At 36.6% G+C, this 240,524-nt stretch overlaps 3 protein-coding genes across 3 annotated transcripts in view; 2 read left to right on the top strand and 1 right to left on the bottom strand.

Annotated features, from left to right (window-relative positions):
• chrna8 (cholinergic receptor, nicotinic, alpha 8) overlaps window positions 1–26,035 on the top strand; it is a 68,499-nt gene extending 42,464 nt beyond the window's left edge. Inside the window, exons 5-10 of the mRNA XM_041218926.1 lie at window positions 9,579–9,658; window positions 12,089–12,256; window positions 14,777–14,971; window positions 15,997–16,083; window positions 22,149–22,258; window positions 23,999–26,035. Coding sequence (XP_041074860.1) covers window positions 9,579–9,658; window positions 12,089–12,256; window positions 14,777–14,971; window positions 15,997–16,083; window positions 22,149–22,258; window positions 23,999–24,526 — 1,168 coding nt within the window. The 3' untranslated portion in view covers window positions 24,527–26,035. The remainder of the gene's footprint in view (window positions 1–9,578; window positions 9,659–12,088; window positions 12,257–14,776; window positions 14,972–15,996; window positions 16,084–22,148; window positions 22,259–23,998) is intronic.
• A 20,225-nt stretch (window positions 26,036–46,260) lies between these two features.
• dnah6 (dynein, axonemal, heavy chain 6) lies at window positions 46,261–192,439 on the bottom strand. Its single transcript, XM_041218913.1, is given in 77 exon segments — window positions 46,261–47,121; window positions 48,208–48,430; window positions 48,993–49,144; window positions 49,242–49,314; window positions 50,518–50,703; window positions 52,430–52,557; window positions 52,804–52,933; window positions 54,740–54,861; window positions 57,729–57,848; window positions 61,548–61,686; window positions 62,082–62,228; window positions 63,276–63,364; window positions 64,133–64,293; window positions 67,758–67,948; window positions 70,616–70,782; window positions 70,962–71,097; window positions 71,931–72,164; window positions 76,355–76,534; window positions 77,625–77,805; window positions 79,262–79,329; window positions 81,428–81,592; window positions 81,820–81,945; window positions 91,843–92,046; window positions 95,191–95,387; window positions 98,852–98,975; window positions 100,118–100,379; window positions 102,003–102,238; window positions 105,425–105,592; window positions 107,968–108,210; window positions 111,525–111,665; window positions 111,824–111,976; window positions 112,711–112,942; window positions 116,784–116,938; window positions 119,288–119,361; window positions 119,718–119,864; window positions 120,242–120,413; window positions 121,114–121,245; window positions 127,542–127,699; window positions 129,789–129,936; window positions 130,129–130,350; window positions 131,296–131,469; window positions 133,894–134,082; window positions 134,590–134,712; window positions 136,573–137,128; window positions 138,700–138,807; window positions 139,298–139,446; window positions 139,558–139,725; window positions 140,050–140,187; window positions 140,316–140,477; window positions 142,624–142,779; window positions 143,149–143,274; window positions 143,407–143,520; window positions 143,687–143,851; window positions 144,415–144,637; window positions 145,228–145,327; window positions 145,476–145,656; window positions 149,870–149,989; window positions 152,357–152,449; window positions 154,965–155,171; window positions 160,063–160,206; window positions 166,541–166,654; window positions 167,402–167,530; window positions 169,499–169,750; window positions 170,323–170,475; window positions 176,074–176,225; window positions 177,808–177,928; window positions 178,291–178,491; window positions 178,602–178,709; window positions 178,833–179,007; window positions 180,828–180,954; window positions 181,555–181,678; window positions 182,315–182,449; window positions 183,128–183,395; window positions 183,860–184,113; window positions 184,431–184,622; window positions 190,823–191,080; window positions 192,080–192,439. Coding segments are annotated over 76 exon segments (12,534 nt in total). The 5' UTR covers window positions 191,066–191,080; window positions 192,080–192,439; the 3' UTR covers window positions 46,261–47,017.
• A 3,414-nt stretch (window positions 192,440–195,853) lies between these two features.
• On the top strand, window positions 195,854–233,081 carry LOC121294802 (tyrosine-protein phosphatase non-receptor type 9-like). Its single transcript, XM_041218900.1, has 13 exons — window positions 195,854–195,943; window positions 199,062–199,202; window positions 199,717–199,806; window positions 200,622–200,746; window positions 205,740–205,845; window positions 218,262–218,372; window positions 218,720–219,372; window positions 225,261–225,354; window positions 225,887–225,956; window positions 228,166–228,244; window positions 228,354–228,504; window positions 229,080–229,287; window positions 231,275–233,081. The coding sequence occupies exons 1-13, from the start codon at window positions 195,911–195,913 to the stop codon at window positions 231,496–231,498; spliced, it is 2,085 nt and encodes a 694-aa protein (XP_041074834.1). The 5' UTR covers window positions 195,854–195,910; the 3' UTR covers window positions 231,499–233,081.
• The last annotated feature ends 7,443 nt before the right edge of the window (window positions 233,082–240,524 follow it).

Raw genomic sequence — 240,524 nt, 5'->3', positions numbered from 1 at the left:
AAACTTGGAGTATAGGTTAATGTAACAAATAGTCTCAGATAGACACAGTGTTTTATTTATCCAGGAAAAGCAGGTGGGCGTTTTTAACAGTTTGACAAATCTGTGCTACACAGAAACAACACCTAAAGCTCTGTCACTCACAGGAGACTAGAAACTTAAGTCAAGTAATTAAACCAAGCAACATGTAACCTTGGGGGTGTATTTTTGGGAATTATTTTCCAATCACATATTTGCATATTTTTTTAATCATTAAGTGTTGAGCCATATGTTTACAACAAAGGTAGCAAGCTATGATGTAGTCCCATTTAAGGTCCGTTTGACGGGACTACACCAGCTGTCCAAAGACAGCTGGAAAAAAATTCAAATTAGCACCTTGCTAAAAAAGACGAACCATAACTAATTTTAACGAATAAAACGGAAAAAAGGACTGCAAATTAAATTAGCAAAACCAAAGGGGAGATGGTACAGAGCACGCCTCCAAGAGCCCACTGGTCAACAAAGGTGGATGATGTAGTGATACTATTCTTTTTAAAAAAATCGATTTATTGTGACATGCTTGCTAAAGGGATTTTGGTGTTTCTCACCTCTCACCTTTGGTGAAATCTCACCTCAAGACTGTGGAGGTTTGAAATACATCAGAATGTTTTTTTGACAGTGCAGCCTTTTATACAGTAGCTCTTATGTCTCATTTAACCAAAAAGGTCACTCTTCTCTAATCCAAAATAAACAAACAAACAAATAAATAAATAAATAAATGAAGAGCCCTAGTTAAGACAGTGCATACCCCTTAATTTTAGTGTCTTAATAAATTAAGACTAGAACATTTTGAATGGCTTACACAATTAATCAAATAAATGTATAAATGAAAATGAGTTTAACGAACTGCTATAAATTATAGAAACATAAAGTTAAATGTAAAACTAAAATAAGAATACCATGCTAAAATAGAATATAATAATGAATATACTAATTCATCTGTAAACAATGCATTCACACAACCTATCAAAACAGACTTACAAAATATATTAGGCTGAAGCCGTGTTAATATATCAGATATATCTTAGTATTTTGTAAACCAGTGGAATTTATACTTTGGGGGGGGGGGGGGGGGGTTAGTTGTTGTTGCCAGAGCATAATTTCCATAGCAACCACTAGCTGTGCTGCCTTGTCTGACTTAACTCTCATAGGGCGCATGTTATCAAACTTGTATTAAAATAAAATGATTAAAAAAAGGCTTTACCGTGGGGATGCAGCTCCCCAAGGCAGAGACAGACCACTTTCAGCACTTGTATCACACCTTGTGTGTCCAGCCTCTCCTCATAAATTTGTGCATTTCAGTGATTGCCAGTTGAGGGGCTCTAAACATCAGTTACCCCTGAATGACAATAATGACATAAAAAAATGATATGGAGATTCGGAGTATTTAATAAAAATAAAAATCTAAGTTTAGATGTTACTTTAGATATAAAAACTTTGTTAAAGGTCCTTTCACACCATTGTAACATTCTTTTTTTTTTTTTTTAGAATACTGTACGATACAGGCTGTTACACCGGCCGTGTAGCGAACAGACGGTGTCTGAAAAACTGTGTTCCTATTTCTCCTATTGTGTGTCTGGCATAAATGTAAATGTACATATTATATATATATATATATATACACACACACACACACACACACAAAATTAGCATGTGAAATTATTATTTTTATTACCGTGTTCAAAATAAAACTATTTTTTTTTTCAATAATAAGAACGAGAAATTTAAAATGGAAGCAGGACAAAGGCCAAGATGGACAGAAATCTCAGCAGCAACAACAATAACAGCGAGGCCTATTTCACCCTAGCCAAGTATGATGGTATGGCTGACTAGCAAGCTTTTCTTACGCAGTTTGAACTGATTGCAGAGCTGGAGGGGTGGACTGAGCTGCCAGCCTGATAGGAGAAGCTTTGCCTTGCCTCAGAACAATGTCCGGACTATGGGGTGTTAAAGGGATTGTTGAAGGGATCATATTGCTTTGATCATGTGAGACAGATAGCTAAGCTCTGAGATGAGCCCCGCTGCGGCAGTGGGAGAGAAGGGGGTCCGTTTATGGTACCACTAACAATTGGGGGAGCCTGTGAGTCGAGTACTGTGATAGCACTATCACCCAGCATCAAAACAAACAACTTTGACAGGTGGGGCAACTGGGAGGCCTTTTAGGCCGCCTTCGACTCATTTGCCTTCGACAGGCCGAGAAGGGGTGACACCTGATCGCTGTGCTGGATGATGAGGCCCAGAATTGCATTCTTACACTATCACCAGGACAGAGAATGGATTATACAACCCCGGCTAGGGCACTAGAACAGCAATTCGGGCAAGCTGCCTCCAGCTTTACTCATGTAACGCGACTGAAGAAGTGGTGGAGACAATCCGGTGAGTCCCTGGGGGTATGACATCACCGCCCTGATCCAGCTTGCATACCCCGAACTGGTGGCCAAGGTTAAAGACAAAGTGGGGTGTGATACGTTCATCAGGGCAGTGACGGCAAGTGACTTACACCCCCTGTTACAAGAACCTAAGACCCTACGGAACGCTGTTAACAAGGCACGCCTCCTGCAGCAGATACTGACACCGACCTGGGACACTCCCCTCACCTACTAGTGGCTCACAAGAACGAGATGGAAGAAGGAAAGGTCAAAGCCAGTCAATCCACCCCCACCTGGCTCCTAGAACTAGTCGCCTAGCTCCAGGACACATCAACGCAGGACCCCTAGTCGGCCCGGCCCTATACCCACCTATGTTGGGGCTCCTGCAACGCCAGAAGACTGTCAGATGCAGCTAGCATTTTTACTGTCTACTCCCTCTCTGCTAAGTGTCTTTCCTTGTACCCTCAGATATACAGTATGCATGGAAAACATTGCTTAAAGTGAAGAGTTATGATGCTGGGGAGCCTTAGTTTATTAAAACAAAAAAAAAAGCAATTAACTTTTCATTACTATGAAACAGTTGGGCTTGTCAAGACTGCTATCATACAACCATGTATACAGCCATTATGAATAAATAATGTTGTGTAGCACTTATTATACATACAGTGCCGGGAAAAAGTTTGTGAACCCCTTAGGATTTTCACTTATTTCAAACCTAAAATGTTATTAGATCTTAATCTAAGTCCTAATTAGATAAAGATAACCTGATTAAACAAATGACACAAAAACATGACACTTTTTCAATGTTTATTTATCCACAAATGATTCAACATTCAATATCCATGTGTGAAAAACTATGTGAACCTTTAGATTCAGTAACTGGTGGCACCCCCATGAGCAACAATGACTTCAACTAAGCATTTCCTGTAACTGTTGGTCAGTCTCTCATATCGGTTTTGAGGATTTTTGGCCCATTCATGGTTGTGTCAATGATGGCAAGCTGTCCAGGTCCTGAGGCAGCAAAGCAGCCCCAAACCAACACACACAAACCACCATGCTTGTTGGTTGGAATGAGGTTCTTCTGTTCGAATGCAGTGTTTGGTTTTCGCCAACCATGTTTCTCATTGAGGCCAAAAAATTCTACCTTTGACTCGTCTGTCCAGAGAACATTGTTCTAGAAGTCTTGTAGATCATCTATGTGATCTTTGGCGAACTTCAGATGGGCAGCAATGTTCTTTTTAGAGAGCAGTGGTTTCCTCCTGGCTATCCTTCCATGAATACCATTCTTTTTCTGATAGTTGAGTCATGAAAACTCACATTAGCCAAGGCGAGAGTGGCCAACAGATCCTTGGATGTTACTCTGGGTTCTTTGTGACTTCCTTGATGATTTTCCGGTTTGTTCTTGGAGAGATTTTGGTTGGATGACCGCTCTTGGATAGAGTGACTGTGGTCTTGAACTTTCTCAATCAGTATGACAGTGGATTGGTTGAGCCCAGAATCCTTAGAAATGGTTTTGTAACCCTTTCTAGACTGATGAGCATCAATGACTTTTTCTGAGGTCCTCAGATATTTCTTTCCACACACCTGTATGGTGAAGACCAAATTCAAAGTTTCTGATCTTTATATAGGGTGGGGCCTCCCAAACTCACCTCTGAAGATCTATCTAATTAAACACCTATCCCCTTAATTGAGCTGATAAAACCAGGGATTCACTTACATTTTCACATACCATGAATCTTAATTACACAGTTTGTCTAATTCATACATCATTTTGTTTCAAAAGACATGGAATTGAGATCTTCTCTCATCCTCAATAGCCAGCTCGCAGTGCGTTTCTTAACATGCTGATCCAGCATGTGTATGTTTGTTAATATGTTGATCCAGTGTGAGTGTTTGTTAATATGCTGATCCAGTGTGAGTGTTTGTTAATATGTTGATCCAGTGTGAGTGTTTATTAACATGTTGATCCAGCATGTGTGTGTTTATTAACATGCTGATCCAGCATGTGTGTGTTTATTAACATGCTGATCCAGCGTGTGTGTGTTTAACATGCTGATCCCCAGTGTGTCTATGTGTGTGTGTGTTTAACATGCTGATGCAATGTGTGTGTGTGTGTGTTTAACATGCTGATCCAGTCTTTGTGCTTGTTAACATGCTGATCCAGTGTGTGTGTGTGTTTTTTAACATGCTGATGTAGTGTGTGTGCGTGTGTTTAACATGCAGATGCAGTGTGTGTGTTTGTTAACATGCTGATCCAGCGTGTGTGTGTGTTTTTTAACATGCTGACGTAGTGTGTGTGCGTGTGTTTAACATGCTGACGCAGTGTGCGTGTGTTTAACATGCTGACGCAGTGTGCGTGTGTTTAACATGCTGACGCAGTGTGCGTGTGTGTGTGTGTGTGTGTGTGTGTGTGTGTGTGTGTTTGTTAATGCTAGAAGCCCCACGGCAGTCATTTTGGTGGTTTATGGTTTTAAAATGTCATTTTCTCCAGTCGTGTAACACATGGGGCTGCATGTTCATGTGCCTGTCCGTATGTATTAAATATTCTCACAAAGCATGAAACGCGGGAGTGCAGAAATAAATATATTAGATATATTACAGATATAGAGATATGTTACATTATGCCTAAAAGCCCCGGGAGCAGTCACATTGACGGCCACACAGAAAACAATTGTATTGTGATTATACAGAATGGCATTCTACTTTATTATTTTTATTTACTAGTGTAAATATTTTTATTGTTTTTCAATCAGACTTTTCGAAGGCTGGCATCTGACACTAGTGAAAATAAATACCAGAGACCGCGAAGTTTTACAACACAATAAAATATGGAGTTGATGTGTTGGATCAGATGGCTTGGAAGTATTCTGTGAAAGCTAGCTCCTGACGGTGGTCTGTTCAGGTGTTTTACAATGTATTGGACCTAGCAGCCATCAACTCCTGGGTACGTTACACAGAATGCACGGAGAAGAATTTACCAAGGAGAGAATATATTTTACAGTTAGCACAGGAACTTCGCAAGAAGCATTTGGAACAGAGGGAGTCTGTCAAGCGTGTACCCACAGCTGAAGCTGGCAACCTGGTTGAGAGCCGCAAGAGACACCAATGCCAGGCTGGCAAGTGCAATAAAAATAAAACTTCGGGCAGCTGTGCCCTGTGCAGAAAGGCGGTGTGGAGAAGAGCATTATCCGTATTGATTGTGCATTCAGGGTAAAGGAATACCATTTTGTCAAAAAAAAAAGAAAAATAAATTAGACTTTTCTTTAAAACTTCTTGTGCTGTGCACTTCTGTAAAATGTTTATTTATCTACATTGTTCGGTTGCTTTTGCGCATCTGATTGCTGTTGAAAAGTCAAAAATATATTGCTATCATTTCAGTTTAATAAAAATGTATGTTGTAAACCAATGTCTGTTCAGATGTTTATTCATTTACATTTTCTTGTTTTGATTTGTAAAATAAATGTTTGTATATATATATATATATATATGTGCGCTTCGGTTTTTCAGATGTTTATGTAACATACTCAAAAAAAAACAAATCACACCTGACTGTTTCTCCTTTCGTGTTACTGTTTACAGTGTTTTGAATACAGCCGTCAGAAAGACTGCTGCAGGGCTTCTAGGTATGAGTATATCTCTGGTCCTTCTAGTGTTAACATGCTGATCCAGCCTGTGTGTGTTTAATGTGCTGATCCAGTGTGCATGTGTTTGTTAACATGCTGATCCAGTGTGCATGTGTTTTTTTTTATTTTATTTGTTTAACATTTTATATTGATCACGAAAATGAGTTGGAGCAGCCCAGCTGTGCTCTCGTAACCTTTGGTGTGCTGGATCCTTCTGAATGTGCATAAACTAACCATGTTAACACAATAAGACCTTTAGCTAGCCGTCTGGAGGAAGGATGGTCCATCTAGATTCCCAGAGGTTTCAATTCCCCTACGAACCCTGGTTAGGGTTTTTTTGTTTTTTCTCTTCCGAGTTATAACGTACCATGCTGGCACCAGAGCGAGCGAGCATGGGTGGGCCAAATGGCCTTTCCTCGTTCTGCATGATTTTCTCCTTGTAGACTCCCTGATGCAGCCCTAGCCAAGGCCATCTCAACACTCAAAGCAACCTTCTCTTCATTAGAGGTTCCACTATCAGGTAGGTTAAAAAATATTTGATGTTGATGTTCCATCGGCCTTGGTTGACCACTGACTGACGTCAGAAGTCGCACCTCTTCGAGCGTGGCTCCTTCCAGACCAGTATGTGAGCTTGTAACAGGGCTGGGGCCATGCACATAGAGAGGAGACCTTTTTTGATTGTTTAATGTAAATTTTTATGTTGGGGGTTGATTTAATTCATTGATGGATTATTAGTGATAGTTAATTGTTATTAAATTGTATCAGTAATTGTAGTTTACTGTTAAATAATGGTGTAATGAAGGGTGTTTTCGATTGGTCCCTGAAGGGTCCATTCTGAAGAGGAGGATATGTGGCAGGGGATCCCTGCACGTGAAAATGTGTTTAATTAAATAATCGTTTGCTAGCGGGCACTCGGTTGGGACTTGCTGTGCTTGGTTGAGGGGAAGGGCAGCAAATGATTGGCTGTGCTGGTCTTCAATCAGCAGGTGAGCGGGTCTTGACTGAGTGTCAATCAGTTTAAACATATGCGGCCTAGATTGGTCAAGGATGCTGCAAGGCCATGTCAGTCAGCTCTACGGAGGTCTGGAATCCGACTGGAGAGCACTGGAGACTGCTGACTACTGCATGGGTTAACCAGGGTCAGGGTTCAAGCATTCATGCAAGAAGAAACTGCAGCCGCCGGCGGGCATGTGTGTACCAGGGCGGAGTCAGAACGGAGCTTCAGGCAACAAAAGCCTGCAGTATAGAGAGCAGTGTATTCCAGTGGGACCTCCTGTTTAGGGGAGTAGCGCTAACTGTTTTTATGGCACCTTTTATTTGTAGTTTTTCGTACTGTGTTTTATTTTTCCTTTGTACAGCTTGCTGTATGTGTCCTCTGTGCGTTACCATCGCTGTTAACATCACGTGGCCTGTTTTGTTTACTTTCATTTTCTTTTGTATTAATAAATCCTGCGCGCCTGTGGGGCGTGACAAACACATTAATCCTGTGTGTCTCTCCACTCACTCATAGGCATACCCACGCAAATGACAGATACCCTGTCACAGATCTCCTGAGGTAATAAATAAATAAAGGCCCAGAACGACACCTCAGTATCATTGTGTTTACATGATCAAGTCCTTAGGTAATTATATAAATCAAACTTACATTTGTGAAAGGTTGTATTTTCTGCAGCCTTGTGTCCCTGTAAGGGTATCATTCTGCTGTGTCATTGCCAATGTCAGAGCCAGCTAGTTGCCATATTCATTACTATTTAGTCCAACTGAAATAAAGGAGACCGTAACATTTTTTAAATGGCATGTTTATAATTTGAATTACCAAAGGGTACTTTTTTCCCCAGAACGTCAGTTTGCTGAAAGGGCTACGATTTGTTTTATTCTAGTGTACAGCAGAGTAAAACAAATTGCCTTACTTATTTTGTTTGATGTTGTAAATGTTTTGGGTAAAATCTGTTGCAGCATTTTATTTCATTTTCAGTCAACTGAGACTAGCACAAGCACTTCCATATCTGATGATTGTTGGGATGCAGACAAACTACCGCATGATCGATCAAGCATCGCATCTAGAATAGTGACATTGGCACACTCAATCAAACCTCTCAGTGGTACAGATTCTCTTGAATAAAAAACAGATGTCATCGACAAACAAAACTAAGAATATGCAGTAAAGCAGTACATTTTTTTACAATGAAAAGTGCACTTACTAGCTTTGGAATATATATTTTGCCGTTGTCTGTATTGTAAGAAAACATTACATAATATTTTCTTAATATCTATTGAAACCTGAGAGTAAAATTACCAGACACAACAAACAATTTCAAATCACATTAATCAGGTTTTATTGTTAACATACAGGTAAAATTATATAGAGACATTAACAAGAGTTTATGAACCAGCTCTTATACAGAGTAATAGGTCAAATAGAATACTTAGTGTGGAAAGGATGGCTTGTGGTGATGTCATACCAGGAAATACAGAGCACAATATTGAGAGTGAACTGCGCTGATGTGCAGATTTATTAAATAAACAAATAAAAGGTCTGAACAAACACAACACTGATACAAAACAGCACAGTGGCCAAAACAAACAGACAATAAAGCAAACAAGTATTATGCTGATCCAAATCCAGCACAAGTAGCAATTGTTTTATCTTGTTGTTTCTGTTGCACTCACGTCTCTCTCGTTCTCCACTCTGAGCACACCAACCTCGCTCAGCCAAAGCTGCGGGTTTTTATACATGTGACCCTCTCCAGATTAGCAATAAATGAATCAATCTGGAGATGGTCACATTCTGCACGGGTTTAGTGTGGATGAGGAATTTTAACCCCATCCATGCTGTAAAACAATAACAAAACATTGTGTACTTAAACACTAAACAATACATTTAAATAATAATAATAATGCAAAACACACACAGGGGTGGGGGATGTATCTTATCTATTAGACAGACACACAAAAAATAAAAAATAAGACTCCCATTGCATAACACTTCCACCCATTCCTAGCAACCATTACATGTATTGAACTAATTCAGTTATCAGCAAGAAATAGTTTAGTCAATGAAATTATTATTAAAAGTATATTACGATAGTAAAATTGTTGAAAGTATGTTACACTATACATGTGCCACACTTACATATTTAGATACGTTCTTGCGGGTATCAGATTCAAATTCTAGCTTGATATTGGTTGGGCTAATGAAGGCTGTATCTTTGGATATGACTGACATCTCTAACTCTTAAATTTACTTTTATTTTCAATTAAATGTGTAACATACTTAAAAAGCTGCACATGTTTACCATGGTGAATAATAAAAAGAAAATGTAAAATAAGCTGTGCGACTAGCTGGTAAAATTCCAAATGTTGAATTTTTACATCTATTACAGTAGAAAGGAGCCCTGTTTCGCGATCAAACATTGAACTGGAACCCACTGTAGTGGTCCTGATACTATGCCATGTTTTCATATAAAGTATAAACATTTTACTGTATCAAAGAATCAATCGTATTTACATGCCCTTTAGAACTAACCACAATCCGTCTTTATAATTCCAGTGCAGATGAACGATTTGATGCAACCTTCCACACAAATGTCCTTGTAAATTCATCTGGAGCATGTCAGTACATCCCACCAGGTAAGTCACTCTTGGGTCTCTAAGTGGGTAGACCCAGTGAGCTGGAATTCATTTATTGTGGAGGAGCTCTTATGGATAGTTTTGCACTAGCAATCTATAACCATATCTGGGGAATACTCCCCAGAGAGAAAATTGCCATTTAAGATGTTAAACCGTAATTGAATGCATTTTTAAAACAAATTCAGGTGGAATACATTTGTTTATTTCTATATACCGAGTACATACAGGACGCCCCAGTCATCACTACCTTTACAAGAAGTATGAAACATTCCGAGCCCAGACTTTACCAATGGGAAAGAATATGAATAGTAGCACATTAAAACATAACATATCAAATGCATGGGAACAAGAGGAGGCAATTCAGCCCACCAAGACTTCCTTTAGAGGACAGATTTCAAACCACAGTACACGGACATTTTGGAAAGAGCTTTGAAACAGACTTTAAAAGTTATAAGTATAAAAAAGTTGTCAGGATTTTAAAATGAAAAGAAATGTACAGCTTGTACCTTTCCATAGTCAAGCCAACCTGACAGCACTCAAGTGCTCTCGGGTTAGCCTGAATTTTGCAAAACTCGAGCTGAGGCGCAACGCAAGTTGGCCAAAAAAGTAGCGTTTCCAGGGTTTTCTGAGTTTTTCGAGTTATTACGTGAACTGGACAAGTCTCACTCATGTTATCGCGAGAGGTGGCCAGATAGTAACCAGGTAACCAGATTACTGTGTCATCATTATTGACATTGTAACATTGTTATCAGCAAACACGGCAATGGATAATTCACCGCAGACTGTCTTGTGATATCGGACTGTGTCCTAAAATCGCATCTAATCTGTCATAATAGCGGAATATTTTGAGATCGTTTCCACTTTTCTTATTGTGGGCCTTGATTTTTTCCCTACATTGGAGTGCATTCTTACTCACACCCATGGAAAGTAGAACTTGACTTATTTCTTGAAACACTTTTTTTATTTCGAAAAGATCCGTTGAAGCTGACTTTGAATGACCCGATCTCCCCAAACAGTAATCAATGATAACGTTTCATCATGATTCCACATTGCATAGTGTACTGTCAAGTTAAATCATTTTTTTTGTTTTGTTACGGAGTTAAATTACATGTAAGCTATTTTGTTTTTTTCGAATCATAATTTGCAACTGACACTGGCTTTAGAGATTGTTGCCAAGACCCAGGATTCCACGATTAGTGACGTATTTTCTGCTTGGCCCAAATTAATTTGGACCAGCCTGCATAGTGAAATGATACTAAAGAACTCGGGTACATGCCCGAATTGGAGGCCAATTCAAGTTTTACAAAAACAAGGACATGCAGCATTGAGGGGGGGCAAAACCAAAAAAAAAAAAAAAGACAGAGAGCAAACTCAAGACTTGGGGTTTAAATGGGGGATTAGCAGATGTTATTGGTAGGAAGGAAGTAGGGGAGAAGCTCTTGTTCATGCCCCTGAATTACACACAAGTTTACAATAAAATGAGGCTGTTCAGTGCAGGTACTTAGGACGTGAAGTCTAAAGCAAGCTTCAAATCATGTAAAAGGAGATTTAGAGAATAGTGATAATATTCCAATAATGGAGCAACAGAGCATACAACCACTCAGAATGATAGTAAATACTCAGGGAACTGTAATGGGATATATTCAAATATTATTTGAAGTTAATTGCTCTTTAATATTGTAACTAATTTAATAGTTCTTCTGCTTTTATAATATACTGTATAGCTTTTTGTTTTGCATCTGTGGCACTATTTTGTGTAAACTGAATGACACTGCATTTTGTAAGTTATCAATAATGTTATCTGGTTTGGTATTTAATCTGTTTCTGGTTTTAAAAATAAAGGATCACTGGAGAGCAAAACAAAATACCATAGGAAGACTTTGCATAAAACTTCTAGCAAACAAAACCAAGTCCTTCATTAGCAACACTCTGTCCCTAGTGGATGTAAGAAATAGGGAACAACAAGAAAACATTAGCTGTCAGTGATTGCAGACTTCTGAAGTTAAACCATCACACATCACAAAGAAACCCCATTCCTGACATCAACCATACCATATTTCTACTGTTTATTATTTCTTGAATTAAAAACCATCATGTGTCTCTGCCACTTAATGGCATTCCTGCTTTTCAATGAAAACAACAATGAACTACATAGAAAACAATACTTTTCACCGGTGTATTAAGATTAAAGCAGTTCACTTCTGCTCATTTTGATATTCCTTCAGACACTTATGTTCGGCATCATTGTAACCCAATATTCAGATGACTCTGATATTAATGCCCATACTAAGTTACACTTTAAACTTGAAAACATCATTTAAAAAAAAAAAAATACAAAACAAGCTGCATTTTCTCTACAGTCTTTATATAATATGTTAATTTTGTTTTATAGTTAAATGTCAAGCTTTTTTGTATGTTTCTAAAATCCAGGCATTCTGAAGAGTACCTGCTATATTGATGTCCGCTGGTTTCCCTTTGATGTACAAAAGTGTGATCTGAAATTTGGTTCCTGGACACATAATGGTTGGCTTCTTGATCTGCAGATGCTGGAAGTGGACATTTCATCATACATTCCAAATGGAGAATGGGATTTAGTAGGTAAGGTGTTTCATAAGAGTAAGGAAATTGCCATAACTTGGGTAATTCCTGGACAAACAAAACTATTACCAAAAATGGGACTGGAATTGTGCACCATTGGAAGTAACAGTCAAAGGTAACATGTAGACCGCTGTATTGGATATGCCATTGACAGAATGGGACCACAGTGGTATGAAAGTTTCATGTTGACATGCCTATGATTCCTTAAGTGAAAATACAAAAGTGTAATCACTGTGCCACATTCTCCTAATGGTTTAAACTATTGCACTAAACTAAACCCTCTTGCGGCCATATAACCTTTTTTATATACCAATTTCATTTAATTGTCATGAAAGCACTTCATTGGGAATGAATTACCTTTTGCAAGATACTGTGTATTTTCAATTTTAAATAAAAAATGATTGTGTCGATTATTTTTTTTTACCATCCTCATACCTCTTTGTGATGATTATTATTCTAATGTGGTTTGTATTGCAATCACTCAAATATTATGTTTAGTTGAATTTTTGATGCACTCTGTGTTAAAGTGCTTTGCCCTGATTTCAGTATCAGGTATTGTTTACTTGCACAATGAAATTTGATTCTTTAAATACTGCTAGCTCTTAAACCTAAACAGACACATTGTTGATCAACCTGTGGTACAACCCTATAGTGAAAGACAATCTGACAACTTCAACTCAGAAGCTACTTCTTAACTCATAACAAGATCACACCACATTTGAGTAATTGCAATAACAACCAGTCAGTGACTGGAAGCATCATAAAGAGGACAGTATAAAACTAAATATATGGTATTGGAAGACATTTTCTCTTTAAAGCATCAATTGGGGAAATGTAATCTGGGCCAAAAATCTGAAGCCGAAAAAGAATAACCCCAAAGTGGTAACAATGCAAACATATGAAGCAATTTTATTTAAAATAGCAGCATTGTCCCAAGCAAAATACATGTAAAATAAAATGGTATTTCCTGTTGTCAGGGGGCTCTAATCACCAATATATGAAAATCATGTTATAGCTTTTACTGTGAAATTACTTTGGGAGTAACAGAAGGGATATGAATTCAAATTGGACTACTGAGTGGAGTGCCTGTGTTCATTGGCTTTTCTGCTATCCTTAATCACTGTTGAACATGGTTTTAGAACTGCCTTGGGAAAGACTGATGTGATATTATTCTAGAAAGTTGTGACAGCATATGCCTTTCCCTTATTACAAACTAGCATAATGCAAGGTCATTACTGCCTCCAAGACACAATGACATTGTTCTTCGTGTTGCTCAGTTCGTTTCATTGCTTATGTTTAGTTGTTTTTGTTGCTTCTACTTTAAAAAGACACAGTTTGAGACCAACCGACAGGCTGTTTTGTGTTTTATGTTTACTTACATTCTCTAAGTGGGTGAAAGATCATATGCTATTATTTCCCTTTTTAAAGTCTAATAAAATATAGTGAAAGCATGGTAAAACATAGGAAAGCATTGTAAAGCATATACATAAAAAAACAACAACATGACAAACCAAAGTAAACTTTCGTAAATATGTAGTATAACCATAGGAAAACTGCAACACTACTGTGCAAATTTACTGGGGTAAACTTTTATAAGGGTTTATTTGGCAATATTAATTTAAACCTAGCACATGCAATGTATGTTTTAGATAAGAGCTGATTGAATGCATATACAGGGATAAGTCTTCCAATGTCTAGAATATCGAACGGGACCAAAGAACAAGAAAGTAACACTTGTCATAAACTAGTCCTTTATTTATTTAATACAATCTATATCTGGTGGGGTTTTTTCCAGCTCTTTTCTTATCTCATCACAGACCCACCTGCGCTGCTTGCTTGGCATTTTATACCCACAGGCCAACACTTAGACACATTTTGTGAGCAGAAAGGGAATCTTTTCAAACACACCCTGTGTGTTGAGACTCAGTATCCTTCACAAAAGAAATACCTTTAATTTGAATGTTGACAGTTAGCATTTGTACCACTAAAACATGTGGCCTTATCTAGGTGTTCTTGCAATACACTGACATTATTTGTCTCCAGTCATTCAGAAAATAGGGAAAGAAGACAGGAGTTCTGGATCACAATATGTTTTCACATAATCTCTTGAGTTTCTTCTTAATGCTAACCAGATTGTAACTTTTTTTTATCCCCAAAGGATAATTAGCACATTTATTGGTTGTTATAAAATCAATTACCATTTTTTAAAACAAACACAAAATAACTTACCAAGCCCTATTTGAAATTCTGTGCTGTTTATTTCTGTTTGTTGGTTTGGTACCTTTATTGTTAATCTGTTTTTTTTTTTTTTTTTTTTTTTTTACCTTTATTATCAATTTTGTATTTTGGCATCATCTTATTATTCCTCCAAGTGATACATATGCTTTAAAAAGAATATCCAGCCCTTTAATTTGGCTTGACATTTTACTTTTTTTTTAAAAAAAAAAAAAAAAAAAAAGCACTTCTGGACTGTTGTGACATCTGAATTAATGTGGTGTAATGTTCCCTACCTGTATGCAGGGGTCCCAGCAAAGAGGAATGAGCTGTATTATGAGTGTTGCAAGGAGCCCTATCCTGATGTGACTTTCACAGTAACAATGCGCAGGCGCACTCTTTACTACGGCCTGAATCTTCTTATCCCCTGTGTCCTCATCTCAGGCCTGGCGTTACTAGTGTTTCTGTTGCCCGCTGACTCTGGAGAGAAGATATCACTAGGTATGACTAGTATTTTCTATGACAGGGTTGCATTTACAGAAACTAATGTCTAAGCCATATGACTACTTTCTTTCTGAACTCATATCTCTAAGTAACTCATATATAAGTATCTCATATAACTAAGTAAAAACAATTCTGATGGTACAGTATTGGGGATGTTTTTGTTTGCAATATAATTCGAGTAGACTAGGTAGCATGTGCTGCAAAAGACTCTTGCTAGCCCAAATCACAATATCATATTGGAAATGTAATGCAAACTTCAGTATCATAAGTATAAAACATTTCAAGCCGTATCTTTTTTTTCTTAAAGTACAATAGTAGTATATTTCCATTTCCTATATAGGTCATTGATAGATGAAGTGGTAGCCATATTCTAATGCAAAGAAAAAGCAACCCCGATTTTTTTCTTTGCATTAGAATTGTAGAGATTCAAAAATTGTTCTTTTTGGTAAAGTTCTGATGCAGTCTTTGAATGCAAACACCAATCTCTCTTTCCTGCTTTCTCTCACCTGAAGAAGAGACCTTTGAGGTCTTGACAGCTTGTGATTAATTATTGTTTAGTTAGTCCAATAAAAGGTATTGCATCTCATTCTTTGTCTATGTAGGTCAGAAATCATTCTGTCATTACTAACAGAAAAAAAAAGGTGTGGAAATGAACAAGGAAGTGCAAGATAATCTGAGCCTGCAAATAGAGATTTCTTTAACCTAGTGTTATAGTAGATATGTCTTAAAATCACAATTTGAAACCTATGTCGTGAATGGATGTGCATGGAAGGAAAATTATTTATGTATTTATTTATTGTTGCTACATTCACTTTAGGGCGTATCAATGATTGTTTGATGAAATGCATCAAAAACATAAAACAGCTAGGCAAGGTATTTTTACTCAGTCTGATCTGAACATGGTGTAGCCTCAACTGATTTGGGTTAGTGAGAGTCTAAAACAGTATTATTAAATCGTCCTATACTTATGTTGGTTATAAATTATGAACACTGATACTATGTTGTACTTTTTTTTTATTCAGGGATCACTGTGCTACTGTCTTTAACAGTGTTTATGCTTCTGGTAGCTGAGATTATGCCAGCAACATCTGACTCTGTTCCACTAATAGGTAGGTTTTCCTAATATTAACAGTATTGTGGATGCCATAACGGGGCTTAAGTAGACTGTGTTGCCCCTTGTAGACTATCAGAAAATGTTTTGTTTCGTATTGAATGGTAGTTTAAACTTTTCAGTGTTTCAGCGAGGGATGGGCAGGTGTAAGCGTTTATTCAAATAATCGATTAGAAAGTTGTTAACCGTTTAGAAAATTACTAATCATATAATCTATCTTGTATTGCAACAAATATAAAAATGGTCTGAACAGACCCATGCCAAGCCTGCCCTGCAGGGCAGTGCATTACTATAAGATTAGTGCCCCTGTACTGTATTTTAGTGCTCACACATTAGTGCCTCTTCCATGAATGATTAAAGGGAGTGACCAGTGCAAAAAACACACATTATCCTTACAGACAAAAATGGAAGAGTTGAAAGTGGTTGATAACACGGCACCTTACAATAAAAAAAAATAAATAAAATGTTGCTGCAAGTTGTCTGCATTTCTTCGATTTACCTTGCTTTTGTGGTTTAAAAATGCCTGTGATCAGATTTCAAGTGCAGTTCATTTGCAACATATTCTTTAAAAGTGCAGACATATTTTCAATAAAATGCACTGTACTTTTAAATTTGTAATACTTGTCATTGTACTGTAATTGAAATTTGATTTCAATGTTGTAACGGCTGGCTATCTGGGGTGCCAGGCAAATGAATAATCTACCATTTTTAATTGTCACCAAACCGCTACTAGGATACAGTAATTCACTTTTCTATATGTGACAGCACTACATCCTATATATGCCCAGGGAATAATAACTCTGTAATTAAGATATATAAACAGGACAGAGGAGGGAAAAAACAGTTAAAGAAGAAGCACTAATGAACCATTCAGTCCTCAAGTTTATTACACTCAAAGTAACAAGCAGGCTTCTTGGTTACTGACCCAGGGATCTAACAAATGAAAATACTAGTCAATTACCTCAATCTACCAATCACACTATTAGTTAACTAAACTGAGCCCAACAAATTATATTGCACTTAGATATTGAACCAGTTACATATGAATATGTTTTTACACACTTAATAAGCTTGTTATATTACACATAAGTAGCTAATATATTGCACATAACATTTCTTAAAACAGTGAGCATGATAGATTAACCATCAATTAAACAAAACAAATCTAATGATTGTCTCAAACCACCGAATTACAAGCACAAGCAACATTTCAATTTCAAAATCTCAAATGATCAATCATCATGATTTAAGACCATTCATTATGCTATATTGTTTCTAATTGTTGTCTTACCCAACACTATTCTTAACTTGCAATATTCAATAAAACTAAAGTCAATGGCTTACCTATACTATGCAAATATAAATAATAAAGCTATATAGCATAACTAATAAGGTTGCAATGCATTGCAATACATTAAACAAATTACACTTTCATAACATGTAACCCAGCACAGAATATATTCATTAAATGTTGCGCAAGAGTTCCAGCACATTTATCCAAAGCAGCAGGAGAGATGAAAGAAGAAGAAATAAAATGCATCTGTGCGTAAAAACGAGTCAAAGTAAATTTCCATTAGCTTTAAAACAATTAAGCTGGTAGTATGTTCTCCTTTTCCACCATAATCAAATCAGCATGAAAGTTAAGATAGTTCAATGAAAAAACAACTGTCCCCGATTAGGAAACACTAATAGTAGAAAAGTTTATTTTCTCAAACCCGATGTAGATTCGGCAGCAACACGTCTCCACAGGTTCCACCGCAACACAGCTCACTCGAATAATTAGTTATTTCTTCCTTCACTATATTCTGTAAAACATCCAACAGCTATGCTTGAAGAAATAAACAAAAGCACAGCTAAACTTGTTATCTTCAATAACGTGCCGCCGTTTTTTCAAAACTGCTTTCTCAATCTCTCTCTCTCTTGCTCAGCTCATATCTCCCGCAACACCCTTCCTCCCGTCATGCAACAGTGCTAGCTTTATATCCCTGTCCTGCAATCCCAGCGTTACGTAATTATTATTTTTTTTCTTAAAAGACAGCAAGTAAAATATAGCTAGACCAACCGACACATTTACCTATCGTCACAACGTTACTGTAACTTCAATAAAAAACTGACAGTATGCATTTGGCTTAGACTCCTGATAATAAGAATTACTGATAAGACACATTTTCTGCTGGTCCCTTGAAATTTGTATTAATGACAGTTGACAGTATCTACAGTATTACCTGATCCATTCAAAACAAGTTTCAAGATATAATACATGATTTGTACCAGCAGCAGACTGCTGTTTGCACATATTATAGTTCCTGAGTTAATGGATCATATAACATCTACATTAAACAGGAATCATCTTAGGTCACAATATAGCTTCTTATCAGTGTACTAGATTTTCCCCCACGTTTTAGAAGAGAGCTACCTTGACCCTAAAGCTGGTTGAAACTATCTGTAACATCTTAAGCAGTTCTTTTAATACCGTAGTGTCACTGTTGTTAGTCCATGTAAATAAAGGTCTGTTTATAGGGAAGCAGCAAACCGAGCTGACAACATGTATAAAGCCCTGAATTAAAGAGTAACTAGCTGGGTTCCGATAAATATAGTGTTACACGTCCCCACATGTTGCTACAACTGTTTAAATAATGTATGTGTAATCTTTCTTTTCATTGTTAACAACCTGACAACTTTTTACACTTCTAACTTTTTTAAGTCTGTTTCAAAGCTCTTTTCAAGAGCACTGGGGTTTGAGATCTGTCCTCTAAATCACTGCAGGAAGAGCGATTTATTTAAAAAAAAAAAAAAAAAAAAAAAAAACCCTAACAAGTGCTCTGGCTTTTCTGTTCCTTACCACATCATGGATTGTTACCTAAACACTGCTGTGTTATTTGTTTGACAATGTGGGCAATAATCGTCATCCTTGAATGTCTTCTGCTAGCTGTCTTGATGTCGTTGTACTTTTGTTTGCCTTACATAGCCAGCTCAGTCTCCAGCTCTCAATTCAATCAAACCTCTGTGGGATAAGCTGGAGCTTCGAATTTGTTAGCGCCCGTAGGCACCATCTATCAGAGACAGTTTGAGAGCAGAGACAGCTGAGTCAGTGTTGGGAATTCAGACAGATAGATGTGATTATCATTATTAATGACATGGAATCCCACCCCATGTCGACAAATAATATGACCTCTAAATATGAAAATAGCAGGAGAGGCTTCATTTGCTAATAAATCATGACTGCCCCTAGCAGGCAAAAGGTGATTTTTTAGATAATGATAAACTTTTTTATAAACTGTAAAAGCCAACAAGAGAAGATTTGCAATCAGTCGCAAGGTAACACTAGAAGATTCAATTAAACTAACCCAACTGGTAATATGTATGCCTGTGTTGCATGTTTTTCACAAGCTGGCTGATTTTTAACTTAAACAAAAACAGTAGAACCAATATATCTATCGAAGGGTTATAGCGCTAAAATCTCACTGATTTTGCACGGCAATCTTTTCCTGGTGAGTTTCTTGCTTAATTGTGTTATTTAGAACAATAAAACTCTACTTAACATATTTTTACTTTTTTAACAATAATTCTTAGTGATAAAATGTTGAAGAATTTTGTAATACCGTATTACTGAATTATCGCTGCTGCGTTTATTTTAAATTGCTTAAAACAGCTGTGGCACTCATTCAAGGACTCATGTCATGCGTGAGTTGTCCTAAAGTCGGGTGAGTTTACACTGCCTTTCCGACTGACCGAAGCTGGCGCTTAGCCACGTCTTTAGTTGGCCTTTTTTAGGACAGCTGAGAATCGTCCGTGTGCGTTTACACTGCAGAAAAAAGACCTAAGACGTCCCAAAGCCATCCTAAAAACGGCCAGTGTAAATTCACCATAAAAGCACTAGCACACACATTTATATACAAACAGGTACAAAAAAACAAGCTTAAGGGCATTGAATGCCAAAATAAAAAATTAACAACAAAACCAAAACAAGGACTTTGATACAATTCAACAAACTTAGAAAATGTCAGTCTGAGTATTCACTGGCTCTATTTCTTACACCACCAAAGGGTTTTTTCACCAGTTGTATGCATGTGGCCATTTTCCAATTAGCACTCCGTTACCTCAGTTACGGATTTAACCGCATCCCCGCCATACACAATTCACACACAACACTATTACATTCAGGGCTTTCGCCTTGCCACTGGATCAATTTGTTAAACTCCACTATCATAATGCATTTAAAAAAATCCCCACCCCCATCCCCACTCGATACAGCCATATAAGACACTATGTCATTAAATCTGATTAGAAAAAAAGTTGTCAAATATAAACAGATTTAAATTAAAACAGTTCCCGCCACACAGCGTCTTGTATTACTTCCCACGACTCACATTTTGCCTTTAATTGCTGTTTTGGAAATTCTGTTGGGCTTTATGCATACTGTACTTGCATTGCAGTTCCTGTTAATAAAAAAAAAACTGCTTATTAAAACATTGTCAAATAGTACTGTGATTGTTATTTATTTATTTATTTATTTTATGTATTACTTCAATTTTGGTACTATGTATTATTTTAATGGCAGTGGCACATTGTTGCGAAGTATAATAGTTTAATAGTTTAGTAATTACATGCATACAATTCTTAAAATAGACAGAAAGCCCATCCTTTTAGTTGTTGTTTCGTAGTTTATTCATTTGCGAGGGCTGTGCCGCTAAAGGCAGATTGGGTCTTCTACAAAAGATGCGAGGCTCAATACTTATAAAACAGCCTGTGACAGGTTTAAAGATGAAACTCATGTTGCTACAAACAAAAAGCTGTATTTTTTGTTCACAAGAGGTTTAAGTTACTACTAATAGCATAACTAGTCAATACAATTATTAAAATGTTCTAGACGTGTAGAACATGTCAGTGATTAAGTATAAGGAAACTGAATCAATGGTGAAATAATCCAAAGTGTGAAAAAAGAAATTGATGAATTGGTTAATGAGTTGGTTATTGTGGATTGGTTTGTTGTGGGTTTTTCTAATGAATTGAGGAATTAACTATTTCAACAAATGTATACAGATCTACTCCATTTAAAAGTGCAGAAAGATAGCACTGCTGTAAAACAGCAGACCAGTAAACCAATATTGTGCATATGATTATTTCTCTACCATTAGAAACTAGAACCATTTATGTAGGGTTATCTTTCTGTAAAGTTAGGTAGAATGCCAAAGAGTTTAATCAATTTGAATAGCAAGCATCATATAAATGTTTTAAGAACTCTTATGTAAAGCTATTAGAGCTTATGATTAGATTGTCCTCCACTCATGACTCATTCTTCCCCACTGCTGAAAACTGACCTACTTCAACAGCTTCCAAAAAGTGCTTAAGGTGCTACATGCTCTGCTTGAAGGGAAAAAAACACAGTTTCATCTTTTGAATAGCACCCAATGTTCCTGCAGTTACAAATATAGGTATATAATAACAGGCAAAACAGATCTTCCCTAGCTATAACATTGCATAGAATGGCACACAATCAATAGACTTAAAGATTGCTATTCTCCAACGATCCCCATCCAACTTGACAGAGTTTGAACAATTTTGCCAAGAAGAATGGGCGAATATTGCATGATCCAGATTTGCAAACCTGGTAGAGTCTTACCCCAAAAGACTCACAGCTGTAATTGCTGCCAAAGGTGATTCTACCAAGTAATGACTCAGGGGGGTGAATACTTATATTTTTTTTTTTTTTTTTTTTCATTAACTGTTGTTTCACAATAAAAATTCTCTTGCCTCTTCAGTGTTGAGTAGGTTGTGAAAATCAAAGGAAAAAAAAATCCAATTTAAATGCATCAAGATTTCAGGTTGTAACACAACAAACTGAAAATGTCCAAGGGGAGTGAATACTTACTATAGGTACTATAGACAAAATAATAGCTACTATAGAGGAAAAAAAGCAATATCTACCATTCAACAATATGCTGGTGTTTTAATATTTTGTGAAATTTGAAATTTATGTTTCACCATACCTGAGAAAATCCTTAACAAGCAAGAAAAAATATGTATAAGTCCCTATAATGTATTACTGTTTTCTCATTTCAGCTCAGTACTTTGCAAGCACCATGGTGATTGTAGGCCTTTCTGTAGTCGTTACAGTGCTGGTGCTACAGTTCCATCACCATGACCCCCATGGAGGAAAGATGCCCAAGTGGGTAAGTGAAGTAGAAACATGATTAATGAGCATCCTCCTTACTGAACTTCTCACCTCCGTTGGGATTCAGCAACATACCTCTACGAAAACAGTGATGAATCCCAACTGGAGAAAATAAATGCATAGTTTGAATTACCTTGCTAATGAGTAAATTAAAGCATATTAAGTAGTTGAAAGGTGAACTAGTGACAACAAGGGTAATAAGCTAAAGGTTAAGAGATACGTGCCAGTTTCCTCCGTGAGATGCATTTCTTGAAAACCGAATGCTTAGGCTTTCATCTTTTGATAGATGCACATTTTTGTATTTGTGCTTTAGTTACACAGTATGTTGGTATTAAATCATTCCCGCTTTTGAATGGCTTTGTCCCGCTTTGTGAACAGAGTGATTTTGTGCTAGTAATTGCATCTACAATTGTATTATAATTACTGGGGCTTGAAGCAAAAAGCAATTCCCAGGAGTTCATGCTTTTACTGTAAATCCAGTTCGTGTTTGAGAACCAGTGGAGAACTGCATGGTCAGTTATGCGATTCATTAAAGTCAGATGGCCTTTTTCTTTGAGAGCCTTCCCCTATACTGCGATCCACTGTAAGAGCCCAGTATGTGGTTAAGAACTCCAGCAACTGGCTCCAGAAAGCCATGAAACTTGTTAGCTAGATGCCCCCAATGACAGACAGCAACATTCTAAGACGACCACAATGGGTAATAAATGGCACTGTAGCTGATCACTGTCAATGTTATTGCATTAACTGCACAGTACAGACATCCTTGGTCTTGAGGAAGGGCCCTTCATTAAGAGAACATTTCAAATAAAAGTATTCCACATGTTTCACTTTTCAATAGGGGTACAGGGAAACCCACTGTATATCCATGCTGCTCAAGGTCAACAAACAGACATCCTTTTAATTAATGTGGCTAATGCACAGAACAAGCCATAAGGAATACAATGTTACAATTAAAAAAAAAAAAAAAGATGCGCAGCAGAAGCCCATGTGTGCACGTGGTTTATTAACTATAATCAGCTTTAACGCTGTTTGTTTGAGATCACAGTGTATTCATTCACTACTGAATCTCTTGTGATGTTAACTCTGATGTGGACTTTAGCAGCACCCCCTATGAGTAGCTTTTTTTTTTTTTTTTTTTTAGCACTCTGAATCGGTTAGATAAGCCACAGCATGTGTGGATATATACCCACTACCTACTTTATGCCAACCCAGATTAGACAAATGATTTATTATAAAAGGACTTTTACTAGCAAATGCAAAAAAGCAGTTATACACAACTACATACTGTATAACAGCAAAAATCATCACAAGCTATATGCGGACAGCTTTGCCAGAATTCAGTAGCTGTAACAAAGTTAATAGGTTTAATGTACTGAAGATCATTTATATATCTTTTATTAATAACCAATGGAAAAAAAAAACAATAATGAAAACATTGTTACAGCCTTGGGAACATTTCACCACTTTACCAAAGCATTTTCTCACTACTGAATTTTTTCTTTCTTTCTATCTTTATTTTATTTTTAAGAATTCAAGTGGAATGTTCACTTCTTGAAAACAATGGCTACCAAGGATGGTGGTCAAAAGCAGCTCCTCAAAGTATAAATGACAAACATACCGGAGCTAAACACAACAGAGCACACTGAACTCTACACTTACTGTTTGTATTTTTACTGAAGATCTTATGACTGAGAGTTCAGAGTTCTTGAATAAATATGTGCCATTCCTGTTTTTGCAGATACAAGTTGTGCTTCTGAACTGGTGTGCTTGGTTTTTACGGATGAAGAAGCCTGGAGAAGATAGAAAGCACCTCACGTACAAATACAATCCCCATGCGCACCATTCCAGTGCCAGCAGTATTGAGATGAATGCCATACCTGGACAGCAATCGACCAACGGGAACATGAATTTGTATTGTGGCTACCATGCTATGGACAGCCCTTGCTGCCCCCCCAGCACTGATTCCGGGGTGATGTGTGGAAGGACAACCAGCTCGCCCGCAGAGGACCATCAAACCAATCCCCCCAGGACTCTCTCAGAAAACATCCCAGAAATTGCCAAAATCCTGGAGGAAGTACAATACATTGCTAGTCGCTTCAGAGATCAGGATGAAGGAGAAGCAATCTCCAGTGAATGGAAGTTTGCAGCCGCTGTTGTTGACAGATTGTGTCTTGTAGCATTTTCACTCTTCTCCATTATCTGCACTTTTACAATATTAATGTCAGCCCCTAATTTTATAGAAGCTGTTTCCAAGGATTTTGCATAGTACATGCAAACAAAAGAAAAGTTGTCAATCATAAGAACTAAAGAAAATGAAATAATTGTAAATATACACATCATCATAAAATATTAATCGTGCTAACAATGAAATACTGCAGCTTCTAAAAATTACGGGAGTTTGCAAATTATCTGTCAACATTTGAATCTTTCACTGTACAAATCAATTCAAATTACAAATGCCATATTTGTTTCCTGTCTGTATTAAAAGGGAAGCTTCAGAACGCTATAATGCATTCAAGACCTATTTATATCTCTTGGTAAATTCGCTTGATCAAAAACATAGTTTTTGCTTCAGATTCGCTTTACTCCTCTTTAAAGCCTCCATGTTTCCCACTTCACAAGCTTTCATTTGGTTGTTACAGCACTGCTGATATTGTTTTACATTGCTATGCATGAGATGCTGGTTCCTTGCTATATAAAGCCTTTTACAGCCTAATTCAAGCAAAGCTGATTATTGTAATGTAATCATTTCTCCATGAACCAGTATACTAGAACGAATAAATCAATATTAGTCAGCATTATAGCTGCTGAAAACAGTGATAACTAATAAATGCACTAGGCTTGTTTTAGGGGGACAAGAATTATGTTGTGTGGAAATTATTACTGTCTCACGTTGTAGCTGGGAGGTGGAAAGGAAATTTAAAGGACATAGAGACACGGACAAAATTAAATGAGACAGTTAAAATATAATATATAGGGTCTGAGCATTTCTTTATGACAGGGAATGATTGGAAGATTAAGTTATCAGGAAGTTTCCCTTTAATACTAAAAGTGTAAATGTAAAACCCTGAAATCAAAATCTTTATTCTTTATTTTATGAACTTTGAGGGTGTTCAACATTATAAAAAGATTTTACTTTGTGTGTATCAATAGCACAGTAATTCACAGTTTCAGGCTAATAGCACAGGCACAATATTCCAGGTGCAAGGTGAACTTTTTGTTGTTGAGAATTCTCAAATTCCAAGATTAAAATGGTTGTAGCTAACAAATTAATTCCATAAATCTTGCCATGCACTTCCATTTTCCATACACATCAAAATTGTGAATGAATGAATGAGGCACATGTTTTACTAAAGATGTTTTTTATTTTAAAACAAGTTATTTGGTACTGTATTACTAGGTTAAAGAAACCACGTTCTGCAATAACTGATCTCAAGTAGTCCTGCACCAGTTTACCTACCTACTACCATGCTTTGCAGCCAGAAACGTGCTTTGACACTGCTGAGGTGAAATCTACCTAGGGAGTTAAAATGGCAACACAAGAATCTAAACATTTTTAAATGGGGAAAAAAGAGTCTGTTTTAACATGTGTGTATTTCAAAACTTCACTTTCAGATCTATGTAGCTTGTAGCAACATCGTAACTCAGTTTAAACAGGTTGTGTGTCAGTGGGAACTAAGTAACAGTTTTGTTTTATGACAAAATTACACAGTATTGTACACCCTCAAGTACAATGTGAAAGTATTATTACGGCTTTTTATATGCACTGGTAAACAAGGATACGGTATGCAAAACGTTGGAAAATTAACAAGTAGAAGTAAACACATTTTATTTAAAAACTGAATTAGATCTACCACTGTTAATAATAATAATAATAATAATAATAATAATAATAATAATAATAATAATAATAATAATAATAATAATAAATAATAATAAATAGTTAAATCCACTAAAAGATACACCTGTAGATATCAGAACGCAGGTGGATAGGCTATGCTTATAGCATAATAATAATCATCATAATAATAATAATAATAATAATAATAATAATAATAATACAGACTTCTAAAATGTTTTTAAAAATGAACAATAAAAGTAATAAGTATCATCAAAAATAATGTATTGTTAATCTCAAACTTGTACATTGTTAATACAGCAAAACACATTTATCTAGCCTACTTTGCATGCTTAAAATTATATAAAATTATACCTTTAATAACGTAATAACTGCATTAAACAAATATGCATCACATGTAGGCCTACCTTAAATTATGTTTTCTATTATTGTTATTTATTAATCCTGACAGTCACTTTCATCGCTGTCACTTACTAGCAGTTCATTACGCTCAAGCTTCTCCTCATCTTCTTCAGCTTCAATGGCAATGACAGAGACCTGGCGTTTAATAGATGCCCACCGTTTATGTACAATATTTGCCAGCAGACTCGACGCAAATTGGAGACAGGCGATTATTTGAGATCTGGCAATTATTTTAAGTTTTATAGAATAGTCTTCATTATGCCAGAAAAAAGCATATTATTTAATATACATGTATATATATATATATATATATATATATAGATATATATGATATATATATATATATATATAATATATATATATATATATATATACTATAATTTAACTATTTAACCAAAACCTTCTGATTACAGTGAAATCTTACTTAGCAGCCACCTAATCTGGGCCGTCCCTGAATTAGACCACACTTTTTTTAGCCCGGATTTCCTTCTATTGACTTGAAAGTAAATAGAACTTCACACTACAATTACATATTACAGCCACAACCTACCATACCAAACAAATCAAACTTTACATTACCTCACTAATATGACTAACATGAGTGGGCTGCCAACTGTAGTTTAAAAAAAAAAAACTTTGATGCAGACTGATTTTGGTTAACTTGTTTCAGTGTACAATAAAAGCAAAATATACTCCTAATTCCATCCTTTTCTAATTGTTTGATGCACTATTATATAATAGTAACATTGATCAGGTTGTTATTACAACTGTGAGCAGTGACAGACTTTTTTTTTTTAATAAACTAATATCTATAATAGAATAAAATAATATTGTTCTTTCAGTTATGGAGCTTGGGCTCACGTATAAAGCTAATTTTGTAGTACTTAAGTTTTATTGCAAAGCGGTTTCTGGATTGTCCCAGGGGTTTCTTCTTTGTGTTCTTGTTACATGAAGTGAAGTTAATTAAGCATTTGGAAAAGTCCAAAGTAAAAGTTAAAGAATCACAGTTTGCAACACTGTGGGAGTGTTCCAGTTCCAGACTGTTCCCTTGTAAAAAGAACATTTGCAAATTTGAATGGAAAAACTGAGCGTTGCTTTATCATTTAGCATGGAACTGAGACATATAACACTCTCTGAATAAAGGACAATGTGTGGGTGGTCATCTAAGGCACGAGTACTTGCAAACCATTTGAATTTTTGTAGTGATATTGGATGTGTCTGTTTACTTTGGTGTCTTTTATAAAATAGTCACACAGAAAATAAAGTATATGTCAGATAATAACCCGAATATATCTATCCTGTTTATAATAGATGGCAAATACATATTTAATTGAATGTAGGTTTCACATGCATTTCTGTATGATCTGTATGAAATATTAATATTTCTGTTGATGTTTCTAATATAACTTCAGCTACTGTACTTGAGTGTTTCTGTGTTTGCTTATAGTGTCTCACAATGATTTGCTGTGACCGTGAAAAGCATATTGTTTTGACCTACTGACTGTTGAGAAGTGTACTGCCTTGATTTATTGCTGTGCTAAACATGTATAGGTCCATGTTTTCAATATTCCTATTGCTATCTGTCCATTATTGCATTTTACATCTGACAGATGTGATAAAACTCCTTAATGATATAGTCTCAGGTTAGTTTACATCACAACATATAAGTCCCTCATTTTTATTTCACGTATCTGTATGTAACTGTTGTTCAGTGTTTTATTAAAGAATATAAGCACATCTCTACTGTGGTTTATGGTTATTAGTCTTTTCTTTCAGCTCGATTTAAAGTCAGATTCTTTAAACAGCAAATTAATGTTATACTTCAGCAGAGGCAACACAGTGTGTGTTACAGTATTCCAGTACTTGTTGATGCGTGTTGCATACAGGGTAGGTCACTGAACACATACTAATGTTCAGGACCACTTTTACCTCATACCTAATAAATTGGCTTTGGCAAAAACCTTTCTATCAATGTTAAATTTGCACCACAGTGCTCTAGATGCTGTATACAGTACATGCATCTTCTGCACAGAGTCAATGTTTCTAACCGCTAACTTATCTGCAACCCACTGCTTGCACAAAACATATGGGCTCTTTGGCTATTAAGCTGGTTAGCTTCTGCAAATGCATATGGGTTTGTTGTGTGAACATAACCATCAGTGTGTGACAAGGTGCTAGGTGGAGAAGAAATATAGAAGATATACAGTACAGCTGCTAAAAAAATGCAAAATACTAGCAATTGTATTATTATTATTATTATTATTATTATTATTATTATTATTATTATTATTATTATTATTAAATAAGTGGATAGAACATTATTTTGGTGTATGTTGGGCAACTTGCAAATAAGCTCCTTTAATGAGGTTTATTTATCCAAGTTCTCAGATGATTGATTTTTCTTTTCTGTGCAGTTACTTTATGCCAAAACAAAAAGTGCCACCATCTCAGGGAGAAAAATACCTACCTGCTGCCTTCAGTCAACAACAAAGATTACATTATGAACCATTAAAGGACCTGTACAATTGCACGGGAGCAATTGAAAGCCAAAGATAAAACAATAAAAATAAATGAGAGATTAAAATCATCCGAAAATGAGTTAAACAGATAACACATCTAAGAAAAATCATGATAAAAAACAATGTTTTCAAGCGAGACTTGATTGTGCACAGCAAGAAAATCTATCATGCAAATGTGGTCTCCTTTTGATGTATTTTAGATTGTATTTATAAAAATTATAATAGCATAATTTTGAATGACTTAACATGTACACAATATTAGTACAGTAGGAAGGGCATGTTCCTACCCCCATGACGCAGAATACAATAAGGTGTCTGACACATCTGGTAGCAATTGCGAATTTTCTGAAAACCTAATTCATTCATCATTCCCACTACCAAGTGGCAAAAGACAATGAAATAACTTCCCTTTGTTGTAACTTTTAGCAATAGCTGAATAATATTTAAAGTAGATATTTAGTAATGTTTATTCCGCAGACACTTTTCAGAACCATAAGGTGTGTGTGTGTGTGTGTGTGTACATCAGTTGTTTATTTGTTCTCCTTTATTCATACCCTGCTAAAGGCACTGATCAAATATTTGTGTTTGTGAAACTGCTTTACAAGGGTTGTGGAGTTCCTTAAATAAACGCATCTTTAAATCCAGCTAGTAATCTCAGACATTAAAAGCGGATATTTAAAATATTTATTTGGGACACAGTTTTCAAGAAGCCATTGTGATTTTGTATACTTCATAACGCTAACATTAAACAGTTTGAACTACAAATGCCATTGGCTTACAGACTACAGCAGGTTCAATCAAAATTATAGCAGCACCAAAGCCAGTATAAAGTATAGCAAGAGTGCCACCATAATTCAGAATTCAGATTTCTTAAAGTAATTTTTATAGAATTTATTTTGACTTTCAATCAGGTTTCCTGTGTGGCAATTGCACACATAAATCATAAAAATGCTAAAACAGAAAACAGAAGCCAGTTAAAAGGTCTTTTAAATTACCAAATGATTTTCTCACTTCCAGAGCCATATTGACAAAACATTTAACTATTTAAAGGTTTTGTTTGTGATAAAAATATTCAACATATAAATCAGTTTGTTCATTTAAGAGCATTTACATGCAGTGTTTTCCTTTTACAAAAAAAAAAAATGGTGCAAACTTATGCTAAGTCAGAAAAAAACAGTAACGTACTGCATTTGAAAATGGTTTTGCTGCAGTCTGACAGGTCTAAAACTTAAGAATGGAAAACATATTTATACTTACATAAGTAAGTGACATTTCTTTGAGAAATGTGAATGAAACAGTTAGGCAGGGAATTCCTCATTGTACATTTAGTCTGCAAGACGCTGATTGATATTATTGTAGGTGTATATGTGAGTTATGAACATATCTTGAATCGGTGCACAAAAGGGGGGGAATACAGTACAGTTTGGTTGTGATTGGACTTGTAAACCAACATGGGTAGCAATTGCTTTCTGCTTTCTCATGACTCATGTCTCGTTCTGCCTCTGAACACACTTCTTCTTCTTCTTCTTCTTCTTCTTCTTAGCGTGTGCTGTTCTTGCGTAGCCAAGCAACTGCTGAATCAACAGCTGTGTGTAAAGCAGTCCTCCACAACGTGAAGCATTGTCTGTTTCTGCCCACATGAGCAGAGTGGGCTGTCTACGAGGCCCCAGTCATAAAGACACGCTGCACACCGACCGTGACCAGTACGATAGCGATTGAGTAAAGTCCAATCTTGGCCTGGCAAGTCAAAGCCGGGCGGGCGGTCTGTTGGGTTGGCAATGAGGAATTGGTTGCGAGTGTCGCTCTGGAACCACTCCTATTGCCACTGGGTTGCTGATGACCAATCAGGGTCAGGAAGTGACAGCCAGACTGGGCGTCTAGATTCCAGACGCACCTTTGGTGGATGGAGGATAAAGTCATGCAAGGGTAGTGCCAGGTTATCCTGGATCTTGTTGACGATTTTGACCACTGCATCCTTGCGCCGAATGTGTGGAGGTGTGATGTTGCTCAGCACCGGTAGCCACTGGACCGGAGTTGAGCGAAAAGTGCCGGAGATGGTCCGCATTGCAGAGTTCAGCTGACTGTCAATTTTCTTTGCATGCAAACTGCGACACCAGACTGGGGCACAGTACTCAGCTGTTGAGTAGCAGAGAGCAAGGGCTGTGGACCGGAGGACCGGTGTTCGTGCTCCCCATGATATGCCGGCCAACATACTCAACAAGTTGTTTCGTGCGTGGACTTTCGCGGCTGTCTTTATCAGGTGGTTGTGGAATGTCAGTGAACAATCCGGGGTAACACAGAGGTAAATTGGGCTGTGATCGCACTTAAGCCGTTTACCATCTAGGACTACATTCAGTTCCCGTGAAGCACTTGCATTGTGCAGATGAAAAACTGCCGATACAGTTTTTGTGATACTTGGTTGGAGTCGCCACTTTTTGCAGTAGTCGAATAAGATTGCCATATCGATGTTGAGACGCTCTTCCAGTTCTTCGAAAGCTTGGGCTTGAGTGGCACAGCAGATGTGGTCCGCATACATGAACTTGCTAGATCTTGTACGAGGAAGGTCCGAGACATACACATTGAAGAGAGTGGGTGAGTGGGAGACCGTTCTGCTGAATCCGCCACTCACTTCCTCACCCATGTGTACTCGTATCCTCCGTTCTCGCAGCAGGAACTCCAAGACATCTGGAACCCAAGCTGGCAAGGATTTTGTCAGCTTTAACAAGACGCCTGTGCGCCAGACAGTGTCATACACTGCAGTTCAATCCAAGAAAACTGACGCCGGTTTTAAACTTCCGCTGGAAGCCGTTTTCGATGAAGGTAGCTAGAGCCAGGACTTGATCACATGTACACACTCAACTCATGTCACCCGTGATCACATTATTTATACACCTGTTTAATTAATCATTTAATCTCTTACTCAATTCACAGCTCCAGCTTACTAAAAACCGAGAAATACTAGTGTAAATTACTTTAATTACTGAAATTCACAAATATAACACACACACACAAAAAATCACTTTCTTTCACTGAATGATTTTAACTTTCACTACGAGCAAAAGTTTGAAGAGAATCATAACAATTGTAATGCTTTTAAAGACACAATATATGTTACACTGCTACAGTATTTTTAAGATCTATCCTTTGCTCAAAACAACATGCTGCTTCGGTATGTTAGAAAAATTGTAACGTAAAAAACATTTTTAAAAAGTACATGTTTGTGTCCTAGCAGGGCAGAGTCGCTGGTCTTTGCTGGGAATTCCGAAGGGAGCGTCGCATTGGCTCTGGTGGGCACTGCTTCACCTTATTGACTACAGTGAACCCAGCTGGCCAGATGCCCAGTGAGCTCAGAGAGGACACCTGCAGGGCTGGTCTTTGTCCTCCAAAGGCCGTAGCTCACTGACATCCGCTCTCCATTTCCTGCGTGTAAAAGAAGCGGGCTTGCTCATGGGATCGGAGGATGCCTACACAATTGACACATGGGTGAAAGTGGTCAGTGATCATTTTGACCGAGATTCCTGGGGCAAAAACAATACACCCCCGAAGCTCTGGGGTTGTACATGCTCTCAGATGCATTCTCAGCCATTTTGGACCATTTTCAGAAGCAAATTAGAACTTGAGTTTGGAGAAAAAAAAATTCTTCACTTACAACTTGTTTTACCAGATGGATCAACCTGATAAATCTCACAAGAGGCTAGTTAACAAACAGTTTTTGAAATGTTACAAATCAAATCTTTTACATGTATGCCCAATTCACATATTAATTTTACAAAACCTCAAAAATCATATACAATCTCTGCTCAATCAGATATCGTAAATACAGAGTTCATACAATTTTTATGAGTTTGACAATTTTCTACTTTGATAACTAATAACTAAAATCAATAGTTTAATTAACTGTATAATAACACAAATCTAAAGTATACTCACTTCTATAGATAAGCTCTAGACCAGTAACCTTTTATTCAGTAACACAAGTCAGTTCTGGTACCTATACCTGTTTCATTCTAAAAGCAGTACAACAATTCAGTGTTTTAGTCAATGTCAGAAGCAATGGTCAGAGAATTTTGTGCTCAGTCATAGGCACCTAACTTTGTTAAACAGTGGGGGGACAAAGTGATGGACTAACTGCTGCGCGTAGAGAAGCAAATGTTTATTTATTTTTTACAATTAAGAAGCTCTAAGAAACCAAGCAAACCTTGCTGTTGTGAAGTTACTGTTTCAGCAATTGTAAACCTACACAATTGGGCAGATGTTTCAGCATAAAATGTACATACAAATACATGCAAGTCTCTGCACAGTGCTACACCTAGAATTCCCACGTGTAGTTTTTTTTTTTTAAAGTGAAGTGTTAAACAAAGAAAAGCAAGTACTGTTCTTTTGAAGGTAATTATTCCCCCAGTGAGGCAGTTCAAAATACTTGCCATGTCAAAAGCACTGTCTTACTATATTAAAAAACAAAAGACTTCACTCTGAAGAAAATGGAAAGACAATGTCAACAGTATAAACTGCAGGAAGGACCAGTCAAGAGTTGTTTCTTATTTTATACCATTAAAATGGTCTTATTGCTCTAAGAAATTATGTCTTTGCCTTCGTGCTTTCTTCTAAATAAAAGTTAGAGGGTAAAACAATAATGTAACTGCTGTTAGTGCAACATTTCTTGCTAGTTTTAAAATATTTACAATTTTTTACTTTAATATTCAGGTCAGTTTTACACTTGCTTCGGATCTGGCACTTCATTTTTTTAACCAGGGCTGACAAACCACGAACAGCAGGGACAGTATAAGCACACAGTTTAATTACCTTATGATTCAGGTGCGTGTCTTTAAAGTTCAGTTAAATTACTGTCATTATTTAAACACAAATAAGCTTACTTGACTTAAACAAAATGTCTTAAGCAAATTCCTACTTGGTTTGCTTGAATGTGTAATACACAACAAGCTTTAATATGACAGCTGAAAATGAATTTTAATAAAGAACGACAAGTGTGTAATGAAAAAAAAAACGGGATTCTGTTATTTTGCAATAGCACTGCTTCAGATTATTATCAGTGTTTAATAGCACTAACATTTTATTTAGAGTTTATTTGCAGCAACACAAACCTACTAATGTCGTTATTTAAAAAATAAGGACATTAGTCTGAATACAATTGAATTAATAGAGAATAAAACTAAACTAACAATTATATCACTATATTTAATGAACCATTTTTTGTAGTATCCAAACTGCCCAGCATCTTCTGTTGCAGTCACACCACTGCTAACATTAGAAATAGTGCAGAGAGGACTATGGTGGGTCAAACCAATGTTTGTGTAGGGGCCATTTATTGTTTATTTGATTTTCTATATATGTAATGTTGGACTTATGGCATGTTAAGAATAGCTTTCCTTTTTTACATTTTAAACTGCTTATAGGCAAAACCATCACAAAACACAGAATAACAGTGTGTTTACACAGAGCAAAAAATGTAGACTGGCAAAATATATAGTTTGCCTCCCCTGTGCTGTATGGGTTAGGTGCCTATGGCTTTGATTTGTGATGCATCCTATAACACCCTGACTATCAGAGGTACCTACTTCACTTCAATTAGCTTTAATACCTTGTATTCACAGCTGTAGATTATCATACACTCCCACCCTCACTTTTTAATCCCTTTGTGAATGGAGGCTTGGTGGTCCAGTGGTTAAAGAAAGGGTCTTGTTCCCAGTTCAAGCCCAGCTCAGCCATTGATTCACTGTGTGCGACCCTGAGCAAGTCACTTAATCTCCTTGTGCTCTGTCCTTCAAATGAGACGACGTGACTCTGCAGCAGCAGTTGTGATACATAGTTCACCCCCTAGTCTCTATAAGTCGCTTTGAATAAAAGCGTTAGCTAAATGACAAATTAATAAAAATTTAAGTAAAGTTAGCAACTTTCAGTTACTGGGCACCCATTTATAAGGACATATGTAATGGACATATTGATTAATTAATGTTTATGGACATTGTATATTTTTGGGTTGTGCCAATTACTTGGATCATCCGAGTATCCAATATTCCGACTTTCATTTTCTATGCAAAAATAAATCATTGACACCTGTTTGCAATTATATAGGGAGAGAGACTATCGTGATACAACTTGGCATAAAAATATGATGAATTAATCACTCACCAATCACTCGAGAAATAGTGATCATCAATGATGATTTCACCCACTGATTCTCACCACTAGTAACCATTTCATTATATTATAAATGTAATCTCTTTGCCATATCCTGTGATTAAACAAAACTGTACAATTTGTATAAACAAGCATCAAAGACTCCATTGAAAGAATAGCAACAGCAATCAGTCAAAGAGCTGACTGACTGATTCAATTGAAGTTCACAATATTAAAATATGGAAGAAGAGAAGTTGTTTTTCAATAAATTGTACAGCTGTTGATATTTATTTCGTGGCAAGCCCCACTTAAAAGCATGTATTGCCATTTACACTTCAGATTTGATCATTAGTAAAGTGGTTGCTCAAGTAATGACATTGCTTCTTGTTGTTGGTTTATGAATCATCTAATCATGCCAGGTGGTGGCAGATCTTTTTTTTTTAAACTGAAGTCCAGACTGCCAGAGCTGTCCAAATGCTGGAATCTGAGGAGCAGTACTATCTCTGGCTTTATTTATAGGACATTGCCATAAACATTTTGCATATCGAAGTGAGTCCATACACATCAGTCTAAATCAACTTACACTGATGCAAGACCTCCCTTATGGGACAACTACTCTTCAGCTTTTAGAAATGCATAAGGTTTAAAATTGATCTAAACATTAGAAGATCTACTGCAAATACTGCTGAAGTTTAGATCATTTGTGAAGATTATGAAAAACCACAAAAGTAGGGTCGTTTAAATTACTTTAAACAATTTGAACAGCTCAGCTGTGTACCAAGAAATAGAAAAATGATAAGAAATAAGTAAACATTTATTCTTTAATGTTTAATTTCACAGATGTCTTTCTTGTTAAAGTAATTTGCTACAACATCTCTTTATAAACAATATTATTATGACCAGTCCTCAACCATATTGTCACACTAGTAAGGACAGTAAAACGGGAGACCTCTTGCCAAAGGTACTAAAATATAAAGGCCTTTTATTATATTACTTCTGATTCCAGTTTTGCATCATTTACATTTTCAATGAACTAAAGACTGAAGTATATAGTTTCTTATGTGTTTTTTTTTTTTTTTTTTACCTCAAAATGAATCATGGATATGTTGTGAGCGATAACTTGATGTTACCAATACAAATGCCATACAGAGCTAGAAGGGAATATATGTACCGTATATACTCACACTAGATTTAGATTAGATTTATTGAGGGCTAGATTATGTGTTAAAATGTTTGCACTCAGACTAAAAATACTAATCAACACATAATGAGTATGCAATTTTCAAGCACAACTTTACCTGTTACAGTTTGTCAAACAGTAATTCCAAAACCCCTGGCAGATATAAAAACAAGATCAAAAGCACTCAAATATTACAGCAAGAATGTCTCAGAAGAGAACAGTGTTTTTATTTCATAGGCCATGTGGTTCAAACACAACTATTTACAGGCGTATAAAAGTTAAAGCAAAACAAACAAAAAAGTATTTTGGCAAGGAAAAGGTTGCAACTGAACCCTAATACTATTCAACTCACCCACAGGATAAACAACTAGCCCCCTCTTACGCCCTTATTGAGCAGGAATCTAGCATTTATCCATAGACCCTCAAATGGCTCCTCCCCTGCACCATGAACCTGTAAGGCTGCCACTTAGACAGCAGTTTACTTTACTTTGCCCTGGTTCAAAGGCTCTGTGTCGAGCAGCCCGATCATACTCAACCTTTTGTGCTTGCTTTCCAGATTTTTCATGGGCCAGTGCTAGCCTAGGTAAGCAAACACACGTTTACAGTTTTAGTTTTCTTAAGTGGAAATACTATTTTGATATAACAATACAACTGAAACAAAAGACTTGATCTTTCTCACTTTTCCCAACCTTGCTAATGATGAGGTTCCTGTATATTTACAGTTTAACTTTTTATTTTAAAAACAGTATTTTTATTTTAGAAACAGTAAATAGACATCAATTAAAAACCATATACATTACCAAGAACTTTTTACACAATTATTTGCCAAATTAATCACAATATATCACTGATTCTAAATTATTTTGTGTGTTTAAATACAATCACACAGACTCTCGCATCTCTATTTATCAATGTTCCAAAAACTCACTTGTCATATTTTACAAAACATTTTTAAACTAATAAACAATTACCATAATGAACATCGTCATATTCATCACAGTAAAGTTGAGTTCTTACCTGTAAATAGGAACACGTTTAAAGTTTGAAACTCATTGTCTGGAGCTAGGTGTTATTTACATTATCATCGATAAACTGCAGTTTGAGGTTCAAGATACATCTACATATTTTAAGTGGTTGGAAGCTGAAAATATTTTTTAAAAACACCCTTTTCTTAAGCCAATACAGTTCTAGCATCATTTTAATAGCAAAACTACTTATCTTAAGTATTTCAGTTGTGGGGAAACCTCAACGTTTCTAGAAATATATTTGAAAGGCAATTCTCATCCCTCATTAAATCTGCATTATGCCACACTAGCACTAAGCGTTCCGTGCCAGAAAAAAAAAAGAAGGTAATTAACAAGGGTCAAGGAACTATATTTCCCGCTATGTGTTCAATGCAGGCAAATTGCCCACTCTAAAATGTATGAAATAGGAAAATTTCCCACATTTAAAAAAAAAAATGGGCTGAAGGTCAATCATCTACAGGTCCCAAGTGCTGCAGAGGACACTGTCAATCAAAAAAAAAAAAAGTTGTGTCTGCAATATTAAATGTGCTTTAGGTGCTTTTGGACTGGATCTCTTAGCCTACATGATATTTATGTTGCAGTTTAAAATCAAGTTTTAAATTATAAAGTCCATCATTTCTACTGAAGAAGATCCTTTGGCCTTATATTTAAACAGAACTGACTGTATCTACCTTTTAGTGCAAACCATTGGTTTAACCCATAACTACTCTCCACCAAAACAAGGTAATTAAGTACTATCTGCAGGTCTACAGGTTTTTGCACGAGGCGCAGGAGGCTTTTGTCTTTCAGCCCTTCGATGATGGAGAAATGGAGCACCTTTTCCTTTTGGAAATATCATGTGCAGGGATTGGGTCAGCAGGCAGCGGCTATTTATCCCAGCAATGTTTAGAATGGCATGAAATAGTGACATTGGCCAACATAAGACATACAGTAAGTAAAAAAAAAAAATCATCAGAAAAAAAATGGAAAAGCTGTATTCTTTCCTTTTGCAATATATCAACTATGTATGATTCTAGAACTCATGCCTCGTAGCACCATGATTGATCTACTGCTCACAAAAGTGTTAAGAAAAACCTCTAGTTTGCAAAGCATTGCTCTGTCAAAAGCAATGCAAATGGATTGTCTCACAACAACCAATCCCATTTCTGTACGACCAGGAAACAAACAGAGTCAATATTCTCACTTTCCTTCCATAGACTCCACAACGTGCCACAGTCCCGCTCGTCCTCGCCGTTCCTCTCTCTCCTAGGTTGCAATTCCAAAAAGCTCCATCGAGTCTCTCCAATAAAGCACATATACAGCGAAAAGAAAAACAAGGAAATTAGCATTCAATTACATGATTTAAGATATCAACCAGGTAGTTTAGGTAGATAGAATTAACAGCGTGCAGTGTATAACAAGGTATCAGGTGCGTCAATTACAAGCAATGACATAACCGCATAAATTAACCCCTATATAGTCGGGACAGTCCAGATTTCCTAGCAAATGTCCTGCGTTCCAATGCATAGGAAGAAAGTCCGGTGTCATGGGAAATAAGTTAGCCGTGAAATAAGTTAACCTTTGCCATTTTGAGCCTTTCTGCGCACACGTGAATTTTAGCGGTTATAGGCAAGGTTAAGCTGTCTTCATTTTCTGTCCGTAAACTTTAATTCAGAAAATTGTTTTACTTTTAAAAATGTTGTCAGGATTTGTATTAAAGCTGTGTTATATGTGGTTAAAATCAAAAACACATTGTTATAATATTAATAACACTTTTTATTGTATCATTTTATTTAATAATAGCGGAAAACTTTAAGCTACTACAGAGACGTGGTCGTGTGATTTATTTTTATGTGCAATTATATTTGTGTTAAATCATAATAACACTTTTAAAATAATATCACAATATCTATTATTTAACATTCCCAGTTTAAGCCATCAGAGTTATCTTTAAGTTTGTAATTGCTGGATATTTACATTACAGGTGTTCCTTGTATAAATAAATATGATATTCTGTATATTGGGACATATCAGAAACAATTAAGCATTAAGATTTATTTTTATGTGCAATTAGATTATTACAGCTGTCAAGTCACAAACCCCTCCCCTCTATAACATATGCTGCCCAGGCCCACCCCAAAAAGGCGCAAAATCTAAAACAATTTATTTTTTATAAAATATACAAAAAACAAAACTAGACCGCACCATATGCATCGATCTGTAAGTACTGCACTCTAATTTATCATTCATAATACAGGTGTGTGTATATACACGTTCATATATATGAAGTCTGTGTGTTTCTTCGTATGAAAGTATGTATAGGAAGCCAATCGTTTTGTGCGTTTCTCAAATTATCTCTCTCTCTCTCTCTCAGTATATATATATTATATATATATATATATATATATATATATATATATATATATATATATCTTAAAACACCATTTTCACTAAAACGTATACGTTTTCTGTATATATTAAAACAGGTTTAGATATTTCCACATGTAGACTTGATTTAAACGTCAAAAAACAATATTCTCTGTATCAATAAAAGTGTTTATACCCACTTCCCCATAACATTTATTTAAAAAAAAAAAAAAGTACAAAACAACTGAGCATTTTACCGTGAAAATAATAATTGTTAAACTTGAGCCTACATAGAATAAACGCTTATATTTGCTTAAACCACAGCGCGATATGACAACACTTTTAAAAGGAAATAAACATTTGGCACGTAGTGATTTTAACTCTGCATAAACAAATTATACTGAGAAAATAATGTTTTTGAAATATTTATTTTTGTTGAAAACCACACTGCACATCCAAACACAGCGAGTGCTTTATTTTAAATAAAATGTATTAATTAAAAACTTAAACGTACATTTACACTTCAATAAATAAGACGACAAATGTTTTTTTTTTTTTTTTAAACAGAAAAATAACGTCTGCTATACACTTCGATAAATATGATGTCAAACGCCCCATTTTTAAACAAAAAATACGGTCTGCAGTACCTGTTTTTGTTTCTTAAAATACAAATGACATTGGTAAAATCTTGGATAAAAAACCTTGCCTTTAAGTTGAAGAACGAAGCCTGGAATCAGTTGAAATGAGCAATTGAAATCACCTGCAAACCACAGTAATTAAACTAAACTTCAAAGCCATAACCTCCAAAAACAATCTTTAAAGCAATGCACAAGAAGAGAGCATTTCTTCTGAAGGAATTGACATTTCAGAATCTCTCACCTCTGATTGAAAAGAACAAAACTTTTTTTTTTTTTTTTTTTTTTTTTTTTTTAATATTAACTACTTTGGAAGAAGCAGTCTTGTCTTCCCTTGGATAAAATGCCCCATTAGCAATTAAGCTATCCAATGGAACTGAATTGGCAATGACTACAGCCTGTAATGTTTTGAAATAATTTGTCAAAATGACAATTTCTCTCTGTGCCTTTTAGCTGGGAAGGAGGATATGCAATTAAGACGACTATTAAGAGCAAATGGGGCTCACCTCTGAATTTCACCTTCCTTGTTTTGCGAAGGAGAACCTTCAGTGGTACTTTAGATTACAAGGTGTGAATATTAGTGTACTAAAAACTGCAAAAAATGCAATCTAGTAGTGCTACCAAACCATCTGTCAGCACATAAATACTGATTGAAAGATCCAATAGTAGCTTTTATTTATTTATTTTTTTTTAAAAAGGGCTGATAAAGCTGTAAAATCTATTTTTTTTTTTTTTTTTTTTTTTAATTCTGAAGATTTATTTATTTATTTATTTATTTTTTTTAACTTGTTATTTACATTTATAGGAGACCACTTTTTTTGAATTCCAAACTGCAGCTTGTTGAACACGTATTATAAATATCAGGCAACCAGGTTCCAAGTACAGCGATCAATGGCCATGAACAACAGTCAAGCCACCTTTTGTAACTCAGTGTATATTTGTTGAATTGCTAATGAATTGCTGTTATGCCACATGCCAAAAAAACAAGTCTGCATGTATTTACCACGATTCAGAGCAAGAAACTGATGAAAAAAAAAAAAAAAACAGTAAGTTTCCAATAAAAACTGCAATACAATTAGATACTTCAAGCTTCCAGCGCAAAAACATTCAAACAGTGGGGTCCTCCCGAGGGCCCGGGAATCTTTTCCAGAGTGCCACAAGGTGGCAGTTAAGGCTCCCAGTAACAATTAAACTTAAGTAATTTGATTCTGTTGTCCACTTGCCCCTTGTGTTTTCCCTGGTAATTGTCTTCTTGTTTCCTTTCACAGACACCACCCTCGGTTCCAGTGAGAATAACAGTCGCTGACTTGTCCTTGTGTTTTGTCTTTCTTTGCCAAAAATTTCAGCACTGATAACTTCCTATGATAGCTAAATTTACACTCTACCCTTAAAACACTTTAAACCGCGGCTGGGTTACCAACAACGACAATCTTAACTGTGAGGCTCAGAGTGGTTCTCACATTGCTGTAACGAGCCAGGCCAGTGCTTCCTCTTCTGGGCAGCACTGTATTGCAGTGTGGCTCCTTGGTTCCAGTAAGTCCAGCTTGACACACTTGCTGGAGTCCTTGTTTGGTTCCCTTCTTTTAGTCATTTTTAGCTCAATAGACTCACTAACTGCAAACACAAAATATAAACAACTCAACAATCTTGTTGTTTTACCAATAATCTAAGGCTAAAAAAACACATTCAAAAGCTTCCTTTTAGTTTTGTTTGGTCTCTCATACAAGTCTCTAGCTTTCTCAAAACATGCTCTTGACATAGAGTCCTTCCTAGTTATTTCCCCCTTCCTGGGTCATGACAACTTCCTTTTGACTCTCCACGAGATGGAACTTCCTGTTCCCCAAACCAATCACTGTCAGTCACTACCAAGATCATTTTATCCGTGTAGATTTTGTAAAAGACATCGTTCTAATACGTATAATTTTGTTATGCTGCTTGGATCGAGGTTTGTTATAAGAAGGGTTCATTATAGTGAAGTTAGACTGTAATACACACACTCATACACACACACACACGTGTATATATATATATATATATATATATATATATATATATATATATACAGCTCTGGAAAAAATTAAGAGACCACTGCAAAATTATCAGTTTCTCTGGTTTTATTATGTATAGGTATGTGTTTGGGTAAAATGAACATTTTTGTTTTATTCTATAAACTACTGACAACATTTCTCCCAAATTCCAAATAAAAATATTGTCATTTAGAGCATTTATTTGCAGAAAATGACAACCTGTCAAAATAACAAAAAAGATGCAGTGTTGTCAGACCTTGAATCATGCAAAGAAAATAAGTTAATATTCATTTTTAAACAACACAATACTAATGTTTTAACTTAGGAAGAATTCAGAAATCAATATTTGGTGGAATAACCTTGATTTTCAATCACAGCTTTCATGCGTCTTGGCATGCTCTCCACCAGTCTTTCACATTGATGTTGGGTGACTGTATGCCACTCCTGGCGCAAAAATTCAAGCAGTTCGGCTTTGTTTGATGGCTTGTGACCATCCTTCTTCCTCTTGATCACATTCCAGAGGTTTTTAATGGGGTTCAGGTCGGGAGAGTGGGCTGGCCATGACAGGGTCTTGATCTGGTGGTCCTCCATCCACACCTTGATTGATCTGGCTGTGTGGCATGGAGCATTGTCCTGCTGGAAAACCAGTCCTCAGAGTTGGGGAACATTGTCAGAGCAGAAGAAAGCAAGTTTTCTTCCAGGACAACCTTGTACTTGGCTTGATTCATGCCAAAGCTGCCCAATTCCAGCCTTGCTGAAGCACCCCCAAGATCATCACCGATCCTCCACCACATTTCACAGTGGGTGCGAGACACTGTGGCTTGTAGCCCTCTCCATGTCTCCGTCTAACCATTAGCGACCAGGTGTTGGGCAAAGCTGAAAATTGGACTCATCTGGGGGTGCTTCAGCAAGGCTGGAATCGGGCAGATTTGTCTTTGTGAAGGACGCATGAATCTATATATATACAGGCAGTAGACAAAAAAAAAAGTCAATTAATAGTGCGTTGGGCCACCACGTGCGGCCAGTATGTCATGTATGCACCGTGGCATAGAGTCTACCAGCCTCTGGAATTCTGCAGGAGGGATGCGGCACCAAGAAAGTCAATCAACTCACGCCTGATTGATGAGGTGGAAAACGTTGTATCAGACATCGTTCCAGAATATCCTATAAATTGAGTATAAATCGATTGGGTTCAGATCTGGTGATTGAGGCCATGAAATATGGATAACATCAGTGTCATGCTCTTCAAACCATTGGATGACCACACGTGCTCTGTTGATGGGGGCATTGTCATCCTGGAAGACCCCGCCCCAGCAGGAATGAAATGCTGCAACATGGGGTGAAGATGATCACTCAGTACCATTAAGTAGCGATTAGCATTGACCTTGCCTTCTAAGGGAATAATTGCACCCAAACCATGCCAAAGAAAAAAGTGCCCCACAACATTATGGAACCACCAAAACCCTTCACTGTTGGAACCAAGCACTCAGGGCTGTAAAGTTCTTTAGGTTGGAGTGTACACGTGCATGCGTCCATTTGTCAAGAACATGGTGAAGGATGATTCATCTGACCATATCACATTTCTCCACTGCTCAGTAGTCCATTGCCTGTCCTCTTTGCACCACTGGACTCACAAACATGCATTGCCAGGTATGATGAGCTGTTTGGACACTGCAACCCGACTATTGTATCCCACTCTGTTGAGTTCTCGACAGACAGTTTTTGATGAAACTGGCTGCTTGCGCCCCAGGTTGAAATTTGCAGTCAATTGATCAGCAGTTCCTCACCTGTTTTGCTTTGCACTTTGAATTAAGGCAAGGATATCACAATCCTGGAGTATTTACTTTCGCCTATCCCTACTTTGAACCGCATGTGTTGAATACTGTCAGGGTTTCATTTTTTCAACTCAGAAATATAGCTAGGCTTCAACCAATACTTTCTGTATCTGTGGCTGAAAAATTGGTTCATGCGGTTATTTTCTGTAGTGTTGATTATTGTAACGCCCTGCTCGCTGGTGTTTCTAATAGCATTCTCAAGAAATTGCAATATGCTAAAAATTCTACGCTAGAATTTTGTCTAGGTCATGCTCTAGGGATTACATTATACCTGTGTTGGAGGCCTTGTATTGGCTGCCTGTTTTAAAATCCTTCTCCTGACCTACAAGGCTCTCCATGGGCTGGCTCCGCTTTATTTGTCAGATCTTTTAACCTTTTACACACGCGCCTGGAACCTCTGCTCCACTGATCTTAGACTGTTGTGTGTCCCTTCTGCTCGCCTGCGCTCTATGGGCGACAGGGCCTTCTGTTGCTTTGCCCCAAAACTGTGGACCTCCGTTAGAGATCAGGGACTCAGCAACTTTGAGTATTTTTAAAAACATACTTTTTTAGAAAGGCATTTTTATGCTTCCTTTTCCTTGTTTCTACATGTTATTTTTTTTGTTGAATTTATCTTTGTTCCATGATGCGCTTTGAGACGATTGCTTTTAACGGCGCTATATAAAATAAAGTTTATTATTATTATTATTATTATTATTATAGCAATGCAACCCAACTTGCAAACGTAATGGAAAATACCCATTGTTTCTGATACATATTGATGTGCAGGCACTTTCAGGGCAAAATACTGACTACAGTTTAAATATCTTGATAGAAATGTTTGTTTCTGCAAGACATTATTGCTAAAACAAAGCAATATTGGACTATGCTAATTTAGGATATTGCACAGCTTCCCAGGCTTGCTTAAAATGCAGGGTTGTGCTTGAGATATTCACTGACTATCTATAATCTATATCTGTACTACTTGGGGAATTAAGATGAATAATAGCTGCTTTTGCAGTTAAACTTTGTACAAGGCTCTTATAAACTCTCTTCACCAAATCCAAAGTTATTACCTAAAGACCCCAGTAAATTTAAATGTGGGCTATTGTATTTTGTGTGTAGAGCATTAGCAACAATATTCCACTGAAAATGAAACGTGTACACGTTCTTAGTTTCTCAAGTTTACATCCAATTCTCTACAACAGTGTGAATAAGAGTAATTGTTTTACAATGCAACACAAACTTAAATTTGTATTGCACCCTTTATGTAGGCTTGTACAAGCTGGGGCTTAATGAGTGGCCAGATCTGTGAGTTAAGAAGGTCCAAGTCCCATACTTGTAATGTAGGCTAAGAAAAATCTTAAAACCAATTCTAAAACCAACTGGCAACTAAGGTTTCTACTGTGAAAGGATAGCGTCAAGATTTTGCCAAGAGTAAGAATTGGAACATCTTGGTTTAATCCTCAGGCCTACTCGGATAAAATGAGACAGGGATGTCTGCTATAGCTGGGAGGGAGGTATGTTTTCCAAAGAAAGCATTTGATTACTTGTCATGTTGAGTTGTAATAACATTCTACGATGTCTATATCTCCCTGGCTGCCTTTTTTACTACCAGACTGACTTTCATTTTTTATCCCCAGCAGGGAAAATAGATTTTCCACTTATTGCTTGAAAACTTTAATTTATACTGATAATATTCATACCCAAATACATTTATGCTGCATGTTGTGCAGCACACTGCCTCGCTGTTTTCTAGCTACCACATATGATTGTGTTTCTCAAAGCACTTTCTACCATACAGACATAGGGAACGAGCGAATACACTGACAATACTGTTTTAAAGGGAAGTAAGTCTTTGTTGTTCCTATGCTATGCTTTTTTTTTCAAATTCTTGAAAAGTACTTGAAACATAATCATTCCTGCTGAAAAAAAAGACCAGCATTGAATCTTTAAAAAAAATGTAAACAACCAAAAATCAATAGTTGATTTTTACTTTTTAAACAATTGCAAACAGAAAATAACATTCATTAAACTGTGTTTTAAATGTGGGTCTGCATCTTTAAATTACAAGCTTGATTTATTGCATGTTTGCATTTGGACAATTAGGGTTCTTGTATATTGATTAGGGGTTAACCTTTATGTAGGGAACACAAAGTGAGAATGAGAGAAACTTGAGTGAGATGTGAAAAGAGGACTACACAACTGTACACTCCTTTAATTAAACATAGCAGAAAGGAGAAAGTAAATTATCTGTGTCACAGAAGACTAGTTTGTTGGACATTAGCAGACAAATATGTCCTCAGCTTAGCCCTGTCCAGATTGATAAGAAAAAAGCATGACAATTGCAGTCCTATCGTAACCATTGCAGTAGCCCATTATACAATGACACTCATTCTATAAAATATAGATAGGTGTGGACTAACTTGACACTTGCCATAAATCTCAACTGTAGATGAAAAGAAATAAAAAAACGACCGAAGACCATAAAATAAATTGATTATGCACGTCAGTTTTATCAGTGAAAAGAGGCATCAATAAAGAGCATCACAACAAGAGAAAGCATTTATATTGTTACAATTAAATTTGAAAATATATATTTCAAAGCTACTGCATATAATCAAAATGTTAAATTCTCCATTAAAATAAATTATGGCTTTAAAATGGATAATTATTAATAATACTACTACGACTAATACTACTACTAATAATAATAAATATTGTGCTTAAAATATACATTGTTAGAACTGCATTGTGTCTGTTCTGAAACTAATCCTCACGTGTCGTCTACGATTGAAGTATGAAAGCCGTTTTATTCATTCAGCTGGCACAGCAGAGCAGATCCTTTGGCTATCCAGTAATCGTTGGGTTGTTTTGATGGCAACAGCACTGTTACAACAAAGTTTGTTGAATGACCTAAAGGGACAGAAACCCAAGAAAACTATTAGAATCATGTTGCCTTGCACACTTTAATATCTCTGTTTTTCACAACATCCAACTTATTCCAAAGTGTTTTACATTTGAATATGCATGTAATCGTTAGCTGGGTGGCATTTTTCAGAATTTGTATATGTTTCAAACACCACACAGAAAGAAAATATTCTTAAAAAAAAAAAAAAAGCCAAAATCTGGAATACATTTCATACATGTATGACTTATGGGCTTTACATTATTTAAGGAAACAGTTTCTGTTTGTCTAATTTTTCATAGCAGCATTAAAGTGTATGAAACCGGAAGGATCACTCTGCCTGTACAGTCACTTTGGAGACGTCCTAAAAGCTGTATTGGAAACTGATTTATACCAAAACTTTAGTTATACTGGGTGTGAGGTTGCCGAACAGTTGCAATAATGGTGAGCAGATAGCAAGGCAAGAAGTCAGAGATGGAAGTTGCAATATTTAAATTTTTATTATGAAAAAACTATAATAGAATAAAAACAAGGATAAACTGAAAAATAGAGCTCTTCAAAAGTCTAAAATAATAATGAATAAATGGTCAGTCTGTATACAGGGTTAAGTTCGGCTTTACAGAGGATTAGCTTGTCCTCTAAAGTAAACCCCCCCCCCGAGTAGTGACGTCACGTTCACTAACTACAAAATTAAATGCATGCATAATGGCAGTAATACATTTAGTCATAAAATAAGAAAGTATACCCATTTCTCTATGAATTTGGTTCTTCTCAGAAACCACCTCATGCTTCCCCGACGAGTCCCAGTCTGACATTGTTGCTTCACTAACTATGTCTGTTCTGTAAGGATTATTTAGATTGAAAGTTTTGTTCCCTTCCCTCAATCCACCAGTCTATCCTCAATTTGCAGGTGGGATACTTAAATTTTTGCATTTGTAGAATTCAAATCATTCAGATTCCTGTTTCACGTAACCACAGATTCTGAATTCTTAAACCTTAATGCACACACGTCTATGGTGCACGCTAGAAGTGTGCACATACAAACCTCATCCTTTTAAAATAAATAACAACTGTAAACAAGGGATCAACTGTACCTGTTGTTGAAAGTGTTCCTGCTCTGGCTCCAGTTTTGTAGAGTGGTGCATGATATAATGTAGGATTTGGCACGTAGTTTTGCTGGGGTTCAAAATGAACTACTGGTAACATGGGATTCATTTGTCTTGGCATAGCATCTTCAATTACCATGTCTTTATCATCCCAGCGACTGGCATCCATAAACATCCCATGCACTAATACACCATTTTTTGGAGAGGGTAACTACATGAATACATAAAAAAGAACATATTCATTATGTTAATAGTTAGATTTAATTGGAGCATGAGATTTTCTCCATTTACTGAACTGAATGTCTTATTAGATCAGCTAAGATTGGATTAGTTGTGCTTCAAGGATAATTTATTATTTTTTACTTATCATAAAAAATGTTGTGTAAATGTCAAATATATATATGGAGGACAGTACATATTTATAGAGAAGAATAAAGTTTTGGAATAAATAAAACAGTTCTAACTGAAAAACATACAATTAGTATGCTTGTCTGTCTTAAATATTGGGTGTTCATCCTCCTATTTTATTTATAAAAATATATTGACCTGTAACTAAGCTGTATATGCTGCATTGATAAAAAGCATGGCTGGAGTATATAATAACCTGGTTATTCGGTTAGTATGAGCTTCTGTTGTCATACTTCTCCAAAGCACATTCTAAACAAACTGAATATGGTTCAATGTAATCAAGAGGTAACAATTCAAGAAACTAAAGTAGACAAAGTTTCATCTAATGCCTTAATCTGTATTGTGTTCAATGTTATCAAACCTACCTGGGTGTCCATCTCCAGTTCTTGTCCAAATTGCAGCATTTTTAATGCCTCTGCTGCAGCTGCTTGATCACGATACACAGGAAAAACAGTATAACTGAAGTTAAGCTCGTCAATGGGAAGGTTGTACCTCCGAGCATGGTTTTGCAGAACACCTGGGGATAAATGAAAATCATATAGAAAATGAAATGAGTAAACAGTCATTAATCCTGTAAACAAGTTATTCTTATGATTGAAGTCCATGATAATTACCTGTTAGAAACCCTTGTGGAAAGAAGAACCCTGAGATCCAGAATGACTTGGGTTGACCTTGTCTGATCCAATTCTGAAAACAAACACCTCTCCAATCAAAATCTGCTTCAGATTGAATTATATAGTTAACTTTAAATATCAAGTACTGTATTAATAAAATATGGATTTTCTATCCTAGTTTAACCCCCCCCCCAGTTTTGACAATGTTATCACTCTAAAGTCTGTTAATGTGCACAGTTAAAATATATTGGGCTACATCATAAAACTGTGGTAAAAGAACCAGGGGTTACCATAACATTCTGTAACAATAAACATTACAATGAAACTACTCCTAATATTACACCATGTACATAGCTCTTTCAAATATTTTGTGTTAGTAGACCATTTATGACATTGTGATTGTTTGAAAAGTACATTACAGTAACTTGGGTCTAGAATACAGTGGTGATAAATACTTTTAGATACAAAATATTGCACTGTGAAATGTTTTATATCTAATGCATCTATACTGAAAACTATAGTGAGGGATTGTGACAGGATGACAGAGGGCTGAGGCTCAGAGACAATGTAAAGTCAAAAATAAAGTTCTTTATTAAATAAAATAATCAAATAAACAGGAAAAAGTTCGAAAATAAATAATCAAAGTGAACTTACAAAATAAATGGTCAAGTCCCAGGTCTTTAAACAAGATAAACTCTCCCTTGGCTTTTATCCCCTGTGGCTAGAGCCCAATTAATCAATAATTACTAATTATTCAATTAGAGCTCCAGCCATATTCTCAAATGTTTTCCTGGCAGGGAGAAATTTAACCCCCTCCGTGCCAGTTCCAGACATATTCATATAGACGGGGAGTTCCCCGTCACAGGGATAAATAGAGGTTTACCATTATAATTTATCTGGCCCAGAAAACCATAAAATATTGAAATGTTGAAGGATGAGTTTGTTTCATCCTCCAGGCTGATCTAAATGGAAAAAGCACTGTGGTGCAAGTAATGCTTTTCTCTGTCTGGAATTTAACTTTTAAGCTAATAAGTCACACAAGTCTATGTGATGCTGTCAGAATGTATTATTCTGTTCTGTCTGCACTTCTACTGAATGCAAAGATATATAGCAGTGGAAAGAACAGATACGTAACATATCTGAAGTTCTATCATATACAACTACAGTATTTTCACACCACTTCAATTAAGAACTCGTTTCACCACGATCATATATTGATTATCAAACCTTTACTACAATCACGCAGGTAAAAAAAATAAAAATAAATTATACTCACATCAATAAATGCGGTCCTAAGTGCCAGGTCTTTCACCCACCCTCCTAAGGGCTTCAGAGAAGGGTAAGCTGCATTGGCCCATTGATCGGGAACTTGATTGTTAAGAAAACTATGGTAAATTTTTTCCATCTCTTCTGACATAACCACAAAACCTGCAATTGCTTTCTTTAGTGTTTCTAATGAGGTCTTTAGGAAAAAAAGGGGAAAAAAACAGGAATGTTTTGTTGAAACATACACTATTGGATACATATGCACTGTAGAAAATAATGAAAAAAGATTGAAAAAACGGTAAATTCTTTCTAAAATAAAACGTCGATATTAATCGTTGATTTGGCAAAAAAATACAAATCGAATAAGTAGCAAGCCTAGATATAACCATTACTCAGTGAATGTTTTGTTTTATTTAGGCAATTTCAAGTTATTAATAAAAGAGAAAAATTATTATTATTATTATTATTATTATTATTATTATTATTATTATTATTATTATTATTTAAAACGGCAATGAAAAACAGTTTTATGAGTAAAGGAAACTGATGAATGTAAATGCAGTTCGCTCTTCATTGACAACCAGCTAGTCAACATTCTTCACCCACTTTTCACTAAATTTGAGTGCTATCTTTGGAGCGGGAGAAGCGTCCCCAGCTTCATCACCTGCATTGTCTGTCATATTACTTGACAAACCAAGATATTTTTACAGGTTCGTTTGACTTGTACATTTGCTCATATTCTCAGTATTAGTGGCCCATCCTTTTTTTTTAAATTTAGAATCTAAATATAAATGTTTCTCCCAATTTGTAACACACAATTATTATTATTATGTCTCCTTCACAGCGACGATTCCCCACACAGCTCAGGGACCCGAGGCTCAGTGGGCATCCTCCGATCCCACAAGCTAATCGGCATCTTTTTACACCCAGGAACTCGAGAGCGGACGTCTGCAGGCTACCGGCCTCTGGAAGACAAAGACCAGCCCAGCAAATCTCTGCCCCCAAACTCACTCGGTGCCTGGCCTGTAGGGGTTGCCACAGAGCGGTGAAGAGAAACAGTCTAAGCCAGATCCCACCTCCCTAAACCCTGGAGTGCCAAAGCCAATGTTGACAACCCCCCCCCCCAGCGAAAACCAACTGCAATCTCTGGTTATATGACTCACCCTGCACGCAGCGTGGCAGTGCTTTTACCAGGTGAGTCATTTGAGGACCCCCCCCCATGAACCATCCTATATGATAGACAGGTGCTTTCATTATTATTTTTCAGAAACAAATTAAGGTTCGCAAAAGCGTTTCCATGTGAAAGGACTGTCCGCAATTTTTACATTTTGGTCCGCATGTCGACTAGTTATTAATAGAAAAGCCTACAATAGCTGCTCGGAATTTTTCAAATACTTAACTCTCTATAAGAATGAAAAACAGATAAAAATATATACACACTAGTGGAAACAAAAGCGAAACCACATGGTCCACAAATGTACAGAAATAATATTTTACTTTTCTGTAAATATCGCTAAAAAGCGCTAACAATACGTACATAGAGAAGAAAGATACACTTATATGTCATGCATGTCAAGTCTCAAGGTTTACCTGTGAAACTCATGGTTATTCACAATTTTGAGAGACTCACTGTTGTGCAATGGATTCTCATGTTTGTGCATAAGTTTATTAATTGTTTGTGAGGCTGCGAGACACTTTATACATACAGGTACATCCCTAGAACATACTCATATGTTTACAGTTCTAAAAAAGGCTTAAAGAAATGTTACATTTTACTTTCCTGTATTCCTGTAATCGATAAAAATAAATATTTTATTCCAGACACTGAACTTTGAAAAGCCACGGGGCAGTTTTTATGTATAACTTAAGTAGAGTGTTCAAAAGAGTTTCGGCAGTATTTCAATATATTTTTTGTTACTTACTCTTAGTTTCTTCAACAGGTTGTTAAAGCGATCTACCTCCTGTCCTAACACTGTAGTCAATGAATCCAAACGTCCATTTGCATCCTTAGCAAAAAGGCCTTCTGATGCAACTTCCATGTCAAGTTTTTCTGTAAACATTAGTTTAGTAGAACTGTAAACTACAGATCACAGGGGTGCATAGTAATAATCAATACATGCCTTTTATGTCAGCTTCAATTTTTTTTTGTCACTGCAGTAATTACAAAATATATTTCTATTAGTTGAAAAGAAATGTCTATGGCTCAAGTAGTCTTCTTTTTATTAGGATATGTGGCATGCTATAAATCATAACAATTTGTAATTTAATTATATTAAATTGTATCTTATTTGTTCACCTGGAAGTTTTGCCAATATTGAGTCAGCAAGCTCTCGAACTATTTCATCATTGCTTTTCCCAGCCCCTCGTGCAGAAGATCTTGGCTGAACTTCAAGTACAGTGTTAATTAGAGTGGAGGTCTCCTGGCGCTATAGTGAAATAAAAATTTGAAGAAAAAAAATATATTTATACAATATGGGTTTCTTAGGGGTCAAAAAGTTTAAAAAGTAATGTAATGTAATGGAACAGAAAAAGTCCTAACATCAAATTTGATGAGTTCCAACAGGAGAAAAAGTACACAACTGATTAGCAATGGATGGGTGCTGCTTTGTGAGTTCCATCTCCCAGCCCATCGCTACAGATGTATATCACTAATTCTGAACACCCAAAATCTGAACCTTACAAAAATGGTGGACTTTTATTCTTATAGCAGGGTGACGAGTAAGGGATGTGCAGGATTCTGATTGGTAATGGCCAGGGCCAGACTTGTAGTGGTTTTTGGTACCTCCCACTTTAGATGTGACCATGTTGGGTATGCCACTTCCAGGTTGGGGACACCAATTTCCAAATTGAAATTGGGTTCACAACTAATGATTATTACAGGTGACACATGGGCACTGTTAAACCATACAAAGAACAAAATGTTTATTTTAAATGTTTTCAAGTTATATTACATTGACTAGAGCACAAGTCCAATGGCTGGTTTTATAATTGGTTACTATGGGAGTTCAGTTTTGTGAGAAATTATTAGCATAAGCAGCATAAAATATAAGATACTCTTACAGTGGTGCAAAAGAGTAGCCATTGGCCCCCAGACCACTACTGAAGGGTTATATGCTATCAAAACATATTAATTCACTTATGGTTTAAGGCTGTTTTTGCTGGAAAATCCTTCTCATTTGAATGTAATGTAATATTGTTATTATGATTATTATTATTATTATTATTATTATTATTATTAATAATAATAATAATAATAATAATAATAATAATAATAATAATAATAATAATAATAATAATAATAATCATCTTTATTTTGATATAGGGCCTTTCATAGTGGACCACCATGACAAAGCGCTTTACAAGATACGAGACTAGGGTGTGTGAACTATGCATCAGCTGCAGAGTCACTTACAACAACGTCTCATCTGAAAGACGGAGCACAAGGAGGTTAAGTGACTGGCTTAGGGTCACACAATGAGTCAGTGGCTGAGCTGGGAGCTGAACCGGGGACCTCCTGGTTACAAGCCTTTTTCCAGTTTCACTGGACCACACAGCCTCCTATAATACATTTCAATATATTCTCTAATGAAAAATTATTTTCCAGAGATTTTATTTTCTGGATATTTTTTTAAGGAGACAATCCCCCTTATGCTTTAGGTGAATCAGGGTCAAGTTGCTTATTGAATTGTTAGCAATTACCCATAGTATAATTACAATTACCATATTTGCTAGAGTAAAAATTGACGTTCTGTAAAAGCCAATCCCCCATTATGACAGTGAGATTCAGGTTTTTTTTTTTTCCCTAAATATATGTATTGGATATATTGACAGTTTTTTTTTTTTTTTCTGTATAGCCTACTACGTATTATTTTATTATACAAGCCCCACCCCCACTTCCTTCCTAGCCCACATGGAAGTATGTATTCCAATGGAATGTGGGGAGTAGTGTGGTCTGACTGTAATTCTTTTATTATTATGCCCCTCTATAGCGTTCATGCTGCTGACGAACACTGAAATAAGTAAATGTAGGTTTTTGCTATAAATTAAAGATCGGTTCATATGTTTGCTCTTGTATTAGTCGATCCCCCACCCCCCCACTTTCAGAATTGTGTTTTGGATTTAAATTTCTTGACTTATACTCAAGCATATATGATAGATATATAACATTACTTTCTTTGCATATTTTCAACAAACAAGCTAGATTTAAAAAGCCTGATAAATGTATCACAAACCTGGAAAGCCAAATTGGCATTTTCGTGCATTCCAAATATCTCTGGGTCATCAATTAAGGGGAGATTTTCAATGTATTCTCTGTAAGTTTGCAAGCTGTCCTCCTCAGGAGCATAATACATACCTGTTATCAAGCAGAAAAGAGTTGTTACTGTGCAAAAGGTAATCCAATCGAAGTAATTGACTCAACAAATTATTTAAAGAAATATTACCAATCCAAAACATGAATAGGAATCGACTTAGCAAATACTGTATGTGTTACTGCAAAAGTTTGAAAAGTTGTTCATGCCTATCAGTCTGGAAAGAGTTACAAAGCCATTTCTAAGGCTCTGGGGCTCCACCAAGCCACAGTCAGAGCCATATTGTCCAAATAGAGAAAGTTTGGCACAGCAGTGAATCTTCCCAGGAGTGGCCGTCCTGCCAAAGATCTGTTCAAGAGCAAGACTTAAAATCGTCCAAGAAGCCACAAAGAACCCTAGAACAACATCCAGGGATCTGCAGGCCTCTCTCACCTCGGCTAAGGTCCGTCAGTGTTCATGACTCCATCATCAGAAAGACACTGGGCAAAAATGGGATTCATGGCAGAGTAGCAAGGCAGAAACCACTGCTCACTAAGAAGAACATGAATGCTCGTCTCGTTTGCCAAAAAACACCTGGATGATCCTCAAGAGCTCTGGAACAATGTTCTATGGACAGATGAGTCAAAAGGTGGAACCTTTTGGCCAATATGGGCCCCGTTATGTCTGCTGAAAACCAAACACTGCATTCCACAGTAAGACTCATACCAATGGTGGAAATGACAAATGACTGCTTCCTAATGCAAAAGGCAGCGACTAGAGGGGAAGGCATGCTTTGATTTAGTCTTTTCAAATAACGAAGACAGAATAACTAAAACAGAGGTCAGAGAACCACTGGCAAACTCAGACCACAACATGGTCTCATCTGAAGTGATTTCTAAAACCCCAAAAGTAATGACTAAAGGTAAGGTTTACAATTTTAGAAAGGCAAAATATGAAGGTATGAAACAGAGACTAACAGAAGTAAATTGGACTAAAATAGAGAAAACATCCACAGAAAAAGGATGGCTGTTTTTTAAAAATGTAGTACTATAGGCGCAAAACAATTACATCCCAAAAGTAGACCAATCTAAAACAAAATTGCCAAAATGGTTTAATAGGTCAAATAAAAAAAAATATTCAGCAAAAAAAGGCACTTTACAGAGGGTTAAAAGGGACCAAAAACAAAGTACACAGAATGAGTACTCGGAACTGCAAATGCAAGTCAAAAAGGAAGTTAGAAAGGCCAAGAGAGAGATAGAAATGAACATTGCTAAGGGGGCTAAAACCAATTCCAAAATGTTTTTCCAATATTACAACAACAAGAGAACATTCAAAGAGGACGTTAAATGTCTACAAGAGATACAAATGGCAAAATCTACAGAGATACAAATGGCAAAATCATAGACAAAGAAAAAAAATTGCAAATATAGTAAATGACTACTTTTCACAAGTTTTACAAAAGAGGATACGGACAACATGCCCCACGTCAACCTGTTCCTATCCGGTTTTAAATAGTTTTAGCATAACTGAGGCAGAAGTGTTAAAGAGACTAGGATCTGTTAAAATAAACAAATCCCCTGGGCTGGATGAGATTCTCTCAATAGTACTCAAAGAAATGAAATAAGTTATTTAAAAACCGCTAACCAAGATCATGCAACAGTCTCTTGACACAGGGGTTGTACCGACAGACTGGAAAATTGCAAACGTAATGCCGATAACCAAAAAGGGAACCAAAACCAAACCAGGTAACTATAGACCAATGAGCCTGATTTCTATTATATGTAAACTTATGGAAACTGTAATAAGATCCAAAATGGAAAATTACCTATATGGTAACAGTATCCTGGGAGACAGTCAACATGGTTTTAGGAAAGGGAGATCATGTCTAACTAACCTGCTTGAGGATGCAACATTGATAATGGATAACTGCAAAGCATATGACACGGTTTATTTAGATTTCCAGTAAGCTTTTGACGCAGCAGGGATTCAAGGAAATGCATGTACATGTATTAGGGAGTGGTTAACATGTAGAAAACAGAAAGTACTGATTAGAGGAGAAACCTCAAAATGGTAACCTGTGGAGTACCACAGGGATTAGTATTAGGTCCTCTGCTATTCCTCATCTACATTTAGATTCTGGTATAGTAAGCAAACTTGTTAAATTTGCAGAGGACACAAAAATAGGAGGAGCGGCAAACACTGTTGCAGCAGCAAAGGTCATTCAAAATTATCTATACAGGACTAAATTACATTTAATAGAGAAAAGTCTAAGGTACTGCACACAGGCAATACAAATGTGCATTACAAATATCATATGGGAGATACTGAAATTGAAGAAGGAATCTGTAAGACCTCATCTAGAATATTGTGTTCAGAGCTCTAGAAAGATTGCAAAGAAGAGCGACTAGAATTATTCCGGGTTTAAAAGGCATGTCATATGCTGACAGGCTAAAATAATTGAATCTATTCAGTCTTGAACAAAGAAGACTATGCAGCGACCTGATTCAAGCATTCAAAATTCTAAAAAAGGTATTGACAATGTCAACTCAATGGACTTTTTCTACCTGAAAAAAGAAACAAGGACCAGGGGTCACAAATGGAGATTAGACAAAGGGGCATTCAGAACAGAAAACAGGAGGCACTTTTTTACACAGAGAATTGTGGGAGTCTGGAACCAACTCCACAGTAATGTTGTTGAAACTGTCACCCTGGGATCCTTCAATAAGCTGCTTGATGAGATTCTGGGATCAATAAGCTGTTAACAACCACATGAGCAAGATGGGCCGAATGGCCTCCTCTCGTTTGTAAACTTTATGTTCTTAGGTTCTCCAGTATGATTGTTGTTTTCATTGCATACCGTTTTTTTCAAACTGATCTTATGATAATTGTGTAGTTTGCTTTATAGATACAACAGGGAATTTAATTTACTTGCCTGATGCTGAATATTTGTAATTCTTATTCAATATCGGAGGGGAGAAAAATCTCTTTAGGATGGTGCGCAAACACCTTTGGTCCCAAGCATCTGTGACTCTTCCACCATAAGTAATCTCCCCTGCAAGAAGAACATTTAAATTATTATACAGTAATTGCCAGTTCAAAAAAATAAATAAATAAATAAACACACATATTCAGTTCCTCCTGCATGTGCGATGTGGTTACATTTAAATTATACTATACAACATCAATAATCTATATACCCTATAAATCTACAAAATGCAAGTACCGTGGTTTCCCATGGAAAACTTCCACGGTAAACTTGTGGTACCTCAAGACACATCACATTATATCGCGGTTATTGTGCAGTGCTAGAAAACGATTTGAATTATTCAATGTATTTACTTTTTAAATTAACACAGCAAATTTAAAAAACATATTTCCAATAAACAGTAAAAATCACTACGCACATGAAAATAGTTTCAGTGAAAAGTAAACATTTGTGTTTTATTTTAATAAATTAACATAAGTGTATTTGTAAATATAATACATATTAATTCAAATGTGTTTTAAGCAAATAATTTCTTTATATCAATTATATGGTAATTTACTGTTTCATTAATGGACACATTTTTAAACATAGTAAATTACATACACAAATCTGATAACACTTTAACTAAAGTGCAGTGATTTTTGGAATAAATGCTAACTTGAACATTGTCAGATATTGTGCAGTTTGAAAAATGTTCTGAAAGAGCTTCATTGACTGCTGTACTGCCAGGAGGGGCGTTCCTACAGGTGAAAGCAGCACCGGGAGGGGCGTTGCTACAGGTGAAAGCAGCACCAGGAGGTGTGTTGCTACAAGTAACCATATAAGCATGACTCGACTGCAAGTCCTTTACATATCCCTGCAAGTGTTTCTGTAGCCAGCACATACAGGCAGATACTCATTACAGATTTACCTGCTATTAAAAAAAAAAAGATTACCACTAAAAAACTCTTCATTCGCAAGGAGACACTTCTTTCAGACCACAACAAGGGCACATCAATATTATTGTAATATTATTTATCAGCACAGATTTTAATTCTTGCCACTAATCCATACTAATTAAATTCACTTTTTTTTTTTTTTTTTTTTTTTAATAATGAATACATGAATAGCAATAATATATTTGCTGTTGATCAGTTGTGATGAACTAATTATCCAGTACCCGAACGAAGGAGGGCTTGACCATTCAGGTCACATTCTTCAATTGGCCCAAGGCCCATCCTCTGTTACAGTACAATGGATAAAAAAAAAAATCCATTACTACTTCAATTCTAAGAGATGCCTCTTGGGAGATTAAAAAGGAAACACAGACAAAGTTTGTGCAGACTGGCAGAATGTATTTTCTAAAGCTCGTCCCTTGAAGGGAAAGGAATGCAGTTATAGCATAAGCTCTACAAAAGTACAGGTTACAGAGAAAATGTATGAATAATACAAGACTTGGTCACCAAGGTAACAAACAGGGAAGATGACATCTTCACAGAATGGCAATATGGCACATTAGAGTGGACAAGATAGGACAATAACACTGCTTTTCTATTTTTTTTTTTTTTTTCTGAAACCAATTATTCCTTTGTATTTATAACAGTACAATACATTTGCTCCAAACTGACATAGACCACTGTTATTTCTATGACGTGCACACACAAGGCTTGTTACCAATTAGATTCATTTTATGCTGGTGGCACTGGATTTACAATGGCAGGCTGTAAATCATATTAAAATTTAATGAGACATCAAAAATAACTTAATTGAATAGTCTATCTACTTGCCAGTAATGGTCAGCCATATTTCAATAGAAAGCATAACTCCTTTTTTAAATGAGTTTTTGCCACAGTTATAACTCAGAAATAATGTTTACATAACTTCCTTTTTCAAGGAAGGGAAGTTCAGTGTATGTACATTAAAATAAATATAAGACATGCCAACAAGAAATCTGCATATCTAGTTTGTCGAGTACCTGAATTATACACATACAAGCTTATTTACTTGTTCACTGTAGGAAATTATATGTAAAAAATGCCAATGTGAGAAAAAGAAGGGGCTAATACTCCACAGACTAATTGCACAATAAAGAAGTAAAACAAAAATATGATGTCTTAACTGTCAAAATCCCAGTTAAATAAAAAAATAAGCATTGGTCTGGACTGAATGAACAACAGAGCCCAAAATGTAATTTATGGCACCTCTAGTTTTAGCCCATTCGAGTGATAGGAACTGTTTAAGTCCAACACAACTAGAGTCATTTAGGCACATATTGTATAGGCAGATACAGGAACATATTTGCGATCAAGCCATGGAAGCTGCTGTCAAGTTACATACTGTAACCATGACCCAAAACTTGGCTTTTTAATGTTCCTGGCTAAATCTGTTATATTTGTAGATGACATTATATACAACTCACTGACAGAAGTGGCAAAAATGTTTGACATTTGACATTTTTTTTGTAAATGTATGTATTGCAAGTGATGGTTGACAAAAATATAAAGACTAATCCTAACAAATATTTGGGCATTTTTCTCAACAAAATAAAATACAAGCAACACCGGCATATTTTATCATGTGTTTTATTTGGGTCATTGGTGCAATGTAAGAATAACTATGTTAATGTTATATTTATGCCAAACAGTAGGTACAAAATCATTTTAGCCCATATTAATACTACTATTTTGCTCAGAAAAAGACTTTAACAGACCATTTGGATGGTGGTTACTGTAGCAGGGCCAGAGCTCTGCATCTGTAAATAGTGGGTTATTGTGTTTTGTTTAGTGATCATAAATCAATTTGTTTAATTTTGTACATCAAGTTTTTGTTGGAAATGGCAGAGCTGGGAGGTTAGAATTCTGTCTCTGTCTGATTGAAATCCATGTGCAGCAGGTGGCCATGTGTTGATTGACAAATTAATTATCAATTTACCCTGGCCACATGCTTTTAAAAAAAACAGGGGCATTTTCCATGGAACCCACTGAATGTGCTTTTAGCCTGGAATACTATTTACTTAAAAATGTAAACATGTCACTGGAAAGCAACAATGTATAAATAAAAATAAAAAGGGGTGCAATTTGTTTTTATGCACATTGGCATAGGGGACACTGCAATTAAGTAATCGTATACTCAGATTTAAATATACCTTTGATCCGACTTTTGTCCTATGTCAGACTTATAAAAGTGCGATTACCCTTTGGCACAAGCTTTCATGTTTCTCCACCATAAATCCTGCCTGGTCCTTATCATTTGACTTTACACCTTATGTAAACTGGAACTCCACCATTAATCAGTGGCAAAGTTTCACGTTCATCTAACTATGGGATTGTCAAAAACACCTGATAAACGTCATGAGTCAAATATAGCTTTTTCCTATGAAAAAGACAAACTATACCTTTTCTGAAAGTTACATAATAATAATAATAATAATAATAATAATAATAATTAATTTTTATAGGGTTTTTTTTTGTTCTAGTTTAGTAAAATGAGCATGTGTTTTTCTATCTTATATAAGTTAATAATGCACTACAATGACAGTTCAGTATTAACAAGGCCTAAAATGATTTGTTATCAAACTGCTTTTTGGAGACACACACCATCAATACCATTTTCATGTAGCAGTTATGTGTGTAAGAACTGACAAAAACATTTTCATTTTGCAATAAATAATGCATCTGTCTTAAATTGATTGATTAGCATAAACACACGTGGCTTGACCATTTCATTCCTGAAAAAGGGAATAATACCAATAAAATACATTTTGAAGTAAATATGCCGATACATCACCTGTAATGTAGACAAGAGCATCCCATGGGATACTTCCTTCATGGCAATAGAGGTTTAGGTTCAGCAGAGCACACTCTCTGTCACTGTCATTAAATTCATAGCGAATATTCCACCCAAGTGCTCCAAATTTTTTTCTTTCCTATAATTTAATTCAACATTATACAAGGACATTTACCATTTAGACTACAAAAATGTATACACTTAGATGGATAAGTTAGTTAAGTATAAACTTAAAAGAGGTAGACAGATGTATAAAGACAGACTCGCATACAGTACAACCCTGACCAACCCAGAGTAAAAAGCCTGTTGCCCAAAGGGGGTGGTGTGGAGCATATTATAGGGCAACTCTGCCTACCAGATTTCAGTGACTAACTTAAGAGACATTCTTTTTTTGCTGGAAATGTTGAAATAGTTTAAAATGTCACCATACACTGTGAATACACCAAATACATATGTTTTGTTTTTGTTTGTTTTTCATATTTATTTTTTGGTATAAAAAATAGTGTTTCAGAAGATTTTAATTATGAAATATACCTGAATAATTGCATGGAAGAAGCACATTCCAAAGATTATTTTTCTCCATTGCCTCCCAAGTATATGTTCTTCAAAAAATGTATTTGTGATTTCTGTGAAGGCTCTTCTGATATTTGCTCGAAGTCCTTTCGGAGGTTCATTAGTAACCTAAAGAAACAAATAATGACTTAACTGTTGAAATTACTTGTTAAACATTAAAAGTATTATAGAGTCATAGGACGACGAGTAGAAGTGAATGGGCTGAGGCTGAAAGCCAGGGTCTGATTACACACTACGAGTACCGATATAACCCATAGAAACTATAACTTTATTATATACTGCTTTATTATTAACATAAAAAAATCCAGTTATATTTGTTTTTCAATCATTACCAACCTTTATTAAGTCCATTATCAATTTCATTGAAAACAGGGAAAGGGTTGATGAAGAGAATACTGTTAACTGACTGGCCAAATCAGATGACGTCAGCCGTGCTGATATGAATACAGTGTGTTAAAACTGAAATTGGCAGGTTGATGTCATGAATACGTTTTGTCTGTGATTTTGTCATGAAATACAGAAGGCGAAATGTGCGCTGACTGGCTGAAAAATCCTGAGCAGTCTATAACGGTATTAGACAGTATCATCTTTCTGTTTCTTCTGGTCACTTGTTGGAGAGCTTCTGAATCGATGTTCCCCAGACACAGGATTTCTGTTTGCTTTATGCAGGTGGCCACTCCCCATTAGCACCAATCTGCACTAACTGGATAGATACAATTGCCGATTCCAAATTGGGGAGAAAACTGGGGTAAAATCATTGACAATGACTAAAAAAAAAAAGATACAAGTGCTATGGCTTAGTGCTCCGTGTGACATCATGGGTCGTTATTGATGGGTTACCTGTTTGCAATGTGGGCAATAATCCTTACACTATCAGCTATAATAATAATAATAATAATAATAATAATAATAATCTTGATATGAGTTACAGTTAAATAATACATGATCCAGTGTATATGGAGATACCAGGAAACAAAACTTAACCTATATATGTCTAATGTGTTAATTATTTTTTACAGTATGTGTACAACCTAAACAATAGCCTAAACAATGAAAATAACTCAGTGCACCAGGACATCAATCTTAATTTTTTTAGAATGTACTCTAAAAAATGATTTACTCCACATTCTACTTTTTCAACAAAATATATATTACCTTGACAGAATTTTGCAGAACAGTTACTGGAAAGGCGTTTGTAGGCATGGAGCTCAGAAACAGTCGAAAGTTCTTATGAATGGATGCACCTGGAAGTAACATTTCCAAAAATGATACAATTCACATAGTTTATAACAAAAAGAGGTAGCATGCTATGACTATACCGCTACCATTGCTGAAAAAATTATATGGATTTACAAACAATTACTAAGTGAGATGCAGGTGGGTGTCATTTTATGGTAATTAAGGAGAGGCTACCAATATGCTAGTAGTGTTTCCCAACCCTGTTCCTGCGACACACAGTCTCTGCTGGTTTTCGTTCCAATGCAGCGCTCAATTGCTTAATTGAACCGTATCAACAAACAAAGAGCTTGAAAATAATGGGCAAATGGCCAGTTAATCACTTTACTAGTTCAATGAAGCGTTCAATTAAGCAATTGAGCGTTGTGTTGGAACGAAAACCAGTAGACGTGTGCCGCCAGGAACAGGGCTGGGAACACTGTGCTAGTATTTCAGATGTCAGTAATTATAAGAACTGTACTATGGATTAAACATGTATTGCATTAAAAAGAGGCTGTAAATATAACATTCTACTTGTCATACTGTATTTTCTTTGAGGGTGGTTAAATGTAATTATTTAGTTCCCTTGTAGGTGATCTAAATGAATGTAATTTAGATTACCTCGTACCACAAATGGGATTTGTTAATACGCTGTGCAAAAGTTTATCAGCAACAGACTGGAGGTGTGTACATCTACATATACATAGTATAAACAGAAATTCCTGAGAATATATTTTTGATGATCACAGAAAGACTTCAGATGTATCATGTCTTCATGTCAGCATTAGTCCACTTACTTGGCTCTGTGAATGTTTTGATCAGTTCTTCCATGGCTAACATCCAAGACACTGCTAAATGACAGTTTTGAAGATATATCCAGTTTCCTGTTTTAAGAGCTGCTGAGATCATTTTCTCAGCAATGGGCCCCTGCCCTTGCCCCAACGATATTGACTGTACCCTGAAACCCAGGGAGTTTGAGTTAGTGCATTTTATTTAACTTTTTCTGTAATTATAATATATTTTCTTTAATATTACATTTAAAACACTGGTGTGTGTATCAAGAAAACTAGATTCCAAATTGTTTAAATGTTAGATAACCTGTCCTGTATACTATATTGTATAACGTTATATAAACAAATATAGGTTTGTACTTATTAACATTAAGACTGAAGAAGGTGAGACAATGTATTGGCCTAAAATAGAAAATTGGTATAGGGATGAAGGCATATCAGTTATCTCAACTAATTAATTCTTATTGTTGTTCAGATTCACTCTGTATAATTTTCTGTTTCAGTCATAACAACCTTAAAGTTTGGCCTCTCAGAATCATACCTAACCTCCAATACCAAAGTTATCGCAAGGCAATTATTGCAGACAACTGGAATGCCACAAGGCTCGGCCAAGGCCACCTTGCGCATTACCATGAGGAACCCTAGTACTAATAGCTATGGCTAAATAACTGGTTTTGTGGGTCTGTGACCTTCAGCCGATAGACCCATGTAAAGGTATGGGGAGTGGCCCACACTGCTGCATTGCAAATGTCTTTGACAGATGCACCCTGGAACAAAGCCCATGAAGTGAGCTTTTCTGGAGGGGGCAAGTTGGCTCACTTATTTGCAGTCTTGACTCTGTCTGTGATGCATTTGGATAGCCTCTGCTTAGACAGGGCATTACCATGGGACTTAGCCCCATAACAGAAAGAAAATTGTTCAGACTGCCTCCAACTCTGTGTTCGGGCCACATAATACGCTAGCCTGCACCGGACAAAGCGTACGGAGCTGCCGCTCCCTGTCAGACAGGAAAGGAGGTGGTTTAAAAGCTTCAAATTCCACAGTCTGGTTAATGTGGAATGCCAAGATAGTTTTCAGCAAAAAAGAAGGATTGGTACGAAGTGTAACCTTTGTCCTGGCTTCTGCAAAAATTAAGCAGGCTTTCGCAATTGAAAATGCTTGCATCTCACCCACCTGCTCAGTGAATGTGATTGCAAGCAAGAAAGCTGCTTTCAAAAGATCAATATTTCAGCTCAGCTAAATGCAAGGGCTCAAAGGGAGGCTTCATAAGTTCAAGTATTTTAAGCCTCCATAAGTGGCCTAAGAAGCCGTGTTCCTTTTAAAAATTGCCCTGCCAGAAAGCTGAGCTCCTGGGGAGACTGAATCAATTTTGATATGGCAAGCTGAAATAGCTGCCAAATAGACCTTTATTGTAAGGGGGATTCCCCTTATCAATAGGTCCTGTAAAAACTGCAACTCCTTGAGAGGAGGTCTGCCACCTAGCTTATCACCCCGGGCAGCTGTACTGCTCGCAGGGAAAGGAGGTGATTGTGCACCCAGAGCAATAGCTTGCAGGCTACTCGATGGAGACTGGGGGACCTGAGTCCGCCCTGGTGGTTTATATAAGCCAACACGGTAGTGCTGTCCGTCCAGACAAGAACGTGTCTTCTTTGAACCTCCAGTAAAAATTCTGCAAGGCTAGAAACGCTGCCTGCATCTCCAAAATATTGATATGGAGACTGCCATGGGGGGTTCCACACCCCTTGCACTCCCCTCCCATTCCACACAGCGCCCCAGCCGAGAGTGGATGCCTCCGTGGTGATGCCCTCCCTCCCTGCTGTTGAACCAGGCTTGGAAAGGGCGCTGAAAAGCTTTAAACAAGCTGACATTTTCTGCACCCTGTCATCCGACAGAGTACAGCATGGACCTGGAGTCCAGGCTCACTCCCAAATAGGAGGCTGTCTGCGAGAGTTGAGCTGGATCATTGTACAATTCACCTACAGGCCAAAGGGATGTAGGTGGTCTGTGGCAAGTTCCGTGTGGGCCATTGCCTGTACTGGAGACTGAACACAATCAACCAGTCATCCAGGTAATTGAGTACTCTGATACCTCTAAGTCTCAGAATAGTCCCACTGCACTTCAAAAAGACATGGGGAGCTAGAGAAAGGTCAAACAGCAAGACCCTGAACTCGTACACTGTTCCCTGAAGGCAAACTGCCTTCTGAGGGGGACCGTGCTTGAACTGCAGCGAGTAGCCGGTCTGAACAGTAGTAAACACCCAGATGTCTGTACTGCACTGACGCCAATACTCCAGATGGCTCCCTGAGAAAGGGCCCTGGATCTGTAGCAGCTAACCCCTAAGGCCGCTGCTCACCCTGTGGCTTGGCCTGAGGCTCTTGCCTCTGTGCTGCAGGCATAGTTGGTTATTCTGGTCCCTGAAGTTGCTGGCACAGGGATAAAAACCCAGGTATACGCAATAGCAAGCAATGTACAGTAATGTGTCTCAGCTGCTAAAGACAGTAACAGGACTGTCAACAAGGCCTGCTTGGTACCAGACTGGAATCAATATATAGAGATGCCCACCTACACAGCTTTAGGCAAACCAACACAGACTGTGGAAAGCCTGCTGTTAGAGCCATGACAATAGTACTGCAAGCAGAGACCAAGGCGGAACAAAACACTGAGGGAAAGATTGTAAGCAATCAGACCCGACGCAGAGCTAGCCTAGCGACTGCGTAGTGAATCAGAGTGGTAACCTCATTTGTTGTACAGAATCTGTACTGGTGGGAATGGGGTAGGCCTGGACCTACTGTACAGTTACCAATTAAGCAGACTATAGGGGTGCCCACCTATAGCGCTTCTAGCAAACCGACAGTCCTAAGACTTGGGAAAGCCTGCTGTTTTTTGTAATAAAAAATGACATTTTTATTTCCAACTTCAACGAAACTAGCAGCCTGAGAGAAAACACAAGTAATCGACTTAAGGTTATCCGATCTTGTGGAAGGGGTGACGGAGCCGCCAGCTTCACATAAAGCACAAGGCCACTGAGGGACTCAATGAAAACCATGGCTGAGTGCAAACATGTAAATAGCAATTACTATAATCACGTAAATATAAATCGCATTAACAGTGTAATTACACAAGTGAATAAGCAGATAAAAGTACATTCAACATTTATCTGTTCGTAGTCTCTCACGTCTCAGGTTGGATGAAAATGATATTGAAATCTGTACGTGTAGTCTATTTTTGACCCTGGGGGAGGGCATGACTGCGTCACAGGCTCTGACGAGCAATCTTTGTTATATTTATTCAGGTTACAGGGTCTTCAAGGATAAAGACCCATGAGGTAATGGTTACATTTTGTACTTTATAAGGAAGCCACATTTGTTCCATATGATATTTCTCATTTCTGTCATATTTCTGATGCATTTCTTACATATGCTAGTGTATTGCCGTTTTTATAGCTTCATGACATAAACTAAGTTACAGTTTCTGTGACATACCCACTGTAAAGGTACAGCCTGACTTACAAAGAATTTAATGATGTGAATGTTGTTGCTTTTTTCTTGTATTAATGTGAACTACATGAGCCAAAGCATGACCCAGTTATTTTGTCTTTGGGTTTCTGATATTTTTTTATGCACAAACCTACCGGTCTAAGTATCCTCGTTCTCTTGCAAACCTCTGGAAAGCTCCCATGGGGTCAGAGCCTGTACTTAAAATGAAGACCAGTGGAGTAGAAGGAGACATATCATTGTACAAAGTGGCCAGATCTACTGGAGGATTCTCTACAAATTGTTTTCCAAGGCTTTCTATTACAAAGTCTGTGACTGCAAACACCACCTAGAAGAAAGAAAATGCATATACATTAATGTCTCATGTTACACATGTAAAAATCGAATTTATCATACTTTTACATGACATTGTATATTCAACATCATGATGTATGTCACAGTCTGGCTCAGCTTTATGTCAGCTTTATGAAACCGTATAAAAAAAAAACCAAAAAACCTCTGTGTGTCTTAACCTTTTACCCCTTGTCATTTTATAATGTCTCTCATAGCGTGTTCTATTTGCTATTTGCTTAAAACAAAACCTTACTATGGGGTAGATTTGATCTACCTATACCTCACAGTTTTCATTTTAAAGCACTATGTCTGTCCTTACTGGCACTTAAGCAGATAGGGTCTTTGCCGACCGGGGTACTATTGAAGTGTACCATAGGTACATGTAGATATATCGAAGTGTACTCTGGTATAGAACATAAGCTATCATTTGGTACCCTGGTTTCAAGTCTCACTTTGTATTGTGTTTATGAAATCCTTTTGTTGCAATATTTGTTACACCCAATCTGCCAGACTGTACAGCTTCAATGGAACAGTGGGATTTGTAGTTTTTTTTAAAGTGACTAAATAATGCTATGATTAGGTATTACAACTCACAGTGATGCATGCTGCAAGTTGTTGTGTTTTCCATTTTCAAAATACAATCAAATGTTTGTGAACTAAGACTACAATCCCCATATATCATCCCTCATACCTATTTGTTTTCTTTTGGTCAAAAGTTGTAGTTTATATGGTAGATGTTTTGCATTTTCGACTAACTAGGTAAATAATACAAACACATTCAGAAACAATAATGTACACTTTTTTTTCTGTTATGGTAAATGGGATATCAGAAGCTATTATTCCCCAGGTATAGGGGAGGTGAGTGTCTGTACGTGCAAGTCATACGTAGTTTTGCATAACGAGTACTGCTCAGGTTAAACTGTCCCTGTCCCTTGTGCACTGTACTACACACAATTAATCTAATATAACATGGCACCAATTTAAAAAAAACAAATTCAGGGCACAAATGAAATGCACTTCAATCACTCGACGTCTTCAACTTCAGGTATTCTGTGTGTAGACAGAAAGCTTCAGTCTCTATTGTTTTCTCAAGCTCCAATTTCTTTTTCTCACATCTGTAAACAGATTGTGTAAATTAATTTTACTTTGTACTTCGGAATTTACTAATGTGTGCCTTTAAGTGGAGTTTCTGCTCCCATCAAATGATTCAAAAGTGCAAAACTGTCAAATAAGATAAAATATATAATGTCAACGACAATATGAATTGCCTCATGCTGTAGTTATTTGTCACATAGCTAGACTGTAGGTCTATTTAATTGGCAACTTACAAAAAAAAAAAGTATTCCTGACAACATCACTCGTAAACAACTGCTGTAATGGTAATGTAATAAAAGTGATATATGATTATTTTATGAGGATATTTGTCAAACTGCTATAATCATGCATTTGGTGAAAATATTTTGTTCTATATATGCCAAGTCAACATCCACGGGGCGTAAAGTTGTCGTAAAGGCAAAACTGTTGACTAAGGCATGGGCGAAATTATAGGCATTATTAACATTAGGTAGATAGATTACGTTTATAATTAGGCATGTTTAAAATTCAAAAGGTAGAGCACAGCACACAGTCACGCTAAAAAATGAAGAAGTACAGTTAACATATTTATTGACTGGTGAAATACAATTCAAAGTTGCTGCATGTATGTCCACTGTTTTCAAATATTTTTACAAAACAAACATTAAACTTTAAAGCTACAGTGAGCAGTGTAAAAGCACATCATGAAAAACCACATTTGTATTTGAAAAACGCTAGAATAAAAGTCGCTACATTTAAAAAAAAAATATATAAACACATGAAATGTATGGTCCACTAAAGTAAATGGCTTTACTTAATCTCTGTAAGTAAGAAATTGGAGTGGCTGGTGTGAAAACACAACACTAAGTAATAAATGAAAGTAGCATCCATTGCTTGCTGTCTTAAAAAAAAAAATGATTGTATCATAACAGGAACGCGAAATCAGACTGCACAGTCTGTATCATCTGATCTGTAACCGCCAAACTACACATCTTTGTCATCTGAACCTTCACCATTGATGACACAAGGCAGGTTATTCTATTTATGTGGGAGATCATTCAAACCGGGGCGTTGACTCGGCAGAATCTAGTATATCATTGATCATTTGAAAAACAATACGAATTTACTGATTAACTTAAGGTGGAGAGGCTTATAAATACACTTATTTATTTATTGTCGGCTTTCCTTTATATGGGCTTTGTATCATTAATATTTATACTATATAGAGTATGTTGTGGATTATTATGTTATCTGATGTAGAATCTATGAAATACTAAGTAGTGACTTTAATGAAGATGTATATAATTTGGAATATCCTTGGAAGAGCTCAAGGTGCCTTTGCACCAAATAACACACGCGGCAGACAGAACATTGGAATGCATTTTTAACTCAAACCTTAATAAACCACTTGTCCTTATTAATTTTTTTATGTCATTCCATGCAAACTGTGCTAAACCAGATTCTGATGGGCCAAATAAACAATTTTCACATATAGTATGTGAAAATTGTTTATTTGGGCAGTATTTAGATCCTCTGCTGTTTAAATCTATTTAATAGACCCAATAATCTCTTTTTTAAATAAGCATACCTTTTCTTCCACAAAGCTTTTGATGAGGATTAATTTTTGAAAAATAGTGAGTCTTTCATTCCACTGTCCACGGATTACATTAGTATCTTTGTCATCTGGATGGTATGGTGGTAACTCAGAGACATATCCCTTCCATGATTCTGGGTTGATATTAATTTCAAGACGCCCTAAACAAAATAAAGTATATGAAATACTTGCAAAATGAAATATACAAAACTTAAAGCACTATAAGTAAAATAAATAACATTTCACATTATAATACAGTCATAACTAGCAAGTACAATTTAAACAGAAAGACCATTTAAAATGAGCTCCAAAAAAAAGCAAGGTTGTTGAAAATGTGCACCTAGTTTAATGAAAATGGACGTCCCCACTATTTCTTGTTTGATTCCCTTGAAACCTGGCAACCTGTCCTCTAAATCACAGCAGGCCTGCCACATGAAGTCTGTTAGCCATGGAATGTCAGGCTTGCCAGTGTGTTCCTATTAAAAAACAGATACATTGAAACCAGTTAATTCTACCATTCCATGTAATTTCACATAATTTATATTTTCATATTTGAAAATACAGTCAATTGAATAGTCATCCAAGTGTTACTTACCTATCAGTAGTGTGTTATCAGAATACAAAGATAAAACTCTTATTTCTGGTAAGATTCAGCTTTCTGTTTGGAGTGGTTTTGGTTGAAACTCAAATGACAAGATTTGCCCTGCTGTTGTTCACAAGGTTACATATTTATTCATGTTTTTACTATACTGGAGATAAATGTCTTCTAAACAGTGTAAATATGTTTGATTTATAAAGCAAGAAAGCTGTATAGAAGCAAATTGTTTCTAGAAGAGGATTTCACATGAATTTATTTTTGTGACATCTAAGACAGACCTTTAACAGTCCTGCAATTGATAAATGTCAGAGACCTTTCTTTTGTAATCTGTACTGTAAATAACAATAATTCAAGTGTAGTATGGTAATCTGTTTCTGAATTTCAGATGACACAGAAAAATTATCCCACGATTCTAGTTAACAAACACTGATGAAGGCAAGTAAGTTATTCCTTACAAACAGAAAAGTGGAATTAAAACATAATTCCTCGCAAACAGTAACATAAAAAATAGACCTAAGACCAAAAACTATTGGAGAATGAGGTCCTTTACAAAATGTATATTCTAGTCCAGGAGCTGAAAAACAATGGTCAGTAACACATTAAAAAAATACATCCTCAAAACCTGATCAAAGCACATACCAGTAAATACTGTTAACCATTATATTTCCCAGGCAGAAACAAGGATTTTAACATGCAACCATCAAACCCTACCTTATCTAAACCTGCAGCCCCTCTTAGGAAGAAATTCCATTCAGCATCTGAGATTTCATCTCTTTGGCGCATGATTTCAATACACAGCATAAAGCTGTAGATCAGTTTGTGTTGCTCAAAGAGACCTCGGGAGATGCTGGTATACATGGTGAACAGAGTTTGATCCAGTAAGATAGTCAAGCGCTCATCCAAATCATTGCTTTTCTGTGATGTTTCGATCGTCATATTGAACAACTGTATGGGAAAAAAACAAACAAGATCTGATATAAAAGTTCTGAAATCATTACTTACAGTGGGAACCGCATGTTCTGACAACAGTGACACAAAAGTTTTCCAATTTGTTTAACCAGCATTGCGTGTTTTGTACGATAGAGGGCACTTGTGGCAAAGTGGTTTGTAGTGCACAGGTGTAGAGGTGATGCAATGCGTAAACTGATGACAAACAACAAAGTTCACGGTCCAAACAAATCTTTATTTGTTTTTATAATCCCGGTCGTTTGGCGACTGTAAATAATAATCCATGTCACTACACAGCGATGTTTATTGCACAGTGAAATCTCGGGGTTCAGTCCCAAAATAATAAACACAGTATAAACACACATAGAACACAAACACGATGACAAGTCCAGAGTGAGTGCTTTGGTGCAAGTGGTGAAATACAATTTATTAGTGAACAGTAGTGCAGTGCTGTCAGGGTTAGTGCCTTTAGCAACAGCTAAGCAATGACAGTTAGAACAACAAAACAAACAAAATACAAAACACTCAGTTATTTTATCTCTGTACTCCTTTTACAGGTCCGTCCGTAACCATAACAAAGGAACAGATTTCTCAGCCACATCCCCTGATATATCCTCAGTCACACTCCCTTCAGTAGCAAGTGCAATCACGTCTCCTTCAATCCATGACTGACACATCGCCTATCGCATTAAGGTGATGACCTCTGGTATTGTGGCTCCGCCCTCTTCCTGGATGGCCGACTTCCAACTGACCCTGGAATGAACTGTCAAACCATCCAGTCCGGGGCACACTGTTCCTGTTATACCGTGCCCTCACAGGTCGGGAGGGAGACTGTTGATTCAGATTCATCCGCTCTCTCTCACAGCACTATGTGGCTAGAAATTGGGATTTTGAGAATTATAACTGAACTACACCTGTTCACTATGGAAGCTGATCTATACTATGCTGTAGGGGTCAAAAATTAGTTAGTACTCATTACTCTAAATCAAATTCCTACATATTCTCCTTTGATTAAACACAACTAAATTTAATTACTATTTCAATATTGGCTGTGGTGTAATACAAACTGTAACATTTTAAGCGGTGGAATCTACTTATTTGACTAATACATATGCTGTAAAAAAACGTGTATCCTTCTACAGATAAGTCTTCACATTGTGCTCTTTCGAGTTATATTGAGCAAAATATATATACAAATAGATGAAAAGGGAAGTGACAGTGCGCATGCGTTTGGGAGAATTACTTGTGTGAATCAGGTTTGTGGCTGGAAAAAAAAAATGGTCAAAGAGAGGGATAGGGTAAATCTCATTTACTTGTGTAAATGAAGAAAAACATGGGAAAACCATCACCCATTTTCACATGGAAACATGCATTTCACGTGAAAATGTAAGTGAACTTGTTTGTCCTTGACACAGCTCTAAATATTACAAGGGAACAGGTCACTTGTTACTGTGGGTTCCAAGACGGCAGAATGTGGGCAGTCTGTCCTGTCACGCTGTATATTTCAAGTGGGTTTACAGTTCTGTTTAAAACACTTACAAATATACCATGAACTGCGACATACACTTGTTATAGTATTAAAGCAACTGTTTGAGAATACCTTTGGTGTAAAAACTACGCTAAAGTTAAACACAAAGAACAAGTGAGCTGCTTAAATGTATGTAACTGAATTCCCATGCTTTTGTTGATCCCAGCTATGTCCGAAGACAATGCATGTCCGCCCTCCACATTAATAAATATAGTTGGTGAACTAGATGTCATGAGCCAGCTCGATCCTCAGTACAAATCGGTCCAAAACGGGGTTTTGTCACAATATATATATATATATATATATATATATATATATATATATATATATATATATTATATATATATATATATTTTATATATATACTGGTTTATTTTGAGCGTTTACTTACATAACTAAAACTGCAAATGAATGTATTGATTGAGCTTTATTATATTATTTGATTAATATTTAATACAACGGTCCTTCCTTATAACTGTCGTGTTCGGAGGAGTCTAGCGAGCGACAGGTTAACCTCAGATCGCTGCTGTCCAATTGAAACTGGCGGCTGAGATAAGATTCCCCCTGTCTGTCTACTCCACCTGTGCCCTCATATTGTTTGGCGCAGCCACTGATTCCTCAACACCTTAATCTGTTGTTGACAAGAGTTAACAAGAAAGGGGGCGGAGCTACGGTACACCAAGTCATCGACCCGGAAGGGAAACGATGTGGCAGCTGTGGATAGGAGGAACGGTTGCAATCCTTAACCAAGGGGGTGTGATTGACGGTACATAAGGGGATGTGTTACATAAGGTGATCTGTTCCTTTATATGCTTAACATTGAACTGGAAGAAGAATTGTTTGTTATCATGAGTGTTTTGTTTGTTCTGTTGGGTCAAAAATCTACTTGTTTGTTCTTATTAGACAGCTAACACAATCAGGGGCTGTCGCTACAGGCCAGCGCTAAACCCAGACAACACTGCACTTGTTCACGATCAGTTGTATTTTCACCATGAGCACTGCAGCACTCACTTTGGACTTGTGTGTGTTTAAATACTGTGTTTATTATTTCGGGACTGAACCCGTGGATTTAAACAGAGCAATACACATTGTTGTTTACTGCCTGTTATCTTTATTGTCTACTGTTGTCATCAGACTTTGGATTATAAATAAACTATCATATCACCAGTACGTTTGTCCTTGTCTTGAGCACTGCATCACCCCTACACCTGCACACTGCAAACCACTTTACCACAGTTCCCTATAATAAAAGCATAGCAGTGTCATAAAGCATACTAAAAACATAGTAAATAGGAATAGCAGCGTACATGGGAGAAGCAGGGGAAAATTACAAAATGACTACAGTCTTCTCTTTCGACTCAAGTCTTTTTTGTTTATTAATGCAAGTAAACAAGCAAGACCGTTCACCCTTGACAGACTTCCTCCACTATTTTGACAATCTTGAATATATATCTTATTTCTTAGAAGGTGTACAATATTGCTACATGAAATATGACCGTTTACAAAAATTAGTACAGAAACAGCTTGTCGTGTTTTTCTTTCTTGTAATATGGTAGTTTTAAGTGATTTCTTATAATACTAGTAATGATTAAGGGCATTTTGTGTCGAATTTGTAACTTGTCAAGTTTTTTTTTTTGTTCTACTAAGAAAACATCCAAATACTGTTGAAGGAGAAATGTTCTTAACTGATTAATGAGAAAAATGACAGAATCTTGTTTTAAAAAAAACAAAATATCACAAATGAATCTGATTTTAAGGAAAAGTTTGAAACACTTTTTTTTTGACAATAAATGTACACATGTATGTTCGCTTATTAAACGAACTACAAACCTTAATTATTTTAATAGGCACTGTGCTTATGCACAGGTAGATAAGAGTACACTTAAACCTATTACATTTATTTGTTATTGTATCCTTAGTAATTTTCATGATATCAGAAATTTATATCATATTGACTTTGTTATCTTCATGATGAGCCGAAACAAATAATTTTAAATAAAACACCAGTAGCCTAAATTAAATGCCTATAGATCACGCTGTTTGCTGTTCCTGATAACATAACTAAAAGTCAAACTGTGTTCATTTATTTATGTAACAGAACTGTATAACATTATTATTTATGCATTTATTTATTGTGTCAAATACACTTGCTAACAGTACAGTACAAGGGTAAATAATTTTATAGAGTATAATTCGACAGAATGTTGAACTGCAACTACTTTCTGGGGCATCCTGCAATTATAATGTGCATTAGGAACATAGGCACCATTAATAATAAGGTCATATTATTTCACATCGTGACATGACCTGGACAGAAGCCAAAAATAAATAACATTCAATTTAAAAAAAAAAAAAAAACAACAAACAAAAAAAAACCCCGCTCTGTTCAATAGCTGCTGGAGTTTTGTCTTCCAAAAGCATTTACTTGAAGGCTATTGCGGTCCCTGGTGTTATTTTAATGAAGTTTTACGTTTTCTTCTACCCCTGGCATCAGGAATAATGAAATGCTGCTAAATCAAAGTTTTTCATAAAATTCACAATTGCTGCCTTGCGACACCGTCACAACAGTAAGAACATGCTGCTCCCACAGTATGATAAAGATGCATGTATTTCTTTTGATTGTAGATGCACTTTAACTTAAGAAAATTATATGCCATACCTGTTTGAAGTACTTCAAGGAGAACTGATACATCGGATCTATTTCTGAGAGACTGGCAATTACAAAGTACATGACAGATCCCCGAGTTGCAACAGAGCGGTACTTTTCTCGAGCCGCATTAATCTTCACTTCAGTTGCTTCTGCTTCTTCTAATCTACATTTAATGGCACCTGATGTTACCTAAATGAGAAAAAGATTAAATAAAACATGCCATTATATCAAAATGGACTCCTGGCATATGTAGACATTTTGTTTCTCGTTCATTGCTTAACTGTTTTTTTCCCCAGTATTTTTAGTATGTTGAGTTATAGTACCCATCTTATATTTACTATTGGTAGGGTATGATGCATGCTTAACAGAAAAAATATGCTTTAGCAACCATCTCTTTATTTCAAATAAACAAGTGTATTTCTTGTGATCTAACTGGTTACACTTAGTAGCTGCCATAAAATTTGAGCAAATCAATCACCAAATAAAGTTCCAAAGTGAACACTGGACAGAATCTATTTAATAAAATTTGAACAAATCAATCACCAAATAAAGTTCCAAAGTGAACATTGGACAAAATCTATTTATCCACTGTTTTTTTTTTTTAAATTGTATCACTCATGAACTTACACAAATATAACCCTAAAATTACCAAGTAGATAGTTTCAGCTTCTTATACACAAATGTCTGAACTGTTTGTATTGTTTCTATGTTTGAAACCCAATTTCTCTCACGTTTCTATTAGGCTTTGTGGTTTTATTATTAAATTATAAATGCTTGCCTTTTTTAGTGGATAAGTGAAAAACAATCTTTATTACCATGTGACATGTGGGATGATGTTCATCTTTATGTCTTTGTAATAAACTTCCATTCATTAGGAGGAAAATGTTTAGTTTAGAATGGTAGTATATGTTTATACATCATATTATAATATTTTTATTTTAGTTCTTAGACACTAATAAATACAGTGTGTATATATGTTCATTGAAAAAACAGTGCCAGTTTAATGTACTGTTTTGAGCACAGTTTGACCTAAAAATGATACTGGCCACTAACTCAAAAAGTGATAAAGAACTTAACAAAACAACATTTATACCTACAATCCATAAGACCCCAAATAAATAAAACCCTCTTTACCAAACAACTATCAACACTGAAAATAGAGAAACTGTGTAAAATCATGTGAATTCATGAAATAGAAATATTAATGCAAATAAAATGATTCTTTTAAAAAAAAAAAAAAGATAGACTGATAAAACTGACTCAATATTTAAGACAATACCTTTGATTCCTGGAGAGTTTTAATAAGCTCTTCGTTGTCTAAAATGTTTCCCTCTGAAGTGAACAAAAGTTTTAGAATTCTGTCTTCAATGGCTTTCAGTTGATTTTTATCTGAATTTATTCTGACAATCAGCTGGTTTCTTTGTTCTTCCAGATCAGGTCTCTCCAGTCTTACCACATCACTATACATATAAAAGGCAAATGTTATATATACTCTTAAAAAGCATCCACCAATAATATTATTGTACATTTGTTCCAAAGTGAATTTATGGAGCATTTAATTTGTATTTACAGGTATGCTGATGGTGGGATTGCTGTTACAGGTTACAAAAGTCATCGGTAACGCAGTTCAAGCACTATTGTTGATTTGGTTTATTTTGCTATTCTTAATACAATACTCATAAATTACAGCTCTGTCACAACTGAATGTTCACAATTCAAATACACTTTCTATATTGAGGTTAGATCTTCAAAATGATAACGCAATAGTATATATTCAAAGGGTAGCCCACCTATTAATATTATGCAACAATAGATTCATTTTGTTATATGATTCCACTGTTTAAAACTTTACCATAGAACACTGGCAACTAAATTTCCCAGGCTTTTCCTACATTTATAGTATGTATTTACCACACTTTTCTGTGCCTTAGTTTTATGCTTTACTACACTTCCACAACACTATACTTTGATTATTGGTTTCTGCAGTAAACATTTGTCATTTAATTCAATGTAATCTTTTCAGAAAATATTAAAAGCAATTATTAAAAGCTAAAAGCAATTATTAGTCCTGGGCTGAACATGTTTATTTCATGTTCAAATACTCTTTAAAAATAGTTTAAATAGCATATAATGAAACACTATTATACTGCAGTCCATTTTGGTATTTTTTAAATATACAAAATGAAAATACTTATATACTGTTTGCAAAGCACATTTTGGGAACATATTACTACCATTTTAACACACTGTTGAGTAACATTCACCTCTTTGTCTGTTTACAATACACTTGCACAGAAGCAGTAATAAAACCGGCACCCACTCTAATATATATATATTAAATTAGCAGTTGTTCATTTAGCAGACAACTTTATCCAAGGTGACTGAGAGAGACTCTGTGACAGAGTATCAGCTGCAGAGTCACTTACAACTTCTCACCCAAAAGACGAAGCACAAGGTTAAGTGACTTGCTCAGGGTCACACAGTAAATCAGTGAATGAGCCAGGATTTGAACTGGGGCTCTCCTAGTTACAAGCCCTTTTCTTTAACCATTGGACCACACTGTATGCAGTGAGTTGCTAGAAGACTATAGGCCATGTAAAATAATATTGCCATCAGCTCTACCAGTGACCAAAAATTCAACTGGAAACAAGATTAGAAGTATCTCTGGGCAAACTGGAAAACAGAAGAGCAAGTTACTATAGACACACTGAGTAAAATAGTTCTAGGGCTCTCTTTGTTAAGTGCATCTTTGCTCAGTCACACACATAGCAGGTAGGGACTGTGAGGGACAATATGCTGAAATATGCAGAACAGAACATGCTTCAATAATAGGTATTCTCTATATCTGCCCAGTGTCCTTGTGCAACCTTAAATTGAAATATTTCAAACCTAAAATATGCCCAAAGCAGCCTTTACCTTAGCAGCTGATCTTCCAGGCCTGATTTTGTCACAGTGAAGTTAATAATTGTAACTTTTATACACACCTGGAGGTAAAAAGAAATATTAAAAAGTTTGTAAATGATTGTTTTAAAAAATGATATCTGCTATATCTTTGTTTAGGTAAAATAATTTAGCATGAATACGTGAGTTGGGTAATAAAGCAAAAGCAAGAATAAATTAATCATAGAGATGAATATATTCTATTCATATTCATATTTAAGCAAAGCATATAGGTCACTTTGGAACTTACTCATTTAAGTTTAATGGAAATCATGAGGCAGCAGTATTATACTAAGTAAACAATAATTTCAGGCAGTAGTCAGTAGACAACTTAAATGCAAATGTTAACTGTTTAGACAAGACATGTAGTAGTGAGGAAAATATATAATATATTATATATATAATCATATATATATATACTATATTATAAATATATATTATATAAAGGATATAATATATAAAGACGTCTGATTTACCAATTAGGATCCTTATCAGCAGTGTCAAAAGCAGTGCTTCGTGAGTGCCATTTTCCCTTATGCCAGATTTTTACTCGTTCAAATTCTCACAAAACCTTTTTATAAATACTATCACATAGTAGTGCAGATTTTTGCTGATCCAAAAAAAAGAAATGATCCTAAAGATAACATAATCCATGATTAAACTCAGTAAACAATGGAAATTTCGATTTCATTTAAATCTGTGTGACAACAAATCCTTGCAGTGATTACTTAACTTCATGATGTCCTTACTTAGCAGGAACAATTTAGTTTTGCAGCTACCCACATTTATCCCTGATGATAGTTAATACTAATTTAGATTGTACTACTCAATAGGTCATCTTAAAGAGCAATAAATGTACTTTTAGGTTTATCATTTGAAAGCTGAAAATATTTTATGAACTTTAACAACCACTGTACATTAGATTTCACAGGACTATAAGGACATAGGTTGTTCTAGAAAAATACATTGTATAGGAACAAATCAAAATCATTTTTAAATGTGCACCATTTTTACCTAATTTCCAAAAACCTTGATTCAAGTTACAAAATTGTAACATCCATTTCTAACAGATGTAATGGCATAGTCAAGTGTTGATGGGATGATTGAATAAAGGCCAGGATGGGTTGTTGCACATTACATTTACAATTTTAGGCAATAGTCAGTTAGATATATATGTCAAAGCATTATCGGCCACAGTGGTGGATAATATCCTGAGCATGTACCAATGATGAGCTGAAATTGCTTTCATGTTGTAGACATTGATTTTATTTATGGCAAGTGGACATAGATGCCCTTTTTGTGTGTATGTATTTTTTTTTTTTTTCTGTAATTCCATATCTAATCAAAAATGTTTACAACTTACAAAAACAGCCTGGATGGTAAAAAAAGTCAGTCATTTAATTTATATGATATATGAAAAACAGTAAGCAAACTTTTTTACTGTAAATTTGTCCGAATTAGAAATTTGTGATCCAACTGTATTTAGTAACCAATTATTATTTTTATTTATTTTCCCCCAATTTGGAATGTCCAATTATGTTTTTTTCTCCTCACCACAGTGAGTCCCCACACAGCACAGATGTTCTGAGGGCATGTGAGTGTCCTCTGATCTCACAAGCCTAAAGCCAGAATCGCTTTTATGGCGAGCAATCCAGAGTAGAGGTGGGCCAACTACCAATACCATAGAACAGAGACCACCCCTGCCTCTTATCCACTCTGAATGTGCTCGGTGTCTGGCCAGTAGGGTTCACTGTTGCGTGATGAGAAAAAGCAATCCCTGCCAGTTTCCCATCTCCCACCCCAGAAGTGTCATAGCCAATGTGATGCTTTTGGACATTGTTTTATGACATGTGAGTTGGTCCCCTCTAAATATATGTTAGCTGCGGTCATGCTACTAAAGCAATAATATCTCCCATAGGTAATGGGGGTTCATAAATGCATGTGACTTTCTACCAAATTTTAGATTGATTTGTGAAAATGTACTCAAGTTATTGTGAAGTCCTTGGTGTTACCAGATTCAACCAACCTAGAAATGTATGATTCAGCTGTTTTTAAATAGGGTTCTAGCATAGTTCTGTGAGATTTTAGTGGTTCCCCTTTAAATATATGTTAGTTGTGGTCATACTACTGAAGCAATCATACCTCTGGGAGGTAATGGGGGTTTGACATTTTAGTTGTCATGTAGAATCTAAAATTTTTGTCATAGTCAATATCAGAGTCTCCAAGTCGAATCAGCATTCTTCCACCAGTAACAAAGGTTTGTTTCAATAAAATCGGCTCCAAAGCTGGGTCCAAAGTCTCCTTAAGCTGTAAAAAAAAAAAAAAAAAAAAAAGACAAATGTTGTTTTTTTTTTTTTATATAACTGTACTGTAGTAAAAGTAGTTGTTTAATATATATTGTCTGTAAGGCCTGTATTTTCCACAATAGTGAAAGCATTTTTTTTTCTGTACCTTAAATATACTGTTAAATGTATTTTACAAAAGGACAGCTTCCAAACCAATGAATGATAAAATAGCAATAGTAAAAAAAATACCTCTTCTAGTAGGACAGGCATGCCCAACCTTATAGCATTTTCCAAGGTACGCAAGAAACCAGTGTCAGTCAGTTTAATTACTTTCAATCCATTCTTAGTTTCTTTGGCTCTTATCCAGCGATTTGCCTGAAAAAAAAAACCAAAAAAACACCACCAACATTCTTTTAAAAATATTCTTCCAAATAACCATGTGCCAGACCAGTGGGTAGTAGAGCTCAATTTGAATGTTCTTTAATGTTTTTTTTTTTTCATCATCCTGTATATATGTTAGAATAACAAACACATTTTTGTAGTACATAACTAAATAGTATGTTGCATCACAGGTATCTACAACTCTATAATGACTTTTGATGATTGAACATTGCGTCATACTGTAAACGTGTAAAAAGTTTTAAAAATCAAGTACTGTGAAAACATGTTAAGTTAGGAATATACATTTTCAGAGCATAGTATATATTTGTGACTATGCAAAAAGTAAACCCAGACCCTAATAGTAAGGAAACCACATTACATTTTAATTAATTTTAAAAAAAGTACAAGCTTTAGTAACCACAAAGACGAGATGGAGAGTAACAGAAAACATTTTGTTGAACTGAAACAAACCCATGCTACAAAAAACAAGTTCTACAGTTTCTGTTATGCTATGCTCACCAGATTTAATAGATTTTACCTTAAAGGCTTCTTCTTTGGAGAAGCAGAAAATAAAGGAAAATACATGTTTACACATTGGATGTATAAAACAGTGATAGAAGAAAAATATGACAAGTATCGATCTGTATAGCCAGCACAGCAACAATACCTGTTCTTCCTGGGTATCTTATTGTATAATGCTTGTAAGATCTAAGAGGAGGGTGTGTTGTATTCCCTGTCTACAAATCATTGAAAATATCAGCACTATTAAAATTACTTATTATTTCATAGAACTGCCATCCAATGGAAAAGTTGAAACAGCATTTACATTATCTAGAGAGTATGTGAAAGCCAGGCGAAGACAAAACTGCCTGGATGGGGCATTAAAACCATGTGAAATGTCATGAAAACCATACCACGCAATTACTCAGCCTATTAAAAAGCATTATAATTAAAGGTTCCGGTTTTTGGTTTAAAAAAAAAAAAAAATAATAATTTGCCGATAAATACTTGCCGAATTTAATGTTCAAGTTGCGGCCTTCATTGTATAAAACCAATAAAAACAGAATCTGCACTTGTTTCATTTTGAGCTCCCAACATCCCCAGCTGAGAAAGAATGCGCGAGAAGGCTTCTCGCATCAGTTTGTCTCTGGTTTGTTGTTGTTACACACACTTCTTACATTTTCTGCAGTGTCCAGAATGGTCCTCAATGTCTGCTGCCAGCTTGGAAAAATATGTGTGCATTTACTACAATCAAAGCAGACTTTATTAATTTTGGTGAAAAGGGAGTTGTGATGTTTTTAACATGTTTTTTAAGTTGGGTGTACAAAGTTCATTTCAACAGAGCTGACCAACTGACTGTGCATTGCAGCGTTTGTTTTCCACAATTTTTAACTTGGCCTGGCTTTGGTTTCAAGCGAGTAAGTGCTTTCTGCTAGTGTCACAAGCTGCGAACGTAACATGTTTTGTTATATTTATGTTAGTACTGTTAATATTACTTTACTGTTTAAGTTGTTTATGTATACCAATTTTTACCAGATTCTATTGTGGAACATGGGTAGGAGTTCTAATATGAGTTCATACTTCTTTTATCGTGTAGTATAATTCAACATTTCTCTTTGATTTAATGCCCTGTCTGGACATGTTTGTCTTGGTCTGGAAGCATGTTAATGTATTTAAAAAAAAAAAGAAGAAAACTCATAATAATAATTATATTTAATATGTAGACTATAGTGATGGAGTAATCGAATGGTATAGTTTTTAATACTTTTCATTGTTTAGTGACAAATCTTATTATTTATTTATTTTTCTTTGTCAGGTATTATTATAACACTATGTAACACAATTTTTGTTCCTGAGTAGTAAGCGTTATTTCCTAATTGCTTATGCCTCAAAAGTATAGAAAATGGCTATTATTCCCCACAAACTTTGCTTTTGTGACCAGGACAGTGATATTTCAAAATATCGCTATTTCCAATGGGAAAACGGGCAAATGTGTGTCTTTTCGTTCACATAAAGTCAGAAAAAAACATCATATGAATCCAAATTAACATGTATTTATACTAAAGTAATACAAAAATGACTACAAAAGATTTAGAAGTGAGCAGTTTTTCGAGATTTACGATTATACTGTATTTACAGTATAATCGTAAATCTCGAAAAACTACTCACTTCTAAATCTTTTGTAGTTTGTGGGGAATAATAGCCATTTTCTATATTTTTGAGGCATAAGCAATTAGGAAATAACACTTACTACCCAGGAACAAAAAAAAAAAAAAAAAAAAAAATTGTTACACGGTGTAATCGCCTCTTCAGTAAAGCTGGCCTTTCAATTCTTTTGAACAGTGAACCATTGTCTTACCTTGTAAATACACCTGCATCAGTTGGCTGTAGTATGTTGTGGTTCATTTCCTGTTTACATTCATTTAAATGTATTCATTTCTGCAGTCTTGAGATATTAGCAGTTTCCTCGCAACTTTTTTAATACCACAGACTTGTGAATATATGCAAGTTATCCGCAATGCAAGCAGAGTTGAAAGAAAATGCATACCTTCACAAAATATTTGAATATCTGGCTCGTTCTCTATCCTAAATTGTAATCAACAAATGAGCGAGCACAATAATGGTTAGATTTTGTGAATTTCAGCAGATCTGTATTACAGTTTGTTTTTCTTGTGGAATCTGGGGATGGAAGGCTTGATTGTTGACACAGCTTATATAGTGTTTTCAAAATCAAGCTTGTGCTCTGGATTTAAACTGTAATTCTGTCTCTCCATCTATCTGCTTTTGACTTATGTGCATATGTAGCAGGGGAGGAGCCCTGCGCATGAAGGATGAGTTTTGTGTCTGTATATTGTAAATAGTGTTGTGAAATTAATAAAGAACCTGGCTGCAGGGAGAGCCCACTTGCTGTGTGTGGTGACCAGCTGTGGAATCCTAATCAGCAGGGCATCAGGTATAAAAAGATCCAGTTTGTATACCTCAGGACTGGTGTAAGGTCATATGCGCCAGGACTACGACTGTCCATGCTACCACGAAAACATCTTGCTGAAAATCCTCTGATCGCCATAAGAGTGAACTAGGATCGGAGTGTAAAGAGGAAGCTGAAATTCGCATATGGCCTTGTGTGTGAACCACGGGTTGGATACCGAACAGTAAGCAAGTTGAAATCGCCAATCATTGTGTTTTAACCAAGGTTTGAGTTTGTTTTCTAATCAAGGATTAGTTCAGGGATTGCAGTCTAGTGAATGAGGTGTATAAGAGGGACTCCCATGTAGGGAATAGCTGTTTTCCCTGCACCTTTTATTTGCAGTTTTTATAGCATTTTTTGGTTTCGTTTTTTGTACATTCCCATGTAGCTCAGAACAGCTGGGTTCAGGTAAGCAGAAGCAGGGAAAAAAAGAAACTTCGTCAAACACAACCACCAGAAATCAAAATATCCAACAAATTTGAGCCACTTCAAAATTTTGATGAGCAAAACCAAAATCAAGAGAACAAAAGAAACAGCATCCAGGACCCTATTAACAGTGGTGACCAGACAGCAAAAAGGAGGGAGGTCATGATTGTTGAGGGCTCCATATTGAGAAACACAGCAAGTTCAGTTCGCAGTTTGGACCCCCTTACTACAACAGTGTGCTGCCTTCCGGGAGCCTCTGTCACGCACATCACTGAGAACGTGGACAGGCTCCTAGAACGAACAGGAGATGACCCGGTAGTAGTGATCCACATTGGTACAAACAACATTAGAAGAGACAGACCAAAATCCCTGCAAAACAAATTCAGAGAGCTAGGAAGGAAATTTAAAGACAAGACCAAAACTGTGGCATTTTCTGGTATACTGCCGGCACCTTGCAAAGGACCATACAGACAGCTGGAAATAATTAATCTAAATGCATGGCTGAAGACATGGTGCACACGTGAAGGCTTCACCTATCTTGATCATTGGACCACATTCTACAACAAGGACTATCTGTATAGACAGGACGGACTGTACTCAAATAAAAAGGGAATAAATCTACTTGGAGAAAAGATCCTCGAGCAGGTTCAGAAGCATTTTATCTAGAAAGGGGGGAGAAATCGACAAAAAAAAAGAAGGGAGACCGCATCAAAACAAAGACAACAACTCAGGTAAGACAACCATTAAATGTATTTATCTAAATGCTAGAAGTATCAGAAACAACATTTTAGAACTTGAAGCTACTGCACCAACAAGTAACTATGATGTGATAGGTGTTACAGAAACTTGGTTATCTGAGAGTGATGGGGATGAATATAATATTTGTGAGTATACACTGTGTAGGAAAGACAGGCAGGACAGAAGAGGTGGAGGGGTAGTGCTATACATAAGAAACAGTCTTGAAGCCCAGGTGTTAAATCTGGACAAAGAAAATAAAGCAGAATCAATATGGGTCATAACGGATAAAAATTCAAAGCGCACAATAATAGCAGCATGCTATAGACTGCTAGATTCAGACGGTGAGCAAAATAATCTGTTATACAATGACATTATAAATGTGTGTAACAAAGGAGAAGCCATACTAATAGGGGATTTCAACTTCCCCCATATAAAATGGGAAAACCCGGTGGATAGCATGACGGACAAAATTGAAATGGTGGAAATGATAAATGACTGCTTCCTAACACAATTTGTCAAGGTACTGACTAGAGGGGAGGCATGCCTTGATTTAATCTTTTCAAATAACAATGACAGAATAACTAAAACAGAGGACAGAGAACCACTAGCAAACTCAGACCACAACGTGGTCTCATTTGAAGTGCTTTTCAAAACCTCAAAAGTAATGACTAAAGCTAAGGTTTACAATTTTAGAAAAGCAATCTATGAAGGTATGATACAGACTAACAGAAGTAGATTGGTGTAAAATAGAGAAATCATCCACAGAAAAAGGATGGCTGTTCTTCGAAAAAGTAGTATTAGAGGCGCGAAACAATACATCCCTAAAGTAGACAAATCTAAATGTAAAACTAAAATTGCCAAAATGGTTTAATAGATCAATTTAAAAAAAATATTCCGTGAATAAAGGCACTTTACAGACGGTTTAAAAGGGACCAAATACAAAGTACACAGAAAGAGTACACGGAACTGCAAACACAAGTCAAAAAGGAAGTTAGAAAGGCCAAGAGAGAACTAGAAATGAACATTGCTAAGGGGGCTAAAACCAATTCCAAAATGTTTTTCCAATATTACAACAGCAAGAGAACATTCAAAGAGGAGGTTAAATGTCTAAGAGATAAAAATGGCAAAATCACAGATGAAGAAAAAAAATAGGAAATATATTAAATGATTACTTTTCACAAGTTTTTACAAAGGAGGATACGGACAACATGCCCCACGTGTCAACCAGTTCCTGTCCAGTTTTAAATAAATTTAGCATAACCAAGGCAGAAGTGTTAAAGGGACTAGGAGCTCTTAAAATAAACAAATCCCCTGGGCCGGATCAGATCCTTCCAATAGTACTCTAAGAAATGAAAGAAGTTATTTACAAACCGCTAACCAAGATCATGCAACAGTCTCTTGACACAGGGGTTGTACCGACAGACTGGAAAATTGCAAACGTAATACTGATCCACAAAAAGGGAAACAAAACTGAACCAGGTAACTACAGACAAATAAGCCTGACTTCTATTATATGCAAACTTATGGAACCTACAATAAGATCCAAAAAGGAAAATTACCTATATGGTAACAGTATCCTGGGAGACAGTCAACATGGTTTTAGGAAAGGGAGATCGTGTCTAATTAACCTGCTTGATTTTTTTGAGGATGCAACATCAATAATGGATAATTGCAAAGCCTATGAAATGGTTTATCTAGATTTCCAGAAAGCTTTTGACAAAGTCCCATATAAAAGATTAATTCTCAAACTGAACGCAGTAGGGATTAAAGGAAACACATGTACATAGATTAGGGAGTGTTTAACATTTAGAAGACAGAAAGTACTGATAAGAGGAGAAACCTCAGAATGGAGTGTGGTAACCAGTGGAGTACAACATGGATCAGTATTAGGTCCTCTGCTATTCCTAATCTACATTAATGATTTAGATTCTGGTATAGTAAGCAAACTTGTTAAATTTGCAGACGACACAAAAATAGGAGAAGTGGTAAACACTGTTGCAGCAGCAAAGGTCATTCAAAATGATCTAGACAAGATTCAAAACTGGGCAGACACATGTGTAAGTGTAAGGTACTGCACACAGGAAATAAAAATGTGCATTATAAATATCATATGGGAGATACTGAAATTAAAGAAGGACTCTATGAAAAAGACCTAGGAGTTTTTGTTGTCTAGACATTTCGGAGTCAATGTGGGGAAGCTATAAAAAAGGCTAACAAGATGCTCGGATACATTGTGAAAAGTGTTGAATTTAAATCAAGGGAAGTAATGTTAAAACTGTACAATGCATCAGTAAGACTTCTTCTTGAATATTGTGTTCAGTTCTGGTCACCTCGTTACAAAAAAGGATATTGCTGCTCTAGAAAGAGTGCAAAGAAGAGCGACCAGAATTATTCCGGGCTTAAAAGGCATGTCATATGCAGACAGGCTAAAAGAATTGAATCTGTTCAGTCTTGAACAAAGACGACTATGCGGCGACCTAATTCAAAAGTATTAAAAACTCTAAAAGGTATTGACAATGTCGACCCAAGCTTTTTTGACCTGAAAAAAGAAACAAGGACCAGGGGTCACAAATGGAGATTAGACAAAGGGGCATTCAGAACAGAAAATAGGAGGCACTTTTTTACACAGAAAATCGTGAGGGTCTGGAATCAACTCCCCAGTAATGTTGTTGAAGCTGACACCCTGGGATCCTTCAAGAAGCTGCTTGATGAGATTCAAGGATCAATAAGCTACTAAACCAAACGAGCAACATGGGCTGAATGGCCTCCTCTCATTTGTAAACTTTCTTATGTTCTTACGTTCTTCTTATGTTCCATGCGCTACCATCGCTGGTAGTGTCACAGAATTGTCTGTCAATTTGGAAATAAATCCTGTGTTGCTGCACGGCATGTCAAGCTCAGCCTCCGTCTCGATCACCTGATTGTCACTTTCCTCTAGACTTTGAGGTAAATATTAGAAACACGAAATATGTGAATTCCCCGTCTTTGTTCAATAACATTTTTTTCTCCAGCTCTAGTCACCAACAGGTAATTAAATAGGACTGGCTCTAATTCCTTCATGGAAGATGAAGATCAAAATCTCCAACAGCCTGTTCTCCAGATTTGTCTATTAGCGTTCTCAGACTTTCTTGTGAAGCATCAGTCTTAGATAGGATAGCTGCTGGCAACTGAGTGTCTACTATAAACCTGTCTGCTGTTTGCTCCCTGATCCAGAAACTTGCAACATGGAGATAAAGCTGTTACAGAAATATATATATATATATATAGATATATATATCGATATATATAGATATATATATATAGCTGGAAAACGACCTTTTTAAATTGCATACAGCTGTATGTTTTTTAATCATTAGTCATTTGCGTAAACGTGGAACACACTAATAATAGAAAATTATCTTTACAGAAACATCATGTACTATTGGACAATCTTGACCTGCTTGCTTATATATATATATATATATATATATATATATATATATATATATATATATATATATATATATATATATAGTTTTTTTTTTTCATTGATTGTGATGCATAACTAATTCCCATTTGTACCTGAAAGAAATCTGATTATTGTCATTGCTACAAGGGTGTATTGAATTTCACACCATTAAAGGTTTTGTTCACCACAAAGGGATGGCTAGTTATGCAGGAACAAAGCTAAAATAGCCATATACAAATACCTTACAAACAGCTGTCACATTTATAAAAGAAACACAATACCGGTCAGCAAATGTAGTCCCTGCTATTTGCATAACAAGAGCTACATGCTTTCTGTAACTGGCATAATATAATAATGAGTTATGACTCCAGCCACAAATAGAAAAATAAACATACCAAAGTACCAATAAAACATTTCCACTTACACTAAAAAAGTAATCTGATGATAACTATGGTCTGCAGAACAGTAGTCTACTTATATACAGTGCCTTGCAAAAGTATTCAGACCCCTGATCAATTCTCTCATATTACTGAATTACAAATGATACATTGAAATTTCGTTCTGTTTGATATTTTATTTTTAAACACTGAAACTCAGAATCAATTGTTGTAAGGTGACATTGGTTTTATGTTGGGAAATATTTTTAAGAAAAAAAACGGAAATATCTTGCTTGCATAAGTATTCAACCCCTGTACTGTGGAAGCTCCCAGTTTGCACCAATGAAAGAAATTGCCCTAACAAGGACACAATTACCTTACCACTGGCCTCCACCTGTAAACCATTAAAGTTGCTGTCACATTTGCTGGCTAAAAACCCCCACTGTTGAAGGATCATTGGTAAGGCTGTGAATCTGAAGGAAAATGAAGACCAAAGAGCATTCTACAGAAGTTAGAGATAAAGTAATACAATGCATAGATTAGGGAAAGGGTACAAAATAATATCCAAGTGTTTGGATGTCCCAGAGAGCACAGTTGGATCAATAATCAGGAAGTGGAAGCTGCATCACACCACCCAGGCACTGCCAAGAAAAGGCCGTCCTTAAAACTCAGCGCTCAAACAAGAAGGAGACTTGTGAGAGAAGCCACAGAGAGGCCAACAATCACTTTGAAGGAGCTACAGAGTTCAGTGGCTGGGAGTGGAGTAATGGTGCAGCAGTCAACCATATCAAGAGCTCTGCATAACACTGGCCTGTATGGGAGAGTGGCAAGAAAAAAGCTGTTACTCAAAATGTACCACAGAAAGCAGGTTTGGAGTTTGTACCATGTGAAAGCAGGTGTGAGAGTGACCCAGCTGCGATGTGGGAAAAGGTTTTGTGGACAGATGAGACCAAGATAGAGCTTTTTGGCCAAAACTCAAAGCAGTATGTGTGGCGCAAACCTAACACTGCCCATGCCTCAAGACACACCATCCCTACAGTGAAGTACTGTGGTGGCAGCATCATGCTGTGGGGATGCTTCTCATCAGCAGGGACTGGGCATCTTGACACAATTGAAGGAAGAATGAATGGAGCAAAATACAGGAACATACTGCAAGAGAATCTGCTTCAGTCCACTAAAAAACTGAAGCTTGGGAGGAAATTCACCTTTCAGCAGGACAATGATCCCAAGCACAAGGCCAAAGCAACACTGGAGTGGCTCAAGAACAAAAAGGTGAATGTCCTACAGTGGCCCAGTCAGTCCTGATCTCAATCCCATTGGGAATCTGTGGCACTATTTGAAAATTGCGGTCCACAAGTGTCGTCCAACCAACCTGAACAACCTCGAGCAAATCTGCCAAGAAGAATGGTCCAAAATCACTCCGACACTGTGTGCAAAGCGGGTACATACTTACCCCAAAAGACTTAAAGCTGTTATTGCAGCAAAACGTGGCTCTACCAAGCATTAATGTGTGGGGGTTGAATACTTACACAAGCAAGATATTTCAGTTTTTGATTTTTCTTAAAAATATTTCCCAACATAAAACCAATGTCACCTTACAAAAATTAATTTTGAGTTTAAGCGTTTTAAAATAAAATATCGAGCAGAACGAAATTTCAGCGTACCATTTGTAATTCAGTAATATGAGAGAATTGGTCAGGGGTCTGAATACTTTTGCAAGGCACTATATATATATATATATATATATATATATATATATATATATATATATATATATATATATATATATATATATATCATCTACATTTTAATAATACTTAATTTCTTACCTGTTTAAGCTCTACTTGCACAACCCTTGTGGTTATTTTTCAAACCACCTGGCTTCAGAAATTCAGACGCACTGAAGCACATTTCTATCTCCACTCATTTCTCACCTGGTCTTGGGGATCAATCATCAGAGGCCATCGTCGCCCTCTTGTCACAAGAATACCATTTTCCGTTGACACATTGTCTCGAGGCAGACCATCAGTATTCCATTGCCGGATTTCATAGGGATCACCTAATATATTTATAAGGCTAAAGTTTGAGCTAATAGGAATCTGAAGCTCTTGGCAGCGTTTAATCCACCAGTCTATTAGCTGCAAGAAAAAAATAAACAATTCAATATAAATAATTCACATTTTATATTCAAACTTAATATGATTTAATATTACAAAGTACATTTTAACATCAGAATTTTTTAATTGCCACAGCTGCATCTTAATCACCTGGTGTACAGATATCTGTTTATACGCTGCTTTTGTTTTTAACAATAAAATGCAATAAGTTTTAATAAGTAATTTGCAGTGGTCATGTTCTTATAAATATAAGTTATATCATGAGTGTACAACCAAGACATCTCTAAAAGGTCTACCATCAAGCTACAAGCCTTTGCCAACAACAATAAAAGTATTTTGATCTTTGAGACTTTTTTTAAACGTATAAATTACCCTATATTGGTTTGCACCTCTATTAACAATCCTTGTGGTGCACTTTATGTGAAATTTAGTTTTTTTTATATATATATATATATATATATATATATATATATATATATATATATATATATATATATATATATATATAATATATATATATATATATATATATAATTATATATGATACACATACTATTAACGATTAGTGGACTTTTAATGGCCCCATCCTTCAAAAGCAGGATCTCACAGGTAAAGATTATTCATCAACTTGGTTAACGATTCCTTCTAGAGGACTGCCAAGCCAGCAGGGGTGTTCAATTTATGGTTATGAATATGAAGCATACACACTTAAATACAAGATTTTGGCAGCACCTAATGTAAAAAATGTGAACAGCAAATGACAGGAAAGCACAATGAAAAAAGAATATAACAAGGAAATAGTAAAAATGTAATAAAAAAAATGTCAGAGAAACTATTGAGACCTTTCTTTAAGGTTTTCATTCTGTAAGCATTACTATCTGACGCAGCAAGCCTTACCTGCTAAATAACTGAAGACTGTGCCCACTGTGAAAGATATTAACTCATTTGTTTGTCAGTTATGTATATGTATATATGTATGGGAACCTTTTTTAAAAAAAATTAGGATATAATTTGGTTGCATTAATTAAGTCACCACTACAATAAGTGTTTCATGGTTTTATTATTGGACTTTGGTACCCTGAGGGTTAAAGCCAGGTTTCAATTTAGAAGGCATGTATAGCAGGGTAATGATTATAGCTGGTAGGGTAAGATGATGCATGAAGTTCATACTGTGACTTTTTTGAGAAACACAGTGGCATTGTTTCCATGCAGTTTAGAAACTCCAAATTCTCTCTCAATTGTCATGCGAACGTGACGTAACACTCACATATCACACTATAGGAAGTGTGTGGCTAAAACAAGATACGACTTAAATGGGTGGGTAAATCACCTTGTCATGTTAAATCCGTGCAAAATGGCCAAAAACGTATTTTTTTTGCATAACAGCTGTACCTTACATTTTTGGTTAACAACTTGCGGTATAGTAGACGTAGAAATCCGTGGCAAAACATGGTACAAAAATCACTTCACAGGGCTGGTTGTGCTAGTTTGCGCCCACCTAGCACACCATAATCAGGGGCAAATGAACCTGCCCTGTGATCAAAACTGTTTCCTACATGATTCAGATAAAGCTTGCTACTTTAGTTACAGTATCAGCTGCCTCACTTTGTCTCTCAGCCCTAGGATGTTAACAAGCTTTGGGGAATTGATTTTATACTATTCAAAAGTCTCTGCCTCACTGTGTAGAAGGGAACTATGAAGAAATGCTAACAGCTACTCCATTTCAGGTGGCATGCCAATCTAATCATATGTGCCTTAGTACAGCTGGGGCTACTTCTGTTCATTTCTAAAACCAACACTATTTGTGGAAATGCACAGGACTGAAATTTGATACAGTCAATAGCGTGAAGCTCATTAGAAATTGGTGTATGTTACTGTTTTATATGTTTCTGCAAATGTTTAGCATTGTTTTCTGTTTGTTACTCTTGATGAGCTTTATTATTTAAAAGACTACCAAAATTACTTCTCCAATAAAAGTTGTACACATCAGAAGTTAAATTGTATGTTGCATTTTTGTATATGTTTAATGTTGCTGCATTAGAACATACATACATTTACTGAAGATTCTTGCTGTAATAAATTATTGAAAAAGATATATATTACAATTTGTAGTTCAATGTTCTGGGTACACACATATTTACATTTAAGTAAATACTGTAAAACCACAATTGTTTGCAAACTTTTTATTGTGCAATTTTCGCATATGAAAATAAATCTGGGGGTGTTGTCAACAGAACTTAGATATTTTTGCTAATGAAACAAAGAAATGGATACAGTACAGAATACTGTATAAGTATGAACTCCTATTTGACTCTTGGGACTGGATTATATAGTACATTTTGTTTGAATGTGCCAGGTGATACAGTATAACATGCTGGGTTTTAAAATGTTATAAAAAGTATTGATTTGACTTTGGTAAATACTGTATTTACAAATTAATTACAAAGTGCTGATTTTGAAGTAAAGTACAACGATCGGTTCAATAAGAGGCTAACATTCCGGGAATGAAAATGGTCTTATGGGTCTGATTCGCCAGATATTTTGGTTCGCAAACATTCAGTCTGTACTCATTACTTTCTGTTTTAAAGTTAATCCAATGTAATTTTTTTTATAAATATATAACGTGAAGAATTATTCCAACTCATTATACTATGTACGAGGTTTAGTTGACAAAACTAGCCATTTATTGGGTTATAGGACACAGCAGTTGAGATATTACATATTGAAATTATTGGGTTTTTTTGGTTCTTATTCAAGAGTCATTTTTATTTTTCACCTGTCAGCAAAATATAAGTCATTTTTCAAAAACACTGGCCGTTTGCAACGTGTAATACCAATAACTCTGACCTTTCAAGTACTCAAGAGTGAGATATATAAAGCGGTACTAGAGGGATATTGATCACAATTAATTATTTCTTAATTTCAACCAATGTGTTTAACGGTTTTGCAACTACAGTATTGTTTTGTACCGGCCTCTCACAGTTATTTATTATTATCTAAACATGGTGGAACCCAATGCTACTTTTATTTTCTTGTCATTTGTAGCTTGCAATACTTGAAAACCTTTTTTGCTGAATCAATGGCCTTAATATAATAAATCCTGTTGATAACCCCATACGTTGGGAATACTTCTATTTATAGGTATCAGATAAGATTAATACTAACCTGTTGTCTGTAATGAGATGTAAAGGCTCCATAATACGCAACACAAGCAGCAGCAATAAACACATTTCCTGTCACGTTTCCTATTTCTTCTTCAAAATTAGCAATGCTTTCTTGCCAACGGATCTGTTCATCTCCCAAAGCTGCTGTAAGCTTTCCAGCACGGATCAGCCGAGCCTCAGTAAGAGCCATTGTTTTAACTGGTAAAATAATTTACATTAAAAATTAACACTAATACATTGATTTTTTTTACTTTGAAATACACATATTTTCTATTTCAATAAATATGAAAAAATATATAATTGTTGTCTTATAAAATATTAAAATAGCAACAAAATGTTTACATGAATAATGAAGTACAAATATGAACTCTATAGTTAATTTGCTGACAAAAAAGTAAATAAGTGAAAACCCCTTACACAATATAATACAGTACTGAGTACGTGCAATGTACTGTGAACATGGTGAAATCAGTACATCACTAAATGTTAAAATAACAAAGCAACATATACATTACAGCCCATAAGTAAGTATTGACACTATCAGTTTTCAATGTAATTGCTTTAGTAGAATTTTAATTGTATTAAACACTTTAGCACTGGGAAGAAAATATCTTGATCCATAGCTCTATTCTACATGTAATGCTGTATTAAGTTGAAGAGGTTGATGAAAAAAAGAAAGATGCAAAAGATGCCTCCTCACCCCACCACACACACACACACACACACACACACACACACACACACACACTTGTGCAGAAGGCTTGTGTTGTACAAGTCATCTAGAAGCCTTGATACATTTAGAGGTCATAAGAATTTTTAAAAATATATATTGTCTTTGAAAGATTATTAAGTACTTAATTAAATACTACCAGTACATTCAGACAGCTAAATGATAGATTGAGCATCTGACATTGCAGGGTGTCAATACTTACGGGCACCACTATACATGGGGATTAATCTTATTCAGAGACAAATAAAGAATGTTTTAATGAATGTATAACAACTACAAATGTCAATCCTAACACCATATAAAGGCAAACTGAGTTTAAATTTGATTTGTCTAACTATGTAGTCATATGCTAGCACTGTACATAAGAATATATTATACAATCTTTAGAAAATCACATAACTCACTTAACCTTCAAGTAAAAAAAAAAAAAAAAAAAGTTTGTCAAGGAATGGTAAAGTGAGTGAAAAATCTATATCAAATCCATATTTGGTGTTACCACCCTTTATCTTCAAAACAGCATCAATTCTTCTAGGTACACTTGCACAAAGTCAGGGATTTCTGGTGTATGATTAAACAGTTATACCAAACAGGTGCTAATGATCATCAATTCAATAAGTAGGTTGAAACACAATCATTAACTGAAACAGAAACAGCTGTGTAGGAGGAATAAAACTGGGTGAGCAACAGCCAAACTCAGCTAACAAGGTGAGGTTGCTGAAGAGTCATACACCATGGCAAGACTGAGCACAGCAACAAGACACAAGGTATACTGCATCAGCAAGGTCTCTCCCAGGCAGAAATTTCAAGGCAGACAGGGGTTTCCAGATGTGCTTTTCAAGCTCTTTTGAAGAAGCACAAGAAACGGGCAACGTTGAGGACCGTAGACGCAGTGGTTGGCCATGGAAACTTACTGCAGCAGATGAAAGACACATCATGCTTACTTCCCTTCGCATTATGAAGATGTCTAGCAATGCCATCAGCTCAGAATTGGCAGAAAACAGTGGGACCCTGGTATACCCATCTACTGTCCGGAGAAGTCTGGTCAGAAGTGGCCTTCATGGAAGACTTGCGGCCGAAAAGCCATACCTCTGACGTGGAAACAAGGCCAAGCGACTCAACTATGCATGAAAACACAGGAACTGGGGTGCAGAAAAATGACAGCAGGTGCTCTGGACTGAGTCAAAATTTGAAATATTTGGCTGTAGCAGAAGGCAGTTTGTTCACCGAAGAATGGAGAGCGGTACACGAATGAGTGTCTGCAGGCAACAGTGAAGCATGGTGGAGGTTCCTTGCAAAAAGCCATACCTCCGACGTGGAAACAAGGCCAAGTGACTCAACTATGCACGAAAACACAGCAACTGCGGTGCAGAAAAATGGCAGCAGGTGCTCTGCACTGATGAGTCAAAATTTGAAATATTTGGCTGTAGCAGAAGGCAGTTTGTTCACCGAAGAATGGAGAGCAGTACACGAATGAGTGTCTGCAGGCAACAGTGAAGCATGGTGGAGGTTCCTTGCAAAAAGCCATACCTCCGACGTGGAAACAAGGCCAAGTGACTCAACTATGCACGAAAACACAGCAACTGCGGTGTAGAAAAATGGCAGCAGGTGCTCTGCACTGATGAGTCAAAATTTGAAATATTTGGCTGTAGCAGAAGGCAGTTTGTTCGCCGAAGGTGGAGGTTCCTTGCAAGTTTGGGGCTGCATTTCTGTAAATGGAGTTGGGGATTTGGTCAGAATTAATGGTCTCCTCAATGCTGAGAAGTACAGGCAGATACTTATCCATCATGCAATGCCATCAGGGAGGCATCTGATTGGCCCCAAATGTATTCTGCAGCATGACAACAACCCCAAACATACAGCGAAAGTCATTAAGAACTATCTTCAGTGTAAAGAAGAACAAGGAGTCCTGGAAGTGATGGTATGGCCCCCACAGAGCCCTGATCTCAACATCATCTAGTCTGTCTGGGATTACGTGAAGAGAGAGAAGCAACTGAGGCTGCCTAAATCCACAGAAGAACTGTGGTTAGTTCTCCAAGATGTTTGGGCCAACCTACCTGCCGAGTTCCTTCAAAAACCGTGTGCAAGTGTACCTAGAAGAATTGATGCTGTTTTGAAGGTAAAGGGTGGTCTCACCAAATATTGATTTGATGTAGATTTTTCTTCTGTTCACTCACTTTGCATTTTGTTAGTTGATAAATATAAACTATTAACATGTCTATTTTTGAAAGCATTCTTACTTTACAGCATTTTTTCACACCTGCCTAAAACTTTTGCACAGTACTGTATAAATTTCTTTTTTTTTGGTGTGCCCAATTATTTCACCCCCGATTTTCTCCCCAATTTGGAATGTCCAATCATTTTTTCCCCTTACCGCAGCATTTCCCCACACAGGTTTGGTGGGTGACCAAGCCAGCTTCCTCTTTTACACCCAGGAACTCGAAAGTGGATGTCAACGAGCTACCAGCACTGCAGGTGTCTGCTTTTGAGCTTACTGGGAGCCTGGCCAGCAGGGTTTATGGTGGCACTATGAGGAGAAACAGTGCCTGCCAGTTTTGCCTCCCTAACCCAAAGGAGCGCAAGAATCCCCAGAAGACCGGCATCTCTGCAGGAGCCAGGACGCAAACCTGTGCTTTATAACTCGCCCTGCACACCATGCAGCTGTGCTTTTACCAGATGAGCCACTCGGGGGAACCCTGGATGCTGGTGTTTTTTTGTTTTTTTTTAAACATTTTAATATGTTTGAAGAGCTGGTACTGTTTATTACTGTAGATTAACTTTCATACACAAACACTTGCTTTCAAAACCTTGATTAACACAGCTCTTTCAGCTATACAAAGTATTTAAAACAAAAATGAGGGAATAAAAACTTTAAAAAAGAAAAGAAAAACATTTAATTATTTTTAATTGTATAGATTTGTAATTTTGCATTTACCAAGGGTCTCTTTCTCTGCAACACTGCTGTCAAATTGATTCTGGAGCACTTTAATTTGTTCCTCTACAGCCATCAGTTGTTTCTGCTTTTCTCTAAGGGTTGACATCGTGAAATCAAGTTCTATCTGTTTATAAATAGAAACAGAATAATACGTTGACTTAAAACAAATGTAAATTATATTATTTAGTAAGCTAACTGATCAAGAATATTGTCTTTAACAGAAAATGTGCATTTAAGAACATTACATTAATGACAGATGACACACTTTTAGCTCATTAGTTCTACCATGTCAAGGGGATATATTCTGTGCTTGTCTTTTTCTACTCTTCTTTGTGAAACACATTAGTTTGCACATAATAATTCATGAATGAGTTAATGTAATGTAATGTGCTTTTTATGTGGGTAGAGGGGTTTGTTGCTCTAGGGCCCTACTTTTCCATTTGCTGTAATGATAATGCATGTCTTTTTTTTAATTACTATGGTCAAAGATGTTTGTTATATTTGCACTTTCCATAATTACCTTGATCTTATATTTTCAGATTAATCTTAATTTATAAATCTACATTCCCATTAGGTAGTGCTATTAAACGTAAATGAGGTAGCATTACTGTTGTTACTGAGTATAGTTTTTATGTATCATCTCATATACATAGATTATATAAAAGTTTCTCTATTTATTTTCTGTCTTTTGTATAATTTGGAGGATTTCTATTTGTTTGTCAGGGCATGACCAAATAGCACATGTTCATGAATACATTCACTTTGGGATTCATAATGGGATTATTTTGTCATTTCATCTTAAAGAAGCAAGGGTATCATTTATGAAATACAATACAGTATAAAAAAGTAAAGATTCATGACTTAAATATCTGGTGTACAAACACTTATTTATATTGGAGGACATAATTGAGCTTCTTTTGATATTTTAATATTTGTAGTCACATTAAGCAACTGGATAATTTACTATCCATGCTGGATTTGATTAATATCACATTTCTGTTGCTGTCTGTCTGTCCCCAATCATAGGAGTTGTATGAGATGTGTATTTAAATATTTAATTTAGCACGTGACTACAAATATAATGTGTGTTAAAAAACAATGTGCAACTATATTTAAAACACAGGGGACATTAATATAAGCATTTAGAATGTTGCAATTTCTCTAACACTTCAATTCTTTATGATACAAAACAAAAATTGTTGAAAATATGTTTATAATGAAATATAGTAATCGAGAGAAAGAATCTTACGTCAAACGCAACGTTACCTGTGCTGCGTTAAGTTTTTGTCTTTTTGGCTCAACTTCCTTCACTACTCTGGAGTATAAATCCATAGCTCTCACCCACATGCACATGGATTTGCAGGCTTTGGATACTTTCTCAACCTTTTCTGGTATAAAATCTGGATTATGTATGTATTTTTGAAGTTTCTGCAAGATGTGTGGTTTTATGTTGTCTTTATCATACTCCATAAGCTTTCTCAGGAAATTGGAATCTCCTAGAACTTGCTTTGCACTACTCCAGTCAGGCCTGTATTTTAAAAAGAAAAACAGCAAATTTAGTAAATTAATGTGCATGTACATTTATTTTTCCAACTCAACAGCACCTTTACATGCTTCAAAGTTCAAATGACACATTCACCCATTAGCTGACTCACTTAGAATTAAGATGCCTTGTCAAATAAATCTTAACCCAATCCAGAATATCTATCTAGTCAGAGGTAAAAAAATAAAAAAAAATAAAACAACAACAACAAACAAAAAACCTACAACTTTATCAAGGACCTCTGATGATAAATAGTCCCTTGTATAGACAGTTCAAATTTATCAACTATGAAAAGTGACATGCTTGGCAGATTCTTACCAGCCTATAGAAATGAGGTATGAAAACCTCCTAACCTCCATAAGTACAAGCAGCACTCGACAGTTAAAAAGGTCAACTAGATTTACAATAGCTCTTGTGGCAGCTAATAAATGTATTGCACTCTGCTGGAAGAGGCCCCTTCTCCAGTCTTCTAAAAGAGTTTATTGTAACTTGAGGGGTAGACCTGCACTGTTTTAAAAGTTCTGCCGCTGATTTCTTAATTATTATGACTTGTCATTTCTTTGACTGTGTGACGAAGTGCCCGTCCCTGTGTGTATTTTCTGTTATATGTTGCGTGTGGTGTGCTAAATGTTGGTGTATAGTCATTGGTACATTGGATATAAACTGGTCTGTGTAACACGAGTGTTTAAAATGTATATTTGTATTTAGATACAAGGATTGCACAGCACTTCACGTGCAAGTAAAATGTAATATGTGAGCACAGGGAATTGCACTTTATTAATTCACGTGCAGTTGTACCGTGACTCCAATTGAATGACTGATTAGCAGTCGAGTCTCTGTACAGCTGCATAAAAGCAGCATGTTTTCACACTCGGGGTGGTGTGTTTGGTGAGTGGAGAATGGGATAGGAGACAGAGGTAATAAGTGTATTGTATATTAATAATAATCGTTAAATAGAAGCTCACCGTGTTTTGTCTGTATAGTCCGTTTTGTTTGTCTTTTTGTTTTGGCGATGAGTGCCGTGTCCTGTATTTTTGTTTGTTACAACCTTTTTATTTTCTATTCTGTTTATTTATTAAATGCTAAGCGAAAGCATTCCCTCAGCTCCACAAACTCCACCTCTCTGTTGCTTATTTCCTGTTTCTGGTCTGACGCCACCCACTCCGGCCGTCTTTGTGACAGACTGTCACCAGATACAGAACCAGATAAACTCATTATGTCTTATGTATTAAGAGCCTTATGTATAAGTATTATCTGAGTCATTGTGCATGTATGTAGAAAGGTTCATTTTATAATTACTGTTATATCATTGTTTTGTTGCAGTGAACTGAAAATAAGAACCAGGCAGTTAAAAAGGTTTAAACAAAAAATATGTAAGTAAATAAGTAAATCATGTTATAACAGTAGCTTCTAAAATCCAATCAATAAATCGTTGAACAAAAAGTATTTAAAAACACATTTTCTACTTAAAATATTTTCCATTTAGTAATAACTGAAAATATTGAAACCAGAAACGTTTGGACAAATCTCAGCCAATTGCAGCATATCTAACAAGTAGTAAGCTGAAGAACTAATATGGATTCTGATAAATAATGATTTCACACTTACTTTGCATTAAGCAGAATACAGATAGCTTCCATAACAGTCTGTACAAGATCAGGAGGCTTTGGAAACACTCTAACTTCAGAAATATCTGCTTTATCCAAAGAATCAAGTGCTTTGTTTGCAGCTTCTAGAGCAGGCAGAGCTTCGTCCAGATCCCGTTGGGCATCATCGGCAATGGCCTGTGTCTCCTCAGCCTTTACTTTAGAAATTGCTTCATCTTCCATTACTACCCGTCGAACCTGCAATTGGAAAAAACGAAACATACAAATATTGTATCTTTCCAAGAGATCATCAATGACAATGCAGCAGCACCTGTTTCACTGAACTTTCAGTCTTGTTTGTGTTATTTCTGAGAACTCCACCATCTACACCTGCGCACTGCAATCCACCTGTTCACTCAGCCGTGACTGTATATGGATCTATTGCTTTTCAATAGGCCATTATACCCTATGGGCAGGGTCTCTGCAAAGGTCTTGTGTAGTTTACATTACTCTTACTGAGTCTGCCAGTGGTCGGTAACAATTTGGGCAGGGTTCAACATTAACCATGGCCAGGGGCCGGTAGAGATCGCAATTTGGCCGGTAGCTATGAAGCACCACAGGCCCAACTGGGCCAAAAACATTTTTTTAACTGTATAATGTATTATTAATTAACGAATTTAGGAAAATGGGTGAGTGTGCCAAAAAGCTGAAAAACAAAATTACAAACCCATTTTTAAAAACACCCCCACCCCCCGATAACTGCGTAATTGTCCAAACTTTCCCACTGCACGTCGTATTTGTTATACAGTCAGCATCTGAGACTATGTACTGAAGTGCTGTTGATACTTGTTACCTGGACATGACAATTTTTTGCAATTCTTTTTTTTTTTTTTTTTTTAACAACTAAGCAATCAACTGCAACCAAAAAGCCAAAAGTAAAGTGTTTAAATCAATAATGATAAAGAAAGAAATTATGGGAAAAAAAAATAAATTAAAAATACAGAGTGGAGTGGAAGAAAGACTTAATCTGGCTTCATGATGACAGTGAAACAAATGTCAGTTTTCCAGACTTGCAGATAAAACAGCAGCTTTTGCTGGGAATTCAACATTTAGTTGCCCTCATATCCAGTCTCACAGTAATAGCTTGCAAGATAGCAGGTGTCTGTCTGCTGCTGTGACTGCAGCAAAAAAAGATGTACCAATGAATACCCAGATACGCCACATGGAAGCTGGGCAACGGGATCGAATTGTCTAACATTTTGATTTGGGATGCAATGTGTTCAGGTCAGAAATGCCATTCACAATCTTTATAGGACTCGCTGGTATCAGCAGTAAGATTGGTGCTGAATTGGAAGAGGTTACAAGCGACAATGATCTAAGAACAATTATTTTTATTATGTTGGGGCACTGATTGTATTATACACATATTTAAAGAACTCTCAGCTACATAAAGCATAATTTTCCAGTAGCATTCTGGGAAGGAAAAGCAACATGCTCTTAGTCATTGTAGTCATCTCAAGAGGGGCTATACATAAGTTTACACAAACTCTGCTTTTAGTTTTTGCTTCACAATGAACTTTGCAACAAACAAAAAACAATAACACATAGATAAGAATATATGAATCTATTCTTTATTACAAGGTGACTGACAGTTTTTTATGTTTTAATGTTATGTTGTGACGTGGCCGGACAGAAGCCAAAGATAAATAACTTCTAATGAAGCTTCGCTGTGTTAAAAAAAAAAAAAAACCAAAACAATCCACTTTGTGTCTACATTTTTCTGCTGCACTCTTGTTTAGGGCTTTGCATCCCCAAAGCATTCAACTGAAGACCACAAGGGCCCTCGCTGTTATTTTAATGTTTTTCTGTTGGCAGGAATAATTAAATGTTGCCGATAAATAGTTTTCAGAAAATTCATAATTGTTGCTATGCGACCCTGTTGTGACAGCCGGCATGCTGTAATCTACGGCACAGGGTTAAGAACATACAAATCCCACTGTACTAGTTCCTATAATACACAAGTATTAAACCTTTAACAGCACGTATTTACATGTAGGGCCTAGACACTTACTAATTTTCCAAAGCAAAATGTTTTCATTGATCTGATAGCACAATTATGTTAAAATCTTTTCATTTCTAACCCTATCCTAATTTAATTTGAAACTAAACAATGAATTGAGGTCAGACCCTGCACAGCCAGGAGAGCAATTTCTGCACGACAAGAAATGTGATCATGCACGCCGTCTGAAATAATATTTAGTGCATAACTGGAGGCCGTTTTCACTGGCTATTTAAAACTTATATAGGAAATATATAAAAATAATATAATAATTTATATAACGAGGACATTTAATCAATTTTAATACTTGTATAAATCAACTAAGCTTTTTGATTTAGTGAAAGCTTAAGCCAAATACTGTTTTGATCCTAACCGTCTCAATGAAAAACAATCTTCTTTTTTATGATTTTCCTATAGATTTTTTGCATATGGGTGTGGTACATCTTAATATTCTGCATGTTTCATGTCCTAAAAATGCATTGATTTTGAGAAGCTGTAGTTCATGCCTTGCTATGTAAAAGCTGCCTCATACAAAAAAAGAAGAATTTTAGGTGATCTTTATATAAAGAATAAACAATGGCTCATTTAGTAAAAAAGAAGATTAAGTTAAGTAATTAAATAATTTAAAAAAACTTGGATTGTAGTTCACTATTATTGTGCACTTCTTTTTTTTCCTGAACCTTGTACTTTTTTTTGTAAACTTGTTTATGATAAACAATTAAACAGCTTGCACTGTTTTCAAGTGTGACAAACACTTTGGCAAGAAGTTATTCAATGGCAGGTTATTCCAGCTGTACAATAGTTATTTACATTTGTTATTCAATTGGGTTACTGAGTCAACCTTAACTGTACATATTGAGTGGTTTTATTGATCATGCTTCACTAAATAATTTAGGATTAAACATGTAAGCCATATACTGCTTAAGCTACTACTGGAGGCTAGCACTAAAAATATTAAATACTTTACAATATTTTAAACAAAAAAAATACTATTTACTTTTCTTTGTGTGCAAAAATAAATTAAAGTAAACAAATAGAAACAACCGGCATTTACGTGTTGCACTTTAAATGCATGTCTCCACAGTCCACTAAATTACTTTTAATCAGCTTCCTTAGGTCAGAAATTACATATTTATATCGTGGTCTGACTGTTTTAGAGGGTCAATGCCAATGAAACCATAAGAACCTTCCCTCACAACACTGCAAGCACCCCTTAGCCCCAACCTGAACACCACCTGCCATTAAGCTCTGCATTTCTCTCAATCCAAGTCTGACAATGGTGTTGAATTGTTTTAGGGAGATAAAGCTAATTTTACAAGGGGCTGTTTAGCTAGTCAAGAAAGCATGTTGCAAATATGTTTTTAAATGCACAATAAACAATTTACCCTGTCTGCCTTTTCTTGATCCACGCTCAGTTTCTTCATCAAAGCATCCACATCCACAGACTTCTGTTTTAGGACTGGTTCCAGCGCTGACAGATCTACTTTCATTTTATCTACTAATCCGTTTGTTTCAAGCAGTTTGGTTAAACCATTCTTGACACGATCCCGGGCCTGAAATGCAATAAAACTATTGAAATCTATTTAAATGTTTACTAAAGTGCTACACATGTTCACTAAAGTGCTACACATTTACTTGGACAAAAATACAATTTGCAGCATAGATAAAAGGTAACCAGGTACCTATAAAATTGTGCTTTCATTATTATTTAATGAGGGAACAAGCAGGGTCCTTAGTGCTCCATCTAGTAATGGTACTATAGGTAGAACTGATTTGGCCTTTCTCTCATGTGAGTTGGGGAGCAAAGAAATCGTGTAGGTATAGTTTCCCTCATCACGCTTCAGCAACCCCTACAGGTCAGATGCCTTACGAGTCTAGCCATACATATTCCGGGCTGAGCCATTGCCTATAAGGGTTCCTTCCACTGCTAACTATAGTTTTAGAGAGTTAATAGAGGAGATTGGTTTGAAAGCAAGAACGGAGGTTGCTTGTTAATCATCAGTTCTGCAAATTGGTAAATGGGTGGTAGTATTGAGGCACAGCAAACTACAAGGAAGAATTGGCCTTAACGGATAAACAAATTAACAGATCAACAAATACAGTATGTATATATTTACTTTATTAACAATATAATTAACATAATGTGATATCCGTGAACTCTCTAGTTATTGTTGTTGTAAAATACTACTATGACTACTAATAATAATATACCTAGCATGTATAATAATATCTAACACTTATCATATACAGTACTGTGCAAAAGTTTTAGGCAGATGTGAAAAAATGCTGTAAAGTAAGAATGCTTTCAAAAGTAGACAGGTTAATAGTTTATATTTATCAATTAATATAATGCAAAGTGAGTGAACAGAAGAAAAATCTACATCAAATCAATATTTAGTGTGACCACCCTTTGCCTTCAAAACAGCATCAATTCTTCTAGGTACACACAGTTTTTGAAGGAACTCGGCAGGTAGGTTGGCCCAAACATCTTGGAGAACTAACCACAGTTCTTCTGTGGATTTAGGCAGCCTCAGTTGCTTCTCTCTCTTCATGTAATCCCAGACAGACTCGATGATGTTGAGATCAGGGCTCTGTGGGGGCCATACCATCACTTCCAGGACTCCTTGTTCTTCTTTACGCTGAAGATAGTTCTTAATGACTTTCGCTGTATGTTTGGGGTTGTTGTCATGCTGCAGAATAAATTTGGGGCCAATCAGATGCCTCCCTGATGGCATTGCATGATGGATAAGTATCTGCCTGTACTTCTCAGCACTGAGGAGACCATTAATTCTGACCAAATCCCCAACTCCATTTGCAGAAATGCAGCCCCAAACTTGCAAGGAACCTCCACCATGCTTCACTGTTGCCTGCAGACACTCATTCGTGTACCGCTCTCCATTCTTCGGTGAACAAACTGCCTTCTGCTACAGCCAAATATTTCAAATTTTGACTCAGTCCAGAGCACCTGCTGCCATTTTTCTGCACCCCAGTTCCTGTGTTTTCATGCATAGTTGAGTCGCTTGGCCTTGTTTCCACGTCAGAGGTATGGCTTTTTGGCCGCAAGTCTTCCATGAAGGCCACTTCTGACCAGACTTCTCCGGACAGTAGATGGGTGTACCAGGGTCCCACTGTTTTCTACCAATTCTGAGCTGATGGCATTGCTGGACATCTTCCGATTGCGAAGGGAAGTAAGCATGATGTGTCTTTCATCTGCTGCAGTAAGTTTCCTTGGCCGACCACTGCGTCTACGGTCCTCAACGTTGCCCGTTTCTTTGTGCTACTTCAAAAGAGCTTGGACAGCACATCTGGAAACCCCTGTCTGCCTTGAAATTTCTGCCTGGGAGAGACCTTGCTGATGCAGTATAACTACCTTGTGTCTTGTTGCTGTGCTCAGTCTTGCCATGGTGTATGACTTTTGACAGTAAACTGTCTTCAGCAACCTCACATTGTTAGCTGAGTTTGGCTGTTCCTCACCCAGTTTTATTCCTCCTACACAGCTGTTTCAGTTAATGATTGTGTTTCAACCTACTTATTGAATTGATGATCATTAGCACCTGTTTGGTATAATTGTTTAATCATACACCTGATTATATGCCTACAAAATCCCTGACTTTGTGCAAGTATACCTAGAAGAATTGATGCTGTTTTGAAGGCAAAGGGTGGTCACACCAAGTATGGATTTGATGTAGATTTTTCTTCTGTTCACTCACTTTACATTTTGTTAATTGATAAATATAAACTATTAACATGTCTATTTTTGAAAGCATTCTTACTTTACAGCATTTTTTCACAACTGCCTAAAACTTTTGCACAGTACTGTGTGTTCTAGTAATCAACGGGCTCATATACTGCAGATAAACGTTTTACTGCTTACACTACGGTAAGATGCAGCATGCTGTTAATCTGGTTTCAGAAAAAAATATCTTACCGACACCAGTTGTTTTCTTTTCTCCCCCAACATTGATAAATACAGGTTGATCAATTCCAGATACGATGTGGGAGTTGTGTAATACCTCCGTCGTAGCTCAGCAAAATATTGATCTGCCATCTCTGTTACACTCACATGAATTTCAACACACATTTCTGAAAACCTGTCTTTCATTTCCTCATTCCCAAGGTCAATGTTTTTAAAGAAAGTTTTTGAGACAGACAGAAGAGCTTCTCTTGGCCACTGTAGAATTGACAAAATAAAGAGTTCACTGTTGTTCAAACAATTAAAAATTAACACGAAGAACCATGTACAGTACCGTGAAAAAGTATTTGCCCCGTCTGATTTTCTGCATTTTTGCATATGACACTGAATGCTAATAGATCTTCAACCAAAATCTAATATTAGATAAAAGGAACCCTGAGTGAACAAATAACAGAACATTTTGATATTTATTTCATTTATTTATTAAAGAAAGTTATGCAGCACCCAATGGCCCCGTGCAAAAAAATTAATTACCTCCTTAGACTCAGTAACTGGTTACACCACCTTTAGCAGCAATAACTGCAACCAAACGCTTCCTGTAGTTATTGATCAGTCTCTCACAGCACCGTAGAGGAATTTTCGCCAACTCCATGCAGAACTGCTTCAACTCAGTGACATTTGTGGGTTTGAGCATAAACTGCTTGTTTCAGGTCCTGCCACAACATCTCAATGGGGTTTAGGTCTGGACTTTGACTACGTCATTCCAAAACTTTTAATTTCTTGTTCTTCAACCATTTTGATGAAGACTTGCGTGTGTGTTTCGGCTCATTGTCTTGCTGCATTACCCAGATGCGCTTCAGCTTCAGCTTACGGATGGATGGCCTGATATTCTCCTGTATAATTCTGATACAGAGCAGAAATCATGGTTTCCTCAATGATGGCAAGTCGTCCAGGTCCTGATGCAGCAAAGCATCACCAAATCATGACACTACCACCACCATGCTTGACCGTTGGTATGAGGTTCTTACTGTGGAATGTAGTGTTTGGTTTTCGCCAGACATAACAGGGCCCATGTTGGCCAAAAAGTTCCACTTTTGACTCCTCTGTCGATAGAATATTGTTCCACAACTCCTGAGGATCATTTTTGGCAAACTTGACACGAGCATTCATGTTCTTCTTAGTGAGCAGTGGTTTCCCCCTTGCTACTCTGCCATGAATCCCATTTTTGCCCAGTGTCTTTCTGGTGGTGAGGACATGAACAGTGACCTTAGCAAGAGAGGTCTGCAGATCCCTGGATGTTGTTCTAGGTTTCTCTGTGACTTCCTGGATGATTTTATGCCTTGCTCTTGGAGAGATATTGGTAGGATGGCCATTCCTGGGAAGACTCACCACTGTCCCAAACTCTCTCCATTTGGACAATATGGCTCTGACTGTGGTTTGGTGGTGCCCCAGAGCCTTAGAAATGGCTTTGTAACCCGTTCCAGATTGATAGGTATCAACAACTTTTTTCCGGAGGTCTTCAGGAATTTCTTTTGATCGTGGCGTGATGTGCCTCTAGAACCTGTGTGCTAACAACTTCAATCTGATGGTAAGGGCCAAAGTTAGTCAGATTTATATTGGGCAGGACTGGCCCAAATAAGGCCTGATTGTTAACCAAAGTATTCAAACAGCTGACCATAATTATCCCTTTAATTGGGTTGAGTTACCTGGGGGGGGGGGGGGGGGGGGGGGGGGGGGCAATAACTTTTTCACACCTGAAGATTGCACACCAAACAAATGACAGAAGCACCAAACTTTGGTATCATTTTTTTCTCTCAGACTCCTTCTATATAATATTACAACCCACAAAAAGATCTGACCAAATTCAATGTGAAAAATGTGCAAAAATGCAGAAAATCAGACAGGTGGCAAATACTTTTTCACGGCGCTGTATGTGCACGCCAAGCATTTTTGTAAATACAAATTCGATTTTTCTGTAGGTGTAGCCACAGCAGTAAAAGACAAAAAAGTGCTGTCAGGACTACATTCACAATTTAACACAATTTATTTTATAAAACTGTTCTTTGAAGTGTTTATAAACAAACTTCAAATCCTCTCTAAAACAGCTGAACAAGGTATCAAACTTCAAACTTGATTTAATTAAAATATATATATTTTTAATCTGTAATAAAGAAATGTGGATACCATTAAATCGTGGAAAGCTAAGGATGATTTTCTGAAAGGGGGCTGATCCCTCAAATGGAGCATCATAGGCCACTTATGTTGTCTCATGAATATTCATGAGCTATTCAAAACGAGGCTAGTAGGGTAAAATCAAAACAATCATGACGGCTAATGTTAGTTACAGCAATCGTCATATGTCTTTTGTGCCAGAATTAACATTTTTCGACAGTGGAAACTTACATTAAAACTTAATCTAAGAACCCTGGACAAAAGCATGTTTGCAGATTACAAAGAGGCCTATGTACATGCACTCAGTGGTGAGTTAATTTGCGATTTATAATACATATGAGTGGCATACATTTGACACACTTGTTTGCGGTTTGTATAGACACTACAATGTGAAAGTAATCATGTAAAAAGTCACAATAGTCTAAATGCCATTCTTTTGTAAACAGTATTCATATGCTATAAAGAGTGCTCAATTTATTAGAAAGGGTTAACTGCACAAATACAATACATTTTGTGTCCACCTCCCCCTGCATTGACATTTTTGTGAGGACATTCCCCCTCATCACTCAATTTTATTTATTTTTTTTTTAACACAGGGTAGTTTGATTGAATCAGTATTTTAACCACTGTATATTGGCAGGGAATATTATGTTTGAATCCGGTATACTGCTAGGGTTGCCATCTGGCTGGTTTAATTACTGTTTTACCGGTTTCCATACAAAGATTTAATGTGCCATTTTTTTTAATAAGCCTAGTTTTACGGTTTACATTTCACATATCTCAAAAAATATATCAAGACTCACAATAGCACTTGTTAAATTGGTACATAAAGATAACACAAGGATTTTTGTAATCACTGTTGGGCAGTGAACACACAGCATGAACAGTGTAGTTAAGACATTTGTTTGCTTGTCGGCAATTCTTTATCAGGGCACACCATCTTTGTTTACTTTTTATCCCGCCTAGCCTCACTTTGGGGAATTGAATGTGACTCACGAATAATGTTTGAAAAGGGCCCATGTACTGCCTATATAACTTATCTTGCTGCTTTGGTCAATCAGCCTCCACCTTGCAGCAAGCCTCGTTCAACAATGGAAAGGTGGCTTAGTCACCAGTTTAATAAAGATGGTAGCCCATGTCCTACCACCACTGACAACTTTGCTAAATCATTAAAAATCTTTAACAATGGCAGCCCATCTCCTGCCAGTCCCAATAGAGTGTAACTTCCTCTTTAACTTCACAGAAGATTCATACAATCTTATTTCTTTCTTTCTTAATAAGTTTAAGGATTGACTGTGGGCCTTTTAAAGTTTTAAAAACGTTGGTTCCCTCAGTTATGTAAAAGAAACAGGCTTCATCCTAAGGCAAATATTCAACCAAGCTTTACAGTTACTACTGACCTGAACAAACCAGTCTATGGTACAGCAGTTTACCAGAGATGGAAACATTCGACAACGTGCTCGGAATGCATCTCCAACAGGGCTCATGCACAGCACAATGTGTAGTTTTTCACGCACCCGAGAGATAAAATATTGGAAGACCTTCAGAAACAAAAGAACATATATAATTTTGTACCTTTTTGTTAAATAAAGCTGAGACATATATTGCATGGTCACCCTACACATAGGATAAGAGACACCTTACACACACTTATCATCAATTTTTTACATTTTAAAATTTAGTATCATGTCATTTTAACCTCATCTCTGTTTCCTTCTGGTATTCCAGCTTCTTTTGCTTTAGGTCGAGTTGCTGCAAGAACTTGCTCAAGTTCATCCTTCTCAAACAGATTAGGCACTTCCCCAGAGTTGAGCATATTGTTTATATCTTCCAAGAACTCCTCCACAACAATCTGTAACAACATCAGAGATCAAAATAAATATTGAAGTGTAAATAAAACAAGTGTACTGGGAAAAAAGGTTTTGAAATGAAGCCATTAGTTCAAACCATTTAATGGTTAAAAAATGTATTGTAGTTAGTAGTTAATTTAAGACCAGAAATTATGCCCTTATATGTGAAATGAAAAAAAAAATGTTGAACAGTATTCAGTCAAATCATAAGAGAACATGCCCCAAACACATCCCAATGTTATACAGAATGCTAACCTTTACTGTAACATTTGATAACCTCTTAATTAAAAAAAAAATGGTTAATGCAAGGAAATTACGCAAGTCATAAACCAGAGCTAAGATTTAAACTGAAATTCAGTCATGACTGCTGAGTAGTTTAGTGGTTAAACTTCATGATCAAAATGACCCTCAAAGTGATCACCATTGCTGGTGTAACTTCCAGATGAAGATCTGCAGCATTATCAATAACAGCCTTATATAGCCCGCTATACTTGCTTGTTTAAACTTTACACAAATAAATGCTTTACATCTCATTAGCAGAATAACATTTTAAGACTATATCTTGCCACAATACTACATGACTTCACTGTCTTTTTTCCATGTGTTACAGATAAAGAGGACCCCACATACTTTCCTATGTGGCACTGGTAGGGGTCTATGTATGACCTGTAGGTTAACATAATGGGTAATGGCACAATCAAATGTAGTAATTTCATAATTTTATAGTTTGATTTACCTGTGTGTCTGTGAAAAGAAATACCATATCTTTCCCTTCGACTCCTGCCATTTTGTATAGCTTTCTCAGATCATCATGGAAGCTGTCATAGTTATAGCCTCGGCTGAGTTCAATCTGAAAGCACTTGTACCCACACATGTTGGCAGCAAGTCGTGTTAGGGATTGCTTGCCAGTACCCCCAACACCAACCAGAAGAGCATTTCCTCTTTCTTGTCGAATCATCCGGGCAATCCTACCAGGGATAATTCTTAATTTTAGATAGATTACACAGACTAAAGCCATTGAGAGAGAGAAAAGAAGGTGGTTTGACCATCATTTATCAGCTATAATTGAGCAGAAGATCTTAATTTTGAAAAAGGCAAATTCAACCAGTGAAGACCTACAACTTCAAAAATAAAAGTAACTAAAGTAACTAAGTTACATTGTAACTAAAACTGAATTTCACATAAGGAAGCATTTTATTTTATTAATGTAGACTTATCACATTTCAGTACCCTACAATATCATGCAGGTAGGTAACAAGATCATGGTATAATAAAAAGACTAGAGTTGCTAGTAGCAGTTTGACAAACAAAGGACGGCCTACCTGTATCACAGAATGTATCGCACATTGTTTTTTTTTTGTAAAGATACAAATAAAAATAACTGAATGGAATGAAAGAGAAGGCTTTACATGAAGCACATAGATAGAAGGGAGTGGGTGAAAGCTGGACCAAAATAAAACTGCCAGACAGGGCACTAAAACAATATCATACTGGAAACTATACCACAGAATTACTCCATCTCTGCAATCTAAATATTAAAAAGAATTATCATAAAAAATATGAAACTGATCATTCTTTTTTAAGATATAAGCTGCAGTGACTGAGTAATTGTGTGGTGCAGTTTTCAAGACATTTCATGTTGTTTTAGTGCTCTGTCCAGGCAGTTTTGCACAGGTCCGGTTTTCACCCACTCCCCAGGTAGAGAAATGAATCAGCAGCATGTTGAACCAAAGCTTTTAGTTAGAGTATACATGTTTGTTTATTTTTTAGTGAAAAGGATAAACTGCATGCAATATTTTAAAGATGTAGGTTCCAATATTGTTTTTATTTTGTCTTTATTTATTTTAAGTTATGGATATGGTTGCCCCTAATTTATCATGCATATGTAATATTTATCATGGAAAAGGTTTTGGTATTGCTGGATGCTGAAAGTGGGGCACTTAAAGCCCCTCCCACCTCTTCATAAATTCGAACACAGTAAAGCTGCAGACTGAGGTTGGTACTTTAATAGAGCAGATATTCCACAATATCAGTGGTGAAAGAGAGCTCTATTCCCAAAGCCTCATAAAAGAGAAAGATATATATCTCACAATGTTGAAATAAATAATAAAAGTTTCAATATAGGCATTCCTAAAAAAATTCCACGGTAAAATACAATAGACGACTACTTATACATTATATTTGCCATCACAGCAATGATTGCAACCTGGACATAAACCTTTACAAAACACCTGGATGTGAGCTGTGACTGTTTTGTTTGCAAGCTTGTTATGTGCCTTTTCGAACAAAATGATGTCCATGGCAGTCAGAAACATAAACTAAGGCTTTGATGTATCAAAAACAGTCAGACAATTGTTGAAAAACCATCCTTAATAAGGAATTTTGGGACACTTTGATGAATACAGGCCATAACAGCCTATCCTTATTTCAAATTTTACAAAACTTGTCCTATTTTGTTCATTATAAAACAACATTTTGTTTAAAAAAAAAAATTTTAAATATAAATATATATATATATATATATATATATATATATATATATATATATATATATATATATATATATATATATATATATATATATAGTGGCTCTCAAAAGTATTCAGCCCCCTTGGACTTTTCCACATTTTATTGTGTTACGACATGGAATCAAAATGGATTGAATTAGGAGTTTTTGCCACTGATCAACACAAAAATGTCAACGTGAAAAAAAAAAAAAAAATCTACAAATTGTTCTAAATTAATAACAAATATAAAACAGAAAATAACTGATTGCATAAGTATTCACCCCCTTTGCTATGACACACCTAAATAAGCTCTGGTGCAACCAACTGTCTTTAGAAGTCACATAATTAGTTGAATGGATTCCATCTGTGTGTAACTAAGGTGTTTCACATGATTTCAGGTTAAATACACCTGTCCCACAGTTGGTTAGTACATTTACTAACAAAAACTACATCATGAAGACGAAGGAATATTCAAAGCAAATCCGGAATAAGGTTCTTCAAAAGCACCAATCAGGGGTAGGATATAAGAACATTTCCAAGGCATTGAATATCCCCCCGTAAAGTCCATTATTAAGAAAAATGGAGAGCATATGGCACAACTGTGAATCTGTCTACAACAGGCCGTCCTCAAAAACAGAGTATCCGGGTGAGAAGGGCACTAGTCAGGGAGGACACCAAGAGGCCTATGGCAACTCTAAAGGAGTTACAGTCTTACAGTATTCATGTATGCATTTTCCATGTTTTCTTCTTGATGAAAGAAAATCTCAGTTCTAGTACACATCCATCTATTTCTTGTACACATTCTCTGAATGTTGCGTGTCAATGTACACTAAGTCTGATTCCTAGCTGTTCTATAAATTCAATCTATTTAAATTTAGTATCGCAAATAAAGGAATAGTATTTGCTGCCAACAGCAATACAGTAACCACAACAGAAATAGTAACCTGTCCGGTTTGTACAAATCAAACAACTGTATAAACTGGATAAAGACTGATTACTTTTAGAATTAAAAGCACGAGGCGGGCCTTACCAGATGGTAGTGCCCTCTTCTTCGGGCACCACTGCTTAATTATAATGTATTGCTTCAAAATAGCGCACTGCTAGAAAAAACACTAATATATTACTATTTTTGTGAACATTGTGAACTGGGTATTCTGCATATGATGTCTTAATCACAACCAACACGTTCTAAATATATTTTAAACTTATTTTAACTATTTTTTTTTTACCCCTATGATTTCCAGCATCTGCCACCTGCTGGTGAAAAGATGTATTTAAGTTATAATTCTTCAAATTTCAGTTTCACGCCCCCTAGTGTGCAATACGGTAATGGCTGGGTAAATAATTAGCATGTCAGACCAACTTCAATTGTGTTGCAAATTTTGCATGATGATTTTGCATCACCACAGTCAGAACGTGCAGATCCCAGTGTATAGTTACTCTATTCAAAGGAAGAAAGCAGGTTTGACTGTCATCTTATTTTTCTTCTTAATAACCTTTTTTAAAAAAAAGACCTAAAAATATAGTTTTAGAAAATAGTCCCATCCTCTTTGATTCCAATGCAATAGAAGTACCAACATTTATTTATTGATCTGAAAGATAAAGCTACGGTATTGAACATAACTCATTTGCCACAGTTTTCATATTAGGTTATTTGTATGTTTTTGATTTGGAACATTTTACATTGAACTTTCTGTGCATTGATCCACATCTACTGTACTGTATTTCGTTAGATTTAGTTTAATTTGCTGTTTGATCAAATTATGATGTGTATTATTTCATTGTAGAAGATGGTATTCTATGGTGACCTGATCTTCAGCGTGTGACTTGCTAGTGAGGCATGGTATTTCTGTAGTAATCTGACAAACCCGTTTCTAGACAGATATCGACCGGTAGCATGAAGAAAATGCAAGACAGGCTAACTAAACTGCATATCGCATTGATCTCAATTTTACTGTAGAGCATAATCTCCTTACTTTGTTTTTTTTATAGCTGGACATGGCTACCACTGTGTTTATATTAATATTCTACTGGTATTTTGTGAATTAAACATCAATTAAAGGTTTTTGTTATAAAGCATGCACTAGTTCACATGTAGAAACACTTAAAAACTTAAAATAATCATTAAACGACTTGGGTATATGAATGGAGGCACAAACTGACACTGTCAATTTATTTTTCTTTTTGGTACAAACTTTACACTAGAGCAAATAATACAAAATCTACAGTCTCCACAGAGGACATGCAATGATTTTGAGTGGGTACAAGTAAAAGATCACAAGTGAGTTAACAGTATATTTACCTTGAAACATGCTCCACAGCATCCTGGAAAAATACCAGCTGTGTTTCTTTGGAATTGGTCATATTGTAATCATCTAGGTAGTCTTGAAGCACAGATTTTATCTTGTCTATATCAGTCAAATCTTCATAGATGCGGTCAGCTTTGTCTACCCCGACCTGTAATTTAAGCAACATCAACAATTATTATTGATTTGTTTTGTTTTGTTTTTTTTGCAAACAAAATTTGACATTTATTAAAAAGAAATGTTGAAACAGAGCTAGACCGTAAGACAACGTGTCTTTCCCTCATGTCTAGATGTTGTGAATCTCTACACTGTGTTTGTTGGTTGTCTTTGACACAATTTTTTATTGTCTTTCTTTCATGATCTGGTATCCACTGAATTACGACAGCAGCACAGGATCAAACTACAATACCCTTGTGTATGGGTATACAATTAGGTTGACTTATCTATTTACTACTCAGACTATTGAATTATATTGTACATACAGTATGTCAATCATAAAGAGTAACAAATCCAGGAGTACGTGTGGCATGTATATAACAAATTCAATATCAATTACTTGCAGAAGTTTCATAATTATCTAATTATCATAACATTAACAATTTTATGATTTAATATTTTTAATTAGGGTAAATTTTCTCAACAACATTATTTCTGGTCTGAAATGCCCTAAATCAGAGGTTTCCAAAATATGGTAAACAAATAAAACCTTGGTGGTCCCTGAAACAAATCTCTAAATTGAACTGCATCTACCCATTTCCAAAAAACTCAAATATTAAAGTGCTATACACATGACAACACAACACAAACAAGCTCTGTGCTAATCTAAGCTAATAACATCTTAGCTGCTGTTCCTGACATTATGAAAGGTTCTATGCTAGAATTAATAATTCACTGGCAAAATGTAACTAATTACATTTTGGTATGACAGTCATACCACTATAAGTAGAGCCCTGCGTTTTTCGCAAATATGAAATAGGACAAAAAAATGAAATGCAACCTGTAAAATGAAATAAAATAAAATGCAAATATAACATGAAATAAAATGAAAAATCATTATAAAGCAAACATAGTATGACATTTTTTAATTGGGAGGTTTATACAAAATACTTTAAATAAATACTTGCAATCGTTCCATAGACACAGTGTGAAGGGAAACGGAAGCTCTGACTAGCACATGTGTGAGTCATTTGGAAATTAAAATTGTGATGGAAGAGAAGAGGCTCTTGTTTCTAAAATGCCTAAACTGTGCATAACAATTAAACAATGCTGCAAATAATTTCTCCTGACTTCTCTTGGCCAACTGTTTAATCCACTGGAGAAAGCCACTTGGGCATCAGTGGATAAAAATATGTCGAAGGAATGTATTGTGAACATGCCACTGCTGAGGGAAGCGGAAATACATTAATTTCTATTGCGGTTCATGAAACTAAGTGACAGTGTGACAGGTGCAGTTAAGAATAATGTTGACGGCTCTGTAGATATTATTGACATGCTGTTTGGGCTCATGTGCCAGAATGCCAGCTTATCCAAACCCGTGATTTCTTGCCTCATGTACCCTGTGGTTTCTGTCGATTGTGAATGTTTTTTTTCAAAGTATTCACTGATTGTAAGTGACAGATGACAAACCATGAAAAAAGTAGAGATCTGTTGTATGCTTGCGTTTAATTCTTAATTTGAATATTTGTGCTAGACTGAAGCTTCTTATGAACACATGCATTAATTATCTGAATTTTCTTTCAGTTACCTGCATTAAGTTAACACTGAATTGTACAACATTCAGAAATACGCATTTTTTTGTGTTTGTTGATTTAATATCATTCATGCTGATTTGATTTCCATTGTGCGGTAATAAAAGTATTTTTGTATTTTTATAGAGGGCATGGGCAGTATTTACTGTAAATAGGCAGTTAATTAAAAATAGTGCGTGACTTTTCATATGTTAACATTATTGCTGCTAATGACAAATTATGGTAACTAAATTATTTTTCTGTGCTAGGTCTGTTTGTCAAAATCATAATAAAAAAAAAAAAAAAAAAACATTTCACAAAAAAAATATGTATATAGTTAAAACATGGTGTATACTTTGTATATACACCTGTTTGAGTTATTTTATTAATGTGTATCTGTAATAAAACAACATTTTTAGTGGATAAAACTAACTAAAATTAAATTTGTGAATTTTTTTTTTTTTTTTTTTTAATTATAAAAAATAAAAAGAATTTCAGAATTAAAGAGGCTTTAACTATAAGTAACACACACTTCACAAATGGTTACTGGACTCCAATTAGAACTACTTTGATGTGAAACAAGACGCATATTAATAAAAATACAACCACTGTTGAAACAAATTAACACTCGCTAGTTTTGTCCTGATTTTATTTATATAGGTTATTAGTAATCAATTTGTCAGGGGGTCTGTTTAAATGAACATACCCAATGCTTAGCAGCCAGCCTAATGTTGAAACTGTTCAATTAATGTATCTTCTTAAATGAAAATTACCTTCATGAAGTCTCCAAAAATGATTGGCTTAGTTACAAAGTATGACGGCTCAATCTGAAATCCAAAATATTTGCCTAAAAGTTAAAAAAAAGAAAAGATAAATCTTACCAATCAGTAACGTATGCAAGAAAAACCTTCTAGCTGTTAATATGATATTAATTATTGCCATTTGTTTGAACCATTACTTCAGTAACATCTCATCCTTAAATTTGCCCCAACTAGAGATGCAGTAACCATCTCTAGTTGGGGTAATTTACTTATCTCTTATTTGCTTTTGTAAATTGTAACTATACAGTTTCAATGATGGGCCATTGCAAGAATGGGCCGATACCATAATGGCCAAGTAGAAGCCAACTACTTTTCCAAGCATCTCTCACATGGAAAAGGGACAACAGAGAATTTAGTGTATATGTGTTCAAATAAATCTTACCGGCCATCTCGGATACCATTGAATTAAAATAGCTTTTGTCTTCATTGTTGATTAGGCGATCATGGAAAACTCTTTGGCATTCATGGCAAAAAAGTCGGAATATTTGCTTTTGATCTCTCACAGTGCCTGGCTCACACTGAAGAATTCCTGAAAATATGTGTATACAGAAAACATTTTAAAGTCTGTTTAGCTTGATCAACCAAAAATCCTATGCATGGATCTTTATAAACTGTTACTATACAGTATTGTCCCAAGGGTATCCAGAGCTCACTCTGTAACAAGTTTGACCAGTAGGTCAATAGGGGTACTTTATCTGACCAGCAAGGGTCAATAAAGATATTTCTATTCTGTATATCTTACTATTCAGTGTTTTATAGTTATGTCACCTGGAAAACACACACACTTGTTTGAGTTGATCATTCGAAGGTAGAACATAGCTCTGCTTAATACAACCAGTTGCAGAACTGTTTTCTAAAAAACATCACTATTATGAGCTGCATGTTTACTGGTTTGAACAACCTTACCCTGCACACACTTTGATAAATCACGTAAATTGAACACATAATGGGACTTTGCTGGTGTAGGAAGAAGATCAATGCTCATCCTGCGGTAAATTTCAACTGCAGCATCCACAATACTTGCAGCAGTCTGCTTAACAGCATTTGGAAATTCTGTTAAGAACCCATTTAGGATGGCCTGTGTAGAAAAAATAAATAAAATAAAAAATATATAAATAAATAAATAACTGGTAAAAATGCTAATGTACAAAAAAAAAACTCTTACATGACTACTTTGTACAACCATTAGTTAACAGTTCTTAAAATAAATAAAATGACCCATGGATAATGTGTACAGTACATGTCTAATATACACACTTTAATTCTAATACTCTTGTTTTTTCCTTAGAGATGTAAATCCTGTACTGCATTTTTAATATGTCAAAGGGGTGATAAACAGCTTTAAAGTAAATGTTCTTATCTCTTATTAGCTTTAGTAATATTGTTACTGACCCCCCTCTCATATAATGCCAAATTCAAATACAGTCAACCAATAAACATTAAATTACACAATAAAACAAGTAAATCAGTGCATCTGGATATGAGACTGTAAACTCATATCCACTTAAACTCCTCCACCCTCGGTATGTTGCAGTAAAGTAGCTCCTTCATTAATAAGCTCCTGGGGAATGCTTTAAGAATATGTATTATATTTAACACTTTATTAGCATACAGTTAGCAATGGTAAATCATAAATCATTCATATATGAAATGAAAATTCAAGTTAATCATATTAACATCATTCGGACCTTTTGAAAGAAAATAAATATGGCATAGTTGGTTGCAGAAAGAAACTGAATTATTTTTTCTTTTTAATATTAAGGAGCATATGAGCTGACCTGAAAGATTTGTTTTAGGCTGTGCTCGGAGGGTGTTGGCAGACAGAGCATGCTGAAGTGTCTAATAAAACGAGGAGTTACTGGATTGCGACCACCACCGGGAGGAGCGCAGGCAGCTGCGATGGTTACATCCTGAAGAATAAAAAAAAAAAAAAAAAAAAAAAGATATATAAAGACACGATAAGACACTTTACAAACAGAGTGCTAAGGATAACATTCCGTCAAAAATATACTGGCAGCAGTTTTTGTGATTTATTTGTGATTTACTGCCAGCTATAATTGGTTAGACTTAAAGAAAGAAATCTTGTTATACACAGATGTCTTGTAGGAAATAAAGGCAATTAAAATACTGTATACTGACTGTAGCAATTAAAATGCCAATACATTAACCTTCAAATTAATCTTAAATGAAATGTGTTCTGTTTTGAACCCCTGTGTTGTTACTACCTTTGTCTTACTACCCTTTGACATTTAAATATCAGGGACTGTGTGATTTGTATTTGGTGCATAGTTCAGTATGTCTTCAACATAGATGACTGCTTCATTCTATCATACTTTTATTTTTTACTTCCTTCAGTAATCTCAAGTTGTTTGTTTCTGAGTAGTTTTCTCTGTAGCTGAAGGGCTCAACAGAAATACATTAACAAACAGAATCTTATGTGTGAAAAAAGAAATGTCATGACAACCAAAGACTAAAGAGTTACCAAAGGTGTCCTTGATGCCTGTTTGCCTGAACTTTAAAATACATTTTTTTATTGAAGTGTCCTGAGGTTATGTGAAAGAAATGTATGTGAGAGATCACTGACAGAATGCTCTTTGACTAACCCCCCAGATACTTTTCAGTCTGTAAGATAGTTCCATATTCCCTAAACATATTTACTCTGCACTACGATAAGGGGTTCATGTTTTAAACTGTAGGACACACACATATTTATAACTTACACATGCACAATTAAACACAATCTGAATGTATATGGACATTTTTAAAGATCGAGCAGTGATCTGATCTAGTTTTCTAAATGGGGGGAAAACAACAATAATTGTACAACACCAGGAAGACGCAAAGCAGTTGTATGTTGGAGGAGTCAGAGTATTTTTTATCAGACGTTTTGTTGGGAAAAGTGAACATATTGTTTAGTTTGTATTCTGAAATGCACTTTACAATTATTATTTAAAAAAACATTAAACATTAAAAAAACACATTCAATAAAACAAATCTATGTGTACATTTTGAATCTTTAAAAAGGAAAAAAATATGGTTATTATATGAGGTGGTTATTTTTGTGGACTTTTCAGGCTGAAAAAAATCGAAATCTCTTAAATGTTCCTGTAGAAATGTTATGTTCTACCATTTCTAAAGGAATTTAATATATGGAAGCCTTCCTCATGATAAATGGTGGCCATATTGAGCAGCTAATGCAATAACATGTGTTTGCTACAAACCACCTTGGGTCAATTGTAGTGAACTTGCAGAGTTAGTATGGAGCTGCGCACTAGTTGCGTATCAGCTAGTACGGTACTATCTCGACATCAACCCCAGCTGCGTACTAACGTAATACTAATTGCAACAAAAAAAGAAGCGGAACAAAGTTGGGGACTGGCTGATCTCCAGCTTTAGTATGATACTAAGGATTGTAGTTTGTTTTGGTGTGCTTCCAAACAGGAACTGAAGAGGACCCGAGCTCAAAATCTGAGTGATTGGTACAAATTATATTTTAAGTGTGGTTTTTCGCAAAGGTTTTTTTTTTGGGGGGGGGGGTTTACAAAACCTAAACATCTTAATTATTTTATTTATTTTGATTTATTCATGCTTAAGTTTTAAACTTGAAAGGGTATATTTAAACACAACAAATACTGAATTGCCCCTTGAGCTTTGTTTTTTAAAAAATCAAAATGAGACCTCCCCCCGCAAGCACCGACAAACTTGTGTGTGTGTGTGTGTGTGTGTGTGTGTGTGTGTGTGTGTGTGTGTATATACGTGTATAGTATTATGTTAGTACGCAGCTGGGGTTGATGTCGAGATAGTACCGTACTAGCTGATACGCAACTAGTGCGCAGCTCCATACTAACTCTGCAAGTTCACTACAATTGACCCAAGGTGGTTTGTAGCAAACACATATCGTACTGAATGTATATATAAATATATATATATAAACACACACACACACACACACACACACACACACACGTAAATATGTCTTTTATAGGTCCTATGTAAAATATAGGTACATGGATCTGTGATTATGAATGGTTCAGTTACAAAAGTTGTCAATACATGTTGGGATTTTTCACATTTGTTTCACTATGGTTTAGAAAGGGTTAGACTAACTTAGTCTCCTACTTAGTATCCTCTACAGGGCAGCAGCAGTTATTTTTGGGTTCGTTGCAACTGAGACTTTTTTTAGTACACACCTGGGGACTATCTTGAGCTGCCAAGTTCGTTGCAATTAGTATTTAACTTGTGTACTAGTTTAGGAGCTGTGTACTAAACCACGGGTTCATCCCCAGTTAGTACGCTGCTTTCAGTTCGTTGCAATTGACAAATACAAAGTTTGTACTTTAATAGTTATCAAACACATTTCTTAATATTTTTTTCCTTTCTTAGAAATGCGGTAAGGAGATTTAGTTAATTCAGCTAAAATGGACATCCTAGGAACTCTAAATAATGCTTTGTCTTTAAATTCAAACTAGTGGTTTACTACTTTGTGGGGAATAAATATAATTATTTTAACTAAATCTGTGTCTATAGAACTGAAATTGTAATTATTTTCAAGTCCGTCAAGTTGAGATGAGTTTTTCACTAGTATTGCAATACCATACGTATCGTGACCTTGGTGTATTGTCTCACCCCTACTTATGACCCATGGTGGTTTCCACAAATTGTGTTGCCCATCGTATGGTATACCCACCTGCCAGGTTTGATTGTTCTGTGGTCAATAGTGTTTCAACACCATAAACAGCCCACGCTATACAATAGGATCAATTAACACAACTTCTGACTAACAGACTGCTTGGACACTTACAAATCTATCTACTGATCTATATTTAATCTACCTACAAATATAATTTTTAAAAAAATCTTTCTAGATTCATGGGTTAAATAACATTTTCATATCCACTACCTGACTGCAGTCAGTATGTCACCATGTAATGCAGCAGTGGAAAATGTGCACAGCATTTAAGTTTAGGTACATAATCACAGGCAACAGGATTCTCAAACTATCGTCACAGGCTATAAACAAATACACTAACTGCCTAAAATGACAAATTACTTCCCTTGAGGAAAATTGCCAAAAACATCACAGGGATACACAACATGGATAGCATCCTAAAATCGATAAGGAATGTTTTGGGGGGGGGGGGGGGGGGGGGGGGGGGGGGGGGGGGGGGGGGGGGGGGGTTGGGTTTCTTTGTTCTCCCCCCCTCTCTCTACAATGTGACTGATATTATAACCACTCTGTATAATGAACAAACTTTTGTTCTTGATGTCTACAAACACTATGACGCAATATGAGACATAGGCAGGCCAACAAAATTGAGGGTAGGCCTTGTCTAACAGAGATCCTAACCATTTCATGCCAGAATTAAATTTTGTGGACATTCCAGATGTTGAACTGAATGTTCCAGCATCTGCTGGAAACATCTGTCTCTTTCTAAACAGGATAAGCTTCCACGTGATAACACCATGTAACAAATTTTATTTATTTTTTTTGGTCCTGGGTAGTAAGTGTTATTTCCTAATTGCTTATGCCTCAAAAGTATAGAAAATGGCTATTATTCACCACAATCTTTGCTTTTGTGACCAGGACAGTGATATTTCAAAATATCACTATTTCCAATGGGAAAATGGGCAAATGTGTGTCTTTTTGTTCACATAAAGTCAGAAAAAAAACAACACATGAATCCAAATTAACATGTATTTATACTAAAGTAATACAAAAATGACTACAAAATATTTAGAAGTGAGTAGTTTTTCGAGATTTACGATTATACTGTATTTACAACCCATGTCTAAATTTTAACCAGCCATCAAACTGCAATTCCTCCAAAAATCTTAAAGCAGTGCTAATTTTTAAAAAAATAATAATTCCTATATTTTTTGAAAGAATTAAAATATAAATATCACCGCTCCCCTTGCAAATTGTTTTGTTCTACACATGCTTATTTATTTTTATTTTAATTATGTATATAAAGATTTTTCAGGCTGGTACAACACTTTTGCCTCCCCAAGTATTGCAAAACTACAACTGTATTGTCAGCAATAACCTGTAAGCAAATGATCATGTGGCCTACCCTGTGTTACCCTAAATCATTCTGGACCACAACATATCAGCTTCAAATTATTCACGTAGTATAGCGTTACCTTTTGGTTTTGTATTTCTTTTTTTTTTTTTTTTTTTTTTTAACTATTTAATAATTACTTGTGAGAAGATGCTCTCCTGACTTCAAACTATTTATCATTTATATTACTTTGCCAAGACAAATCTATAGCAGCTGTTCTTTTATGGATGTTCCCAATTCCACATTCATATTACCTTATTTCTTCTTGTCACCCAGAATAATCCTTCTAAAGAGTAATAAGTGGTAAAAATAAATAAATAAATAAATAAATAAATAACACAGATAATTTATTTTGCAGGGGGAGATTTGATGGTAGCAGATACGACTAGTTTGAACAGCTTTGCAAAAGATCAGAAGACGTAAAGGAGCCACAATTATGTGATTGTTATTTTTCTATTTAAATATGTTTTGATGTATTAAATATCCCATGTACCAGGCTTCGTAGTGTATGTGATCTAGTAATCAATTGGAGTAGCATAGAAGAAATCATGCAACGTGAATGTATTAGTTTTCTGAAGTAGAATGTACAGTATATGGACCTGGATATGTCTGTATACTGTATCTTTCCCCAGAGAACAACTGCAGAAGCATAAAGTGAAAATCACAGCATGTAACCAATTTAAACCCCAGAGTCTGACTCTAGGCCATTTACCATATTTAATTACAAACCTCAACAGAAATATACTCAGGGTAATTCTGTATCTGTTTGTCCTAGGATTAAACACAGTGCATGTGCTTCATTCTATTCGCTATTGGGCCAGCACAAGCTGGAACTGCACTGCACGAACTGTCACCAAATAACCTGTTATCACCCACCACGAGCACTACTACACGCACCCGGGACTGGTGACCATGTTTTAGTATTGTGGGGCGGATAACGTTTATTGTTTGGGACTGTAAACCTGTTTGTTTGGCTCCTCGCGTTACACATTGTTGTGTATTGCCGGAGCGTTTTTCTTTTGTTGGCCACCGGACCCGGATTACAATTAAAACCCCCCTTTTCCTACTAGATTACAATTGTTTGTGATTTCTTCTGCACTGCATCACCTCTACACCTGTTCACAATCACCGGCCAAATTGCCACAGGCCACTAGAGCCTCTAATACACCACAAAATTCAAAACAAACACTGTAATAAGAAATTATCAATTTGTTGAAGACCTCTGAGAGCTATAAACTAACTATTAAATAAACAAATCCATGCATAATATAAAATGGTAGCTCAATAACCAGTATTACAACTTTATGTAGTTCTGGAAATCATATGCTTATGCACAATATATGTCAGTGGTACAGTAGTCTCTGGCTAAGAGAACACATCTCGGGAAGCAAGCAAAGTGTTCTCTTGGGTGAAGTGTTCTTTAAGACAGAGTTGACCACCAGACACAATATGAATCAATAAATAAATATGTATTACTTGTCATGACGCATGTGCATCAACATATGAAATGAACTGAATAACAGAAAATTAATAGGCAAGTGTATGTTAATAAACTATAATAACAAAGAAACAGACAAACTAATGTTAACAAACTAACTGTCAAACTAAATTAACACAACAATTATTTTAGTTGAAAAATAGTAAACCGTATCATAGTATTCACTGTTGGGTTATGGAATGTACTGACACGAATAGGAATGAATGTGCATACAGGGTGAATATAAACTAAAGTGTATTGATTTGAGGGTAGCTTGCATACAGAGTGAGTTGTAAACAAGGAAGGAGAAGGATTATTATCAGATAAAAAGTGCAGTGATCACTTGTTCCTGTATTATGGCGTGTTGCCAACCCCCACCCCCCCCTCCCGATCTGATGAGTCTATTATTAATCACTCAAAAGATCTACTTTTTTTGTCTATTTTCCAGCGAAAAAACAAAAACAATCTTATTAATATCTGACAGGGCAGGGGGAGGGTTTTTTGTCTCTGTTTTATTGAATGAAAGACTAAAAAGCTGCCCATTTGATGGGCAAAACAGAAGGCTCTCCAATTGAATAACACTGATCTATGTACTCTAAATTCAAGTAGTGTCTAATTCAAGCATACACATTGAAGCACACTGTAAGGAAATGCTATATATGCAATTTACCTGAATTTCTTTCCAGAAAAATTTCTCTCTGTCATAGAACCCTCCAAAGTCTTGGTACTGTCGAAGTAACTCAATCGGAGGCTGGGAACCATAACGATCCAATTTGGGCATGTTTAGATCATCCACAAAAATGACGACTTTCTTGTTCCCTGGGGCCCCTAAGAGAACAGTATAAATAACAGTCATTTATCATGGCAAATTAAGGTGCAATCAAAACATATTACCTTATTTACTGATTACATATTGACATTCAATATTAAGATAAATGCAGTACAATGATGAAAACAGACAATTGCTTGAAAAACTGTTTTATTAACATGTTATTGTTGTAACTTCATGAAATTGGTGGTATACACTCAATCAAATTATAGATATTAATTTGACCTTTATGTACATGTATTTGCATCTGCCTAAAAACTGATCCAATTACAAAACTACTTGGCTCCGGGGCCCAAACATCTCTTGCTAATAAAAAAAATGTATTGCTTTCGTTATGTAGAATCATTTTTGCCGCCTTCATCTTGTAAATGCTTTCCTTTGGCAAGCAGTAACTCAAATGAGATCAGTTATTAAAAGGTGTCAACAAGTAAGGCCGACACTGTTGTTCACAATTACGTTTTTTTGTTTTTATAGTGTTTATTTCTCAAAGTGAATATCAATTAAACTTCTGTTTGGACATGTAGTTTTTTTTTTTTTTTTTTTTTTTTTTTTTTTTTTTTTTTTTTTTTTTTTTTTTTTTTTTTTTTTTTTTTTTTTTTTTTTTTTTTTTTTTTTTTTTTTTTTTTTGTAACAAAGTAAACTGAGTTTAGTTTTAGTTTAAATAAGCTATCATTATAGATGGAAACTGCCACATCATTTTAATATTAAATTAGAATATTGACTGATGGTGAGAATGTTACATGGCTTACTAGAATCTACTACTTTCCAAATGTGTTTCAGTTAGATTAGTCTACTTGAATTAAGATGTTTAATTTTGAAAAGAAAAAGCTGTATGGCAACTTCTATGATGGTTTGCACTAGTGAACACCCAGATAGTTATTGCATCAGTGGCCAGGTTTCCAAGCAGTTTGGAAACCCAGATGCACTCTACATTGTCGTGAGAATGTGACGTAGCACACACATATCACACACATTCCTTATGCTATGGGAATTTCGCAGCCAAAACATGATACATGGTAAAACATTCTCATGCTAAAAAGCAGCGCAAATTGACCAAAACTTTTTACTGCCACTTTATATTTATGAAACCTCAGCAGTGAAGAGCCTGTTTGCGAGGTAACATTGCGCAACTTTACACTACAACTAAAGACCGTACCAAGCAATTCCTTATTAAAAGAAAAAATAAGCATACAGTACAAGGGGTTTAGAGACCTCTTCATCAGTATTAAAATAAATACGCAACATGCACATTACTTAAGGGTGCAGGTTAACTGTTTATAATTATTATTACTTATTTTATAACACCTTTATCTGGTACTTTTTTTTGCTACTACACCCATGTCTGTATTTCAAGTTATCGAAGAAAGTGACCGCTGTATGTTTGGAGTTTGAATATGTAACTGTGTTTTGTACTTTTAGATTGCAAGGTATGCTCGCTGAGGCATTATTTTTAAACTGTAAATTGCTCTGTACCTAAAATAAGCTAAGATAAACTAAGCTAAGCAAACTTAATTATGTAAAAAAATCAAAGATTGCCAACACTGTCTTGATTGGCTCTTTGTCTTAAGGTAATCAGAACACATTTATTATGTAAATGTTATACAATTAGCAAGAAAACAACTTTAATAAAATTCATAGGACAGGATCAAGGGTAGTGTGGAGGAAGAATTTTAGGAATTGAACTAGGAGAGAACAGTGTTTGTGACTTAGGAAAGAGTACAGGGTTTCCCCTTGGCTCGCCAAGGTGAGACCAAATCGATCGGCCGCCAAGGCTGGGAAACAAACGTTATTTCCCGCAAGGGGAATATACAGTGAGCAGAGAATAGGAACCGAAACTGGACAGATTTGGCCTGGGTTCCCCTCTGGCTCGCAGAGAACCTTCTCGGTGGAGGACTAGGCCAGCGGAGCTAGGCCACTAAGGTTGGGAAGTGAGCTTCACTTGCCCCCAGAGAGAGACCGTTGCATAGTGGAGGAGGGAGAATGGAAGAAACAAAAAATAGCTAAATTGTTTTCTTTTTCTGTTTAATTTTATGACTTTGTTTTTCTTTATGTAAAAATATGTCCTATAAAAAAACACAGATATCTTACCCAATATGTTTTTTCTTTTCTTTTCTAGTTTAGATTCAATCATTTCCTGAGTCCTGGCAGAAGAGGTCTGAGCGGAGAAGTTGATATAAACAGGAACATAGCCTGCCTGATCTTGAATGTTGTTTAGCAGTGCTCGGGCAACAACAGACTTTAAAGATAAAACAGAACTGTGTTACAAGAAACCTATACCTGTATAATAAAACAAAAAACATAACATTTACATAGCCTAAATAGTGAGTAAATAAATAACAATATTAAGGATAGAACAAAATGCAAAACTATTAAACAATATTGAAGAATATACATTAGGTATATTGTAGAAATAGCAGGAATTACTTACCTTTCCCACTCCTGTTATACCAGTGAATAGTACTGAATGTTTTACAGCTAATAATTGTTCCATTAGGTAGCCATATCGTACAGTGTCTGTTGTTGGTACAAGCATCTCAAAAAACGGGGTTTCTTTATTGTACTTAAAAGTTGGGATGATTCTTTCCCAAGGTTCTAGGCGCTTGTTATCAAAGTCCATGTAAACACTCCACAAATCACCAGAACTTGGAAGCTTATAAAATAAAATAAAACATGATACATTTATATGGTCTACCTATTTAAAGATGTTGACACAAGTTCAAAACACAAACACTCCAAACTGGAAACTATATTCTTGACACCAGGTGACAACAATATGAATTTATATTTCTTGAAATCTGCATTTATTTTTTTTCCCCCCAAAGCAAAATAGACCAATGATATCTTGTATCAAAGTAACACATTTTCTGACAAAAAACAATTCCGAATTTAACTTTTTGTGTTTTGTTTTTGTACTTCTGCTGGTGTGGTCTAGCCAGGTTTACATACATGTAACATATGCATACATTACTGGGGTAGTGTTTCTGTCAAATTGGCTGATATGCTTAACCAATTTTCTGGCAGAAAGCACTTTTAACAGCCTTGCAACTGTGTATTTAAAAACAGTTTTTCACCACGTGTGCATAAGGGCTTTACACAAAAGCATATTAAATTATTATAAAATATGAAACTCAGTTTCTTCTCTTTATTTTTAATATACTTTGGCTGTGAAAAATTGAGTTTCATTAAATATTACACTGCATATAATAAATCATAGTGGATATTCCATTTAAGAATATCAAAAAAGTGAAAGAATCCAAACAAAATTTATCAGTGTAAATAAAAATAAAATATTCTCTTTTCATTTAAAATCTATGTAATATTCTGATATGCCTGGAGCAATAAGCACAGGCCAAATGTAAATTCTTAGCAGTTTTAAGCTTATATTGTCCTTCATTTGTAATACACTCGCAGGAAATAGATACAAATAACACAGGCTTGGCACAACACAGTTCCACTCTCAGCATTATTAGAGGTAATCACAAAACACAAAGATGAAAGGAAACCATTTTTAGCAATACAAGACATATCATCACTAAAAACACATGTCCAGATTAGCAAGGGGCCATGTACTATATTTTTTTCTCAAGAATCTTACCTTTGCTTCTGCAATATCATCAAATTGCTGCCTAACAAATGTGTCAAAAGCATCCCAGTAATTTTCTGTCAGATTTCCACCCACTGACCACAGATAACAGAAAACAAAGTTTCAATACCCGTTTCATTTGTGTTTTGTATTTTGCCATAAACAGACTATCTTATCCCACCCTATCTTTTCTGGTAATGATTATATATATCTGATCCTGATATAATATATATATATATATATATAATATATATATATATAATATATAGCAAGATTTATTCGTTCTAAATCTTTTTCATCTTTCATGTTTTGTAATATAGTGAATATCCCATCATATGTCCAAGTATAAGAGTGAATGTTCATGGGAATGTAAAAACAAAAAGCTGATATTATTACTGGATTACTCTTTTTATTGTAATAGTACTTTAATTTAGCAAACAATGCCACCCACTGACCAAAAGCAGTCATTATGGTAGACTTTTTCACACAATATTATTGTATAATATAATAATTGGCCAATTTTGTATTTGTGGAAAGGAACTTGCACTAGTGGTAAATTCCCAATGTCTAAATGAAACATTCCAGTTCCAGCTAAGAAAAACGTGAAATCTTTTTTTTTAAGCTGACTCTGTTCAGTTAAACTGTTAGAAAACAAAATCATAGACTCACTCACAGGTACGGGAGAAAAAAAAAAGTGATCTTGTTTCACAATCAACACTTATCTAAGAATTTAATTAAGAAATGGAGTCGGCGCAATATAACTTTAAAGGGACATCGTGTGAACAAAAATCAAAACTGAAAACAAAGAGCCCTAATTATACTTTACCAGATTGTTGTGGAATAAAAAAATACCAGGAATATGTAGAACACACTTTTGTGTAAATGGGGTTATCTCACATAATTGATCAATTTCTGATACCAATGGTATCCCTGTTACATATATATATATATATATATATATATATATATATATATATATATATATATAATAACCCTATAACAACAAACCTGTCAGGGTCCAAGCCTTTTGTTTGTTATATTGAGGGGTCGAAAGGACAATCAAAATGAAGGATAACCTGGAGTAGGCAGTATTCATTATTCATGAAAAGTTAATCAGATCCTCAATATTTTATTTTGTTGTTTTTTTTTTAAATTTTTATTGTTTTGCTTTGCCACATGGTTGCTGAACAAGCCAAAAAACAGAGTACCTTTGGACAACCTATATTCACGACAGAGATATGCCTGCATTACTCCTTTTTTTCAAACGATCAATATAGTTTCCAGCTTGCCAACATAAAATTTTCGTTTCGTATGCAGTTACACAGCGCACCCTTTTTATTGAACAAAAGAACTGACTTCACTGCGGAGGTGGCACCCCGTGCGTACAGACTGGGATGTTCAGTGTGTTTATAGTATCTTTTTTATATTTTTTTATTTGCGGTCCAAGGGCCAGGTTCGTTATAGCCGAAGGTTCATTATAATGAAGGGCGTTATAAATGTGTATATATATATATATATATATATATATATATATATATATATATATATATATATATATATATATATATATATATATATATACACACACACACACACACACATATAGTCTTATCAACCAATATATGATTGATTAAGTCATATGCAATACCATTAGTGGATGATTTTAAAATATACTGTACAACACTCCATAGCCATATGAAAACTTAAAGCAGAATAGATCAACCACACGGCAGCAATCAAATCCAGAAGAGTAACATTATAGGTTTGGTGTTTTTTTTTTTCTTTTTTTTTTTTTAACTATTGTAATTTTGCCACAGTGGTCCCACTGAGGTGGTAAAATTTAAATATGAACCTACAGTTTACACTCCACCCTCCTTGAGTAGACATTTATTCCGTTTTGCATCACAACTGTAAACAAACACAATGTTTACTTCTCAATTTAAAACTTTATATAAACTGTATATTTTTATGTTTATTTACTATGTGTACAGTGTTTGTAAAATACATGTTTTTTGTTTTACTAGTACACTTGAGTATAAATAATTCAGTATAATAATAACTTATGCTTTTATTTTTATGCTCAGTTATGGTATGTTTAGTTACATTACAATTCACATTTTTTATATTTAGGGATAGATGAGTGCAGACCATATTTGAGAGGGATATTGCATACCCTGTAAACACATTGAAATGATTAACTGTTTCTTCAGTTGTTTAATTTCTTTTTTTTTTTTTTTTTTTAATAATTCAAGATACTGAAAAGTTCTGGAACATCATCCAAATAATGTTTTGTTATCTTGTTTTCTGCTTCCTTCACATTGCAACAATCTGATTACACAGAGTTGCTTTTAATGAAATGTTGTTTTTAACAGTTTTAAAATGCCTGACTTATCAAATCATATTTATTGCATATTAAACCTTCAAAGGGCACTAACGTAAAGTGAAGTTTGTCATTGATTCGGAAACATGTTATAAGATTGCTAACCCTTTCTATTTTATATGTGAGCAAATAATTAATAATTAGAAATTTAAAGGACTTACTACAAAACACATTGATCACATTTCTTGAAATTGACAGAAAAATACAAATAAATGCTTGGGAAATTAGACGTGTACCATTTTTAGATCAGGCCCTCCTTTTCCAAGCAGCAGAGATTCCAGCAGGCAGCAGAGAGTCGTTACTTTGCTAATGTCAACCTGAGAAATGGCCTGTGTGCATTTCTTAGAAACAAAATTAAGCCCATTTTCAACATATCGATTAAAAAGATCCAGCAGGTATTGTCTGGTTTCTTCAGTTATCTGTAAGAGAAATAACTTGGACACTTAAAAGGAGAAATAACTGTTAAAATATCTTAGTTAGGCTTATAGCCCACTTGAATGGAGAATTACCCCTTGCTATTCAGCGGCGAGTAACATCAGAGTGTTTAAAAAGCACAGATTAAAAAAAAAAAAAAAACTATTCCCCTACCCACCATCTCTCCCTATTTTTTAAAACTGATTCATGTTAACATTGCCATCTATTTTCCCCAAAATATGGTTTCCAAATATGGGTCTGATTACTTCACCACCATAAGAAAAAAAAAATGGTTGCAAATCAAAAGGCATGATGTTAAGTCCAATATACACCTCCCCACATAATGGTGTTTATCTGGTCTACTAAACTAATCTTCCTACAAAAAAAAATGTAATACCTAAGCATTAATTTATTTCCCACATTATTTTTATTCTATCATGATGATTCACACTTCTATCCTGAACTGCTTTATAAAATTACTAATGTACTTTAAACGAGAAAGTAAAAATTACTTTTTTCGACAGGCCAGTCATCCATGTCTCCACATATGGCATCCATTTCAGTTCTTCAGAGTCAATGTAAACCATACCGCAGCGGCTAACTGTTGCTGGGGATGCAACCTTTAAATCTTCTACCTGAAAGAGAACAATCCACCAGTAAGTATAATGAATGCTTTAAATGTAATAATAGCACCCTGTATATACTTAAATCAAAGGTCGCGTTAACGCAAAATTTTGCGTCCAAGGCACAAAATAAATCCATTGGACGGAAAAAATATTTTGTTTTGCGTTCACTGGACGCACAGAATGGAAACCGACGCAGACATGCATATTTGTGGTAACCTATTACACTGCAGCAATGACCGTAAAATACTTACTTAAAAAAAAAAAAAAAAAAAAAAAAAAAAAAAAAAAAAAAACTGTTCTGCAACATAAGAGTATTGGTTAAGGTAAACTCCAGTCACGTAGGTGGCAGCAATAAGCCTCATATTTCGCTTTGACAGCAATATTAAGGATATTTACTTTTAGGCCCTGTCCACACTACATAACCGATCTCGAGACCCATACTCAGAAACATTTTAATTAATCCATCTCAGACTTTAGCATCCACACCGAAGTACCGTTTCATGTTTAGTTGGGCGTAATGTGTACACACATTAATGCTTTTAGAATAGTTTGCTTACAGTTCTTAGCAGCACAATGAACATTGGAAATTAATAGTATCCCACCATGTACTGTATTTTATTTTAAAATTATATGTTATGCCTCATATTAACAGGTGTCCATACTGCTAAGAAATAAAACAAATATTTTGGAAAAAGTAAATGCAAACACACACACACACACAAGTAGGGCTTAAAGTTTTCGGGTTTTATTTTTAATCAGGTGAAAAATTGAGCTGATTCTGTTTCATAATTAAACTCAGAAAAAGCTGTTAATTGCAAAACAATCTTTGATTTTACCTTCATATCTTGCCTGAGCCTAATTCTGGTCCCTTTAATTCTATTTCAAACAGAGCTGACAAATAACGAATTGTTCATTCCCAATCCTACTTTTAACTTGCATTTCATTTTTGCAGTCTCCTAATTTAACATTGTGCTTTTGTTATTTTCCGCACTAGTTTAACAGGGATGCCCTTACAGATTTTTTTAAGCATAAAATTGAATATCTAGTGCAGAGTGTACACTGACAGCAAGTCAGTTGTCAATCGGAAGTTTTTTTGGTAAGCAGTCAGCATCTTCAGGGGATTCTCATGAAGAAGACTGCTCATCTGCATCTCAGCCATCTACTTCTGTCTACGAGTAGCAACTACAGCAACCGAAAAAGTTGCAAGCAGTAGTAATGCACAAAAACGCAAAATATGTTCTTATAATTTTCAATGGGAGAGGAAGTATCTGTAGTTGCAAGCAAAAGTAGTAATGCACAAAAATATATATATATATATATATATATATATATATATATATATATATATATATATATATATATATATATATCAAGATTATCTTCAGTTTTTCAAGAATCTTCGCTTAAAAGATGATGCTGTCACTGTTATTGGAATGTAGAAAAATATTAAAACACACGTAGATGAAGGCAATAAACAGCGATTATCCCGTCTCGTTGTCATGCGAACAAAGAAAAAAGTGTGTCTGTGTTTATATGTATATCTATACACAGACAGATTGTTTAAACTACTACATGCCACAGAGTTTAAACGTTCACAAAAATGTACCAAAATGCACACCCCTGGAGTTTATTAACCTTTGTGTTAAAATGTATATTTGATGGATGGGACGCAAAATTTAGTTTGAGGAACACATGAAAAGAAAAGCTAGTGCTACCTCTATTTAATAATATGATTTACCCTTAATGCATGAGCATTGTTCTAAGTTTCATTATCTTATTTTTTTTTATCCAAGTCATAGTAATAAATACAACAACAACAAAAAACCTGACCATATCACACCCATGTTAAAAGGTGCAGCTCACACTTACTTCAAAGACCATGTGGATTGAGGGCGTAAGTTTGATTCTTTCACTGTTCGCAAGGCAAAGCATCTTGTTATCATCCAGCACGGTATTCATATTCTCAATCCAGAGTGCATCCACAGGGCCATCACTAATGATCCATTTATGATCATCTGAAGTGTCATTGGTAGCCGCTCGCACACTAAGCGCCATTAATCCATCCCTCCATTCCAGCGTCAGGGTGTTGACTTCTCCATATAGCTCTCCCATTGTAACTGATTTGGGGTTTAGCACATATGTCTTAACTGGCAAGTAATATGGATTGTTCTCACCAGCACTATGTAAAGTCTCTAAGGTGTTAGCAAGGACAGTGTACACTGTAGTTTTTCCGCCACCAGTTGGACCAACAAGCATAACACCATGGCGAACAATCATAGTTTCATAAAGCTGAATTACTTTATGAATCATACTGGGTAAAGCTTGCAAGTCATGTTTAAGCATCACCTCCACAATGGTTGACTGCAAAACACCATAATCATGATCTGGAATGATAACACCCGGAAAGAGATCCGAGAGAATTCCACTGAAAATAAAAGGAAAACACATTTACTATGCAAAGGCCTATGTCAAAAGTAAAAACAACTCATGTTATTTTGATTGAGTGGAAATAATTCTGATCAGATTGTTATGCCTCGTGTTTTTTCAGAAAGCATCCAAGCGTGATTTCAGTGGTCACAGTCAGAGCAGAGCAGTACTCTCTCCTGGGCAAGAATACCAAATCAGTGAGACCAATCTGTCTGTGTTTTTTTACACTGTTTTTCTCAGATATGCCCAGGTCACATATCAAGTTCTCCAAATAAGATAAATCATGAGCAACCACAATACGTTGTTTGGCATTGGCAATAAAAAGCAGTTTAAGACATTCACTGGTTGTATTATGCAACCCAGACTCATAAAAAAATAGTAAGATTTGCAGAATGAAGAAAATGTAAAAGTTTTTTTTTTTTTTTTTTTTTTTTAAACAAATCTGCTGAAAACACATTTAACCTTCATATTTATTACTCTTCTAAAGCTTAGCCATTTGGGAATTTCTATCCTGTTCCTTTATAATGTAGGTTGGTGGTCTTGTTTTTTTTACAGCTACTGTACAAACACAAGGATAAAAAGATGCTTGACTGCTTTATAGACAGCATTGAGCTTATTTGACACTAAATATACTGTGATTGCGATAGCTCAAAACAGAAGACACCTTTTTGGATCAGATCAGATTGATTTGGCCAAGGATCAGTGAAAATAACATACTGGGTAATTTCTATTTCACCATAATGTGCTCTTGTCTTGATTAGATTTGAAACCTTTTCTATTTTTTTTTTTTTTTGGTCTGACCACGCTCTGCGTTTAATCTGACCTGTTAAAGTTTTTTTTTTTTATATATATATAGCCTCAGTTTCAGTATTACTGCTGTCATTTTGAAGAATAGATTATAGCATCAGTTACTTGTAAATAACAAAATGCTTAAAAAATCTGGTCAAGCACTACATTGGTCTGTTAGGTGCAGTTTTGAAAAAAACGTATGTTGAGAAAATTATATATGATCTCATATTAGGTTAAAGAAATCTCTGTTTGCAAGCCTTACTTCCAGTTCATCTTGCACTTCCATGGTAATTTCACCACCTGGAGAGTGTAATTATCCCAACACCTTTAACACCTTTTCTATCATTAGCCAAACAGCTGACGTTTTTCTTGACTGAAATGCTGAGAACTTTGTTTAATCTAGTGTAGTACCAAATATCACATTTTAAAATTAAAATTAATATTTACTAAGACACATTTTTCATTCAAAACTGCATATTTGAGGCAAATGTAATAATTCAAAGAATGGCAGGTAAGATTTACCGTATTACATTGATAGCTATAACCAATTTAAAGGAAACGTTTATAGGAAACGTTTAGTATGCCACTGTAGGAATCACCTTTTTTTTTTAAATATTTGCTTAGTACTGTAACAAGGCTTAACGTTGTTCTAAAAATTGTGTGTGTGTGTGTATATATATATATATATATATATATATATATATATATATATATATATATATATATATATATATATATATATATATATACACATACACACACATCACAAAGCTACTGTACCTAAAAAGCAAAGCATCTTCAGTAAGGAATTTGGGCAGGTTGGAATCTCGTAAAGCTCGGATCAACACCACATCCTCACTCAGGTCAGGGTTCTCTCTCTTCAGGGACCTACGTGAAAACCAGAAACAACAAAAATAATGCTAAGTGCACTCTTTTAAAAGCACAAACCAACATTCTTCATTATGCTTGTGATTTATTGATGTTTTATCATGCACTTCTGCTAAAATGCCTTACAAAGTTAGATTTTAGTAAAAATAGTAGATAAGAAGAAAATGATTTACTGACATTGTTTAAATAATAAGAGAAATTGTATATATTTGTCAATTACACCTGATCAGAGTAAGCATCAAAATTATTCAGTCTGTTCAGATTCATGGCAATCAGTTACTTGACTGATTATGTGGTGGCTGAAGTAGTATGTTGACTTTTTATTACCATGGTCGTTCTTGTATTTTGATGGGAACTGCGTTTTGAAATAAATTTGATTTAAGTACTTAGATATTAGCCCAAGTAATTAGATATTACCCTCCAGCAAAAATATGAAATTAATTAGGCCACACAGTTTATCTAGTTGATGCAGAGATGCTAACACACTTACCCAGCCATTACCAGAACAGATTTAACTGCCCTCATCCCAAAGTCATAGTGATCCTGTTGTGAAAGCTGTTCACTGCAGAGTTTATACATCTGAGTCATTTTTCTGGCCAAAATTTTACTGGATACAAAACCTTCAGAGTAAAGGATAACCTACAGTGGAGAAAATGGTAGTAGAAATATGGTAATAACATAATTTAATAGTATGTTACAGCAGTGAATGTATATCTTTTTGTTCATAAGGGCTTATTAACAGCAATGTACCTCTGCAATTAGGGCATAGTTGGGAACCATCATGGCAATGGGTCGGAACAAAGCCTTCAGATTATCAGGCAATTCAGTTCTTCCTGCATACCCAGGATTCATTGTAATGAATGCTGCACAGGTCATTACCAGTTTAATTTCACGACCTTCAAACATGAACCTGGACAGCTTGAAACATCAAAAAGAGAACAATGTCAGAATATTGCTATTTATTTTAAACATCAAACAGTTATTTCAAACCAGAAGTATTTGCAAGAAATATTCAATTTAAAGCACATACCCACTAACAAAAATACTGTTTAAATAAATGTGTTGTAATTCCTGATTATCTGAGAAATGCATGAAACCTCGTGATCAAAGCATTCACTCTTACCTGTTTGATTTGTTTTTCACAATGTGAAAAGTAAGAAGGTTACAGTTGTAAGTTATCAGCTTCAAATAATCAGTGTTGTACATTCATGAAAGGGTATGTAACTATTACTTTAAGTATACCTTTGCAGCCTTAGCATTTCTTATGGTGATGAGTTGCTGGGCAATCACAGAGAGAACTTCAATGTCGATTCGATTAAACTCATCAAAACAGCACCAGGCACCAGACTGGGCTAAACCACTGAAGAAACGTCCCATCATCTACAAATTAAAAATGTAAAAAACTAAATCCTTAATAACCCTTAATATGTATGATGAAGGTAAGGGCTATACTGATGTATTAACCATTTATTTAGGTTGGATTTAGAAAGAAGGAAAATATTTTATACCTTGTAATCCAATCCATCTGAGCAGTTAAACACCACACACTGGATTGCAAGAGCCTTGGCAAGGTCTTTGGTGGTCTCCGTTTTGCCAGTACCTGCAGGACCTGCAGGAGCTCCTCCTAAGTCTAGCTGCAGCGCTCCCATTAGACAAAGGTAGCATCGATCCTGTAGTGGGTAATAATTTGTGATCATGAGGGTTAGGCTTCAAATACCTTTCCCAATTAAATAATTAAATAATTCTTAAATAACACAAATCATCTTTGTTTATATATCCCAATAACATGTTTTAGTAGACATTCATCAATGGTCAAGATTGGCTTTCAGAGTCATGATTAGATTTGCAGAGTAACCTTAAATAAATCTGTGTTTATCTGAGTCTCAAGATTGAACTACATAAACAAAAACAACCAAGTTAGATTTGACATATGAAAATGATATCTGCAAAATGGGCCAGTTACATAGCATTTCTGTTACTGTACAAATAATTGTTTGTTGAATTTTGCTTCTTAAAAAGGTTTCTGAACTCATGCTACAAAGAGCAGAATTGTTTAACTTTTTGTAATAACATACTGGTTTGTTTTGCATGTAATTGTATAGGGGTAGATTTTCAAAAGGTGACAAAATTTTAGTCAAATGTCCAAACTTACGTCTTCTTAGACAACAACATTTCCGTCAAGATTTTCAAAAATGACTTGGATGAATGACATTCGTTGACGTTTACTATCCGTGCAATCTAAGCAATATAATGGCTTTTATTACTTTTTGATAACGAACACACATCTGAACGAATATTTAAATTATGAGCGAATATCCTAACATGAAAATCCCACGTTCGTCCCAGCACTAAAACAAAGGTCATAACGCGGAAGCATACTGTATACAACAGTACCAAGAGCAAAGTGTATCCTAATATGTTCAGCACTATTAATAATTGCTGACAATTCCAAAACCTCAAAGCAATATTTTAAAACAACCCACCTCCCTTTTTAAAATGTATTTGGTCAGCTGAATGCTTTTGTAATGGTCTGAAGCAGTTGTGAGTATATTAAATGTAATCTCATTTCAATTTTGAAAGCAATCACATTTTTTATAACACATTTACATTACAATTTACAAACCTGGTTTGAACTAGGATTATTTACGTTAACAAAAAGATACACAGCTGCATTGTTTAAAATCAGACATTCCATAATCATTAACCTGTTTATGTCTTATGTTTTTATGGTACAGTGTGAGTCCAAATACAGTAGAGAAAAAAAAAAAAAAACACTGGCAGCTTGAGTAACAGATGGTTCTCAAACAAAACTGAAACACGGGTGTAATGAAGTGAGCCTCCAATACCCAGTCTTCCAAACAGAAAACTCCTGTTATGATGAACCCTAACCCATGTGTTTCCAACAAAACAGTGATAATGTGTCATTTAATATGACTAACCTTATATATAAGTTAACAGCTATATATGGAAGTCAGCTGGCAAGCTTAAAGCTTTAAAGCCCAGTGACAGAACTGATGAATACAACTTGTGAATAATAAAATGGCTGTTAAATGATTACTGTTGTATACCATGGTGTAGAAGACTGGTAGGTTATTGTCAGATACATGATAAATAATGTAAATACAACATGAGTTAAAAAGTACCAATTTACCATGGTAAATTAACATGGGGATGCTTGTGCAAACTATTAATTAAAACAATAGATCCCAAGTATGACTAATATTGGACTACCCCACCTAATGAACATAAGCCTTCCCTAAGGTAACATGAATACAAGAGCTAATCAAGGTCTGTAAAAAAACGGGAATTACCAAGGCTTAAAAACACACAACCACACACACACACAGACGCACACACTTTCAATTACATAAAAATATGTTGTTTTGCTGTAGAACTTTTTTCTTGCTTTATTTTAACTTTGGCTCATATACAGTACAGTCTGTTTTATTGCCACATCAAATCCTTCCTGTGTTAAAAGATAATAAGACCCCACCTGATCCTTAAACTGGCACTGCATGCTAAACATAATATGTGGGGTAAGTACAGGAAGTGAAATTGATTATGAAATCAAGTACTTTATTCAAATGTATATGGTTGTTACTAGATAAAATGAGCTTCATCTGAGTCAAATAAAAAACCAACTAAAATCAACAGCTAAACAAGAGGGTACTTATCAAAATGTTAAGCTAACAAGGTAAAATTTGAAAAATACACCTGATTAACTAGTACACCAAACTCACAAGTGAACTAATTCATAAGACCAAAAGAGAGAATCAAAGTGTTAATGTATAGAATAAACACTGGAGAGACACTTACAGTGAGTGGAGTAATGACCAGACGAGGGCATGCCCCTAGATATTCATAACCATAGGTGTACTGAGACAAAGCCATTTTTGCAACACAGTTGTCTATGTCAAGGTCCCAGTAATAACGGAGCTGTCTTTGCCACTCAAAACTTGAAATTGAATCCACCTAAAAAAACAGTTGCATGCATTTATAATTTCTCACAAAATGTAACCTTACAGAATTTCTATATGTACAGCTCAAACTAAAGAAACAAGAGTTTATGATATTAAATCTGAAATTATACATATATACAGGCAGTAAATGTAGGCACTGCCTCATCAAACTGATAGCCATCTAATCCAGTATTATATGGTTTCATTTAGATGATTTATTAAACCAAAACATAGCAGATAGAAATAATTGAATCATTAAAAAGAAAAACAGTACTGCAAATCTCTACCTTATTCATGCAGCTCAATACAAATAATAATGTTGTGGTGTGGTGTTTTTTCATATTCTTTAACCATCAACAAATGTAGCAAAATATAAAAATACCTTTTCTTTGACAAGTTCAGTGACAATGTCCCTTGCGTGCACATCAATTGTAATAAGTGCTGTAATTATATTTCGGTGAAGCTTTGGAAGGTAACCACGAACTAATGCAGCTAAGGCATTCAATCTCTGCAAGAGAAAATCCAAAACATTTATTTTATTTTGAATTACATCAATGACATAACCATAAATGGAATTTAAGATAATTAATATACTGTACATTTTAATACTGATTTTAACATTTTAAAAGTCTTATTTCACCTCAAAATTCTCTTTCTCAAAATCATTCAAAGCTTCAAAATGATCATGGTCGTCCCCTTCTAAGCACTGGTTTAAGTCTCGGCACCACATTAACTGGGACACAGTTAATATAACCTGAAAGTGAATGAAAGGGAAATCTTTGAAACACTATAATCCTACTTAGGCTATATATCAAAATATATATATATATATATATATATATATATATATATATATATATATATATATATATATATATATATATATATATAGGTGTGTGTGTGTGTGTGTATATGTATACCTGAGAAGGATGACCAGCAATGACCCATTTAACTCTCGGTTTATTTTGGTAATCAGTGATTGATGCTTTGCTTAAACGTCTCAGTGAAGAAAACATAGCTTCCTCAACCTTTCCTAGCCAATCTTCCACATTTCCTCTTGCTTTTAGACCTTTTCCAAGTCCAACCTGAAAAAAGAATTGCCAGTAACAAAACATTGACTTATAATTGCTAGCTGTAAAGTATAAGATTTAAAACGATTTTACTGTAATTTGGTGTAGTGAACCCTCTTTCTTTTTGTCCTGGCATTGCCGGTTCCTATTACACAGAGCGTTGGCAGGGCTATTAGTCTTGACATTATATTCTGTGATGCAGGATAACCCCCCCTTCCTCCCCCTTTACTTGTTTTAGTTGCTGGAATGATGGTCAGAAATAACTCATTAATGCAGCATTATTTAAAGTATTCTTAGTAGGTAGGCATATTCTATCCGCTCTTCATAACAAGTGTATGGATAACATCACATTTACAACAGAGAAAAAATATAATAGCCATGTTGTGGAACACTTAAAAGAATTATGATATCTCTATGCTGAGTTTAAGCTTTTAGACAAGCTATTATCACATTTTCCAGGTAGAAGGCTGATGATAACTGATTCAGTCACAGAGTGTCCTATACATTTTATGCTATTTAACTTACAGTAAGTACAAAATGACTTATTGAAATAAAAAAAACAAAAAAACATAATGTACCCTTTCTCCTTCAGGAGACACCATTGCTAAGATATCATTGCTGAAGACTTTCTCCTGCTCTCCTTCAACAGCAGGTGTCACCTTCCCCTCAGTTTGTGAAATCAGTGCAAACTCCAGTTTAGAAATGGAATCAAAGCACTTTCTCAAATGTGGCTGAACAGCCTGTGGGTTCCTCGTCTGTGCCAGAATTTCCAAAAGTTCATCATTGGAAAGAAAGTAAAATCTGTGCAGACAGCCAAAGCAAGATTTTAAAATTCAAAACAACATTTATTAAGCTAATTAAAATCTTGTAAAGTTTTAAAATGTTTATATTAATATACACAGACACATATATATATCGTCAATTATGAACTGCATGCTTATTTATCTACATAATCATCAATACAGTGGTGCTATATGGTATCCCTTATTGAAAATACTGAATATTACCAACACTTTTAGCTACTTTTGCAATCAGCAAACATATGTGGTCTTCATTACAGTGATACATATATAAATCTGCACTTTGACCCTGGAACCTAGACACAAAACTTTAAGGACTGTTATTAAAGCCCATTTAAAATTATGCTTGAAATCCATTTTTTATTTAAAACATTACTTTAATAAAAATTCCTTAAAACCAGTCTTTTTGTGAATAGAGCCTTATATTGCCAACGACACTGAAAGACAAAAAAATAAATAAACCCTAGGATTTGTTCTAAAACCCTTTTCAATAAGATTTGACTTCCAAAATATATTTGCAAATATTGCACTAGTAAAACAAAATCTTTGAAAATAAGTCTGCAGTAAATCAATTAAACCAATTTCACAAACCTTGGAAAGATAACTCGCTTGGACTCCAAATATGCTTCAAGGCATTTTTGAATCTGATCAAGTAATGCATTGTTGTTCTGGAAGTCGAAAACCAAGAGACCTATTACCTAAAAAAAAAAAAAAAAAAAAAAAACACAAAAAAAAATATATATATATATATATATATATATATATATATATATATATATATATATATATATATATATATAGAGTATTATTATTGATTTGAAATTATAAATACAATATACCAGGTTGAGTTGCTGCACGAAGTGCATTTGGAAGTCTGTTTACTTTTCTCATTATTTCTTTCCACGATTTGTCAACCTGAAGAAACATTTTGGCTTCTGCGGGAAGCTGTCTTTGAATGTCTGGAGCACTAAAAATGCTTTCTAGATAAAGCCAGTTTCTCTGGCATGTTAGCCATTCTTCCTGTAAAGCACATAAAAACAGGTTAAATTAGTCAAGTACAAAAGACACAATATCCTGTTTTATCAACACATTAGAAAATAACCCACAAGGACACCTACCTTGGATGTATTGAGTACAGTTTTTTTTGCTGTGCAACCAGATATGTTGCACAATTAATTGTACAAAGGTTAAATGCAACTTTTCTTTAACTGGACAGAACAAAAATGTATTCATGGTATGATTTAAAATAGTGCAGCTGCCAGGATATTTAAAAAAACTTTTCATATTTAAATGGTTTCTATCTATATATATGTAAGATTTTTCTTTACCAGTCACAAAATAACTAATGAAAAAAAAAATAGAGCAGCCCACAAGGGATATAGATGTCTTCAACACTGTTAATGCTTTCAAAGAAGAAGCCAAATATTTTCTCTTCAGTGAAAAGATCTATCTGAAATCTACACCCTGCCACACTGCAGATGGGATGTGTCATGGAAACTAGAAACACCAAGTTATTCATCTATGTCTAATTTGCTGCTCAATTTACCAGCACTACCTAGATTTTAGTATGATGACATGAGCTTCATTCTTTCCATTTTCTTTACTTTGCCACGCTCAACTGACCTAACTTTATAGGACAACAGAAAGAAGTTGCCTGAACAGATAATTTTTTTTGTTAGCATTTTTTGTCTGTGTATTCATGCTTCCTGGTCATTATGTATTGTCCTTGCGCTCTTTTAAAACAGCTCAAATAACGATTAGCATATGCCTAATAAGCAAAGCATTGTATTTCTATTGTATGTAGTTTATGTAAAGAGTGATTAACAAATCACTCTGGTAGAGAACACGAACAGGATTAACATAGAGTAATGTTTGAAATCAGAGGTGGCAGACACCAAATATGTCTAAGGGCCTTCAAAACTGCACCACCAGTAGCCTGATAAGCCACCTTAAATTTTGAGAAGCCAATAATAATGCAAGGCCGTGGGTATTTGACCTTCAGTGTAGCGTTGAAGTAAAAAAGACACATGAATCGGTGGGTGAAGCCTCCGTTTTACTTGTTTTCTTGCAGGATGGATGTTATAGGACAGACTTTTTAAAATACAGGTACAGCGATTGTAATTCAGCAATGTAGAATACTTTAGGAGTAAACTGGGTTACTAAAGAAAATAATAAAAGCTATAGCGGAGCTCAAGCTCTGTGCTCTCTCAGTTACCTTCCCTACTACGTCTCTAAGGAACTCCCCCTGTCACAAAAAGCACGCATACTTCAATAATAATAAAACGCGTAATTCATAACTACAGGTCAGAACTGGATAAGCTAACTTAATTATTTTTGCTATTGTTTTTATTAATGTTCCTCTTACTTTTGGGGTAGTTCAAAGAAATGTTCTCGTTTTTTAGGATGCATAAATATGCACAAACTGTTCAGAAACAATAGCGATTATACTGAACAATATAACAAAAACAGCACACAGTCCTTCAAATGACTAGGCAAGCGAACACTCCTGCCACTTCTACTTCCAGGCAACTGCCCTCTTCCTGCTTCAGCACTCTGGGTTGGAATGGCACTGGTGCTGGGGAAGACAGACCAGAAGAGGTGGAGTCTACCTGAAGATATTGTGGACCACAGACAGCTCTGTAAGGTGCTTGGTTACCCCGGCAACTAGAACCTGATAAACAAAAATAAGGGGATGCAGGGTCTGGGGGTGTTGGTGGCCTTTGAACAGGCTGGACAGGAATTGGGTTGGGCTCTTGGATAGACAAAGGACGTCTGGGCCATGGACCTCCAGCTTCTTGCTGCTTGTGAAAAAATGGACGCACATAGAGCTTCAATCAGTTATGATGGACAACTTGCAATGGGGCCTTATCGCCCCGATAGTCTTGAATGCGGTAGAGCGCACCTGGCTGGTTTCCATCTTGACTCAAGTGCTCACGGATAATGTATGGTCCTTCCAGCTTGGTGCAAGCTTACGTTTGGCATTCGCTGGATCAGTTAACCAGACAAATGTCCTATATGCCATTTGCAGTTTGTGGTGCAGGTCTGACACATACTGAGCAGGCATCCCTGGAGAAGCTGTTTACTGATATTCTGAACAAGAAAACAGTAGATGGACCGGTAAGTGTGCTTTATGGACAAGAACCACAAAAAAGGTGTATAGTCAGTACTTGCGTGTATGCTGGTATTGTAAGCCAGTTGGATTTGGCTGAGATGACTTTCTCATAAATCTTGCTTATGAGAGAGATACTTTGCAAGCTGATCCCTGAGGGTGTGATTAAATCGCTCTACCAATCCATTTCCTTGTGATGATATGATGAGCTTCTTGTTTTTGTGATACGAAGGAGGGAGCATAACTCTTTAATCCTATCAGCCTCAAATGGTCTTCCTTGGTCTGTGTGAAGTGATTCTGGAACATCGTGATCTCGGTCAAACTTTGAGCGGATACAAGTTTACATATTTTGTGAAATACTCCTGAATGATTAAAACAACGGTTACCTGAAAGAGTGGTGGAAAGTTATGTAATATCTGCTGCAATCTTCTAGAACGGTCTAGAAGCTTGTATATTCTGAAGAGGAGCACAGTTTTTTTGCAAATGCATTGCTCTAGACTGGCAGGAAAGAGATCATTGACAAAAACATTCAATATCTCTGGACATTCCAGGTCAATAGCAAAGATCTCGTGCACAATCAAGAGTCTTTCTGGTGCCTAGGTGTCCTACTGTTTCATGGCCATGTAGGTAATACAGAATATTGGCTGTGAGGTGCTCTGGATGACTACCTGGTAAGTACAGTCTTTTCCAGGGCAGTTCAGATAGGCTTTGCACAGCAGTCCACTTTGTAGTGTTAGTTTAGGGAAGTGTCTCCATAACACACGTAAAGCAGGGGGGCTATGTTTGATTTCCCAATGTGTGCCAAAATGGAATCTTCCTGTTGATGTTTTAGCAGGTCAAAGTCAGGGAACATGTCTGGGAAGACCTGTGTGGCTTGACCTGAGTCACTGCTAGATGGAATGGCGTCAGCTTCACAATGCTGTTCCAGGCTTTGCATGTGGATTACTTCTGTCAAGTTAATGCTTAAGGTATCAGGAGGTCTCCTGGACAGCGAGTCAGCATTTGAATGGCCCTTTCCTTTCCATCATACACATCTTGCTCGTCTTCCAGTAGGATCGTTTTCAATTGGAAATTTGCACAAACCATAATCAGTGATTAGTGATTATTGTGAAAGGGTGAGTAGACAAGTAATGGCGAACGTGTCAGATAGACCACACAATTGCCCCAAATTCATGATCAAAAGCAGACCACATTTGGTAGGTGTCAAAATGTGGCTGGCATAAGCTAAGACTTTCTCAAGTTCATCTTGAGTTTGTGCAAGTACAGACCCAGTTTAAATATTTTGATAGAGTGATATCCCCATCCAAAAAAAAAAAAAAAAAAAAACACACATTATATCGCAAAATTACTGCCTTTAAATATTTTTTAATTAATTAAACATAATGTGTTTTGCCAATATACTTCATCATCTGATTAAACACACTGAACACAGTTTATAATATAAATTATGTTTTAAAATGACAGTCAGACATAACCAATGGTTTACATGTATCACATTCTGGTTTAACAAATGTATAAGTACTGGTCATTGCTAATGTTTAAAATTCTTAATTTTCCCAAATATAATAAAAAAAAATAAAAACTACTGCAGCAAATCTAAAGAGGTGCTAATGATCATCAATTCAATATGTAGGTTGAAACACAATCATTAACTGAACAGAAACAGTTGTACAAGAGGAATAAAACTGGGTGAGGAACAGCTAAACTCAGCTAACAAGGTGAGGTTGCTGAAGACAGTTTACTGTCAAAAGTCATACACCATGGCAAGACTGAGCACAGCAACGAGACACAAGGTAGTTATACTGCATCAGCCAGGTCTCTCCCAGGCAGAAATTTCAAGGCAGACAGGGGTTTCCAGATGTACTGGTCATTGCTAATGTTTTAAATTCTTAATTTTCCCAAATATAATAAAAAAAAAAAAAAAAAAAAAACTACTGCAGCAAATCTAAAATTGATACTGCATATTTTCATTGACATATAATACCATTATTACACCCTCCATTGCTGGAAGTAACAGAATGAGCAAAGGCCCATGAACAATACTTCCATAGTCTATGTTTATCCCTTCTGTGTATAGTGTTGTTTAAATACAAAAACTCTGTTTTTCAAATATAATCCACTTACCAGTGTTTGACTAAACAAAGCAAGCTGTCTTTGCCATTCATCCACACGTACTTTTATAGGGCCCACATAGCGGGACGATGCTACTGTTGCTACATTAATTGTGCTATCATCAAGGTTGACCTGTAAAAAAGTGGAAATCAAAATCCAACATTGTGGGTGTATTGCTGAACATACAATACAGTAATTCAAAAGAGTTTGTGTGTGTGTGTGTGTATATATATATATATATATACACACAGTACTGTGCAAAAGTTTTAGGCAGGTGTGAAAAAATGCTGTAAAGTAAGAATGCTTTCAAAAATAGACATGTTAATAGATTATATTTATCAATTAACTAAATGCAAAGTGAGTGAACAGAAGAAAAATCTACATCAAATCCATACTTGGTGTGACCACCCTTTGTCTTCAAAACAGCATTGATTCTTCTAGGTACACTTGCACAAAGTCAGGGATTTTGTAGGCATATAGTCAGGTGTATGATTTAACAATTGTACCAAACAGGTGCTAATGATCATCAATTCAATATGTAGGTTGAAACACAATCATTAACTGAAACAGAAACAGCTGTGTAGGAGGAATAAAACTGGGTGAGGAACAGCCAAACTCAGCTAAAAAGGTGAGGTTGCTGAACACAGTTTACTGTCAAAAGTCATACACCATGGCAAGACTGAGCACAGCAACAAGACACAAGGTAGTTATACTGCATCAGCAAGGTCTCTCCCAGGCAGAAATTTCAAGGCAGACAGGGGTTTCCAGATGTGCTGTCCAAGCTCTTTTGAAGAAGCACAAAGAAACGGGCAACGTTGAGGACCGTAGACACAGTGGTCGGCCAAGGAAACTTACTGCAGCAGATGAAAGACACATCATGCTTACTTCCCTTCGCAATCGGAAGATGTCCAGCAATGCCATCAGCTCAGAATTGGTAGAAAACAGTGGGACCCTGGTACACCCATCTATTGTCCGGAGAAGTCTGGTCAGAAGTGGCCTTCATGGAAGACTTGCGGCCAAAAAGCCATACCTCCGACGTGGAAACAAGGCCAAGTGACTCAACTATGCACGAAAACACAGGAACTGGGGTGCAGAAAAATGGCAGCAGGTGCTCTGGACTGATGAGTCAAAATTTGAAATATTTGGCTGTAGCAGAAGGCAGTTTGTTCGCCGAAGGGCTGGAGAGCGGTACACAAATGAGTGTCTGCAGGCAACAGTGAAGCATGGTGGAGGTTTCTTGCAAGTTTGGGGCTGCATTTCTGCAAATGGAGTTGGGGATTTGGTCAGAATTAATGGTCTCCTCAAAGCTGAGAAGTACAGGCAGATACTTATCCATCATGCAATACCATCAGGGAGGTATCTGATTGGCCCCAAATTTATTCTGCAGCATGACAACAACCCCAAACATACAACGAAAGTCATTAGAACTATCTTCAGCGTAAAGAAGAACAAGGAGTCCTGGAAGTGATGGTATGGCCCCCATTAAGAACTATCTTCAGCGTAAAGAAGAACAAGGAGTCCTGGAAGTGATGGTATGGCCCCCACAGAGCCCTGATCTCAACATCGAGTCTGTCTGGGATTACATGAAAAGAGAGAAGCAACTGAGGCTGCCTAAATCCACAGAAGAACTGTGGTTAGTTCTCCAAGATGTTTGGGCCAACCTACCTGCCGAGTTCCTTCAAAAACTGTGTGCAAGTGTACCTAGAAGAATTGATGCTGTTTTGAAGGTAAAGGGTGGTCACACCAAATATTGATTTGATGTAGATTTCTTCTGTCCACTCACTTTGCATTTTATTAATTGATAAATATAAACTATTAACATGTCTATTTTTGAAAGCATTCTTACTTTAAAACATTTTTTCACATCTGCCTAAAACTTTTGCACAGAACTATATATATATCCACATGTGTCACGAGTACCTTGTTACAATACCCTTTCAATGTTTATCAATGTGAAGTATTCTTCATAAAAGTACTATATACTTACGCTCAATTCAAATTTGCCGTTTTGCCATTATTCTGATACAGAAAAATGTTAAACACTGTTATAATGCATTAAACTCTGAGGCACTGACACGACAAAATGTGAAAAAAGTTCAAGGGGGGCTGTCAATTAATCGCAGTTAACTTCTGCGATTAACGCGTTAATTTTTTTGGAGATGAATTTTCTTTTAACATGCATTAATCAAATTGCTGTGTCTTGAGCCTTTCTGCACATCGTACTTCAATCTCAGCCGCAGCAACAATAGATCGTTAGTCAATGAACCGCGTAATAGAGCAAAGCATTAAAAATGAGTATTTATTTTTTTATATTCTGACAGCTCACTGGACAGAAAGATGATTACTTGTCTGTCAAAGTGAGTTCCAGTATCACACATTCCAGGTTTTTTTCAGATGTTTGACATAAATCTAGTGTCAACGCAACAGCTAAAATACACTTATACAGCAATTTCCACATTAAAATCATAGGCTTTGTGTAATTTAAAGGATTCTGCTCACCTGAATGTCATCTGTACCACCAAGAATGAAAACGTCTTTAGAATCACGATGGGGAAGTACAACAAATTCAGTAGATTTCCAGGAATCTTCCACCTAAACAATGCAGAGTATAAGATTTAGTAAAAACTGGTTAACATTTCATACACACATTTCTGAATAAATATATGAATGTGTGCCTATCTGAACAAAAACAAACAAACAAAAAGTTTTGGGTGTAAATGTTTTTCCGCACAAAGGCGTTGCTCTTATTTGTGATAATACAGTACAATTCTGCATATTCTCATGCCATTCATACCAATATGACTTTGAATTTGAATACCAATATGAATTTACTCATGTATTTAGATGTGCTCGCCATTACCAAGTTTTCTTTGATGACAACAGTAAGAGGCCAAGTGAAGCTACAATGGTATTGCCAATACAGAACGGTTTCCAATGGTATAGCCCCCATACTGAAGAACTGCGCAGTATTTGTTAACCCCTTTTGCAGCCTCCATTAACAATGTTCGATTCCCCTAATGGTCTTTGGGCAGCTGCCATAGGCAATGTGCGATTGCCCACTGCATCCATTCTTAGCTGTGTAACTACAGTATTCCATCATTAAACTGTACCAAACTTTGTATAGAGACAGTCAAACCCTGTTGCTTTTAAGACTGAGGCTTTGATTGGTGTTGCTCTCTTACAGATCCACATTCCCAGATTGCCTACAATTCTTTTCTGCCCAACAAAAAAATTACTTTTATAATGACATATAATACATGTAAGTAATTTATTTTGTTATATTCTAAACATTATATATATATACATATATATATATATATATATATATATATATATATATATATATATATATATATATATATATATAATATATATATATATATATATATATATATATATATATATATATATATATATATGAAAATACACTCAGGAAGAGTGCAGTAATTGTATTAATACTTAGTTATCCAATGCACCTGGTGTTTATTGTAAATTCAGTGGTCCTCAAAGTCATGCCCGCGAAGCCAGGCCATTGTGCCCGCAGCAGCTGTTTTTAAATTATGGGTCGTGAACACATTTCTGGTGGGTCATAGCGTGGGAAAATAAAGAAAGCTTTAAACACGTTTTCCAACAAAAGCGCCTCAGTGCTGCTCGCTTATGCTATGCTTGTATGTACTCTGTGATACAATCAACCAACTGAATATCTGCAATGACTCTGTGGTAGCCCAATTATAATTTAGCTGGGTGGGACATAAACTTTGTCTGATTCAGGTGCAGGTACCGACTGTAAATTTAACCAATAGGAGAGTCAAATATCTGCCAAGTTTTACTCAGCTGTCCAATCATAAGCAAGCAGAGATCGTTCACAGTATTCTGCATGAAAATTGAAGACGAGTGAGTAGCCAAAGGGAAAGTGAAAGATCTGACAGCTGTCCAATCATTCGTGAGCAGAGGCGGGGTGTTAATATGCTGGGTAAGTACTGAATTTCGCTGACTGTTATTGAGAAAAATAATACATTTCAGTATTTAGAATTTAATTTTCTATCTCTTTTTATTTTATTATTTCACCAGACAAGGGAAACACCATAGTATATTTAGTTACAAATACACTTTCTCTGAATAATTGTACTGCAGATGAGCGATCTTTAAAATAGAGTAGTGTTGACAAATTTGTCAAATTGAAAGACACCAGCTACACTTTTTTATTTTAGTTTATGCACGGTTTTCTGTGTAAACATGCTATTTACAAATATTTGCATTGCATATTTTATGTAAATTATTTAAAGAGTTAGCGCAGCACATGCAATTACTACTGGAGACTTGGCCTTATCAGAGTGAGCCAAGAATAACCCCACTAAAACAAGACAGATTGCCCTCCAATCACACGTTTTCCTTCTTCAAATAAATGCTTTAAACACAGGATGCCAAGAAACGCTGTAGCGTGTGTTTATTGTTTACAATACTAAAAAGAAAAATAAACAAAACAAAACCTAACCCGTTCTCGGGCCCTAACTAAACAAAAGTTTCCTAACTAAGAACAAGACAGGCTAAGCCTGTTACCTTGTCACCAAAACCAAATCGTAATCCAAATTGTAATCCATAGTTCATTTTCCCATTTCCACAATACTCACAATAACCAAATAACCAACTCTCCAACTCTCCAACTCTCCAACTCTCCAACTCTCCAACTCTCCAACTCTCCAACTCTCCCAACCAAACGCCTACCATCACCCACACGAAACACACACACTCACATCCTTTTAAACTTAACTAATTAATCCACTAATTAGTCTATTGACTAAACCTGGAGTTGGTCCTGACTCCAGTAATCACTACTGGGTCCTATTGCCCCTCCCTCCCCATGGTCTCTACTAAACACAACATATTTATTTTAAACCAGGCTTAATTACATCTAGTTTCCCTTATTTAACACAGTATTATCAATTAATTAACCCATCTTTAGTTTTAATCTCAAACACTTCACATTAAATACTTTGTTTACAAACCAGTTTGTTTACATTGTCTTTTACGTTTTTTAATCGACCAACCCATTACTATATATATATAGATGCAAGTATGGGCACAAATTATATATTGTGTATCTTACCTTTTTAAGAATGGTCTCCAGAGATGCTTCCCCTGAAGCCTGACCCGACACATCCTGAATTTGCGAAGCAAATTCAAAAGCTTTAATTTCTATCAGTCTTGCGAGAGATAATGGTTGCTCAGTCAATTTTGCATCAATAGTGGTTTCCAGTATGTTCCAGTGTCTTTGCTTCAGGCTTGGATTTCGCAGGTCACTGATTACTGGAAGCTGAAATTACACAAATATTCTGTGTGTTTTATTTTATATCAATTAAAAAACAATTTTATATATATATATATATATATATATATATATATATATATATATATATATATATATATATATATATATATATATATATATATATATTCCCAGGAAAATTAATCTGCTGAGAATACGAACAAGAACAGGTTAAGGCGCATCTGGGAAAGGCACTCCACGTGGAGAGTAGGATGCGCCCATAGCTTGGAAATTGCCGGATCGAGTATATGTTATTCTACTGCCGACCGTGGACAGGAGTCTCCAGGGCGCAGTGCACAATTGTCTGAGTGTCGCCCAAGTGGGGAGGGCTTAGATTAGATTGGCCAGGGTGTTCTTGGCTCACCGCGCACCAGCAACCCCTGTAGACTGGTCGGGCGCCTGCAGGGTGCAAATAGTCATTTATTTTAAGGAAAATATTCATAGGATAAATACATTTTCTATCATAAGGTGTAAGCTACATAAATTAATGGACCAAAATGTAGTTTAGAAATAGCTTTAGCTTTTATACAAGGAACAAAAAATGCTACAATCTAATAAAAAATGTATATTAGGGATGGGCACCAATATCGATATTTTGATATGATTTCAATATTATTCGATATCGATAATAATTTCCACATCAGTTTACAAATAGCTTTAGCTTTTATGCAAGGAACAAAAAATGCTACAATCTAATAAAAGTGTATATTAGGGGTGGGCACCAATATAGACATTTTGATATGATTTCGATATCATACGATATCTACAATAATTTCCACGGTTTGTAACACAAGAGCAAAAACATTGGGCATCGCTTCTTCCCTACCTCCTTTTTGCAGTGAGAGAAGTGCCACAGAGTTCGACAGGGTTCTCCCCCTTTGAGGCTCGTCCAAAAATGTGGTGAAGCATGTGCTCCTACTAAGAGATCGCCTAGATTTGGTCAGTTGTTTGGCCCAGGACAACCTCAGATCGTCTCAGCACCGACAACAGCAGCATTACAACAAAAATGCACTAATTATAACCTTTCGACGAGGAGACAAGGTAATGCTGTTACTTCCCTCATCAGAATCGAAATTAACTTGCCCGGCAGAACTAATTTGATTGAATATGACATTATCTCTCCACCAGGTGTCACTGTGCAAGAGAGACTGTACCGGATCCCAGAAAGTGGACGAAGTGGCATTCGCAAAGAGGTATGAGACATGCTCAAGTTTGGGGTCACTGAGCCTTCCAGGAGCGAGTGGTGCAGTTCTATTGTCATAGTGGCGCTTTATCCCCAAGTATGCCACAGTGGTTAACCTGTTAGTTGATCTCACCAAAAAGAGTGCTCCATTTAATTTAATGGTCAGCTGAGTGTCAGGGGGCGTTTGATACGATTAAGCGTGGACTTTGCCAGGCCCCCACTCTTATCACACCAGATTTCACTAAGAGATTCATTCTCCACACTGACGCATTTGGGTGCTGTCTTGTCCCAAAAGGTAGCTGGAGTAGAGCACCCGATACTGTACATCAGCAAAAAGATGCTACCTCAGGAATGCAACTGCTCCGTAGTCAAAAAGGAGTGTTTGGCCATTAAATGGGCTACTTACTCTTTATGATACTACCTGCTGGGGCACTCATTTGATCTTGTCACAGACCACGCTCCACTCAAGTGGTTAAGCACGATGAAGGACAGCAATGCCCAAATAACTCAGTGGTATCTGGCATTGCAGCCCTTCATGTACAATATGGTACACCGTACGGGAAAGGACCATCAAAATGCAGATTATTTTTCCCAGGAGGGGGGAGTAATGGGAAAGGTAGATTCAGCCGAGTGTTCCTTCGGCTCCACTCTGAGCGGTGGGATATGTGACAGAAATACAATGTGTTCTGGTTGTAAATCTCCCTCTCGACCTGTGAGGGTGCTAAATAGCAAAAGGAAAAGTATCTGGACAGGCTGGCCTGACAGTTCGTTTCCAAGGTTGGCAAGTCGGTCAGCCTGGATGGAAGTGAGACTCTGTTGCAGGAACGTATTGACCCGGAAGGTAAACGAGGTAGCAGCTGCAAGCAATAGATGCAGTTGGAATCGTTTACCAAGGGATCATGCGGGGTAGCATAAAAGGGGCCAGAGAAACGCTAATCTTTTCCTTCGCTTGGGTTGTATACGTAAACCTGGAAGGACTGAGAGCTGCAGTAGGAACTGCCAAAGAATATTCGTGAGTGTTTGTTTGTTTTTGTGTGTTAGTAATTGTCTTGTTTATTGAATCACCAGACGGCTAAACACGTACTGGAGCTGTCGCTTTTGGGCCAGCACAAGCCAGAAGAACTGTCACCAAATAACCTGTTATCACCCACCACGAGCACTATTAAACACACCCTGGACTGGTGACCGTGTTTTAGCATTGTGGGGCGGATAGCGATTATTGTTTGAGACTGTAAACCCGTTTGTTTGGCTACGCGCATTACACATTGTTGTGTATTGCCGGGGCGTTTTTCTTTTTGGTCACCAGACCCGGATTATAATTAAAACCCCCGTTTCCTACCGGATTACAATTGTTTGTGATTTCTTCTGCACTGCATTACCTCTACACCGGTTCACAATCACTGGCCAAAGAACTTTTTACACAATTATTATACCAAATTAATCACAATATATCACTGATTCTAATTTTTTTTTCATGTTTTAATACAATCGCACAGACTCTCACATCTCTATTTATCTATGTTCCAAAAACTCACTCTTGGTCACATTTTGCGAAACATTTTTAAACTAATAAGTAAACAATTACCATAACGAACATTATCTTATTCATCATAGTAAAGTTGAGTTCTTACCTGTAATCAGGAACACATTTAAAGTTTGAAACTTGTCTGGAGCTAGGTGTTATTTATATTATTGTTGATATACTGCAGTTTGAGGTTCAAGCTACATCTGCTTTTTTTATTATCATTATTATTTGTTTATTTAGTAGATGCATCAGCCACAGTCACATATAACGTCTCACCCGAAAAACGGAGCACACCCAGGTTAAGAGACTTGCTCAGGGTGTCAGTCATTGAGTGAGCTGTGATCTGAACCGGGGACATCCTAGTTAAACACCCTTTTCTTATACCAATACAGCATGAGCATAATTTTAACAGCAAAACTGTATTTATCTTAAGTATTTCAATTGTGGGGAAACCTCAACATTTCTATAAATATTTCAAGGGCAATTCTCATCCCTCTCATTAAATTAGCATTATGCCCTTATGGAAGGAAAATATATTTTGTAAATCTATTGACATACAATTATCATTTTAGTCTTAAGATTTGCTATATACGGGGGCTCCTGAGTGGTGCATCCGGCAAAGGCGTGGAGTGCAGGATGTGCCCTATAGCCTGGAGGTCACATGTTCGAGTCCAGGCTATTCTATTGCCGACCGTGATGGGAGCTCCCAGGGGGCAGCGCACAATTGGCCATGCACCTGCAGGCTTGCCTGTAAGCTGCACAGAGCTGCGTTGACTTCTGACACTGTAGCTCTGGGTGGGTGTACGGTGAGTCTGCAGTGTGAAAAGAAGTGGTCGGCTGACAGCACACGCTTCGGAGGACAGCGTGTGTTCGTCTTCGCCACTTCCAAGTCAGCGCGGGGTGGTAGCGGTGAGCTGAGCCTAAAAATAATTGGATATGCCAAATTGGAAGAAAATAATTGCTGATTACTAAATTTATATATATATATATATATATATATATATATATATATATATATATATATATATATATATATTCTTGAATGTTTATTTGTTTTTTTGGGTTTTTTTTGCATTTGTATAATACTAACGAATTTAAAAGTATTCACATGTCAAAAAAATATTAGATTATGATTTATATATTGTACAATATAACAAAAATATATTTGCATATATCTGTAATACATTTTGTAATCTTAAATATATTAATCAATCTATTACATTAAATTGCTCAATATATTAAAATATATTTTATTTCCATAAGGGTGCCACACTTGCTGTAGTGCTCAACAATGCCTCAGGGGCCAGTTGTACTAAAGGGATCTTCAGTGCTCTTCAAAGACTAAAGTCATGGCTTCGTAATTCCATGACTCAGAAGCAACTGAATAATATACCTGTTTGCCACTTATCACTCATGACAACATTGTGCCAACACTTTTGGAACCAAAGTTACGCCACTGTGTGTGTGTGTGTGTGTGTGTGTGTGTGTATATATATATATATATATATATATATATATATATATATATATATATATATATATATATATATATATATATGGTCAGGAATACTGTTGTTAAAATAAAAAACAGCAGGTGGAACATTTCTGGTTCGACATTACATGGTACTCACCACAAAGTACCAAATGCTATTTGCATGCTGCATTAAGCACTATTGGCATTATTTTGAGCTGCACATGGGTCAGTGGTTCATTGCATTTTGTTACTATACATTGCAAAATGTACATGTTGCTTTTACTCAACGTACTTCAGTAGTTTATTTTTTAAATCAATTAAAAACAACTGTATACAATAGTAAAAGGAACAAAGACTGTGAAAACAGTAATCGGCACTTTTTAAATGCAATTATTGTAAATGTGACGAGGCTCGGGAGACTCGAGAGCAAAGGCTAACTGCTTCACCACTAATTTGTCTCCTCTCTTGAACCCTAAGGTATCGCTCACCTTTAGGTCTGCATTATGTTTTTTCCTATGCCTTCCCTTGACCACTGTTGCTCAAGTCTGCCCTCTGTTGGAGCAGTGGGAGATCCATATGCTAAATCATTCTTTACCAGAAAAACTAAAGGTTCAAAATTAAAATGCCACTAAGTGCCTTTTGGTAGAACTTGATTAGTATCCTAGCAAACAGTCCATAACTAACTAACACAACTTACCTTTTCTTTCATCATCTCAACTTTCTCTTTAAGTTCTGGAACAACATTATTTGGAGGCAGTCCCTTTTCCAACTGATTCACAAACTTTGCATACTTTGTAACTTGTGAACTTAGTTGTTCTGGGTCTAAGGTATCAAATGGGTGCTGTAAAAGCAAAAATGTATGAAAACATGTAAATGTCAATCACCTTTCTTGAGGGAAATGTTAGACAGTGAAAATACTGAATTTATTTTAAAAAAAAGCATTGTTGTCGATCCATCCCAAGCCAAATGCTGCAGAACATCCAGGTATCCAGGAGCATTTACACATAGACCTGATCTTATTTATATATCACAATTTCACCCCATATATTTAAATTAATGTTAATCTGAAGTCACAATCAGATTACATAACTTCTATTTTGTCCCTCGATGGGAAATATTATTTTCTATAAATCAGATGTGATGAGTCAAAGGGGTTTCGGTCTGTGATTCAGCCTCCCGACAGTAGGTGGCATCAAACCAACTCGGGACTTCCCTTACCAAGATCTCGTGACCATGGCAAAAGTCATCTTTTTGAGGGGCGGCACCTTGGTGAGGGGCGGAAGTACGAGTATGTAACTTCCAGCCACTGGAGTCAAGTGAAGGAGAAGGACACGTGTCGGTTGGGGATTGGTGTTCCACTGACTACAGAGGCGGGACATTACATACTAAAGGGAACGTACTACTGTGTTCGGGGTTGGTCCGAAAGTAAAGTAGGAGGAGTAACGGGTGGAGGGAGAGTCTGGTTTTGTGCAGCGGGATTTTTGAAACACTAACATTTCTTTTGTCTTTTTTTTGTTTATGTATGGTCACCACGAAGACAAATTAAAGACGAGTCATCACAGTTTGTTTTGGATTCCACCCCTGCACTCCTTCCCTCACACCATTTTGTTTTTTTGTTTGTTATTTAATCCTTTTGTTGTGTATAGAAAATAAAAATAAATTATTTTATTTCTGTACACATAAATTACTGTCTGGACATTCCATTTAATACACTCTCGCCTCACACGTGGTGTCAGAAGTGGGATTGGATCCAGCTACAGTTTTGACAATGTTTAGGGAGCAGGAGGAGAAGCGAGAGGAGAGAGAGACACGGCACCTGGAACAGCTCGCCCAGTTCTTGGGACAGCTGGTAGAAAAACTATCAATATCAACATCAGAGAGAGCGGTTGCCCGGATGTTTGCAGCTCAGCCTAATCTTCAGAAGATGACCTCGGAAGATGATCCCGAGGCTTTCTTGATTACGTTTGAGAGAGTGGCAGAGGCTGCAGAGTGGCCTAGGGAACACTGGGCCATGAAATTGGCACCCTGCCTGACAGGGGAAGCTCAGGCAGCATATCGAGCCCTGACGGCCACGAATGCAGGGGACTATGTTAAAGTTAAAGAAGCCATTCTCTCACGCCTCGGGATCACGGAGGAAACATACCGGCGCCGTTTTCGGGAATACCAGCTGTCCAAGGGGATGCGGCCCCGGGTTGCGGGACAATATCTTTTAGATCAGTGCACCCGGTGGCTGCGGCCAGAAGAACATACACCCCAAGAACTGGTGCAGAAAATAGTTATAGAACAGTTTGCGTCTATACTACCGCCAGGGAATCGAGAGTGGATTAAGAGGAATAGACCTACCACTCTCGAGGATGCCCTCCTCCTGGCGGAGGCCTACGAAGACGCAAACGAAGGTGCCGGGTCAGACCCCACTCCTGCCCCTAAACTAACTCGGACCAACCAACCAATGAAGCCCAGAGGGGGTAACCGGACCTTCAGACCATGGAGGTCGAGGTTAGCCCCATCCTGGGCGAGAGAGAATCCCCCTAACCTGCCGGTCGCGGACTCGCAGGACAGATTAACTCCGTTGATGCCTCCTAACCAAGTGTGCTACCAATGTAATGAGCCTGGACACATTGCCAGGAATTGTCCAGTAATAAAGGTGGACCTGGCGACAAGATCCTGGTCAGCAGTAACAGGTAGGAACACTGGGGAATGTCGGGAGGGCCCTTATCAGTTAAGAGTACAGGTCGGGGGAAAGAGTACTTACGCATTTGCGGACTCTGGGTGTGCACAAACATTGATTCGGCAAGCTCTCTTGGATGGGGTAGCCTGGGAGCCACAGGGTAAAGTGGCTATCTCCTGTATTCATGGAGAAACTCGGGTTTATCCCACCACTAAAGTTAGACTTATTGTAGGTGATTATTCAGCTTACGTTAAAGTGGCTGTAGCGCAATGTTTACCATACCCTGTTCTCCTGGGAAGAGACTGGCCGTTTTTTGATCGTATTTTAGGTCGGGAAATGGTCTTAGTTTCTACCAGGGGACAATTAAAGCAACAGGAGAAAACAATTGGCGAGATTTTTCCGTTGCAATCCGACCTGTTTAACCCTAAAATCCGCCCAAGAAAAACAAAAAGAGAGCGTCGGGTGGAAAAATATGAGGGAACTCTGAGACGACAAGGGGAGGGGTCTGACACAAAAGTAAACCAATCGCTGAAACGGCAAGGAAAGGGAGTAGGTATTCAGTGTAACCGGGGCTGCGAGGTTACTGAGGTGGAAGGTCATGTAATAAAAGACACTCCTCTCTGTGTACCTAACCATTGGGACCGAGATATTGACTTGGGATATGAACAACAAAATGATCCCACGTTACAGTATGCTTGGAAACGGGTTAGATATATCGAGGGGAAGGATATGCAGGAAGGACAACCGGTGGTATTTCCGCATTTTTCTGTATCTGGGCACTTATTATATAGAATAACCCGGGCTCCCGGGACGGGACAGCTCGTAAAACAGTTATTGGTTCCTAGGCCTTTTCAGTCAGAAGTCATGAGATTGGCGCATGACATTCCATTTTCAGGTCATTTGGGAACTGAAAAGACTCAGGAACGAATTCTGGCCCGGTTTTTTTGGCCTGGGGTTTATGGTCTTGTGCGGAAGTATGTATCGGAGTGTCCTGAATGTCAATTAGCTGCCCCTAAGTCAGTTCGCCCCGCACCTCTGGTTCCACTTCCAATTATTGGGGTACCGTTTGAAAGGATTGGTGTAGATTTAGTAGGCCCTCTGGAGGGAACAGAGTCAGGATATCGGTATATTTTAGTAGTAGTGGACTACGCAACGAGATATCCAGAAGCTGTTCCCTTACGCTCTATGAATGCAATAGCTGTAGCGAATGAATTGGTAAAAATATTCTCTAGGGTGGGAATCCCGAAAGAAATTCTCACTGATCAGGGCACTAATTTTATGTCAGACTGTATTCAGCAACTATATAAATTATTGAAAATTCGTTCAATTAGAACCTCAGTTTTTCATCCACAAACGGATGGGCTTGTTGAACGATTTAATCAGACTTTGAAAAATATGTTGCGCCGCTTTGTAGATCAAGAAAAACGCAATTGGGCTAAACTGCTTCCCTACTTGCTCTTTGCAGTTCGCGAGGTACCACAATCCTCAACGGGGTTTTCCCCGTTTGAGCTCTTGTACGGTCGGCAGCCGCGGGGTATCTTGGATCTCATAAGAGAAGGCTGGGAAGAACAGTCAAAGGAGTCTAAAAATGTAGTAAAATACGTGTTGCAGTTACGCGATCGCTTAGAATTAGTCGGTCGATTGGCACATGACAATCTCAAAGCGGCACAGCAGAAGCAGCAACAAAGCTACAATAAAAATGCAAGAATTCGGAACTTTCGACCTGGAGACAAAGTGTTGTTATTGTTGCCCTCATCGGAATCTAAGTTGTTTGCTAAATGGCAGGGTCCTTTTCAGGTTATTCGAGCAATTGGTAAAGTCAATTATGAGATCCGACAGCCTGGGCGTCGGAAAGAAAGTCAAATTTATCATGTTAATCTCCTGAAACCGTGGAAAGAACGGGAAGTCCATTTTATATCTCCTGTACAGGAGGGAGAGGATTTTGGACCCTCAATTGAGTCAGAGTCAGCAATTGAGGTCCCGATGGGGGAACAATTAACTCCTGATCAGCGTGAAGAGGTAAGCAATCTAATTAAAATGTTCAGTGATGTGTTTTCTAACGTGCCTGGAAGAACGCATTTGATCGAACATGCTATTATCACTCCGCCAGGTCTAAGAGTTAGACAGAGACCGTATCGCATTCCAGAGAGTCGGAGAGATTCTGTTCGAAGGGAGGTGGAGTGTATGTTGAAACTTGGGGTAATTGAACCTTCCCGAAGTGAGTGGTGTAGCCCAATAGTACCAATAGACAAGCCAGATGGGTCACTACGATTATGTATCGATTTTAGGAGGGTGAATGCTATCTCCAAGTTTGATGCATATCCCATGCCTCGAGTAGATGAACTCTTAGACAAACTGGGGCAAGCTCGGTTTATTTCAACTCTGGATCTGACGAAAGGATATTGGCAAATTCCATTAACGAAAGCCTCTCGTGAGAAAACGGCATTTTCAACCCCAGAGGGTCTTTTTCAATTTTGTACTATGCCGTTCGGACTTCATGGAGCGCCTGCTACTTTTCAGAGACTAATGGACAGGGTTTTACAACCTCATCGAGAGTATGCAGCTGCGTATATCGATGATGTAGTCATTTATAGTTCTTCCTGGAGAGAACATTTGACTAGATTAGAAGCCGTCTTACAGTCTCTGAGGAGGGCGGGGCTCACAGCGAACATGGCAAAGTGCGCTATTGGAAAAGAAGAAACTAAATATTTAGGTTTCATAATGGGTAAGGGTAGAGTGAAACCGTTGGTTTCAAAAGTCCAGGCTTTGTTGGATTCACCGGTACCTACCACGAAAACCCAGGTGAGATCACTGTTAGGGTTGGCTGGTTATTACCGCCGCTTTATTCCACACTTTTCCACTATAGCCGCCCCTCTCACTGATCTCACTAAAAAGAACGCTCCAAATAAAATTAAGTGGAGTGCAGAGTGTCAGACAGCCTTTGAATCTATTAAAACTAATTTGAGTCAGGCCCCAGCATTAATAAGCCCGGATTTCAGCCGAGAGTTCGTCCTGCAGACAGATGCATCGCAGACTGGTCTGGGGGCGGTTCTGTCCCAGGAGAGAGATGGTGTAGAACACCCGATACTATACATCAGTCGGAAGTTACTGCCCAGAGAACAGAGGTATTCGGTAGTGGAGAAAGAATGCCTGGCAGTGAAATGGGCAGTGGAATCTTTAAAATACTATCTTCTGGGACGACCCTTTGTACTCATCACAGATCACGCTTCTTTAAAGTGGTTAGACACGATGAAGGATTCAAACGCTAGGATTACGCGGTGGTACCTGGCGCTCCAACCCTTCGCCTTTCAAATAAGGTATCGTGCGGGTAAGTTACATCAAAATGCTGATTTTTTTTTCCCGGGAGGGAGGTAAAAGGGAAGGGTTAGAGGTTTCCGAGTGTTCCTTCGGCTCCACTCTGAGGGGTGGGATATGTGATGAGTCAAAGGGGTTTCGGTCTGTGATTCAGCCTCCCGACAGTAGGTGGCATCAAACCAACTCGGGACTTCCCTTACCAAGATCTCGTGACCATGGCAAAAGTCATCTTTTGAGGGGCGGCACCTTGGTGAGGGGCGGAAGTACGAGTATGTAAATTCCAGCCACTGGAGTCAAGTGAAGGATAAGGACACGTGTCGGTTGGGGATTGGTGTTCCACTGACTACAGAGGCGGGACATTACATACTAAAGGGAACGTACTACTGTGTTCGGGGTTGGTCCGAAAGTAAAGTAGGAGGAGTAACGGGTGGAGGGAGAGTCTGGTTTTGTGCAGCGGGATTTTTGAAACACTAACATTTCTTTTGTCTTTTTTTTGTTTATGTATGGTCACCACGAAGACAAATTAAAGACGAGTCATCACAGTTTGTTTTGGATTTCACCCCTGCACTCCTTCCCTCACACCATTTTGTTTTTTTGTTTGTTATTTAATCCTTTTGTTGTGTATAGAAAATAAAAATAAATTATTTTATTTCTGTACACATAAATTACTGTCTGGACATTCCATTTAATACACTCTCGCCTCACGCATAGTCAGTAATCATAACCTGTTTATTGAAGCGGAGTCACAGATATTCAGTACATTTAGTATTGGACAAATAACAACTTGCTACCAGTAGATTACATAAGATAACCAATATTGTCTTGTTCAGACAAGACATAAAAACATTCAGACATTAGAAAGCACAATTGTAGAACCGTTTACTTACAACAATATACGGGGAAAACATCTACAGAACAGCTGTTGTCTATAACACAAATAGCTCTTTCCTTTTGTTTATTGTTTTTAATATATTTAAGGTTCATGATGTGTATAGAATTGTTTTTTGTCCAATACAGTGGCTTCATGAAATAAACAGACTGTTTATTAGTGATTTAATTTACTGCAAAACTACTACCTGTATCATTGCTGAACCTTGATGTACAAGACCAGACCGAAGGATTGCTAAATTGTTTAATATTACTAAGTTAAATTCATGATATTGTTTTTCTGTTTATATGTCAAATGCCTTACCTCCAGCCATTCAAGTTGAAGAATATCCCATTCATCAAGTGAATCCCAAAGGAGGCTTTTGAGTTTGAGCTCAGCACTAAGTTCTTCCAAAGCATCATATTTTGTTACTTCAACCTAAACGTGTTCAAAACAGGGTCATTTGTAAGACATTAAAAGCTCCAGCTCTTATGTTAGTGTATAATTTTTCAACAAACACATATTTCTGCAGTACATATATTTATATATTAAACATATCAAACCATTTAAACTACAAAGCCATACACTGAACATATTCTGTATGTAAAAGAAACCTGCTTACACTAATGTTTTTGAGTAAGTAAATAAAAAAACAAAAGCTCCAATCATTGCTATATCAAATATCAGTTTAGTATATTGGTTACCGGGAGATATATTTAATGTCATAAATCACACAACCCAATCAGAACCTTAAAAAACCCACAATGCTTCACCTACTGTATAGGCTTCAGTATACAGCACAACACTAATATTTTCCCCACCAAGTTAGTAAACATGGCAAAAAAGATCTAGCCAGAGAAAATACCAGACAATAATCACGCAAAACACACATAACAGGACATTAAAGGTAAGAAATGTAATATTTAAACTTCAGATGATATGAAGTATCCCTTCAAACCAGTGCTATGTGTTATAATGGAGTTATGTACGATAATCTTTTTTTTTGTTTTCAATTAAAAACATTATTGAACACTGTGTAGCCAAAAAATAGGCATCATTCACTACCCTTCTACAATACAAGTACTTGAACTGCATTGGTTTAATTGTAACAGAATTGGTGCGTATTCATTGTATACTGTATAAAAGGAATACAAAAATAAATACATTATACTAGAGACAAAATACCTTGAAAGTTTTCTGAAAGGTTTTGTATTGGAATGCTTGTTTTTGCAGGTCATCAATTTTCGCATGCATTTCTTCTAGTAACTGTTTTATCTTCGGTTTCTCTGCAGATATATCTAAAATCTGAGGATCCTAAAAACAAAAAACAAAAAAAAAAAAACAAATATGCAATATGGGGAGCCTTAAAATGAGCATTCAAAGCTTATTTAGACCAGCAATGAAATAAGTGTAGAAAGATACAAAATACAGACATGCTTCATGGATGTGGTTAAAAGTACAGATCTAAGTAAGTACAGTAATCTGTCGTGTATCCACCCGTCACATATCCACCCTAACCATTTATCCGCCATTGAAAGATTTTTTTTTTTTTTCGGAAACCTATCAATTTTGCTACTGTGTAACTTACCCGACACTAATTTCAGTGTATACAGCACCGTGGCAGAGTTTTTTTCTGTAAATGTAAATGTAAATGTATATTGTAAATAGTGTATATTTATTGTAATTATTTAATGAAGTAGCAGTAGAGCTTCTGCCTGTTGTGTGTGATTACCAGGTATGGAATCTAAATCAGCAGGTAGATGTGTTCCAGCAGGGTGTCAGGTATAAAAAGGCTCTATTAATTCATCTCAAGACTGCTGCAAAACCAAAGCCAACTGGGCTAAAGAAGCTGAAATTCGCTGACGTGAGTAAGTGAGTGAGTGAGAGCGAGAGAGAGAACCAGAACCAGGTTGGATACCGAAGAGTGAGTAAGCAAGCTGAACTCCAGCCGACAGCTGAAGTTCGTTTATTATTGAGTCCCACCAAAGTTTTTGTACACTGTGTTATATGTACTCTGTGCACACCATGTTGACACAATGTACATGACATAAATCCTGTTCACTTCTGCACAACTATCAACTTTATTTAGGACAAGTCGACGCCTGCCTAGTTGAAGTTGGAGACAGAGCTAAAGGACGTCCACACCCACGTCGTTTACGTATTGTGTACCGTCTTGTCTATGGTACGTAATTTTTTCAATATATATATATATATATATATATATATATATATATATATATATATATATATATATATATATATATATATATATATTTTTTTTTTTTTTTTTTTTTTTTTTCTTCCATTCAGAACATGACACCACCTCAGTTCAGAGGTACCTAATGCTACTCCTAGAGGTTTTTTTTTTTTTACCCCACTTAGTTTACTCTAAATCACTTATGTGAACCATTTTAACCTCCTTCCAGGTTTTAATCAGTTAATAATTTAATGATACTGTAGCAATGTGCCCCGCTTATGTGTGTATGTGCATGTGATGTTAATGTTGGTGTATATATACTGGTGCACAGGATATCATGCGGAATGTTTAGCACAAGTGTTGTTCAAATACATTGTTGTATTTAGGCACGGGGATTGCACAACCACTTCACCTGCAGATAAAATGTGTATTAATATGTGAGCACAGGGAATGCGCAAATTAGTTCACATGCTGGAGTTCAAGTGAATAATGAATTAGTAATTGAATCCCAGTATAGCTGTATAAATAGTTGCACAATTCACTCACTCAGAGTTGTGTGTTCATGAGTGGAGAACAGGTGTGGAGAGGAGATTAAAATAAGAATTCAAAGTATACTAACAATTACTACCATGCTGGAGGGCCAGCACAATACTTGTTTAGTGTTTGTCCATGGTCTGTTTGTTCGTGTCTGTTTGTTTTGTTTGTCTATTTATTTTGGCCCAAAGTGCCGTGTTTTGTCTGTTCAACCTTTTATTTTCTATTGAAATAAACTGGCGCAAGCAAGCACATTCATATTTCAACCTCAGTACTGTGAGTTTCTTACGGGTCTGACGTCACCACTCAAGCCATCCTGTCACAGATACCTATAAAACCAGAAGGAATCCAAAGCGCAAAGACCGGATTTACAAGCCCTTGCCCAAGTCTAAAACCAGCAGAAAGCAATCCCGGAATGTGTTATGCCTGGATTAAATATGTTCAAACCCATAGCATGTGCAAAAAACACTGTATATCAACATACATAATAATTTATTATCATGGAAATATGTAATCTATTTTCTTCATTTAAGTAAAATAAATGTAAATACCTGAGCTTGCTGCTTCAGTTCCTTGACATCCTTGTTCAGTTCTAAGATATCTTTGTCTAAATGCTGACAGAATCTAGTAACATTAGATTCTCTGTCTCCCACTGCTTTATCTATTACATTGCGGACTGCAACAATGGAAGGCTTTAGAGTTGCATATACAGCAAAATCTTCAGGAGGTGTCGGAACACGATATTGATCAATGAGTTTATACATTTCAGCCACAACATTAGTTTCCTCATCAAGAACCTCAATCTATAAAAAATAAATAAATATACATAAGATTAAAGCATTACATTTTAAGCACATTCATTATTCTGAACTGCTAGAACAGTAAAACATTTCACATTTATTTAAATATTTAAATATCTTCTACATGCTTGAGTGTATTTAAAAGGACATACACTTGCATCCCATAAACATCTATATGAAACCTATAACTGTACAATTCTGTCCAGTGCCAGAAAATATGTAAATGCTTCATCCATCAGTTTAAAGTTATTACCCTGAACATCAACATTGTTATTACTTTTGAAATAAACAAATGCATTTCTGTTCTCGTGGTGAAACTAACTAAAAACCACAATATACAGAGAGAGAGAGAGAGTGAGAGAGAGAGAGAGAGAGAGAGAGAGAGAGAGAGAGAGAGAGAGAGAGAGAGAGAGAGAGGACAGCTTTTTCACAATTTGGGTAACAAAGGCTTAAACAAAACAAGAACATGATTCCGTCTTCAATAGTGTGCAATCACTTGAATTTATTCTTAATTATCAAGCTTATAAAAAAAAACAGAAAGCACCAAAAGTGTAATTTATTTGAATTACTCTTACCCTTTCTTGTATTTCATCAAGAAACAACAAGCTGTTAACATACTCTGTTGTTGCAGTTGGAACAAACTCAAGCTTAAACTGAGCATCCTGTGCCTCTGCAATAATTGCATCCATTTTCTTTTTTGCAAGAACTGGGAGCATGTCATTTATGGCCTTGAAAAAACAGGAACAGTGGTTAATTGTAGAAATTTTACTGTTTAAATTAACCAAAAACCCAGGTACTCACGGCATTGTGGAACTACCTGAACAAGTCCCAGAAATAATTTTCCTAACAACCTTAGTCAGTACACAGTCACAGAATTAGTCTTTTAGCTTATAAACTTCTGCTGCAGTGCTGGCCCTAAATGACATAAAAGTTTATCGTGCAGCGCCACACCTATACTGTGGCACTGCCATAATTATGATGTAATCCAGGCCCGGTTTCTAAAACTATGGCAGGAGCCAGGAAAGCAAGATAATGTACGGTATAATATACCTCAAGGTAAAAGTATGTATATCTGATTTACAATTGATTTCATGTTGCCAGTTCATCCAAACCTTTAATTAACCGAAAGGGTTCCCATTATCTAGCTACAGATTTTCTGCATGTGCCTACCTCTAATTGAAATATCTGTTGCCTATCGACACCAATTTAACTTCCTGTATATGACTGTCAAGGGTTCCATTTAGCAGAGTCTGATGTTAAAGTACACAATTAGATCTGTCAACAAAATAATTCCAGTAAATTCTATATATTGTATTAACATCACGTTATAGATTTTCCTATATGAAAAATGTTTTTTTAGCATATGTTAACAATAAAACTGGATAACATCTTTTTCGACCCTTGAAGGAATGTATCCAACACACTAGTTGCTACTGAGAGTCTGAGTTCTTGTAGTGCTTTGTTTTTTTAGACAATTACTGCACTCTTCCTGAGTGTATTTTCATATACTTTATACTATATATATATCTATATATAATATATATATTTGATTAAAACAATTAACACAAATCTACATTCTCACATGCGCTTTTTTAGGCAGGGAACTATTATCCCCCCTCCCCCGCCTAAAACATGTGAGAATGTAGATTTGTCTTACATTAACACACAATTAATAACTAAAAATAAATAACTGTGTATATATATATATATCTATATATATATATATATATATATATATATATATGAATATATACTTTACAAATACACTCAGGAAGAGTACTGTAATTGTATTAATTATTTAGTTATCCCCTGCACCTCGTGTTTATTGTAAATTAGAGTCAGATGCAGGGTATTTAAAGGAAGCAGTCAGTGTGCACAGGGCTGCTGTGTGAAGAGCCCAGTTGATGGTGCTTTCAACTGTAAAGAAAAAAAAAAGGTAGTGTGTAATAGCCATTTTTGTGTGTTACGTATTTTGTGTTACAGGTAAACAGTTTAGCTGTACTGTATTAGTTAGGTTCCTGCGTGTGTTAGTTAGCGCTCGTAAGAGCTAGGTTTTTATTTGGTGTTTGTTTATTTTGTGTTTTGGTGTGTTATTAAAAGTGCGCACAAGCACTTAAAATCTTCCATTTGTGTCCTGGGACCTGTCTGAAAGGGGCAACTAACCGTGTGTGAGTTGCAAACTTGGTTACAATAGATATATATATATATATATGTGTGTGTGTGTGTGTGTGTGTGTGTGTGTGTGTGTGTATGTGTGTATATATATATATATATATATATATATATATATATATATATATATATATATATATATATATTACACAGAAAGTTGTATGTTATTCGTCTGTCGACTGTCTGTGGTTGCTTGTGCTGTGTTGCTTGTATTGTTAACCCTTTAAGGACCGGGATTGTGTTAAAACGATCATACTGAAGTGGGCTTCTAGGACCGTGATCATGTAAACACGATAAAAAAACACTTTGTTTTGATGACTTACAGGGCCACCGTACTTTGCTGTACAATAGGCAGAAAATTAATTATTGTCATAAAGCTGGAGAAGGATACAAGAAGATTTCCAAGCATTTGGGTATCCCAATTTCAACTACTGTTTCTACTATCAAGAAGTACAAGACTTCTGCGTGGAGTGCTGGATGAGCCCTATAGACTGGAGATCACAAGTTCAGATCTAGCCTATGTCACTGCCAACTGTGACCAGGGGTTCCTAGTGGACAGCGCACAATTTGCTGAGCACCGCCCGGGTAGGGAGGGCTTAGGTCAGCAGGGCAATCCACGGTTCACCACGCACCAGTGACCCCTGGGGCTGATAGGGTGCCTGCCTGTCTGTGTTGTCCTCCGGCACTATAGGTCTGGTGGCTTCATTGTGGACTCAGCAGCAGTGAACTGGGATAAAAATAACAATTGGGCATTCCAAATTGGGGAGAAAACCGGGGTAAAAACCATTGCCGATGACTACATTTTTAAAAAAAGAAAGAAAAAAAAAGAAGTACAAGACTCACGGTGCTGTCACAACGCTCCCTCGGTCTGGAAAAAAATAGCTTATTTCACCAAGAAAAAGTAGAACTGTGAGGAAGGTTAATAACAATCTGAGATTGACAGCAAAACACATACAAAGTGTGGTTTCCATTTCAACCTTAGGTCAAGTATTGTATGGTGAAGGTCTCAAAGGTCACAAGGCAAAGAAAAAAGTCACTCTTAGGAAACAGTCACAAGGACAATCACTTAAAGTTTGCAAAATGGCATTTGAATAACAAAGGTTTTGTGGATTGATGAAACCAAAATTGAGTTATTTTGGTCACGCTGATGATAGTTGTTACATTTGGGGAAAGTCTGGTGAGGCGTACAAAGAAAAGAACACCATACCTACTGTCAAGCATATAGGGTTGTTTTTTCTCTAATGGCACAGGAAATTTAGTTCCAATACACGGTAAAATGGATTTCATAGCATACCAAAAGATATTGGCCAATCATCTCAAACCCTATGCTACAAAACTTGGTTTAAATCGCTACTGGACATTCCAACACAACAACAATCCAAAGCACACATCAAAATCTACTTCAGAATGGTTAATGAAGATTAAAATCAAGGTTCTGAAATGGCCTAGTCAAAGTCCCGATCTAAATCCGATTGAGAATGTTTGGTATGAGTTGAAGAAGGCTGTGCATAAGAGAAGTCCTCGGAATTTGAATGAACTGGAACAATTTAGCATTGAAGAATGGTAAAAAAAAAAAAAAAAAAAAAATCACTAATTAATCATGCCAAAAGCTCACTGACAAATATCCTACTCATTTAAAAGAGGTTATTATTGATATAGGTGACTCAACTAGCTATTAATTAAATTTCCCTTGTCAGGGTATGAATACTTTGAATTAGCATTTTTAGAATTTTGCAAAAAAAATTTGCTGAAATAAATAATTGTAGATAATCTACTGTAACGTTTTTTCCTCATTCACAAAAGCAAAAGCAAAAACGATTTTGCTACAAAATTGGATATAAATCAACAAAAGAAATTTCTTAGAAAGCCAATCAAATTATAATTATATATATATATATATATATATATATATATATATATATATATATATATATAATATAAGTCTACCAGCCTCTGGAATTCTGTGGACGGATGCAGCACCATTCTTCCACGAGAAGGTTATTCAACTCACACCTGGTTGATGGAGGTGGAAATAGCTGTCTCAGAGGTCGTTCCAGAATATCCCATAAATGCTCATTTGGGATCTAGTGCCTTAAAAGGCCATGACATATGGATAACACCACTGTCATGCTCATCAGACCATTGGGCAACCACACGTGCTCTGTGGATGGGGGCACTGTCATCCTGGAAGACACCCCCCTCTGTCAGGAAAGAAATGCTGCAACATAGGGTGAAGATGATCACTCAGTACCATTAAGTAGTGATTAGCACTGGGAATGAGTGCACCCAAACCATGCCAGGAAAATGCACCCCACAACATTATGGAACCACCAGTACCCTTCACTGTTGGAACCAAGCACTCAGGGCTGTAGAGTTCTTTAGGTTGGAGTGTACACGTGCACGTGTCCATTTGTCAAGAACATGGTGAAGGATGACTCATCTGACCATATCACATTTTTCCACTGCTCGGTAGTCCATTACCTGTCCTCTTTGCACCACTGGACTCGCAATGTGCATTGCCAGGTGTGATGAGCAGTTTATGTACTGCAACCTGACTATGGTATTCCACTCTTTGGTGTTCTCAATGGACCGTTTTTGATGAAACTGGCTGCTTGCGCCCCAGGTTGAAATTTGAAGTCAATTGATCACGATCCTGGAGTATGCGCTTCCGCCCACTGTTGTCCTTTGCTGATGATGTCTTTCCCTCGGAGTTCCATACCGACATCACCTTAGACACCACTGCTCGTGAAACATCCGCAAGTTGAGCTGTCTTGGTCACTGAAGCTCCTGCCAAACGCACCCCAACAATCACCCCTCTTTCAAAGTCACTGAGGTCTCCTCTTACAGCCATGCTAGCCATAATTATAGGCAACCAGGCCTGTCCAGCATTTTTATACATGACCCAAAGCATGCTAAGATGTTATTTGCTTAATTAACGCATGAGTCACACCTGTGTGGAAGCCCTTGCTTTCAATATACTTGGTGTCCCTCATTTCCCCAAGTTTTTACATTTTTTTGTCTACTACCTGTGTGTGTGTGTGTATATATATATATACACACACACACAAACACACAGACCAGTGAAGAAACATTTGAATAAAATTAATTACCACAGTTCGAAGAGCTGAGTGTAAAGGATATTGAGATTAGCACCTCTACCCTGTATTTTTATTCTGTTTAGAGTCTACTGCGCCTATGATGCATTTTGAGTTGCCAAAGTGGTCACGCATCAATGCCTTTTCCATGAAGCACTGAAGTGAGTGACCATCACAAAAAATGTGCACTATCCTTGCAGACAAAAGTAGAGGTGTTAAAAAGCAGTGGATAATGCACCACTGTAGAAGAAAAAGAAATGTCGCTTTAGATTTCAACATTCCCATGAAAAACTTTCTCAACCGTTCTGAAAAACTGTGATACAATAATACAGGCCTATGAACAGAAAATGTTGAGGATGCCTTGCTTTTATGGTTTCCAATGTTTACTTTTTAAAAGTTCACGTACAACCATATTTTCAAGAAAATGCACTGTACTTTTACATTTTAAAATCTCCAGAAACTCACAGGTTCTTTAATGCAACATCTAGAAGTTGACCTGAAGTGTAACACTGAAGTATCTGCAAGGAGCGTTCAATCATTTTTCTTCACTAACAGCTTCAAATAAATAAAAACATATCTAATTCACCTTTACCATTATGGGAGTGGATTTCATATAGGACAATCTAAGGCCTTTAAAATGATGGCAATATACTGTATATTGGGTAAGATTTGCTGGAATTATTTTGTTACCACCATGTACTTTAATGGGATATCCACAGTTTAAAGGACATCAGGTTCACATTTAAACAAAAGGCAATGCACATACTACTTCACAGTTGCATCCCTAACATCCCGCTGGAACATTTATTTAACTCAGGATTCATTCTAGTACTTACCAGGCCCAAGCTTGCTTCATTTCTGAGATCTAATGAGTTCAGAACGTGTTTTAGAGCCAAAAGAGTAGGGATTAAAAACAAGGGCCCATAAAGCTAAATTCCGGCATAGCACTTACCTCAAATTTTATATTCCATGGATTGGGTCTGGAATAACAGTTGTATGTGCCGATAGTATTTGTAGAATGTATGAAGTTTCAAGAAAAACAAATAACGTGTTGCTTACCTCAAGGCAACGTAAGGGGGATGGAATGAGTTTGTTCTTAAGTTGAGTTGTATCAATTAGTAGCATCCCCAGATTTCTTTTTTGTTTTATAGCCAGAGCATCCTTGTGTTCTGTGTGATAAGTTTTCAATTGTTCGCCAAAGAAAGCTACTCCTAAAGGGATAAAAAAAGGTTTAGGGTTCTCCATTGATTTGTTTTTCGCTTCTATAGTCTGCATCACCTAATATTCTTGACAAATGTGTTATTCAACAGGTATAAAGATGCATTTTAAAAGACAAAGCTGTGATTTGTGTATGTAACTTTGAACTGTGAAAAGCCAAGCCTATGCCAAGAGATTGCCTGGTAGTGATCAATATCACAGTGACCTACATCAACTGGCAGTACCACATATTTTTTCTTGATTTTTATTTTGGTGCATCATATTTTTGGTAGCTTGTACGGTCAGTACAGTAGAGCCTGTCATAGTTTAATTGGTTGCAGGGGTCCATAGGATATGTAAAAATATTGGATACTACATTGCAGTAACTTTATTGACATTGAGTCCGTGGCAGGGCTGAGGCCCTGCACCTGTAAATAATGTATTTTGTTTGATTATAAATAAAATGTGTTTAATTTTACAAATAGCTTGAGTTAGATATGTAAGGACTGGGAGGTTAGAATTCCCTCCCTGTCTAATTGAAATCCATATGCAGCAGGTGGCCAGGTGTTGGTTAACTTATTGATTATCGAGGGGCTGAAAAACCAGTCCTTTGTTTTCTTCATCTCCCAGCTTGAAGCTCATGACTGTGTAAATCCAGGGTGACTGATCCAAATACGTGTGACTACTTACCAGGACACTGGAACTAGGACCACTGTGTGGGGTAACCGGGATCCTAGTGTGTAGTGTAGGGAGTAAAAGTATATTGAATTTGTGTTAGGGAGAAGGTTCCAGGAGCCAGCTTTTGTTTTATTTGTTTTTCCAGTGTTTTGTTTTGTATTTACTATTTTCATTATTTTACACTGTGTTTGTCTATGTCCTCCTGCACTAGGACTACCATTGTTGGTACCCTAATGCTGCCCACCTACCACTGCAACAACTGAAAGATTGTTCATAAAAGCTGGATGCCTGAGCTGCGTTTTAACGTCATCCTGTGTATCATATCTTACAGGATTGGATATGGTTTTAGTGTATTAGTTTAAATGTAAAATGTTTATATTATGTAACTATTTACTCATAAGAATTGCCAATATATTACATTATTTATTTTTTTATGTTAGACGACATGTTCATTATGTTAGATGATATGTTTATTGTGTAGATGTGCTAGATGACAGGTATTTCAGACAGCATCTTATGAGTAGGTGTTCTGGTTATATTTTTGAGCAAAATAGGAAAATAAATTGCACATTTTGTTTGGATGTGATTCCTGTATTTCATTGAACCATCGTGAAATCATGTTAATAGTGCAGTGACTTTGGTACAAAGTACAATCACATTCAATTTAATCTTTAAGGCTGTGTCTGAATGAATGGAGCGGGTATCACAGTTGCAATGTCAGTCACAGTGTTTAATGGTTAAAAACAAATTGAAAGTTATTGCATTATATACCAAATTATCTTCAATGTGTTTCAATGAAGCACCCGAGTCAACTCAAAAACAAATTGTGAGTGATTTATTACAATATGTTGTTCACTCCTCAAAACTAAAAACCCTGTTAAAAATCAGAACCCCTGATGCCTATTATGCTGGACATACCATGTTCTTGTTGTCTAAGTGCTTCTAAGTCAAGACCTTCATTTTCTTTGTAGAACTGGCGGAATCTTTCAAATGTACCAGCGTACACGTTAGCTGCATCAAAAGCAAATTGAAGAGCTTCCTGAAAAATAGATATCAGAACAGAAAGGTTAATAATTTGCATATGTTGATAACAAAAACATCCCCTGCCAAGAATATAAAAAACATTACTAAATTAGTGAAATAGACTGTAATAATGTAGCAGTAAAGCTGTTCAATTATTGTAATGTTTATTTTTGGACTGGATGAAAGTTCTGTGCATTTCTTGGCATAAAAAGCATGATAAATTTGAGTTTCACCACAAATGGACGAATGTTCTCTAGCTCAAAATGTGCTACAATATTCACAGATGGGAACAGTCACCACATCCAAGGAGGAAAACAATATAATGACTTCTATCAATGCTATCCTTGTAACATTGTTTTAGTGTTGCATATACAGTACCTTTATTTCCTGGACTATGGAATGCAAATGCTTATCATCTTCAAACATTGAAGCAAGGCTTGGCCCATCTCCACAAGTTTTCTCTTCAGTTTTATTATTGATGGTAGGTTGAGTAAAGGCATCAAAGTACGAGTCAGGCACTAGATTAGCAAGTGATAACACAGTTTCCTGAAATTTTTGAATAATCTCAGAAATACAGTCCTGAAAAGAAAAATACATGTTACATTGTTGTTACTCCTATAGTTTGCCATTGAAACTTTTGGAACAGGCTTTTGATTTTGATTTATTTTTCTAAATATTTCCACCCAAACCTTAAAGTCATCAGCTGAGGGCAAGAAGGATAAGGCTTGAGTCTCCAGCATCAGTTCCGAAAGATACATTGGAATACATGTCTCTTCATTATCCTGTTCTACAGTTGTCTGGAAAAAAGAGAACAAATAAATGAACAAACAAATAAGAAATATTATGCAAAGTCAATAGGTATGAAATCAATCTAATCTACAATAATAGTGAAATAGCTTTTTAATGACCAATTTTATTACCTTTTTGTTAGAATCTTCAACTTTTACTTGTTTCTCTGTACCCCAGCTCCTAATGACATCTATTGTAGCAGTTTGTTTAACCTGCTCTTTGAGATAGTTCAGCAAAGTAGTTACTGAATTCACTGCCAAGATGTGCATTGTGTTAACAATGAGGTAATCAGCAAGCCGAATAAAGCTACAAAAAGAAAACACAAATTGTAAAAACCATGCATACTTTAACCATAGCTTGTATTCAGAAATGAAACTGCCTTTTTTACTAATTCCATTTAAAAATGAATGGTTATTTTGGTGATCAAACAACATGTACTTAAAACTTAATGACTAAGTAAATTAAAATATTAGTGGTTTTTCATGATGTGCTTTTTCACTGCACACTGTAGCTTGAAAGTTGAATTTGTTTTTTGTGAAAATATTTGAAATGGCAAAACAGTGGACAAACTGCAGCAACTTTGAATTGTATTTCACCAGTCAATAAATATGTTAACTGCCCTTCTTAATTCTTTAACGTGACCCCCTTAAGTTGGTGCGTGATTTTGAAGGCGATTGGTTACACCTGAGCTAATTTAGGCTTGCTATTACAAGGGGGGTGGACACTTATCCCACCAAGTTATTTCAGTTTTTATTTTTAATTAATTTTCCACAAAATTCTAGAATTTTTTTTTTCACTTGGAAGTTGTGGGGTAGGATGTGTAGATAAATGAAAAAAAAAAATGTAATGCATTTTAATTCCCGGCTATAGGCAACAAAAGGTGAAAAATTTGAAAGGGGTGTAGACTTTATATAGGCACTGTGTGTGTGTGTGTGTGTGTGTGTGTGTGTGTGTGTATGTATATATATATATATATATATATATATATATATATATATATATATATATATATATATATATATATAGTGCTCCCTCGCTAAAAGGCTCTCTGTTATAACATGTCTCGGATGTGATGCTCCTCCAGCATGTCTCCCAATTCCCTATACTAGTGATTCATGCAATATTTCTACAGTAAATACAGTATCGATGTTGTTCAAATTGTAAACAACTTCTCAGTCTAACTTTCGTTTCTGTCTCTCCCTTTTGATACATATCTGAACTGAAGAAAAGCTGCGCTGGCACTTTATAACACAGACATCTTATTCAGCATTCATTTTATAACTAAATAAATATTAGGCCAAATAGGTGGTTATCTTTCCTAATGTATTACTTTTTTGCTGCTAGAGCAGCTGCGGTTTTCTCCGTGAGACAAAACAATTCAGCTTCGCTTCAGCTCCACTCTTCCCTTTTCCCCTCTCCCGACACACTCTCTTTCACTTGGTTTGCTTGTCTGTTGGTTCAAACTGAACTTCCAACCGTAGTTTGGCCGGGCTATTTATAGTTTAAAAACTGCTAATTAAAATGATCCACAAGTGTGCTGGCTTTTCTCTCTTGCAATGCAGTTGTCCACACATGTGTCACAAGTACCTTGTTACAATACCATTTCAATGTTTATCAATGTGAAGTATTCTTCATAAAAGTACTATATACTGACACTCAATTCAAATTTGACGTTTTGCCATTATTCTGATACAGAAAAATGTCAAACACTGTTATAATGCATTAAACTCTGAGGCACTGACACAATCAAATGTGGAAAAAGTTCAAGGGGGTGTAGACTTTCTATATACACTATATATATATATATATATATATATATATATATATATATATATATATATATATATATATATATATATATATACACATATATATATATATATATATATATATATATATATATATATATATATATATATATATATATATATATTTGGTAGGAAACATAGCATCCTACTCAGCTTTCATAGGAAAGGAACTAGACAAAACTGCAAAGCTCAGTAATATTCCGGAGTGTTTTAATGTTTTTATTACATCATACCTATGAACTAGTACTAATGACATTCAAAAAAACTCAGCTGAGATATTTATTTTAGTATACTAACAATATCATCGAAAGTACTAACCATGTTAGCCTCCTACAATGGGCTCTTTTATTTGCCTGCTCTGTGTAGCTCATTTTCTCTGGGGAGTCGCCATACATCATCTCCATGTCTCCATCTGGGTGCCCTAGAAAGTTGGAAGCTGTTGCCCCTGTAACCATTGTCATGAGTCACATTAAAAACACTGTCATTTCTAATAAGAAATTCCTCTTATAAAATGGTGGCCATAAATACATAAGTCCTACCATTAAAATTAGGTTGAGCTAAATAATGGTGAGATCTAAGTGGAACCATTTGAATATACAAATAAAATGAAAATGTTTAAAAAAAAGATTTTAAAATATGCAAATTCTTAACTTCTAATGTTATTTTTTTTACAATGCCCTCTTAATATAACCTCACCTTCTTTTCTCTAAACTTATACTACAAGGCAAATTCAATAGAATTAAAATAGCTTATCATATCATATTGATGATAGAAAAAAACATCATTCAATCCAGCAATCTTTCACTTTGCCTGACAAGTGTGGTTCCAGTATGCCACTGGGGTTCTAGTGAAACAATATAATTTATGGAACAATAGCCATGCTGTTCCATAAATAACTTGACAGCTAGTCTAAAATTTCATTTTTTCAATTGTTTAATTTATCAAGATCAAGTGCAAGCAATCTTTTTTTGCAGCATCTATACATTTCTGTATTGTAGTTTAGTTTAGTTTAAAAAGGGGTAATTTAATTACTGAACAAAACTACCTCCATCCTCTGCATTGTAGAAATAATCATCAGGGGTATATCCAGCTTCAAGTAAAGCAGTGCGGCAGGCACTCCTTGCTACTTCTTTGACAAGTTCCCTAAACTCTGCCAAACGAGAAGCAACCTGCAAACAGTGCAAACACAAATTCATATTTTTGTAAAATGCTTTCTGTTATTATCATTATTATTTTTCTATATAATTGTATATTTATGAATGGACATCAAACAGTAAACAGAATCCATGGAAAATGTAAGTTATTTAAAAAAAAAACATCACTTCCAGTAATCATGACCTTTTATGCCACTGTTCATTTTACACTGAAACGAATTGAATTGATATAAATAATGGTAAACGTAAATCCCCCTCTTACTAAATTTCAAAGATTAAAAAAGAAATCACTAAATAGTGTCAAAAACTCTGATCACAAAGGATTGCAATATTGATACCCTTATTCTTAGATTAATATTGAATAGACCCCAATGTTTAGGTTTTTGATGTGGAATTGCCTTTCAGGTATGCCTGAATCATTCAGAAAACACATACATCCTGGCTGTCATTCAAAGACACAGTTTAAATATATATAAAAGTTTATCATTCAAAATTGCATGGCTATTTTGCCGTTTACAATGCAATTACAGTGCCTATACTATGCATCCACAATATACTGTATTAGCATCCCTTTACAATGGTACACATCAGTAAACCTTTATAATAAATAGGTCTTTACATTATTCAGCAATTACTGTTAACACAGCTTACCTCTTCAAGCTGTTTAAACTGCGCATTTCTGAAATCTTTCAAAGTGTAGGTGTGGCCCTTCTCAATACGGCAAAGTCCCATGTCACTGATCCGGTAACACATTTCTCGGATATTAAGTATTGCAGGACGCAAAGACTTAGTGGAAAATAAAATATACAATTAGTTCCATTGTGCTAAATGTTATCATATAACATTTTCTATGACAATGGGACAGAAGAGCATTGTATGCAACATGACAGGTCACCAAAGCCTGGGGATTCGGTTTTATTGTTACCACAACCGAGGCAATTTTGTAATGGCCATTGACTGTTATGGAAAGGAATTGCTGTTACAAACAAAAACAAAAAAATCGATAATAAAAGTACTGGCCATGTCATTTTAAATTTAAAAAAATGCAGTTCAGCAGTAAAGGCTGGATTTCTATGCAAGCAAATAACTACTTTAATTTCAACATTGTTGAAAATGTTAAAATGAATGTTTTAATGTATTATGCACAATGTGGTTATGGTTACACAAGCCATATGTGAGTCATGTGCATGCAAAAGAATACTTTTGTAGCTCATGCCCCTCATGGTGAGGAAGTGTCTTACGGTGGTAAAATGGCTATTGTGATGACCAAGAGAAATAACCTTGTTAGCATTTTAAAGTATGTGTTAAGGGCTTTCCAATAAATAAATAATAAATAATGAATTCAGTCTACTGTTTTACATAATACATACATTAGTTATACATACAAGCTGGAAAACAGTCCATTCATGCCAGTCAAAAACTGCTTCACAATTAATACATTATTAGATTTATAATAATACTTACATCATTCACAATGAACAGGTGATCCTGCAGTGCCTTTCGGCATTCATTAATCTTCTTAGAACGCACATTTGTCCTCCAGACTTTAAAAGCCTTCCATTTGCGAAACAGTGAGAATGCTGGAATCTGAAGCAGTCGTTTATGGTACAAATACTCCTGCTCCCAACGGTCCAGATCCAGAAAGTCAACCTCCCCACTCCAGGTATGAGTAACTCCACGCTGACTTATAGTGTAGTAGTCATGCTTATTGATGTGTTCATGAGTAACAATCCTAAACAAAATATATTGACCAAAAATTAAATAAATCTGACACCACTTTTGCTATAACACTTTAAACTAGGTCCCTATTTTGAAGTGTCAAGAAAAAAGTAAATGTTCAGAAGAATAATATAACTGTCTCAGAATAAGATACATTTTATCGTACATGGTGTCCCATATGTCAGGCATAATTGTTAATATTGGTTATCTTACTATTTCTTTCAGGTGTGAAATGTCTTTTGGTAGAAAGGAACAAATTGAGATCACTTTTATGTGTGGTGCAGAGTCAACAGTTTAACAGAAAACAGCCCATTTGGCATAATATTGACTTACAGGTGTATTATAGGATTTTCTTTCCCAAGTATTTAGTTGCAACCGTTAAAGGTTCTTCCAATTTTCAGCTATTGAAAACCCAGTATGGTATTTTAAATATACTTGTGGTGTTTGTACCCTACAACCCCCCTCAAAAAAACGTACTTTAAGTTGTATGTGTCATATTGAATTGATGACTTAGGAACAGCAGGTGTCATGTAAAGGAATCCAAGTTGGTCATTATTCCGAATGATACTGATAATTTGCAAAGGATCATGAATCTTAGCTCTGATGACCTCCTCAGCTGAACTGAATTTCATGGCTGGAGGAGGTTTAGTGCGAAAAGCTGATCCGCATCCTGAAATACGGGGCTTCTTTGGTGGGGTAGGAGACAAAGTTCTATTCTGGTCCAGCAGTATCTGTAATATTGATTTAAAAATTACTTGTTTGAACATTGAACCAGGGCAATTTTTCAGTAAAATTTGACCACTTATATTTACTAGATAATTTGCAATGAATGATTGAATTCCTTAGTTCAAGACTATCCCTTATACACATGCAACATATTATTAATGTTCTGTATATTTTAATTTCTGAACAAGATGATAATATTTTAAAACATGCAAACATGAAAATACTATATTATTTTAGATAGGTTACATCTGGTAGCTCCTAATAAACCTTTGTACATTCATACACCAGCCATTCTTTATGTATGTGACATATTGAGCCATACCTGTTTCTCTTTCAAATCAGCTGGAAGTTCAGGTAGATGACCTTTTGATGTTAATTTTTCAACAGATGATGGTCGAGGTCTTATGTCAGCTCCAATGGCAGAGGGTTGCCACCTAGAATTGACTAACTGTTCTCTGTTCTTCCGATATATATATTCAGGCTGCTTGTGATCTTGATATGTCTTCAGTACAGGCTGCAATCAAACAGTTGCACATTCACAACATCATAGTAGGTTTTACACCGATACTGTGTTTAAAGACACTGTATGGATTTCACACCCTTGTTGCTTCAGTATCCTTTGAAATAACAAACATCTCTCAGTGTAGAACAAGACAATCCCATGTTGATACTGAGATATTACACTCCCTGCTTGTTTTGTCTACTAGGGATGCAATGGTTACAATTTTCAGAAACTGACATTTTCAAAAAACTACAAACTGAACAATACTGACAAAAGATAAATCTGAAACAAAACTAAAAACGAAGTGTTCGTGCATGATAAAGTGGCAGTCTCATCACTAAGCCGGCATCGTTTTCGGGACCTCATAGCACACTTTTCTGCATGTAGACAGTTCACATCAACATCCCTTAATAATATTTTTATAATTTTAATATAGTAACATAAGTTACGACAAGACTTACCTGATTGTTTTAGTTTTTAGGTGACACAAATCTATATGACATTTTAAATTAAAAATCTTTTCTCATCAAAAGCTATTTTAAAATGCTGCCAAACATCGGTCACTTTAAAGCCAACATGTTGATAATTAATTTCAATTTAGAAAACCATGAGCTGCAGTTCTACTCAAATGTCATTTGCACGTAATTTGCCACTTCCAGCGTAAGGTATGGTACAAATTCAGTCTTGATATTCAGTTTTAAACTTTAATTTCAGATTTACCAAAAAACAACTGGACGTGAAAAATAGCTGAAAGATTTGATTTAAAAAAAAAAAAAACTGACCGATTGTAGCTGACCTGCATCCCTATTTCCAACTCTACTGTATATGGCTTTAAAACTTTTACCTCCAGATATTTTAAAGTTGAGAAAATTAAGGTTCAAGAATGTATTTTTAAGATTTTTTTATGCTTTTCTTTGTGCAATATTTGCAAACTGTGTTTATCTCTAAATGATAGCACAGCTTTTCTTTTATTTCATTATCTAATTTAATTTTTTGAGGATGAAAGATTGACTGCAGTGTATACTGCAGCTAATGTGCTGCCATCACCTAATATATACTTAGGGGCTACATACAGTAATTTAATTCACATGCTTTACTATCTCCAACAGGTGATGTTTCTATATACTGTACTTGTAGGTGTAGTGGTTCCTTCAAATGATGTACTGTGTGAGGTAATTTAATCATTTATTCAGAGGGTGAGTTGTATACTTCAAAAGCCACTTTTATTAAAAAATACTGTAACTCTTCTCCCGGCTTCAGCTATTCGCCCTCTTCAACGTTTTCAACATTCTGCTGCTCATCTGGTATTCATACACTACCCTTCTGCTTTGCACTCTCCACTACCTAGCTACTTATCTCTGCTCACATCTAATTTAAGACCATTGCTCTTGCCTATCGCTCTATTTATCATACTGCCCCTTCCTATCTCCAATTCCCTCTCTCCTTATATTATTATTATTATTATTATTATTATTATTATTATTATTATTATTATTATTATTATTATTATTATTATTTTCTTAGCAGATGTCCTTACCCTGGGGAACTTACAGTTGTATACAAAAAACACATAACAAGAATTACAGTACAATTAAGAGCAAACACAAAACACAATACAATTTGATACTGGGGCAGTTCAAGAGCAGATAACAGTGTTGATAGCTACATCAGGGTTAGATATATTCCCTCTCGCCCTCTCCATTCATCCTCTACTGGTCGACTTGTTATGCCTTCTCTTCACTCTCCTTCATCCCGTGCTCCCTCCTTCCCTTCCCTTGTCTCCCTGTGGTGGAACCAGCTACCGGTTATCCTCAGGACTGTTCAGTCTTTTACTGCTTTTCGCCATCTTCTCAAAGCCCACTTATTCAAGCTATATTTGTAAATTCCTATTTATATATCTTTTTGTATTTTCTTTATTTATAATTAATTGTATATACTGTATATATGTGTTTGTTTTGCATTTGTATTGCCTATAATTTATATACTTTTTATTTTATATATATTTTGTTTAATTTATAATAATATATTTTGTTTAATTTTCTGAAAGTTGCTTTGGATAAAAACATCTGCTAAATAACAATTACACAATTATGTAAGCAACAGGGATGCCACTACAGGCATGAGATTTGGTGGTACATTTTGTTTGAGCCTGTGAGTGTACAGTACATAAGAATGTTCCTGTCAATATTTGCGATCTCTTCAACAATTAAAAACAATTGATATCATATATAACATTAACTAACATAATTAGTTGGTCACGTCTGATTGCAGCAAGATCGAGGGTGGGTTGCACCAACTGGATGAAAGTCTTAAAAATCGATATTTTACCCTAAGTGAGACATTGTGCCTGAATTAAATATTTCCCTGTTACACCAACCGACAATTTATGCTGGCTTAACCATGTCCAACGTTAACGTTCTACGTCTTGTGTAAGGAATGCACGTTTATGTGAAATGTAAAAACTCTAATTAATCCTACAATGCTTGTAATAACAGCAAAATGCATACCTACCGTAAATATATTCTGTTGTTTGAAATGTTTTTTCCTTGTTTTCAGTTTCAATTCACCTATAAAATAACTCTGTCCACAGCTTCTAATCTATTGCTAGGCAGTTGTGAATCCATTTTCAAAAGTTAATCAATTAACTGAAATAGTTATCAGAATTCAGCACTACATGGCAATGCCTAGAAGTTGGAATAATGGCAGGATGTACCATTTCTCCACTGGCTTTTACCATGGCAATGGAAGTAATTATTAGGGCATAAAAATGGGTAGTGGGAGGAGAGCGCTTGGCTTCTGGAATGCGACTACCACCAATTCGAGCATACATGGATGACATGACAACAATGACTACAACAGTAGCCTGCACTAATCGGTTATTGGGCAAATTAACCAATAACATTGAATGGGCAGGAATTCAATTCAAGCCCACTAAATCAAGGAGCATCTCCATAATTAAAGGTAAAGTAGTAGATAAAAGGTTCTACGTTAATGGTGAGGCAATACCAACAGTGTCCTAGAAGCCAGTGAAAAGTCTACGGAGACGGTACGACGGGGATCTAAAGGACACCGTTCGTGTGGGAGAAGTGAGACAACAAGCAGTGGAAGGGTTGAAGAGCATAGACAGCAGCGCTTTATCGGGCAAACTGAAACTCTGGTGCTTTCAGCTTGATCTACTGCCAAGACTGCTGTGTCCAATGATTGTGTACAAGGTTTCCTTGACAACAGTTAAGAAACTGGAAGCTTTAATCAGTTAATACGTCAGGAAATGTTTGGGAGTTCCACGCTGCCTCAGCAGAGTGGGACTTTATGGTAAATGAATACTGCAGCTCCCAATCTCTGCTCTAACCGAGGAGTTTAAGTGCGCCAAAGTCCGACTGACAATGACATTAGCAGATTCACGCGACAAATGCGTAAGGGCGGCAGCACCTGTGTTGAAAACTGGAAGAAAATGGACGGCAAAGAAAGCTGTGTAAGGCTGCCCTTCGAATCGGATATATTATGGGGCAAGTTCAGCACGGAAAAGGAGGTTTTGGTCTCAGTTCAGCTCCTCCTACATGGCATAAGGCAACCCCTGCTCAACGGAGGAGGTTGGTAGTCAATGAGGTGCAAAAGCAGGAGGAGAGGATCAGTTGTGTAAAGGCCATTTCCCAGGCCAAGCAGGGAGAATGGATGAGATGGGAGAGTGCGGAAAAACGCAAGATCGGCTAGCAAGACCTATGGACAATAGAACAGAGCAGGATCAGTTTCATCATCAGATCAGCATATGATGTCCTCCCATCACCACAGAACCTAAACCTCTGGGTGGGTAGGGATCCCTCATGTCCTTTGTGTTCATTACCTGCAACATTAAAGCACATATTGACAGGACATAAGGTAGGTCTTAGCCAAGGATGGTTTACTTGGCGCCATGACCAGGTGCTGCAATGTTTGGCCTTAGCATTGGAAGACAAGTGTAACTTGACCAATAAGTTGCCACCCGTTCCATCAAAGCATTACACACAAAAGACAATATTCCTCCATCCAGGAGAGCAACCACCAAGAACAGGTGTTAAAACCAAGCCTCACGCAGGACAACTGGAAGCTGCTAGAGACTGAAAGATGCTGGCAGATGTTGGTCAACGGCTTTTTTCCACCTGAGATTGCCACCACTAACCTTTGACCAGACATTGTCTTGTGGTCTGGATCAGCACGCCTTGTTCATCTGGTAGAGTTAACAGTACCATGGGAAGATGCTGTGGATGAGGCGTATGAGAGGAAGAAACTTCGGTATGCTCAACTAGCTGCTGAAGCGGAACAGTGAGGATGGAGAGTCCGAGTTTACCCAGTGGAGATGGGTTGTCGAGGATTTGTGGCACACTCTACAACCCAGTTTCTCAGAGACGTCGGGTTCAGTGGTCAAGAGTTGCGTCGCACAGTGATGAACTTGAGCAGCAGAATGGAGCAGCAACTGGCTGTGGTTGAGACAGAAAGATTCTGGATGGGGATCTCAAGCACAATAGAAAGAAAGCTACGCTGATGTACAGGTAAGTAAGCTGGGTTGAGCTGAGTGGGGGATGGAGGGGGGTGATGCTGGGACGCCATAATCACTGTTGAGCCCTCTTGAGGTGTCGTGGGCTAGTCAATGAAACACCGAGGATGGAAGGCGCCCACTTGAAGACCCCAGAGATGTACCCTACTTAGCTCAATCCAGACCTTTGTCATGCTGATGCGCTGGGGAGGCTGCACTGGGTTGATCCCCGGAGCCAGCATCGCAGCGGTTGTGTGTGATGATGCGCAGGGGAGGCAAAATGAGCTGATCCCTGGAGCCAGTATTACACTTCAGCAATCAACACCAGAAAGAAGGATATCTACATCATCAGATGGAAAACAACGCAAATGGATGGAGATGCAGATGGATCACATTAGTTTAGTGCAAAGCTACGTCTTAATTGGTACTTATCTTGGCGAGAGACGAGTTCAAATCAGCATGAAGTTCAACATCTACTCTCATGTAATGGAATCATCGGCGAGGAAAACAAAATCTTTCGAACAGTGCTGTCATTGAAAATATACAAGGGAGTACTCCTGACCCTCAACACCCGTTCAAACGTCATTACCACTGGTACTAGTTTCCGACAAGACGTGTCATTCCGTAACTTTTCAGTTTTACTTTTGTGCTGGAGAAATTAACCTCTAAAGTGACTCATTTTTTACGCTTACCCTTCATAAGGTGTAGTAGGATTTAAGCCAAGATATAACTCAAAGACAAACTTATGTCCTGGTGGCAAACAGGAGTACATTGTACGTCTGGTTTATTCCTAATTTTAAATCAGATGTAGCTTAAAGTCAGATGTAAATACAAAAAACAAAGAAAGTCTTATTTTTAAACATACAAAAACAGGTTATTAATTAAATGTTTCAAAGCTGTTTTTGTTTAACAGTAAAAAATAATTACATGAATCTCAAACTGTATTGTACAAATAAAAACATTATTTAAATAAGTCCCTTTGTGTTAAGCCTCGTGAATAAGGGCCCGGTGAATTTAGTAGCATTTTCAATACAGTATAACCCTACATGTATTATAAGTACAGTGCTAGTATCGAGTATTGTTGATAAAATAATGTCTGCCACTAAAATGTAGGCAAGATAGTAACATACTGTATATCCTACATTGTACATACCAGGGCCATAAAAAAATAGGTAATGAGAAGAAAGTATATCACAAACATGTGATGGGATTTAATTTAATTTGACTCATGGCAACATGTTTTTTTACATCATTATTTTGTATACGTATCCGGAAACTGTAGTGGTATGACATAGTAAGTTCATCACAGTTGGCTAACATACAATGGGTGCGCTAAGTAACTGAGTGGCTTAGAATGAGAATTTTGCCATTCAGTCAGTGTGCTCTGTAGCACTCTCAGCAGCGGAACTGATCATGCCGTTATGTGGGTTCTTTCACTGAGCTGCACTGATCAGCTCACTTACTTAACGCACCCACTATCTTAAAGTTGTTTGAAATTCAGATGGACAAACAGACAGATGGGCACCTCTACAATTCCTGAAGATAACAACATTGGAAACTGGAGATTCCAAATTTGGGCAGTAACACATGTAGTTCAGGTAAGCCATCTGTTGAATGATTAAAACGCCAATTAAGCAATAATGATACCTTATAGATACTCCACTTTGGTTAAAAAAAGAAAAAAATAAAAAAGTCCACATACCAAAGGTTCCAGTTTAATTGCTTGCTGTCTTGCTCTTCTTCTGTCCTGAGACTTTGTGCTGTGTGAAAATTTCAAAGCCTGTGGATTTGGAGCAATCTGGCTTGGAGCCATTGATATTAGCCTGGCTTTTAGTATATTTGTGTCCATCCTACTCACTGGAAGCATCAGTTCTTTACCAGCAGACTGGGGGAAACCATCCTCATTGCAGGAGAGGCTTTGTGAAGATGGTGATGCTGAGGACATGCTCTGACACTTTCACTAAAAAAGACATTTTTATTATTTGTTCAATTCATGTAAAATCAATACTTTTTTATACAAATCTTTCTTGATTTTAAGGTGATGTAATATTAAATCTTGATAATAAGTACATTTGCTAGAATGATATTATAAAGAATCGCCATTAAAATTCTGTATTTTCTGGTGCACCCTTTAGTAGCCAGCTATACAGGAGGCCCTGACTCTATGTCAACCATTATATGTCTAGTAATTCTTATGGTGGTAAGAAAAAGGTTACATTATGTAAAATAAATAAAAACTATTTGCAACCACACTGAACATAAAACGTTGTATCCATTAAGACATTGTATCCATGTAGATAACATTTACCAAATAAAAAAAAAAAAAAAAACATCCATTTCGCTGTAATTCTACAATCATCTGTGTTAGTGAGTTTTAAAAACAAAAATGGTCCACAGTCCATATAAAAAGTATACCTTCCAAAAACCCTGTACACTGTACTTATACTAGTTGTACAGTAAGAACACTTTCATATGGGAGAAAAAAAAAAAAAATCACAGCTCTGAAATGACATCTTTGACATAACTGTATTGCAGGGATCAAATAAGTCCTAAAAAAAATTTAAATAAAAAAAATAAATACAAATTTAAATTGTAACCAAAACGGTTTGCTTTCTTGTTTTAATTTGGATTGAAAAATAATAAGTTACAAATCTGTTAAAATCTCCTGTTAGGCAATGTTACAAAAAACAGGCGCAAAATACTGTTATAAAACAATCATGCGGCGAAATTAATACACGAAACTAATACAAAATAAATTTTAAAAAAATGTGGTAATTGAAACGTGTTTGAAGTTACAGTATTTTTTGGCATGCCACAGTAAATCATTAGCGCCTGTTTAACTTACAATACAAACTGTAACTAAGAACACAATAAGTTCAGTAAGCGACACAATAATTACTTAACATTAAATGTGTAAGCTAGTATCTCAGATGCGTTTCCTGTATTCAGCAGTACTTACATTTATACGAAAATTCAGCATTTCTACACTGGCAAAATAAGTTGTGAGATCAGTTTCAAAGCAAACCTGGTTTGGTAACTGCTTCTTGTTAACCGTCTCCAAGCAACATACTTTCCCCACAATGCAATGCGAACCAACAAGCGTCAAGGAAACGAACTGGGAGACAACAGCTCCGAGCTCATGAGAAGTATCACCTCAGTCAAGTTTCTTTTTTTCGTATTGTATCTGTATTTGACGCAAACTATTAATTAACAAAACAATAGTCCTGTGTACATTGTACTAAGTGTTTGACATACATATCTTTTGTTGTGTATGTTTAGATTTATAACTATATTTAGTATTCTCCTTAACTGTACTACATAGCCCCTACCACTATATTGTATTTATTATTTTAATGTTAATATTTTTTTTCTTTAATAACACTTTAGTTTCTAATACCTACAGTAGTATCTTTTTTTTTCCCCTGCCATTTTATCTGCGTTGTCAAATCCTTCCACACATTTGTGCTGGGGCACTTTCAAAGCTGAAACATACTGGTGTAACATCATTGTTGGTACCTCAAAAAAAAAAAAAAAAGGTACATGTATACATGTCAAGTTTTGGTACCTTGTCAGAATCTGGTATGTGTACCCAATTGTAATTTGTAGCTATAAACATTATTGTTGTTATAGTTAAAACAAACAATTCATCTTGGTGGTTATATAGATAGTACTGTAGTTAAAAGTATTCTAAAAATGATATATCAGAACTAAAATTGTGTACTCCAATTAACATTACATTACTCAAACTAATATCAACAACAAGCCAAATAATATGTATGTGAACTCACAGCTTGAAAAATATATATAATAATAATATGAATAAATACAGAATTCATGCAATTTCTATATGTACCAAATCCTGTGTGTTGTGAAAATGTAATACAGTATTTTGGTAATTGTTTGAAGTCTACCAATTGATAATGCCTGAAATATGTTATATTTTGATCATGTTCTTTATTGAAGGTACCAAAATTTGATGGGTGTCTGTGGACTCTTAGAATATCATTCCTTGGCAGCTATATGTATGAAGGTACCATAATTTGATGACTGCAAGTGGAGTGTCAATATATCATACATTTTCATTTCCACCTTATACCGCATTATTGACTCAAATTATAATTAAGGGTGATGGAATCTGTACTGATATAGATGTACACATCTCTCTCACACACATAAAGAACAGGACTTTATAGTAAACCTGGAGCGTAACATAAAAACAAAAACAATGTTTGTAAAATAATAATAATAATAATAATAATAATAATAATAATAATAATAATAATAATAATAATAATACAATAGTATTAAAGATTGTAGATATGCAACTCAAAAAATATAACAAATGTACCAAAACAGATAGAAATACAGACAGGTCACAGTGACCCACCTTTCCCATGGTACAGGGAATATGTAAAGTATGTTCACAGATTAAACTTTGAGGGAAAACTGAATTAATTCACCTTGTATCCACATTAACCGTCCTTAACACAAAACCTTCCATTAAAGTGTGGAGTGGACAATGTCCTTTATACAAGGAGATATTCATATGTGGGAAGCTTGGAGGACATTCTGCTGAATATTGTGCTAAGAAGATAAATGCTAATATAGATTATCCAAACATTCATTAGGCAAGTGTGTTAATAGTTGTATTATTAAAGTCCCTCAAGCAGATGTAAATATTATGAATTTTGCTATTCGTGCCCACTTTAATTAAGAACATAAAAAATGTGAGCCTTTGCTGCACCTTACAGGCACTTTTAAATCACATTATGCTCTGAGAGTGTTTGTTAACGACTTCTGTTCTTTCAGCACTGGTGACATCACATGTACTCATGTCACAAGGGCTTCTAGGCGATGTCACCTGTGTGCAAACTTCAAATGACTGACCAGATATGACTTGTTGCAATCTTACTTTTACAAATGATGTAAGCATTACCAAGGCTTACCTGGCAATAGTTGTCACCTTCGTTCAGCAAAATATTTAGCATTTTCATTCTGTAAACATTACTGAAACCATAATTTATCATTTTTGGCATGCTTTTCTCTACCTCAGTATGTATTTGCATGTGTTTTGGAAGGTTAACAGGAATATGATTTCAAGCTGTGGTATGTCAGGCTTGGTACAGAAGAAATAAATTACAAAAAAACAAAAACATTCTCCAAAATGAAACCAAAGATAACTGAAATGTTAGCCTTACAGTCCTTTATGGAACACAATGTCTGTTTGGAAGGTGAAAGTTAACCCATGCAATTTAGGCACTTGTAATGGGTAGCTTAAACACCACCTCAGATAGTAGAAAAGGGTTATCAATTGACCATTATCATTCCCAACTAATTAGAATGAATATACTTGTATTAGCCATAAAAAGTGCAGGAAAATGGTGCATGCAAAACAATGATTCCACCTGCAGAAGACATTGCTGGAAGCAGACTCAGCAGCACAAAAGCAAATGATGCAGAAAGATGATAAACCACTATCAGCACCAATGTAAAAAAAAACAAAAAAAAAACAGCAAAAAGGTTTCCAGGGAGTGACTTGAAGAGCAGTCTTTTCTCAACTGATGCATTTTGATTATGTCTATATCTCAGGTACAGTTTTTGTAATAACTTGTATTGTAAGTGGATGTTCCAATAATCACCAATAAGGATTTTGAAGGAGATCTTTGACTGTGACTGTTGGCCTTTATTTACTTTTTTGCAGTTTTAAATTTTTCTGGTAAAAAGTTTTTTTTTTTTTTTTTTTTTTTTTTTTTTTTTTTTTTTAATGACTTTCCATCCTAGATTTGTACTGCTTTTGTTTATTTTATTAACTTCAGTTATCAGAATTTATTACAAAAATGCATTACCGAGTTTCATCTCATGGGTCTTCTGGCCTCGCTCCCAGAAACTGTTAAAACTGCAGAAACTAAATAAGTCCTCTATAGATTGAAAAGCACTACGATAGCAGCCTATCTGGAAAATGTATTGCTTTTGGCAGTAAAAACCAACCTCACCAATATAGTTAATGTTAAGGCTGCAGAAATGTTCATTAGAATGACTACCAGATGGACTTTCATTCATGTAAATACTTTTTATATTTAAGAATTATTGGTCTTGGTTTGAATTCCATCCTTACCCTTTAAAAATGGGTAATAAATATCCATCTTACATGAAACTCTGATGTTTTTCTTAAAAGGCATCTGTGCAGAAGTCTACTGGGCAGTGCTCTCCCTGACATTAACTCAGATCACACAGTAAACAGAAATGTACTGTGACACAATCCATATGTTCTATGTTAAATAACTGGTTAGGTTTATGTAAAAAAATTAAACCAGATAGTGTACAACATACCCTCGCATTGTATGTGTGTGAGTGTCATTTGCAAATGGACGCCTAACATAACCGTCCAAATTGTCTCTGTGCATATTCCAAACTCGTATTGTACCAGTTTGAATTGTGTTGACATTACAGTGCTGTCAATAGAAAATAGCTGGATTCTTTCAAATTTAAGTTTCTGTAAATACTTTAGAGCATAATGAGGGGGGAGCGGGGCACAACTGAGCCCCTTAAATTATAACTTCAGACTGTTAAGACACGGTCAAGGTGTGTTTGTTTTTTTGTTTTTTGTTGTTGTTTGTTTGTTTGTTTGTTTTTTAATGTACTAAGGAAGAAGTTAAGCATTAGCTGTCACAAATGCCCTGTCCCGTCCCTGTGAGTGTCCGGCACTGTGTTGGTTTATTTCTGCCGGGCGGTTTGATAGCGAGGCTGTGGGCGGGACTGCCCCAGTGCTGTTGCTGACTGAGGCTGCAAGATGGCGGAGCGTCTCACAGCCCAAGAGGAATTGGTGAGGGCGCTGAAACAAAATATATTTACATTTTAGAACTTAATGTTTTTATTTCTGTTATTCTGTTGCTCGAAGGTGAATGAGTGTATACGGTCTTGTTAAAATCCTCATGATAGGCACTGTTAACCACATAGCGCTGGAGCATGGCTTGAACTGATAGAAAAAGTGGGTTGGAGGAGGAGTGGAACAGGCCTGATCAGTATTATTACGTTAAACGTTTTTTTTTTTTTTTTTTTTTTTTTTTTTTTTTTTTTTTTTTTTTTAACCGTGGCAAGTTTATGAGCAGTAATGAGTATTCAAACGTCCATTGAAAATATGAATGTTAGAATTAATTATACTTTACAAAATTGATCTCGTTGTAAATGTGGATACATTTAGCGAGTGTCATTATGCGTAGTATTTCCTGGCCCAGAGTTTCCAGAAAGCCTTAGCATTTTTATGGTAACTTTAACCACACTGTTGATTCACGGGAGGGGGGGGGGGGGATAAATATTTTATTGAGAGTTTTAAAAAGGAGCAAAATAAATGATAAAGACTGATGTAAGACATGTTAAATATAGAGCTGTATATTTTAAAAATCACAACTAGAAGTTTTTAGTTGAGCTGAACGAGATGTGACAGTTAAGACTTGTTTTACTTTTGATGTTTAACATTGAACATGGCGATATATAGTATTACAACAGAAGTCAAAATAGTTTGAAATGGGGGAAAAAAAAAAGTTATTTAATGTTCAGAATTAAAAACAACTCATGGTTTGTTTCAGAAACGGTGGCTGTGCTATATAACACCGCATTACACACTTGTTTTTTTTTCATTTTGCTGGCAGTACTACACGTACTGTTGTATATAATTAACTGAGACAGCCGCTGTATTGTTTTCTGTTTTAACCGTGCGATGCAAATTTCTGTATCACATATGATACACTACTTAGACACCCCGCTATTTTTTAAAATTCAGCTCTGATTCTTCATGTGCAGTATGAGAAACGGACTAGTTACATAGTCGTTTTTTTCTGATTTAACAGATGCTTGGGCATTACGTGATTAATATCCCTTTATTACTATACTTCGATGTACACGAAGTTGACAACCAGCACAAATAAAGCTCGTTAATAGTTAAACCTTTCTAGAGGAGACTGAAATGACAGACTGAACTTAAATATTATTCTAAATTTTGACATTTACTTTATTTCTATAGGATTGCATGATATGAGGAACATGGGGGGTGGGGGGGGGCAGAATTGCAGTCCTTTCATAGTAGTTATCAGATTCATTTTGCCGGTGAAAACTGCTGAGTGTGTTACTATTAATGTAAAGGGGAAAGTCCATTATGACGTGATACACTTCTCAGAAATGACGCTGTAGCATATTTCAGTAAATGGGTGATTTACTACAAATTTGTCTAACAGTCATTTCTAAAAATATTATATAATAATTATATTTGTAATGTGGACCTGAGCCAACTGAAGTGACAGGAAAAGGTTGTTCTAGTGTGTTTGCTTGGTAGTAGTGTATCTCCCTGCACAGCTTTGTAGGCAGTCTTCTTGACCAAATATACTTTTTGCCTCAGTTTTGTTATGTATTCAATTTTAATTAGTTTCTGTGCAACATTTATTGTCATATTTGAAAGTCTAGTAGGGTTATTTATGCAAGACTGCAGTAGAACAAGCTTGTTATATGTGTGTATTGGTCCGCAATAACTGGTCAAATAAGAGGGGGTAAAAGAGGTGGTGGGTGGACTTAGAACAGAGAAAGACTGACATGTCATTTTTCTGAGTCTGGGATTCATAGCAGGCCTTAAACAGACAGAACAGCTGGTACATGCTTGTGACTGAATAAATATGGAATCTAGTGATGTAGCATGGACACACTGGCCTTTTAAAGAATTAGGTTGGTGTTGGTAAAGGCTGTAAATGTTTTCCCAAAATGTCAAATCTGTAGAAGGTGGACCAACATTATTTTTTGTCTGACATCTTTCCACATTTCCAACCTGATATTTGTAAGGCATCCATTACCTACATGATAAATAATGAGGAGCTATGTTAATATTTTCAATTTCACATCAGACTCATACTGGGAATAAAATGTTCATTGTTTATAATGAATTTGTAAGATTTTACAAGATATTCTGTAATGATATAAGAAATGTTCACATGGGTTTATAACAGATGTAGCTGAAGGCAGTCTATTTTTTTCTTTTTGTCTAGAATAATGGTGAATAATTGTGTCATTATTTATTGGATGTTTCCCTTGGGGTTTTCTCATTACATGAACATGATTACCATGCTATGCTTAGTTGGACCATTACCATTAAATTCACTACAGAATACATGTTTTATTTCATGGAGAACACAGTATCTGAGAGTAGTTTTATGATGTGTAAAGTTTGTATATGTTGCATGTTATTGCAGGACTTTTTCAGTGAATGTTTAGCATTGAAAGTGTATTTTGGAGTCATGCAAAGAATGCCAATACAAATTTGGTTTATGCAGTATGTGCTTATTATTATACCTGTTTTAGTTTGTGTGGGAACAGAGGACAACAGTAGTACATTTGTGTAACAGTTTAGGACAGGGGTAGTTGGTTGTTTTTTGTCAACTCCTTAGTTAAGGTCACCATATGGTTATACTTCGGGACCTTTCCCGAACCCATAGAGGTCTGTATGTACTGTCAATCTCGTTCCTACCAAAAAGCATCATAATCGTAAAATACTATTTAACAAAAAATTGTGCATAGCATTATAAAACTGTAGTGTAGTAAAGTACAGGAATTGCATTGTGTAAGCTTGATGGTATTATTATAAACTACAAAATGTCATATTCATCATGGCAATCTTCATAAGTGAGTAGATTGTTTAAAATAAGAAAATAGAGTACCATATCTATAAAGAGTATTCAGTATGCCTACCCACGTACTTGCTTTTGATTGTCAGGCCTAATAGTTACTATATAGGACCAAAGCTTGCCCTGGAACTGATGACTGGATTTAGCTGTGGTCTCTGCCATCTATTTCAGAAACAATTAGAGAATGTTAGACTATGTTGGATTTGGATTGGAAACAAACTTCGTTTTTTTTAGGTTTCTAATAGTTGCTTGAACCTGTAATATTTATTTTTACAGACAGTAGAAGAGTTTTTCACAGAACTGAAAAATAGGGAGCAGCCCAATGTCGTCTTGGTGTCCCAAAACACTGCTGTGAAATTTTTGATTGCAAGAAAGTTTGATGTATCTCGAGCCATTGATTTATTCCAGGCATATAAAGTAAGTACTCCATCTCATAAATTTCAGTAATGGGGTGTGATGCAGTGCTTGCAACTGTAAGCAGGAATTATGCCTAATTTGGGAATGCAGCACATTTCTAGATATTCTTGTGCCAGTTGCTTTTGTCTTTTTGTATGGTTTTGTAACAGCAGTAGTAAATTAATGTATCTTAAAAAAAAAAAAAAAGGGGGGGGATAAAATGTAGGCCGATGTTCAGCAAATCGGTTTGGATAGAAATGTAAATGACCTAACCTGAGAACTTTCCATATATGTTAATTTATGATTTGTTAATTAATAATCTGTTTCTGTATTGTGTTTATTTTTGTAATTGTGTTTTGATTGAAAAATCGTATTGACAAAAGTATGCAACAGAAGCATTTTGGAAGCATGGGTAGCATTTTACGTATAACTTTACAGATTGCTTTTTCTTACGTTTTAACTGGGATAGGTTTCTAACATGAATATATTTTACACTTACAATACAAACAAATGTTACAATTGTTTTCATGTTCAGAATACAAGATTAAAAGAAGGCATTTACAATATCAATCCTGATGAAGAGCCTCTACGTTCAGAACTGCTGAGTGGCAAATTTACTGTTTTAGTAAGTATGTGCCTTTGTGAGTAGTACTTGTTCCAAGTAATTTTTCCCTTTTTGTTTTTTATGATCAAAGATTACATTGTAACATACATTGTATGTGATGCCTTATCTGTTCTTGGAAATACGTGCACCTGCTTTGTTTTAGAAACATGCAAACAAGCATCATTTCCAGGTACCAAAACACTAAGACCACAATAAAACAGGTAGAAAAGTGCTTCTGGAATCAGGTCAGTGTTCTACTTGTAACACAGATGCAGAACTCCAACAGACTTTTATACATCATATTGAGCAAACTGTTTGGAATGCTAAATATGGTAACAAAAATGGTTCACAAAAGTAAACTACAAACAAACACCAGCATGCCTTTGATACCAAGAATAACTTTTTTCCTCCCGTTTTACTGACAAGGAAAGAAAGTTAAAAAAAAAAAAAAAAAAAAAAAAAAGACTGCCAAGGCTGATAAAGAATACCTTACTCCATTTTGAGTGCTTTGCTAGTAAGTTCCATATAGTTTAATTAACCTGTTGTTAATTATAAAGACTACCTCTGTGCTTTGGAGTGAAACTTTATTTATCACAAGTAGTTTCCATGGGTAGAATTTTCACAATGTTTTTTTTTTTTTATATATATAAAAGAATTGACAAGAATTCAGATCAGCAAACTTTAAAGAAAAAAAAAAGTCCTCAGTATGTTAACTTAATATTTTTACTGTAAGCTGAAACAGAAAATCAAGTAAACATTAGTTGTTCTTGCAATTTCTGTTTTAAGTTTTATTTTCTGTAATTTTGAAAACATTAAGCTATTTTTTCTCCTGTCAGCCTGGAAGAGATGCTAAAGGAGCAGCTCTAGCCTTGTTCACTGCCAGGTTACATAGACCTGATGTTACTACACATAAAGCAGTACTTCAGGCTATAATCTATCAACTGGACAGAGCAATTGAAAGGTATCTTGATCTTATAATATTTTCTGATTAAAATAACCATTTGGAATAATTAAAAATATATATACACTGAACAAAAATATAAATGCAACATGTAAAGTGTTGGTCCTATGTTTCATGAGCTGAAATAAAAGATCCCAGAAATTTCCCATACAGACAAAAAGCTTATTTTTCTCAAATTTTGTGCACAAATTTGTTTACATCCCTGTTAGTGAGCATTTTTCCTTTGCCAAGATAATCCATCCACTTGACAGGTGTGGCATATCAAGATCTGATTAAACAGCATGATCATTACACAGGTGCACCTTGTGCTGGGGACAATAAAAGGCAACAGTAAAATGTGCAATTTTATCATACAACACAATGCCACAGATGTCTTAAGTTTTGAGGGAGTGTGCAATTGGCGTGATGACTGTAGGAATGTCCACCTGAGCTGTTGCCAGAGAATTGTTTTCATTTCTGTACCATAAGCCGCCTCTAACGTCGTTTTAGATAATTTGGCAGATCGTCCAACCAGCCTCATAACCACAGACCACGTGTAACCACGCCAGCCCAGGACCTCTACATCTGTCTTCTTCACCAGCGGGATAGTCTGAGACCAGCCACCTGGAGAGCTGATGAAACTGGGTTTGCACAACTGTAGAAACTGTCAGAAACCATCTCAGGGAAGCTCATCTGCTTGCTCGTCGTCCTCACCAGGGTCTTGACCTGACTGCAGTTCAGCATCGTAACAGACTTCAGTGAGAAAATGCTCACCTTCGATGGCCACTGACACGCTGGAGAAGTGTGCTGTTCACGGATGAATCCCGGTTTCAACTGTACCAGCCAGATGGCAGACAGCGTGTATGGTGTGGGCATGCGGTTTGCTGATGTCAACGTTGTGAACCCATGGTGGCGGTGGGGTTATGGTATGGGTAGGCATAAGCTACGGACAACGAACACAATTGCATTTTATCGATGGCAATTTGAATGCACAGAGATACTGTGACGAGATCTTGAAGCCCATTGTCGTGCCATTCATCCACCGCCATCACCTCGTGTTTCAGCATGATAATGCATGGCCCCATGTCGTAAGGATCTGTACACAATTCATGGAAGCTGAAAATGTCCCAGCTCTTCCATGGCTTGCATACTCACCAGACATGTCACCCATTGAGCATGCTCAACGGGTGATCAACGTGTATATCCAGCAACTTCGCACAGCCATTGAAGAGGAGTGGGACAACATTCCACAGGCCACAATCAACAACCTGATCAACTCTATGCGAAGGAGATGTGTTGCGCTGCATGAGGCAAATTGTGGTCACTCCAGATACTCACTGGTTTTCTGATCCACGCCCATACTTTTTTCTTTTTTTTATAAAGTAACTGTGACCAACAGGTGCATATCTGTATTCCCAATCAAGTGAAATCCATAGATTAGGGCCTAATGAATTTATTTCAATTGACTGATTTCCTTATATGAACTGTAACTCAGTAAAATCTTTGAAATTGTTGCATGTTGCATTTATATTTTTGTTCAGTGTATATTGCGTGCAGAAATGTGTGTTTTTCAGTGATTGCTCTTTTAAAAGTGTGATTGTTGTTGGATTTGGACAAATGCACAGCTCCTTAACGGGAAAGTCTCATTTGTGACGTCTAAGATCAATTGTAATAAAGTATATAACATGCAACGTGAAGTAACAGGATTCACACAGGATTCCTGTGTTAATGTCGAGTGAGCGCCATGTGGAGTTCGCAGGAATGGTCAGTGTTTGTAGCATAAAAGTAGCATGAGAGAAGGATGCTTTGCAGCCCAGGTTCCACGAGTTAAATCCTTGTACAGTACCTATCTATTGTCCCTACAGCAGTCATTTTCTCCATTTTAAAACCATTGCATACATGCATACTTGCACATCTACAGGTGTAGTCAGTAGGTTACATACCCCAAGGTTTTGCTTTTGTGGAAGAGAAAAAGTTACAAGAAATAGATGTCTGCAGTTATTTCAGCATTTTTTATTTATTTTTTTTGCAAAGCTCCAAAAATACAAATTCAGAAGTATTCATACCCTGGCAAAGAGAATTAAATTACTATAAATCACACATTAAATGGCACTCTCATGCAAAAATTGGGTCTTTTGTTTAAGTAATATACATTATACAAATCCAAAGTTGTGTTAAAATACACTACCAAATCGTTATATGTAGCAAGTTTATATGGCGATGCGGCTGTGTATGGAGCCGGGTATAGTATCCAGCGCACTGGGGGGGCAGTACCTGTAGCAGTTGTAGTTCTTCAATAAAATATGTACTGAATACCTAGTGTACAAGACCGTGTAAGAAGTGCTATGGTAGAATATGTTTGAAACATACAAAATATACACTAACACTAATAATTTTAATTAAAAAAAATGGAGCCCCTTCCAGCTCGTGTTATCCAGAGGCAAACCTTTAATTTCTTCATACACCAGCTTGACAGCAAAGCGTTGTGTAGCGTAAGCTGTATTGAAAGAAATGTCTCAAAACCCCTCTGCTGTTTGGGATTTTTTTAAATGCCCGTATGACCAAAAAAAAAAGTTGAACCCAAACTGCAAGCAACTGTTGATGTATCATGAAGGCACAACCAATCTCCACTTGGCAAGTGTAAGTTCGTAGTATTTTAACCCTTTGCAGTCCATTTAGTCAGCGCTTGTCAGGTGCGTCAGGACCAATTTATTTTCGCACACATTGTTTATTTTACACATGCTGTTTTAAAATACCTTTTTTCAGAGTAAAACAGGTTTAAAAGGCATGAATACACCGTATAACAATTATATATATATTTTTTTTTTGTTCCTGGGTAGTAAGTGTTATTTCCTAATTGCTTATGCCTCAAAAGTATAGAAAATAGCTATTATTCCCCACAAACTTTGCTTTTGTGACCAGGACAGGTACATTTCAAAATATCACTATTTCCAATGAGAAAACAGGCGCTTTTGTGTCTTTTCCTTCACATAGTCAGAAAAAAACAACATATGAATCCAAATGAACATGTATTTATACTAAAGTAATACAAAAATGACTACAAAAGATTTAGAAGCGAGTAGTTTTTCGAGATTTATGATTATACTGTAAATTTACAGTATAATCGTAAATCTCGAAAAACTACTCTCAATTTAATTTAGAAGCGAGTAGTTTTTCAAGAGTTTTTTTCGGCTTCGTTTGGCTCGTATCAGTTTCACCCGGCCATTAAAAGGTTTTCTTGGCTTTTTCTGGAGAAAAACGTCAAGAGACCAGTGCTTTAAGTCTTTTTGATGTCCGACATTGGACTGGAAAGGGAAAATTGTAATGTCAGACCTAATCCGACATTGGACCGCAAAGGGTTAATACTTTTAGTAGTAGTAGTAGTAGTAGTAGTAAAATGTGACTCATAACCTGCTTGGAACGGTGACTGTTAAGAAAAGCTTTGTCGGTTTTGATAACACTTCATCATAATAATCATTCTCATGGGTCTACTAAACCTTTTGAGAATGATAGATGAAACCTGCTAGCAAGCGTTATTTTAACAGGAGTAGTTATGGATTCCAGGATTCATTAGGGACTATACATCAGTTTACACAAACTGGAAACATGAGGGTGACACCAAGAAAAAAAAAGTACACAGTTAACCGGGGGAACAGAATTCAGATAAAGACAAATTATCTAAATGAGACTTCCCCTTTAACAGAGAGAAAAACTACATGTACATAATTACATATGAAATAATTTCTGGTGCGAGATGTTAGTTATAAAATTTAAGGTACAAGGGAAAAATAGTGAATGAAAATATAAGCAAAAATGCTTATGTTTACTCTCTTATTTGGTCTCTGTCTCCGATTGCATACAGTAAGCATTCACTACTTGTATTTTGTGGTGTTTTTTTTTGTATTTTGTATTTAAGTATGGTTTGAAGGACTTCATTTGATGTACTGTACTAGTAATTTTATAAAGTACATACAGAACTTCGTCTGTTCGTGTTTTAGTATAACTCGTCTGCTGTGTCTGTGGCTCTGATACTTAGATCTCAGTAACGGCTCTGTCTTGATAAAATCCTGGAACATATTAGATATGCAGCCAAATTAATTCTTACACTCCGATGTCCATTGCAAATTGACCAAAAACATACAATTAACTGTTTATTTTAACTCTCAACACAGCAGACCAGATAATTGTTCTGGTCTTGAGTATACCCCTTTTTAAATGTTTGTATGACTATTTAATTAGTTATCATTGGGTTGCCTTTTTGCAAAGTTCCTTATTTATATATTGGACCATTATATATATTATATATATATATATATATATATATATATATATATATATATATATATATATATATATATATATATATATATATATATATATATATATCCGGACCAATTTGTCACAAGAAACACCCCATTCACATATGGGTACTACTCAAAAATGAAGATGATTTTTCAGATTTTCCTTCATTTGCATTCTGTATACATGCCCTGTCGTTAGGTACACTGACCATTGATATTTTATGCCCCTGTTTAGCATCTGCATTCAAATGCAAAGTATAAGTCAACTTGAAATTCATTCCATGTACTAAATCACATTTTTCTGAGCTGTTGAATTTAAAGCAGCTGGCAATTGGCATGACAACTGACTAGCGAGGCTCTCACTTGTGAAAATGCTCTACTGACACAAGCAATCTGATTAAAAAAAAAAAAAAAAAATCTGGACAATGTAATATCTTGAATAAATTGTAAAAAGGAGGCAAATGCTCAGCTTTCTAAAGAGGGGTACACTATATACTACTTTTGCTTTCTGAAAACATTTCTCGTTGGTTTTATGGATGCACAGGAGTTGTATGTGTAAATTCTTATTTAAAAATGAACACTCGTTACAGTTAAAGCCATATATATAGACATGACCTGATTAGAAAAATGTTTAGATTTTGTGCAGATGAAAGATCCAGGTGGATCCAGGGTAAATATGTGTGTTATAACAAGGTTATGTTCTTCTCTTTCAGTGTAGAGACACAGCGAGATGGCCTAATTTTCATCTATGATATGACCAGTTCAACATATGGAAACTTTGATTACGAACTCTGTGTGAAAATCTTGAATCTTCTAAAGGTATAAAGAATTGTTTCTATGTCAGTTTTTTTACAGCTTATGGCTTACTAAAAAATACATTTGTTACTGGCGGTCAGTTATGGGAAAACCTGGAAATGTTACTGAAATGCAACTAAGAAAGGAAGAATCGCCAGACTTGATTTATATAAAAATGTATTAACCACCTTGAAAGAATGCAGCAGAGGATATGCTTTGCTGGCATTTTATTGCACACTTTTCTCATCAAAATATCCTTGTTAGTGATCACAGCTGCACATACTCTAGGCATTATATTGCCGTCTATTTTTATCCATTTAGTCCTAATCATCTCACAGAGCATATTTATGCTATGCAGTCTTCTTTTTCACTCTCCTGTAAAGCTCATCCCATAACATTTCAATTGTGTAAAGGTCAGGCAACTGGGGAGGTGAGTGCATCCACTGCAAAAGCTGTTGTTCTTTCTGATTTTAAGTAATTGAGTTTATTCAGTGTGTTTAGGGTCATTGTCATGTTGAAAAACAAACCCTTCACCCACTAGTCACCTTCCTAATGGTATTCTGTGACGATAAAGAATGGAATGGTACAATATTGTTCTTTTACAAATGTTCTGATTTTACTACAAAACAACCCTAGACCTTCACGTTACCACCTCCACAATCTCGCCTTTTTTTTCTTCTCATGTACTATTTCCTTTTGGAGCTGAAAACTTCAAATATTGATCCATCTGTCCATAACACTGTTCTTCATTGTTGTTTTGACCAGTGTCTATGGTTTAGTACCCATTCCAGGCATTTTTGAAGGTTTGAGCTGCAGCTCTCCCTGTCATACCAACTTCTCAAAGACATGTCTTTTTCCTTTGATATGGGGACTTCTGATGTGGAATTGAAAACAGCAAGCAAGTTGAGTGCTGGTTAAGAAACAATTAGCCTTGGACTTTTGAACAATCGGTCTGCCTTCTCTTTTAGTTGTTTTCCTCTTTCTGTCTTGGTCACTTTTGTTTACATAGCTAACCATTTTTCTGTATTTGGTGATTGTGGTCTGCACTCCATAATGCAAAACATTGACTTATTTTTCTCTCATGGAATACCCTTCCTTGTGAAGGGTAAGTACAGATAGTCATATTTTATCTCCTTCCTTCGAGCCATGGTAACTCACTGTACACTCTTTTGTCATTTAAAAGATCCCACATGGCTGTTGTCTGTTAGTTCAGGTTCTGAAAGCTGTCTGTAGCTTTCTGACTGAGGGGGAATGTACACTCTGTTACACGAAGTAATAGTTTCATGGGAGAAAGGTAAAATGTATCCCTGCGTTTGCAGCGTTACATTGGCTTCCTGTACAGTTATAAAGCTTTAAATGGCCTTGCTCCCCTATATCTAAAATTTGCTGACCCCGTATGTACCCAATCATGCTTTTAGATCACAGGATGAAGTTTCTTAGTATTCCCTGGATGCAGAGGAAGGCGGCAAATGGCAGGGCATTCAGCTTTAGAGCACTGAAGTTCTGAAATATCCCACAATTTGTAAGGGATGCACCATCTGTTGCTGATTTTAAGATTAAAGATACATTTTTTTTTTTTTATAATTTAGCTTATGTTCTTTATAGGGAGCATACGTTTTTTATTTTTATACTTATTTTTATCACTGCTTTTTTAAAAATTTGGAATCAGCAATTATTTTTTCTCATTTTCCCCCCAATTTGGAAAGCCCAATTATTTTTTATTTCAAGCTGGCTCATCGCTGCCACCCCCGCGCTGATGAAATGCGCGCCGTCAGCCGTCCGCTTCTTTTCGCTCTGCAGACCTGCCATGCAGCCACCTCCGAGCTACAGAATCAGAGGACCATGCAGCTCCGGGCAACTTGCAGGCACCCGGCCAGTCTACATGGGTCGCTGGTGTGCAGTGAGCTGAAGTCACCCTGGCTGACCTAAGCCCTCCCCACCAGGAGGGCACTCGGCCAATTGCGTGCTGCCCCCTGGGAACCCATCCATGGTCAGCAGTGGAGTAACCTGGACTCGAACCGGCAACCTCCAGACTATAGGGTGCATCCTGCACTCCGCGTGGAGTGCCTTTACCGGATACACCACTCAGGAGCCCCATCACTGCTTTTTAAAGTAATAATTAAAATGACCTGTTTTACTATTTTACTGTGTGTAATTTAAAGGGGTATTTGTATTTTGCTGTCTTTTACTTGCTTTATGTGTTATTCATTTTTGTTTTTATCTATATAGCACTTTGAAGCAATTTATCGCGAAAGGCGCTATATAAGCAATAAAGATTGATTTGATGTTTCCTTCTGAAATGAATGATAAACTTCTGCAGAAGCCAGTGGTTTTTGTATAGTTTTCCTTTTTTCAGTAAGGTTTAAGGGTGCTCTCGTAATTGACCGCCATTGTTGCTAGCATAATATCAGTAAATCCTGTCATGTATTACCATCACTTCATACATCTCAAGTTTTCCTATGTGAAAGATGCACACATTATGTTAAACGTGTATTTGATTTTTAAACTGTAAAACTGGTGAATGTCTCGTGCACTCAGTGCTGTATCAACACTATGAAGTTGCTTCTAGGAAAGTTTGGGTCCTTTAGATTGTTTCTTTAAAAGAACCCAAGCTCCCAGAAGCTAGATGCATTGACGTGTCTGAGTGCCAATGTGAGAGGGTAGTGGGCGGAGTCTAATGGTGGTGTTAATGGGACTGGCAGAAGAAAATACTCAGGAGGCTTGACTTAGTTCTCTCCGCAGCAGGGTTTTATTAAGTTTGGTCGTAAAAATGACCACCGACCAGTAATTCAATCAAAAGAAAAGTAAAACAAAAGTAATGAAAATAAAAAATAAACAAAAATAATTTCCCCCACCAATATCAACAATGATAAAGGAGGAGGTGCAAAATAGATACAATTAATGAAGTCCCGCACACAATAAAAAATTGAAATAAATAGACATAAATTTCACTGGCGCTCCCGCGCTGGTCTCTAGGGGGCTCCCGGTCCTGGGTAAGATCTTTTAGCGGCGAGGTCCCGGTCATTCTTCCGGGTAACACTCTAGAGCGCCGTCTCCAGACTCTGAAAAACAACACACTATTGTATACAAAAAAAAATAAAAACATTCAGCAACACGTCTCGTTTCTCTGTTCCCAGGACTGAGCAACCGAGCTTAGATCGTACCATCCTTTTAAATACTATTCGACCCCGCCCTTGCCTCGGCCCCGGTCGCCGCTGTACCCAATCGGCGTACATAGTAACTCCGACTGAGGTACGTGGCGTGGCGGTCGCGGACTTCCGCGTTCGGGCGGAGCGAGCAATCTTTCTGGAATTCGTCTTTTCGCCGGTCTCGTCCCGTTTTATGCAACGCCACCAGCGATCGGGAGGATCGACCACAGCTCTGACCCGTTGCACCCCCGTCACATACTCCCCCCCTCAGAGTGGAGCTGTAGGCCCACTCGGCCTCTCCTACGTCCCCAATTGACCTCCCTTCCCTTGAAAAAAAAAATCAGCATTTTGGTGTTCCATATCAGCACGATGTCTGGTAGTATATTGGAAGGGTTGCAGCGCCAGACTCCACCGAGCAATCCGGGCGTTCGTGTCCCTCATCATGCTTAACCACTTAAGAGGGGCGTGGTCTGTGACGAGAGTGAATGGTCTTCCCAGGAGATAATATTTAAGAGAATTCATACCCCATTTAATGGCGAAACACTCTTTTTCAATTACCGAATAGTTTCTTTCTCGAGGAGCCATATTTTTACTAAGATACAGGACTGGGTGTTCGACTCCATCAATCTCCTGAGACAGAACAGCCCCCAGGCCAACGTCTGAGGCATCGGTCTGGAGGATGAACTCTTTGCTGAAGTCAGGTGACACTAGAGCTGGAGCTCGGGAGAGAGCGCTTTTGATACGATCAAATGCTTTTTGACATTGTTCAGTTCATTTCACTGAATTTGGGGAGCCCTTTTTCGTAAGGTCAGTGAGGGGTCCTGCAATGGTGGAAAACTCGGGGATGAATCGGCGATACTAGCCTGCCAGTCCCAACAATGACCTTACTTGAGCTTCGGTGTGAGGAATTGGAGTCTCCACCAAAGCCTGGACCTTGGAAGCGACTGGTTTCACTCGCCCGTTACCCATAATGACCCCTAAGTATTGAGTCTCTTGCTGCCCAAACGTGCACTTCTCCAACTTGACTGTTAGCCCCACCTCTCTCAGAGAATGCCGTTTTCTCTCGCGAGCTGGGGGTTAGGGGAATCTGCCAATATCCTTTTGTCAGGTCTAGAGTTGACAGATACCTCGCGTCCCCCAGTTGGTCAAGGAGTTCGTCCACTCGGGGCATTGGGTATGCATCGAATTTGGAGACCGCATTTACCTTGCGGAAGTCAACACAGAAGCGAGTAGTTCCGTCCTTCTTGGGTACCATTACTACAGGACTGCACCACTCGCTCTGAGAAGGTTCTATGACCCCCATTTCGAGCATACTCTCTACTTCCCAGCGCAAAACCTCTCTTTGACTCACCGGGACACGATGGGGACGCTGCCGAACTACTACACTTGGCAGAGTGACAATGGCATGTTGGATGATGTTGGTTCGGCCAGGCACCTCTGAAAAAACATCCCCACATGCCGCCACTAACTGTTCCAGCTCTTGTTTTTGGCAGGGAAGTAGCTGGTCCCCCACCTTAATCGAAGGATTATGGAGCCCCTGTTTCTGGTCCAAAATCCTCGATTACGCTATTTTGCATAATAAATAGAGCCTCTCGCTTTTGCCAGGGCTTTAACAAATTAACATGATAAATTTGTAGGGGCTTTTGGTGGTCCGGTTGCCGAATTTCTTAATTCACTGGCCCGAACCACCTCATAAGGGCCTTGCCACTTTACATACAGCTTCGATTCGGTGGAGAGAAGGAGTAACAGTACCCGGTCACCTGGTCGAAAAGTTCAAAGCCTTGCTCGTTTATTATAATGCCGCATCTGCTCTTGCTGGGCGTTTCATAGATTCTCCTGGGCCAATCGCCCAATTTAGTTCTAAACGGTCCCGCAATAGAAGGACATATTTAGCAACATTTTTATTGTCAAATTCTCACTCCTCCCAGCCCTCTCGTACCAGGTCGAGAATACCCCGAGGCTGTCTCCCGTACAATAGCTCAAACGGGGAGAACCCCGTAGAGCTCTGGGGCACTTCTCTTACTGCAAACATGAAAGGGGAGGAGCTTTGCCCAGTGTTTCTGTTCTTGATCTACGAATCGCCTCAACATCTGCTTTAGGGTCTGATTAAATCGTTCCACTAATCCGTCCGTCTGTGGATGGTAAACTGACGTGCGGATGGAACAAATTTTGAGCATTTTGTAGACCTCTTGCAGGGTGTCCGCCATAAAGTTAGTCCCTTGGTCTGTTAAGATCTCTTTGGGAATCCCTACTCTAGCCATAATGTGAACCAATTCTCGGGCGATGTTTGTGGCATTAGTAGAGCGCAGCAGCACCGCCTCGGGATATCGCATTGCGTAGTCCACCACTACCAATATGTGCTGATATCCCGAGTCGGCCGGCAGCAGCGGTCCTATAATGTCCATCGCAATCAGTTCAAAGTGGGTACCAACCATTGGCAGAGGAACCAGTGGAGCTGGGCGCACTGTAGCCGGCGCTACTTGCTGGCATTCGGGGCACTCGGCTACATATTTTGCCACGTCACCGTGTAGTCCCAACCAGAAAAATCGGGCCAGTATTCGTTCCAAAGTCTTTTCTCGACCCAGGTGGCCGGAAAAAAGGATATCGTGTGCTAACTGCAATATCTCAGCGTGAAAAGGTTTTGGAACGAGTAACTGGGTTACAGGCTGCCCTGTGCCCGAGGCTCGGGATACTCTATATAGTAGTCGCCTGGACACGATAAAATGGGGAAAAACAAGTGGCCCGGCGCCTTCAACTTCCTTCCCCTCGATCGACCGGACCCGTTCCCGGGCGTGTACCAGAGTGGGATCATTATTTTGCTCCCACTCAAAGTCCACATCCTGGTCCCAAGTCAAAGGTCGCTCGAGCGGTGGTGGCGTAGCATCTGCCCTTGGGGGCCTCAGTGGCCGGTTCCTGTGGTTCACAATGAACTCCCACCCCCTTCTTTCGTTTGGTCGGTTCAGAACGCTCTCTCACCAATCCCCATCCTTGTCTCGCTACTGCCCACTCAAACTTCTCAGCCCTCCGCTCTCGTTTTGTTTTCCGAGGTCGAAACTTGGTGGTAAACAGATCTGCTTTCAACGGGAAGATTTCGCCAATCTCTCTTCCCGTTGCTGTTTCTCTCATTTCAGTTAAGGATGGGGTCGGTACTGGGCGTAATTCATGGTAGAAAGGCCAGTCCCGACCCAATACTATGGGTTATGGAACCCACCTTGCGACAGCTACGACTACACGGCATGTCTGACCCTTCACGGTCAATCTAACTTTAGTGGTAGTGTAGGTCTTGGTGTCCCCGTGGATGCACGAGATTGCCACAGTTCCCTGAGGCCGCCAAGCCACACTTTCCAAGAGAGCTCTCGATACAATGGTGTGGTTACACCCCGAGTCCACTAAAGCTTGGGTACTCGGTCTCTATCTGAACAGATACAAGACAAGGTTCCTCCTGACCCTTTCCCCGGTACTTACCCTCCGCCGGTGTCAGATATCGAGAGGCCATGTCGCACTCCATGGCGGCAGGACAAACCTGGGCCAAGTGGCCCGGTTCGTGGCATCGAAAGCAGACCGGGGTGGTGGACGTTGCAGGAGACGGCTGCTTGTTTCCGGGTCCACCATAAGTGGGGCTTCCCGGTTTTGTTGTGGCCCAGCTGGGGGCTAACTTTGCCCTCCACTTTAGAGGCAAAGCTCCCGAAGGGTCGGTGGAAGCCGGAGGCCTCGTAACTATTGTGCGCGGTGTCATCTGAGCTCGGGTCCGGGTGGGCGGAGACAGGTTCCAAGGTTCCAAGGTTCCCGCCGTTCCGCAGCGTCTTGCAAGCCTCAGCCAGTTCAATGGCCTGCTCCAGGGATTCAGGAGCATGACGTGCCACCCAGTCCCGAGTTCCCGGCCCCAGTACTGTGAGGAACTGGTCGATGGCCACTGCCTCCATCGTCTGATGTGGGGTTCTCTATTCCGGGCGGAGCCATCGAGTGAGGTGATCCCACAACTGTTGGGCTGCTTGCTGTGGCCGGGCACCAGAGGGACGCACATACGCCCGGAACTTCCGACAGTGCGATTCTGGTTAAATTCAGGCGTCGAAGGATGGCTGTCTTGACTTTTTGGTAGTCCCGGGCCTCCTCATTATCCATGGCCTGGTAGGCCGCCTGGGCCTCCCCAGTGAGGCAGGGACCCAGGTGTAGTGCCCAGTGATCAGCTGGCCAAGATGACGCTTCGGGGACCCGTTCGAACATGGTCAGGAAAGCCTCCCGGTCGTACTCAGACGTCATCTGTTGCAGTCTGATCTTGGGTGGGGTAACTCCTGCCTCCGTCGGGGTTGAAGCTGTGGCGACTTGTTTGGTCTGGGCCAGGACCATGGACTGTACAGCCTGGCAGAGAGAAAGCATCCGGTCCGCCATCGTCTGTATAGTTGCCGCTCGTTCGGCCTCCCTCTGGGCGTCTCGTTCCTCACGTCGACGCTCCACTCCATCCCGGTGTCTCTCCAGATCCTCCAGGAGAGACCTGAGTCCTTGCCAGTCCAGACTCATCCCACTCTGACACCAAATGTGAGAGGGTAGTGGGCTGAGTCAAATGGTGGTGTTAATGGGACTGGCAGAAAAAAATACTCAGGAGGCTTGACTTAGTTCTCCCCGCAGCAGGGTTTTATTAAGTTTGGTCGTAAAAATGACCACCGACCAGTAATTCAATCAAAAGAAAAGTAAAACAAAAGTAATGAAAATAAAAAATAAACAAAAATAATTTCCTCCACCAATATCAACAATGATAAAGGAGGAGGTGCAAAATAAAAAGGTACAATTAATGAAGTCCCGCACACAGTAAAAAATTGAAATAAATAGACATAAATTTCACTGGCGCTCCCGCGCTGGTCTCTAGGGGGCTCCCGGTCCTGGGTAAGATTTTATAGCGGCGAGGTCCCGGTCGTTCTTCCGGGTAACACTCCAGACTCTGAAAAACAACACACTATTGTATACAAAAAAAAAAAAAAACAACCATTCAGCAACACGTCTCGTTTCTCTGTTCCCAGGACTGAGCAACCGAGCTTAGATCGTACCGTCCTTTAAATCAAACGAGGAGACCCCGTAGAGCTCTGGGGCACTTCTCTTACTGCAAACATGAAAGGGGAGGAGCTTTGCCCAGTGTTTCTGTTCTTGATCTACGAATCGCCTCAACATCTGCTTTAGGGTCTGATTAAATCGTTCCACTAATCCGTCTGTCTGTGGATGGTAAACTGACGTGCGGATGGAACAAATTTTGAGCATTTTGTAGACCTCTTGCAGGGTGTCCGCCATAAAGTTAGTCCCTTGGTCCGTTAAGATCTCTTTGGGAATCCCTACTCTAGCCATAATGTGAACCAATTCTCGGGCGATGTTTGTGGCATTAGTAGAGCGCAGCAGCACCGCCTCGGGATATCGCATTGCGTAGTCCACCACTACCAATATGTGCTGATATCCCGAGTCGGCCGGCAGCAGCGGTCCTATAATGTCCATCGCAATCAGTTCAAAGTGGATACCAACCATTGGCAGAGGAACCAGTGGAGCTGGGCGCACTGTAGCCGGCGCTACTTGCTGGCATTCGGGGCACTCGGCTACATATTTTGCCACGTCACCGTGTAGTCCCAACCAGAAAAATCGGGCCAGTATTCGTTCCAAAGTCTTTTCTCGACCCAGGTGGCCGGAAAAAAGGATATCGTGTGCTAACCTCAATATCTCAACGCGAAAAGGTTTTGGAACGAGTAACTGGGTTACAGTCTGCCCTGTGCCCGAGGCTCGGGATACTCTAATAGTAGTCGCCTGGACACGATAAAATGGGGAAAAACAAGTGGCCCGGCGCCTTCAACTTCCTTCCCCTCGATCGACCGGACCCGTTCCCGGGCGTGTACCAGAGTGGGATCATTATTTTGCTCCCACTCAAAGTCCACATCCTGGTCCCAAGTCAAAGGTCGCTCGAGCGGTGGTGGCGTAGCATCTGCCCTTGGGGGGCCTCAGTGGCCGGTTCCTGTGGTTCACAATGAACTCCCACCCCCTTCTTTCGTTTGGTCGGTTCAGAACGCTCTCTCACCAATCCCCATCCTTGTCTCGCTACTGCCCACTCAAACTTCTCAGCCCTCCGCTCTCGTTTTGTTTTCCGAGGTCGAAACTTGGTGGTAAACAGATCTGCTTTCAACGGGAAGATTTCGCCAATCTCTCTTCCCGTTGCTGTTTCTCTCATTTCAGTTAAGGATGGGGTCGGTACTCGGCGTAATTCATGGTAGAAAGGCCAGTCCCGACCCAATACTATGGGTTATGGAACCCACCTTGCGACAGCTACGACTACACGGCATGTCTGACCCTTCACGGTCAATCTAACTTTAGTGGTAGTGTAGGTCTTGGTGTCCCCGTGGATGCACGAGATTGCCACAGTTCCCTGAGGCCGCCAAGCCACACTTTCCAAGAGAGCTCTCGATACAATGGTGTGGTTACACCCCGAGTCCACTAAAGCTTGGGTACTCGGTCTCTATCTGAACAGATACAAGACAAGGTTCCTCCTGACCCTTTCCCCGGTACTTACCCTCCGCCGGTGTCAGATATCGAGAGGCCATGTCGCACTCCATGGCGGCAGGACAAACCTGGGCCAAGTGGCCCGGTTCGTGGCATCGAAAGCAGACCGGGGTGGTGGACGTTGCAGGAGACGGCTGCTTGTTTCCGGGTCCACCATAAGTGGGGCTTCCCGGTTTTGTTGTGGCCCAGCTGGGGGCTAACTTTGCCCTCCACTTTAGAGGCAAAGCTCCCGAAGGGTCGGTGGAAGCCGGAGGCCTCGTAACTATTGTGCGCGGTGTCATCTGAGCTCGGGTCCGGGTGGGCGGAGACAGGTTCCAAGGTTCCAAGGTTCCCGCCGTTCCGCAGCGTCTTGCAAGCCTCAGCCAGTTCAATGGCCTGCTCCAGGGATTCAGGAGCATGACGTGCCACCCAGTCCCGAGTTCCCGGTCCCAGTACTGTGAGGAACTGGTCGATGGCCACTGCCTCCATCATCTGCTGTGGGGTTCTCGATTCCGGGCGGAGCCATCGAGTGAGGTGATCCCACAACTGTTGGGCTGCTTGCTGTGGCCGGGCACCAGAGGGACGCACATACGCCCGGAACTTCCGACAGTGCGATTCTGGTTAAATTCAGGCGTCGAAGGATGGCTGTCTTGACTTTTTGGTAGTCCCGGGCCTCCTCATTATCCATGGCCTGGTAGGCCGCCTGGGCCTCCCCAGTGAGGCAGGGACCCAGGTGTAGTGCCCAGTGATCAGCTGGCCAAGATGACGCTTCGGGGACCCGTTCGAACATGGTCAGGAAAGCCTCCCGGTCGTACTCAGACGTCATCTGTTGCAGTCTGATCTTGGGTGGGGTAACTCCTGCCTCCGTCGGGGTTGAAGCTGTGGCGACTTGTTTGGTCTGGGCCAGGACCATGGACTGTACAGCCTGGCAGAGAGAAAGCATCCGGTCCGCCATCGTCTGTATAGTTGCCGCTCGTTCGGCCTCCCTCTGGGCGTCTCGTTCCTCACGTCGACGCTCCACTCCATCCCGGTGTCTCTCCAGATCCTCCAGGAGAGACCTGAGTCCTTGCCAGTCCAGACTCATCCCACTCTGACACCAAATGTTAGAGGGTAGTGGGCTGAGTCAAATGGTGGTGTTAATGGGACTGGCAGAAAAAAATACTCAGGAGGCTTGACTTAGTTCTCCCCGCAGCAGGGTTTTATTAAGTTTGGTCGTAAAAATGACCACCGACCAGTAATTCAATCAAAAGAAAAGTAAAACAAAAGTAATGAAAATAAAAAATAAACAAAAATAATTTCCTCCACCAATATCAACAATGATAAAGGAGGAGGTGCAAAATAAAAAGGTACAATTAATGAAGTCCCGCACACAGTAAAAAATTGAAATAAATAGACATAAATTTCACTGGCGCTCCCGCGCTGGTCTCTAGGGGGCTCCCGGTCCTGGGTAAGATTTTATAGCGGCGAGGTCCCGGTCGTTCTTCCGGGTAACACTCCAGACTCTGAAAAACAACACACTATTGTATACAAAAAAAAAAAAAACAACCATTCAGCAACACGTCTCGTTTCTCTGTTCCCAGGACTGAGCAACCGAGCTTAGATCGTACCGTCCTTTAAATACTATTCGACCCCGCCCTTAGCCTCTGCCCCGGTTGCCGCTGTACCCAATCGGCGTACATAGTAACTCTGACTGAGGTACGTGGCGCGGCGGCCGCAGACTTCCGCGTTCGGGCGGTGCGAGCGATCTTTCTGGAATTCCCAGACGGTTCGACCTTTGTTTTTTTGCCGGTCTCGTCCCGTTTTATGCAACGCCACCAGCGGTCGGGAGGATCGACCACAGCTCCGACCCGTTGCACCCTCGTCACAGCCAATCACTACTTTTCTATGACCGACGTGTTTTCATGCAACCTTACCTTATGAGAAGTGTAGCGTTGAAGTAAATTAGCTTAACTGACAGCTTACCATAAAAAAATCAAAACCTTAATGTGTGCATTTTTCATGTAGGAAAACCTGAGACCTTCAGAATGATGGCAATAAATATTAGGTAAGCTTTACTGGAATCATTTTCTCAGCACATAGACTTTTAAATGATGATTCATGCCAAATTATTTTTATGGGGCGGCTGGCATTTGGGTTAATTTGATTGTATGTGTAAGAACAGCAAAGCTGTTCTTAAAATACATTTTATTTAAATAAAATTCTTCACATCAGCAACACAATATTGTATGTATAATTCAAAGCTGGATGCCAAATGCAAAGTAGCTGTTTTTAAGTAGATTTGGTGCAGGTGAAAGGTACAAGAATATTTTGTTAATTTTAATGCAGCAACCCAGTCTGCATCCTCTGGAATATTCTGTTTCCTTTGGAGAGTATACAGTTACAGACCTACAAATGCAAATTTTTAAACGCAAATTTGCTGATATGACCTGCCAAAAGTTCTGATTACATAGTTTAAAATATTAGCTATGCAGTGGTGTCCAAAGTCATTACCCCCTGAGGTTTTGAAAATTAATTCCACCATTTAGCTGTCTGAATGCATAGTTACAACTAATTGATGAAATAACTGTAAACTTTGGTATGAATCTTGGGATTTATCACAGCTTCTAGATGTCTTCCCATAGCATAATCCTTTATGTGCAAGTCTGAAGGATATCTGTAATTTATAATTACCTGAAATGGAGGGTATCAATACTTATTTTCACCATACATAATATATTTTATGTGTACTCTGTAGCTATCTATGTTCTACAGCTTATTGACTTCATTTTTATCTTTTGTCATCAGGGTGCATTTCCTGCAAGGCTGAAGTGCGTATTCATTGTTTCATCTCCTTTGTGGTTTCGAGCACCATTTGCTGTTCTCAGGCTTTTTGTGAGGGAGAAGCTAAGAGAGAGGGTATATTTTAAAAAATACATTATTACTGAAACAATGCATGATTTGTAGTATTAAGCTTTGTTAGGTTTTATTTTTTTTAAATGAAGGATGTTTCTTTTTTGCATCAGTTTCCGTAAGTTTTCTGTTAAACTTTTCCAGCATGGTACAAAGCATGCCGTAAATACTCATACTTCCTGTTTCCAGTTAATTTTATCACTAAACGGTATCAAAACCATTATTTTCGTTGTAATATAGTTAATCTGATATTATGATCTTATGTAACATAGTGTTCAGTAGGCCAGTACTGGCTATTTTAAAGGATTAAAAAGAAGAATAATGGATTTAATATGCATTTATATTACTTTAAGGTCTGCACTGTGAAAGCTCATGAGCTGGCAAACCACATACCAATGGAATCGTTGCCAGAGCATCTTGGAGGATCTTCTAAGTACAGCCATGTAGCTTGGATCCAAGCTTGTGTAAATTCCACCCAAGACCAGCAGAAAGGGGATTGCATGGACAGTCTTTTTCACTCCTACACCTTGGAGCAGAATCCTGCTAGTGATGGACTGAACTCAAATTGTAGTCCCCAGACTGTGACTGACAACACCAAACAGCAACATAATCATTATTGTGAAAACTGGACTAGCAACTTCCATGCTGATCCCAGTTCTTTGGGCAATTTGCAGAACTGGAATGGTTCTGTGGTGACTGTGAACTATGACGGAGCTGACGATTTTAGTGTCAACACAAACGGTCGCAAGCCTCCTCCACAGTCAGAAACCCCACCAGACACGCCTTTACACAAGCATGCCTCTGAAGAGCTAGCTGTTCCCCCACTGCCACAGAAATCCCGTCCATTGCCTTCAGTGATGGAGATGTCCATTCATTTGCCAGAGGATGGAGGGTTGCATATTCAGGAACTTGTACAGCATATAAAAAGGAAAAAGAAGAAAGGTATATATCAAGAGTATGAAGAAATCAGGAAAGAACCTCCATCTGGAACATTTGATTACTCCAAGTAAGTGTTTTTTTTAATATAGTTTTTCATTAAATACATTTTACATACATCATATTTAACCTGTTATTTATGAAAACACTGGTTTAAGTCAGATCCAGGACACCTGTTAATTGAAACTTAAATACTTTTATATTAAACATCTCGTAGCTAAGGAAGGAAGTGTTTCAATTAAATGCTCACAGTGGCAATTATTTAAATGTGTATTAATTACAGGACTCAAATGCATGGTTTCCATGCAGTTTAAAATCTCCAAATTCTGTCTTTGTTGTGAAACAGTGACGTAGCACGCGCATCCCTCACACGGCCTTCCAGAGATGCTAACGGCTACGAGTTTAGGGGTCCTTCAAAAACTGCTACGGAAATGTCACCTTGCTGTCATTAGCAATCGCACGTTTACTTGGTTGCTTATGGCTGTCAGTAAGACTGGGATTAAGTAATGGATTCCGTGATTTTAGTAGAGAACATTGAACTTTTCCAACACAACTTGAAATTCCACCTTAACACTAGAACCACCATGTTTATGTTACTACTTAGAACCACCAGCAGTAGTCGTTTTGACGGGTACATTTTAAATAGCTTCGATATGAAACTGAAACACGAACTGTCAGATACAACTCAGTTTTATTTATGAACATCATAACTAACATTTGCATAGCAGAAACACCATATTTTAAATGAAAAAATAAACAAAAGGATTTATTTTCTAAAGTACCGCACATAATGCATAACATAAAAAAATGAGAAACTGTAATAAAATAAACATTTCAAAAGAAGATATTGTGTAAACAGGTGTAAACTGCTATATGTACATACAAAATTGTAAAAACAAATTATTTACAAAAATAAGTTTTTTTTCACATTAGCCTACTGCATAGCATGACTTCAAAAAATGATAACTATAATAAAATAAACATTTCAAAAGAAGATAGTGTAGCCAGCTGTAAACTCGTTATGTAGGCCTACATATAGAATTGTAAAATCAAAATAATTTATAAAAAAAAAAAAAAAAAACTGTTCACATTGTGTAATGGGAATGCGCATTCAGGAAAACATACTTCAAAGTAGCCCTCGTATTATCACAATCCACACAGATGTAATGCTTATCACCTTGTCGTGTGCATTTACCACATACTTCTCTTTCACACTGGGCATAAATCTCAGAAGTTTTATTTTTATTGCATTTAGTTACCTGGCATTGTTTTCTGTTGCGTGTGTCACTTGATGGATGTCCACTGCATCCAGGTTGAGCTGTGTTTCCCTGCTGCTTTGCAGTTTTCTGATCGAAATGTTACTGCCAAAGCTCTGTGGCTAGCATCATAAAATGATATTTTCCCCGATGCGTTCATTTTACAAAAATTAATTGACGGCTGCCATGTCCAGCAGATTGTAAAATACATCAACTAGACACCGGTGATTGCTTTCACGAACTACTAAATTTTGCGCAGATGGTAAACTCTTCCAAGACTTTGTTTTTTATTTATTTATTTTTATTATTTTTCTTTCTTCAACTGTTTTGCTAATTGCAGTGAAATAAAAAAATTGTCATTGGTAACATTCATCTGTTTTCCTAAACACGGTTACATCAGTCTAAGTACCACATTGTCACCCAGTTTAATCATTGCACAGGTAGGGGTAGGGTATGCTGCCAGCCAAAATTTGATCCCAAGTTTGACAGGTTTGTTTGTACAGCGACGACATGCTTTTATCAGAAACAGCTGTTTGTCCGTGTGATGTTTTATTTTTAGCTTGAAGCAGCCAATGCTGTTTTCAATGAAGTTGTTCCAAATTTCTGATGCTAAGGCAAATATATCTGTAGTTGCTGTAAAAAGATAACGCAAAAATCTCAGTTCTGATGTCAGTTCTGTAAGGAATTGATAGGATTACAATATCTAGACTTCAAGAGCAACATTCTGTTAATAGACATACTGCTGTAAACTCAGCAGAGCTAGAGATAACAAGCTGGCTTGTACACATAAAAAATAGCATATTGTAGGTTATGTTAACAATAAAAGCATGTATTGTAACAAGCCGTAAAAATGACTACTTTTGTCGGTTCTAGGTAGAAGTGCTTAACTTTTTTTTTATTTTTGTGAATCTGACTTTCAAACTTTGTCTGGGTATTTATTTAATGCATTTAGGAAAAGTCATTTAGGAAAAAGTCAATAACAGACAACTGCAGATCTTTACATTTTTAAAGCGAAAACCATTAAAATGACTACCGTGGCAGTGCTAGTGTTACCTGAAGAAAAAAAAAAAGTTTAGCTAATTAATGACGTTGAACTAGCTTGGTTGCCTTACTTTCCAATGGAGCCGTTCACACTTTAAATCAATTGATAGCGCTTTAAAAATTGACACATACATGCAGTGCAACTCAATTGCCCGTTTTTGTCAACCTGCTGCTGCATTTTTCCATGCCTACCGGGTCTTTGACTCAAATCAAGCATACATACAAAAATATACTTCGGGATGACTACTGGCGCTACAGAAAGGCATCAAAGATAAACAAACAAAAAATGTAAAATAACTGTACCACAGAAGAAGCAACAGATGCACATAGAACTTCAACTGTTATTGTTTAAAGGTATGTAAAACCTGTAATTTTTGTTTGCTGTCCTATAGAAACCCCACCAAATGTTATGTTAAATGATAATTTTTGTTTATAGTTGTATATGCTGTGAAGCTTACAGGTTTACAGGATTAAAACTTAAACCTGATGTTGTGAAAACCATAATAAATAAATATTTAGATTAATTTTTTTTTATCTACTTAAATAGACACATTTTATGTGTATGTAGGTACCGTATATTGTACTGCTCTGTGATTTTTTTTTTTTAGTACACATTTCTGATAAAATCCCAGCCTTATCAGTTAATAAAATAGGAATCACAAATCAAACAAAAAATGTCACTCTCCTCCATCTAAAAGGTTGATTGTCAAAAATATCAAGAGGAATTTACCACAAAATGTTAACTTAACCCAATTAAAGGGATAATTTGGGTCAGCTGTTTAAATTGTTAAAGTCGAAGCCATATTGTCCAAATGGGACAATAGTGAATCTTCCCAGGAGTGGCCGTGCTGCCAAAATCTCTCCAAGAACAAGGCGTAAAATCGTCCAGGAAGTCACAAAGAACCCTAGAACAACAACCAGGGATCTGCAGGCCTCTCTTGCCTCGGCTACGGTCACCATCAGAAAGACATTGGGCAAAAATGGTATTCATGGCAGAGTAGCAAGGCGGAAACCACTGCTCACTAAGAAGAACATAAATGGATGATCCTCAAGAGCGCTGGAACAATGTTCTATGGACAGAAGTCAAAAGTGTACCTTTTTGGCCAACATGGGCCCCGTTATGTCTGGCGAAAACCAAACACTACATTCCACGGTAAGAGCCTCATACCAACGGTCAAGGAAGGTGGTGGTAGGGTCATGATTTGGTAATGCTTTGCTGCATCAGGACCTGGACGACTTGCCGTCATTGAAGGAACCATGAATTCTGCTCTGTATCAGAGAATTCTATAAGAGAATGTCAGGCCATCCTGAAGCGCAGCTGGATCATGCAGCAAGACAATGATTTGAAACACACAAGCAAGTCTACATCAGAATGGTTGAAGAACAAGAAATTTTAAGTTTTGGAATGGCCTAGTCAAAGTCCAGACCTAAACCCCATTGAGATGTTGTGGCAGGACCTGAAACAAGCAGTTTGTGCTCAAATCCACAAATGTCACTGAGTTGAAGCAGGAAGCGTTTGGTTTCAGTTATTGCTGCTAAAGGTGGCGTAACCAGTTATTGAGTAAAGGGGCGATAATTTTTTTACACGGGGGCATTGGGTGTTGCATAACTTTCTTTAATAAATAAATGAAACAAGTTTCAAAATGTTGTGTTATTTGTTCACTCAGGATCTCTTATCTAATATTAGATTTTGGTTGAAAATCTGATAACATTGTGTCAAATATGCAAAAATGCAGAAAATCAGACAGGAGACAAATACTTTCATGGTACTGTATGTAACACCAAGAATTAAAATTATTGCTATTTGATTCATAAAATGATAATGCTTTATAGTTTAGTTGCTTTATAAGCAAGGTTATAAAAGTATGCACATTCCACGCAGTATAGGAAGCACGCACCTAAAACAATGTATGACTTTAAGGGATGGGTAAATGATCTTATCACACTAAAAAGCTGTTACAATTGACCAAAAGCTCAACCCTCAGCACTGAAAATCCTGTTTGTCGTGTAACCTTGTGCAACTTTCTACTATACATAAAGGCTGTACCACCAAGCAATTCTTTATTATCTGAGAGCTGCTATAAGCAGCCATAGCAAGGTTCTTTGACCAAATAGGAAAACAGTACAAAGGGTTTAGATGTGACATTTATCCAAAGTTTGAAATGTATTGTCATAAAATTATATTGCTTTATAGTTGGTTATTTTATAATCAACATTATGAAAAAATACTGAGGCGACTACAAATAAAACAAAAAAAAATACAGCCCTTTATAATAAATAACAAAGCCTCTTGCAAAGCACAAAGATATTTTGCCATCCTTCACAGTTTTGTTATCTTCATGGTTGGTCATCGGATAGCTGATTTGCTTTAAGATTAGATTTTTGTGTCCCTTGGCAATAAGATGCAATTCATTGTACACTAGCCTTAAGTAGCAGCTATCATGGGTACCTATCAAGGACAAAAAATCACTTTGTACACCAAAATGTATTAAATTAGCATACCTGGAAATTTATACCGGTGGTCTCGTGTTATTGCTGCGGGCTACCAACAGCACCAGGCTTAAGCGACCACCTATAGAGTTGAAGTAAAATCTATTAAACCTAATTCATTGAGCAAGATTTGTTTTAGAAGAATGAAAACATGAATGGTGGCTCCACGAATTTGTTCAAACAGGACAAGTACTTGCTGCTTGCTGTAAGACTTACAGAATGAAGATCAGGAAAGATACAAAAATGCCCAGGTGGATTAGCATCTCCTGAGAAATGTGTTGAACTCGTAACGATGCCGGTATACTGCTTGACTATATCAATAGTCAGTACAAATTGGAACACTTCCAGAAACATTTAAATATACCCTCCAGGATATTAAAATTATTAGATTATTTGCATTTGGAATGAGAATTTCTCTCCCGAAGAGAACTACATGGAAGCCAAATTGCCCAAAAGGTACTACCAAAACAACCTGACTGGAGAGTACTTATTCTCCCCAAGAGCTGCATATGCTATGTATTAGCCACCATATGTTCTTGATACAGAATTACAGATATCAGTATAGGAAGACACAGGCACTGACTTTATTACAAGGAGCTGAGCAAGTTCCATCACAGTTATAAGGTTCTGATATATGTTAAACTGACACAGTAATCCTGACAATTCATAAATCTCAGCATCTTATCAAATCTAAATATGCCCATGTCAATTCAACCAGTGGTCCCCATTTGACCATCTAAGATTTACACAAAACCTATACAACATGTTCTGCATCTCAGATGGTAAAGTGGGGATACGGCTTGGATTTAGTTGATTGACATAGAATGATAGACGTTCTTGACAGTGGGATTTATTTTGATCAAACATTGGCGTGACTTGTTTTTTGTGCAGTGGTCTGCTTCTGTTCTCAGGTGGAAACAACTTGTTTTTGGTGCTGTAATTAAAATAGTATTTCTTTTAATAAAGATACTAAATTGAAACCTATTAAGTAGGTGTACAGACAAGGTCTATCTACAAGGGAGGTCGGGGGACCTTTAACAACTTGTGTGGAGTAGCACTCCACACAAGGGAAGCTTTCATGTCCAAATCCTGGGATCAGTGTAATGGGGGTTAAACAAGGTTGCTTCTGATGGTAGTATTAATGCACATATTTTTGTTCTGTTTTTTCTAGGAAGCCTTTCAATCAGATCAAAAACCGGTACAGTGATGTTCTCTGTTTGGACCAGTCCAGAGTAAAACTAAATGTTGTGGATGATGATGATGAGGTACTACAGCATAGAGATTAATTACAAAATATTTGATGCCTTGGCTCACCACACACCAGCGACCCCTGTGGCTGGCTGGGCACCTGCAAGCCGGCCTGTATGCAATTCAGAAATGTGTGGTGCTCTGGCTCGAGTTCTGAATAATGCTGCATGGTGGGCTTGCAGAGTGAAAATCGGACGGCTGACGGCACTTGTTTCGGAGGACGCGAGTGCTTGTCTTTGTCTCTGGGAGTAAATTGGAAAATGAATAAAATTGTTACAAAAAAAAAAAAAATAGCCTTTCAAATGTTGATGATTACGGTAGGTAAGAATAATTAGCTTGTAAAGTTCTAGTCCTTAACGTGTACAAAATGTTATTACAGACCAAGCTACATATTTTAGGTTAAGTAGGTGTTTATTCGTTCTTTAGTGACACTTTCAATTTTAGATTTTACATTTGCAAGACATGTACTTTTCTCTGATAGTCAAGTTCAAAACAATGTAACATTATTTTGATATCTGTTATAGTAACAATGTTTTTCATCTCTTGTAGACATCTGACTATATCAATGCAAGTTTTATGGATGGATATAAAAGAAAGAATGCTTACATCGCCGCGCAGGGTAAGTGGATTATTTTGATTCCCAGTATTTTGGGGTTTCATTTTGTGTGTTTTGATTGCGTTAAAATGCTACAATTGAACGATTCAAAATGGAGATGGGTGAAGTATTCACAAATGCTTGCCTTTTCCAGATTCTGGCAAATATATTTATAGTTCAGCAGTGGAATTTTACATTTTTAATTTGATGGGGATACTTTTTGTCGGCCATCTAGTGTTTTGATAACATTGTGCTTAATAAGTGGTCATTTTAACAGATGTTTAATGTTAATACGTCAGCATATTTAAAATATAAAGCAAAGGAGCTATGGCTGTTTATTTGTACAGTTCGCACTGCTTTAGGAAAGTCTTTGGGAAGAACTGTCCAGGTGTCATGGGAAATAAGTTAGCGTTTGTCTTTTTGAGCCTGTCAGCGCACACGCGAATTTTAGAACTTAAAGGCAAGGTTCTGTGGAGGTTTATCCAAGATTTTACAGATGCCATTTGTATTTTTGTAAGAAATGAAAACAGGTATTGCAGACCGTTTTTTTTTTTTTGTTTAAAAATGTGACATTTGACATTTATCAAAGTGTATTGCAGACATTATTTTTCTGTTTTTAAAAAGTAACATTTGTCGTCTTATTTATTGAAGTGTAAATGTACGTTAACTTTTTAATGAATACATTTTATTTAAAGCGCTTACTGTGTTTGGATGTGCAGTGTGTTTTTTAGCAAAAAATTATTTTAAAAACATTACTTTGTCAGCATAATTTATGTTTATGCAGTTAAAATCACTACTTGCCAAATGTTTATTTCCTTTCAAAAATGTTGTCATCATACTGTGGCTTAAGCAAATATAAGCGTTTATTCTATGTAGGCTCAAGTTTAGGTTACTATTTTCATGGTAAAATGCTTGGTGATGTGTTTTTTTTAATTTTTTTTTATAAATGTTATGGAGAAGTGGGTACACACACTTTCATTGATACAGAGGATACTGTTTTTGACATTTGAATCAAGTCTCCGTGTGGGAATATCTAAAGCTGTTTTAATATATACAGAAAACGTATACGTTTTTAGTGAAAGATGGTGTTTTAAGAGAGATGTAGATAGATCATTTGAGAAACGCACAAAACGATTGGCTTCCTGTACATACTTTCATACGATCATACAAAGAAACACACGCAGACTTCATATATATGGCCGTGTATACACACCTGTATTATGAATAATACATTAGAGTGCAGTGTGATGCGGTCTGGTTTTGTTTTTTGTTTATTTTATTCAAATAAATTGTTTTAGATTTTGTGTCGTCTTTAGGGTGGGCTTGGGCAGTGACTTGACAGCTGTAATATATAATCTAATTGCACATAAAAAATAAATCTTAATGCTTAATTGTTTGTGATATGTCGTAACCAATATACAGAATATCGTATATTTCTCTTTCGGTAATATTTGTACAAAGAAATTGTATAATGTAAATATTTGGCAATTACAAACTTAAAATGACAACTCCTCATGATGGTTTAAACTGGGAATGTTAAATAATAGATATTGTCATATTTAAAGTGTTGCTATTATAACTACTTAACACAACTATAATTGCACATAAAAATAAATCGCACGACCACGTCTTTGTATTAGCTTAAAGTTAACCGCTATTATTAATTAAAATACAACATTATACAATAAAAAGTGTTATTAATATTATAACAATGTGTTTTCGATTTTAACCACATATAATGTAGCTTTAATAAAGATTGTGACAACATTTTTATTAGTAAAACAATTTTCTGAATTAAAGTTAACAGACAGAAAAGAGACAGCTTAACCTTGCCTTTGGAAATTCAAAAATGTGCGCGTGCACAGACAGGCTGAAAAGGCAAACGCTAACTTATTTCCCGTGACACCAGAGTTCTGTCCTATTTAAGCAGAAATCCTGATTTATTAGTGTTCCGATTACGTGGTGCCAACTCATTTCCAGTATCCCCAGATTTTGTTGTCATATTTCAAAAAACATAAAATGGTTGAAATACACCAGCTGTTCTATCTGAGAGTCTTGCAGTTGTATTTCAACAAAACGTGATGTTGTAAGTAGTCAAATGTAATAACCAGTAAACAGCATTGAATTATTTGTTTGTTTTTATTGTTTTTTTAAACTTTTTCTGCTGCGTTACTATAGAAGCATAGGACTTGGTTAGCTTGCACTTTCCTAACTCCTTGATTAATTTCTTTAGGTCCTTTGCCAAAAACATTTGTTGACTTCTGGCGTATGGTATGGGAACAAAAGGTTTTAATTATTGTAATGACAACAAGGTAATTATTTCATAACAATCCAGTTAATCCTGGTATTTGAATTCAATTATGGAGTAGAATCCAATTTGAAGTGAATTTATAATTTACAAAAGGCTATTATTGTTTTCAGAGTTGTGGAAAGGGGTAGAATAAAATGTGGACAATACTGGCCACTTGAAGTTGGGCAGACTGAAGAATATGGGCAGTTTTTAATTAGAAATATTCATATAGAGATGTTTCAAGACTTCAAGCTTTCCCATTTAGAAGTTTACAACAAGGAGGTAAGATGTCCGAGATATCCTAACAATTGCATATTTGAATGTTCGTTGTCATTTTACTAACTAATTACATTTTAAGTATTGTGTTAATGTTAATGCACTGGTTTAATTAAACTGAAAACAATGTGGTGATGCACATTTAAAGGTAGAATAATGGTAGATGGTCATAATTTGTTCCATATTTAGATTTTAAAATGTTAAAACATTTAAATAAGAATAGCTAAAAATGAATTTATTTTGAATAATTAGTTCCATATTACAGGTTGTCTAAGTTACTTACCAAACCACAGGTGAATCTTAATACTGCTAAACACCTGCACCCAAGTACAAAATAATTTTGGAAGCTTATTGGGAGTGTGTTACTTTACAATTTCTGTATATGTATTTGAGCAGTATACACTTTTTTTGTCACCCTTGAAGGAATTGTTAATTAGAAAAGCATTAACCCACAGATGGGTGTACAATTATTTACAAATGCTACCTATTGTGCCATACTAAAATGTTTAATTCTATGTCTGTGTTACCCTCAACCAAACAAACAATCTTTCATAGATGTCTCCCGCTCTTTTTTTCTTCAGACCGGAGAGAGCAGAGATATTGCACACTATCTGTATATGAGTTGGCCTGATTTTGGTGTACCAAAATCTGCCTCTGCCATGCTAGATTTCAGATCCCAGGTAAAACAGCATCAGGAAGCAGCATTTCAGGCTTTTGGATCTGAATGGACTGGTCCCCCTGGAGGTCCACCTATTATTGTTCATTGCAGTGCGGGAATTGGAAGAACAGGTACAAGAACAAATATTACTACCGTGTTTTATGTTTGGTATTTAGAAAGAATCATATGTTAAAGTACTGTAGATGTAGTTGAGCAAATAGTGTGTGTGTGTGTGTGTATATATAAAATGTGTGTATATGACACACACACACACAAACCTTTTTACATAATAAAAGGGCATACAGTTGTAGTCAAAAGTTTACATACCCCCGTGGATATTTATAATTTCTAGAAAATTCTCAAACAAATAATTATAGGACATTTATTTGGAGAAATAATGTTAACTTTGTGAATGAGGCAACATTTTAAATAGATGTCTGCAATTTATTTATTTCAGCAATTTGTTTGCAAAAATCCAAAATTTCAAAAGTATTCATACCCTGACAAGGACAATTAAGTTAATAGCTAGTTGAGGCACCTTTTAACAATAATAGCCTCTTTTAAGTGATTAGGATATTTGTCAGTGAGGTTTTGGCATGATTATTTAGTGGTTTTTTTGTTGTTTTTCTTTTTACCATTCTTCAATGCAAAATTGTTGCAGTTCATTCAAATTCTGACTTCTATTGTTCACAGCCTTTTTCAATTCGGTACTTTTACTAGGCCATTCCAGAACCATGATTTTATTCTTCAACCATTCTGAAGTAGATTTTGATGGGTGCTTTGGATCGTTGTTGTGTAGGAAAGTCCAGTTGCGCTTTAAGTCAAGTTTTGTAGCGGAGTGTTTCAGATGATTGGCCAATATATTTTGATATGCTATGGATTCCATTTTACCATGTATTTGAACTAAATTTCCTGTGCCATTAGAGGAAAAACAGTCCCATAAAAGGATATTACCACCTTCATGCTTGACAGTAGGTATGGTGTTCTTCTTTATACACCTTACCAGACTTTCTCCAAACATAACGACAGTCGGTGTGACCAAATAGCTTGATCTTTGTTTCATCACTCCACAAAACCTTTGACCGATACTTGTATCCATCATTCAAATGTCATTTTCTAAACTTTAAGAGATTGTCCTTGTGACGTTTCCTAAGAGTGGCTTTTTCCTTGGCCTGCGACCATTGAGACCTTCACCATGCAATACTCGGCCTGTGGTTGAAATGGAAACCCCAGTCCCACTTGCAGTCAATTCACTTTGAATATCTTTGGCAGTCAATCTCAGATTGTTATTAACCTTCCTCACAATTCTTCTACTTGTTCTTTTGTGAAAGAACCTTCTTTCTTCCAGACCGAGGGAGCATTGTGACAGTACCATGAGTCTTGTAGTTCTTGATAATAGAAGCAGTAGTTGAAATTGGGATGCTCAGATGCTTGGAAATTTTCTTGTATCCTTCTCCAGCTTTGACAATAAATAATGTTCTGCCTAAGGTCTTCAGACAGCTCTTTACTTTTTCCCGTATTGAGTTATTGGTAATGACAACAGTCATCCTATGCCTCACCCTTTTTTATACTTTCCAAGAATGTTCACCTACAATCCAGCATTTTCTAGAGTTTATTAGAATTAGGTTCTGCATTATCATATTGAAATTTTTAGCACCTTGTAGACAATATTGTCATAGCACAAAGGGTATGAATACTTTTGAATTTGCATTTTTGGAGTTTTTCAAATTGTAGACATCTATTTCTTGTAAAAAAAAATCCTCATTCCTCATTTGCTACAAAAGTTTTCCAAAAAAATTATTTTGAGAAATTTCTAGAAATTAAATTTCTGTTGGGCTATGTAAACTTCTGACTACAACTGTATATTTTAATAATCTTCTAGAAGTAGCCATTTCTAGTTCTCAAGTGAAAACAAATCACTTTATGCCACACTCCTAGTGGTCATTTCTCAGACCGCCGTACTTGGGAATGACATTGTTTGCAGGAATAGTTGGTAAACACCTTAAGCTATTTAAGTAACACTTGCAAACAAGGATAATAAACTGGTAAGAAATTACATCTGAAAATATAGATGGTTTTATAGTTTTTTTTTTTTTTTCTTTTTCCCACCCTTGTTAGGTACCTTTTGCACTCTTGACATCTGTCTGTCCAGACTGGAGGATATTGGCACAGTTGATGTCAACCAGACAGTGAAGAGAATGAGAACTCAACGTGCATTTAGTATTCAGACCTGGGATCAGTATTACTTTTGTTACATGGCTGTCTTAGAGTATGCACAAAGGAGAGGCTTACTTGCTCCAGTGGAATGGTCCGATTCAGACTTGGAGACGGACAGTGAGTAAGACAGGACTTTTGATGGGAGAGGTCTCCTGTTGCTGTACTTGTGGATTCTGTTACATGTAAGGTGTATACTTAAGTGTCAGCTCTACAGTTTATAAAGCTTTTGTCACAAAGGAGTTCAAGAACTTGCATATGGGAATGACAAACTTGAAACCAACTTTTTGTTTGTGCTTGAAGTGTATTCAAAACATAAAAAAAACTTGAACATGGATCTTAAGCATTCTTTATTAAATGGGAAGTTAATATAAATTATGGCCTCTATTATAACGGTGTCAGTGTAGTTTTGTCTGCCTCTGTCGTTCATTATTTCTTTTTTTTTCTTTTTTTACTTTTCTCAGTGTCAGTGATTTGTTACATAAACTAACCCAAAAGCCAAAGGTAGTACCTAGATTGCTCAAGTCTTCTTAGCAATTAGCAGCAGCGCTATATATTTCTGTAACATACATTTATATTGTGCATAGAAGTTTTGACAAGCATTTCATATGCTAGACATGACATTTGCAAGCATGTACCGGATAAGCTTATTATAACAAATAACATTGTGTTGTTGATCAGGTCTTTTAATGCAAACTCTACATTTCTAGAAAACATGCAGAAGTTGGCCTTAACATTTTTGTCGTTCAAACTTCCATGATGTATTATATACAAAAGGTATTTTAGGAGCTTTTTTTTATTTTTTATTACTCAACCTGACACTACAAAGTGCAGTGTTTTGTTTAGTGGTCAACACTGCCTTACATATATGTGCCTTTAATTTATCTGTAGCACAATGTCTCCAATACATACTAGCAACTGACGTATACTTGCGTACCAGGATTGAATATTTTTGTAATCTCAGGGGTAAATTTATTGTTGCTAATTTTAAATTTAATTTCTCTTGGTTTAGCTCTGTTAATTATGCCATTTGCAGAATAGAATTTTGTTATGTTTTTGGTCATTTCTGTATTTTATATGCTGTTTAATTCAGTTTATTTATGTGGCTTTGTAAATGTTGACAGTATTAATAAATGATTGTTGGTACGATGCTAAAAAAGAAAACAGCATTTTGCTTCTACAACAACAAAAAAAAAAACACAGGTTCGTTCTTGTCTTCCTGAAGTTACTTGGAAGTCTTTTCAGTGAACTGAACATGGGATTTTGGATCAAACAAGATTCAGAAAAGCAATTTACAAAGTTATACATCCTCCTACATCAAGCATAGTGGATTTCAGAACTTAAACATTTTTATTTGCCAGTACCATAATAATTCATATGGGGGTGTAGATAGAGAATTTTTACAAGGCAAATAACTTGTCAAATTTCATATTATGTTTTATCATTCCCAGCTGGGGATAAAATCCCCTGCGAAAGGCGTAAGTGTGTTTGTATGTAACTTACACTTCACACATGTTTCCATATATCCAGAGAACCACTTCAGCAATTGTCATGAAACTTTCTATTAACAATATTTAGGATATGTTGGTCAGATTCTGGGTAAAAATCTAAATAAAAACGTTGGTTTTTTAAAAGTTCAAAGTTGAGTATGGGCTCCAGAATTGCTCTGGTTTAACTTATGCAAGCATTTGTGTAAAAGTACATCATTCATTTTGTGTTATTAAATTTACACATTGGTGTTAGGAGTCAAGTATTATGTCTTTAGCAGTGGACTCATCATTTCTGTATGTGTATATATCAACACATTATTAATAACAAATATTAAGAAAACAAACATTTGGCTACGCCACTGTGAAATCTAAATAAAGCTTGTGTAAAAGGCAGTTTGCCAAAACAAACATCACATGTATAATCCTAAGCAACTATGATTATTCTAGAAATCTGAGAATGCGATTTCTACATGTGTTCAACAGGTGGCTCCAAGTGATCTGCTTTCTTAAGAACACTACATCACAGATCTCATCATAGAAATACTACTGCATTAATGCACTGCATGTAATGTTTTCAGCCATTTAACCCTTTGATTAGCAAATTCTAAAATGCACTGCCGGTTCTACAAGTGAGGTGTGTTTTTTTTTTTTTTTTTTCTGTCTACTGCATGTGCTTGATTTATTAAGAATACAGCGTACAAACAAGCTGAAATAAAAGCTTGTATGCATGTAATGAATGCTGATGAAACAGACAAATAATTTACCGCAAATAAAACAAACGTTTTTTTTGTCATAGGTTTTGACTAAAAAATAATTAGGTCGACAATAAACAACAGGTTGGAACAACCACAACACCCCCCTAAGAAAATAAAAAAGGGGGAGCTGAACTAGAGAGAGAGAGAGAAAGAGAGACAAATAAATCATATCTGGGTAAACAGGTGGCGAGGGCAGAGCGCGTGTGTAATGCTTCAGCGAATGATACTCCTTGAAGCTTGGTGCCGCGTCTTCGCTGGACACCTGTAACTTGATGTTGATGGTAAATAGTCTTCACTGTCGCACTCTCTGACATCTGATTCTGTGGAAGAATTGTATGTATTTGAATTTGTATTATTTCTAATACTTTCCACTGAGCAATTTTCACCAGTTTACAGACACTGCTGACATTTTTGTGATGGTTTATTGGATGTAATTCAGTCAATCTCTAACAGAGGGCGCAAGATACCAATAAAAGGTGTTAGTGCTACAATATCTTATCAGAAGTTTTGTCATGCATCTCAAACCATTAGCACACAATTCTGACATGGCAGATGGGTGCATGTTTGCTTTGAAGCCATTGCTCTCTAGGTACAAGTGCAGCATTGGTGGATGGACTTGTTCGACAGCAATGCTTAAATAAACTACAGCTGCCGGGATCACATGGAACATCACAGGATTAATCTCATGAATCTAATGCCAAATGCAATTGTATAGACCGTGTAAGTCAATGAAGTCATGGAATCCTTTTTTTCTTGTATTTATCATTTACAATTTTATGTGGGGATATCTCAGTTTTCTGTGGTGAGTGATGATTGATCAAGCAGGTTATCAGTTTTTCAAGACAGTTTTTGAGCTTGCAAATATTATGGTTAATGTGAAGTGTACTGTAACAGCACAGTACCTACATTGTTACTAAATACAGAATAAAAAGATACAAATCAATAACATTAATGTAATTTTCTTGTTAATTTAAAAGTACCAATTTTGTTTACCTTAAGCATTCTTTGCAAATAAAATCCAGATTTTCAGATACTTTTTGAAGGATGAATTGCCTATCTGGAAGTTAATTACACACAGCTGCATTTAATACTGAAGAGAAAAGATAAATGAAAGAAGTGAAGAATGAGATTCAATAAAAGAAAAAAACAAAAACAAGATCTTAAAAGAGAAGTACCAGGTGGTGATCCTAGCTGAAACATGTTCTTCGTTGAGCTGAAATTACTTTTACAAAGTTCAAAAGTCCAGTTGGGTATATTTCCTAATTATTAAATGTTAAATGCTCCCTGATTAAAATAATGATGATGTCAGTTACAATGTTTTGTTTTTTTCTCCCAGCCAGTGTCCTGTACTAAGAAACATAGTATTTGGAATTTATTTCAATAAATGGTTTTCCCAGAAATAAGAACAAAGCGGTCACCAATGTAATAAATACGAACTCCCCATCATTGTTAATCAGGACAGCAATAAAACAGAAGTAGATGAAAATCCCATATAACATTAACCTTCACGATGGAGCTAAACATTGCATCAGTTGTGGTGTAAAATGTAATGTTTACACAGCAGTGCCAAAATAAGTTTTTCTGTGCAACAATAAGAAAGCTAATATTGGCTAAAAATCTGGATCGGCATTATATGTACCATGTAAAACATTATACAGTACCACAAAGATTTAAATGCTTAAGTAAAAGGGTTAACATAAAAAATTGTAAGTAGGAACAACAGAATATGATGTATGGGTTTTTTTATTTTTTATAATTGGAATTGAAATTAGATGATAAAACTTTATTTCCACTTTTACAAAGTGTGTTGAATAGCCCAGTACAAGAACATTAAGTAGACCAACAAAATATGTTGATATGCTGTGTTTGTTGTGTATTTTAGGGTCAGAGCTATTTTCGCCTGTTTTTTTTGTTTGTTTTGTTTTTAGTTTTTTTACTGTTAGATTTGTTATATATATATATATATATATATATATATATATATATATATATATATATATATATATATATACACACACACACACACACACACACACACACACACACACAGTGCCTTGCAAAAGTATTCAGACCCCTGACCAATTCTCTCATTACTGAATTACAAATGGTACATTGAAATTTCATTCTGTTTGATATTTTATTTTAAAACAGTTAAACTCAAAATCAATTATTGTAAGGTGACATTGGTTTTATGTTGGGAAATATTTTTAAGAAAAATAAAAAACTGAAATGTCTTGCTTGCATAAGTATTCAACTCCCACACATTAATATTTGGTAGGGCCACCTTTCACTGTAAAAACAGCTTTAAGTCTTTTGGGGTAAGTATGTCTTTGCACACAGTGTCGGAGTGATTTTGGCCCATTCTTCTTGGCAGATTTGCTCCAGTTTGTTCAGGTTGGTTGGACGATGCTTGTGGACCGCAATTTTCAAATAGTGCCACAGATTGTCAGTGGGAGTGAGATCAGGACTTTGACTGGGCCACGGTAGGACATTCACCTTTTTGTTCTTGAGCCACTCCAGTGTTGCTTTGGCCTTGTGCTTGGGATCATTGTCCTGCTGAAAGGTGAATTTCCTCCCAAGCTTCAGTTTTTTAGCGGACTGAAGCAGATTCTCTTGCAGTATTTTCCTGTATTTTGCTCCATCCATTCTTCTTTCAATTGTAACAAAATGCCCAGTCCCTGCTGATGAGAAGCATCCCCACAGCATGATGCTGCCACCATCATACTTCACTATAGGGATGGTGTGTCTTGAGGCATGGGCAGTGTTAGGTTTGCGCCACACATAGCACTTAGAGTTTTGGCCAAGAAGCTCAGTCTTGGTCTTATCTGACCACAAAACCTTTTCCCACATCACAGCTGAATCACTCTCATGCTTTCTGGCAAACTCCAGACGTGCTTTCAGATGGTACTTTTTGAGTAACGGCTTCTTTCTTGCCACCCTCCCATACAGGCCAGTGTTATGCAGAGCTCTTGATATGGTTGACTGCTGCACCATTACTCCACTCCCAGCCACTGAACTCTGTAGCTCCTTCAAAGTGATTGTTGGCCTCTCTGTGGCTTCTCTCTCAAGTCTTCTTGTTTGAGTGCTGAGTTTTGAGGGACGGCCTTTTCTTGACAGTGCCTGGGTTGTGTGATGCAGCTTCCACTTCCTGATTATTGATCCAACTGTGCTCACTGGGATATCCAAACACTTGGATATTATTTTGTACCCTTTCCCTAATCTATGCATTTTTGTATTACTTTATCTCTAACTTCTGTAGAATGCTCTTTGGTCTTCATTTTCCTTCAGATTCACAGCCTTACCAATGATCCTTCAACAATGGGGTTTTTATCCAGAAAATGTGACAGCAACTTTAATGGTTCACAGTTGGAGGCCAACGGTAAGGTAATTGTGTCCTCATTAGGGCAATTTCTTTCATCGGTGCAAACTGGGAGCTTCCACAGCACAGGGGTTGATTACTTATGCAAGCAAGACATTTCAGTTTTTCATTTTTCTTAAATATTTCCCAACATAAAACCAATGTCACCTTACAATAATTGATTCTGAGTTTCAGTGTTTAAAAATAAAATATCAAACAGAACGAAATGTCAATGTACCATTTGTAATTCGGTAATATGAGAGAATTGGTCAGGGGTCTGAATACTTTTGCAAGGCACTGTATGTGTGTGTGTGTGTATATATATATATATATATATATATATATATATATATATATATATATATATATATAGTTTGTAAAATTTCCAAATCTGACAGTGTACAATGAAGCTTCCATATGTAGGGAACATGGGGGGAAAATTGAATAATAAAGGAATGATGGCCATTGTGGCAAAGTGGTTAGCAGTGTGCGGGTGATCAATAAACAGACAGACAACCCAGGTACAATAGTGGTTTATTTTTAAACCCAATTGCCTGATGACCAACAGCAGTAAATAATAAACAATGATAACGAGAAGCAATACAGTGGAGTGTATTGCTTTATTGTAATCAACGCGTTTGGTCCCGAAATAATTAACAGTCCCATTCTTGAAACACCCACACGAAACACAAAACACATACACAAATCCACAGTGAGCGCTAAGGTGCTCGTGGTGTAATTACAGTTCTCTGTGAAATAGTGGCATGTTGTCTGGGTTTAGTGCTGGCCTTAGGCGACCACTCTGGATCGTGTTGGCTATCTAAATAATTGTAAAGTGCAATTTAGACACGACAAACAAAACACTCACAGTTCACAACACAGTACTCCTACCAGTTAACATTAACCATTACAAAGGAACAGATCACCTCGCTCTGTCCCCTTTTGTACTGTCTGTCATGACCCCTTGGTTAATGAGTGCAACAGCTCCTCCAATCTGATGTTGCCACATCGTTTCCCTTCCGTGTTGATGATGTAGTGTACCGGAGCTCTGCCCCTTGTCGGGATGACCAACTTCCGCCTAACTCTGGGAATGAATGGTCTGGCCATTCAGTACAGGGCACTCTGTTCTCTTTATACAGCGCCCTCACAGGTCGGGAGGAAGATGTATCACCAAGAATCATTTTGTCTCTGTCACAGCCATATATACAAAAGGGAACAAAAGCAACCAAAAAAACGGAATCGTTGAAAAATGTACAACATCAAAAAAAAAAAAAAAAAAAAAAACACATTCAAATTGTCTCAGGAACCCTGATCATTTGGCGCAATATGGAAGTATTCACTGGCTTGAATGGCCAGCAAGGTGGCAACCATGGCAACCTAACTCTTAACAGCTCTTGTCTTGTGCATCTGATCCACAAACACAAAAACCAACTCTATATCGGAAAATCTGTCCTTGTGCCTTCGATGTCGCCATTTCTCTTGTAAAGATTTTGTGTGAAAATGTTTGTTTATTGCACCAAGGTAGATCTGTCTTAGAGCGCAGCAGTAGCATTGCAAAACACTCACATTCGTGGCTCTCCCTATAGGGTCCAATACAGTTTTAAAGCTCTGATTCTCCTCTTTCCAATGGTGTATAGCAAGCACGGCTGTCTTTCATAATACCTGAGATTTAAAGCGCAGGTCACCGGAGGGATATTTAACATTTGATGGACCCTATAGAGTTAACTTTTGGAAAACTGACTGTGTTTCCATGCAGTTTAGAAAGTTGTCGCTCTTTCTCCACAGTCATTATTTCTGTGACATACCATGCACATACCACACATATTCCATGCTCTATAGGAAGTGCGTGTTAAAATGGTGCATGACTTCAATGGGTGAGGTAAAGTGTCTTCTCAAGCTAAAAAGCAGTCACAACTGACTAAAAAATCCTGTTTGTGATGTAACCTCGCACAGCTTTCTATACATAAAGGCTGTACTATCAAGCAATCCTTTGTTATCTGAGAGCTGCTGTTAGCCATGGCAAGGTTCTTTGACCAAACAGGAAAACATAAGCACACAGTACAAGGGGTTTAGATAACTCTTCATTCAGTATTTTATTTTTTTATATGACAACGTTACATAATTATTTCCAAATTATTCCATTTGACTCATAAAAAGTAGAGCTTTATAGTTTGGTTATTTTATAAGCAACATTATAAAAAAAAAAAATACTGACGCTATTACAAATTTAAAAAATACAGCCCTTTGCAATACAAAAATAAATAATGAAGCCCTTTGCAAAGCAGATATTTTTGTTCATCCTTTTACACTTGTATTATCTTTGTGTTTGGTGATCAAATTGCAGATTGCCTTAAGCTTAGACTTTTCGTTCCCTTAGCTCTAAGATGCAAGACACTGTCCACTAGCCTTACCTACCAAGGATAGAAATTCACGTTTGTACCCCTACGTATATCCACCTACTGAAGTAAAATCTCTTAAACCTAATATAGTGAGGTAATATTTGTTTTAGAAGAACAAAAACATGAAAAAGAAAAAAAAAAGTTTGTTCCATATTAAGTACGAAATGTATCCATTACCAAAACGGGTATTTAATTGTAAAGATCCCGAAACCTGAATAGAATACCAAAACAGCGTGAAAGACACTGCAGACACAGGTACCAGCATCATTTTCCTAACGGGAGAGCATACAGATGGGTACCAGTTACTTCTATCCGCATGCAGTGGCTCTCAAAAGTATTCACCCCCCTTGGACTTTTCCACCTTCTATTGTGTTACAACATGGAATCAAAATGGATTTAATTAGGAGTTTTTGCCACTGATCAACACAAAAGTCCATAATGTCAAAGTGAAAAATGAAATCTACAAACTGTTCTAAATTAATTACAAATATAAAACAGAAAATGATTGATTGTATAAGTATTCACCCCCTTGAGTCAATGTTTAGTAGAGGTGCCTTTGGCAGCAATTATAGCCATGAGTCTATTTGGATAAGTCTCTACCAGCTTTGCACATCTGGACACTGCTATGTTTGCCCATTCTTCTTTGCAAATTGCTCAAGCTTCGTCAAGTTGGATAAGGACTTTTGGTGAAGAGCAATTTTCAACTCTTTCCACATATTCTCAATTGAATTGAGGTCCGGGCTTTGACTGGGCCACTCCAGGACATTGGCCTTTTTGTTTTTAAGCCACTCCAGTGTGGCTTTGGCTGTATGTTTGGGGTCGTTGTCCTGCTGGAAGATAAAACTTCTCCCAAGTCCCAGGTCTCTTGCAGACTTCAGCAGGTTTTCCTTCAGGATTTCTCTGTACTTTGCTGCATCCATTTTGCCTCTGTCTTCACAAGTTTTCCAGGCCCTGGTGCAGAGATGCATCCCCATAGCATGATGCTGCCACCACCATGCTTCACGGTAGGGATGGTGTTCTCAGGATGATGTGCAGTGTTAGGCTTGCGCCAAACATAGTGCTTAGCGTTGAGGCCAAAAAGCTCTATTTTGGACTCATCAGACCATAGAATCTTCCACTTGGTCTCAGAGTCTCCCACATGCCTTCTGGCAA

The sequence above is a fragment of the Polyodon spathula genome, chromosome 2 (genome assembly GCF_017654505.1).
Source record: "Polyodon spathula isolate WHYD16114869_AA chromosome 2, ASM1765450v1, whole genome shotgun sequence".
Lineage (NCBI taxonomy): Eukaryota > Metazoa > Chordata > Actinopteri > Acipenseriformes > Polyodontidae > Polyodon > Polyodon spathula.
This window is presented reverse-complemented; position numbering and strand designations above follow the sequence as displayed.

Coding starts and splice junctions, on each gene's coding strand:
- LOC121294802 (XM_041218900.1), top strand. CDS start 195,911: ATGGCGGAGCGTCTCACAGCCCAAGAGGAATTG. Junction 195,944..199,061: donor TCACAGCCCAAGAGGAATTG/GTGAGGGCGCTG, acceptor TTATTTTTACAG/ACAGTAGAAGAGTTTTTCAC. Junction 199,203..199,716: donor ATTTATTCCAGGCATATAAA/GTAAGTACTCCA, acceptor TTTCATGTTCAG/AATACAAGATTAAAAGAAGG.